This window comes from Chaetodon auriga, chromosome 13 (genome assembly GCF_051107435.1).
Source record: "Chaetodon auriga isolate fChaAug3 chromosome 13, fChaAug3.hap1, whole genome shotgun sequence".
In the NCBI taxonomy this organism is placed as follows: Eukaryota; Metazoa; Chordata; class Actinopteri; order Chaetodontiformes; family Chaetodontidae; genus Chaetodon; species Chaetodon auriga.
Genome location: NC_135086.1, coordinates 409,303 through 667,500, shown reverse-complemented (window position 1 = coordinate 667,500; position 258,198 = coordinate 409,303). Strand labels below are relative to the sequence as shown.

The window sequence follows — 258,198 nt, the reverse complement described above, 5'->3', positions numbered from 1 at the left end:
ATGAAGCAAACGTCCCAAACATGAAGCTGCTGAGGACTCGAGTGTGAGGAGACTCTGCTGGGGTTTAATACAGGAAGCTGGTGTCCAGCTGTTTACGACGCAGTAAAACACACACACACACACACACACACACACACACACACACACACACACACACACACAGCTGAGCTCATGTTTGGAAAGCTGCAGTTTTAATGATGAACTCCTGTTGGAGTCACAGCTGATACTGAGGCAGCATCAACATTTCAAAGAAGAAGAATCTGTTTCTGAACGAAATACTAATTTAACCGTCATCAAAAACAAACTCAGGAAATTGTTGATTGAGAGTTTGTCTGAAATATTTCTTCTCTTCTGATGAGCTAAAACACTCTTCATTAGTCTTTGTGTCTGAGACAGACGTGTTAGCAGCAGCTGGCAGCTGCCGCGTTAGCATTAGCAGCTAAATCAACAGTTATTAGCATGGTCCGGTGATGTTGTTGCACTTCACTGAAAACAGGCATCAGCGAGCGTCACAGTTTTAAACTCGCAGCTTTGGTTCTTGTCTGCGTTGAAGTTGTCCGTCTTGTAGCACTTCGAGCTAAAGCGTCGAGTCATTCACTGATTTTGCTCTCGACAGCGTGAATGAGAGAAGCTGTGCCGGCGTTCTGTTTCTCCACAGCTGCAGGTTTGAGGTTATGGCAGGACATTTCTTTTATTTCCTGGTAGGTTTCCTGGTTTATTTTCCTGGGCCTTTGTCCAGGACGGAGCTGCACAGCTGACAGCATATTGATCTGTGATCGTCTCTTCATACTTACTGTTGCTGTTGGGGGGAAAACAAATGGCTCAGACTTCATTCACGTCTGCATATTCCACCATTTTCTGACTATCACCTGCTGAATGCTGCGTAGCTTCAGGCTAACAGGCTGTTGGTTAGCCCATTAGCCTGAGCCTGTGTGCTAGCTTTAGCTGAAAGATTAATAAATGTGGCTTGAACGTTCTCAGCTAGCCTTAGCTAACAATCATCACTTAATGACACTGGTCACAGCTCAGCCTTGACTGGTTCCAGTGATTTAAACTGGTGTGATGCTGATTATGGTTCAATCCTTAATTCATTTTATAAAATATATTTTTAGTCTGACATACTGGGACATTCTTATTCTTACTAACGTCAAACAAAATACTCATTTAGGAGTATTAGTCATAGTGTTAGTGATAGTAGTCCTGGCATGAGGAGTACATGGAGAAATCCTAGCATTACATAGTATTAGGAGTATCAGTTGTAGTATTAACAGAGGTACTACTGGTAGTATTAGAAACACAAATCAAATTGCAGGTATTCAAACCTTCCAGAAGAATCTCTACGGTGACCTGCCGGCTCCCAGCCTGATTGGTGGCCTGACAGGTGTAACGGCCAAAATCCTCCTCTCTGACCCCGCCCACCACCAGGCTGAAGGTGCCCCGCCCACCTTGCTTCAAGACACAGCGCTCTCCACCAATCACAGGCCTCCCTTCTCTGAACCATTTGACCTGAGGCTCAGGATGACCACGCACCTGAAAAACAGAGGTCACAGGTGTGAGAGGTCCTGACGGTGGCTGGAACTGACACATCATGTAAGGGGACTCTACTCTCGTCTGATTGGCTAACAGATTTAAGAGTTGGACCCTGTTTGACTTTCCAGTCGAGTAAGAAACGAGACTCGCAGTGTCCAGCCATGCTAGCAGCTCTGAGGCTTTGAGACAAAGTGGTGCTTTGAGCTAAATGCTAACATCAGCATTAGTGTATGGGTATGCTAACATTAGCTAATTAGCAGTAAACACACAGTTCAGCTGAGGCTGGTGGAAATGAGGATCATCAAAGCTCATCCAACAACTCATCATGTCTATTTCAGTCTGGACCGAAGCGGTGAAGGACTGAACGGCATTAGCATCGACAGAGACAAGCAGCTAGCATGGCTAACGAAGTACACCTAAAATGCATTTACTTGTTTTTGATGTGGTGAAACATTATTGATTAAATGTCAGGGAGGAAAGTTTGAAATAAGTGTGTGTGTGTGTGTGTGTGTGTGTGTGTGTGTGTGTGTGTGTGCAACATGTGGCGTGCAGATGTGTGATGACTTCGTGCTCAACTCCCATGAGGCTTTGCAGCTCCATCAATCTCTGTGTTTTGCCTCTGAGCTGTAAACCGATGCTCTGACGGTGCATTCAAGTACTGTGGGATAATGGAAGTTCTTCTCGGAATCTGAGGCAGAAACATGTTTCTACTGAAAGGAGCTTTTATCTTCAACTGGCTGAGCTGAACCAGGACTGAACCAGAACTGAACCAGGGCTGAACCAGAACTGAACCAGAACTGAACCAGAACTGAATTGGACTGAACAGGAAGAGCAAAGAGAAACAAGTCAGTGCTGATGTGTCTGGACGACTTCTTCTCAGCAGGACACAGCCGGTCACAAGACTTAATCCCTCTCCTCTCACATCCTCTGCTCTTGTCTCCTTCCCTCTTCTCTCTTGTTTCCTGCCTTGCTGCCTCTCTTGTCTCCTCTCCTGTCTCCTCTCTCATCTCCTCTCTCGTCTCCTCTCTTATCTCCTCTCTCGTTTCCTCTCCTGTCTCCTCTCTTGTCTCCTCTCCTGTCTCCTCTCTCGTCTCCTCTCCTGTCTCCTGTCTTGTCTCCTCTCTTCTTTCCTTCCTTGTTTCCTGTATTGTTTCCTCCCTTGCCCCTCTCTTGCCTCCTCTCTTGTTTCCTCCCTTGCCCCTCTCTCGTCTCCTCTCTTGTTTCTTGCCTTGTTTCCTCCCTTGCGCCTCTCTCGTCTCTTCTCTTGTTTCCTTCCTTGTTTCCTCCCTTGTTTCCTCCCTTGCCCCTCTCTCGTCTCTTCTCTTGTTTCCTTCCTTGTTTCCTCCCTTGCTCCTCTCTCGTCTCTTCTCTTGTTTCCTTCCTTGTTTCCTTCCTTGTTTCCTCCCTTGCCCCTCTCTCGTCTCTTCTCTTGTTTCCTTCCTTGTCTCCTCTCTTGTTTCCTCCCTTGCCCCTCTCTTGCCTCCTCTCTCGTCTCCTCTCCTGTCTCCTGTCTTGTCTCCTCTCTTCTTTCCTTCCTTGTTTCCTGTATTGTTTCCTCCCTTGCCCCTCTCTTGCCTCCTCTCTTGTTTCCTCCCTTGCCCCTCTCTTGCCTCCTCTCTTGTTTCCTCCCTTGCCCCTCTCTTGCCTCCTCTCGTTTCCTCCCTTGCTCCTCTCTTGCCTCCTCTCTTGTTTCCTCCCTTGCCCCTCTCTTGCCTCCTCTCTTGTTTCCTCCCTTGCCCCTCTCTTGCCTCCTCTCTTGTTTCCTCCCTTCCTCCTCTCTTGCCTCCTCTCTTGTTTCCTCCCTTGCCCCCCTCTGCCTCCTCTCTTGTTTCCTCCCTTGCTCCTCTCTTGTCTCCTCTCTTGTTTCCTCCCTTGCCCCTCTCTTGCCTCCTCTCTTGTTTCCTCCCTTGCTCCTCTCTTGTCTCCTCTCTTGTTTTCTCCCTTGCCCCTCTCTCGTCTTCTCTCTTGTTTCCTTCCTTGTTTCCTCCCTCGCCCCTCTCTCGTCTCTTCTCTTGTTTCCTTCCTTGTTTCCTGCCTTGTTTCCTCCCTTGTCCCTCTCTCGTCTCCTCTGCTGTTTTGTGTCCATAGTTCGGTATGAAGTGATTAAATCTGGCTTCACTCAGCTTCCTTGCAGCTGTGTTACGTTTACATTCTGCCATCTAACATTAATCAGAACGATTGGAGGATTGAATGAAACGAGGCTCCTGAGGACAAACCGTCCTGCTGTCGGTGACCTCTGTCGACCTTTGGTTCGGGCCAAACGCACCACGTTCACTCATGGTGTCTGAGACGCTGGACGGAGCCATCGTGATCGCGCTCCTGCTCCAGAAGATGAACTTTTTGGACTTTAAAGACCTCGTGATGTGAACTGTTTCTTGAGTTCAACCCAGCAGACAGACTGATGATGGAGTGTCTCACCTTCCCCTCCAGTCGGGCGTCTCCACCCAGGACCACCCGGGCGTTGCGGGGAGGGAGGATGAACGCTGGAGGCTCGTTGCCACGGGAACTGCATGCTGTCATCTGGGAGACGGTGGAGGAGGCTGAAGCTAACTGGACGTCACTCATCGCGCTGCCAGACAGGAAACACACAACTCCATTAAAATACATCGACGGAGTACCAACACGTAAACATCCGGCTGTCGTCACACTTGTACACGGCCGATGGTCGAGCTCGCTGTCAGCACGCCGATCAGTAAAAGATCAATAGCTCTTGACACCTGGCTGTAACGTGTCTCTGTTATAACGATCCATCAGAGTTTGGCTGCGTCGCGTTAAGCCCGATGGCGTCTGAGTCTGTGCAGCGTTCACTGACCAGCTGCCTGTCAGTCATTGGTTATGATGCTTTTTCTTTTTTCTAAGCCAATCGAAATCCATCAGGAATAAGCTATTGAAATCCAACAAATCGTCTGATTCAAACAGTTCTGAAGCTAATCAGAGACTCGAAGGCCGACGACGCAGGAAAACGACAAGATTCACAACTTTGTTCAATTCGATGAAAAACTGGATGAAAAATTCAAACGTGTGTGTGTGTGTGTGTGTGTGTGTGTGTGTCTGATGAGGGATGAACACATCAAAGACATGAAGATAAAAACATTGTGTGTGTGTGTGTGTGTGTGAGATCAGCGGCGAACATGTGACACGCTCCATCTTTGACCTTATAAGGAAACAGGTCGGTTCACTGATGACTTTCACTTCACTGATCATCTTTGTTTTCATTCTTGACCTTTTGACTCTTGGAGAGCCTGCAGGCTGATCCCAGCTCAGCCTCAGTGCTACAGGATCACACGCAGCAGCAGGAAACGGTGAGACTGATATTATTGTCTCTGATGTCCACTGAAAACAAACCAGTTAGAAATCAGAGAATCAGAGAATCAGAGAATCTCTCTTATAGTGGAGGTCTATGGGGAGGGTGATGTTTTGCGGCGGTGTCAGGGTGTTTGCTCAGTACGAGCGCTCCACCAGCCGTCAGTTATTTCAGGCTGTTTGACTTCATGTTGTGTCGGTTGGATGTTTGTTGGATGACCAGATGGTTCGGTCTGAGAGCAACAGGCGCTGAATGTTTTCAGAACAAACAGAATCGGCCTGCTGTCGTTTTCTGCTGTCACACTGAAAATATGCTGCTAATACATGCAAACATTTTCCAGCTGCCTTAAATGGCTTTAAAGCCTCTAATAGCTGCTAAACACACTTGTCTTTTCTCTTTTTAAATACCATTTTTATCTTAAAGTTGACCTTTGCTTCCTATTAAGTCCACATTCATGCTGAAACTACACCGTGTTTCTGTCCCATCGCTGATCATTTCCAGACATTTTCTCTTTATATAAAAACAAACGTCCTGCCACATTTTCGCAGTTAAACAGGCCACACAAGGCTGCATCCAAAAACTGCTGTAGTCCTCTGATAATGCTAATGCTAATCCTGCTCGCACCAAACATTTAAACCAAAATGTCAAAGTTCATTAGCCACAGCTGATGGAGCATGTGGAGGTGACGATTCCAGGCCAGAGCCATGGTCGCCATCTTAGCTTAGAGTGTTAGCATGCTAACATTAGCTACAGCACACTCTTTTGTCAGGTAGCAGTTAGAAGCTAATACAAAAAACTAGCTTCATATCGTTTCTTGGACCTTTAGGTGTGTTTAACTGGTGTTAGCCTGATAAACAAGCTAAAACTGCTGTTAGTCCAGGCCTATAAAAGCGAACGACACAGACGCTAATGTGAAATTTTTTAACCTGATGAAACCTTTAACGCAAGCTAATGCTAAAAAGCTAACTGACACTAGCGCTGTCCATACCTTCCTTCATTTACTGTTTATCATATGGTAGAAACTAAGCTCAAGGCTGCACAGGTGAGCACTCATGGATAAAGGATTACCTGGCCGGCAGGCCACAGTTTGTAAGACAGAAGAGCTGCCGGTTAGGGACTGGACTGTCCTCACCCCTCCTGTTGTCCTTCCACCTGTCCTCAGCTGTAAGTCACCACCATGTCATCTGCAGTAGATCTCTGGTGATTCTACCATTGTGGTTTGTATCAGTGGACAACAGGAGGAGTAAAACAGAGGTCTGGTGGAGGAGTTTGTTGGGTGGTGCAGACTGAACCATCTCCAGTTGAACATTGACAGCTGATTGTGGACTTCTTAAGCACTAAGTCTCCTTTGACCTCTGTATCCACAGTCCATCATTACTTTAAGACATGAAGGTCTGTCAGTCCAGAAAGCTTCAAGACCTTTGAATGTATCTTCAAGATCAGTGACAAAAACCACTAAAAGCTGATGAAGCTGGTTCTCATGACGACAGATCCAGGAAAGAAGACCCAGAGGTCCCTCTGCTGCAGAGGTGAAGTTCATCACGGTTACTGGTCTCAGAAATCAGCAGTTAACAGCAGAAACATCTCAACATCCATTGATGGGGGAGATTGAGTGAATCAGGCCTTCATGGTCCAACTGCTGCAAAGAAACCAAGACTGAGAGAGACCAGCAAGAAGAAGAGACCTGCTCCAACCAAGAACCACAAGGACTGGACATAAGACCAGAAGAGACCTGGACTCCAGTCTGATGCAGTGTCTCCATGAGACACAGAGAAGGTGATTGGATGGTATGTGCAGGTGTGGCTCCACTGTGAAGCAGCAGGAGGTGGAGGTGTGACCGTGAACCAGCACAGCTACCACAGCACCCTGCAGCCACAGGTCAGCTGGTTTGCTGGACCATCATGTGCTTTTCATCAGGACAGTAACCCAGAACACACCTCCAGCCTCTGTGAGGACTGTTTGACCCTGAAGGACAGTGATGGACAGCTGCATCACATGACCTGCTCTCCAAACAAACACCTGACCTGAACCCTGCCGAGATGGTTTGAGATGAGCCGGAGCTCAGAGGAAGGAAAAGCAGCCAATCGGTGTTCGGCTTACAAGAGAACTTCTTCAAGACTGATGGAGGCGACTCGACAGTCCGTGTACTTGTACTTATTTCTCCTCTGAGGTATTAACAGCTGAGTACTTGTTAGTGTGCAGCCAGTAACACTGTGGATGCAGCTGTGTTTGAACCAGGAAACAGGAAGAAGAGCAGAGCTGATAGAAGATCAATAAAACAGTTTCTACTGACGTGATGTCACACAGAAACACAGATAAGAGACGAGCAACACAGAAACCAGAGCTGAGAGTCTGAGAGGACGCAGGGTGTCCAGTCTGCACACACACACACACACACACACACACACACACACACACATACACACACACACACACAGACACACAATAACACACACACACACACACACACACAGACACACAATAACACACACACACACACACACACAGACACACAATAACACACACACACACACACACACAATAAGACACACACAGACACAATAACACACACACACACACAGACACACAATAAGACACACACACACACACACACACACACACACACACACACAGACACACAATAACACACACACACACACACAATAAGACACACACAGACACAATAACACACACACACACACACACACAGACACACAATAAGACACACACACACACACACACACACACACACACACACACAGACACACAATAACACACACACACACACACAATAACACACACACACACACACACACACACACACACACACAGACACAGACACAGCAGTTTCATCACTGAGCCAAAACTCAGCATGAGAGAGAGAGAGAGAGAGAGAAAGGTCAGTGAAGCTCTCTCGTCCATCTGTGCTTGTCATTAACAGATTATCAGGAGGAAAAACTTCACGTTTCTCTGCCTTCAACTTACAGGTCCCAGTCATGATGACATGCTATCAGAGGCTAAAGCTAACAGGTCCCAGTCATGATGACATGCTATCAGAGGCTAAAGCTAACAGGTCCCAGTCATGATAACATGCTATCAGAGGCTAAAGCTAACAGGTCCCAGTCATGATAACATGCTAACAGAGGCTAAAGCTAACAGGTCCCAGTCATGATAACATGCTAACAGAGGCTAAAGCTAACAGGTCCCAGTCATGATAACATGCTAACAGAGGCTAAAGCTAACAGGTCCCGCTCATGATAACATGCCAACAGATTGAGGCTAAAGCTAACAGGTCCCAGTCATGATACCATGCTAACAGATTGAGGCTAAAGCTAACAGGTCCCAGGTCATGATATCATCCTAACAGACTAAGGCTAAAGCTAACAGGTCCCAGGTCATGATATCATGCCAACAGACTGAGGCTAAAGCTAACAGGTCCCAGGTCATATTATCATGCTAACTGACTGAGGCTAAAGCTAACAGGTCCCAGTCATGATAACATGCTAACAGAGGCTAAAGCTAACAAGTCCCAGTCATGATAACATGCTAACAGAGGCTAAAGCTAACAGGTCCCAGTCATGATAACATGCTAACAGAGGCTAAAGATACCAGGTCCCAGTCATGATATACAGCAGTGGGATAAATTTGTAACAGAATCCATGCTATATTGTAATATCCACTGATGTACTTTTAGTCAAGTACTGTACTGAAGTACAAATTTGAGGTAGGTGTACTCCACTCCATCTCAGAAGGAAATATTGTACTTTCTACTTCTAAACTACATTTATCTGAAGCTTTGGTTACTTTGTTTGATTTGCTGCTTTTCCTCTCAATGATCTCAATGATCTGAATGTGTTTGGAATCATGTGGAGCTTTGGACTGTTTGGACCAAACAAACATGGTGAAGGTGTCACTTTGGACTCTTTGTCACCACATTTCTCACTATTTTCACAATGTTTCCAAAGCAAACGATCGATCGATCGGTGAGAAGAATCATTAGTTTGAGTTAAAATGAGCTCCACCTCAACCAACTCCAACAGGGACATCCTGCTGAGACATGAATGAGGAGACACAATGATCTAAAGAGACCAGAGACAAGAGGACAACAGACACAGAGACACAATGATCTAAAGAGACCAGAGACAAGAGGACAACAGACACAGAGACACAATGATCTAAAGAGACCAGAGACAAGAGGACAACAGACACAGAGACACAATGATCTACAGAGACCAGAGACAAGAGGACAACAGACACAGAGACACAATGATCTAAAGAGACCAGAGACAAGAGGACAACAGACACAGAAACACAATGATCTGAAGAGACAAGAGGACAACAGACACAGAGACACAATGATCTAAAGAGACAAGAGACAAGAGGACAACAGACACAGAGACACAATGATCTACAGAGACCAGAGACAAGAGCACAACAGACACAGAGACACAATGATCTGAAGAGACAAGAGGACAACAGACACAGAGACACAATGATCAAAAGAGACCAGAGACAAGAGGACAACAGACACAGAGACACAATGATCTACAGAGACAAGAGACAAGAGGACAACAGACACAGAGACACCATGATCTACAGAGACCAGAGACAAGAGGACAACAGACACAGAGACACAATGATCTACAGAGACAAGAGGACAACAGACACAGAGACACCATGATCTACAGAGACCAGAGACAAGAGGACAACAGACACAGAGACACAATGATCTAAAGAGACAAGAGACAAGAGGACAACAGACACAGAGACACAATGATCTAAAGAGACAAGAGACAAGAGGACAACAGACACAGAGACACAATGATCTACAGAGACCAGAGACAAGAGGACAACAGACACAGAGACACAATGATCTAAAGAGACAAGAGACAAGAGGACAACAGACACAGAGACACAGTGATCTAAAGAAACCAGAGACAAGAGGACAACAGACACAGAGACACAATGATCTAAAGACACCAGAGACAAGAGGACAACAGACACAGAGACACAATGATCTACAGAGACCAGAGACAAGAGGACAACAGACACAGAGACACAATGATCTAAAGAGACAAGAGGACAACAGACACAGAGACACAATGATCTAAAGAGACAAGAGGACAACAGACACAGAGACACAATGATCTAAAGAGACCAGAGACAAGAGGACAACAGACACAGAGACACAATGATCTAAAGAGACCAGAGACAAGAGGACAACAGACACAGAGGACACTTTACTCCACGCAGTACTTTTACTTTCAGTACTTGAGGTACTTTGTCCTGATTATACTCACATACTTTTACAACATTTTCACTGCAGGACGTTTACCTTTAGCAGAGTATTTGTACAGTGTAGTATTAGTACCTTTACTGTAGTAAAGACTGTGAATACTTCCTCCGGCTCTGCTCTAATATTTGAATAACTGCTGATTGTTCTCTGCCTGTTTGGACGAGGAGCAGCTGGATTGACAGACAGACGTCTGTCCGTCTGTCAGTGAGCAGACGTCTGTCTGTCTGTGTGTGGACAGATGTCTCTCTGCCAGTGGACAGACTTCAGACACTCACAAAGTATCCATATCTGATCTAAATGATACAAAAAACACATCTGTACCTTTTGGAAAGCAGCTTTTCAAAATAAAACAGGAAGCAAAGACTGGACTCGATAAAATGAGACACAATAAAGACGCAGCTTGAAGGAGACATTCAGACTTTCTGTACAGAAGAAACTTCAAAGGTAAAGTTCCCAGCATGCACCGGGGTTCACGTCCAGGTTGGATCTTTTGATCGGAGGAGATTCCTTCACGTCAGCCGAGCGTTTCATAAACATCCTGACAGACTCTGTTTCCCACATCCATCCAGTCAAGTCCCAGTTCAGACACTGGTGCTCCTCTGCTGCGTCTGCTCCATCAAACGTATTGATCCACAGAGATCAATGAAAGGACCGATCATGTTATTTATTCTCTGTTTATTCATCCAAACAATGGTCAGACTCTGCTGAATAAACACAGAGTCTGACCGTGTGGACGGACGTCAGTCATCATCATCTTCATCACCAAACATGTTCAAGAAGAAACTTTGGAAAAACTGAAGCTTCTGGAAGGTTTTTCAGCTGACTCCACGTTCCTTCATGTCGCTTTGAAAACGATAAAAACTCGTTTCGTTTGAGGTTTTCTGTGTGAATTATTCTCATTAATATGAGTATTACTGCGTTTTTAGGGGCAAAAGTATGAAGTCTGTCAGTTTCACACTGGTACAGAAATCAGTAAAAGAATTTAAATGATCAATAATTCAAAAACAACTTTTTTATTATTGCTGTTTGTAACAAGTCCCTGCGTCAGATTACTAAAGTCTTATCTTATCTTATCTTATCTTATCTTATCTTATCTTATCTTATCTTTTATCTTATGTTCTCTCATCTCATCTCACGCCGCCCTCTCTGTCTCTGGACGGTCAGTTATTGATTGCCGTTGAACTCATTGATTAGCTGATGAACTGATGACTGACTCCTCCTCCTGACACTTTTTCTTCGTCTCTTTTTTAAAAGTCGACAAAAAGCAAACGGTCAAAGTGCGCAAAACGCGCGCGTTGACGCAGCAAACGAGCAGGAAACTGATGAAGATGAATGAAAAGAGGAGGAAGAAACACTTACAGACGTGACGCTCCGAGTCTGAACACGAAGAAAACACGAACTGAGGAGGGTCTGTGCTGCACGGCGCAAGAATCAGCACATTCATCAGCGGGCCTCCTCCTCCTCCTCCTCCTCCTCCTGCTGCTGCTGCTGCTGCTGCTGGTTTTCAGTTTAACTTCTCCTCTTCCTCCTCTTCCTCAGTCTAATTTCCTCTCCAGCGCTCAGCTGCAAACTGCTCTGTGACTGAAAGCAGAGCTGCAACAGGAGGACCCGGACAGGGCCGGACCCACCGAATGCAGGGCCCCCAAACCCCCCCCCCCCCCACCACCACCACCAGGCCCCCCGGCCCCCCGAGAGCCCCTGCTGCTGCCTGCAGCTGCCTGATGAGATAAGATAAGATTAGATAAGTTAAGATAATGTGTTGGAGCAGCAGCAGGACCGAATCAGCACAGACAAACATACAGAAAGCAAACGACTGACACCAAATACAAAGTACAGACATCCTGTCAAAACAGCAGCTGGTGGACGTTTAGGACATCAAAGTGAGTCAAAGTGAGTCAGACTGAGTCAAAGTGAGTCAAAGTGAGTCAGACTGAGTCAAAGTGAGTCAAAGTGAGTCAGGCTGAGTCAAAGTGAGTCAAAGTGAGTCAGACTGAGTCAAAGTGAGTCAGGCTGAGTCAAAGTGAGTCAAAGTGAGTCAGACTGAGTCAAAGTGAGTCAAAGTGAGTCAAACTGTGTCAGACTGAGTCAGACTGAGTCAAACTGAGTCAGACTGAGTCAAAGTGAGTCAAAGTGAGTCAAACTGTGTCAGACTGAGTCAGACTGAGTCAAAGTGAGTCAGGCTGAGTCAAAGTGAGTCAAAGTGAGTCAAACTGTGTCAGACTGAGTCAGACTGAGTCAAAGTGAGTCAGGCTGAGTCAAAGTGAGTCAGACTGAGTCAAAGTGAGTCAAAGCGAGTCAGGCTGAGTCAAAGTGAGTCAGGCTGAGTCAAAGTGAGTCAGGCTGAGTCAAAATGAGTCAAAGTGAGTCAGACTGAGTCAAAGTGAGTCAAAGTGAGTCAAACTGTGTCAGAGTGAGTCAAAGTGAGTCAAAGTGAGTCAAAGTGAGTCAAACTGTGTCAGACTGAGTCAGACTGAGTCAAAGTGAGTCAGGCTGAGTCAAAGTGAGTCAGGCTGAGTCAAAGTGAGTCAAAGTGAGTCAGACTGAGTCAAAGTGAGTCAAAGTGAGTCAAACTGTGTCAGAGTGAGTCAAAGTGAGTCAGGCTGAGTCAAAGTGAGTCAAAGTGAGTCAGACTGAGTCAAAGTGAGTCAAAGTGAGTCAAAGTGAGTCAGGCTGAGTCAAAGTGAGTCAGGCTGAGTCAAAGTGAGTCAAAGTGAGTCAGACTGAGTCAAAGTGAGTCAGAATGAGTCAAAGTGAGTCAAAGTGAGTCAGAATGAGTCAAAGTGAGTCAGACTGAGTCAAAGAAAGTCAGACTGAGTCAAAGTGAGTCAAAGTGAGTCAGGCTGAGTCAAAGTGAGTCAAACTGAGTCAGACTGAGTCAAAGTGAGTCAAAGTGAGTCAAAGTGAGTCAGACTGAGTCAAACTGAGTCAGACTGAGTCAGTCTCGGAGTCAAAGTGAGTCAGACTGAGTCAAAGTGAGTCAGACTGAGTCAAAGTGAGTCAAACTGAGTCAGACTGAGTCAAAGTGAGTCAGTCTGAGTGTGTCTCAGTCTTAGTTGAATATTGATGTTTTTTGTCTCATTAATGTCCTTTATTAAAATCTTCCTGCATAAGAGCCAAGATGAGATGTGGAGGCCCTCAGGGGTCCCTGTGGGACCCTGAACGTCTCACCTAATCCATATTTGTGAAGTATTAAATATTTGTACATCGGTCAGTAGAGAACAAAAACTGACGACGCTGAATTTAAAAGTTGACTTTAAAACTTTGTGCAGACGTTTGTGACGATCAGCTGATGAGTTTCTGTTTTCTTTTCTAATTGTGATTTTTTTCTCCGCCCGGAGATGAAAACTTGTTCTGTCTTCATGTCAGTGAGACTCAGAGGTGGACTGAATCAGATGATTGACAGGTGCTAATCTCTCCTCTGTCTAATCTCACTCACTCTGAGATTATTATACTCTGACTGTACTCATGAACAGATCCTGGACAAACTGAGGGTGAAGCTGACCTCAGGTCACGTCTTCTCAGCAGACTGAACTGAACCTTATATCAAACTCTAGAAACCTCTGGATGAGACCTGAACCTGGTCCTAAAGGATCCAGACCCGAACCTGGTCCTCAAGGATCCTGACCTGAACCTGGTCCTACCTGGTTGTGACGGGTCATTGATCACCGTCTCTTCTTCTCTTGATGCTGAGCCTCACCAGCAGGGGGCACCCTCAGCTAGACGCTCACATGATTGAGAAGGAAGTTGATGATGATGATGATGACGAAGTGCTTCTGGTCTGTGGACGTGGTCTCAGCGTCATGACGACCAAAGGTCTGATCCATGTTGTTGATGTTGATCCTCACACAGAACAACGTGAGCTCAAAGACGCTGAAGATGATGGATGATGATGATGATGTTGACGACAATAAAAATAATACTAAACTTCTTCTTTTGGTGTCTTTCTTAAAAAAATCCAGCTCAAAGTGCTTCAGATAAAAACACAGACCGAACAGAGATCATGTCCCATAAGATGGAGAGTAAAACCAACATGATAATAACAATAAAAATGAGACAGAATGAGGATGAAAACAAAGAAAATCAGAACATGAGATGGAAAATAAAAGCACAGGATAACAGTAATCAAATCAAGTTAAAACAGATTTCAAAGAAAGCGTAACATCAACTAAATACAACATTTATAAAGAAGTCGAATAATCAATCAAACAATCAAGCTCAAAGTTTCAGGTCTGTCAGGAGGTCCGAGCACGTTAAAGGCTGAAGCTCAGAGATCAGTTTTCAGCTTTATTTTGAAAACATTCAGTGAATTTCTTCCTGATGTCTGAAGGTCGTTTGTTCCACAGCTTTGAGTCTTTGGCTCAAAGAAAATCAGTAAACCAGCAGATGATGACAGAGTTCAGGTCCCAGTCCACACAGAACTTTGTATGGGAGGAGGAGGACCTTAAAACCAGTCCTGAATGTTACAGGAAGTCAGTGCAGAGCAGCTGAAACTGGACTCATGTGGTCTCTGCTCCTGGTTCTGGTTCATAGTGGAGCTGCAGAGTTTTGAATGAGCTGAAGTCTCTCAGTGTTTTTCTTCTGGAGGTCAGTAAATCGAGCGTCACAGTCATCGAGTCGGCTTGAATTAAGGCCATGAATCAGTTTTTCAGCACCTGCTGGTTTAGAGATGGTCGTTCTTCAGCTGTTTCTGAGGTGAACATGAAGTTTTGGTTGATGTGAGACTTGGAGACTGAAAACTCAGATTTAATCCAGAGGGTTAATCTCAGATTATCAGACAGCATTTCTCTCTTTGCTTCAGGCAGACTAGAAGGATTTCAGTTTGTCTCATTTCACTTGAAGAAATTCTTTCTCATCCATTGATTTATTGATTTATTGATGAACAGACGGTCAGTGATGGAGACTGTAGCTGCAGCATCATCTGCTTCGGCACAGACGTTCAGTCGTCTGTCGTCTGCATAAAAACCTTCTTTGTGCTCTGTAATGACGCCACCCAGTGGCAGCATGTAGAGAGAGAACAGTAATGGACCAATCAGCTCCCTGCAACCTCAAACAGACGTCATGTTTGTCAGACACATGATCTCCAAGACTGACGTCGCACTTTTTGCCTTTGATGTTTGTTTGAAACCAGTTTAACACTGGTCAAAGACCAACAACTGTTCAAGACCATTGACTCAGATATCGTGGACAATCATATGAAACTGAGGTCTGAGAGGACGAGAGGACGAGAACTGAGAGCTTATTTTCATCAGAGTTTAGTCTGAGGTCCTGATGATTCATTCAGTTCATTCAGGACGTTTTTTCTTCTTCTACACTGAAACCATCTTTTCTTTCATCTCACTGATGAGTGAAGCCTGAAGTTTGTGACTTCATCACCGTCTCTGCTGGCTTCTTCATTAATGTGAAGACGTCTGTCTGCAGAAATGAATTCATCATCTTCAGGACATGAAACCGTCAACCAGCTGCTTTAAAAACGCTGGAGGGACACAGCTGAGACAACGAGTCCCTGCTGGACCAGAATCTGAACTCTCTCTGAGTCCCTCAGTGGTCCTTCTGTCTCTCTGTCTGTCCGTCTCTCTGTGTGTCTCTCTCCCTCTCTCTCTCCAGACAGGAAAGAGGAAGTAGAGTACAGTTGCCTTCAAAGTAAAAGAGCAGAGTCATTTAACCTGAAACACCTTCACCTGCATCAGTGACTCTGGTGAACAAACGAAGAGATTTGTGGTCGTCATTAGAAAAACCTGAATGTCCAGAAATCAAATGAAGATACTGTGGAAGTAAAAGTACTACGTTCACTCTGTTCAGCTGAAAATGTGACTTCAGACAAGTATGTCAATATAATCAGGAAAATACATACGTATTTAAAGGGGCTCTTATTTTGAAGGCTGACCCGGAAGCTCAGGCTGCTGTAGTCTCAGTCGCTTCACAGTCTGATGTGGCCGCAGAGAAACGGAGCGCAGCTTCATTTCTGCGGATTTTCTGATTCTGCTGAACGAACCTGCTGCTGGATCCGGATCGGTCCTGAGGAAGAGAGTCCGGACCAGGACCAACCGAACCGGACTGAGCTGGATCACAACGGACCTGGAATACAGAGAGACAGACAGAAAGACAGACAGGCTGCTTCATCCCCTGCGGAGCCGGCCGGAGTCTTCCTCCTCGGTAAGAACGGTTTTTATCACTCACTCACACACACACACACACACACACACACACACACACACACACACACACACACACATCGTTAACGTGTGGTCGTGTGACTGACCGATGCATGTGTGTGTGTGTGTGTGTGTGTGTGTCTGCGTGTGTGCCACTCCCTTCCATCCTCAGCTGCTCTGCCGTTAAATTTACCTGCGGACAAACATCACAGGTGATCAATAACAGCCTGGAATATGATTAGTGACAGCACACACACGTGTGTCATGTGTGATGTTGTACCGTGTGTGTGTGTGTGTGTGTGTGTGTGTGTGTGTGTGTGTGATGACAATGCCGGTGTAGTACAGGTGTGTTCCTGAGGCACAGATGGATCATGAAGGTCACACAGACATGAACATTATAAAACACAGTGAGGTCAGCTGATCAATACAAGATGATTATTGGTTTAAAATATTTCACACCACTGATGCATCAGTACGCCATAAAGAGTATTAATACCATGCTAATACTTCCTGTTCAGTACAATTGTCACAGAAGTCAAGAAGCTCTTTTGTTCTGTCTGAGAATAAATTCACCGCTGATCAATATTTAGTCCAATACTCTGACATCATCACAGTTACAGTTTGAGGTATAAAATACATGAAAACATAAAGACACTGTGGTTTTACTGTTTACTATAATTACAACAGAAATGTTGTAAAAATATGAATCTATTAGAATACGTATTATATATACTAAATGTATCAATATTACAGTTTTGGTGTATTTTGTCAGAGTAACAGGCCTGCAGCCCGCTGAACGACGGAGGAATCAACCAATAGATCAATAAATGGAATGTGAGTCTAAATCAAATGAGAAGATTCTGAGATTATCTGAAGTGTATTTTTCTTTTTCAGTCGATAATCGGACGTGTTTCTGTTGAATCTGACCTGAATAATCAGCAGGTGAAACACGCTGAGCTTCATTCACAGCGAGGTATCGTTACCTCATCGGCACCATCGCTACACGAGTACGAGTCCTGAAGGACGGTTCGATCCTCTGCGTCGATGTAGTGACTCCAAACAGAAGTCGGGGTCGCTGAGAACAAACAGGCTAAGCGAGGCAGAGCTGAGACAGGTCTTCGAATACTTAGTTTTCTGTTAGATTATGCGGTCAACAAAAAAATACACTCTCCCTACTCACCCCCTCTCCATCCGCCGCCGCTGTGAACGGGTGAATATATGCCCCTTCATTCATTCAATCACTGCTCTAACCACACCCCCCGTGACATGCGTGAAAGGTGTCAAACTGACAGCTGATGCCAACACAAACATATTTTCACATATAGTACCTACAGTCTAAAACACAGTATTCTGCAGAAATACTACAGTAATACTCACAGCAGACACGCTGTCCCTCTGAGACCTGACAAGACACGAATGAGCTGCTAATGTTCACACTACATGTGGTCTCTGGGTCTGGTGGGTTCTGGGTTTGGTGGTCTCTGGGCCTGGTGGGTTCTGGGTTTGGTGGTCTCTGGGCCTGGTGGTCTCTAGGCCTGGTGGGTTCTGGGTTTGGTGGTCTCTGGGCCTGGTGGGCTCTGGGCCTGGTGTGTTCTGGGCCTGGTGGTCTCTGGGCCTGGTGGGTTCTGGGTTTGGTGGTCTCTGGGCCTGGTGGGTTCTGGGTTTGGTGGTCTCTGGGCCTGGTGGTCTCTGGGTTTGGTGGTCTCTGGGCCTGGTGGTCTCTGGGCCTGGTGGTCTCTGGGCCTGGTGGTCCAGTCACATCGTTAAGCTCGTTTCATCCAAACGAGTCATAGAATCTGACTGAACCTTCACTGAGTTTCTGTGTTGACTGAACATCTTGTCTCGTTTCCTTCAGGATAATCTGACCCCGGATCAGTGATGCTGGCCCGTGTCTCGGTGTGTGTGTGACGTCTACGTGGACTCAGACCTGTGAGGCGGATCCAACATGGCGGCTGTGCCTGGAGCTTCGTCAGCGTTCGCGGTGTGTCTGTGTGTCATGCTGCTTCCTGCTGTCACCGGTCAGTTCACACACAGTCAGGTCATGTCTTCACTCTTACAGGACACAGCGTTAGCTTAGCTTAGCTTAGCTTAGCAGTCACAGAAGCTGGGACTCTGTGTGAAACATCAATAATCAGAATGTGATCAGCTGATCTGATCCTCTGACACAAACTGACCTGAGATCGGCTCAGAGTCAATATATTTCATGTTCTTCATTGATTTCTGTAAATATCTCTTATTGTGAATCTGATGCAGCAACACGTTTCACAGACTGAACGATGTGGAACGCTCCAAAAACACCTGTTTGGAACATTCCACAGGTAAACAGGCTGATTGGTCACAGGTGAGAGCATCATGATTGGGTGTGAAAGGGGCGTCCTGGAAAGACTCAGTGGATCACAGAGGATGGAGAGAGTTCACCACTTTGTGAACACATGAAGGATGAAGGAGATGAACACATGAAGGATGAAGGAGATGAACACATGAAGGATGAGGGAGATGAACACATGAAGGATGAGGGAGATGAACACATGAAGCTGCTGTCAGTGAACAGTTTGATTATTGATGATTGATTCTGGTTTAACTGTTACAGAGTCCAGACTTTAAGAATCAGGGTTTCACCCACTGTACAAAGTTAAGACTCTATAAAAATATGAAATATGAACTCTGAGCTGTGATTGGTCGACACTCAAACCAAATTTAACAGAACAGTAAACATTTTTCTACGAATGTCAGATTCTGTTTTCTGAGGCTTTTTTTGAGATTATCAGCGACTCGGCTCACATTCCTGTTTGTTCATGAGAGGTTCCTGCAATTAACTCATGACACACACACACACACACACACACACACACACACACACACACACACTGTCGTCAGCCAGTCTGCATCAGTTTTTGTGTTTTCGTTGTGATGTAGTTGATAAGACACACACACACACACACACACACACAATGAGAGGAAGGAGAGTGTGTGTGTGTGTGTGTGTGTGTGTGTGTGTGTGTGTGTGTGTGTGTTCACAGTAGACTAAACACTGAGACTCCTCCTGGCTCCAGCTCAGTCTGGGAGGGGTCAGTCAGATTCCTGTGAGGTGACACTGACCCCCCTCACAGAGCTGTGCAGGAGGCTCAGGTCTGCAGGACTCCTGGATCCTCCTGGATCCTTCAGTCCTTCCTGAGCTCTCACTCACTTTTCAGTCAGCGGGGGACGACGTTAAAACTTAAGAAACGTCTCCACCAATCAAAACTGTGTTAATCTGTTGCTAGGAAACTGCTGTCCATTGAACAGGAAGTGACTGTAGCATCATGAGCTCGGCTAACTTCCAACGATGCTGAAAGATGAATCTTTGTAGCGTTATGCTAAGCTAACTGACGTCCTGTACTCACTCAGGGATGTGATCAGGATGACTTCTGGTAACTGGAGGGAAGTCACATGATGCCAAATCTTCAGCCTGAACCATCGTTAAACGGCGTTCATCGGGTCGACCACATTCAGGCGTCTTCGTCCTCTCGCAGCAGCTTCTGACACGTGTAATCGGTACAAGACGACATTTTTGGATCTTCTAATAAAACTATTCACCAACATGCTGAATTTGATCTGTGAGCGTTAAGTCACAGGAACAAAAATCATTTTTATCAAAGTGATTCATCAGTAAGAGAAAATCAGATTCAATCAGAATCAACCTTTAGATTATTTTCGTTGAGTTTCATTATCGTCCTGAGGTGAGTCCTTGAGAAACTGGTTGAAACTTGAGTTGTGATGATTTTAACAGGCGCAGCGTCCATCGACCACCACGACACATGAACAGCAGCGGCTAACGTAGCATCTACGTACACCCGTCTCTAAACGTTAGCTTGGTTCAGTTAGCTAACAGTTACACCAGCAGTTAGTGGGTGTAAATATTTAGTAACATCTAATTGAAAGAACCAGTTTTTCAGCTGTAACTTGTTTCAGTTTAGTGATGATAAAACTTAACGTGTTAGCCTCATGCTAACATCAGTTAGCTAAGTAGTCTGTACTGGATTGAAAGTCCAGCTCAGCTGAATCCTCTGGCTGACGGTAAGGTGACAGACTGACTTTGAGCTCTGTGTTAGCAGCTGCTGAGCCAAAACCAGATCAGTGGCTAGCGGTTCTGTGGCACTAGCATTAGCATTAACTAGCAGAGCCGATAACTGTGCCGCATTCAGGGCTCATCCTCCAGCTCCAGCCTCTCTACCCGCGGACCCGCGAAGGGGGTTACCTGGGTTCATTTTCATTGGCCAACTGTTGTATTGAGTCTCAAACTGAGTATTTTTGTTTACTTCCTGGATCCTGAAGAGGAGTTTTAGCAGAGATCAGGACTCAATCGTTGGTAGTTGAACTGTGGGTTTGGTGTTGAGCACTGATGCCGTCTGGTGGAGCCCTGAGAGCTTTTTCTAGTTCAGTATCCACTTTTCTTTATGCATTTTACAAGTTTTTAGGAGTGTGTTTGTGCTGATAGACTCACAAAAACAATTTAGTGAGAAAGTGAAAATATTAAACAATCATAGGTCCAGCCCCCACAGCATCTGCTGAGAGACGTTCTGACCTTGGACGGATGTGGTGGATGGCCCTGATCCGGTGTGTCTGCTGGTCTGGTGTGAGGTTGATCTCAGGCACCAGCTGATGAGGGAATGTGTTTTCATGTGACGCCGTCGTTGAACAGCTGGTATTGATCACAGCTCAGCGCTCCGTCAGCGTGTTACTCTGCTGCTGACACACTTTGGCGTCGATCTGCTTTGTTGTCGTTCATCAAACCAAGACGTGGGCTGAGCAGCAGCTGCTGTTACTATGGCAACATGAAACCTCAGATCTTTCAGTAAGTGACTCAGCTGGTTTGTACAAACTGGTCTGATGTTAACGGCTAGAGTCTAAATGGAGGAAGCTGTCGCAGCTTATTAGCTGTGTGTCACCACGTGAAGCGCCTCCGTAAACTGCTCCACTACAGAGACCGGCTTCAGACGCTAACACAGCCGCTACCCCAATAACAAGCTAACTGACTGCTAACAAGCTAGCTAGCTCAAACAGCATTTCCTCTGCCTTTGTTGAATGACATGAGAGACAGTTCTCAGCACAATTGACTAAAAAGTCAGTGTATTCCAGCTTATTAGCATGAAAAGAGTCATTAGTTTGAGTTAAAATGAGCTCCACCTCAACCAACTCCAACAGGGACATCCTGCTGAGACATGAATGAGGAGACACCATGAGCTACAGAGACCAGAGACAAGAGGACAACAGACACAGAGACACAATGATCTAAAGACACCAGAGACAAGAGGACAACAGACACAGAGACACAATGATCTAAAGACACCAGAGACAAGAGGACAACAGACACAGAGACACAATGATCTAAAGACACCAGAGACAAGAGGACAACAGACACAGAGACACAATGATCTAAAGACCAGAGACAAGAGGACAACAGACACAGAGACACAATGATCTAAAGACCAGAGACAAGAGGACAACAGACACAGGGGACTGCAGTACTTTGAATACTTATAGTACATTTTTTTCCTTCTACTCACATACTTTTACTGCAGTAACATTTTCACTGACTTCCATCAGTTTTTGTTTACTTTGGTTTCACTGAATTGGTGAATTTTCCTCATTAGTTCCAAAACAAACTGATGAATCTTCGTCTTCAGGACGTTTGCTGGTCACGCAGACACGCTGCAGGTCACCTTTCCTTCAGATTCCATCAAACTCGAGCGGCCTGAGAGACGTGAGAAGGTCTTTAGATGCGATGTTGGGACATTGGACTAATAGCGGTCTTATAGGAGGACATCAGCAGCCTGAGGCAGCGCTGTCAGTCTTCATCGAGGCAGTGAGGCTGGTGTGTGTGCTGACTTTACTTGGACCTCGTTCACATGTACAGTGTGTGTCTGAAGACCTGATCTGGATCAGAGAAATCTCATGAAATCTCTGAGTCTCTGCTTCCATTTATGAGCTTCTCAAAATCTCATATCATCTTTTGTTATTCAGCCTTTATTTAAGCAGGTAGGTCCAGGTGTCCTCGTGAAGGGAGCTCTGGCAGCTTTACGCTGTTAGATATTCAGACGTGGACATGTTTGAAGACGTGAACGTTCTGATCTGATGGACATTAAAGGTTTGTGAGCGATCATATGAACATGTAGCATTTAGGTTCACCTGCCAAAGACAGCTAAAAGGTGTATTTTCAGACATGACGTCTGATGACAGAACAGAACCAATCAGTGACGTCCGTGAGAAGCTCACCACTCATCAATGGTTACATAAAGATTTACTCAAACCACTTTGCTCGTCTTTCTGACCTCATGGGGTCGAAGGCAGGGACGGACTGACCATCTGGCTTAGTGGGCATTTTCCCGGTGGGCCGACGTGCTATTTGGGCTGAGTGTCGGTCACTTTTTTTTTTTTTAAATATTGGTCTGACCGGCCCATATTACCAGACCGTTGATCAGCGGCCCGATTGACATTGGGCTGGTCCAATCACATCATTGACCACCAACCCCTTTCGCTTCGGTCCTGCCGGCGTAATGCATTCGGCAAAAAAAAAAAAAAAAAAAAAAAGTCAGAGCAAGAGTTTGTTCGTAACCGCCGACCGGCCCTTGACACACACTGGTCTGCGGCCCATAGGTTAGTTTCTTCACTGACACGTGACAGGGCTCATATCGCCCAATCATATCATGAAACACTTCCCCTCCTTTGAGTCGGTAACGTGATCTGTAGGATCTTCGAAAATGGAGAGAAAACGAAGAGGAGGTGCAGAGAAACTGGCTCTTCAAGCCAACGCTGCCAAATGCACAAAGGTGTGCGTTATCGAATGTGGTGGGCGGTCTGGTCCAAAACGCCAGGGCCGACTTCTTGTCCCAGACCGCCCCGGTCGAAGGTCAACAGCAACAGTTTGAACAGTTAAAGCATCAGTAACGGATCAATAACTGATCAGTGAACTCAATGAGCCCAGTGAGACACATCCAAGCTTTGTGTCTGCAGTCAAGACGTCACAGCCACGACATTAGGACCAGGACTGGTGACGTGGTGACGGACAGTGAGACAGTGGGACTCTTTGACCAGTGTCCAGAGTTAAAGGACGATTGTCCACACGTTGATCGTCGCTAAGTTCACGTCGTCTGTGTCTCACCTGAAACACACCTGCAGGGCTTCAGCTGGAGGACACAGAGTGCGCCTTCACGGACCTGGAGGGGGCAGAGCCTCACGGCGGGCTGACCAATGAGCTGCGAGGAGCGGTGCGAGACAACGGCACGATTCGCTGCGGCCGTGGCTCCCGCTGTTATGGATTGTGGGAAAAGAGACCAGACGGGGAAATACACCTGGTCAAGCAAGGTGAGACACACGCGCACACACACACACACACACACACACACACACACACACACACACTGTGAGTGTGAACGTCCGGATCAAACCAAACGTCTTTGTCCGTCGTCCAGGTTGCTGGACTCACACTGGCAACCAGCAGGAGTGCCGTGGCGACCGTTGCCTGGTAACAGCGACGCCCTCTCAGATACAGAACGGCAGCTACAGATTCTGCTGCTGCAGCCGAGACCTCTGCAACGCCAACTTCACCGAGGCCCCGCCCACCGCCCACACCCCCGCCCTGAGGGCGATGAAGACAGATGGGCGGGACAACAGGCAGACAGGTGAGGGGGTCGCTCCGCGCTCACCAATCACATGACATCAGACGAGCTGCGTCATTAGCGACACAGCTCAAACACTTTGTACTTTTAGAGGTTGTTGATGTTTGTTTCACTCGAGCTAACAGCTAGCTAAGAAAACAAGAGTGTCCACAGTTGATCTGCATGTAGGAGCTCGTCCAGCTGTGGAGACACGAAGTCGTGAAACATGCAGGTGAGCAGGAAGTACTCCACGTTCATCAGCTCTCCGTTGTTTTCGAGCGTTGGTGTGCTGTGAACAAAACAACCACCACACGTTTGTTCCTGGTACTCTTTGTTCTGTAGCATCTATGCTACAGATGACACGAGGTCACAGACCGGTCACAGCGCGTCTCGGTGGGCGTTCAGCCTCGTGTTCACCCAACACGCATGTCATCATCACCCACAGCTCACCAGCCAATGCGGCGGGAGGAGACAGCGCTCATCGCCCTGGTAACCGTTGCCATAGCAGCCATTGTCATCACAGCGTTGTTCCTGGGATACCGAATGATGAGAGGTGTTCACACACACACACACACACACACACATACAGTCAGGACAGTAATAATAATATTAATAATGATAATGAATACAAACTGTGTGTGTGTGTGTGTGTGTGTGTGTGTTAAGGGAAGAAGAAACACAGTCTGTCGGCTCTGGATGTGATGGAGGCAGCAAACACAGACGCTGCTGTCGACCTGGATACTCTGAAACTACTGGAGGTACACACACACACACACACACACACACACACACACACACACACACACACGAAAAAACATTGTTAGTCTCCATCACAAACCCTGAGGACATCATGACGTCATCCTGACAAGGCTCGTGATCGGAAGACGTCGTTTGACTGTGAGGAAATGAAACACTGGTGGACTGTCCCTTTAAGAAGAGGCGGGGCCATCGAGACAGAATGACCAGTTGAATTCAGAGTTAATGTGGACATTTAACATCTTTTCACCTGTTTTTGTGAAAGGACGTTCCTGAGGAACTCCACAAGGCCGTCTCTCTGCTTGTCTCTCACACCCTCTCCTTCCTCCTGGCAGCTGATTGGCCGGGGTCGTTACGGCACAGTGTTTCGCGGCTGTCTTAACGAGCGCTGCGTGGCTGTGAAACTCTTCACTTCAGCCAATCGGCAGAACTTTGCCAACGAGCGATCCATCTACTGTCTGCCGCTGCTGCAGCAACACGACAACATCGCTCGCTTCCTGACCGCCGACGAGAGGACGACGGCCGATGGACGACCAGAGTTCCTGATCCTCCTGGAGTTCTACCCACATGTAAGACGCCGAATAACCAACCAGGGCTCACGTGCATGTCAGCTGTCGTCTTCCAGTCACAATGGACTACATAAACAGGAAGTCACTTTGTTTCAGAAGCTAGCATAACTTCTGCAAAAACTAGTTTTAGAGGCTAACAGATAAATCTTTGTAAATGTAGATATCCATTTATTTCTGTCTGTGAGTCAGAAGTATTCAAGAACTTCATGAATACTACTTTGAACAAAGTGCTTTGAGGTTATTGTTGATGTTTTTCTGAAATATGATCCAAAACCTACATTTTAGCTGGACTGCTGTTCAGACAGATGTTTGATCAGGAGGGTGTTGGGTTATTGTGGCTGTAATGAACTCTGCAGCCTGTGGGGGGCAGCAGACGTCAGGGTGGTCTGAAGGTCCGTCGTCCATTAGTGATGTTATTGTGCTGAAGACGGCGCCTTCACTCCTACTTCCTGTCTGGAGCCACTGACCACGCACGCACGCACGCACGCACGCACGCAGACACACACACAAATTCACAAACTTAGACATAAACAATTGTAGGCCTTTTTTTTTTTGTTTAGCTTTTTGTTTATACCCCCCCCCACAGCCAGACAGTAATTACTAGCTTAAATGTCTGTTCACACTCTCACACACACACACAGACAGTATCTTACATCCATTCCTACGGAGAGCAGGAGATCTGGCCTTGCAGTGCATGATGGGTAAGGCACGGCGAGTTGAGTCTGTCCTGGGGGACGCAGCAGAATCACAAACTCAGATCAAAGTTCATCGTCTTTGAGCTTCTACTTCAACTCCTTTCAGCGCGCACGCTTCAGGTGTCACAACACGACGAGACGTCCACACATTTGTCAATAAACACGGTGTTTGACTCGTCCCAGGACTTTAACGGACACTCTGGACACAGACTTTAGTGCCTCAGTTCAAACTGATCCCGATTCAGATCCACTATTTCAAGAATGAACAATTTGACACGTTTTACTTTCTTCAGTGTGAATGAGCAAACTTACGTCGTCCTCTGGTGCCACACAAAGAGGAAACAAGTCTGTCTGTCTCTCTCAGGGCTGCCTGTCTCGCTACCTGTCTATCCACACTGTGGACTGGTCTACCTGCTGCAGGATGGCCCACGGTGTCACCAGAGGACTCGCCTTCCTGCACACTGAGCTCTACAGAGGAGGTATCATCATCTTTATTATTTCATTCTGTGCTTCCATCAAACAGCTGCTCGCTGTAGTTTCTATCAGACAAACTGGAGGACAAAGAGCATCTGCTGGGACTATTTTCAGCGGCGGATGAGTCCACATGTTTGTATGTGTGTCTGTTCATGGTGAAGGAACAACAGTGAGGCTCAGAGATCAATCAGCTGTGAGACGCTGAACCGTCGTTTTGGTCTTTTAATCAGATTTATTGATGAGATGAAGAATAAATAATCGTGTAGATGTTTTCATCTTTCCTGCAGATAAAGTCAGCTCATGTATAATTTACACCTGAAACTGTTCTGACCTCATAGGGAGAATTAAAAGATTAAAACTTTATTCACTCTCCCAAAGTGTTGCATGATGGGAGAATACTGCTGTAATCATTTTCCTCCAGATATGTCTCCACTGGACGGCTTCAAACTGGGATTTGTCTGCTCAGTTTTATGTTCTGTGATCCAGTTCAGTGCTGACCCCAGACCAGCCTTCTGCTTCTCTGCTGAAGCTTTAAAAATAACTTTGACCCTCAGCGTTCTGACGACCCACCGGCGGGATAAAGCAGAAGTTAGCTCTTTATCGTTCTTCACATTTATTCTCATTAAACAGAAAGCTCAGATTCTCATGAATCGACTGATTCAAACCACTTAAAGATCCAATCACATCAGGAGGCTCAATAAACACCAACAGCACACCAACAGCCATTTCTCACCGCTGACGTCTCAGTGATCCACAGATCGAAACCACTCTGAACAACCGATCTGAAGCATCCACAAAGGTCTGGGACATGCACTGCAGTGAAGACAGTTAGTCCAGAACATGAGAAGAATCCACAGAAACAGGTTTTCTCCTTCACACCAGCAGACGATGAGCTCGTCTCCTGTTTTAACTGTTAGAGCTTCTGGAGACAGATAGACCCTAACCCTGTCTCCAGTTCCTCTGTGGAGTCTCTGGTGTCACATGACACCTCATTTGACCAATCACGGTCTGCCATACAAAGCCTATCAACCAGAGTGGCCAGTGACAGTCTGAGTTGAGCAGAAGTGGCTCATTCTCTTCATCCATGTGAAGATGGAGCCAATCACAGCAGAGTTTAAAGGATTTCAGTTCTAAGAGAGAAATTACAGTTTGAAGTGACAAATACGGCCAAAAAATAGGTTAAATACCTTAAATATATATACAACTGCCCAAATGTATGCATGTTGATTAAGGCTGCCACAAACGATTATTTTTGCGATTGGTCGACTAGTCGGAGCACACGTAAATTGCAGCTTATCACACCAGCATGCAGCTGCTCTTATATAACATCTTTAGCTTCCAGCTTGAGGTGTTTAAGGTATGTGCTAACTAAAAATAAAGACAATTAAGATGATAGTTCATTCAACTTTTAATGAACTTTGTAGCAACAAACAATTCTTTAAATGTAGCATAAAGTGCAGCTGAGTAAAATAAGGACACAAAAATAAATACTTCATTTGTCTCTGGCATGAAACACAGCTACATTTTCAAGTATTGAATAGTACAAAATCAAATGAGGTAGGCACCTGAAACTAAGACATTATCCACAAAAATCAAGTTTTGGTCTCACTCAAATATATCAAAAGTGCATTTTGTGCTCAGTGCTCACAGCTGTATTCAACTGTGACTGTATAATCCAATCTACACACGGCTCCTGTTCATGGCCAGGAAAGTTAGCATCTCCATGTGCTGGAGAAAGGCTTGCTCTCTTTTCAATGTGTGGTCAGGCTAATGAAATCGTCGTCGTTAATGTTAACGTTTACAGCTATCAATGTAAGTAAGTAGCTCAATGTTTACGGTAATGTTAGCGGCTACCTTGCCAATTAGCTTAGCGAGACGACTGTCCCTCTTCGTCGTCAGAAGGTGAACCAGCCACGACGACGTGCTTCCTTTTCAGGCGCTCGTGCATCGCCGTCGTACTGCCATGGAAGACAAGTTCTGCCTCGCAGGTTTTGCATTGCACATGTTTGTCTTCTGTTTTGTGAAAATGACCCCAAACTTTAGAGCTCCGTTGCCGGGTAACCATGATACCGGTCAGGCAGTCCGGTGACATCACAGCTGACGCCGATTACCACTACTGTGCATGTGCGTCAAGGACAGAAGGCAGCCAAGGCAGCGGAGGGCACAGCGGCAGTTTTGAGAGAAAATCAAAGCTTCAAAAATAAAATTAAATAAATAAATAAATAAACGATGCGTCGATGATTTTGACAGTCGACGTAGTCGTGACTAGTTGACTAATCGTGGCAGCCCTGATGTTGATAAGTATATAGGAAGACGTCTGGATGCACCGTCAAAGAAAACATGAAAAATATTCACTTTTTACTGCACTTGGACTCGTGTAAAGCTCCATCCAAGTCTCAGATAAAGTATTTGTAAAAAATATTCAGATATAAATAAAAATCTTCTTCAGGCGCCTATTACTCGATGTCAGCAGCACAGCTGGGGGTTAAAGTTCACAGTGTTTCCTTTGAAAAGCGTCTAAAACCATGAAGTCCACATGGATCAGGAACAGCTGCCAGTTTACTTTGGTTTCAGGCTCAGTTGAACTGGACTGGACTGGACTGGACTGGACTGGACTGGACTGGTCTGGACTGGACTGGTCTGGTGTCCCAGCTGCTGACGTGCTGAAACTGGACTCTGTTCCTGTTTAAATCTGCTGAGCTTCCAGTAATGATGCTGTTGAATGTCAAACATGTTGAAGGCCAAAGTGACTCACTGCTCATGATGAAGGTAATTAACGGTCTCTGCTGCTCATTAAAACTCAGCAGGAAGTCCAGCTTCACGTGGGACGGCTCCCCCTGGTGGTGCCTCAGAGGCCTGTAGTCAGATCCAGGCTGTCAGATTTATTGTTGGGAGTTTGTTGCTGCTGACAGTGGATCAGCTGTTCCTCATTAAATCTGCTGATCAGCAGTGACTCACTGAGGATCACAGCTTAAAAAATGCTCACCTTCCATTTAAATGTGCACCACATCTTCACAGCAGCTGGCTGGCTGCCCTCTCATCCACGGGATCGGCGTCTTTGGTTTCCTCTGCAGTCACACTAAATCCAGCTGACGAGCTGCTAAATGAAGGACAGCAGAAACACCACCGACACACAGTTTTCACACCAACATCATGAGATGAACATCTCGTTATCTGGAGCAGACGTAGAACATGCCGGAGTCTGGACTTCATCCGCGTCCACGTCTTTGAATTGACTTTACGTTCAGTCACATGGCCTCGCGGCCTCAGAGCCACTGGCTCCAGTTATCGACTGAGGTGAATTTTATTGTGTCCTTATTGTTTCTTCACTTGTTTCTGTCTGGAAAGAAGACAGATCAGTTCTGCTGGTGATCAAACATTAAAACTCTTCAGATTATTAAAGAAATGAAGCTGATGATTCTGTGACAGATCCAGACCAGTGTGTCCTCTGTCTCCACTCAGACCAGTACAAACCAGCCGTGGCCCACAGAGACGTGACCAGCAGGAACGTTTTAGTCCGAGCCGATCTGTCCTGCGTCCTCGCCGACTTCGGTCTGTCCATGAGGCTGACGGGAAGCCGACCCTGTTGCCCTGGAGATGACGACACCATGGCCATATCTGAGGTCAGGTCATGTGACCGGGGCAGGCGGAGAGGTGATGATGATGATGGTGATGATGATGGTGATGAGGTGGAAGTGTTTCTGTGTGCGTTTGCAGGTGGGGACGGTGCGGTACATGGCTCCGGAGGTTCTGGGTGGAGCTCTGAACCTCAGGGACTGCGAGGCGGCTCTGAAGCAGGTGGATGTTTACGCCCTGGGTCTGCTCTACTGGGAGAGCTTCAGGAGGTGCTCACACCTGTTCCCAGGTGACACAACACCGTAACACAACACACACAGCAAACATACTTCATAGTGTACATATAACACAAATAACAGTGAGTCAAATCATACGTGACAGAAGTTTTCATGATATATAAACATGTCAGATCTGTTCCTGAATATAAAGGAAACGGTGGCCTGGTGGAAGCAGCACTCAGATATTTTACTGAGGTAAAAGTACCAATAAAACAACATGAAAATACTCTGATACAAGTCAAAGTTCTTCATTCGAAGTGAAAGGATGAACCAGAATCAGTATTGGCCAACATGTGAACACACAATGAGTCTGTACGAACAGACAGAACAGCGAAGGACAACAAAGCTGAACAAATAAAGGACAGAGGACAGACAGAGACTGGACATGTCTGCTGCAGTACACGGCAGGAAGATGGCGGCCTGGTCGGTGTCTCTCTGACTCAGCTCCTCCTCTATCTTCTGTCGATCTCATTGTTTTCTTGTCATTGATGTTCGTGGCTTCAGCGCAGCTTCACATCAGTCATTTCCTGTCTGCTGCCAGCAGTTTAGCTTTCTGCCTCCTGACCACCACGACGGGCTCTGGTACCACTTGTGCGGGCACAGGTACAGCTCTGTGTCTGCTGTTTGGTCGTACACGTTTCCTGAAGCGCCAGAGCTCCCAGCAGCCCTCTCAGCTCCTCATTCTGAGCTCAGAACTGAAGGTAGCTGAGCTGCTCCCAGGCTGTGGACCACTCTCCTGTCCCACATTAAGTCCTGTCCCACTGTTAAATAAATCAAATTTAATGACTCACCTTGTTTCTCTTGGTTTTAGTTTAGTTTTTTGGGTTTCCATTTTAAGCATTTCTCCCTATCATTGTGTTATTTATGTATAAATGCCTTTAATGTCTTATTCATCTTGTTTACTAAATGACTAGATAGTATAGTTGACAGGGAGGAATGCTAGTCATTGCTGCCCTCTGGTGGTCCCAGGTCATGATGTCATGCTAACAGATTGAGGCTAAAGCTAACAGGTCACAGGTCATGATGTCATGCTGACAGACTACACTCTACAGATAATAGCAGGGCCTGTGATAGCATAATGTAGCTGATGTGTATGTGTGTTTAGGTGAAGCAGTACCAGAGTACCAGCTGGCATTCCAGGCAGAGCTGGGGAATCATCCGAGCTTTGAGGAGATGCAGATCCTTGTCGCCAGAGAGAAATTCAGACCCAGATTCCCTGAAGCCTGGAAGGAGAACAGCCTGGTTAGTATTACAGCCAAAGTACATGGGGCATGGACGGCGTTACACACCGGCTGTAGCATGCCGGCTGCAGAGCTGCTACACTGACCACGGAAGCCGTGCATCACGCTGCTTATCTAATTTTAACATGGCCAGTCTATTTTTTTCCTTTATGTGCAGTGATGCAGCCGACCAACAGGTAAAACCTTGATAGAACTGACTGAAAAATGAGTCTGAGAAAAATGATGTCATAAAGACCTCATTGCTCCAGAGGCGACAAAGCAGAGCAGTCTTTGGGCTGTTTTTGCATTCCATGTTAAAATAATGTTCCGCAGAATGTTTGTGTAGTGTCTGGTCAATTAAAGAATATTCCTTTTGTTTTATTTTTCAATTTATTGTGATAGAACAAAATGAGAATTACCATGTACGTTGCATTGTAATCATTCAGGAAAAGTGCTGTAAATGTACTCATTTTGGGCTGTAGTACATAAGTAGACAGGTGTTCCATGACAGAGGTGACGACGGTAGTGCTCCATTGCTGACTTTGTGTAATTGTGTATGTGTTTAGGCATTGCGTTCATTGAAGGAGACGATGGAGGACTGCTGGGATCAGGACGCCGAAGCTCGACTCACCGCTCAGTGTGCAGAGGAGAGACTGTCTGAACTCACACTGCTGAGTACACACACTGCAATACACAACCACAGGTATACACAGAGCAGTACACAGCCACAGGTGTACACACAATAACTAAAGGACTGATCCTGATTTCGGTCTCTCTCTCAGGAATCTGTCTCACGGCTGCTGGCCTCCTCAGGTTCAGGGTTCTTCTGCTTCTTCCTACATTGAGGATTTGCAGGTGGGCGTGGTCAAGAATCTCCAGGGAGACAGCCACCCAGCATCAGTTGTCAAGACAACCACGAGTGGAGCTGAAGGTGCTGAAAAGAACAGAAACTCCATCAACTATGAACGGCAACAGGCACAGGTAAAAGGTCAATGAATGAGGAATCAAAAAACGTTAGTTTATGATGTTCATTCCTCTCTCTCTCTCTCTCTCTCTCTCTCTCTCTCTCTCTCTCAATCGGTCTGTCAGAGTCAGGCTCGGTCGTCCAGTTCAGACAGCAGTGTGCCTGCCACCACTGTCCAGGCACCTGCCAGCATCCTCTGCAGCATCTCTGAGTCTGAACACACCGGTAAGTCATACACAGTCTCTGGACACACGTTAATACTGGTGTGGAAGAAAACACATTACAAATGCAAAGAAGAAACAACTACCCACACAACCCACCGGCACCCCTCACCCGAATACTAAACTCATGCATTTAGAAAATCTTGAAACTTCAGATATTTGCTTTAACCGTTCCATTCATACTAACGTCCCGTCCTGTCAGCCTTTGAAACATGATTTTAACAGAAATGTCGCCACCATTGGACTAAAATTAGGTGTGGCATTTTGATGTGGATGGGGAAACTTAAGTAAACAATCTAAATACAGCCAGCAGATACACATTTGGCAAGTAATTAGCATTTTGACATTTATGTGAACTACTGTGGTCGTGTCCTCAGTAAGTGCTGTAACTGTCCCTGCTGTCCTCTAGGTGGTGCTGTTACCGGTGTCCCAGTCTGCCTGCAGCTGACAGAAGAAGACTTGGAGGCCACCAAACTTGACCCCAAAGAGGTTTTTAGTTTTCATTTGTTCTTATTTTTGCAGTTTCTCCCTATGAGCCAGTTTCAGACCGGTATGGTTTGAACATCTGTGTCTGTCTCTACAGGTTGATAAGAACTTGATTGAAACTTCTCATGAAAACTTGCTGGAACAGTCACAGAAACAGTTTGGTTCAACAGAGCAGCAAACAACCAACCTGCTTTACCATCAGGTACTACAAACTGCTGAGGTACCATTACTGTTACTACACACCAATGAGGTATTACTATTATTGAAGATACTTGCTACAGAGATTCAATACCTCTAAAACCTCACTGAATAGCTTATGTGGCTGCTACTGAATGTATGTAGTAACAAAGAATCTGCTCCTGTGGTTCATCTAGGCAAGCAAGTCAGCGTTAACTCTTCAGGGTGACCTGGGGGCTGTTGGTGGGGTTGAAACCTCTCCCCCCTCATCTATCCACCCCCTCCCTAAACAGCAGAACCTGCTCCAGAGGCCCACCAGCCTCCACCTTCTCCCCAAAACCAAGGAGACCTCCTCAGCGTCTTCTCGACTTATGATGGGAAAGCTGAAGTCAAACCATAGACAGGTACAGCAGGATATGATCTGATCTGGTTAGACTGGTCCTCCATCCAAAATCTCATTAAACCACCAATTACCAATCAGTCACTTTCTATAGACGTATTCACCTTATCCAGACAGTGGCACAGGTAGATTGTGGTACCAAAGCCCTGTGGCATCCATTTTTCTCTGGTGACCACTGAAGTTGTGAAAAGATTGCACAAAGGAAGTGGGACCTCTCTGGATCCTGCATGCCCCTTTCCAACTTGACCCAGCCTGTATTGGTTTCTGCAGCCCAATTTTCACAGTCCAGAAGATGTTCTGTTAATTTGCTCCCTGTTTAATCCAGAACTAATGAGATCTTTTCTACACTAGTTGATGCATTTTACACCACTAAAACTAGAATCCTGCCTCACTAACTCATCAGTGACCTCCTTCAAAGTCTTGGAAGTGATACCATTAATATCTTGCAGCGACTTCACTTACTTTTGCTTAAAGTTCAGTAGGGGGCGCCCCTATAGCTCAGTTGTGTGCCCCATGTATTAAGGCTGTCAGTCCTCTGCAGTGGCTGCAGGTTCAACTCCCACCTGCGGCTCATTTGCCGCCCTAAAAGCCCCAAAAAATAACTAAATTTTTTTAAAAAAAAGTTCAGTTAGATTCCAAGCTAATGAGCTATCTGTCAATGTAGCAACGCTGATGGCGGTGCTGCAGATGTATCTTTGTTCTGAGAAAGTTGTCGCTGCAAATGAGATCCAGTGCTATCACCTGAAGTAAATACTCCACTGTTGATAAAACTATATCACAACAGGAATAATCAAACCAATCTTGTCGTGAAGTGAACCAAAGCTCAGCCAGTTACTGGTGTTACTGGGGTCTAATCCCTATGCATCCTTACCCCGTGTTCCCACCAAACGCGATGTCGCAAGATCGCGCGACAAGATTACATACAAAGTCAATGCAAAGATGTATGGCAAGCCGTTCCTGCCAGAAATACGCCACATTCAGTCGCGTTTCAACTTCATTACGGCGTAAAAAACGCCGTTTTTTCAGATTTTACGCCGTTTTTTACGCCGTAATGCGCAAAAAGAACGCCGCTTTTTACGCCGTAATGAAGTCCTCCAAGAACGCGTGTAAAAAACGCCGTTTTGCGCATCAAAACGCGCGTAAAATACGCGCGTTTGTGCGCACCATAACGCGCGTGAAAAACGGCGTTTTCCTAGTATGATAATAATCTCCACCCTTCTTTTCTCTCAGCCACTGAACTTGAAGCGTCTGCGCCCAATCGCTGATCAAGACAAGCAGACCAAATCAGTTCAGCACAGATCTCCTTTGTGGCAAAGTTTGTCCTGACTTACCTTGTAGTTTCTCTTGTAGTTTTGGGTGATAGGCAGGAACACATTCCATAAAATAACTTCGTCGCCCTCTGCCATGCTTATTTATTTATTTATTTATTTATTTATTGGTCAATGCTTCTATGTTATTGTTGATTTTCACTGGTTTACTCCATGACCAATGGAGTGAAGAAGTGGTACAGTGGTTAGAGCTCAGGACTTTGAAACAGAGACCTTTTAGCTTACAGGTGCGAGTGGCATTAATTACTCGAATCCTTTGTATTGTATGTATTTGTTTGGATGTAAACCCACTGACTTTGCAGCCCTGTGTTAGTAAACATGGTGGCAGAAGCCTGTGTGTACTTGTACTTCCTCTCATTTCTGTCGTTGTTTAAACTCCCCTTCCATGCATTGTTAGGATATATAGACATATATTTTGGCTGCATATACATATACATACGTGTGTGTGTCTCCAGAGCTCTAACCACTGTACCACTTCTTCACTTCATTGGCCAGGGAGTAAACCAGTGAAAATCAACAACATAGAAGCATTGACCAAGAAAATGAAAATCAACAATAACATAGAAGCGTTGACCAATAAATAAATAAATAAATAAATAAGGGAGAGGACGACGAAGTTAATTTATGGAATGTGATCTGTGCTGAACTGATTTGGTCTGCTTGTCTTGATCAGCGATTGGGCGCAGACGCTTCAAGTTCAGTGGCTGAGAGAAAAGAAGGGTGGAGATTATTATCATACTAGGAAAACGCCGTTTTTTACGCGCGTTATGGTGCGCACAAACGCGCGTATTTTACGCGCGTTTTGATGCGCAAAACGGCGTTTTTTACACGCGTTCTTGGAGGACTTCATTACGGCGTAAAAAGCGGCGTTCTTTTTGCGCATTACGGCGTAAAAAACGGCGTAAAATCTGAAAAAAAGGCGTTTTTTACGCCGTAATGAAGTTGAAACGTGACTGAATGTGGCGTATTTCTGGCAGGAACGGCTTGCCATAAAGATGCGATTTGAGGCGTCATCGCGCCGGGCGATGCGCTGGACGCGATTGTGCGGCGCGATGGACGCGCTGGCCGCGAAAATCGCTCCCATCGCGTCGCGCCATCGCTTCATCGCTCGAGTTGAAATAATTGAACTTTTGCGGCGAATTCGCATGAAGACGCGCCGCGACAGCCTATCAGCGTTAAGATCGTCAACGACGTGCTGGCGTACCGACGTCCTGGTGTTCCCTCGCCGCGCAAATCAAACCGCCAGAAACAATGGAGGAGCAGATAATTGTTGCCGTCACCGCTCACCCAGAGCTGTGTGACAGTTCCTGTCCCCTCTACAGGGTCAGGAACAAGACAGACCAGGCCTGGGTGAGCGTGAGCGAGGTGTATGGACTATGGTGGTTAGCGATGGTGGTTATCTCAGCCATGGTCGACGAGAGAATGAATGGCGGAAGAAATGTTGTTGTTTGGGCGCGCTCGTTGCGCGACGCGATGCTGCGACAAGGCGTTTTTTTGCATATTGGACCAGCATCAAAACCGGAGCGTGTAGCGCGACGCGATTTCATTTGACGCGCGATTAAATCGCTTTCATCGCGTTCGGTGGGAACACAGCGTTACACTCGCTCCACTTCAGACAGATTCAGATCACTGAAGTGAATCAAGACTCAAAAGAATTATGGAATATTTCTCATCCAATGAAATCTCAGCAGGTTACGTGTTATGACCTTGAAGATGTTATTCTGATATTCTGATTCTCAAGCATGGAATCTTTAGCGTGGGTTGTCAAATACAATTGTGAAACAAGATCAAACTACTATACAGCCATCTGTAGCCTAAAATTTTGGTGAGTCAAGGGGTTACATTGGCTGATCCTGTTAACCAACCAATTGATCAAGTTCAAGTCCTCACTGTGTAAGTCTGAAGCAGAAGATTATTATGAAATTGTTAGTTTAATTGTATCACTAATTCAGAATGTACTGTATTTCAGGTGGAAACAGGTGTTGCTAAAATGAACACGGTAACAGTTGCCACGGCTGTAGAGCCCCACCTGGTCACCACGGTGACTAACAACACCAGCATGAGAGGCAGTACTGCAACTGGGACCAAAATCCACCCAATAATGGTTGTTGCCAATGGCTACAGTGCGGGTGCCCCCACCCTGGTGACAAATGGAATTTTAGGAGGTGGTCGAACCAATTTGGCAGGGCCGCAGCTGGAGGACGACGACAAGATGGTGAGAGGGATAGCCGGAGGAGAGGACAACTGTATGAACCTGCTCAACTCCAGTCCTGATGAGCATGAACCACTGCTGAGAAGGGAACAGCCACCTGCTGAGAGCGAACCCATCCCTCATCCTCACCATCATCATCAGTCACGACCTGGAAACATCCTGTCGGGACGAGGCTCAAACTCCAACAACAACAACAATAAGATAGCGTTGGGGTCAGATGTCAAGATCCAAGGTTTAGAGGTTGAACCTGAAAGGATGATTGGCTTAGAGGTCAGTGAGGGAAGGGGCATCAACAGTACTAAATCTGAGCCACACCTGGCAAGTCAGCGCAGCAGTGGATCCCCTGCTAATGCTTCAGGTTCAAATCTGGAAAATAAAATTCTGCTTTCTGCTCCAGCAGGAAGCACTACATCTGGCCATGTCCAAACACTACAGGACCCTTGCACTGGCCAAGATAGAGGTCAAGGCTCAGGTCCAGGCCCATGTGTGCCGAGAGCCCCTTTTGCAGAGCCACTATTGACCACTCAATCTACCAGAGGCCCAAAGGCTGATCTGGTCCATTCTATTGCCTCTGCACTTATCCCAGAGTGCAGAGATCCAGAAATTCAAGTCCCAAAACCCTCAGATCCAGAAGCTCCAGTTGTGAATCGAAAAGCTTCACCTTTGGTGGTCCCAGCATCAGAAAATCCTGTCCCACAAGCTACAGCTTTGGAATCTCAAGATTTAGAAACCGCAGCTCTTGCAGATGCTGCAGTCCCAGAAGTTTCAGCTCCACAAAGTCCAACCTTAGATCCACAAACTCCAGGTCTGTTGCAGACCCAGATGAGACTGGCCAAAGTCAAGAGGCCTGAGCGTCCTTGTTCCCTGGATCTGTCTTCATCATGCATCTCATCAGGTGAGCCAAGATGAAATGCTGAATTACTTTCGTTTTCTAGTGCAGTGCTATTCCTTCAGTTGAACAGGGGTCAAAATACTAGGTTCAAAATTTTAAATGTTGAACTCCAATTCAAAGATATTAGTCAAGGTCAAAGATGTTGTTCCTAGGAAAGAAATGCTGCTTCCTATGTTTTCATTAATTTCATATGATCCTCTCAGCTGTCCTCACAATTCAGTGAAGGGTCTGACGGTCTTTAAAACTGCAGTTACCATATGCGACAGTGATACTGCTTCTTCCTGTCTTCTCAGGAAGTCTTCCCTTGTGTTTAAGGAAAAATTACACCTGTTCAAGAGGAATCATCATTAGGAATCATCCTCCAAGGACCATGAATATCCAGTTTTGTAGTCAAACTTGTGCAAAGGCCTAGATGTCTTGCTCTGGACCAAATTGGTGGATGGAAAAACCAATAAATGTTACAAGTACCAATGGTGCTGGACACATCATACAGACCTTCACCAAATGTCAGCTACAGATTCCTAACATTGGACGAGTGGTGCACAATGGCCTGGTGTGTCAAGGCTCTGTGTGGGCTCAGTCAGACCAGCAATCTTAGACAAGAAATTGAAATTGAAATTGCCATGATCAGTGCAGTCCCACACAGAAGCAAAGTATATCTGCACAGATCCATACAATGAACAGCAAATTTGTGCCAGTTACCAATTGCAGATGTTAAAGTCTAGCGGTCTAATCTGCTCACAAAAGAGATGCAGCATGGTCTGCAGACAGCTGTGACATTTGATTATACAAATATAAATTAGCAACCAAGCCAATTAGGGTCTATTGTACCTGGCTAGTTATTCCCAGCAAGCCATCATGTTCCCAGTTACCTCTGCAGCCACAGTGGCACACCAGCTAGCCCCGCAAGTAGTGACGATGCCACCGTCTGACACCACATATTTAGAAAGGACGCCCAAATTAATTTTAACCTCTGAGTTTGGCTCCACTTCAAATAGGGCAAAAGTACCATAAAGTTACAATACTAAGTTTGCATTCAGTGGCATAGAGAGTGTGAAACAGTACAAGCTCCTAAAACATTATGGTTTTGACACCGCTCATACAATCTACCTGTAGTTTTAATTATCGATGGGTATGAATACAGGCATTCATTTTCTAATGTTTTTTTGCTCTTCCCCTTAGATGATGTTTCTCTGATAGAGAATGGCAGTCTGAGTGCTTCAGGAGAGAAAATAAAACGTCGCGTCAAGACTCCATACACCCTGAAAAAATGGCGTCCAGCCTCATGGGTCGTTTCCACGGATACAGCTCTCGACCTGGACTTAGAGTTCAACAACAGTGGTAGTAGCAGCAGCCAGGCCCATTTCACTTCTGGTCCTCATGGAGCAGGAAATATCGGCATCCCCAAAATCAATCAGTCAAAATCCAGCATGGCTGTCTTTTTGGTTGGAGGTGGAGCCACAGCAACCACAACCTCCGAGCCTGATGGAATGACCTGCTTCTAAAATTGCTTATTTAAGTTTTCTTTTCTTAAAGCAGATCAGATTCATTTTTCACTTCTTTGTCTTCCTTCTCTTTTGTTGTGGAAAATCAAGGTTACTGTCTGCTGCATCAGCCTCCCAAGCACTGAACTGACATAACACGAAATCAGAGGCACAGGAAATGACCCGCAGTAAAGAGTTTTTGAACAGAAGTCACAAAACATGAGATCAAACAGATTACAGGAGCTGTTTATAAAATTTCAGAACAGAGAGTTGGGATTCAGATTTCTTGGTACATCCTTCCTTGATTCAGCTGGACTCTTTTTGAGGGATTGCTGCCGATGGGCTCAGTTCCGTGACAAGTTGACATTGGACTTTCAGCTTTGACCCTGCCTGTGTAGCGCAAATGCCCAAGATGTTCAAAATGTACTTGTGTTGGTGGTAAACTGTGGGGATTCTGTAACTTCTCAATGAGTGTGACGAGGCTTGTGGTTGTGGGTGTGGTCAGTTCATAATGTGTGTGGCCTTGGTATCGCAGTAACAATATTGCCCAGGAGCTGAAAAATCTCTGCTGGTGATTTTGTGAAGTTTGTTTCTGGTAGACTTTGGTCCAACAGGCTCACCTGTGGCTCGTAGATGTGGCCTTCAGAACCCAAATATTTGTCCTGTTTTGTCCAGCTGGTGAACTGAGGGGATTCCCTTGCTTCTTGTCGGTCCCTGTTGCAACAAGTCTTGTCGATAGTGGACATGGTCAGTTGCTTGTGAATATGGCCTCGATCCTACATGAGGACTGAAATTTACCAAGGCTTCAAAATGTCTTTAAGTTAATAGTGAAGCTAAGGAAGATCCTTTCTGGTTGATATTTGGACTCCTGCTATGACTCATCTTGTGGCTCGTAGAAGTGTCCAATGGCTAATCGTCAGATTGAGTCAAGTTCGTAGTCATACTTTGTAAGCACTTTAAACAAAGTTAGTGTTATTTAGAGAACTAGCAAATCGTATAAAGGAGACCTCGTGCAATTACACTAATATGAGTGACACTATTTTAGAAAATTCTTCGTTGTATTTGCGTTTCTTGTGTCTTACAGTGTTTTGTATGATTTGAAGAAGGATTTTTGCTTTGAACCTTTATCCTTGCTATGCAGTCAGCTTATGATGCCTCCTCCTGTTGAAAATGTCTTTGGCTCAGATTTATCAACAGATTGACAAAAGCATTCTTGATGGAGGATCTTTATTCTTCTAATTTGCACTTTCTTTTATGAAGTAGTCTTAACTTCCTTGTGAGGTCTGCTGTGATGGCCGTGTTAGAGCTGGAAGGATGGAGGAAGTTGGAAAGCAAAAGAACATTTGGAGATAGGAGAAGAAATGGAAGGAGAAATAAGCCACGTTGCTCCCGAGTTCATCAAACCATCAGCCTTGTGACCTGTGTGACTTTGGCCACGTACAACCTCCTCAGGTACCCATACAACACTAATGTAAAATGAGGCGCTCACTTTTTTCTTGTTATTTAAAGATGAGCAGAAGATCAAGAGAGAGGAAAACCTGTCTGAACTGTCAGAAGAAAGAAGGTGAAGAACAAATTTCATCCAGTGGACAAAATAGGCCTTTGAACAACTCCAAAGCTGTCTTATTTACATGTTGTATTGTGTTAGTCCCGAGTCCACCCAGAGTTAGTGGGATTTTGATTGTAGATTTAGGACAGAGCTTCAGACTAAATGCTGATCTGATGGTCGAACAATTGTTATGTTGAAAAGTAACTCAAATTGTGAATTAAAGATGCTCTGCTTTGGACTTTTCTGTAAACCTGCAGACGTCTTCTCATCATAATCCAGCCCTCGAAAGCAGCAGTTCTTACCTCTTGACACTTGGGGTTGCCAACATGCACCGCTGGTCTAGTAAATTCAGTTTATAAAGGATCTGCAGCACTTTATTTTAGCATATCATAATATAAGTTGGTCCAACGTTTTTGCCATCCAGCAGGTGTTATAGATGCTGAAAATTAGTACTTTAAGTTTAGGTTAAATGTAAGCAAGTGATGGTCAGTGTATGAGAGACGCTATATTTTATTATTCACAAGGTATGCATTTAGTGGTAGTAGCTGTAGTGGAAAATGTTTTCATTGTCAGATTTTCCGAGTAGACTTTGTGGTGACATTTTTCAAACTAAAGAAAGTGGTGGTGGTGGTGAAAGCACCTTGGACCGATTAAACAAATTGTTATCACACCCGTAACAGCTCCTTTAAGTTTTTAACATTTAGTAAACCTCATGCACTTTAGTTGTTTTCTGTAAATTTCAGAATAGCTTTTCTTGTTAAGGTATTAAGGTTAAAAATAATGCAGTTTTCTCTGTCCTCTTCCCAACCACACTGTAAACAACCACATATTGTCATACTTTATTGCATTTTAAGATGCCTTCAAAAATGTATTTTTTTTGTTGTTGTTGTTTTTGTATTTTGTACTGTTTCTACGTTTTTAGATATGTGTACATATGGATGTGTGCTGGGAATGATTCGTTTTACATGAAATTTGTGAAGGCTGATGTTATCTGGCCCAGAGCTAACTGTACACTAGTTCAGGAGGCTAACTGTAAAAGCAGAATGCTATACACCAGTTCCAGGATGCTAACTATTTTCTGCAACCAAGAATAACCTCAATGAATTTTATTCAATAGATAATAGGTCAAACAATTAGTTCCCACACACAGAATGTGGGCCTGGTTGTTAGCTAGTTTTTGTTTAGCTAGCTGTTTAGCTTACTCTGGTTTAGCTAGCCCTGGTTTAGCTTGCTCTGGTTTATGAAGTGTCTCACTATTTCACGGTATCTCAGAATGATTTGAGAACTTCATGTGTGTTCAGACTGAATGTGGAACAAATTTTCACCTCACATCATTCAGGTGAATTTAGCCCGCCAGAGTGTTTTTGTAGTCTTCATTCACCCCCAAACAGTCAATATATGACATCACAGATTTTAACTTGCAATGTACAACGAGCGTGTTTGTGCTTGGGACTCCTTAAAAACTTGGTATGAAATTCACACACAGTGTCGTGTACCTTCTTTTTGGATAAGCTAACAAATCCATAACCTAAAAAGTTGTTTATCAACCTAATCTTTGCCTTAACTCTAAGACTAAACCTACAGGATGGCTAACCCCTAACTGTACCTTCAAACAGAGATAATTTTTAGACTTTTACTCTTTACTGCTGACTCAGCTGATTGACCATCATGACTAGAAAATATGTCCAGCTTAACAGTGTTACCCCCCCTCTGATCACATGGACTAGCCATAGTTTTATGGAGTCCCTTTTGTTTTCACTTCAAATCTCGTTGTCAGACATTTTTTGACATTTTCGTCCATTTTCACTGAGTCACAGATTTGGAATAAGTGTGATTTTTTTAACTGAAGTGGAAACATTTTCAGCTCTGATGGCTTTTTGCCTCAATTCAGGCATATTTGCATCCACGCCTATCTTTGCTTTCACTTAATATTCAGTCACATTTCCTCTAACATTTGTTGTGTCTTGACTGTGAGCACACATTTAGCTTTCTGCTGACTGGTTCAGGGTGAAGACAAATAGAATCAGTTCAGGGTGAACTTTCATGTTGGTGATGCAAACACTGTACTGAGAATGTGCCAGAAAGCGTCATACACTGGTGGGTTATCCCTTTAAAGTCATTTACTGTAGTTTATAGTTATCATAATGCTCAGTGAATAGAATCTATGCCTACATGTCATCTGTTACTACATTTAGCCTCTTGCATGAAATATCAAATCACTAAAAACATTATTTCTGATGTGTCTTTAGCTGTCAGAAGCTCATAAACTGTAGATATGTTTTTTAAACTCAGCCTGATCATATCCTAGTTACTGTATAATATTTTAGACAGTACACATGCAGTACAAATGCAGGATGCGGAGTCTCTGCCACGGCTAGAAGTGTATATTGTTGATAAAAGACCTGATATTTCACTCTAGTTTAACTGCTGTATCCCTCTGGTTCCTGATTATTCTGGGATATTTGCATTTCCCTGTCTGTTGTCAAATATATTGTCTATGTCTTTGGTTATCCATGTGCATTCATGTATGGTAGTTTCAACCTTTCAATAGTGTAAATACTCTGTATACATTATTACACCTTCTATACTTTCATATGGGACCAATTACCACTGCTGTATACTGTTAGTGTTGTATTCTGCAAGCTCAAAGATAACAGTCCTTATGGTTAACACACAGTACTCACACAAAGCATGTTGAGCAGTCCTTCAGATAATTGGTCAGTTTTGGTGGATCATACAAGTGTTTCATGTTGTTATTCCATACATGAAAAACATCCTAAAAATATCACAATCTTAAGTTTTTCATTGAATAAAGTGCAGAGGATTCATCACTTCAACGTGTTTTATTTACACATGACTCAAGTTTTCTGCTGAATCATCTAATGTGCTGCTTACTGTGTAATGTATGGTAAATTAGAAAGTAGACATAGTAGTTTTTTGTCATGGTTGTAGCAGCAAATTATCGTATTATAATGACAACAATAACAGTTTTATGTAAACACGCAATAAAGTACGAACACATGCTTTAGATAGTACTTTGAACTTCAGATATTCCTTGGTACTGCGTCTCTGTAGAAGTAGTATTTGTAGGTTTTAAAACACGCAAGACGTGCCAAATTCAAGGGTGTAACTTTGGTTAAACATGGCAGGGGGTGAGATTTCATCCCATTTCAGAAAGACCAAACACCATAAAATCAAAAACTTTGATTAAACAACCTATTTCTAATGCAGACATTTTGGATTCCATCATTATCCGTCACTGAATTTAAGTCCAGCCTTCTGCTGTTTGTCACAATGAAACCGTATTTAACGTCTTAATCTTAAATCCTGACCCATTCAAACCGTCCTCCCCTGTTAACTAATGTATCTCATATTAGCCATATGCTAGCAAACTACCAAACAGCTAACGTTAGCTAACAGTTCAACAGCTAACAAAAACCATTAAGTTATTTGAGTGTTTACAACGTTACACAAGCATACCTCCTTTTGGACACAGGCTTTCTTTCTTTTACTTGTTGACCCGGCAACAATTTAAATTTGTTGGTTGGCCTTTCGCCGCTCTCTTCACTTCCGCTCTCGCTGCGCTGTTGTGACTGGCTGGGGCTGGCTGGTTTTGATTACACCCACTGACAATTACGCCAATGGCCAAATTGAATAGTGGGTCCTTCTTATTTATATCCTATTATACAGTGTTACCTAGAAGGCGCATATGCTTGGCGGGAAGCACGAAGATGTTAAAATGTCAGATTTTTTAAATGGAGTTTGGTGTGACATTCTTTTAAACATCACTGAATATGAGGTACTGCTGTCAGAGACTTACTGTATGAAAGAGTGGATCCTTCCCATCTATTACTTTTTTTGCAGTATTTTCAGAATCAGAATTCGAGGGGAAATTATTTGAGGATTTCCTCTATGAGGAATGTATATCTGAGGGTCAATGAGAAAAACATTTAAGTGTCAGATTATTAAATGTTGTTTGGACAGATATTCTTAAATACAACTGTAAATTCTAAACTGTCCATTTGAGATTGTTTTCATGGAGTTAGGTCTGGCATTCTTTGCACATTACTGTGTCTGAATTTTCAGTGTAAGAGAAATCAAGAGTGGATGTTTTCCATTCGTTTTTTAGGTTATTTTTTTCATCATCATCCATAACATGTGCACATTCGGAGGCAGGAAGAGGTTAAAGCAGATGGATTTGTAAATGGAGTTTGAGGTGTCCTGACTGTGTTTATTTTCAGCGACCACAGCGCCCCCCAGTGGATCTAACCATGTAAAACAACTGTTCCCAAACGACGGTGTCCTGTTAGGGTCCAAACAGCAGACATTCAAGTCCTGTTGGGAAAAAGCGATCGTATTGTGGTGAGCGGAAGCGGAGGGAGGCGACAGACTGAAGACGAGGTCGAGTAGACTCGTTTTCATTTTCATCGCTCGTATAAATATTTCAGTCCGGTCAGTCGTCTGTTCTGCGGCACCGCTGAGAGTAGCTCACTGCTGCTAACGCTAAGCTAATCGCTGACTGTTTACACGGACGGCGGCATCCGGGTCACTGTTAGCTTCATGCTAACTAATCAGCCGTCATGGCGGAATAAAGATCAAACTAGTTTCTGCCAAACATTTGAAACGTTCAGTGGTCGATTTTAAGATCACTTTCTCAGATCATGAAATAATGAGTTTGATAGTGATTCTCTACCGTCAGTCCGCTGTGATTTTACAGTTTTAACTTTAAAGTTCAATTAGTTGACCGCCCCCAAACAGTTTTTAAACACAGATTTTCTTCTGGACTAATTCATTTGCTAACAGTGTGAGCTTTTGGAGCCGTCAGAGGATAAGATGGAGTGGAGAGCTCATTTCATGTATTCACAATTAATTCTGGCGATGAACATCAGTTTGTTTTATCTAAGGACAGACGGCTGATGTTCATGTTCACATTTAAAGTGTGTTTCATTGAAGTCAAGTGGATTAAATTATTACTCTGGAGGCCTGACTCTTGGCTCGCACGCCGTTCGTCAGTTATTAGATGTTATGAGTTGATATTTTGGGGGATTTAAATCAGCCTCGTATGTACTGTACTCTAAATGATTTTTGAGGATGTGAATGAAAATCATGTACTTTGTGTTTTCAATGAAAGAGATGTTTCACAGGTGACTCTGGGGCAGTTACCATGGAGACAAGAACCCACAGAGATGTCAGCAGTCTTGAACCTGAACAGGTCAGACAGACTGATGTGAGTACACAAAGGTCAAGTCTGGATTCTTGGACCACCTCAGGAGGGGCTCCGAGTTCATGTTGGCAGGAAATAAAGTGATGCACCACTTTGCCGGTCATACGTGGAGAAAAGTGAAAGCAGAATTAAAATATCTGGAATAAGCTTGAGAAAATACTGAGACCACGGCCTGACAGACATTAGATGAGTTTTTTTCCAGTATTTTCAGCTCATTTTACCGTAAAGGCGATGTTAGGCAGGTCAGGAGTCAGCATCAGATCAGACGACATTTTCCAAAGTGCTTTAAAATCCCACACATTAAGAGTGAAAACCTTTAATAAACGTGCTGTTACAGAAACCCGTATCTGCCTTCTCACGTTTGACACTGAATCCACCAAAACTCCCCCTCTAAATCTGACAGTAGTTTCTCTCTACTAATTAATAAAAGCACAATAAGTCACCAGCAGGAGTTTTGGTAGAAACACGCTGTAGATTTTGGGCTTTGATGGAGCAAGGCTAACAGTTTCCCTCTGCTTCCAGTCTTTGTGCTAAGCTAGGCTAAAGACAACATACAGACCATCTGTTTCTCATTCTCTTTTCCCTTTGCAAAGTGTCAGCTTTGTTTCTTTTTTGGTTTCAGTGAAAACACCTCATGAAAGTAAAGCTGTCACATGTTTATTAAACGCTTTGCTGTTTATGTTAATTTGATTTGTGTGACATCACTTCATCTTAATTATATGAACCAATAATCAAAGTTGGCACTGACTTTTTTTTTTTTTTTTTTTTTTTTGTGTGGATGGACTAGCTTTTGACTTTTCACTCCAGTCTGCAGAACCTGGACCAGACCAGCGTGGCCCCGCCTCCCCTCCTGTCTCTCCTGAAACAGATGCTGCTCTAAGCTCCGCCCCTCCAGCTGACTGTCCCTGCCCATCGTCAGCAGCCATTGTGACCACAGAAACAAACCCTCCTCCTCCTCCTGCAGCTGCCCCCGCCCCCTCTGATCCAGCTGCTGACACCTGGGTGACATCACAGGTGCTGGCTCCGCCCTCAGCGACGTGTCACAGTCAGCTGATCATCGTGGAGCAGCGAGGTCAGACACCATCTGCCGAACGCATGGTGAGTGTTCTTTGATTTAGCACAGTTTTTTTACACTATTTTCTAAAATTAAAGGAGTTTTCTGTGTTTCCTGTCAGCTGATCGTGACGGGCCAGTCAGAGGGAAGAGAGGTGTTTGTCATCCCGTCCAATCAGCTCTCAGGGTCCCAGCTGGCCGTGATCTCTAGTAGCCCAGCAGGTACTGGAGCTGTACTGGAAGCATTCTGATTGGAGGGGAGGATGATGATGTCATCAGACCTTTATGATGCCATTTAAAGTTGCTAATTATGGATTTGTGTTTGTCTGTTTGTAGGTGCTGTTGTCAACATCCCAGTAACCACGGCAACAGACTCCAGCAGCAGCAAGCAGACAGCAGCCGCCAGGTTGGTTGACTCTTTTCAGACTCTGCCTCCTTCACCAGCCTCCGTTTCCCACGATCCATGTCATTCAGGAAGTGCTCTCAGCAGATGCATTTTCATGGCTCTCTGGTAAAACTGCTAACCAGTGGTCTGTAGATGATTGGATGCAGCAAAGTCATGTGATGCCTGGAAGTGGAAACAAGGAGTTTAAAGTCATTATTTGAGAGTGTGTGTCAGTCTGTGAGGTAACAGTGTGTGCTGCTATCAGCAGTCTGGATGCTTCCACTCGTATGAAGCCGCTGCCCTCCGGCTCCCCCAGCTGGGCCCTGAGACTGCGTAACGCTCAGGTCAGTCTGAACAGATGGTCCGTACATGTTTATTTGTTATGAATGTATCAAACATGGCCATCCTTCTCCTCTGCCGTCAGTAGAAGTTGGGAGATTCCTACAGAGGTTTCTGCTGTTCAGAGGCAGAGTTGGAGGCCATCCTGTTGCTCCATAAGCAGCAGACTGGTTGTGTCTTTGGGACTCGTCAGTCTCCATCTGTGGACAAACCAGCAACCAGATTAATGTGGAAGTCTCAGTACGTCCCCTATGACGGCATCCCATTCGTCAATACAGGTCAGCACAGCTCCAGTTATTTTTCTGATGATGCTTTTGTTCATTTGATCTGTTGTAACTTTATCTCCAGCAGTTGTTTCAGACTGTGGTCAGAAAAACTGCATTTAAGTACTATCAGCAGCATGTACTTAAAGTACCATGGCTGTAAACAACAAGAAGAAACGGTCAGTTCATGGAGAAACTGTGACAGCAGGAAGTTCAGAAAGAAAGCACAGAAAGGGAGGACAAATAAGGGAAGAAGACAGACGTAAAGACACAATGAACACATGGGAAGATGTAGAGAAATCAATGAGGGAAGGACGAAGCTTTAGATGTTGTGTAAAATAAAAGACTTGTGAGTGTGAATTAAGCAGCTTTGAGCCAGTCGGGCGCTCCCTGTGTTTCAGGCAGCAGAGCGATCGCGATGGAGTGTCAGTTCGGACCTCGCAGGAAAGGACTGCAGTCCAACAAGAGCTCTGAACAAACTGCTGAGCTCTCATACAAAGCTACCTGTCCCGCCAGGTAAACCACACACACACACTGTACAAGTACTCCTCAGGTGTCCCGGCCTCTGAACCATGAAGGTTGCACAGTGACCCTCGTCTGTTTCAGGATCTACATAAAGAAAGTTCGAAAGTTTCCAGAATTCAGAGTCCCATCAGAGCCGACAGCAGACAGGAAGACGGTGAGACAGGAGCAGGAGAAGGCCTTCCAGAGTCTGAAGAACCAGAACCTGGAGACAGGAGGGGTCATCAGGTGCAACATGGACACCTGCAGCTTGAACTCAGCAGCCAAACACACGTCAGCATGTTAACCTGCTTCTGTCTCTGTAGGTTTTACCTGCAGCTCCCCACAGAGAGAGCTCACCTGTATCACACCGTGGACACGCCCCCTGTCCCCCCGCCTCTCCCTGACCTCCCCCCTCCCCCCACCCAGCCAGAGGAGGAGGAGGAGGCGGAGGAGATGATGGAGGAGGAAGCAGAGCAGGTAGGAGAGAGCAGTACTGAGAGGTAAGATGTTTCTAGAAAGTCCTTGAACAGAGTCCAGGACTCCTTGAGGAAGTTTAAGGAGTCACGCACTTATGTAAATCTTTAAGAAGGTTCAAGAGGTCCTTGAGGAGGTTAAAAATCATCGAGAGTTCTTTGAAGAGCTTATGAGAATGGGGTTCCAAGGGTCCTTGTAGAGGACACAGTGGTCCTTGAGAGGGGTTAACCCCTTGAAAATGGGTTAAAAAAATCTAAGTATCCAGAAAAAGGCTTATGGTTTAAAGGGTTAAACTGTGTTTGAAGAATCCCTTGAAGAGTCCTTGAGGTGGTTTAAGGAGTCCTATAGAATGTTCTAGCAGTCCTTGAGGTAGTTAGTCACTGGAGCAACTTATAAGGTCCTAGAGAACATTCAAAGAGTTCCTGTGGATGTTCTGGTTCTCAAGGGTTTTTGAGGATGTTCCAGGATTCTTTATGAAGGGTCAAGGAATCCTTCAGGAAGTTCTTGGTGTCACGGAATGATTGAATGTCCTCCAGCACTCACTGGGGAGATTCCAAGAGTTTTTGAGAAGGTTTTGGAGTCTTTGAGGAAGTTGCTGAAGAAGTTTTGGGGGCCCTTGAGGAAGATCCAGCAGTACATGAGTAGGTTAAGGTCCTTAGGAGACGTTTGTGTCCATGAGGAAATGTTAATAGTTCTCAAGGACGTTACCAGGATCCTTTAAAATTCTAGAGGTCCTTGTGCAGGTTCCAGGAGTCCTTGCGGAGGTTTTATAGATTTTTGAGAGAATTCTCAGGGTCCTTGAGGAAGATCCAGGAGTCTGAACCAGTGGTGGAACTAAACATGTCCAGTCTGTCCATCCGTCTGCCTGAACATCTGATTATTGATTGTTTTAATTGATAATGATGGCAGTTTGTTGTTAGCATCTCTCTGTTACCTGCATGCTAATAGTTCCCTCCCCATCAGAACAGAGTCATCCCGTCTCGCCTCCACCCGCGGGTGGCTGAGAGGATCCGGCAGCTGGTGGCAGCAGGTCATCATCAGGTCTACAGTGTCCGCAAACAGCTCAGGTAGGAATCATACCTGAGCAGAGCTGAACACCTGGCCCCGCCCTCTGACCGCCACACACATTGACGTGTGTGTTGTGTATTCTGTGTTGTGTGTGTGTCTCAGGCATTTTGTGGAGAAGGAACTCTTTAAATGTGATGGCCTTCCAGAGAGACACAACCTGAGATACTTCCCCACCGTCAACGACATCAAAAACCATATCCATGAGTCCCAGAAGGCCCTGGGGCTGACCAGCAGCTCCGCTGAGGTCTCACACACACTCACACACTCATGAGTCCTGATAGTCACCTGCTCGTGAAGCGTTGTGAAGCTTCAGATGAGGCATCTGTTATCGTCCACTATGATTCGCTGCAGGAGTGAAACCGTCAATCTGCGACTGTCGGTCCAGCCGTTATCAGGCTGAAATCGTGTAGTCTGAACCCGGCTTGACTTAGAACCAAAGCCTTATTTAGGTCAGGACGTGAAGCACCTCTACATAAAAATGGTCTGTGGTTACAAAACAGATCAGGGATCAGTTGTGTGTGAAGAAGGTCAAAGTGTTTCTGTGCTCTAAAGTGAGTGTGTCTCCCTCTAGTGGACTGAAGCAAGTAGTGACCCTCTGATTGAGACGGTCACACTGACACTGACTCCTGCTGCTGAAGGTAACACACACACACACCTGACTAACTGCACTCTGTCCTCTCAAACATCACTAACACCATCAAGAAAAAGTCAGTTAGTTAAAGTAAAGATAATGAGATAAATTACTCACCTAAGAGTTCAAACACACATTCACACGTAGACTTTAAAACATGGCAGACTTCCTTCACGAAGGTTACCTGCTGACACAAACACTGTGATCCGCTCTCATCGTGACATGAACGAATGCAGACTTGACTCCTGACAGTGTGTAAACACATGGACACAGCACCCTAACGATTAATGGTGCAGTGGACAGCTGTCCTCTGACTGACCTTCATGTCTTTGTCTGCAGTGGACGGCAGCGACTCTTTGTCTCCTGAAGCTGTTCAGCTGTTCAGTTCTCTCTCTTCTCTGCAGCCCAAGATCTTTGCTCAGCTGCAGGTCAGAAAAACACTTATCAATAACCAATAATCAGGTCACAGTAAGACGTTTACTCAAAGTATAAAATTTGTTTCTTCTTACAGGGAATCCTCCAGCCTCCTCCTCCTCTCTCCCCCCTCCCCCCATCTTCCTTCCTCCAGATTCCTGGTGGGGAGTCTGTGGTGGCATCAGGTCCAGAGGAGGTGCTGGATGAGGGGCAGCAGGTCAGTGGAGGAGGCCAGCATGTGGTTCCACAGAACGAAGAGAACATCCAGCTGCAGATCAATGACTCTGCTACCAGCAGTGAGGATGATACCATGCTAACAGATTGAGGCTAAAGCTAACAGGTCCAAGGTGATGATATCATGCTAACAGACTGAGGCTAAAGCTAACAGGTCCAAGGTGATGATATCATGCTAACAGACTGAGGCTAAAGCTAACAGCTCCCAGGTCATGATCTCATGCTAACAGACTGAGGCTAAAGCTAACAGGTCCCAGGTGATAATATCATGCTAACAGATTGATGTTACAGCTAACAGGCCCCAGGTCATGATCTCATGCTAACAGATTGATGCTAAAGCTAACAGGTCCCAGGTGATAATATCATGCTAACAGATTGAGGCTAAAGCTAACAGGTCCCAGGTGATAATATCATGCTAACAGATTGAGGCTAAAGCTAACAGGTCCCAGGTGATAATATCATGATAACAGATTGAGGATAAAGCTAACAGGCCCCAGGTCATGATCTCATGCTAACAGATTGAGGCTAAAGCTAACAGGTCCCAGGTGATAATATCATGCTAACAGATTGAGGCTAAAGCTAACAGGTCCCAGGTGATAATATCATGCTAACAGATTGAGGATAAAGCTAACAGGCCCCAGGTCATGATCTCATGCTAACAGATTGAGGCTAAAGCTAACAGCTCCCAGGTGATAATATCATGCTAACAGATTGATGCTAAAGCTAACAGGTCCCAGGTCATGATCTCATGCTAACAGATTGAGGATTAATCTAACAGGCCCCAGGTCATGATACCATACCAGGAACATGGCAGTGCAGCACGGTGGAGCTGCTCCCTCTGTAGATATAAAGACTCATGCTAAGCTAACAGAAACACAACAGTTCTTATTTTCAGGTGATTAAACATTGATGAAAACAGTTTGAATGTTATATGAACATTTCTGTCGTAGTTCCTCCACGTTGGACCTTTAAACCTTTACTTCACGTGTGTTTTTGTTTTTAAAGACGAAGAAAAGACCCCAGCTGACAGATGTGTCGATCAGACTGTTTGGGGCTTGTGGTTTGCTAACAGTCGATTATTTTAGTCTAGTTTTCCATCAGTCACATAAAGTAACAAACTGTATCGCTGTCAGCTTCTCTGCTTCAGGCGGAGGTGAAACACGAAGAGGAGGAGATGAAGATGAGGGAGTTGCAGGAGTCATCTGGTTCATGTTGACACATTTTACACTGCTGTTTCCTGTAAAATGAGCCCGAAACACTCACCCAAAGTGAACTGAGAGCTGATCTGGATCTTTGGAAGGTAACACTGTCCGACTCACTGGAAATGTTCCTGGAACTGAGTAATACAAGTGTGAACTCACTGATGCCGAAAGGTTTTATGTCCACCTGAATTTGGTTTTGTACATAGATGCCTGCAGATGAATATATTTGGTTGCATATTAGCTGGAAATGAGACCACAGCATGTAGCCTTGTTCTCCTTCAAGCTCAATAAACTCATAATGATACCACAGAAAATCAGTGTTTTACATATGTTTTCTCCATTTACTGTGTTTGCGGTCGCATGGTTGGTGTAGTTCCAGCTGTCGGTGTGTCAGTCTGGTTTCCAGCCGGACAGACAGACAGACGGACAGCAGCGACGGAACTTGAGTTTGCTTTCAGTCAGTTTTCACGTATATTGTGCATCGATCACTACTTTTGTTCAGAGTGACCGCGTCCATCAATCCAAGTGTTCATTGTGGAGGGAAGAGCAGCTCCCACAACACAGTACATTCACAACTAATTAAGGACAGTGTCGAAGTACTTTCTGCTATAGGATACTTCTCAATAATCAATAAATTATGATGTAATGTTATTGATAAGATGATCCTCGGGATGAAATTCAAAGTAATGGAATACACATTTTTCTGCATAGTGAGTACTTTTAGTTTTTGTGCTGTAGGCATATTTTGATGCTGATACTTTTGTACTTTTACTAAAGTAAAAATTTGAATGCTGGACTTTTACTTGTAACAGAGTATTTCTTCACTGTGGGACACTGAAGTGAAAGATCTGACTACTTCTTCCACCACTGATTTTAGTCTTTGTGTGTATTAATACGGTTTTAATTACTCATTTTAATCGTAAGACTTTCACATAAACATATAGAACAAGTGAAAATCAATGAATGTCAGTGATTGATCGATTAGAAAGCGGTTTGATCAGATTCAGAGAAACTGATTGGATGAGAAAGATGTCAGGTGTTCAGATTGTCACTACATTCTTCCACCACACCTGACGGAGGATCGATGAACGTGATCACAGATCAAAACATCTGCAGACAGACACCTCAGAGTGGACGGCCGGTCAGCGGAGACGGACTGTTAGAAGCAGACCGGATCACAGACCCCAGAGGAGACCAGGTCCTGAGGCGAGTCTGGCCCTGCAGGAGATACTGGACGAGCTAAAGCTAATGAAGGTGAATCCACACCACAGCTGACGTTCCTCAAAGGGATGACTTCCTGTTTGAGGGAAACGATCTCAGACCAACACACACCTGAACAGGTGAAACCCGTTATTGGTGGATAGTCTCAAGGTGGACGTTTGATGAAGAAAATGATTGGCGGTGTGGAGTGATTGAAGTCTGGAAGTGTGGCAGCTCTCAAATGAACCACAGATGAAACTTGACACTCCAGCAGCATGTATGTCACATGTTCAACATACGACTCTGGATGGTGGTTAATCAAGGCCAGTTCCTTGTATGTGAAGACCGACTGAAGCTAATGAAGTTAATCACACCAGAAAAACACGGTACGTACGGTCGAGTACTTTCATGCCTGACACTTTATCAAAGGATGGAAACCACCAGTGACATATTTAACAGGTTGTAATTTATCAGCTCATCATTTGTATTCTATAGGAGCATGTCACGAACCGGGCCGCACGGCCATGACAAAGAGGGAGCTGCACACAAAAGCCAATTAACAAAGTATTTATTAAAGAAAGATAATAAAGAAAGGCAACCTAATCTAATCATAGCATGTGTGGTCTGTAAGATCAGTGGTGTAAGTGGGTGCATGCGTGTGGGAGTATGTGCGTGTGTGTTGTGAGACACACCTGAAAACCCAGGAGCTGTCGCAGGCAGGGGAGAGCGCCAGCAACTGAGCTCCAGGAGAGTGTTGTAGGCCCACAGCCTCCAAGAACCCAGGTGGTGCCAATGCCACTGACGACCCTGCTGATGTCAGAGGAGAGAGAGAGAAAGCAAGCACACAGTTTCCCCCTCTGACATGTAAAGTACTTACTAGAGTACAGTAATGAGTGAGAGCAGGAAACAACAAAGACACAAGAACCAGGAGTGAACATGTGAGTAGTGCTGAAATCATGCTTTATTAAATCAGTAATGCATCAAACTCAAGGAGGATGAATATATTTCTACATCAACAGATCAATTAAATCAAAGTGCAGGAAACCCGTCTGCTTTTCTCTCTTCACAGGTGATGGAGTCACTGCGGTGGAGGAACGAGACCCTGACTACTGACAAGGTGAAAAGACTAAAAGCTACAAACACTCGCACTCAAACACACGAACACGTTAGCTAACTGTCCTCCAAGAGCGGCGCTGCTTCTGCACAGCAGAGCTGCCTTTGGCTTCCTGTTCTTTAGTGGCCAGGAGATGTTACGCGTTCAGAAGCCAGTGCGGCTGTCCTGTGCCAGAAACAGCGCTCTTCATTAAAATGATCTAAACGCTCAGAGTGCAGGCCGCTCGCACTCTGAGCTGGTCATCAAATCATGGTGGTATGACACAGTCAGTCTGAGCACAAGGCCGTTCATGCTGCTTCCATGAGGGTGATGCAAACAGCACTCAGGGTCTTACACTCATGGTACAACTCATAGGAAACTGTAATTTGTCACGCACGGAGGCGTGTCCAAAACAATAACTTAGTCTTTCTGTTTGTGTTTATAACGTCAGCAGGGAGCCTCTCTACCTGCTGAGGCAATCTTAAAGACTTCAACGAACCGTTGAGGCACACAGTTTAGTTTCTCACTTTGACAGGGTATTCGTTCCAGGTGAAACTTTCTCCTGTTAAAACATTTGTTCTTTTGTTTCAGTTAATATTATTGTCATAAATAACAATGCATACATTTCCCATAACCGTTAAATTCGGCTATATACATTATGTACATGTCACAGAAAAGTGGTTCAAAAATCCTAAGTCATAATTGTCCAATATGGCACATTTTATAACAACTTTAGACTTTAGTCTAGTTTGGCATAAATTAATGTCAAGATTGGTACAAAAATAGTTCATATTTACAAGAACAGAAATCCAGATCTTTATCAAGTATTATTGTTGCTAATTCACTAAATAAAAAGGTTCTGGATGAGGGGAACAGGGGACATAAATTAACTTTTTTTTTTCTTTTTTCTTTTTCTTTTTACATTGACCGAATGTGAACGTTGACGGTTGCAGTGTCGGAGCCGAGCTCGTTGGACAGGCGGAGGGTGTACGCTCCGGCGTCGCCCTCCTTCACTGCAGAGATCACGAGGGTGGAGAGGTCGGCGGTGTTCTCCACATGGTACCGATCGTCCCCATTGGGGAGGGTCCGCCCCGAGTGAACCCACTGGACGGAGGGTATGGGGTCTCCAGAGAACACCCCTGCCAAAGTGAGGGGCTTCCCCGGCTCGGCGCTGACATTCTGCGGAAGAGCTTCGATCTTTGGTGGAACGCCTGTTAATGAGGAGAAGAAGGAGGTCAGTGACGAAGGTTTTAGTCACAGAAATAAGACAGTTTTCAGGGAGATGGTTTGACATCAGTTACTGTGTTTGGACACATTTGTAACACCTTTTGCCTCATATTTGAAAATAATTAGCTACACTGGTCGCTAAAGCCTCTGGTTTCTCCTGCATGGTACAGCTCCACTTCGCTCAGCTCACTTTTGGTACCAGGAACTTTTCTCGGTTTAATTTTCCACTGCAGACAGTAAAGCCACAGTGTTCTTAGTGACATTGTGTGACATCATCTTCAATGTGACAAACATGGGAACAATGGAAGATATTGAAGGGAGGGTGTTGTGGCTGTTTGTCACAGCAAGGAGACAAACTTTGTTTCAGAAAAGGTTGCAGGCCAAAAGACTGCTGAGAAAAAGACGAAAAATCCTACATCAGAGCGCAGACAATGAGATGATGATTCTTTCTGGCCAATCAGCGGTCTACAGTGTTTTCACTTCATCTTTTAGCAATGGCTCAGCTCGCTTGGAACCTCGACCGAAGCGATACCAGAAGTACCAGGTACAAGGTGCTATCCATAACTTTTGCCAGTGGAAAACGGTTCCAAGCGAGTCGCATCGAGCCTTACCTTGCAGTGGAAATGAGGCATAAATGACCAGTGAGTCAACAATGTTGGTTGAGCATTTGTACAATTGACGTTTGTCTGATGACTGTAGACCATGCTGCACCTTTTGTGAAGAGTTACTGTAGAGGAGTAGAGTGATTTGATGGTGCTAATATGATAGCTCCTTTCATTTTAATTACAATTACAATTAGTCATTTGGCAGACGCTTTTATCCAAAGCGACATACATATGAATTCACACACCGATGGCGCAGCACCTGAAGATTACATGCGAGGAACAGTGTATTGTCTTTTATCAAGCAGGATTTCATTTCACACCTTATTTGTCTTCATTCACAGAGATGCTCGGACCAATCAGGACACACTTACAGTTATTCTGAGTTTAAGTTACAGATTCAGGCAACGTGTAAAATGCATCTCACCTCTTTTGACCCCTGCAGTGAGGGCCCTCAGTGAGGAGGAGGCCTCAACATGCGAGTGAGCAGACATTTCCTTCATGTGGCTGCTGGAGCTCATGGAAACCATTGACTCAGCCATCATGGCAGACATGCTAGTTGCAGACGTGCTCTCAAACGAATATGCGGCCGCAGCAGAGCGGGAGCTGCTGCTGTAACTGCCAGCCTGCATGGCAGCCTCCATACGAACTGATGAAGCAGATAAACTTTTCTGCATGCTGGCAGCAGCATCAGTAGAAACTCTTTGCTCCACAATAATCATTTTTGCTGGTTCTTCAACAAGAGCTGAGAGGATGCAAATGACAAGCACATGGCTCACATCACAATGTGCACAAGTACAATACACTGTATGCATACACTGATGGTAAGCTGGGTTGCTTGAATGCCTTAGATTTCCATGTCCGTGTTTGAAAGTTGAATTAGTTTGAAGACGTTTGTTCTGGTGCAATGAAAGTCTCATTTTTCATCACAAGCTTTAGTATCAAAGCCAATTAAACACACTGAGACACAGTGTGTTTAATTGTGTTTTGTTCAAACACAGTGGGAACTTACTGAAGACGTTGAGGGAGGATGTTGCAGAGCACTGTCCAAACTGATTTTTGGCTTTTACTGTGTACTTCCCACTGTCTGCAACGGTGGCTTCACATATCTCCAGAGTGAACACATTCTTAGAGCGGTTCAGTCTAATGTTTGATGTGACAGATATCTGTAGAGAGAGACAGGGTAAATTGTGTCAGCTGCACAGATTTCTATTGATGATTTTTACCTTACAAATAGTTTGAAGACCACTGCATTGAACATTTTCATCTTTATTTTGAAATAAGTAACTTTCTGAAGAGAACTACTTACAATCATATTGTCTTTCAACCACTCCACGTCAGGGGAAGGCTCTCCTGCAATTTCACATGTGAATTTGACATTTTGTCCCTCATTCACATTCTGGGACCTGGGCTGCAACAGGAAGTGGGGTGGATCTGAGTGCTTGGCCATGACCACGGTATCAAACTGACAGCGGACCAGGCCATGCTCTGTTTGAGCTTGACATGTGATGATCCCCTGCTCGCACTGACTGACCGACCTTATGGTCAGGGTCTGGTCATTTCCAGACACTCCATATCTGTACTGCTCTGAGTTGGCCAGTTCCACCCCATTAAAGCTCCACCTGCTGCCAGAGGCCCCAGGGATGTTGGCCCTCAGAGTCAGAGACTGGCCCTCTGTAACAGACATCTGGCTGCAAGAGGACTTGACCTCTTTCATAGAGGACAGGACCTCCTCATGGACCATTTCCTTTTTCATGACTTCCTCAGAGATTTCAGCTTTTGTCTTCAAGCTTTTAGAGCCTAGAACAGAAATAAATGTAAGATTTTATGGAAGGACACAGTTTTAATGTTTGTAGCTGCATGTTAATGAAGGACAACCTCGAGCACCTGCTTATGGAGCCTTACCTTGCACAGTGACTGTGCACGTTGTAGACACTGCTCCAGCACTGTTGGTAGCAGTACACTTGTACATCCCGCTATCAGAAACCTCCAATTCATAGATCTCAAGATAAGCTGAGCCATGCTCCTCAAATATTTCATATTTTCCACCCTGACTCAGAGCCTGTCAATCAGGAAAATACAGTTAAAAACCAACATAATAAGTTTTCCATTCCTGTTTTTTTTTTTTTTTTTTTTTTTTAATCTGTGAAGGATTAATATGAAAAGTAGAATGATTTGAGTATTCGAATACTTTTTTTTTGAATAGTTACCTTTCTATCCTTCATCCATGAGATTTCTGGTTTGGGCTCTCCTGTCACCTTCACTGAGAGCCTGACAATAGAGTCAGAGGCTGCAGTGACATCACTCAGCCCGGCAGAGAAGGACGGCTTCTTTTCAAGAGTTGGTGACATCACTCTCTTTGCTGACTTCATTGGAGAAGTCACTCGTTCCTTCTCAGATGGAGTAGGAGATTTGGGGGTTGGTGACTTTGGTGTTGGGGATTTTGGTGTTGGGGATTTTGGCGAGACTGGAGACTTGACTCTCTGCGGCGACTTGATTGGCTCAGGGGATTTGACTCTCTGAGGAGATCTGACTGGTTCCGGGGACTTGGCAAGAGGGGACTTGGCCTCTGGAGAGGTGACTCTGGCAGGGGCTACTACCTTCTCTTTAGACTCAGACTTGCGGATGGTCAGAGAGAAATGGGCCTCTTGTTTGCCTCCAGCATTTTCCACCATAACAGAGTAGCTGCCTTCATCTGACATCTCAACAGCAGAGATCTCAAAGTGGGAGTTGTACTGAGTAGAGACAATGTGGTGACGGGCAGAGGAACCAACAACTCCTCCTTCATGTAACCAGGTGATAGAAGGTGCTGGCTCGCCATCCACATCACACTCAAACCTGACAAGATCTCCCTCCTCTACAGTTAGGGACTGTGGCTTGGTCAGGATTTTGGCAGGAACACTGGGTTTCTCCCTTGGCTTCTCAACGACAGTGGTGGACTCTTTCACAGTTTCAGTCACAGTTTCCTGCACTGTTGTTTTAGAGGAGGACACATGATACACCTCTGTTCTGGTCATTTCAGGCAGATGGGAGGATGGAGGCTCCTCATCTTTGCGGAGTGAAGAGAAGGCAGCGTATTCTGCTCCTGCTACATCCAGTGTAGCATAGTCAGAAGTCTCTCCTTTGGTATTCCTGCAGACCACACGGTAAGTGCCAGAATTTTCAGTCACACAGTTGATAATCTGGAGAGTCAGAACCCCACTGATGTTGGTCATGTGAAATTTGCTACTCTGGTGAATCTCTTTCCCATTGTGGAACCACTTGACCTCAGGCTCTGGTTTGGCCTGGACATTCAGGGTGAACCTTGTGCTGGAGCCATAGGGTACACGATGAGATCTCATCCTGATGGTGATACGTGGGGCGTGGTCAAGGCTGAAGGGAATCTGTGTCACCACCTCAACCTTACTCTCCACTGATCTTCTCTCTGATCTGAGAGCCTGCTTCTTCTCCTCATACCTGGATGCAAAGTCAACTTTTGGAAGGGTCACTTCTGTCTTGATAGCTTTTCCTCGGGTAGGAGATCTCTCAGGTTCAGGCATTGGGAGCTTCTTGACTGGTCTAGGAATATATTCTGAGGTAAAACTTGTCAGGTGTTCAGATTCAATGCCCTCAGAGATTGTCGCAACAGTGACAGTTTTTTCCTTTTTCGAGGTCCGAGTCCTCTCCTCAAAGTCCATTCGTTTGAGTTCACTCTTGTAAGAGGAGATTCTCTGAGCAGTTGTGTGTGGACGCAGCAGGTCCTGATCTTCTCTCTCTTCATATACCCTCTGCTTCTGTCGTGGAGCTTTGTATGTGACTTTGTCGTGACGCTGGCGGAGGTCAACAAAACTTGGGCCAGCCTCATATTTAGATGGAACTCTGTAGGAGTCATATCTATGGACGTCTTCTCCCTCTTCATCATCACTGTAGACTCTTCTAGGAGAGGGGGGACGCAGGGCAGACAGCTCAAAGCGAACTGGGCTAAGGCTAGGTGGAGAAGCAGAGTAGCCAAGCTCCAGCTCTTGCTCCAGACGAAGCCTCTCCTCCTCAGTTCTCTTCATTGACAGGTACTCATTCACAGGCAGCAGCAGCTCCTCATCTGACAGGTCACCCAGGGATCTCCTCCTGATCCGATGATAAGCCTCCATCTCAGGAGAAGGAGTGCGGTGCCTTGCAGGCCTCACAGTCTCCAAGTCATCCTGAGTCATGGATGAAATGCGCCACTTAGGTTTATACTGGTCCTTGATCCTGATAGGCACCTCGTAAAACTGCTCCCACCTGGAGAGGCGAATGCGCTTCATCCTCTTCTGCTGAATTTTCTCCATGGGCTCAGGGAACTCATACTGATCCCGCAGCTTTTTGTACCATTTCATGTCAGAGAGTGGCCTGAAATGTTTTATTTCCACATCCTCCTCAAGAACAGCTGGGTTAATGACACGAGGAGTGGGGACGACATATGGCATACGCAGCCTCTTCTCGTCTGCCCGCTTCTTCCTCTCCTCTTTTTCTTTCTGTATCTCAGCTTCAGTCTTCTCACCCTTCTTAGTTGTAACAGCAGGTTTGAACATGGTGGCTGCTTCCCTGACAGCTTGTACTGCTGCAGGTGGGAGAGCTATAACAACAGTGTCAGACAAAATCTGAGACAGCCTCACCTTTTTGTCCAATTCTTCCTTTCCACCTACTTTTTCCTTTTTCTTTTCACTGGTCTCATATTCCTTCTTTACATGAGTGACACGTTCCACTTTGAGTGTTGCCTGGCAGCTGGCAGATCCCGCAGTGTTGGTTGCAGTAACTCTGTACACACCAGAGTCCTCAGGGAGAGTGTCTCTAACATGAAGAATGAAATAATCCAAACCCTCATGGACAACCTCAATAGATGGTCCAAAGGCTAAAGGCGTGCCATCCTTCTCCCACTTCAGTGTGGGGTGGCCTGACACTCTAATCTCAAAGCGTACGTTCTGGCCTTCCTTACACTCAACGTTTGCAAGCAGACGTTTGAACATGGGCCTTAGAGTGAGGTCTGCTGGTTTAGGTCGAGGAACAACGGTAAGACGAGCCTTGCAGCTGTCATCGCCATACCTGTTGCGGGCCACGACACTATACTCAGCATCATCCGTTTCCTCAAGGTTGTGGATAATCAGCTGGTACAGGCCCTTGTCACTGATGAAGGTGTATTTCCTGTCATCATGTCCAGGGATGAGCTTCTGTCCAGATTTGTGCCAGATGACACGAGGCTCAGGGTGAACAGTAATGGTGACGCCAAAGCGCACATCCTCACCAATGTAGGCTGTACGTTTAACCAGAGGAAGGGTGAACTCTGGAGGCTTTTGAAGCATTCTGGCAGTGTCAACTCTGCGCTTTGTTTTCTTGATCACACGGGTCGTGAAGAAGTCGCGGTAAGATCTCACACTGTTGATAAAGAGTTCTGCATAGGCACTGTCCTCACCATACTCATTCACAATCTTGCATCTGTAAGTGCCATCATCTGCTCTTGTTACTTTGTTGATAGTGATTACAGCTAAACCATCCTCATATTCAATTTCATATTTGTCACCAGCTTCAAGTTGCCTGACTCCACAGTACCATGTCACTTCAGTTGTGCTATCATAGTTGTCAATGTTGCAGATGAATTTCACATCATCTCCTTCATTCACTACAGCATGGCCAATCTGTCCTCCAACAGGACCGTTTTCAAATGGAGCAATCTTCACCTTGGCGACAAAGACACCACGCTGGGACCTGATGGAGCCACCACTGGCCACCCGGGCTGCAGAAACCACCGTGTTCCACTCTTTCCTCACCATTGTCTGATAGTATCTCTTATGCCTGCTGGTTGGGATTGCTCTGGCACTGATCTCCTCTGTAGGCTTGGTCAGCCAAGGATGCGCCAGGGCCTCAGCAGCAGTCATTCGGTGCTTCCGTTCCTTTGTCATTAGGCGGTCTGTGAAGTCTAATGCCTCAACACTGACCTGCTTGAAGGACTCATCATCATAGCTGTAGGCTGCATTGGAGATGTTGTCAATCATTTGTTGGTTGGTTTCCGCGGTGAATGGATTAAGTCCACTGAGGAGAACATAGGCAAGGACACCAACTGACCACATATCAGTGACACTGCTGACCATGTCACATTGGTGGATCTCAGGGGCAGCGTACTCTGCAGTGGTATACTGAATCTTGATTTGTTCTCCTGGAGTCAGGTGTCTGGACTGGCCCAACTCAATAATCTTCACATTAGAGCTGGTTCTAGTTGTGTAGACAATGTTCTCAGGTCTGATATCAAAGTGTCCATAGCTCTGACCATGCAAGAACTCAAGAGCTGAGCAGATCTGCCTAATGTAATTGACAATTTCACGCTCATTAAGCTCAAACTCAGCTGTGTTGAGGCGCTCAAAGATGTCAACACCAGAGATGAAGTCATAGATCATCACCAGTTCCTCAGGACTGTCGAAAGACTCGTGGAGTAGGAGATAGTTAGTGTGTTTGGCCAGATTCAGCGTTGTGATTTCCTTCTTAACTATTGCTTGATCAGCGCCTCTTACTTTGACAAATTTAGCCATGTAGGTCTTCTCAGAGCTTATGTCAACACAGCGGTGAACAATGCCAAACTGGCCTCTACCCAGTTCCTCTGCAATGGCATATTTGTTGTGCAGATTCTTGGCATCGGAGTGTTGAGCCTTGCCCCTGGGTACACGTCCAGTATCATCAACCTCCCTATCATAGAGCAGAACTCTTGATTTGTCCTCCTTGGTCATGACAGGTCCACTGGTCTCAGATGGAGCACTCTGTCCAAACTTGTTCTCAGCAATAACTCTGAACTGATAGCTGGTTCCCCCAAACAGATTGATAACGGTGTAATGGGTGTCACGGGATTGGGCAACACGTTGCCACCTCTCAGCCGTAGTGGGGCACTTCTCAATGATGTAACTGATGACCTTGCTGCCACCGTCATTTGCTGGGGCCACCCAGTTCAGTGTGACCGAGTCTCTGGAGACACCACTGGCTTTGACACCACGCGGAGGATCAGGCACATCAGCTACATCCAGCTCAACTGTCTGCTGGTCAATGCCAAATCTGTTCTTCGCACAGACAATGTAGAAACCAGCATCTTTCTTCTCCACTCCATTGGGGAAGACCAAAGAAGTGAATGATCTGGTGACAATGACCTGGTAGTGGCCATTGCTGTCAATAAGATCTTGTCCCTTCTGCCATGTGATGACAGGATCTGGTTTTCCACCGAAAGGAATCTTAATATTCACAACTTCTCCACGCAGGGCAGGGATGGCTTCCTTGTCCTTCAGATTCTTTGGCAGATGGATCTTGGCAGGGACTGGAAATGAGAGAAATATTGTGAGATGTCATTTTTTATTTGAATGAAAAAATCTGATTACTTTAAAATGGTTTGGTCAGTGCAGTACAGAAGTGGCATATTTGTAGGAACTGGGAATCTCTTAGCTTACTTTCAACATCCAGAGAGACTGTAGCACAAATGGAGCCTCCCTGGTTGGTGGCCCTGATTTGGTAGACAGTGGAGTCTTCCTCATCAGCCTCAGTGATGACCAGCTGGTGATAGCCTCCCTTGAACTCCTGGATCTTGATCTTCTTTCCATCAGAGTGTATTTCCTTTCCTCGTCTAAACCATTTAATCACAGGCTTGGGCTGTCCTGTTATCTTGCAGACAAGGGTGGCATTGCTCTTGTACTTGACACTCATGTTCCTCAGCTCTTCTTTGAAGGCAGGAGCACGGATCTCAACAGCTGTGGCTGGAACAATGGGAGCAGTTTCCTCGCTGTAGTCACTCTGTCCTCCAAGGTTCTCACACTTCACGCGGAAGATGTACTCAATGCCCTCGGTCAGACGCTTGACAGAGAACACGGTCTGCTTGATTTCATCTGTGGTCACTGCAGTCCATTCACTCCATTCCTTCTTGTCCTTCTTGTGCTTCTTCTCAAGGCAATAGCTCTTGATCTTTGAGCCGCCATCACTTAGTGGAGGCTTCCAGGAAACCACACAAGAGTCCTTGGTGATTCCAGAAACAACTGGCGACAGAGGTGGTGATGGTTTCTCTGTAGACAGGAATATATTTATCAGAGATCAGTTCTTTTGCACAGTGTACGTGAGTGATACTGTGTTTACATTGTTAGTCATTAATTTATGAATTATTTGAAACATCAGTTCATATTGGATTAAATTTACCCAGCTGGCTCTTGATAAGGATAGGTGAAGTGAGCTCCAGTGGTTCACTGTTGCCATAGCGATTCTGGGCGTACACACGGAAGAAGTATCCAGCACTATCAATGAGGTTTGGCACACGGCAAGATATGCCATTAATAGATGATGACACAAGTTCCCACTCGGTGCCCTCCTTGTCCTCACGCTTCTCTACGATGTAGTTGGTGATCATGCAACCTCCATCATCCTTAGGAGGCTTCCAGCTGATGATGACGGAGTTCTTCAGGAGAGCATCCAACACAATGGGACCCTGAGGCATGTCAGGTTTGTCTGTAAATAGAGGTATTTGTTTGATATTAATCATAAATCTAATAATACCACTTTTAAAAATGCATGCTTTGTTGCAGTCACTGCAATAAATTTACATGAACATACCATAAATTTCAACATTGAATGCTGTGTCAGCCCTGCCAAAGTGGTTGTGCAGTCTGATCCTGTATTTGCCTCCGTGGACTCTGCGTTGCACATTCTTGATGATCAGGTGTGTGTAGTGCTCAGTGCTCTCAATGCTGATGTCCTCTGTGTTTTCCAGGGTCTTTGTCCCATGTAGCCACATGATCTTCGGCTGAGGACGGCCAATGTAGACGGCATGGATGCGCAGAGTGGTTCCCAGGCCAGCGTAGTATGTTTCCTTCAGAGGGTAATCGGGATGGAAGGATGAAGCAGCCTCCAACACCAGGATACCTGTAGTCTCGATTTCTCCGGCATCATTGAAAGCCTTGCAGGTGTACTCTCCCTCATCCTCCTGCTGATCGGTCATGATGGACAGGGAGTGGTTGCGGCCATCAGAGCTCATCTCGTACTTGCGGGACTCCACAATCTCCTTGCCGGCATGATACCATTTGATTTCAGGGACAGGTCTGCCAATAATCTGGCACTTCATGACAGCAGGCTGGCCAAGCTTGGCAGTTACCTCATCCATTTCCTTTCTCAGGCTTGGTTTACTTTCAACTGTATATACAAAACACAGTGGTATATTTAGGAAATGTATTATGTTTAGTAATGTTTCACATTAAAGTCACTCTGGGCAAGAAAGTTGAGTAAATGCCTACAAATAATTTTTGTACAGTGTATTTCAGTGTACTCACCACTCAGTTTGGTCTTGATGCAGGTGGCAGTCCTACGAGGTCTACTCATTCCTGTCTCATTTTCAGCAAACACTCTGAACTCGTACTCTGTGGCCTCAGCCAGTCCAGGCACGGTTATCTCCTTTTCCTTTAGCCTTTGCTTGTTGCACTTCTTCCAGGAGCTCTCGATGGACTTCCTGCACTCCACCCAATAGCCCAGAACCTCCTTTCCACCATCACACTCTGGAGCTTGCCAGCGGATGGTGATGAAGTTGTTTGTCACGTTCACTGTGTCAATCTCTCCTGGTTGGCTTGGCTTGTCTGGAAAGGAAGAAAGAAAAAACGAATTAGCTTAATTAACTGTTGTTTTTGTGACTTACTGACACAATAACCACAGTATCATCATTTTTATTCATTCTGGTTGTTGTGAGATTTCACATCTGATTGTCCCATGCCCATTAAAATTCCATCAACTATAATAATTACAATGCTATTAATTATCAGTAATCACATTTCATTAGGAGAGGATACTCACCAAATGGATCCTTGCATGTGACTGGGTCAGACATAGGACCAGCCTCGCTCTCACCAATGTCGTTGATAGCAACAATGCGGAACTGGTAGTCTGCGTCAGGGGTAAGTCCAGGCAGAGTAAACATGGTGGAGGAGATCTTGGTCTGGTGGCGGGACCACATCTCAGCTGACACCACCTTGTACTCAACAAAGTAGCCAGTGATGGCAGAACCACCATCATCCTTTGGTCTGGACCAAGCCAATGCCACAGAGCTCTTCGTGATGTCCATGATCTCTGGTGGGGTGCTTGAGGGTTCGGGGGGACCTGGTTTGAAAAACACAGGTTATTTTCTGAGACATCACTGAATGTCTGTTGTCATGCTGTTCAAAGACACTAAAGACTGAAAAAGATGAGTACTTACAGAGAGGAGTCTTGGGCACCAATGGCTGCTCAGACTTCAGAGAAGAGCTGATGCCAAAGGAATTTTCAGCTGTGACCTTGAAGTGGTACTCTGTCCCCTCCTTCAAGCCCTTGACAACCAGCTGAGTGTCAGTCACTCTAGAGTCCACAGTGTACCAGGCGTTTCTGGCTGCCTCACGTCTTTCTACAATGTAACCCAGGATCTCTGAGCCACCATCGTCAGTGGGCACCTTCCAGGACAGCTTGACAGAGTTGGCCTGGATCTCCTCAAAGACCATTGGTCCCTCTGGAGCATTTGGGCGACCAATGACTTTCACCTTGATTTGGGCTTTTTTCTTGCCAACCTTATTCTCCAGCAGGAGGTTGTACACACCAGAGTCACTCCTCTCAGCTCCCTTGATTACCAGCTCGCTGACGTCCTCTGTGGATGCAATCATGGCCTTAGCGGAAACTGCACCGCCATCCTTTGACCACTTGCAGGCTGGTTGAGGTTTACCCTTAATGGGTACAGAGAGTCTAACCACTCCTCCCTGGCGGACCACATAGACATCTTTGTGCTTGAGCTCCAGCTCATAGTCAGGAGATTCTAGAGAACAATGGTTATTCCATAGTAATTATAAACATACAAATGATCTTAGGGAAGATATAATTAATGTAAACTTTGTGTCCTTACCAAGCATCTCTGTCACAGTGACCGTTCCAGGCACTTCAGCAGGCTCTCCAGAGCCGCCAGCATTGCAGGCCATCACACGGAATTTTAACTCCTCTCCTTGTTGCATGTTAGTCAATGTGTACTCGCAGATTAGAGATGGTGTGGTGTTGCACTTGATCCAGGCCATGGTGCCCACCTTCTGCCTCTCAATCAGGTAACCATCCACCCTTGCGTCTCCCTCTTCATCGGGAGGACTCCAAGCCAGTGACACAGAGGACTTGGTGGTATCGGTGATCCTTGGGTTCTGAGGACAACCAGGTGGATCTGAGAGGGGAAGTGAAGCATGTCAGTATTTCTAGCCACTGCTTCAAAAATGAGTCTGTACTTGCTCCTGTAAGACTTTCAATGCCACCCACTGTAACTATGAATTCTTAGTTTCTATCTATCTAAAAATCATATAAATAATAAAGTTCTCTTACCGATGGGATCTGTTGCCACTGCTGGTTTGGATGGCAGACTTGGTTTGCTCAATCCTCTGGCATTGATAGCAGTGATTCTGTGTTCATATTCCAGGCCCTCTATAAGCTCTGTCGACCTGTATCTGGTCATGGTGATGGGGTTCTTGTTGGCACGCACCCACCTGTCAGACCTGACTTCTTTGCGCTCAATAATGTATCCAGAAACTTCAAGGCCGCCGTCTTCATCAGGTGGATTCCAGGCCACGGTCATACCATCACGAGACACATCGAAGATAGTTGGACGGCCAGGAGGTCCAGGTACACCTGTAGAGGAGAGGAACCATGTTACTATACTTCTGTTGCCATAATTCTGTTTGTATAGTAACACTGACTAACTGTGTAACCTTATTAAAAAAAAATCCAGAAGTCTTACTGTTCAAGCTCCTACAGGTGACGATCTCAGACTGCAAGAATTCTCCAGTGCCGTAACGATTAATGGCAGCCGCACGGAAGACATATTCATCTCCCTCAATCAGGTTCTCAAACTTGAAGGTTGGTCGGCTAACAGAGTCACAGACTGGCACCCAACCAGGTCTGTGAGCATCACGCTGCTCCACCGCATAGCCACTGATCGGGGCTCCCCCATCTCTGACTGGAGGATCCCAGCTACAGGTGACGGTGGTGGCATCAATCTCATCAAATCTGATGGGTCCCTTTGGTTCATCAGGTTTAGCTGGTGAAAGGGCGTTAACGAAATTATTCATTACAGCCAACTTCATTGGCTAAAAGGTAAAGTTAATAAAGTGATTTGATTCCCTGTAATGCTGGCAGTTTAGAAATTAATCAACTTTTCTTTATTGTAACCTGCATTTGCTACATATTGGCAATAATGAAACCAAATGACAAATGGTTTCTTACAGAGGATGATGACCTTGATGACCTCGGTGATTAAACCAACAGCGTTCTTCACCTCCAGGGTGTAGTCACCAGTGTCGTTGATGGTGGTGTCAGACATGGTCAGTTTGGAGAACTTGCCAGTGCTCTTGATCTTGACACGGTCTGTGATTTTCATCTTGTTATCATTGAAGTACCATGAGCAGATGGGAGGAGGCCTGCCAATGATGGGCAGGTCCAGCTCCAAAGTCTTGCCAGCCAGGACATTGACAACCTTCTGAGGAATACTGGAGAAGTCCACCATGGGCATTACTAGAAATGAAAAAGAAAGATAAAAAAATTCTAATTACATCAACAGTTGGTAACTTTGTGGACTGAGCTGTGATGTTACACTAAATATTACAGCTGGGCAGAAAATCTCCAACATATACAGATTTCAGAAAAGCAACCTCTTATTAACTTTAACTCTTTCAAACCATTTATATGCTTTTGCCTAAAATGGTTTTAAAACACATATGACTACAGGAAGCAGTTTTTTTGTGTTTTACCTTTCTGCTCTTGTACAGTGACAGCAGTAACAAGTTCTTTGGGCTCGCTGGCTCCTCTGCTGTTGATTGCTCTGATTCTGAACATATACTGCTCACTCTCATTCAGCTTCTCAATGGTATGCTCAAAGTCTGTGGTCTTCAGTGTGGCCACTTTCATCCACTTGTCAGTGCCGAACCTACAGGCTTCAATGATGTAGCCTGTCAGTCTGCTGCCACCATCATGCTCGGGTTTCTCCCAGCCCAAGGTGACGGTGCTCTTGGTGATGTCGATCACCTCTAGTTTGTGTGGTGGCAGAGGCACCTCACAAACCAGGATGACATCGGGAGTCTCGCAGGGCTCACCGATACCATAGATGTTCTCGGGGAGGACCCGGAAGTAGTAAAGCATACCCTCTATCAGGCCATCGATCTTGAAGGATGTCTTACTGCACTTGGAGGTGACGGTTTTGTAGGCTCTCATAGAGGCCTCACGCCTTTCAATAATGTAGTTGTTGACAGGAGCACCTCCATCCACAGTTGGGGCTTCCCAAGAGATGGTAACAGACTCCTTGGTCAGCTCTTTGATCTTTATTGGTCCAGCTGGTCCAGGAGTATCTAACAATGCAAATACAATTTGTTCAAAATAACATTTCCAACTATATCACATAAAAAAATCAATGGAAAATAAATGGTCTAGTACGAGTAACTTTCAAAGAAAATATTAGTACTGCCCTTTATAATATCTCACAGTTCAATTAAATTCTCATTTTTCTCATTTTCATCAACTTACCATACACCTTGACCAGAATGCTCACTTCTTGTTTCCCAGCTGAGTTCTCAGCCACCAGTGTGTATTTGCCAGCATCATATCGGTGGACCTTATCGATGATGAGCGTGGTGGACGTGTTGGTGACTTCAATAAATCCTCTGTTGTGGAGTTCAACACCAGGCTTACTCCAAGTAAGGGCAGGAATAGGACGACCAGTGACTTTTATGAACAGGCGGAGAGAGCCGCCTGCACGCAGGCAGATGGTCTTCTTCAGGTCATCGTGGAGCTCAAAGTCAGGAGTTTCTGTGTCAGAAAAAGGGATAATGTACATGTATGGCTTTTTACCAGATCACGAAAGACATAATATTTACTTCTTTTTAATCAGCAATAAAAAGGGACATCTTTCTACTGTCTCTGTCAAATCAGTGACTTGCTACACTTTCTATATTTACAATCACTTCATGCTTTTCCAGAGGACTTACCAATTCTCTCCACTGGCTCAGTCTCAGGACATGGTTCACTGAAGTCTCCTGTACCATTGATGTTGATGCCAGCCACTCTGAAGCAGTACTTCTTGCTTGCAGAAAGTCCAGTCACTACATACTCTGTACCACGAAGGGTCTTTTCATGGGCCTTCTTCCATTCTTCTGCTCCAGCTTCCTGCATCTCTAGGATGTAGCCAATCACATCAGCTCCTCCGTCCTCCACAGGGCGGGACCAGGCCAGGCTGATGCTGTCAGCGTGGGTGTCAGTGATACGTGGGATAGAAGGAGGAGCAGGGGTGCCTGAGAGGAGAGATTACAGAATTGAACATCACCAGATTTATCAAGAATTTACTACAGTCTTCATGGACATGGTTATCCAATAATCATTTTACAAAAGATAGAACTAAAGATATTAGATTTATACATTTAAGATCTGCAATCAGATCTTCAGTTGCATCTAATGTTAGGCATTTAGACTTGAACAAACCAGACTTACATGTTGGTACTCTGCAGACAACATACAGAGAAACCTCACTGGCTTCACTCTCTCCAGCCTTGTTGATGGCTGTCACTCTGAACTGGTAGATGTTGCCTTCAGTCAAACCGGACACCTTCATTGTGGTGTCCAGATGAGCTCCATCCCTGTTCACCTTCACCCAGCGGGCACTCTTTCTTTCCCGCCTCTCCACCAGGTAATGGATTAATGGGCTACCACCATCACTCTCTGGTTTTAGCCACTCAATCGTGGCAAAGTCCTTTCCTGACGCAAGGATCTCTGGAGCACTGGGAGGAGTTGGCACCGCTGGAGAAATGGGAGGTAATTCAGGGTTAGAGGTTGTGAGGATTTAACTTTTTAAAGCTTTTTTCAAATTTTTTCAAATTTTTAAAACTAATAGTTTGCAACCAGGTATAGTCTCAGGGCTCTTGCGCAGATTTGTCTTGCTTTCATGTTACTGTGATCCTTGTTTAAAAATAGAAGAGCAGGATCTGTCTGGCTTTTGAGGTTTTTGGAATATTACATTTTTAAAGCATATTTCACAATGATTGGACTGTTGCACTTACTGAAAGTGTTCCTGGCAACCATGGGCTCTGACTGGAGGCAGACTCCAGCTCCATACTTGTTGACTCCCCGGACTCTGAACAGGTACTCTGTGTTCTTGAACAGCCTGGTGATGTTGCAGGTCAACTCCTTGCACTCTGCGTGCATGATGACCCAGTTGAGTCTGTTGGTGTCACGCCTCTCTACGATGTAGTGGGAGACCTCGTCGCCGCCGTCCTCGAGAGGAGGCTTCCAGCTCAGTGTGCATGACTCCTCTGTGATCTTACTGATCTCAATGCTGCCTTCACATACTCCAGGGGTATCTGGACAAAAAAAATAAAATAAAATAAAATAAATCACTTTGGAAAACCATGACAAATTAATACTAATATAATAATAATATAATCTGCAATGGATGAAACTGCTTGAAATACTTGAAAACAAAACACTCTCACTTACCAAGCACTTTGACGTTGACCTCAGCAGTCTTGGTTCCGCTTACGTTCCTGACTGTGAGGATGTACTTTCCTGTGTCATCTCTGTCACAGAACTTGATGATGGCCATGGCCCTGGTGGGGGTATACTGCAGGTGGTACTTTTCACACAACTCCAGCTCTTTGTTGCCCTTGGACCAGGAAGCCTTGGGGTCAGGCCTGCCTCCCACTGCAGCATCTAGAACAAGGTCTGAACCAGCTCTGACCATCACGGTTTCAGACAGGAGTTTACTATCCAGCTGGGCTTTTGGTGGTTCTGGTGGGAGGACAAAAGAAACATGATTCTCAAACAATTTATTGATAGGACTCCTTTACTGGGACTGTAATATACTGTATACACACTGAAACAAATAAAAAATAGAGTAAAAAAATGACAGTTTCATCTCACAGTCATAAGTTTATTTAAGAATCGTTAAAGTCATAAGTGTGAAAATGTGCTTTATCTGTGGTACTGTATCACAATCACAGATATCAGTGCTTACCGAAGTCGGTCTTACACTGCACAGAGCCAGTGGACTCTGATGCCTTGCTGAAGACCTGGTTGGCATTCTTGGCGATGACTCTGAACTCATAAGGTTCCCCCTCTCCCAAGGCAGTAACAGTGTAGAAAGTGTCTGTAACATTGGTGTAGTTGCACTTGAGCCAGCGACCCTCACCGGCCAAAGTGTATGGCTTACGCTCAATAATGTAGCCCGCAATGGGACTGCCACCGTCATTCAGTGGAGCTGACCATTTGAGGGAGACAGTGGTTCTTGTAACATTTGTGACTTCTGGCTTACTTGGTGGATCTAAAAGGCACATCAAAATTCCATCAGACATGTTGAAGCACTGGAGAATTAACTGAAAAATCACTACATATTGTGATCCTACAATGTGTTAAAACTCACCAACTGGGTTTTGAGCAACTGCTCCCTTGGAGGCCTCACTGGCTTTGCTCAGCCCAGCACTGTTCATGGCATAAACCCGGAACTGATATTCCAGGCCTTCGACCAGACCCTCCACCTTGTAATAGCACTCAAAGCAAGGGATCTTGTTCTCTCTCACCCACAGAATATTATTCCTCTCCTTCTTCTCAATCCAGTAGCCAGTCACCTTGCTCCCACCATCATGATATGGCTCCTCCCATTTAATGGTCATTGTGTTAGCAGAGATATTGAAGACTGAAGGCTTTGTTGGTGGGCCAGGAGGTGCTGTGATCAAAAAATTAGATTTTGTTGTTGAGCACATTCAACTGAGTTCTAGCTTGATTTAGTAGAAGACATTTTCACATACATTAACAGTCTATGAAATGCTCAAACACTTCTGTTCTTTGTTATTCATAAGTTAAATCAGTGAATAGGTTGAAAAGTGAGTAGTACTTACTGAAAGGATGCTCTGCAACAATAGTTTCAGACTCGGTGTGCTTGCTGACACCAAATCTATTCTCGGCAGAGACCCTGAATGTGTACTGCATGTACTTGGTCAGGTGACTGACGTGCAGAGATGTGCGTTTTACACTGGAGTTGATCAGCTGCCAGGCAGTGGAGCCAGATTCACGCTTCTCTACAATGTAGTTTGTGATATCAGTGCCACCATCATCCTCTGGTGGTTGCCAGTCAAGGACACAGGACTCAGAGGTGATGGATGAGATTTCAATGGGTCCGGTTGGAGGACTGGGTCTACCTATGACATTAACTTCAATAGTGAAGGTCCTGGTTCCTGCCACATTCTCCAGAGTCAGGTAGTATTTACCACCATCTCCTCTCATGGCCTCCTTAACTGAGATGCTGGTTCTGTCCTTAGCTACTTTGATGCATACTCTGTCCGAGTTCTTCAGCCTCATCTCCTCCAGCTTCCAAGTGACCTTAGGAGAAGGTCTACCACTGATGGGAATGTCAATGGTGAAGGTACTGCCAGACCTGCTTGTGACTAGCTGGTTGGTGATCTCGCTGAGGTCAGCAGCAGGTTCAATGTGAGGCTCTTTGACAAGTACAGGAGCTATAGTTTCCCTTGGCTTGCTGTAGCCAGATTCATTCTTAGCCATCACACGGAAGTCATACTCATCACCCTTGTTGAGCTTTTCAATCACATGGGTGAGATTCTTGGTGTGGCCAACCACCATCCATTTGTCTGTACCCTTTGGCTTAGCTTCAATGACATAACATTGGATGCGGCTACCACCATCATGCTCTGGTTTCAGCCACCCCAGTGACACAGAGTTATCTGTGGTGTCCAGGATGTCCAGTCTCTTTGGAGATGCTGGTTCTGCAGTGGCAATCACAGGTTCAGTCAGCTCAAATGCCTCACCCAACCCATGCTGGTTCTCGGCTGAGACCCTGAAGAAGTATGGCACTCCTTCCAGCAGGTCCTGGATCTTCAGGATACGCTGCGTGCACTTGCCACCAGACTCCTGCCAAGTGCGGCGGCTAGCCTCACGTCTCTCAACAACATAGTGATGGAGTCGGGCTCCACCATCGTTTAGAGGAGGCTCCCAGGTAAGTGTCACAGAGCCTCTGGATACCTCCTTGAAGACAACAGCCTGAGGAGGTCCAGGAGTGTCCAACACCTTTACAGTGAATGTAATGGCCTTGCTGCCACTAGCGTTCTCCAGGTTAACAGTGTATTTGCCTGTATCATTTCTTGAGCAGTTTTCAATACTTAGAGAAGTGTAGCCATCTGTAGTTGTGATCTCTGACATGACACCCAGCTGTCCTTCTTCCTTCACCCAGGTGGCAGTGGGAATTGGCTTTCCTCTGAAGTAGATGCCCAGGCAGACTGAACCTCCAGCCTTGACAATGTGTGTCTGCTTGAAGGCGGCATCAATATCCACCTGTGGTGGTGTTAGCCTGTCTACAGCCTGAGCAGGCTCTGAGATTTCCCTGTCCTCACCTCTACCTACATGATTGACAGCTGCTACCCGGAACTTGTACTCAGCTCCTGTCTGTAGACCCATTACCACATAATTTGTTTCTTCAACCAGCTGGTCATTTACTCTCTTCCATTCTGTCTCTTCACCCTTCACCATCTCGATAATGTAGCCCAGGATGTCCATGCCTCCATCGTCCACAGGCTTGGTCCATTCCAGGCTGATGGAGGTGTTGGTGGAGTCTGACACACAGATCACAGATGGAGCACAAGGAATATCCTTTGGCTCAGCAGCTTTGATAGGCATAGAGATGTTGCTTGGAGCTCCAACACCAGCATCATTCACAGCCATCACACGGAACTCATATTCCATATCCTCTGTCAGGTGGAGCACCTTGTGAGCACATTCAACAATGGGCTTCTTGGTAATCACCTTGTAGAACCGGACAGTCTTCTTTTCTCGTTTCTCCAGGATGTAATACTGAATTGGGTTTCCACCGTCAGATGTTGGAGGAGTCCAAGACAGGGTGATGCTCTCTCCTGTCACCTCAGTAGCATCAGGAGTACCTGGAGCATCAGGAGTAGCTGAGGGGAACAATTTTGATAGGTAAGTGCAATGTCTGCATTGCCAAAATATTTAAAAAAAAACAAAACAAAAAAAACATATAAATCAATTTTTTCTGCAAAAAGAAAGAGCTTTTCCGATTGCCCACTTACTGTATTGAAGCTGTGCAATGACAGGGCTAGATTCTAAAGGTCTGCCAACTCCAAACTTGTTAACAGCAGAGACTCTGAACTGGTACTCATTGGTCTTGATGAGCTTTGTTGCATTGAAAGTGCACTCTTTACATTCATCAGACACCAAGGCCCATGAGATCTTGGAGGTCTCACGCTTCTCAATGATGAAATGCGTAATCTCGGAGCAGCCATCATTCTCTGGCGGGTTCCAAGACAGAGTGCACTTGCCCTCTGAAATGTGGCTGAAAGTGATGGGTCCTACTGGCTCCCCAGGTGTGTCTGTATCATGCAGGTGGGTGAGATTGAAGTTAGAATATGAATAAATAAATACAGTAGCATAAACAGCTACACTGTAATATAAACAGAAAAGGTCAAAACTGTGTACCTTGGACTTGAACAAGGATATTCTCTTTCTTGATTCCAGATCCATTGGTAGCCTCCACGGTGTAGAGGCCACGGTGTGTACGATCAGCGTCCCTGACAAATAGGGTGCTAGATCCAGCTATGTTGATAATGTCCATCATCTTTTTGGTAATCTCCACACCATCTCTGTACCAGACAACCTTGGGAACAGGTCGTCCGGTGATGGTCACCTTCAGCCTGATGTTGTCTCCTGCCTTGACTGTCAAACCCTCGAAGTACTCTGGGCCAAACTCAATATTTGGAGAGGCTGGTGTTGAGAAACAGAGATATTAGTTTCGAGAAGCTTTACTGCTTTACTGAGCTTTAAAGATTTTCCAGAAAGATGATCTGAGGGGTATGGTTTTCACTGCCTATTACTTTTACTCAGTGATCACTTAGCAACAAATCTGCTACATTATTTACCCATTCCTCCTGAGGTTCAATATTAAAACCCTCTTGTCATTTGCCTCCTGCCATTACTCACCGTTCTCACTTCTGACTGCAATCAAGCCAGAGGAATTGGAAGGAGGACTGACAACACCAATGGCATTTCTGGCAATCACTCTGAACTCGTATCGCTCATTTGTTGCCAACCCAGTGACAGTGTACTGGCACTCATGTACATCAGTCAAGTTGGCCTTGAACCAGCGGCCATGTCCTTGACGTTTCTCAATGTTGTAGCCAGCAATCTTGCTACCACCATCACGTTTGGGTGCCTCCCATTTCAGTGTCACTGAGTCACTAGTCACATCAGTGTAGTCAGGCTGTCCAGGGGGATCTGAAAGACATGAGATACATCTTTTAACTTTGTTTCGTTTGACTTAACCACTTAAGTGGCTTCATTCTAACTGCATGTTATTCCAGTTTTAGAGCAGGAAATTATTTTGTTAGCTTATTATAGTTCCAATATGTAATGTATTTGTCCAAATCAGCACTCACCAACAGGACTAACAGCCATAGTTGGCTTGCTCTCATCACTCATTCGACTGAAGCCAGCATCATTCTGGGCGTAGACTCTGAAGGAATACTCAAGACCTTCAATTAGTTCTAGGATCCTGTAGTCTGTTTCTTTGATCAGCACAGTGTTCACCTTTTGCCACATGATGCTGTTCTTTTCCTTCTTCTCAACATGGAAACCCTGGATGGGGGTACCACCATCATAGATGGGCTGCTCCCACTGGATGGTCATTCCATCGTTGGTAACATTGTACACGACAGGCTTGCCCGGTGGGCCTGGAGGCCTGAACTGGTGCTTTGCAATGACCATCTGGGAGACCAGAGGCTCACTGACACCATATCTGTTCTCAGCACACACTCTAAACTGGTACTGGGCACCCTTGATCAGGTTGGGGACCTTGAACTGAGTATCCTGTACACTGGAGCAGGCCATCTTCCAGTCAGGCTGGGAGGTGTCACGCTTCTCCACAGTATAGCAGGTGATGTTTCCACCGCCATCATCATTAGGTTCATCCCAGGAGATCATGATGCTTTCAGCTCTAACTTCATCCAGGCGGATGGGTCCAACAGGCTTTGATGGTGGTCCAAGTGTGATGACATGGATGTGGAAGGATCTTCTGTTGACCTTATTGTCAAGGGTCAGGGTGTATTTACCTTCATTCTCCTTCTTCACATTCTTAATCATTAAAGTGGCTTTGTTTTCTGTCTTCTTGAAGCGGACTTGGTCACTCTCCTTTAGAGGCAGGTTGTCCTTCAGCCACAGAACAGATGGTTTGGGTTTACCCTTGTATGGCAACTCGATGTGCACATTGTGACCCAGGCGAACACTTATGCTGCCATCTGGGTACTCTGCAAGGTTTGCCTCAGGTGTTATAATGTAGTCAATGACCTTGATAGGCCCAATCTCAACAAAGTCACCCTGCCCCTTCTCATTTCTGGCAGCAACTCTGAAGAACACGTCTGAGTGCTCCTTGAGTTTCTTGACCTCAAACTCACACTGTCTGCTGGTTCCTCCTAATGACCATTCCTCATCCTTGAGCTTCTTCTCAATGATGTAGTCAGAGATGATGCTGCCGCCATCATAATCAGGCTTCAGCCACTGCAGAGTGACAGAAGTCTTGGATGAATCCTTCATAGAAACCTCCTTGACTGGTCCTGGAGTCTCTGTAGCCTTCACAGACTCAAGTGTTTCACACGGATCACCAACACCGTTCTCATTCTCTGCTAACACCCGGAAGAAGAAGGATGTCTTCTCAGAGAGATCTTCAATGGTATATGTGGTGTCTGTGCATTTGCTTGTTACGGCAGAATAGGATCTCTTGGAGGAGTCTCTCTTCTCCACAATGTAGTTTGTGATCTCAGCACCACCGTCAAGGAGTGGAGGCTCCCAACATAGGGTAACTTTTCCACGAGTCACGTCCTTCAGGACCAGATTCCTGCACTGAGCTGGAGTATCCTGGACTTTCACAGACAGCGTCAATGTCTTGGGCTCTCCCACACCATTCTCTATCTTTACTGTGTACTTTCCAGTTTCAAGCCTGGTGACCTCACGCATAACAAGGACTGTGGTAGTATCTGAGTGGTGGAACTCATATTTAGGATCACGATCGATGCATTCTTCTCCCTTGCTCCATGAAGCAGTGGGAGCAGGTCTGCCCTTCAGAGGAACAGTCAGCTCCACATCCTTGCCAGCTTTCACAATGTAGTGAGTTCTCATGGCCACATCTGAGTCAATCTGGGCCTCCTCTGTGAAAATCATGAAAAATATTCAAAGTCACACAGAGACTGCTGTATGTTAGCAACATAACAAAACAAAACATGCGTGTTTTAAATTGAACACACTTCACATTTTTCATATCAGTGATTAATTTACCCAGGATGTCTTTAGCCTGCACAGGCTCAGTCATCTCCAGAGGCTCTCCATGGCCAGCACAGTTGACAGCAGAGACTCTGAAGAAGTAATTGACATCTGGTTTTAAGTGGTGAACTGTGTACTCTGTTGTCTTGACCTCTCCCTTTGAGGTAATCACAGCCCATTCTTGCTCTCCCTCAACAAGCTTCTCCACTATGTAGCTGGTGACCTCACTGCCTCCATCCCATTCTGGCTTGGACCAGCCCAAGGTGATGGATGTCTTGGTGGAGTCCACCACCTTCAGCTTGCAAGGCTCATCTGGTGGATCTGTACGTAAAATGTATTTTGTTAGATGGGGGTGTATGTTTATCTTCTTTTTGTTGGAAATCTGTGAGTGTTAAACAACTTACCAACTGGGTCAGCAGCCTTGTAGTAGTCTGATACATCAGAGAATGGTCCCTCTCCAGCCTTGTTAATGGCACAGATACGATATTGGTAATCATTTCCTTCTGTCAGATGATAGACGGTCTGTTTGATATCAGTGACAGGGTCTTTGTAAACTCTGATCCAGCGCAAGCTCTTCTTGTCGCGTCTCTCCAGGTAGTAGCCTGTCACGGCGCTACCTCCGTCTACACCTGGTTTATCCCATTCTACCACCATGGTGGACTTGGTTATGGTATTTACCTCAGGAGTACGAGGCTGCCCAGGAGTTACTGTAGAAATTTATAACAAACATGTTAAGAAAATGCAAATGATAACATGAAAAACTATTTTGATTTTGATGTTCCTTTTTTTTCTCATGAAAGCAAGGAATTTGTAAAAATGATAATAATAATATAATAAATACAAGGGATAATTGTTACAGAGTAATTATATTGGTAATACCTAAACAAGAAAAAATAATGTATTCACATGAAGAATCATAGTCACAACACTCTACAGCCCAAAACCTACCAAAGGCATTCTTAGCGATGACAGGCTCAGACTCCAGTGGCTCTCCAATTCCATACTTATTAACACCCATTACACGGAACGCATACTCATTTCCGCGCAGCAGTTTGCCAATGGTTATGTGTGTCTGCTCGTGCTTGTCTGAAACTGTTGACCAGACCACTCGACTGGTTTCACGCCTCTCAACAATGTAGTGGGTCACCTTGGAACCTCCCTGGTCAGACTCAGGCACAGGCTGCCAACTAAAGATGATCTTGTCTGCTGTGATGGAGTTGAAGTTAATGATGCCAGCTGGGGGTCCAGATTTGTCTAAGTAGAGGTAAAAAAGAAAAAGAAAAAGAAAAAAAAAGGAAGAGCATATGAACATTAAATAGAGGGGTGGTGGAAGATTATAGTAAATAAGTGCATCTCCATTTAAACTGATCAGGAATTCAGAATTATGAAAGTATGAAGGGGTGGGGCAAGAATTTCTAAATACCTAAGATTTCAAGCCTGATGGTTGCAGATGCTGAGCCGAGAACATTCTTGATCCTGATCTCATATGAGCCTGTGTGAATGCGAGCTGCATCTTTGATCAGAACAGCAGAAGAGTCAGTTGTGTTTTCAACAGACATGGTAGAGGTTGCAACCAGCTCTTTTCCATCCTTGAGCCACTCGATGTTTGGCAGAGGCTTGGCAATGATTCCGACTCTAAGCTTAACTGAAGTGCCAGCTTTGTACTGAACCACATCCAGATACTCTGGAGGAAGGTCAATGGCTGGGGCACCTGTGGGACACAATATGGTAATATAAGTAAAGTAGTACTAAATCCAATAATAGTAAACAAAACATGTCACCATAGATATAAATCCAAAAACTCACCACATGCATCCACACAAGTGACTGGGCCAGCAATGAGAGATGGGTTACTGACAGACCCAACAGCATTCTTGGCATACACTCTGAACTCATAAGACTCATCCTGGCTCAGTCCAGATACAGTGAAGCCCAGTTCAATTATGTTTGTGAAGTTGGCCTTCACCCATCTGCCACTGGCAGCTTCCCTCCTCTCCACACTGTAGCCAGTAATCTTGCTGCCACCATCATAAGGAGGCCTCTGCCAAGCCAGGCTGACTGAGTTCTTGGTGACTTCTGTGATACGAACATTTGCTGGGGGCTCTGTAATATTAAAGTGACAAAGATGTTATTTTAATTAAACAACAGGTAAGAGGCTGTGGGTCCCCTTATAAATGGAGACAATTAGAAATACTTACCACAGGCATCAATGGCAAGCACCTCTTCAGAAGTCTTGCTCATCTTTCCAATACCGGCAGCATTTTCAGCTGCCACTTTGAATTCATAGATGAGGCCAGGGCAGATGTTCGTGACACGCCACTGGTTTCCTGAGATGGCTGTCTTATTGACCTTCTGCCAGAGGATGCTGCTCCTCTCTTTCATCTGGAGATGATATCCAATTACAGGGTTTCCACCATCATTGACGGGTTCATTCCAGCAAACTGTCAGGCTCTCTCTAGATACAAAGCTGAGCCATGGTGTGGATGGAGGTCCAGGGATGGCTGTAATGTACAGCATTCATATTAGTATTCAGAGTGATTCATAATGCGTGATACAAAATTAATGTTAGAACAAAAAGATTATTTTCCTCCACATAGTATATCAGTTTATTGACTTACTGTATGGAAGCTTTATCATGACTGGCTTGCTGTCAATGTGGTCGCTGACACCATAACGATTCTCAGCCTTGATTCTGAACTGATACTCCTCTCCCTTGGTCAACTTAGTCACCTTGATCGAGCTTCTTGCAATGCTAGTTGACACCTCTGCCCAGGTAGGAGTACTAGTTTCACGTTTCAGAACAATGTAGTTAGTAACAGGACTGCCACCATCATACTCTGGGGGAGCCCATTTCAGACATACTGTGGTCTCTCCAACCTCTCCAATCTCGACTGGACCAACAGGAGGTCCGGGTCTGTCCAGTACAACAAAAATAATGAAGATCTTGGTGGTGCCTCCTACATTTGAGGCGGTGACTTCATACTTGCCAGCATCACTGGAAATACTCTCATTTAAGGTGATGATTAAACTGTCTGGAGTTACTTCTGTTAGCAGCCTCTTGGATCCTTTGATGACAACATTGTTCTTGGACACAGTCACTTTAGGCATGGGCTTGCCAGTGAGAGGAATCTCAAAGGTTAGGTTGGATCCTGCTCTCACATAAACTGTATTCTTGGGGTAGTTCTTCAGGTCAAACTCTGGAGCCTCTGTTGAAAAAATAAGACAGCAATGAGATAAGTAATGTCACCTTAATGTTTCATGTTTTTTAATTGTTTTAAATTATTTATTATGTGATGTTATGGATGGAATCCTGTTTCATAGGGACAAAAAACTCAATATTAATTACATAACTAATATCACAATGCAGAAGTAAACCCAGAGATAATACCGTGTATTTCCTTGACAATAACAGGTACAATCATCTCCTTTGGTTCACTAAGTCCAGCATGGTTCTCAGCCCGGACTCTGAAGAAATACTCAGCACCCTCCCTCAGGCTCTTGATGGTGTGCATCATGGTCCTCACAGTGGCACACTTCACCCACTTGGTCTGTCCCTTCTCCATGGCATCAATAACATAACCAGTGACTCTGCTACCACCATCGTATTCTGGTCTTGTCCAGGCAATTGTAATGGTGTCCTTGGTAACATTTGCAACTCCAAGTTTCATGGGTGGACTTGGTACCTCTGTAATAGACAGTGGGATATTTTATTATGCACATTTTATCAAAATGATAATTGTTATATAAAATCAACTTAACAGCTATTGCATTTAAAAACTGCCAGTTCATATGTTACCTGTAATCTTTGTTCCACCCTTGGCTTCTTGAGGTACTCCAACTCCATGCTCATTTTCTCCAATAACTCTGAAGTAATAGATGGCTCCCTCCTGCAAGTCTTCCACCTTGTAAGTCATTGTGTGGCAGTTGCTGGTCACAGACACCCAGGCCTTCTTGCTGGCCTCACGTTTTTCAACATGGTAGGCCTTCACTGGGTCACCGCCATCATTTTCTGGAGCTTCCCAAGTGAGGGTTGCAGAATCCCTGGTCACTGCTGAAACTATAACATTGACAGGGGGTCCAGGAGAGTCAAGCACCTTGACAACCATGGGCAATGTTGTTTTTCCCAGTGGTGACTCAATAGTTACGCAGTACTCTCCGGAGTCATTTCTAGTAGACTTGTCAATTGTCAGGGAAGTACTGGATTCTGTTGAGTCAATGGTTCCTCTGACCTTCAGATCAACACCTTCCTTGGCCCATGCCACTGATGGCACAGGTTTTCCCTTGAATGGTACATTGAGAGTAAATGCTGTGCCATGCTTAACAATATGTACTTTACGCATCTCAAGGTCAACATCAAATGATGGCTGTGCAGTTCTGTCCAGTGCTGCAGCTGCATCTGAATATGGGCTACGCACACTGCTACCAACTTTGTTTACTGCCTTGACACAGAATTCATATTCTGCACCTGTCTTTAGTCCTGTGATTGTGAACTCCAAGCTCTTGGTAATGGGGATAGCTTCAATCCATCGTGCTAGTTCTTCAGGGGATTCCTCTACTTCCTCTTCCTCCTCCTCCTCATATTCTTCCTCTTCTCCCTCAACCTCTGGCTCTGGTATGTGAATGTAATCTCTGTATTCTACACTGTATCCAAGGATAGCAGTACCACCATCATTTGTTGGTGGTTTCCAGGCAATGGACACGCTGTCCTTGGCTGAACTGACAATCTTTGGCTTGGTTGGGCGTGAAGGAACAACCAGAGGATCTACTGCTCTGAATGTTGCAGAGGGTTCACTTGGAGGACTTAAACCAGCAGCATTTTCGGCATAGACTCTGAAGTCATACTCACAGCCCTTGCGCAGTTTGTTTGCTACTGTGGTACATTCAACAACTGGATCTCTGTTTACACGAACCCAGCGCATACCTGTCTTCTCACGGCGCTCAATCACATATCCAGTGATGGGGCTGCCTCCGTCACCGGCTGGCTTGCACCAGGTAAGGGTCATTGAATCTCCAGATATATCAGTGACGTCAACGCTAGTTGGAGCAGTGGCAAAAGTGTATGGATCTGTAATCTTTACAGCATCACTCTCCAAAGCCTCACCAAGTCCATGTTTGTTGACAGCCAAAACCCTGAAGATATATTCATTGCCCTTGAGAAGTCCTGTGACTTTGAAGTATGTTTTTGTGATGTCTCCCTTCACCAGTGTCCATGCCAAGCGGCTGGTCTCACGCTTCTCGACGACATAATGTGTAATGTCAGCACCACCAGTCTCCTGGGGAGGGCCCCATGACAGAGTGCACTCCTCAGCTGTGAGACCTGTGATCTGCAGAGGTCCTGCTGAGGGTCCTGGCTTATCTAGAATCACACAATTTATTGGCATGGTAACTTTTCCAACAATATTCTGTAGTGTCAGGGCATACTGTCCAGAATCTCTTCTGATGCAATCCTTCACAATCACAAAAGTGCTGGTATCTGTTGAAACAATCTGGATTCTGGCTCTCAGCTCAATTTCCTTGCCATCCTTAGTCCAGGAAATAACAGGGGCTGGATGTCCAGCAAGGTCAGCATTAATCTTCAGAGCTTCTCCTGCTTTCACAAAAACTGTCTCTCTGAACTTGACATCCATCATGATGCGTGGTGGATCCACATCATCCTTGACCGTAATGGGGCCAGTGTTGTCAGATGCTTCACTGAACAGTCCAGCTGCATTCTTAGCAATGACACGGAAGTCATACTGGCTGCTCTCTGTAAGGCCTGTCACATCATAGTGAGTCTCAGGCACATTGGTGAAGTTGCACCTTGTCCAGCGTCCTTCAGGAAGGTCTCTGCGCTCAATGATGTAGCCAGAAACCTTGGCTCCACCATCATACTCTGGTTTATCCCAAGACAAGGAGACAGATGTTCTGGTAACAGCAGTAACCACAGGTGTGCCTGGAGGGTCACATGGATCTCTGGCTGCTACACCTTCACAGGCCTTGCTACATTTACCAATACCAGCGATATTTTCAGCATAGACACGGTATTCATATATCATGCCCTCTTCAATTCCATTGACTTTGTATTCTGTATCTTTGATCATTCCTCTGTTCATCTTTGTCCAAAGAATGCTAGAACGCTCTTTCCTCTCCAGATGATAACCTACAACAGGACTACCTCCATCATTGACTGGTTCATTCCAAGTCACCAACATATAAGACTTAGTGGCCAGCTTCACTATGGGTGTAGAAGGAGGTCCAGGTTGTTTGAAGTTATACTGAGCAGTGATTCCAGGTGAATCCAGATATGTACTCTTTCCATAACGGTTGACTGCATAGATACGGAATTGGTACTCTGCCCCATGTGTTAGGCGGCATGCCTTGAAAGATGTTCTGGCAACATTACTTGCTACCATCTGCCATTCCTGTGTGTTTGTATCTCTTTTCTCTACAATATAGTTACTGATGGAGCAGCCACCATCATAATCTGGTGGAGACCAAGACAACGTGATACTATCTGAGGTCACAGCATCTACCTTGATACCTTTAGGTGGACCTGGTTTATCAAGGACAACAACTCCAATATCTGCTGTGACAGTTCCTGCTGTGTTAGCCAGAGTGATCTCATACTTGCCAACATGTTCTCTGCTAGCCTCTTTGATGATAACTTTGGATGAGGTTGCAGTGTTTAAGATGGTCACTGATGATGTTTGCTTCAAAGGAAGGCTATCCTTCTTCCAGGATACAACAGGCTTTGGCCTGCCTCTTACTGGAACCTCAAGAGTGAGGTCACCTCCAGCCTTCACACTGTATGTGGTAAATAGTAAGTTGGTGGATGGTTCAATTGCAACATCCTTTGCAACCACAGGTAAGCCAAGATCCTTTGGCTCACTCTTTCCTTTCTCATTGATTGCAACAACTCTGAATAAATAGGCTTCATTGGGGGTCAGATTAGGAATAGTTGCTTCAAGTACCTTAACTGTGCATGCTGTGCCCCATTTATCTCCACTTTTAGGCTTGAACTCTACATTATAGCACATTACTTTGCTGCCTCCATCATGAGCAGGTTTGTCCCATGCCAGTGACACACTGTTCTTTGTCAAATCTACAAGGGTAACTTTGCTTGGTGGCAGAGGTACCTCAGACACTTTGACTTCTTTGGTTTCAACCATCTGTCCTTGGCCATATTCATTAACAGCATAGACTCTGAACAAGAAAATGCCACCCTCAGGCAGATCTTCAATCTTGAATGAGTTGACCGTGCAGTTGCTGGTGACAGTAGTATAGGCCTTCCTGACAGACTCTCTCTTCTCTACAATGTAGTTTGTTATTTTAGAACCACCATCAGTGAGGGGAGTGTCCCAGGCAAGAGTGACTGAGTCCTTCTTGAGCTCCTTTACAGCAAAGTTTTGTGGCGCACTTGGTGTATCCAAGATTCTCACTGCAACAGTAGCAGATTTTGCACCACTGCTATTCTCCAGTGTTAGTGAATATTTGCCACTGTCAAAGCGGTTAACATTGTCAATTACAAGCATGGTGTATGAACTGGAAGTGTCAATTGCAGCACGTTCTGTTAGTGTACCCTCAACTTTTTCCCATTTCACAGCAGGCTCAGGCCTTCCCCTGATGGTGACAAACAGACGCAGAGTTCCACCAGCACGAACAGATACCACCTTTCTGAGCTCAGCATCCAACTCTATCTCTGGTGCTTCTACCCTGTCAGAAGTAACCACAGTGCTGTGGACATTAGCAGCCTCCCCCACTCCCTCGGAATTGATAGCACAGACACGGAACTGGTACTCTCCACCCTCCTTCAAGTCTGTGATAGTGAGTTTAGTGGCTTGAATACCAGTGGGTGGAGTGCACATAGTCCATTCTTTTTCAGCGGGTATCTCTACTGTTGGTGCTACTTCTGCCTCTTCTGTCAGTTCAGGCACAGGTGTATACTCCCTCATTTCAACAATGTATCCCTTGATGTAGGCACCACCATCAAAGTCAGGTTTGCCCCAGGACAGAGACACAGAAGACTTTGTGTAGTCTGTCACCTTTGGATGGTGTGGAGGTCCAGGTGGTCTTGTGGCATCACATGCTCTGTAGAACAGGGACAGTTCACTGAGGTCTCCTATTCCAGCTTCATTCTCAGCAGCAACACGGAACTCATAGAAATGGTCTGTCATCAGGCCTGCGACCTTGAAGTGAGTGTCAGCCAGCTTTTGTCTGTTGCATTTTGTCCACCTTGCACTATCTTTGTCACGTTTTTCAAGGTGGTAACCTTCAATGTCAGCACCACCAGTCTGTTCTGGAGCAGTCCATGACAGAACCATAGAATCTTTTGTGATCTGACTTGCTTCTGGAGTTCCAGGAGCACTAGGTGGCTTGTAAGGATTACGTGCAATGATAGGTTCACTTTCAAGATAATCACCAACACCATATTTGTTGACTGCCCTGACTCTGAAAATGTATTCATTTCCGGGGAGCAAATTCCTTAGTTTATTGTACAGACCCTTTACATTTGGTGCAGCCACTGTCCAGGACAACCTGCTCGTCTCTCTCTTCTCCAAGACATAGTGAGTGATACTAGCCCCACCATCCAGAGTTGGCTCAGACCAGGAAAGGATGCACCTGTCAGCCATGATTCCTGTCACCTTCATGGGTCCAGTAGGTGGACCTGGTTTATCAAGGACTTTGACAGTGATAGGGAAGGTTTTTGTACCACCTAGATTTTTCAGGACGAGGGCATAGTGGCCACTGTCAAGCTTGGTTACATCCTTGATAGTTATGGCCGCACGTTTCTGTGTAGTTTTCACTTCAATGCGCAGGGCTTTGTCCATTTCCTTGCCCTCTTTTAGCCAGACAACATCGGGTATTGGTTTTCCATAGATGTCTGCATCAAGAAGCAAATGTTCTCCAGCATTGACAACAATGACATCTTTGTATTTAGGATCCATTGAGGCCCTTGGTGGCTCAATTTCATCAGTGGCAGTAATAGGTCCAGAGCTGTCGGATGGCTCGCTGAAGACTCCGGCTGCATTTCTGGCAATAACTCTGAATTCATATTGCTCATTCTCTGTCAGACTAGTGACAACATACTCCGTCTCAATTATATTTGTGAAGTTAGCTCTTACCCAGCGCCCATCAGGGGAGCAAAGATCCTTCCTTTCCACAATATATCCATTCACTTTGCTGCCACCATCGTACTGAGGCTTGGTCCATTGAATCTTAATAAGATTCTTAGAAATAGATACAGCTTCAGGAGCACCAGGAGGGTCACATGGATCACGAGCGACAAAGGACTCAGAGACTTTACTGCATCTACCAATACCAACAATATTCTCAGCATAGACTCTGAATTCATAACCAATACCCTCCTCAAGATTACTGATCTTGAACTGAGTATCAGTGATGAGAGTCTTGTTCAATTTGTTCCACAGGATGCTGCTTCTCTCTTTGCTTTCTAGATGGTAACCCATAACTGTACTTCCACCATCATTGACTGGCTCATTCCATTCAATGATCATCATTTCCTTTGTTGCAAATTTGACATATGGAGTTCCTGGAGGCCCTGGTGGTCTGTATGGGTATTGCACAACAATGGCCTTAGAGTCCAGAGGCACACCCTTTCCATACCTGTTTTCAGCTATGATTCTGAACTGATACTCAGCACCAGTCTTGAGCTTGGTGACCTTGAATGCAGTTCTGGCAAGCTGTGTGGTGACTGACTGCCATGTTGTGGTGGTGGTGTCTCTCTTCTCCACTATATAGTTCTTTACCTGGCATCCACCTGTGTATGACGGGGGCTCCCAGGAGAGATGAACAAATGTGTTGCTCACTTCAACAATCTTGACTGGCCCCGTCGGTGGTCCAGGCTTGTCAAGGATAATGACAGCCACATCCTCAGTGACTGTGCCGGCAGTATTGGTTGCCGTAATGGAATACTTGCCAAAATCATCCTTGCATGCCTCAGTGATTTGAATTCCAGTTGTTGTTGGAGTGTTTACCACATTGACCCTGGATGTCACCTTCAAAGGCTGACCATCCCTGGTCCAAGTGACCTTAGGTTTGGGCCTGCCAAGCACAGGGAACTCCAACTTGAGGTCTTTTCCAGCTAATACACTGTATGTGTTGAATTGCATGTTTATGCTTGGCTCCACTGTCATGTCACTGGCAACAACCGGGGCAGCAAGTGCCTTTGGCTCACTCTTACCTTTCTCATTGTAAGCAATAACACGGAAAAGGTATTCTGTTCCACCTGTGAGGCCTGTGACAGTGCCCTCACATGTCTTTGGATTTCCTGCAACTCCCCACTTGTCTGTACCCTTGGGCTGCATCTCAATTAGGTAGCCACCAATTCTACTGCCTCCATCATGCTCAGGTTTCTCCCAGGTCAGCGAGGCACTGGTCTTGGTAACATCGGTGAGTGAGACTTTTCCAACAGGCAGTGGTACCTCAGAGGCCTTGGAAGCCGTCTTTGTTTCAACAGCCTGGCCAATTCCATATTCATTCTCAGCCATGACTCTGAAGTAGTACATAGCGCCCTCGATCAGATTCTCAACTTTGAATGTTGTCTTGGTGCATTTTGTGGACACATTTGCATAAGCTTTTCTGGTTGATTCACGTTTGTCAATTACATAGTTCTTGATTTTGGAACCTCCATCAATCAGTGGGGCATCCCATACAAGAGTGATAGAATCCTTTTTCACGTCTTTAACCACAAGGTTCTGTGGGGCCCCAGGTGTATCCAGGATTTTAACAGCAACAAACTCAGACACAGAGCCACTGCTGTTCGTCAGGCTTAGGGTGTATTTTCCTGAGTCACTCCTGTCACATGAGTCAATGGAAAGCTGAGCAAAGTTGAGAGCTTTCTCAACCACCACCTTTTCAGTCAGGTCTCCCTCGTCCTTAGTCCACTTAATCTCAGGTGTTGGCCTACCCTTGAATGGAATATGGATTCTAACAGATCCACCAGCTTTCACAGTGATGCCCTTCCTCAGCTCAGAGTCAAGGTGGATCTCTGGTGGGTCGACCCTTTCCTCTGGCTTAGCTGTTCCAGAGAGAGATGCTGGTTCACCAACTCCCAGTTTGTTCAGAGCACAAACCCGGATCTTGTACTCCAGACCCTCAGTAAGTTTAGTAATTTCATATTTGTTCACACGCAGACCAGTGGGGGGAGTAACCATGGCCCATTCCTCCTCCTCAGCCTTGCAGACTTCAACAATGTATCCTTGAATGGTGCTGCCACCATCAGACAGAGGCTTACCCCATGACACTGTAATAGAACTGTTTGTGGAGTCAATCACATTCACATATGCTGGGGCACCAGGTTTGTACTTGGGATCACAGGCCTTATAGTATGAACTTGGAAGGCTTGGCTCTCCCACTCCAACTACATTCTCAGCAGCCACTCTGAACTCATATTCATGGCCGGTCGTTAGGCCTGTAACTCTAAAGGAGAGGTCAGTGACCTTCTGTCTGTTGCATCGGGTCCATTTGATTCCATTTCTGTCCTTCTTTTCAATGATGTAATTGGTAATCTCACTACCGCCATGAGTCTCAGGGGCTGACCAAGTGATCGTCATGCCATCATGGGCAATGTTGGATACATCCTCAATGTGAGGTGGACCAGGAGGAACAAATGGAGTTTTCATGATCATGCCGCCAGACTGCAGTGGCTCACTGACACCATAACTGTTAACTGCCATTACACGGAACATGTACTCATTGCCTTCCAATAAGTTGGTGACTTTGTAGCATGTGGTGTCACAGCTGTTAGAAACAACAGTCCAAGCTAGACGGCTGGTCTCCCTTCTCTCTATGATGTAGTGTTTAATAGGACTACCTCCATCATGTAGAGGGGCTCGCCATACCAGTGTGCATCTATCTTCTGCTACTCCAGTGATGTGGAGGGGTCCATCACATGGACTGGGCCTGTCCAGGACCACAACCTTGAATGGAACAGTTTCACTGCCAGCCACATTTGTCAGCTGGAGAGTGTAAATTCCACCATCAATGCTGACACAGTCCTTAATGACAATCATTGCGTGGTGTTCTGTGTTTTTGATCTCTAGTCTGAGTGTATTCTCAATTGGTTTTTCATCCTTGAACCACTTGATTGTTGGCAGTGGCTTGCCACGGACATCAGCATCTAGTTTGAACGTCTCTCCGGCATTGATGATAATGACCTTGGTGAATGCAGGGTCAATGGAGAATTTGGGTGCCTCAACCTTATCACTGGCAGTGATTGGTCCAGTGTTGTAGGATGGCTTACTGATGGTGCCAACAGCATTTTTAGCAATGACTCTAAAGTCATACTGTGCATTTTCAGTCAGACCAGTGACAGTGAACTGGGTCTCAATCACATTAGTGAAGTTTGCCCTTACCCACCTGCCCTCTGGCAGATCACGCTTCTCCACAGTATAGCCAGTTATATTACTACCACCATCATACTCTGGTTTAGTCCACTGAAGGATAATTGTATCTTTGGTCACATGGATGGCCTCTGGTGTGCCAGGAGGATCACATGGGTCACGGGCAACACAGCCCTCTGAGACCTTACTGCACCTGCCAATGCCAACAATATTTTCAGCATAAACCCTGTATTCATATTCAACACCCTCATCCAGTGGATGACTCTTGAAACTAGTCTCATGAATAAGTGTCTTGTTGATTTTGACCCAGAGAATACTATTCCTCTCTTTCCTTTCAAGATGGTAGCCAAGAACAGAGCTTCCTCCATCTGTGACAGGCTCGTGCCACTCAACAATCTGGTGGTCCCTGGAGAGAGAGGAAATGAAAGGAGTGCCTGGTGGGCCTGGCTCTCTGTATGGGTACTGAGCGACCACAGCAGATGAATCCAGGCCATGGCTCTTGCCATAACGGTTCTGAGCAATGATCCTGAACTGGTACTCAGCTCCAGTCTTCAGTCTAGGTACTTTAATGGTGGTTCTGGCACAGTTTATGCTGATATTTTCCCATGTTGTTGTAGTAGTATCCCTCTTCTGTATGACGTAATTTGAAATCTGGCAGCCACCATTGTGTTTTGGTGGGTCCCATGAAATAGTGACACTCTGTGTTGTGATTTCATCGAACCTCACAGGGCCAAATGGAGGGCCAGGCTTGTCAAGTACAATTACTTCAACGGTTGTGTCCTTCTTTCCAGCTGAATTAGCAACATTTATACTGTACATGCCACCATCATCACCTGCTGCCTCCTTAATGCTCAGTGTTGTATGTGTTGGTGTGTTGAGGATGTTAACTCTGGTAGTGAACTTCAAAGGAGCTCCATCTTTAGTCCATGAGACTGTTGGTTTAGGACGACCAAAGATGGGAATATCAACATTCAGGTCTTTACCCACATGGACACTGTAGTTGCTGAATGCTGGTCGTACATCTGGCTCAAAGACTAAGTCCTTTGCCATCACTGGACCAGCAAGGACTTTGGGGTCACTCTTTCCCTTATCGTTGATTGCTGTTACTCTAAACAGATACTCCTCTCCTGGGTTCAGATTGGAAACAGTAGCCTCCATTGTCTTAAATGTGTTAACACCAGACCACTTATCCTGGCCCTTAAGCTGCACCTCGAGTAGGTACTGCATGACTCTGCTACCACCATCATACTCTGGCTTCTCCCAGGCCAAAGAGATACTTGTTTTAGTTTGGTCTGTAACAATCAGGTTCTTTGGAGACTGGGGCACCTCTGAGACCTTAAGAGGGTCAACAGTTGCTGCAGGCAGGCCAACACCATGTGCATTCTCAGCAAGCACTCGGAAGTAGTAACTGCAACCCTCCTGGAGTGGCTCAATCTTCCATGAAAGAGCATGACAATTTGTTACAACAGCTGCATATGTCTTGCGCGTGCTTTCTCTCTTTTCAACAATGTAGTTCTTGATCTTGGACCCGCCATCCAACAGAGGTGGTTCCCATGCTAGTGTCACCGACTGGTTTGTAATTTCTTTCACTTTTAGGTTAACAGGAGCACTAGGTGTATCAAGAACACGGACAACAACAAATGCAGATTTGGTTCCACTGGAGTTCTCTACAGTGACAGTGTATTTTCCACTGTCATTTCTGCTCATTTTGTCAATTACAAGGGATGTGTAACTACTGGTCACCTCAACTTGAGCAGTTTCTTTAAGTGCAGCTTCATCTTTGTCCCACTTTACAGTAGGACTGGGCCTTCCTTTGATGGGAATAAACAGTCTAAGGGATGCTCCAGCTTTAATGGCCACAATCTTTCTCAGTTCAGGGTCAATGTCAAGGTCTGGCTCTTCTGCCTTGTCCTGGGCAACAACAACTCCAGAGACATCAGCATGCTCGCCAACTCCAACTTTGTTAACAGCACATACTCTAAACTTGTATGCCTGGTTTTCCTTCAAGTTTGGAACTTCAAACTTGGTCTTTTTGACCCCTGTTGGAGGTGTGCACATTATCCATTCCTCTGCAGGAGCATCTGTGGCAGCTGCTGCAGCTGGGTCTTCAGCGGGGGCCTCAGCTGGCACTGCTGGCTCTGTGGTAGTGCAGGACTCAACAATGTATCCCTGAATCTCACAGCCTCCATCACAGACAGGCTTGCCCCAAGACAAGAATACTGATGTTTTTGTTGTGTCAGTAACTCTTGGATTGTGTGGTGGACCAGGCCTGAAGATGGGATCAAGGGCTTTGTAGAAGACAGTTGGGAGGCTTGGCTCACCAACGCCAACAGCATTCTCAGCTGCAATTCTGAATTCATAGCTGTGGCTTTCTAGGAGTCCAGTGACCTTAAAAGTCAAGTCAGTGACTGTTTGTCTGTTGCATCTGATCCATCTTACACCTTCTTTGTCATGTTTCTCAATTATGTAGCCAGTGATGGGACTTCCACCGTCTTCAGATGGAGTCTCCCAGGTAAGCACCATTGAATACTTTTTAATGTCTGAAACTTCCAAGTTCTTGGGTGTTCCAGGGGGCACATATGGATCTTTGATTATGACAGCAGCAGACTCAAGTGGTGCACCCACTCCAAAGTGATTGACAGCATGGACTCTGAAGATGTACTCATTTCCTTCCAGGAGCTTAGTAACCTTTAAGCAAATATTTTCCACTTTTGGATCAACAACAGTCCAAACTAGTCTGCTTGTCTCTCTTCTCTCCACAATATAATGAGAGATCTTGCTGCCACCATCTTGTAGTGGTGGTTTCCATGCAAGGCAGCATCGGTCTTTGGTTATTCCTGTAACAATAAGAGGTCCCTGTGGTTCTTCTGGTTTATCTAAAACAACTACATTGACCTGTACAGCCTTTTCTCCGCCTGGATTTTTCAACAGCAGAGTGTACTGGCCTCCATCGGAAAGTTTAGCTTCCTTGACAGATATACAAGCTTTGGTGGGTGTGTTCTTAATCTCTCTATGAATCGTGTTGCTCAGTTCCTGCTCTCCCTTTATCCAGTGGATAGAGGGCAATGGTTTACCATGAACATCTCCATCAATCTTGAAGTTGTCTCCAGAATTAACCACTATAGTCTGTGTGTACTCTGGGTCTATGCTGATGTGTGGTGGTTCAATCTCATCCCTGGCAGTGATAGGACCAGTGCTATAAGAGGGAATACTGAAAACACCAGCAGCATTTCTGGCAATGACCCGGAACTCATACTGATTGTCCTGCACAAGTCCAGTTGCAACATACTCTGTCTCAATGACATTAGTGAAGTTAGCCTTCAGCCAACGACCCTCAGGAAGCTCCTTCTTTTCCACAATGTAGCCTGTAACCTTGGCACCACCGTCATACTCAGGCTTGGTCCAAACAATGGTGACAGAATCCTTGGTGATCTTTGTTGCCTCTGGGGTGCCAGGGGGATCACAAGGATCTCTTGCAACATGTCCCTCAGACACTTTGCTCACTTTGCCTATTCCAACAATGTTTTCAGCATAAACTCTGTATTCATACTCCATTCCTGGTTCCAAATCACTGGTCTTGAAGGTTTGGTCAGTAATAAGAGACTTGTTAAGTTTTACCCACAGGATGCTGTTTCTCTCTTTGCGTTCAAGATGGTAGCCCAAGATGGTGCTTCCACCATCATTCACAGGTTCATTCCAGGCAATCACCATGCTGTCCTTGGTACAGGCTGCAATGGAAGGTGTTCCTGGAGGTCCTGGGAGCTTGTATGGGTATTGAGCCACAATACACTCTGATAGAAGAGCTGGGCCTTTTCCATATCTGTTTTCTGCTGTGATTCTAAACTGATATTCAGAGCCAGTCTTCAACCTGCCTGCCTTGATTTTGGTCCTGGCAAGGTTAGGAGATACAACCATCCAGTTAGTTGTGGATGTGTCTCTCTTTTCCACAATGTAGTTCTTAATAGTGCACCCACCATCATACTCTGGTGGGTTCCAGGAGATGGTTACACTGTCAGATGTGACCTCTTCCACCTTAACTGGACCACCAGGCTGACCAGGTTTGTCCAGAACAACGATACCAATGTCTGCTGTTGTCTCTCCTGCTGTGTTGCTAAGAGTAATATGGTACTGCCCAACATCATCTTTAGTAGCTTCCTTTATGCTGAGGTTCAGCATTGTGTCTGTTGCACCAAAGTTTACTCTGGTAGTTCTCTTCAGAGGCTGGCCATCTTTTACCCAAGAGACAGCTGCTTTGGGACGTGCAACATATGGAACCTCTACTGTCAGATCTTCTCCTGCCAACACACTGAATGTGTTGAACAGCATTTTGGCAGCAGGTGCAATCACAAGATCTTTGACAATCACAGGCACACCAATTTGACGTGGGTCACTTGTTCCCTTCTCATTTCTTGCTGCTACACGGAACATGTATTCTTCGCCTGCATTGAGTCCGCTAATAGTAGCTTCTGTTTCCTTTACAATCACCGCCTGGGTCCACTTATCAACACCCTTAGGTTGGATCTCAACAACATAACAACCAACTCTGCTGCCACCATCATGCTCTGGCCTCTCCCAAGAGAGGGTGACACTGGTCTTAGTAACATCTTTAAGAGTTATTTTGCCAGGTGGCTGTGGTTTCTCAGACACTTTAACTGATTCACCAGTCTCAATGGGCATGCCAATGCCATATTCATTCTCAGCCAAAACTCTGAAATAGTAGTTGCATCCTTCCAGGAGCTGGTCAACTGTGAAGGTGGTGTGATGGCAGTTAGCGTTGACTGTGGCATATGCTTTCCTTGTGGACTCACGTTTTTCAACGATATAATTTTTAATCTTAACTCCTCCATCATTCACTGGTGGATCCCAAGTCAAAGTGACAGCTTCCTTTGTTACAGCAATGATCTTAAGATTCTGTGGCGCACTTGGTGTATCAAGCACCCTGACTTGGACTGTAACTGTCTTGGAGCCAGAGCTGTTTTCAATTGTAAGATTATACTTTCCACTGTCAAATCTGTTGACATTTTCAATTACAAGTGAGGTGTACGATGTTGTGCTGTCAATGGTTGCCCTCTCAATACGCTCACCATCTCCTTTGGTCCATTTAGCCTGGGGAGCTGGTCTGCCTCTGATAGGCACAAACAGTCTAAGTGAGCAGCAAGCTCTAAGAGTGACAACTTTGCGGAGTTCAGCATCTAAATCCATCTCAGGTGGAAGCAGCCTGTCCTCTGCCTTGGGATTGCCAGGTATCAATGCTGCCTCTCCAACTCCTTCACTGTTGACAGCAGAGATGTTTATCTTGTACTCTTTGTTCTCCTTCAAGTTAATAATGGTGAAAGAGGTGGCAAGGAGCCCTTCTTTTGGTGTCGCAATGGTCCATTCCTCCTCTTCCTCCTTTTCACATGGGATGCAGGTCTCAACAATATAGCCAGTGATTTCAGAGCCACCATCATATGCAGGTTTGTTCCAGGCGACAGTAATTGAGGATTTGGTTGTGTCCAAAATTCTGGGGTTACATGGAGCCCCTGGCTTGTACAGTCCATCAGTGGCCTTGTAGAATGGACTAGTGCCACTTGGTGCACTCACTCCAGCAGCATTTTCAGCAATTATTCTAAATTCATATTCATGTCCAACAACAAGGCCTGTTGCCTTGAATTGTAGATCTTTGACCTTCCTCTTGTTGCATTTGACCCAGCGGAGGCCTATTCTGTCTTTCCTTTCAATATTGTAGTTGGTGATGGGAGTTCCACCATCACTCTTAGGTGCTTGCCACATAAGAACCATTGAATCTTTTGTGATTGCTGTCACCTCAGGATTCTCTGGAGGATCTGGAACCACGTATGGGTTGTCTGCAATAGTGGGTTCAGAATCAAGAGATTCACCAAGCCCATATTTGTTTACTGCCATAACTCTGAAGATGTATTCATTTCCTTTGAGCAGCTTGGTCACCTTGTATTGTGTAACTTGAAGGTCTGAAACTACATTGGTCCAAACCAGTCTGCTTGACTCACGCTTCTCAATCACATATCCTTCAATCTTGGCACCACCATCATCTGCAGGTGGAGCCCACGTGAGCATACAGTTGTCAGCCGTGACATTAGACACCTTAAGAGGTCCAATTGGTGGTCCAGGTCTGTCGAGCACCTTAACATTAAAGATGTGCTTTGCAAATCCACCAATGTTAGTGGCAGTCAAAACGAATTCTCCTCCATCTGATCTGACAGAGTCCTTGTTGGTCAGAGTGGTTGTCAGTTCTGTGAATTTTACATCCAGTTTCATTGTGTTCTCAACCTCTTTTCCATTCTTGGTCCAAACCATAGATGGTGTAGGTTGACCAGCAATGTCAGCATCTAGTTTGAAGGACTCTCCTGCCTTCAATAGAACAATGTCCTTAAAAATAGCATCAACCATAATGCGTGGCTCAATAATGTCATCTCTACAGGTAATTGGGTCTGAGGGTTCAGAAGGCACGCTCACTGCACCTGCTGAGTTTCTGGCTATGACACGGAACTCATATGAGGCATCTTGAGTCAGTCCACTGACAGTGAATGTCGTCTCAATGATGTTGGTGAAGTTGGCTCTGATCCAACGACCAGTAGGCAGTTCTCTCTTCTCCACTGTGTAGCCTGTGATTTTGAATCCACCGTCATACTCAGGCTTTGTCCACTGAATAGTGATAACATTCTTATTGACAAATATTGGCACAGGCTGACCTGGTGGGTCAACAGGGTCCAAAGCTAGTATTGCTTCTGAGGCCTTGCTGGGCTTACCTACTCCAGCCATGTTTTCAGCCATGACACGGAACTCATAGGCCACGCCATCTTCCAGACCAGTGGATTTAAAGATGTTTCCTTTCACAAGACCCTTGCTGATCTTATACCACATGATGCTGCTTCTTTCTTTCCTCTCAATGTGATAACCAATGACTTCATTTCCCCCATCAGAGACAGGCTCATTCCAGCCAATTGTTATTGAGTCCTTGGTAAATGCAACAACACCAGGAGTACCAGGAGGTCCAGGGACTTTGAATGGATAGGCAGCCACCACTGACTCTGATGTGATGGGTGGTCCAACACCATATCTGTTCTTAGCCTTTACTCTGAACTGATACTCAGATCCAGTGGTCAAACGAATGGCTTTGAACATGGTACGGATAACAGTGGAAGACAGCTCTGTCCATGTTTGGGAAGTGGTGTCTCTGATCTCAACCACATAATTATTGATTGGAACACCTCCGTCATTCTCAGGAGTTTCCCATGCAAAGATGCAGTAGGTACGCGATATCTCCACAATCTTAACAGGTCCCTTGGGTGGCCCTGGTACATCATGTACTTTAACAGTGATGTTGTCCGTCACAGAACCAGCGATGTTCTTTCCTGTCATTGTATATACACCACTGTCAGCTCTGGTGCATTCACTGATGCTGAGGGTAACAGTAGCAGCAGTAGTTTCCACATTGGTTCTCTGTGTGAGCTTCAGGGCTGTGCCATCCTTTTGCCAAGAAACAGTGGGTCTAGGACGTCCTATAACTGGAATTTCAACCTTGATGTCATCTCCTGCCTTGGCAATAACAGTTTTCTGACATATGCCACGGAGGTCAAATTCAGGCAAGGAAGTAGAATCCTTGACAACAATGGGTTTGCTCTCACGTGGAACGCTTCTACCGGAGTGGTTGACGGCCATTACACGGAAAACATACTCCTCATTCTCATTGAGATTTTTGACTGTGAAGTCCATTGCCTTGACTGTTGTTACATGTGCCCACTGATCAGTTCCCTTTTTCTGGGCCTCAAGGACATATCCTGTAATTCTGCTTCCACCATCATGTTTGGGTTTAGTCCAAGCCAGGCTCACAGAATTCTTGGTGATATCAGTAGGAATAATACTCTCTGGAGGTGTTGGTGTCTGGGATGCACGGATTGGGTCAGCAGTTTCAACTGCTTCACCAATGCCATACTCGTTCTCGGCAGACACTCTGAAATAGTACTCACAGCCTTCACCCAGGTCACCAATCCTGACTGAAGTGGTTGGGCAGTTTGTAATAGCTGTAGCAAAAGCTTTCCGAGTTGATTCCCTCTTCTCAATGATGTAGTTTGTGATCTTGGCTCCGCCATCAATGAGAGGTATCTCCCACTGAAGAGAAATGCTTTCCTTGTCAATCTTAACAGGTTTTAGATTAAGAGGAGGCCCAGGTGAATCCAGAACTCTCACATGTATAGAGGCACTCTTTTTTCCAGTAGAGTTTTCGAGAGTAAGCTCATATTTGCCTGCATCAATCCTTGAACTCTCAGGGATGATCAGCATTGTAAATGACTCTGTGCTGTCAATGACTGCACGTGAAACAGGGCCACCCTCCTTGGTCCATGTGACTGTAGGTGTAGGGCGTCCCTTGATTGGCACAAAGAGGCGAATGGAGCAGCCAGCCCTGATGACGAGGGTTCGTCTCAGCTCAACATCCAGCTCCAAATCAGGTTCAGCTGCTCGCTCCACAATTTCAACCAGTTCCTGAGTTTCAGCAGGTTCACCTGCCCCCTTAGCATTCACAGCACTAATTCTGAAATGGTATTTTGCACCAGTTTCTAGATTGGGAACAACAAACTCTGTGATCCTAAGTGGAGAAGAAGGGGTGTCCTTAATCCATTCTTCTGTTCCTTCTTTCTTGTGCTCTATTACATATCCAGTAACTTCAAGTCCACCATTATCAAGAGGTTTTCCCCAGTTTAGAGTGGCAGTGGTCTTGGTTGTGTCTGTGACTCTTGGGTTGACTGGAGGTCCAGGTACATCTACCAGACATAAAATAAGAGGTTAGTGTTTTTTAAAACTAAATGTAACTGTAAGAGCAGGAAATTTCATGTAAGTGTCTCAACATATGAATGAACTGAATGCTCCTTTTTACTTACATGCAACAACTATTGTTCTGACAGGCATAGATGGTTCACTTGGCTCTCCAAAGCCAGCTCTATTCTCAGCAAGAACACGGAACTCATACTCGATGCCCTCGGTGAGACCAGTGACTTCAAAGCTGAGCTCAGAAATTGATTTTTTGGATGCCCTGACCCATCTCATACCCTTTTTCTCCTTCTTTTCAACACAGTAACCTATGATGTCACTTCCTCCATCCTCAGCTGGTCTTCTCCAGGTCACAGTGGCTGAATGTCCATCAACTTTCTCAACCTCTGGTTTAGATGGTGGACCAGGAGGACCTACGTGAATAGACAGAAATTAATTTCAGTTACAAGTCAGTTTTCCTTATATAGTGCCAAATCACATCACAAGCTATCTCATGATACCTTTGGGCAAGATACCGAGCCCCAAATTGCACCTGATGCTGTGCCATTGGTTTTAGAATGTGTGTCTGAATCATTATTGCTCTGCAACACATTACTGAATACTTATTTGCATTTTCTGTATTCTTCTCCCAAAAGATCTTTAAAAAATAAGCACAAATGTAGTATCTAAGATGCATTAAGAAACATAGTAATTATGCATACCGAATCTGTCAACCATCTTGACTGCCTCTGAATGAGATGGCTCACTGACACCATATTGGTTAACAGCAGAGACTCTGAAGAAGTACTCATTGCCCTGAATGAGCTTGTTGGCCACATAGTGACAATCGATGACCTTCTCTTCCAGGACAGTCCAGAGCAGACGGCTGGTCTCTCTTTTCTCTAGGGTGTAATATTTGACAGGAGAGCCTCCATCCTCAGTGGGAGCTGTCCAGATAAGAGTGACCTTTTCAGAGGAGACACCACTGCATTCAATGGGTCCAGGAGTACCAGGAGCATCCAGAACTGTGACCTTGACGGTTTCCTCCTTTACGCCAAAGGGATTGCTGGCAGTGATGACGTAGTCCCCAGTGTCCTTCCTACTGGCATACTTGATGGACAGAGTAGATGAAGTTGCAGTGGTCTCAATATCAACAAGATCAGAGGGTTTAAAGTACTTTCCTCCTTTTGACCAGCATGAGGTTGGCGCAGGTTTGCCTAAAATGCTTGTAGCAGTGATGACAATAGTATCCCCAGCTCGGACGGTCAGACCCTCCTTCACTTGAGTGTCGATAGTAATGGTTGGTGCAGCTGTTGGATAAAATAGGAAAAACTTAATTTATCATGCATTATGCAAGATCACTGCCATCACTGAAAGTATACAAAGACGTGAGTGAGACAACATTTTAATGGTGGTTTTATATCTCACCATATTCATCTCTGCAGATAATGGTATCTGTCTGCTCGGAGGGCGGACTGAGAGCGCCGGCGGAATTCTTTGCCCTGATTCTAAATTCATATTTGCAACCCTCTTGCAGGTTGGTTACAGTGAATGCAGGCTCCACAACGTTTACATTGTTGGCCTTCACCCAGATTTTAGAAGGCAGATCACGCTTCTCAACAATATAGCCCGTTAGTCTGTGGCCACCATCGAACTGTGGCTCTGTCCACTGGAGGGTCACGGTGCTTCTGGTGATGCTGATCACATCAGGTTTACCAGGGGCATCTAATGATACAGAGATTAAAAAATATAAATCCTTTGTTGCATATTTTACAAAATTTGTATTTTTCATACTTGTTGTTAGTCTCACACTTTTTACACTTACCAATGGGATCCAAGGCCACATGTGGATCGGTGGCAGGGCTTGGTTTGCCGATGCCAGCCAGGTTGATTGCCATTACTCTGAACTCGTACTCCAGACCTTCAGTCAGCCCAGTTACCTTGTGTTCCTTCATTTTTAAGGCGGTTGGGCTCGCCCTCTTCCACAACATACTGTTCCTCTCCTTGAACTCAACATGGTAGCCTGAATGTAGTACCAAACAGTGAAAAACAAAATCCGTGTTAAGCTCACATGCCACATGCACATCATATAGACATCAACTAAAGTGCAGAAGAAAGAAGAAGCAAACAAAACATGTATGTCCAATAATATAAGTCAAAATAACATAGATGTTTGGCAGTAGGTAGGTCAAGTGTCCAAGCTCACTGCACCTGTGATAGGAGATCCTCCAGTCTTTCTGGGGTCAGACCAGGCCAGGTAAGCAGAGTCATGGCGCATGCTCATGATCTGAGGTGGAGGAGGAGCATCAGGAACATCTGTAGGAAAACGGTGATATTGTACAGTGAGAAGTCCAATACTTAACATTCAGCCTTAAAAACATATGAGTAACAGTCACTTACTGAATGGATGTTTAGCAATGATGGGTTCAGATTTGAGTCCCTCTCCAGCACCATACTTGTTCTCAGCACAGACCCTGAAGGTGTACTCTGTGCCCTCATGGAGACCAGTTACCCTCATGGTGTTGGTCTCCACAGCGGAGGACACAGTCACCCACATGTTGGTGATGGAGTCCCTCTTTTCCAGGATGTAGTTTGTAATTTCTGAGCCCCCATCATCCTTTGGAGCACCCCACTTCAGTGTAGCACCATCGGCAGTAACATCTTTGAACTTAATGGGTCCAACAGGGATGCCAGGTTTACCCACCACCCTGAATGGAGACACAGAGATTCAAATCTTGTACCTTTGGTACTCCTTGTATGACATTCTCTGACACTGCATGCCCTGGCACAGTTTGAATCCTACCTTATGAAAATTGTGGACTCTTTGCTTCCAGCACTGTTCCTGAGGGTGATGGTGTATTTAGAAGCATCACTCCTCTGGCAGTCCCTGATCAAGAGAGTGGTGTTGACTGAAGATGACTCTGCACACACTCTGCCAGTGTCTGTCAGATCTTCATCTTCTCCCTTCTTCCAGGAGACCTTGGGTATGGGTTTGCCAATGATTGGGATCTTCAGGCGCACGGTGCTGCCCTCCTTGGCAATGTAGCACATGTTGGGCAGCTCCCTCAAGTCACAGCTAGGATGAACTGCAGAGGAAAGGAATTAATGTTTTAAAACTCTGCTTTGAACACTTTACACACTTTATTAAATAGATCTTTGCTTGTAAATTTTAGAAGTATGGTCACTTACTGATCTGATCCTTGGCGACCACTGTCAGCTCCTTGGCAGAGCTCTCCCCTGAGTCATTCACAGCCTTGACTCTGTAGGTGTACTCTCTGCCCTCCACCAGATCCTTAGCACTGTACTGCATGTTTTTCGACCTCATTAGCTCCTTGTACTTGTCATCACCATTGAGAACCTCCAGCACGTAGCAGATGATGCGGCTGCCACCATCGGTGAGGGGTTTCTTCCAGCTTAGAGTGCAAGAGTCCTTGGTGACCAGCAGGGTCTTGAAGTCCATGACAGGCCCAGGCTCCTCTGGAAAAATAAAAATGAGTACAATGAGTATGATATTTACAAGAACAAAAAACAAAAGAAGGCAAGGCACAGATTCTGTTATCAAACCCACCAGTTGCTCTGACTGAGTCAGCTGTCTCGCAACACTCTCCAGCACCGAGCTGGTTAACTGCTGATACGCGGAAGCAGTAGGACCTCCCGGCATCCAGATCTGGCACCTTGAATGATGTCTTGGTGCAGTTGTTGGAGACAATAGACCAGGCCTTCCTCTCAGTGTCACGCTTCTCCACAATGTAGTGGGTGACTTCATAGCCACCATCAATCAGAGGAGCATCCCAGTAAATAGAAGCACTGTCCTTGGATGTTTCCTTCACCATCAGGTTGACTGGTGGTCCGGGGGTATCTGGTGAGATACAATAACACTTATAACAGTGGCTCTTCAAATATACACCTAAACCCAAAATTTTACATACTCCTGCTGGTCTCAGTCAGTCAGCCTCTACAGTGTACAGTCAATGCAAACAAACTGAGATAACAGTCCTTCACTCACCAAGAACCTTGACAATAATGGTGTACATCTTCATGCCAGCCAAGCTGTCCAGGCTCAGAATGTATTTGCCAGCATCATATCTGTTGACTTTCTCCACCATCACCAAAGTGTCAGCGTTGGTGGATTTGATGACAATGCCCTGGCGGTCCTTGATGTTTGTGTTCATCTTTGCCCAGGTGATCTTGGGAGTTGGACGGCCCTTGATGATGGCTTGGAGCCTCATGGTGGCACCCGCCTGCAGCTCCAGACCCTCCTTCAGCTCTGCACTTAACTCTGCCTCAGGAGCAACTGTATGAACGCACGCAGAGGATAGCATTATGACTGAGTCTTATTGTTGTAGTACTACAGCTGCAAAGGCCAAATGTTGTACAGAAAATTCTGCTCATTTGGTGTTCTCTAATAATAAAAAACATTGATAAAAAACAATGTTTTACTAAGGAATGTACAACATTTCCAAAACAGTTGGCAGGTCACACTGTAAAATGTAAACAGAAACAGAACGTGATTATTTGCAAAACACTTCAGTTGAAAATAGCACAAAGACAACATATCAAATGTTGAAAATGAGAAATTTCATTGTTTTTTGAAAATTGTGTCCTCATTTACAATTTGATCTCAAAAGCACATTTCAGACTGTTGCATCACCTCTTTTTTTGACAACACTCTGTAAGCATTTGGGAACTGAGAAGACAACTGCTGTCAGTCTGAAAGTTGAATGTTTTCTCATTCTTGCTGGATTTACAATTTTCAGATTTCATGTGTTACAAGGCTCCAAACATTTTCAGTGGTGACAGTCTGGACTGCAGGCAGCCAGATTAGCAGCCGTACTCTTTTAGTACGGAGCCATACTATTGACAAATGTGCAGAATCTTGTTTCTTCCCTGCCTTCCCTGAAAAAGAAATCATCTACTTGGCAGCATTTGTTGCTCCAACGTGTATGTATGGTTCAGCGTTAATAGAGCCCTCACAGATGTGCAGGTTAGCCATGCCATGTGTACTAATGCCCCCCCACCCCACCATCAACGCAGCATTCATGATTTCCAAAAAGAATTAAATTTTGTCTCAGACCAGAGGATGATTTTCAATTTCACCTCAGTCCATCTTAAATGAGTTGGACCATAGAAGGCGGCGGTGTTTCTGGATCTCATATATATACAACTTCAACTCTTTGCATAGTAGAGTTTTTCAGCCAGTCTAGGTCTGACACGTCAACCTTCTCTCCTGCTGTCCTCCCGTGAAAATATTATTCCCATAAATCCTTGTATTTGTAACCTTTCTAAACAAAAATGAGGTTGCTATAATGCTGATAGGAAGCTTAACTGCTTGGCCTATTTGATGTGTTTGCTAAATTGCCCTCCATTAATTCAAGTTGCAGTTTGTCCAGAACATTAGCTGTAACATCTCATGATGAGAACAGCACCTGCCAATAAAACAAGAAGATGAAGTACAAGAACAAGATGGATGAACATGGTAAATGCTAAAAGTTTGTGCAAGTATATTACAAAATGGGAGGAGAAATGGTGATTTTAGCATTCCCTCGTAAATGCAAAGGGTATGTGGACAATGGTAATGGCGATGGGATGGCTAAGGGAGGAGCATCGCTCCCAATGTTGACAGGTTATCTATCTATCTATCTAAGCTACACATTTCCAGCTTTGAGTCCTTTTTAAATTACTGAAAAATCCAGGTTATAACTTGTATACTTTGTTATGTCAATGATACTTCCTTCTGCTCACTGTCATCAAATTAAAATCATATTTACCAATGATGTCCTTGGCAACATGCTTGCCAGGTACTTCAACTGGCTCGCCAAAGCCAACCTTGTTGACGGCAGTGATGCGGCACTGGTACTCAGTCTTGTCAATGAGGTTCTGGATGATGTAGTTGGTCTCCTGCAGGTTCCTGGGGACGTTGCAGCGGATCCAGTCTCTGGTGTCTGTCCTCTTGCACTCAACTAAGTATCCAATGACAGGGCTTCCACCATCACTGGCGGGAGTGACCCAGATGAGGCTGATGGTGCTGTGGGTGGTGTCTGTTACACTGGGATTCACAACGGGTCCAGGAGGAGCTGGGGAATGGCACATTAGCCCAAGTAAGATTATATGCAGAGTCTTTGATTTCTGTGAATAATAGCAAATATTGTATATATTGTTTCATAAAGAGAGTACTATGCAAAGATTTAGGGGTCGAGACTCACTGATAGGATTCTTTGCAGTGGTACCAGCAGAGGGTTCACTGGGTTTGCCAAGCCCTGCCACATTGATGGCACTGACTCTGAACTCATACTCGGCTCCCTCTGAGAGACCTGTAATGTCCAGGGTCCTCTCTGTCATGGGCTTCCTGTTCACCTTTGTCCAGTTTATCTCCTTGGTCTCTTTCTTTTCCAGCATGTATCCCAGTATAGTGGATTTTCCATCATCTGCAGGCTCCTTCCAGCTCACAGTCATACGATCCTTGGCCACGTTAGTAATCACTGGGGCTTCGCAGGGGCCAGGCACAGCTGGAAGTCACACCAGAATTTAGGTTTTAGTTTAGATATAAAAAATAGATTTCAAATAAGCAACCAAATGATGACTCATTATGAAAAGAAGCTTTAGATATATTGACAGAAGGTAAGTAAATAAGCTGCTCTGATATACCGTCTGGTTGTCTTTGGTCAAAGTTTTAGACCCAGCACTGTTTGCTACAGTTTTTCACTAACATTGATGTTGTTATGTGTATGTATGAATCCAGAGGAAATGCTGGTGATGACTCACTGAATGGGTTCTTGGCGATGACAGGGTTGGTGATGAGTGGGTCTCCAACCCCCCACATGTTCTCAGCACGGATTCTGAACTGGTACTCATGACCTTCAATCAGTTTCTCCACGTTCAACTCAAGGGCATCGCCCTTGATCTTGGCAGAGACCTGGGCCCAGTTGGCTCTGCTGGTCTCACGCTTGTCCACAATGTAGTTGCTGACGGGGGCACCACCATCCTTCAGAGGAGGCTCCCAGGACATCTTGATATTTGTGGCGAACACTTCTATGTATTTGGCACTAGCAGGAGGGCCAGGCACATCTGAGGAGACCCAAAATAATGGAACATCAGTCCATTGAGCACACCAATGTTAACTGGGGAAGATGTGTGCACATCTTGCAGAATTTAATGCGAGTTATAGACTGAAAAATTCCCAACTTGTATCTTGCTAGTTTTTGACTGACTCCCTAAAGAATAGATAAAAGTACTCACCCAGGACATTGACCTGGACTTCAGCTGTCTTGGACCCGCTGGCATTTTCGGCCAAGATGGTGTAGGTTCCTGTGTGTTCCTTGGTGACTGCTGTCATCTCCAGCTGGATGTGATGCCTCTGCTGGGTGATGACCTGGCCTTCACCTGACTTTAGGCTATCATCGTTTCTCTTCCAGGTCACTCTGGGCATAGGCTTACCAAACACCTCAGCCTCCAGAAGGATTGTGGTTGCGGCCTTCACCTTCAAACCCTTCTGCATCCTGGCGTTAAGCTCCACCCTAGGAGGAACTGTGTTTGTAAAGATGAGATAAAGCAGTGTTATGAATCTCAGTGAGGGATGCTTTTTTGTTTAATTTGTGAAGCTCACAAGCTGTTATCATATCATAAAATGTTAAAAGAAAACCTCTCACCATTCTCAGCACAGACCAGGATAGGGTCTGTGGGCTCAGAGGGTTTGCTGATATTGACAGCTGTTTTGGCAATGACCCTGAACTGGTACTGCAGGTCTCTTTCCAGACCAGTCACTGTATACTCCTCCCTTGGTACATTCTGGCTGCTCGTGTTGCAGCGTATCCAAATGTCTCCTGGCACTCGCATGGCTTCAACATAGTAGCCAATGATCTTGCTACCACCATCATTCTTGGGACGGGTCCAAACCAGGGTGACAGAGTTCTTAGTCATGTCCAGGACCTCAGGTTTACCTGGAGTGTCTGTGACACAAATACACAAATGAGCCAAGGTGAGGAAACAAAATTAGATTAATAAAATAAAGCTTGCTGCATAGGTGTTGTTGCCTGCAAACCTACCAACAGGTGTTCGGGCAGTGACGAAGTCAGTCTTAATGCTTGGTTTTCCCTGGCCAGCACGGTTGATGGCGGACACTCTGAAAGTGTATTCCAGGCCCTCGATCAGGCCGGCGCAGGGGTACTCAGTGGTGCGGACAACAGTGTCATTGGCCTTCACCCACAGCAAGCTGTTCCTCTCCTTACGCTCTATATAGTAACCTGTGATGGGACTGCCGCCATCACTCTCAGGCTTATCCCAGGCCACAAACATACAGTCCTTGTTGGTCTTGTTGATGCGGCAGTTAAGGGGCTCACTAGGAACATCTGGTGACAAAACGTAAAATAAATACTGCCTGTAATTATGAAATCTGACAATTTTAGACTCAAGCTTACATCTAAAACTAATCAAGGAAATATTTCAGTTAAACTTACCAAAGGGGAATTTTGCGACCATCCTGTCAGACTGAATGGGGTCTGACACGCCGAAGCGGTTCTCAGCACGGATACGGAACACATACTCCTTCCCGGGAATGAGTTTCCCAAGCCTGCAACTCGTTTTCAGGCTGGAAGAGACAGCTGTCACCCAGTCACCTCTACTGACATCACATTTTTCCACCACGTAGTTGGTGATATTGCTGCCTCCGTCCTCCAGCGGTTTGTTCCAGGACAGGGAGCAGGCATCGGAGTCAATGTCGCTGATCTCCACGGGGCCCTCAGGAGGACCCGGGATGTCTAAAACACATAGTCAGCTTTTAAACATGAAAAATCTCTATCATCCCAAAATCTTCAAAATTATCTTCATTTCCTCTAATTACCTTATTAGGAGAAATACTGACCTCTGATTACAATCTTCAGGGCCTCCACCACCTTTGCAGAGCTGTTCTCAGCCACTAGACTGTATTCTCCGCTGTCAGTCCTTGACACATCTTTGATGATCAGGACACACAGGTTGCCGGACTGGTGCACAGCCAGGCGGCTGGATGGGACCACTGCATCCTCACCACGCATCCACTTGCAGGTTGGTGCGGGTTTTCCAGACACCAGTGCTTCCACTCTGAGTTTGGCACCGGCTCTGGCGCTCACTGTCTCTGGCATGACAATCTTTGGCTCCACTGCAGGTGACAAAAAGAGAATTTGACTCATTAGATTGAGGAGATTATCTAGGGAAACTGAGAGCAGCCTTGAGACCAGCAAATGACATTTTCATACAGTGTTACCTCTGGATCTTACTGTACCACATGTTACTGGTTCACCAGTAATTGTTATTTCAAAATAATACAACAAATTACATTCTGATCCTGAGATAACTAGAAAATAGATCATTTAACTGTTGTCCTATCATGGGATAATGGCTAAAAACTACTTCTTAATCATCCCTTACTAATCTGATGTAATAACTTACACATCTGTTCCTTGATCTCGACTGGCTGCCTGGTCTCGGTGAACAAGCTCATGCCCATGATGTTCTTGGCAGCCACTCTGAACTTGTACCTCTTGCCCTCCTTCAGGCCACTGATGCTGATTGTTAAACCTTTCACTGTAGTGTAGGTATTCCATACTTCCTTTTCAGGTTCTACCTCCTCTTCTTCCTGTACCACTGGGGGCGGTGGGGGTGGTGGAGGAGCTTCCTCTCCCTCTGGAACCTGTGGCAAATTAAGGTTTGTAGATTAGTGACTCATACCTCTCAAATTAACTCAATAAGAAGCTTGAATTACAAATACATGTAAGAGCATATAGATGTAAAATGGCAGTGAGGTTATGTTTTCTTTTAGCACATCTTAATTTTATTTAAAGCATTCTTATAGTACAATAACAGGGCAAAGGAAAAGTGCGTGATTTTCGAAAATTAAATCAACAATTGATTAAAGCAGTCAGAGAAAAGTCAGTTTGATCATATGACAAACCTCCACAGGTGCTGGAGGTTCTGGAGGAGGTTTGACCTCAATGTATTCAATTACGTAACCATCGATCTTGGCACCACCATCCCTTGCAGGCTTCACCCAACCGACTGTGGCGCTGTTCTTAGTTATCTCCAGAACCTCAATTTTCTCACAAGGATCAGGCTTGCCTTAAAAAGGAAAACATATGGGTATGCTTAGTGTTCCTAATGACTGATGAAAAAGAAAAGAGACAACTGAGCACAGCTGTAAACCGTCTGTGAGCACTTAGTTGTGGTGTCATAGAGTGTCTAAAAAACAATACGTACTGACAGGATCAGAGGCTAGGTAGGAAGTGGGTGACACTCTGTGAACTCCAGGCCCATACTCATTAATAGCTGTGACTCTGAAGTAGTACTCGGTGCCTGGTATCAGACCGCTGACTTTGAAGGGAATTTTATCCTTCTCAACTTCGGCCTTGACAGTTGCCCAAGTCTTGCGGTCAATTTCACGCTTCTCAACGATATAGTGAGTGACCTCACTGCCACCATCATTCTCTGGAGGACTCCAGGACAGCATGGCTGATGTCTGTTTGATGTCAGTAGCTTCCAGATTCATCACAGGTCCCGGAGTGTCTGCCCAAAAAAACACATTATGCTAGGGTTTTTTTTCCTGATTGAACTGAAAAATGGCATTTTGATGAAAGTCAGCATTGATTGTTGGCTGAAACTAAGTTAAATTTGTATGTAGGATTATAAGAAACCAAAGACTTACCCAGAACCTTAACGTTGACAAACACAGCCTTCTCTCCAGCAGGACTCTGCAGAGTCAGGCAGTATTTGCCAGAGTCATCACGGGTGCTATCAGGGATGACCAGGAAGGTCATGGTGTCAATGATGTCAACTTTTCCCTTCCTGACGACATTGTCAATGCCCATCCTCCTCCAAGTGACTTTAGGAGGTGGTCTACCTCTGATGGTGGCACATAGTCTGATGGGACAGCCAGCTCTCACTGTCAATCCCTGTTTCAGGTTGGCGTCCAAGTCAATCTCTGGTGCCTCTGTTGGAAGGAACAGTGCACATGTCATCTTGCAATTACATATCTTAATGTTAATCTCTGGTTCCTCCCTCATGTTGTCATGTGGGACTACTCTTAAGCTACCTATCTATGATAAAAGGAAATAATATTCAATCAAGTCCTACCTAGAATCTCTTTGGGGATCACAGCACCCTCCAGGTCGCATGGCAAGCTCATGCCCACCTGGTTCTGAGCTGACACTCTGAATTCATACACAAGCTTCTCGTCCAGACTTGAGACTGTGAACTCGCACACAACCAGCTGAGCTGCCACATTGCACCTCTTCCAACCATCGTCTCCTTTCTTGGCGCTTCCCTGTGCCCTCATCTCCACAACGTAGCCAATGATTGGAGCACCACCATCCGATACAGGCTTAGTCCAGGCCAGAGTGACAGAGGATTTGGTGCTGTCTATGACCTTCAAGTTGGTAGGAGATGCAGGAGGCTCTGTAAGGAAACATTGGCATGTGTGACAATGAAACCATAGATCCCACCATGAGATACATTTGTTAACTGATAAAGTTGTTAAACACAATGAAAGCATTATTACTAGATACATACCAACTGTGTCCTTGGCAGTGATGGCACGTGAAGGCTTGCTTGGGTTGCCTATGCCAATTTCATTGACAGCCTTTACTCTATACTGGTAGTCATGGAGAGGCAGGAGTCCAGTGACTGTGAAACGAGTTGCAGGGATTGGATCCTTGTTGACAGGCGACCACCTAATGGCATGCTCTTCCCTCTTCTCCAACAGATAACCTGTGACTGGCTTTCCACCATCTTTCTCTGGCTCTGACCATTGCACGGTCATCTCCTCCTTAGTGATCTTTGTTACCTCTGGTGCCTCAGGAGCGTCAGGTACACTGAACTGTGTGCCTGCAACAATGGCTTCACTCTGCACTGCAGGACCAGGACCCATCTTATTCTCAGCACGAACTCTGAAGATATATTCATTACCCTCAATAAGGCGTGTAACTTTAGCACTATTGGTGATGACAGCATTGGAATGGACTGACCAAACTCCCCTTTTGGTCTCACATTTCTCAATAATGTAGTTGTAGATATCACAGCCACCATCATCTTCTGGGACTTCCCAAGCCAGATGGCACCTGTCGATGGTGATACCAGACACCTTTAGATCCCTGATGGGTCCGGGTCTGTCCAGGACGTTGACCTTAGCATGAGCAGAGCAGGTTCCTGCATTGTTGGAGGCAGTAATGATATATTTGCCACTGTCCGTGCGCCTGGCGCCAGTGAGCAGCAGCTTTGAGAAGTCAGAACCAGTTTCAATTTGAAGCCTGGGGCTCTTCTTTATCTCCTCTGTGCTCTCATCTTTGGTCCATTTGACATCAGGCTGGGGTTTGCCCTTAATTGTTGCTTCTATAGGAATGGAATCTCCTGCCTTGACCACAAGTGTTCCATCCAGTTTAATCTTGATTTCAGGCTCCACAAGCTGTTCCTTAACCAAGACTTCAGCTGTGGTCACCCAGTTGCTCTCACCTCCTTCATTCTTAGTCTGAACTCTGAACTGGTAGATCTGGTTTTCAATGCACCTGTCAGCCATGAAGTAAGTCTCCTTGATGGCACCCTTGTGAAGCCTCTCCCACTCCTCAGCCTCCTTTGGTTTCTTTTCAACATGATAACCAAGGTTACGGCTACCACCATCATAGTCTGGCTTCTTCCACTTGAGGAAACAGAAGGTCTTGCCAATCTCAGAGATGTGAAAGTCAATGGGTTCACCAGGTTTCTCAATGGGATCAACTGCCAGCACAGGTGTCTTGGTCTCAGTGGGTGGACCAGCGCCAATCTTGTTCTCTGCACTAACACGGAAGAAGTACTCGCAGCCCTCAGTAAGAGGGGCCTTTAGTAGGCGTTTGGTGCAGTCACTGGAGACCACCGTCCACCCTCGCTGACTGGGTTGACGGCACTCAATAATGTACTGAGTGATCTCAGTGCCTCCGTTGTCCTCAGGGTTCTCCCAAGACACCATGCAGGAGTTCTTGGTCACATATGCTACTTTCAGGTTCTGACAAACCCCTGGCGTGTCCAGGACATTGACAAGAATGGTGGCCTGTGCCTGACCACTACTGTTCTTGGCCACAATGGCATATTTACCATAGTCTGACCTGACTGCATCACTAATGACCAGTTCACACAGAGGGTAGTTGTTGTTAATCTCAGTACGCTTGTCGCGACCCACGGCTCTGGCGTCCTTGGTCCATGTGATCTCTGGATCTGGTCTGCCCTTTACCCTTGTAATCAAACTTATGATCTGACCTGCCCTGACAGTCAGAGAGTCACGGCAGGACACATCAACAACTACCTCAGGGGGCACAAGAATGTCCTTTGCTAAGACAGTTTCAGCAAGCTCCCTGGGTTCACTGTCTCCAACCTTGTTGGTGGCTCTGATGCGAAACCTGTACTCCATTCCTTCAAGGAGGCCTGGCACTCTGTAGGCACACATTTTGATGAGGTCCTTGTTGATTCTGTTCCACTGGGCAGTTCCTGACTTCTGAGCCTCAACCACATAGCCCAGGATGGGACTGCCTCCATCTCTTGTAGGCTTGTTCCAGCAGATGTCAGCATAGGACTTACTCCAGTCCTTCAGTTTCAGATTGCTAGGGGGTCCGGGTTTGGTGATGGCGCGAGTGGCCTTGATGGGGTCTGAGGTGGGAGATGGCTCACTGATACCAGCAATGTTCTCCGCAAACACTCTAAACTCATAGCTGTTACCTTCAAACAGGCCTGAGACTCTGTATCTGAGGTCCAATACAGGAGTTTTGTTGACACGGATCCACTTTCCTGTCATTTCTCTGCGTTCGATTACATAGCCACTAATGGGGCTGCCTCCATCATAGTCAGGCAGGGTCCATTCCACTGTCACAGCATTCTCTGTGATATCAGAGCACCCTGGTAGCCCTGGTGGTCCGGGAGGGTTGAACATGTGCTTGGCAATAGTGGGAGGACTCTCAAGCCCTGCACTGATGCCAATTTTGTTTTCTGCACGGACACGGACAATGTACTCACGGCCCTTCTCCAACCTTGACACCTTGGCCTTGGTGCTGGTACCACTGGAGCTAACGACAGACCAGGGCTCCCATGGCTTCTTCACATCCTTCTTTTCCACCACATAGTTGGTGATGGGCGTGCCACCATCATCCTTGGGTGTCCTCCATTGGATCATCATGTAATCAGGGGTGACCTCCAAGATGTTTATAGGTCCAATGGGTGGACCTGGAATATCCAGCACAGTGACATGCAAGGCAACGGTCTTGCTACCTGCAGGATTGGCCACGGTGAGGACGTACTCTCCGGTATCTCCTCTCTGGCACTCAGGGATACTGAGGATAGTGGAGGATCCAGCAGACTCAATGTGATAGCGACCCTCAGATGTGATCTCCTTGCCATCAGTCATCCATTTGGCGGTGGGAATGGGGATTCCTGTCATCTTGGCTGGAAGGACAATAGTACTGCCAGATTTGACGACAAGACCCTCAATAAGCTTCACATCAACTTCAATAGTTGGTGGCACTGAAAGAGAACAAAACAGCAACAACTTTAGGATGTTTTAGGATCTCTAAATGAGAGCAGGAACAGCATTCGCAATAAGGCACAACTCCATGAGAATCATGTTTCTTACATGTCTTCTCCTGGCAGGTGACAGGGACACTGGTGTCAGGACGGCTCACGCCAATTGCGTTCTGAGCCTTGACCCTGAAGCGGTAGGTCTTGCCCTCCTCCAGACCAGTGACGTGGGTGTGGTTGTTGCTGACTGTCTTAAAGGTGACCCAGTCAGTCTGGCCCTCTTCCTGGTGCTCCACGATGAAGCCGGTGATTTCACTTCCGCCAGTGCGATCGGGCCACTCCCATGCCAACCACACCTCTGTTTTGTCTGCGTCAGTGTGGTGTAGGTTCTTGGGTGGGCCAGGAGGATCTGAAAGGTGTCCATGAAGAAAAATTAATTGCTGATCATTCATGGATTTTGTATTTCAGATGTTCAAATTTACTGAACATTATTTGGAGATGAGATGGAACTCTCACAAGGATCTAGCTTACACTCCCAGAATTTTTAGCTTTGGTTGGTTGGTTGTTGTGTAAAATTTATTTCATGACAATGTGAAAAGCAAACAATGCACCCATGTTCTACGAAAGCAGATATCCAAAGAGAGCAGGGCTTTCAGGATTTGGATGACACAAAAAGATAAAAAAAATCATGGTTATTTTTCAAAGCAAAATTAAACAACATAATTATGACTTTTACTCACAGAGAGGATCAATAGCCTTGATAGGTGTCTTGGTCATCACGTAGTCGCTCCTGCCAAACTGGTTCTCAGCAGCCACTCTGAACAGGTACTGGATTCCTTCCATCAGGTACATGGCCATCAGACTCAACTTCTTATTGGCTGCAGAGACAGGTACCCACTGCTCGGCAGCCACATCCTTCTTCTCCACAACGTAGTGGGAGATGACGGCACCGCCATTGTCCTCGGGACACTTCCAGGTCAGATAGGCAGATTCACTGGTCACTTCGGAGACCACCAGGTCTCTAGGAGGAGAAGGCTTGTCTGGTGGAAACGAGTGGATTAGAGTAAAATTTACACACATATATTCTAAATTCAAACACATGTCATGGAATGACAATAGACATACCTCTGCATAGGAACGTGGACACGCAGTAAATAAATCTTTATGAATCACTTTGTTCAAGACAAACCAAAGCCCAAATTTGTTGGTGGATGTTTCACTTACTCAGGACGAGTACGGCAACGGTTGCTGATTTCTTTCCAGCAGCGTTCTCCACTGTGATAGTGTAGTTGCCAGAGTCTGCGCGGACCGACTTGGGAATGAAGACTTTGCTGCCAGTGGCTGTGACAGCAACAGTAATGTGAGAAGGAATGTCACCATCATTCTTCTTCCAGCTGACAGTGGGTGTCGGTACACCCTTAATGGTGGCACTCAAGGTGATGTCAGTGCCCAGCATGGCCAGGTGGTCACGTGCCATGTTGGCATCCAGCAGCAACTCTGGCTCCTCTGTAGAGGGAAATGGGAGTATGTTTACTGAAGCTTGTACAGTATATGTAGAAAGTGTACTGCACAACTGGCCAAAACTAGCAAACCCAAACACTACTGTTGTATACATGCTAGTCTAATCAATTTATTATTTTTTCAGGTAAAAAAATGTAAGCATTAAAAACAAAGCAATATTAAACCAGTGGTTTTAATAGATACTGTGAAATTAATGTAATTTACAATAACACTGATCATAAACAAATTTAGTGAAATTTTGTTTGCAACCAGACTGCTACTAGGTAGTCCATAAAATTTATTTTAGTGGCTTTCCAGACATGGCTAACATATTTGTATGTCATCTGGTTAACAAAATATCGACAGAGTTAAGGAAGCTTTGGATTTTTTTTCTCCAATCCAATAATGATGAACTACACTGAAATATATATTTGTGCAGAAAAATCTGATTCCATATATAATACATAAAAACTGAAGAGGAGCTATAAATGAATCCTTTACCCAGTCTGTCATGGACTTTGATGGTCTGTTTGACGTGAGCAGGGTCAGATTTGCCGGCAGCATTAACGGTGAAGATCCTGAAGTTATACTCCTGTCCATCGGTCAGGCCTGTCACCACATAGTGGAGGTCAGGGCACTGCTCTGGGGTCTCATTGGCCGGAATCCACTCCACAGCTCCTGGCGTCTGGTACTCAACAAGGTAGCCAAAAATCCGGCCTTTTCCATCATGGCGGGGCAACTTCCACTTCAGGCTGACTGAGTCCTTGGTCTTATCGTAGGCCTCGGGGGTGACTGGAGGGCTGGGACACACTGTGAGGAGAAAATATCAGAGTATCAGACTGTTAACTATGTAGAAAAAAATTAAACGCGTCAACATGTAATCAAATGTCTTTAGTTTAGCATTATATTTTTTTTATATAGTATTGTAGTTCAGTATTTATATGTATATATATCTTAACTGAACATATGGACTGTAAATCATAACCTCAGCAGAATGTTTTATTTTCAGAATGTAAAATAAAATAAATGTGACTCTCGTCTGCGATAATAAATACAAAAACGAAGAATAAAAATATTTTCCACCAGTTTGTGTTGCACTGACCAATGGGGTCTTTTGCTAGGATGGGTTTGGAGGGTACGCTGGGGTCTCCAGTTCCCAACTCGTTCTCAGCCGTCACTCTGAACTCGTACTCGCAGCCCTCAACCAGGTCCTGGACTCGGTACTGAGTGGCCGGGTACAGCGGCTCTCTAGTGACTCTGGACCACCTCTTAGCTGTGAGCTCCTTCTTTTCCAGGATGTAGTTGGTGATGGGCTTTCCGCCATCGCGAGGCCGGTTCCACAGCACCAGAACATTGGTGGCATACACCTCTCTGACTGTTGGCATCTCAGGGGCCTCGGGGACTCCTGCAGGGGGCCGCAGAGGAAAAACTGGGTTATTGGAGCCCTTTTTAGGAGCCATATCCAATGCAGACAGAATATTTATGAAAGTGTAGTCTTTCCACTGCTTTGACATTTTGGGGAAGAATCTTGATATTCATTTGGCCAATTTTAATTAGATTTTTGAGATCATTTTTTAAAATTTCATTTCAATTTAAGTCTGTAGCTCAGAGACTAAACTTTTTTGATGTTTCAGTTAATGCAAAAGTTTAGATTTTGGTTAATAAATAAAATCTCACTCTCAAGTGTGACATTATTGATTAAAACCGTATACCATCCTGACCACCTGCTTATAATCTCAGAATTCTCTGGAATTTGATATTTTCCACATCTGACACTTTATTGAGCACTACAATGTCATAATAGCGCATCAAAATATGGTAAAAAATAGAAAATGTTTTAAAAGACGTAGATTAAAGACTTAAAAAAAGGACCAAGATTTAAGGTAGTTTGCAAAAATATTTTCATTTTAGCAGGAAGTGTTTATTACAGTATATTACAGTATTAATTGTAATAGTATTATTACTGTATATTAGTGTATTACTTTAAATTGTGACTCTCAGGTTTGGCTACTTTTTGCTTTTTGTCGAAGGGAATTTTGGCACAATGAACATATATAAAATACAACAAAATGAAAATGTATTTAATGAAAATTGAATTTCCTTAAAAGAATGTAGGAGAACTGAAATGTGGACAAAGTAAAGTAACTTTGAGCAGAACATACTGAAGAGATCTTTGGCTCTCATTTCCTCGGACTCCAGAGGGTCACTGATGCCGTACATGTTCTCAGCAGAGATCCTCATGATGTACTCCCTGCCCTCCGTTAGCTTGGGGATCTGAAAGAAAAACAACACGTGAACATCTCTGGATTTCACAGAGTTCAAGGCCTTTCTGGGTTACACATTTTGGACTCCTGATGATCCTGATGAGGATTAAAGTAACACAACAGCTGACTGGATTTTGGTCGACAACCCATTTGGACCCACCTTGCATATGGTCTTGGTGGTGGCAGACGTCACTGTGGTCCACATGTCTCTGTTGGTGTCTCTCTTCTCAATGATGTAGTTGGACACATCAACGCCACCACTGTCAAGAGGAGGTTTCCAGGAGATTACCATGTACTCCCTGTGCACCTCCTCAAAGACCACTGGGCCAACAGGAGGAGTTGGACGGTCTGCAGGGAAGAAAGAAACAAACTCTCTTCACTTATTCAGAAATAACTGAAGTTTTGTAGCTTTGACTTGGGTCAGACATCAGTCTGTTTCAAGCGACAACCAATTTGTAAATGTACATGGGTGGCACATCACTCGTGGTGTCCCACTGGGGTCTATTTTGAGATCCCTTCTATTATTCATTTAAATCAATAATTTAGTTGCTGTGTCTTCATGTATATTTCTATTGCTTTTTTGCTGATGATAATAGCTTGTGTCAGCCTCAGTTTTCTTCATGAGTTCTGCCTACATACCAACAACCGTGAGGTTGCAGACTCCCTTCCTGGATCCAGTACTGTTTTCCACCACCACCATGTATCTGCCACTGTGCTCGCGCTGTGCCTTCATCAGGCCGAGTGACATGGTGGTCAGTGTGTTCTTGAACATAATGTGTTTGTCAGCCTTCAGCTCCTCGTCATCTCGGTACCACGCGATTGATGGAGAAGGTTTGCCGGTGTAGCGGCCCTGCAGCAGGCAGCTCTCACCCACACGGATGATTATCTTATCACGGAAGTCCAGCTCGATGGTTGGTGGCTCTGTAAAAACAGAAAATGAGGACAAAGTCAAATGAAATGATTCACTGATGAATCTCTGTTATGTTGTTTCCCTGTCTGATCATTTTTTAAACATACATATATGTTCTTATACATACAGTAAAGGTACAATATAATAATAAGTCATTATGACTACTATGCTACTAAATCATGGTGCTTTGAATGATAATGAATATGCTTTTGGTATATTATGAAGTTTTGAAACACCTGTTAAATTATCACGTTATGTCGTATATAGATTGACTTTAAAATGCCTCTAATTATTTATGCAATTTGTGAGAATATAAAGGAACGAAGAAATGAAATGAAGCAAAATAGTTGTGGTGTCTCATAGAAGTCTACTGTAGGTTCCCTGATATTCCTCATCTAAAGCTATGATTTGGTTGCATCTTTATCCACCTTTGTAGATAACTGATCAGCAATATGTAAGTACATTTTCATAGCTAATTATCCAAAATTGACACTGAAACTACTTGCTGCCAGTCACTCTAAAACTGCTTAAAACATACGAATCGGATGGTCTTGTTAATTACAAGTCCTCACCCAGTTCATCCTTGCAGGTGATTGGTTTGGTGCAAAATGACGGCTTGCCGGGTCCAACCTCGTTGACGGCGATGACCCTGAACTCATAGGTGTCACCCTCCCTCAGGCCATCAAAGGTGTACTTCCTCTCCATAAGCTTCTCTTTCGTCAGTCTGGTGAACTTGTCTTTGCCGATCATACGTGCCTCCAGGATGTACATGGTGATCTCTGAACCACCATCAAACTTGGGTGCCTTCCAGGTGACACTAATCAAATCCTTGGTGACCTTGGTGACCTCGAGCTCCTCGGGGCGGTCAGGCACACCTGAGGGGAGCACAAACACACAGATGGTTTTCATATCTTAAGGTGGGAAAACGTTCAGTGATTTGTGGTTTTGTGTCATTTCCTGTTCAGATTTAATTCCGTTGTGTGCAAAATTAACTGTTGGATAATGTGCATTTTTTAATGACAAACACTATTACAGAAAAAGATTAGGGTCACATTTAAAATGACAAAATCCTGACTTTACTCTTGGAACTCTGACTTTGTCAAAATTATGACTATCTTAAAAAAAATATATTAAAATTTGGACATTTAAATTCATCCCATATGTGTAGAATTCAGATTTGCCTAAAACAGGTTTTAACACAAGTTTTTGTTTAATATAGTTTTGACCTTATTCTCAGTCCTGACTTTAAAAAAATCTGGATTTAATTTCCCAACTTTAGTTTTGCTGACTTTATTCTGAGATGATCACAGAACTTTTTGTTTGTGGCCTCTTAATCCTCTCATCTTTACAGTAGCATTTAGAGACCAGTGGTTGCTATGCTTAATTAAACTCACTCATTGGTTCCTTGACGATTATCTCGGCTGCAGTCTCCACAAAGGGTCCAATGCCGATAGCATTCTCGGCAGCCACTCTGAAGAAGTAGGACTTTCCGGTGGTTAGCCCATGAGCCACAGCATTTTGTCTGCTGGCAGTGAAGGACAGCGAGGTCCAGGCCTTGCGTTCAGCCTCGCGTTTCTCGATGATGTAGTTACTGATGGGGGAACCACCGTCGTTCTCGGGGAAGAACCAGTTGAGCTTGCAGGTCTCACTGCTCAGATTCTCGGCGGTGAAGGGGATGCCAACAGGCCCGGGGACATCTGAGGGAGGACACAACCAGATTTTAATTAAAAACATAAAAATGTTGAGAAGTTTGATGATGCTGTCTCATTTTGACATGAAAACAATATTTTACCCAGAACTTCCACAGTGACGTTCTTCTTCTTCTCCCCTCCAGTGTTCTTAGCAGTCAGTGTGTAGACACCAAGGTGCCTCCTTGCGCAGGGTTTGATGACCAGGGACGAGCTGATGGCTGTCGTCTCCACTTTAGCCTCAGGAGGCAGAGCAGCTCCATCTCTGCTCCAGGTGACCTCAGGGGATGGCTGGCCAGACACGTAGGCGATGATACGGATCACACCGCCGGCATGGACCACCATCCTCTCCTTCACTGAGGCATCCAGGTCGACTTCAGGAGCAACTGGGGGGAAGAAACTCAATGTTACAGTCTGCTGTTCCCACCAAACTGGATAAATACCTCACAGATTTAAATATGTAAGGTCATATTGTTGAGAGAACCATGGACTCACTGGTTCTGTCGTTGACTTCGAGCACCTCCGGGACTTCTCCTGGCTCACCGTTACCAGCAACGTTGAAGGCAATCACCCTGAACTTGTACTGACCACCAGTCTTCAGACCAGTGATCACAAACCGGGTGCCACGGATTTCGGTCTCCTTGGCCTGAAAAACACAGAGTTTCTCAGTTTTGTCTTAAGCAGGGATCTAAAACTAGCCTATACCTGGAACCATGATGACATAAAGATATGGTGACTGATTTCCTCTCACCTTGACCCAGGCCTCGGTGCCCTCCTCCTTGTACTCCACCCAGTAGCCGAGGATCTTGGAGCCTCCATCCTTCAGAGGAGGGATCCATTCGAGGTCCACTGTGGACTGCGTCCAATCAGAAACCTTTGGGGTTGGAGGAGAGGGTGGGGCTACAGGAGGAGACAAACAGGCGGTTACCATCCTGCTCTGTGTATTTGTAACATAAACTTGTGTGATTTCAGTGTGTCTCTTACAGATGGGGTCTCTGGCGAAGATGGGATCTGTGGGAGCACTGGCGGGTCCAGGTCCTGCAGCGTTGATAGCAGAGACTCTGAACAGGTACTGGGAACCCTCAATAAGTCCACTCACCACGAACGACTCGCCCAGGCCCATGGGACGGATGGGATCACGGGTGACACGTGCCCAGCGTTTGCCCGTTGTCTCTTTCCGCTCTAGCCAGTAGCCGGTGATCGGGGTGCCGCCATCGTCCTCAGGCTCCTCCCAGTTAACGGTCATGGAGTCCATGGTGACGTTGGTGACTGTCGGCTTCTCACATTGACCAGGGACGGCTGCAGTAGGATGGAAAGGATTGAAGGTTAGAGGACTGAAACTTTTTTGTTATACTCATTTCTGTTTTTTTGTGAACTGTTTTAGGACATCTTTGCATCATAATTCATCTAAACTTTGTCTTTCTTATCAAAGATCTTAAAGACAAAAAACACAAAGAATAAGTTAAGCCTGCCAGTGAAATGATGACATAATCGCTGTATGGGATCAGTAGACAGACTGAAGTATTTAATATTATTTTTGTGGTTCCAGTCTGAAAATCAGAATCCTTTTTAAACTTTGACTCACTGTAGAGGTCTCGGGCGACTTCGGGCTCGCTGTCCAGTGGCTCTCCAACTCCATATTTGTTCTGGGCCATGATCCGGAAGACGTACTCGTGTCCTGCCATCAGGTTCTCCACCGTCCAGATCCGGTCTTTGGGCTCATTGGTGACGGGCACCCAGGTCTTCCTGTTGGCAACACGCCTCCAGATGACGTAGTTTGTGACTTTGGAGCCACCGTCATCCTTCGGCGGCAGCCAGGATAGCGTGATCCTCTGGGCTCCGATCTCCTCAAACTTAATGGGAGCAGAAGGAGGACCAGGCCGGCCTGAAAACACCAACAACAACAAGTTTAGATGATGGAATCTTTCTGAGAATCAGTGTAGGTCACTGTGATCGATGGTTTTAGACTGGTTGTCTTTACAGGGATCTTTATTTCTGATTTATACCGGTGAAAGTTACAGGAACAGCACATATCATAAGAAATTTCTGTAAATGTTCCATCCTGGTTGATATTCAGTTGCAGGTGTCATAACTGGTGTTAAGATTCTTTCTCTCAATTTAATTCATGTTTTCAGAATCTTGTATTTTCCTTGTTGAGTTCTGATAGTGATGTATCATTTGTTGTCTGCTTGTTGTTAGTCACTGTTAAGTGTGTGTTATTGTCACCTGTATTATCCAGGACAATTTTGAAGGAGCACTTGAGAGCATTTCAGTCAATAAAACCAGAAAATAGTTTTCAGCTGTGGTAGTTGTGATTTTGTGTTGTTTGTACCGAGCACATTGAGCCTCATCTCCTTGGAGGCCTTGCCGAGGCTGTTGGAGGCCACCAGCGTGTAGAGGCCGGTGTCGAAACGTTTGCCCTGCTGGATGAGCAGCGTGCAGCTGTCGTCAGACACAATCTTGTTGATGTGCTCATCGTACTGAACCTCCACCTTGTTGTCAGACTTGTGAGGTGGAGCCTTGTACCAGGTGAGTGTGGGGAACGGACAGCCGCGGATCTTCGCCACGATGCTGATGTCGGAGCCCTGCTCAGCCTCCATGAACTCCTTCAGTTCAATGGACGGAGCGCCTGCAGCAGAAAATAAGGCTTATAAGAAGATGATGACATATTCTTACGTTTTTTTTCTTTGAAGATTTAAGCTTCTTCTGTCTTTCTAGAGAAGTACGGAGGCTGAAAGTAATTGAACAGAGCAAATGCTGTGGTTGAACAAATCAAGAACTGTGATCAGGAGCACTCTGGTTATTGATCAAACCTGGTAAAGATGGGCGCTTTAGCCCTCATAATGTTCTGCATATGATGCTGCAGATTAATGCCTTAAAAGTCTTACACGTCTGGTCCTGGATGACGATGGGTCCAGCCGTAGTTGAAGGTCGGCTTGCTCCGGCCTCATTGTAGGCCACCACCCTGAACTCATACTCATCTCCCTCAGTTAGGTCCTCCACCTTGAACCTGGTAGTGTCTACGTCTCTCCGATTACACCTGAAGGTCGCAGCAAAGACAAACAGTTTAGCTGCAGGTCTGGTGAATGTAAAATTAATTGAAGACAAAGTATTTTCCAACACAAAAGGTTTAATGATCAAAGTTGATTTTAAAAGATAAATAATATAAACAACTTATTATATTATATTAAGATGTAGAGATATTTGTTTGTAGACAGAAATGTGTCTGATGGAGGCAGCATTTTGACCAGTCAGTGATTAGTCATCAAATTCATGATGTGTAGATGGTCAACAAAAAAGTTGCTGGTAAAGTGGAGCTTAATGGACCCGAGGACAGTCGATCTGGTCCAAAACAGAGTCAGAATAATTAGACCCGAACTCTGTAGATCCACATGGACCCAAACAGACGCCTGCCCTAATTATGCTCAACAGAATTTGGACCTGGCCTGGCTCACAGGTCAGGTCTCAGTTCGTAGGAACCAAGTGGACCTATGTGGACCTCTGGGGTGATGGGTTACCTCCTCCAGGACTCCTTCTGGGCACCGCTGGCGTCCCAGCAGAGGAGATCGACACTGTAGTGGGTTACGGGTGAACCACCGTCATTCTTTGGAGCCTTCCAGGTCAAAGTCACATTGCCCTTCCTCACGCTTTGGATCTTCAGCCTCGTTGGGGGATCGGGAGGATCTGCAGACACAATACAAATATCTAAGATCATATTCTGCTCAGCACTGACAAGAAGTAAAGTCATTATTTTAAATAAACATGACATGTATTTCCTGTCCTCATGAGATGGGAGATTGGAGTTTATTATAACTGAAAATTTATTTTCTTTAAATTATGTGAATGTGTGGTTTAAATGTGAGTTCAGTATTGATCCATGAACCCAAATGTTTAATTTGAGGTTCGAGTACATTTTGTGTTAAAGAGTGTTAAATTCAGATTGTAAAACCTCTTGGGTTTGTTTTAAATCAGTTGTAGATGCATTTATCATCATCAATAATGCAAACAGGAAACAGAAGGCTGAGGCTCGGCTGTTTGTGGAGTTAACAAAGCTGATTTACACTCTTGTACAGTGGTGGAAGAACTATTCAGATCCTTTGCATCAGTACAAGTAGCACAAGCTCGGTGGTGAAATACTGTTCAGGAAATGTCCAGAGTAAAAGTACACAATTGTTATCAGAGCATCAAAGGAAAAAGAGCAGCATAAAATGGAAAGTCAGGTACTTCAAATTTGTAGCTTAGTAGTTGAGGAAATGTTATTAGTTACATTCCACTGTGTGACACACAAAGTAAATATTCTTTACAAGACTGGATTAATGAAAGTGCAGGTTTTTGTGTCCAGCATGATAAAAACTGAATAAATATTTGTTCATTTCTGAACCGCAGCAGTTAAACCATCATGAAACAGTATTAAGTAATAAGAGACAGCAGACATACGGATCGGGTCTCTGGCTTTGGTGCTTTGAATGGTCTCGACGAACGGGCTGAACCCAAAGCGGTTCTCAGCCCGGATGCGGAACAAGTACTCCTGACCATGGATCAGGTCTGGAACCACGAGAGACTGAGCAGCACAGGCCGGGTTCACCTTGAAGAACAAGATCAGAGTCAGACTTTACATGTCTATTCACAGTGCATTATCCTGCTTATACGGTGAAATGAGCCGTTAAAGCTGCAGCTGGACTCGTACTTTGGTCCAGGCTTTGCCCTCCACTGTCTTCTTCTCAATGAAGTAGCTCTTCACTCTTTCTCCTCCGTCGCACTCTGGAGGTTTCCAGGTGAGTCGGCAAGTTCCTCTCGTCACATCGCTGATCTTAAAGTCTCTTGGAGGTCCAGGCAGGTCTGTGGAAAAACAAACCGAAAATTAATGAGAAGACTCACCTACCCGATGACCTGTGTGACGTCTTTTTTCATCTCTTGTACTTTTTATTTTTCATCACACACATCGTCAGGAGTACAGCACACTGTGGAGGCTTTCACTGTGCATATAAATCTCTGAAGGTTGAATCTTTACGTACCGAGCACGTTGACTCTGACTTTGACCACCTTGTGTCCGGCAGGACTCTCGACATTGATGATGTATCGGCCACTGTGGTTCAGTTTGCTCTCCGGGATCACGACCACCGAGGTCGTGTCGGTGGAGTGAATCTGATAGAAACCACCAGCATGATGTCAGAAGTCACAATTTGATATTTTTCAGTTTTGTTTTTTTTTTAGTTTGTAAAGTTTCTCCACAGCCCTGATGAGTCAGCGAAGGCAAGATTCACACTACAAAAACTGACTGAGGCTGATTTTTGACTATATTTCTGGTGGTCATAACACAAAGAAGCTGAATCACATTGAATCAAAGATGCCCCAGTTCGGATGTTTTCCAAACCAAAGGTCAGATCAAAACCAATGACTTGGTGTACCATTTAGAACTGCGTGTTAAGTATACATTATACGTACATTTATATCTGTAAATACAGTAAAGAGTGTTCTGACCTCCGAGTCAACAGGCAGCGTGTGGAGCTCGTTCTTCTTCTCGGTCTCGGCGGTTCCGTCAAAGGTCCAGGTGACTTTTGGAATGGGTCGTCCAATGATGGTGGCAGGAATCCTGATGCTTGTTCCTGCTCTGCAGTTCAGGAGGTCATGAGCGCTCACATCCAGAGTGACCGTCGGCTCGACTGGAGAATGAACAAGCAAACATGTTTTTAAATACTTATTCATGACCAACCACCTGTGTTCCACTTTGCTGAGAGACACAAGAGAGACCTGAGAACAATTGACAGAACAAATATTCTACAGATGTGTCTCTTACTCAGGATGTCCTGAACCAGGATGTCGGCCGTTTTGGCGGGCTCTGAGTTTCCAGCGGCATTCACGGCATAGATCCTGAACTTGCACTTCTTGCCCTCTTTCAGGTCGGGGACGGTGATTTCAGTGGATGAATGGAGTTTTTCAGCAGGGTTGACCCTCCTCCAATCAGGAGAGCCCTCCTCATGGACCTCAATGATGTAACCCTTGATGGGGCTGCCGCCATCTTTGTCTGGAGGGCTCCAGGTGAGCGTGATGCTGCTCTTGGTCTTGTCTTTAACCTCAGGGGCTCCAGGTGGGCTGGGAGGGTCTGAGAGAGGAGCAGAGTGGGGGTGAAAGGTCAATCTCAACAACAACAACAACAACAACAACAACAACAACAACAACAACAATAATAATAATAATGATAAACTTTATTTACATAGCACAATTTAAGCATAAAATGCAATTAAGTGCTTAACATATAAGCAAATAACAATGTGTGATAAAACAATAAAAACAAGGACAATAAAAATAAAACAGACTGCTGTCAGACAGCTGGTAGGTGAAAAAGAAAAGACACTTCAGGAGAAAAGGATGTTGAAGAGATGTGTTTTAAGCTTTTAAAGGCATCAACAGACTTAGACCCCATCAGACCTTCAGGGAGGCTGTTCCAGAGTTTTGGGGCATAAATAACAAAGGCTGCCTCTCTGTGTCTTTTAGTTCTGGTTCAGGAACTGTGGGGCTAATCTTTGACAAGGTTCAAGTCATTCATCCATGGAATCATTTCAGTTAAAGTAGATGTACAAAACAGATGGTGGCATCACCTGGCAGCTGATACTTACATCAGACCCTGTTTTACCAAAACACCACACACATCAAGCAAAGTAGGACGGAATGTTTTCTTATGTCTTATTGTATAACAAGAGAAGTCAGTTTCATTTATCAGAATCACAAATCCCAACTTGCTGTAAGGAGTTTAAAATAACTTTAACAATCTGCAGAAAAGTGTAAAATCTGGTGTTACACAAAGAAAGATTGTCAGTGCGAGTTGACTACAAAATTCTTCAGGTGTTCCAGATTAGAACTCTGAACACTGTCGATTACTTGATCAAATTCATGAAGAAATTTCACCTGATGAAGGTCTGAGGACTGAAACCTGGTCAGTAAAGTGAGTCTGTGTGATTCACAGTGTGTATGATTGATGAATCTTGTAAAAGGTTTTCTTTCAGTTGACACTCACTACATGGATCCACAGCAAAGCGACACTCAGAGGCCTCGCAGGGTGGCCCGACTCCTGCAGCGTTGCTGGCTGCAATCCTGAACTGGTACTCGGTTCCTTCGATGAGCTTCAGCACGGTGTACTGCAGACCCTTCACTGCCGGTTTGGTGACTGGAGCTCGGTTGACGCGACCCCAGTACACGGCGCCACGCTCCCGCTTCTCCAGCCAGTATCCCTGGATAGTCGAGCCACCATTGTCCAGAGGGGGATCCCAGGTCAGGGTCATGGTGGTTGCCGTATTGGCAATTATTTTGGGGTTACGCGGAGGTCCGGGGAGGCCAAATGGATCCCTGAGCTGGACTTTCTCTGAATCGCAGCCATCACTGGTGCCATACTTGTTCTCAGCTTTGATCCTGAACTGGTAGACACCGTTCAAGTTCAGTTTGTAGACCTGAAAGAGCAGAACAGGGACACTCATCTAATTTTTTGTTAAGGTTTTAAAGCATCAAATATGAGACGAAAACACATTAGAAAGATGTGATCCTTTGATTGATACAGTTTTGGTAATGCTCTGTTTTATGGGTCTGTTATTTCTTCATCTTTTTTTTTTTTTCGTACACTTTGAATTGTTTGCTGCTTCTCTGTAGATAAATTGCACATCTTTGTACATTCTGCAGTGACCTGACTAAAAGATTTAAGGTTTCCAAGCTCAACAATTAATTGTAATTTATTAATTCGAACCGACTGAAGGCTGAGTCAGAACGAAGATCACCTCTTACATGATGATCAAGTATTTGCTTCTTTTTAAATTAGCATCAGTGGATCAAAGCAGATTAATTTTCATGCTCTGCAGCCATGACTCACCCCGTATCTCCTGTCTATGAGGTTGATGGTGAGAACCTCAAAGTCAGACTTCTTCTTGCTGGCGTCCCTTCGCTCCACAATATAGTTGGTGATCTCACTGCCTCCGTTGTCCTCCGGGGCATCCCAGGTGAGGTAGCACGAGTCTGCCTTGATGTCTGAGACAACGATGTTCCTCGGAGGAAGAGGGCGGTCTGAAAACACAGGGTCGGGTTACTGTTGTGCTAAATATGCAGAGATGATAAGAACTTCTAAACGTGTAAAAGCTTGTTTTATGGAGATTTTCCTACCGAGGATCTCGACTCCGATGACATGCTGAGCTTTGCCGTAGCAGTTTTCAGCCACCAGCTTGTAGTTGCCCTTGTCCTGCCTGACAGTTTCTGGGATGGCAATTTTAGTCTTCATAGTTGTCCGGTCCACCTGATGACGCAAATTTATTTATTTATAAAGCACAATATCAGACACAAGGCAGTAGCTTCAATGTTCTTCACAAACACTGCAACTTTAAAAGGAATTCGAAACACACTTTAAAAGATCAAATAAATATACAACCCTGATTCCAAAGAAGCAGGTATGCTGTGTGAAACATCAATAAAAAAGAATGTTATAACTTGCTAATCCTCTCTGACATAAGACATGTTTCAGCTTATCGGCTTCATGGATTTTTGTAAATATCTGCTTATTCTGAATTTCATGCAGCAACATGTTTCGAACATGGGTATGAAAGGGGCATCCTGGAAAGGCTCAGTCATTCAGTCACAAGCGAGGATGGAGCAATGTTCACCACTTTGTGAACACAGGATTGTATAAAGGAGATTAATACATGGACTCAGGAACACTTCAGAAAACTGTTGTCAGTAAACACAGTTGGACTGTGAATGACTGATACTGGTTTTATTTGTTGTACAAAGAGTCCAGACTTTGTTGGAATAAAGGTTTTAATGTCAAAGAGCTCATTCTCAAACATAACTCATACAGAGTGAGTGAAATCCAGGAACACTCACCTCCTCAATCTCCATTGTCATCTTCTCTTCATCAGGTTTCTCGATCACCACATCGTCCTTCATCCATTGGAGTGTTGGCAGAGGAAGTCCCTTCACTTCCGCTGGGATGTCGATGGCGGAGCCTTTCTTCACAATGATGGCGTTTCTCTTGAAGAACTTCAGGATGGTAATAACTGGAGCAACTGTGGACAAACATTTGTCATTTTTTTTTTTTTGTTGGTTGGCTGTTGTGTGTTTCAATCTAAACTTTTAATATTGAGCCTTTCCCAAAATCAAGTTTCTCTTTATCATTAAGATTTCAAAAGTGAGTTTTGTACTTTCATCATCCTGGATCTTGGCGTTGATAGGCTTGGATGGATCTCCGTCCCCAACCTCGTTCACAGCTTTGACGCGGAACTGGTACTCCTGGTTCTCTGACAGGTTCTCAATGGTCCCGCAACACTCTGTGAAGATCTTCCGGTTTGCCACATCAAACTCATTGCTGTCGGACCTCATCTTCTCAACATAATAGCCTCTGATGGGGCTGCCACCATCGGTGCGAGGTGGCTGCCAAGCCAGGGTGATAGTGGTCTTGCTTCTGTCAGTGTAGTGCAGCTTTTCGGGAGCAGATGGAGTACCTGGAACATTATGGAGGAGTGACAATTGACAAATGTTTCAAGAGGCCACTTGCAGTCATCGATCTTCAAAGCTATTTCTTTGCTATATTTTGTCAGAAAAATGTCATCTGATGTACAAAGTCAGTCAAATTTTGGTGGATTTACCTTTGGGATCCTCGGCCAGGATGGGTCCCAGGTCAGCTGGAGCTCCGTCACCGTACTTGTTCCTAGCAATGACCCTGAAGTCATACTCCTCGCCAGCCAGCAGGCCCTGAATGTCGCACTTGCAGGACGCTGTCTCGATGGGCTGGCGGAAGAGTTTCATCTTGGCGTCCTTCCTCAGCACCTCGTAGCCAATGATGTCACTGCCTCCGTTGTCCACGGGGTCAGACCAGGTGAGGGTGATGTTCTTCTTCGTCACCATGACTGTCTTCAGGTCTACCACTGGTCCGGGGACGTCTATGGAAACACAGGCCAGTAAAAATGTCAGATATGGGATCTCAGACATTTATTCTATTAATGGTACCTTGGATAATCTTAGAATGTAAAAGTTTGTATAAATTCAGTACTCTAAAAATATGAATGGAACGTTTTCAGAAAACGGAGTGAACCCCAACTGCTTAAGAGGTTGTATGTATGGGATCCACTAGACTTTTCCTGTGAAGCGTTGATGCTATTGTGTATTCATTCAACACTGACCCATAACATCCACTCTGGTCTCGGCGGTCTTGGTGCCGCTGCTGTTGGTGCCAGAGATCTGGTACTTCCCGTGATCTGCCCTCACTGCCTTCTTGATAAACAGAGTGCTGTTCTTGCCCTCCGTCTCCACAATCATCCGCTCCTTGTCAATTTCGACTTCGTCTTTAGTCCATTTGACTTCGGGCTGGGGTCGGCCAGTTACTACAGCAGGAAGCTTCAGTGACTCGCCGGCCTTGATGATCACACCATTCTTCACGGAGGCGTCAAAGTCCACAGCGGGAGTTTCTGAAGGACATGGACAGTGAGACAAGTCAGCCTCAGTGGATGAAATGTATGAAATTAAGAACATGTTTCTTATGGTCGTAGCACTTCCTGCAGCTGCTTCACAGTAAAAGCAACAAATGATTCTCCTGAGTGGACAGATATTACTATGAAGCAGCAGCACAGAAAGTGGAAATTTAATTTTTTTTGAGGCAGTTATAAAGCAACTGAACATTTATGTTTTCTTAATGCCAAAAGGTAAATTAGCACGTTGTTGTTCCTTGTCCAATAATAAAGCTGTCCATACCTTCAGGCTCTTTGACGGTGACAGGTTCAGTCACACCGGGAGCTCCAGGACCAGCGTCATTGATGGCGATGACACGGATGTAATAATCTGCTCCCTCAGTCAGACCGGTCACAGTGTACGTCAGCTCTTTACACCTGTACTCTGTGCTGCGAGTCCAGTCCTTCTCTCCAGCCAGAACCTGTGATCAGAAAACAAGAGGATTGGACATTAACATCACAGATTCAGGTCAAGGACTTGGAAAGAAAAGACGTTTTACCTGCAGATATATCAGTTATGTAAATTTGAGTCCTTGAATTTGGTCAGGTTACTGTATTAATTTACCGTACCTTCTCGAGATGGTATCCCAGGATGTCTCCTCCGCCATTGAACAGAGGGGGCTTCCAGGCCACGATGACAAAGTCCTTACCAGTGTCGACGATCCAGGGGGTGGGAGGGCCAGGAGGCACTAAGTGGGGGGGTGACAATGACAGTTAATTTTTCTGTGGAAATTATCAGACATAGATCAACAGGACAATGTTTGATTGACTTGTTCATGTACTACACTTCCTCTATGAATACATCTTTGGTGTTCAGCTTCCCTTGAGGCAGGTTTAAAGTTATTTAAGTACATTATACGACCAACTTCAGCTCACTGAGTGAACTGAAAATAAATGAAAGCAACAGCTGCCGGGAAGGACTGAAATCAAACTCTGGCAGTTTGGAATGTGGTTTACAGGAGTAGCTATGCAAAAATAATGGTTTGGTCTTTAGAGTTGTGATTACATTGTGGCAGTTTATATTTCTATTTAACAATTATTAATTAATAATCTGTACTTATTAAATATTTAAGGCACCATTTCATTAAAATTTGGGTGATAACGCATTTGACACCTGCATTCCAGCATTTTGGATAATCATTGATCTGATGTTAGGAAGCCTTACAATGACAGATCAAAGACAATGACATCCATTCTCTCTATTTTCAGTCAGAAGCAATGATGAATCAGCTGGAACCCAAACCAATGGGTTCCTGCAAAGAAGGCAATCAAACTAGAATAAATGCCATTTTTATAATCACAGAGATCTGACATAAGAGGGAAGCAAATTACAAGTCAAGTTCGGCGCTTGCCCCCAACTTTATGTCGACCTCTGATGGGACTAAAAACTTACGGATGGCATCCATGGCAACGATGCGGTCGGTGGGCTCGCTGAAGGGCCCAGGGCCGGCCAGGTTCTCTGCACACACTCTGAAGATGTAGGTGAGTCCCTCCATCAGACCAGAGACCTTCACCTCCAGAGAGTTGAGGAGGGCACGGTTGACTCGGGTCCAGTGTTTGCTGTTCACCTCCTTTCTCTCGATCCAGTAGCCCAGGATTGGGCTGCCATTATCCTTCGGCTCATGCCAGGAGATGTGGGCGCTGCTCGCCGTCACCTCATGGACTCTGGGGGTGTTGGGAGCGTCTGGAGGATCTGGGGTTTGGGGGGTGAGGAAAAGGGAGGAAGATATGGGTCTCAATGTGTCATTCTTGATATACCCACCAGGTGCTGCCGAAGTCAATAATTAATTTGGGAATTATTTATCACGTAAAACAATTAGTAACAAACAAAAAAAAATGTTTGAATAATTTGAAGTGTTTTGTATTTGGAGAAAATATTTTTGCTGATGAAAAGAAACAGTTTCATTTACAAAATTTACAAATTATTTAATACATAATAACTAGAACTCATTTGATTTATGATCATAGTATTTCTCTTAATCTCTTAATTCATGAGATATCTGGTGACAAAAAAAGACAGATTTTTATAATTTTTTTTCATATAATATTTTGGGAGATTTTATTATTGAATGAACTATTAGTAATTAAAATAAGTTATTATGATGTATAATTTTAAGTAGAATAATTTATTTGAAGAATTTCTTCAAACGATAGTAGATGAATGATATAAGTTACATTAAGAAGTTTACAAATTCTTTTAAGTTTAGTGTGTTTAAGAAAATACATTTTTTTTTTTTTATTTATGTACTGGGCCATTAAAAAATTGGTAAATTAACAGTAAGTATAAAGTAAATATATTAAGCATAATTTAATGAATTGGGTTTATGACATTGAATTTGTGGGGTGATAAAGAAATATATTTGATAACACAATGAACAAATATTTTAAGCAGAATTTATTCATTAATTAAAAATTATTCAAGTAAAATTGAAAATTGGCGATTTGTGGTGAGTAAGAAGTATGTGCATAAAAAAATAAGAAATGTGTGCATATTTCTTCCATTATTTCTTATGGATTCTTTTCATGGGATTATTATTAAAAAATTATTATTAAAATCTACAAAAACTACAAAAATATACACATTCAGTTTTCATTTATTCTAAAGTATATTTTCTGTTCTTTACTCACCAAACTGGTTTTTGGCGACCAGTGGGTCAGAAATACAAGGCCGCCCGCAGCCGAACTTGTTCTCAGCAGTGACTCTGAAGATGTACTCCTTCCCTTCGATGAGTTTGGTGACGGGGAAGCTGGTGCCCTTCAGGGTTGATGTGATGGTGATCCAGCCGATCTCATCGTTCTTGTTGTCCTTCTTCTCCAGGATGTAGTTCAGGATCTCGCTGCCACCATCGTCCTCGGGAGGCTCCCAGTTACAGATGACCGAGGTGTTCCTGATCTCATCGAAAGTGAAGTTGATTGGCGCACCGGGTTTGTCTGTGGCAGAGCAGAGTCAAAGTTGAATCTCAGGAGGATTAAAGTTTATAAAGTTACATTTTTTAAAAATATTTATGTTTAACTGATGACCAATTTCAATCATAACTCAACTGGTTAAAACATGCTGAGGACTATGAGGAGCCCCCCTGAGGAGCAGGTTCAGGTATCAGCAGAGAAACTCATAAAAAATAAACTTCTGTCTTACCAAGGACATTGACAACACAGGAGGCGGTGGCAACACCATGAGTATTCTCCACCTGGATGGTGAAGTTTCCATGGTCGGCTCTGACAGCATCACGGATCATCACCGTGGACTGACCCTTCTTGGTCTGATCCAGACCCAGACGCTCACGCAGGGGAGTCACAAACTCCTCCTCTGGTTCTGGAACCTTGAAGGCAACAAATTAGCAATTAATTCCTCAAAGAATTTACGGAAATACATTGAAACGGTCAGGACTCTTTGAGCTCTCTAAGGACACAAACCTTGGCCTTGGTCTTTTTCTTCTTGACCACAGGGACAACCTTTTTGGTTGGCTCTTTGGTGACATCTTCGTTGTTCCTCAGCCAGGTTACCTTAGGATACGGGGAGCCGGAGATGAAGGCCTCAATTCTGATCTCCTCGCCCTTCTTAATGCACACACCAGACTGCACACGTGCATGTAGGGTGACCGTTGGTTTTTCTGAAAATGGAAGATGTGTTATGGAATTTAGGCAGGTCTAATGCTTTCCCCTGGTAAATAAATTATCTGAAAATGTTCATAATCTTCATACCCATGGGGTCTGCAGCCTTGATGGGCTGTGTGCTGCGGGATGGCTCACTGACTCCGGCAGCATTCTCGGCTCGAACCCTGAACTGGTACTCCATGTCCTCCTTCAGGCCCGTTACCACATAGGAGAAACCAGGGACGAGGCTCGGGGTGACTCTCTCATAGCGGTCACCGTCCTTTTCAATCTTCTCTAAGATGTAACCCTGGATGGGACAGCCACCATCGTTGTCTGGAGCCTTCCAGGTGACGGTGATGGACTTGGATGTTGGATCGTGAGCCTCCACCTGGATTGGTGGGTCTGGTTTCTCTGTAGAGTTATTGTTATGTTAATAACAGACAGTAAATGTCTGAACGGTATTCAAAGCCAAGACCACTGGGTTTAACATTACCCTAGAGTATATGTACCATGCTTAATCTTTTTATTGACAGGTTGAGGAGGTACACTCATTTTGCTTTTCTGGACCTCCTATTGGTTGATCTGAAAATGCTCCAGCAGGCTCACTCACCTGACTCCCAACTGAAAATCATGCTTTCTATTGATTGGACACTTAAGTTGTGGGTAATTTCTAAATCTATTGCCTGTATTAACTCAATTTTACAGACTAAGATTAGAGTCTAGCAGATTTGTGAGGCTTTACCTGAGCTATGTGCTTATGTCAGTATGCTAACATGCTCACAACCGATAAAACAGATAAATCCTTACTGGTGTTATTGGGTAAAAAACATGACTTACGTTTGACTTCCTCTGTGATGACTGGGTTGCGTAGCTCCAGATATTCCCCGGCTCCAACCTTGTTGACAGCCTTCACTCTGAAGTAGTATTCACAGTTGACATAAAGGTCTTTGACAGTGCAGGTCATGATATTCTCTCCTGTCATGACAGGCATGTAGGTCTTCTTGGAGGCCTCACGCCGCTCCAGGGTGTAGCTAACGATCGGGGTGCCACCGTCGTCCTCCGGAGCCTCCCAGCTGATCTTGCAGGAGTTCTTGGTAGCGTCACTGGAGGTTATGTCTTTACACTGACCGGGGAGTCCTGCAGGGTTCAGGTGGGAAGCAAAAATGTGTCAGAGGATGACTGTTGCTTGTTTGCTTACTGTTTCCAGCGAAAGAGTAAAATAGAATATGGCAATTTAATTGAAATTCTTTGTTGGGAAACCAACTTTTGGACTGGTTTATAAAAAGATATTATTACTGGACTGCACAAGGTCAGTGACATATGAATTAAGAACAGTGTTTTATTTCTCACAGCTATATGAAGGACATCCTACCAATGACTTTGACATTGACAGTCCCAGTGGCGGCTCCCAGACTGTTCTCCAGGGTGATGGCATAGGCACCGGCATCAGCACGTGTGCACTTGAGCAGCTCCAGGTGAGCGTTGTTCATCTCTACAGTCATGGAGAGTCGGTCATCAGCCTTACACTCCACTGTGTCCTTCTGCCAAATCATCTTGGGTGTCGGAATAGCCCTGTAGGGGATGTTCAGGTGCAGCTTCTCACCCTCGATCACGACTACGTCCTGTGCCTCCAAATCCAAGGTTGGAGCACCTTGGGACCAGAGGAAAAGATTATTATTTAGGGTAGATTATCAGTGTTTGGTTGCACATCTCTTAAATTCTGTCAGTGCTTACAGTCGGGATCCTTGGTGAAGACTTTGTCAGAGATCTCGGATGGATCGCTCACGCCAACAGAGTTGATGGCACGGACCCTGATGACATACTTTTTCTCTGGTTTGATTCCGTCATCGATCTTGAATGTCAGCTCCTTGATGGGTCTGTTGTTGACCCTCAGCCACTTCAGCTCAGGACGGGCCTCGGCCACCTCCACATGGTAGCCTGTGATCGGACAGCCACCGTCTTTGGCTGGAGGCTTCCAGGTAACGTTGATGTGCTCCCTGCTGGCGTCGGGGATGGTCACTTCCAGAGGAGGAGATGGAGTGCCTGGAGAGAGATGTGTCATTTTACATCTGAAATGGTTTCTTTCTGACTGTATTGCACAGATTTAAAAATTATCTACATTCATAAGCAAAATACCACAAGAACAAATCCATCCAATGATGTCTCTTACTGGTTGGATCTTCGATGGTGAGGATCTCAGTGGGTTCGCTTGGGTCTCCAACTCCAGCCTCATTCTCGGCTCTGACCTGGAACTGCACCTCAGACCCTTCATCCACGTCTATCACCTTGAACTGGGTCTGTTTGTCTGGAGTCTTACAGCACTTCAGCCAGCGAGTTCCCAACTTCTCTTTCTTCTCAATCACATACCTGAGAAGCAAAAGGTGATTGTCTGGTTTTAGAAAACAGCACAGCACTGTCACAGCTGCACTGAAGGTCCTAAATGATATTACTGAGGCTCTGGACAGCAAAAAATATTGTGTTGCTCTGTTTATTGATTTATCAAAGGCTTTTGATACAGTAGACCACAGCCTGCTGATACAAGCCCTACATTACATTGGCTTATCCAAGCATGCAGCAGCCTGGTTTGCCAACTACCTATCAAATAGAACACAATGTGTTCAGGTGGCTGGAACTACCTCTTCTTTTTTGGACATTACCAAAGGGGTGCCCCAAGGTTCAGTTTTAGGACCCCTTTTATTTTCAGTCTACATAAATAATCTTTGTAACAACTTGTCAAACACAAAGTATCATTTCTATGCAGACGACACAATTATGTATTGCTGTTCAACCTCACTCAGTCAGGCTTTTGAGTTTTAAAAAGCTGCTTTTAATGTAATCCAGTCTTGTTTATATGATCTTAAATTGGTTTTAAACACAGATAAAACCAAGCTCATGGTTTTCTCTCATACAAAGGTGCTACCACAGAGTATTACAAATAAAATAACATCCAAAGGAAAACCTATAGAGCAGGTTTTAAATTACAAGTACTTGGGTTTTGTCCTAGATTAGGAGCTCTCGTTTAAAGCACATTTAAATAATCTTGTAAGTAAGCTTCGGGTGAAGCTTGGGTTCTTTTTTAGAAATAGAACCTGTTTCTCTCTCAAGGTCAGAAAGAAATTAGTGACAGCAACCTTCTTACCCATCCTTGACTATGGGGATGTGCTTTATCTAAGTGCATCATCCAAATGTCTCCATTCATTGGACACTGTTTTTCATTCAGCACTCAGATTTGTCACTGGCTGCAGTCGTCTCACCCACCATTGTGAATTGTACTTGAAATCAAACTTGCCTTCCCTGAGTGCTCGCAGGTATGCACACTGGCTGACCCTTATCTATAAGACTCTTTTAGGCTTGATTCCCCCTTATTTGTGCACTTTACTGCAGAAAACAAGCAGTTGCCATGCCTTGCGCTCTTGTACGTCATTAGTTTTTTCTGCTCCTAGGGTACGGACAGAATTTGGAAAAAGAGCTTTTAGCTTTGCTGCCCCCTCTGCGTGGAATACTCTACAGGCCGAACTGAGGCTTTCTGAACTTATTCCACTTGCAGCCTTCTGTTCTATCCTGAGGGATAGACAGCGAGAGACCACTGAACAGTGCTTGTGTTTTAAATGGTAAAATGTTGTTTGTTGTTGTTGTAAAAGCTCCTGCACTTGAAAATACTGCTGCATCTCTAAAATTGTATGTCTTATTTTATACCATCATTTCCTTGTAACTGCTCTTATGACATGTGCTACAGACCTCTTGGCCAGGTCACCCTTGTGAAAGAGATCCTGATCTCAATGGGTTTTTTTTTATCTGGTCTTGTTTAGCTGTATTTGGCATCAAGAACAGCATAAAGGCAGACCTGAGCTATGTTTCTAGAGTTGTTCTCCACCCTCTCTTCTCTGTTAGGGTGGGTCTCATGTCATTTATAATATATCTTGTCTTATAGCAATCTATGCTAGTTTTACAGCAGTTTGTAGCCTTACTTGGTTATGGGTCTTCCACCATTGCTCTTGGGAGCTTCCCATTTCAGCTCCACATGTCTCTTGGTGACCTCGACCACTGTCAGGGCATAAGGAGGTCCAGGAGTTGCTGCAAAGAACATGACAAACATTAAAGTTTATACTAGATTGGTTGTCTGTAGCTTCTTTCCTTTGCAGCCCTATTAATAGTCTTGAAATAAAGAACATATAACACTATTCGTCTAAAGTCCTGATGCTATCCACTAGGCCTTTCTTGTATCAGGACTTAAAAATTGATCTCTGTTTGAAAAGGACTGCTAACCACTGACTACCACAGAACAAACATTATTGTGCTGATACATATTTCACAAATGAAGCTTAAGATGTTCCAGAGGGGGCTGCAAGAGGAAAGTTATGGGGTCATTATAATCTGAAGGGCTCTCATCCTGTTCCTAGAAATCCAGACATTAGTTTTTGAGATATATTGTCACAGATTGAAATGTTTGGCAAAGGCAAATTTTGTCAAAATGGTGGCATTAGAGCTCTCAGCAGCTCACCCAAATCACTGGGAATCATTATATGGGTGCAGGACTATGCACATCAAATCAAAGTTCATCAGTAATTGTTTGGAATTTTTTACAAACATGTTGCAACATTTCTGTTCAAGCTAACCTGACTGAACTCAAGTTTTAACTGAGGAGTGAATTAAAATCCACACTGACTGATATTTTAGAAGACAGATAATGATGATGATGGTGGTGGTAACTGTTAAGAACGTACTGAATGTGTCTTTTGCAAGTACAGCGTCCTCCAGCTCGCAGAATTCACCCATTCCCACGGCATTCTCGGCGGCAACACGGAACACATAGAGCGATCCTTCGTTAAGAGGAGAAACTGTGTACTTCAGCTCTTTGACAGTGGTGTCCACGGCCTGCCAGGTCTTCCGCCTCACGTCCCTCTTCTCTACTACATAGTTGGTGATGGGCGAGCCTCCATCACTGCTGGGAGCCTGCCACTTCAGATCAGCATTGATCTTGGTGATGTTGGTCACCTCTAGCCACTGAGGTGCAGATGGAGGGTCTGTTGAATGGAAAACAGAAAAAAGTGAATGAAAGGCAGAAATTGATTTCTTGAAACTCAAACATCACAAAGTGGATGAAGGGGAGTGGTTGCCTTTCCCTTTGTTTCAGAGAGGTTTATATACTGGTCATGTTGCAAGACTGTTACATTTTTCTTCTGGTTTTTCAGTGTTGCTTATAAAGTTGAGATACAGTATACGTTTTAGAGGAAGGAGGTATTTTTAATAAAAAAAAAAAATATTGAAACGCTCTTTGGATAAACTTTAAAAACACTGCTGTCAGGGCAAAATAAAGCCTTCAACTTTACATTTTGACAACTTTAACTTAAGCTAACTTAATTAGCTACTAATATATCAGAATGTTTGCAAGTTGGCCCACTGGATAAACTCAAGGACACATGGTTATCATCAGAAAACAGGAGTTTTTCAAAGACTACAATCCTTTCAGAAACAACCTGCTGTGCTGCCCACCCTCCAACTGCCCCAAAGTTGGACTTACAAAGTCTCTCCTTGCAGACCACAGGGTCGCTGGGCTCGCTGGGTTCACTCTCGCCAGCTTTGTTGACGGCCTTGACCCGGAATGAGTACTCCTGCTTCTCCATCAAACCCTGCAGCTGGTGCTCAGTCTGAGGAATGTCCTCTGCAATGCGGATCCACTCCTCGCTTCCAGTCTTCTGGAACTCAATGATGTAGCCTTCAATCTTTGCCCCGCCATCGTGCTCTGGTCTGGTCCATGCCAGCAGAGCTGAGGTCTTGGCAATGTCCCTGATGACAGGTTTACCAGGAGCCCATGGAGGATCTGAAGAAGAGTGTGGTTATCTAATCATCATCCGGTGACTCTCTGCATTACTCTTATTCGTGATCGAATTACTCTTAATGACAACAACAACAATAAGATTAACCAATAAATTATTGTCAAACACCTTTCACACAACAAATGTAACTCAAAGCGCTTTACAACAAAGAAAACACATGTCACATAGAAAGACATAATTAACCTAAAAACAGCAATAGAAAATTAATGTAAAATAGGATGAAGAATAAAACCCAATGAACAATAGCAGTAAAATAAAGTTTCAGGCCTGCATCAGGAAGTCATCACTAGTTAAAGGCTACAGTTTTTAGCTTTCTTTTAAAATTATGCACCCAGCTGCTTCCCTGATATTTGTAGGTAGTTTGTCCAGAGCTTTGGGGTGTAATGGACAAGGCTACATCCCTTTCAGTTCCATGTGGTTTCTTTTAAAGCCTGACTGAAATTCCTCCAGAACGTTATTTTCTTTAAGAAAGGACTGAAACTCTCTTTCCCAGTATATTGCTGATGAAATAATTGAGCTTAATTTGCCACTGAAGAACAATCCAAGGTTTTCACAGGTTGATGTAGCTGTTATGGTATATAAGTAATGAAACCGTAATCTTGATAAGACAGTACATAAAACTATAGAACCCATTGTTACACCAGTTTTTGACTGAACCTCAGTAGAGTAAGAGCACTGATCGACATGTGACATACCGATGGGATCTTTGATGAGGACAGGATCAGTCTCTGCACTCGGTTTTCCAGGTCCAGCCAGATTCTCGGCCAGAACACGGAAGCTGTACTTCTTCTTGGTGGGGAGTCCCTTCACCCTGCACCCACATGGAAACAAGTTTAGAAAATATATCATCCATTATGGGCGGCACGGTGGCGCAGCAGGTAGTGCGCGTGCCTCACAGCAAGGAGGTTGCTGGTTCGAACCCTGGGTCGGGCAGGGAGAAGTTTGCATGTTCTTCCCGTGCATGCGTGGGTTCTCTCCGGGCACTCCGGCTTCCTCCCGCAGACCAAAAACATGCTCGTTAGGTTAAGGTTTGTCTGTCTGTGTGTCTGTGTATGTAGCCCTGCGATCGGCTGGCGACCGGTTCAGGGTGTACCCTGCCTCTCGCCCATTGCTAGCTGGGATAGGGTCCAGCCCCCCGCAACCACGAAATGGGATGCGCAGGTAAAGAAGATGAATGAATGAATCATCCATTATTTTTTATATATTTAATTTACACATAAATATCTTGCACCACGTTGGCTGATGAACTGTCATTCTAATTCCTGTTACTTGACACCTGTAATTATTTACCTGAAGGTTGTGTCCTTAATGGGCAGTTTGTTGCATCTGATCCACTTGTCGCTCTCTGGATCGAACTTCTCAACCCAGTATCCAGTGATGGGACTGCCACCGTCCTCATCTGGCTCGAACCAGGTCAGAGTGACAGCGTCCTTGGCAACGTCAGAAGGAGTGACTCTGGTTGGAGGACCAGGAGGATCTGAAACAGATTGAAAATTTTGTGATCAGTCATTGGGTATTTATATGTTACCAAGCCTTCAAAAGGCACCATTAATGATAGTTAGACAAGTGTAAAAAACACATACCAAAGGAATACTTTGCAATGATTGGTGTGTGCTCTGCGGGCTCGCCAATGCCATACTGGTTCTCAGCGCTGACCCTGAAGATGTACTCCTTCATAGCTGTGAGCTTGCAAGCCTTGAAAGTGGTGTGTTTCACTGTGGCTGACAGCTTCACCCACTCCTCTTTGTCAGTCTGCCGACTCTCCACAATGTAGTTGGTGATTGCCGAGCCGCCGTCATCCCTGGGAGGGTTCCATGCCAGGCAGCACGACTCATTGGTGATCTCAGAGATGTCGAAGGCAGCTGGAGGGCCGGGTTTATCTAAAGAGGAGGAGATAAAAAATGAAAATGATGGCTCTCAGTTTCAGGAGCAGACCATTTTGAGACATTTCAACAACCTCAAGCTCGACAAACTGAATTTGTTATTGATAAGATTGAACAAGTCTATATACAGTAATAGTGTGTCCAGTCTTTATTTTCTATATCTATTTCTATTTATTTTATGTATATGTCTTCTGCTCTATTACATTACAGCATCTGTACCAAGAATGTTGACATCAATGGTGGCGGTGGCGCGTCCACAGGCGTTGACTGCCTCGATGATGTAGGTGGCGGTGTCTCCTCTCGTAGTGTTGGCAATGGACAGCTTGGAGTGTCCTGGCTGGGTGTCAATGGAAATGCGGTCATCTGCCCGCAAGACCAAGTCAGCCTTTGTCCATTTCACCCGGGGATCTGGCTTTCCTTTGACATCAGCGGGAAGCTCGATCTTGGTACCCGCCCTGGCGGTCAGACCAGCCAGCAGCTTCACATCTAGTTGGATCTCTGGAGGCTCTGTTGGAATTTATTAAAGAATAGTTGAGGGAGAAAAAACACGAGGGAAGGATTTGCTTAGACTCCACATCCTGTGCGGAAAAGTACTGTAAGTAAATAATTCCCATCACTCTTTCTCTAAATCCCAACACTCTTACTCCTGATTCCAATAACTCCTGCTGCCGATGCCATTACTTGTACTCCCAATCCAATAACTGCTACTTCTGATCCATTCTGATTTCACTTCTGCACAACTGAAAGAGATCTTTCTATGTGGTGCTTTTGCCCATCCTGTCCTGGTCCCACTGACACAGGATAGGATGAGGATACAGTCTAGAGGGATGAGAAGGAGCACGAGCAGGTCTACCTCTGGCATCGACAGCCTGGATCTCATCAGTGGCTCGGCATGGTCGGCTGGCTCCCAGTTTGTTGACAGCTCTGACTCTGTAGGCATACCACTGGCCCTCAATCAAGCCAGTCACCTGGAACCTGTGAGCACAAAACATAAGCAGTATTACACATAATTGTCCCAAATATAGAATGGAACATGTCTAAAATGGGCCCAAGAAAACCATTAAGCATGGATACACTCAGCTTTTGTAGCAAGTACTACAAAATTTCATAAACACCATTTTCACTGACAAACTATGAAGTCTTACTTCATTTCAGGGATGGAGTCACTGCAGGGTTCCCACTTATCAGTGCCCCGCTGACACTTGTCGACCACGTAGCCTTTGATTGGGGCACCGCCGTCGTACTTTGGAGGCTCCCAGGACAGGAAGATGCTCTTGGCACTCTTATCACGCCACTTTAGGTTTTCAGGAGGATCAGGTATAGCTGTGGGGAAAAATGTATGTAGATGAGAGTCTGGATATGTGTAAAGTTATTTGTGTCTGGTGAAGACCTCAAATCTACAAAACAAAATTTTCTCAGAAACAAAAGAAACGCACTCCCTTGTTTATGGCTCTGATCTGATAAAGCTAACTACACTGTGAATTAATCAATTTCATTCTATTAGAATAAATACTTACTGGCAGGAGAGGAGATGTTGACGGGTTCATCAATATATGCCGGCTCTCCGGGTCCACATTTGTTGCAGGCGGTGACGCTGAACAGATACTCCTTTCCTTCAATCACATCTGTTACTGTGTGCTCCAGGTCCAGGATGCCGGTAGCCACCTGGAAAAGCATCATTCAAAGAATGAGGAATGCATGCATCACACCTTAGCGACAACTATGTCAACTTTCATCAAAAGAGCAATCATGATTATTGATTTGTGCCTGTGTTGATCAAATAAAATAAATGGTAAATGTTTCCAGATCTCCATGATCTCCCACAGTGTTATTACTTTCCTTTCAAGAAAACTCAACATGAATTTGCTTTTGTGTCACAGCATCACACACCTTTTTTGTTAAAGGCATTTTCAACTCATGCAATGTGTACTTTCAAAAGTGAATTCAAACCAGAGTTCACTTTTTGTTCTTTTTGAACACTGTTTAAGCTTACAAAGGCCTGCATTGAAAAGATTCTGCTACTGAAGCTCATAATACAGATTCTCTGACAGCACTGCAAAGGTAAACACTCAGATGTACCTTGGCCCAAGTCTTGCGGGACACTTCTCTTTTCTCGATCTGGTAGTAGGTGACTGGACTTCCTCCATCATGCTCTGGAGCCTCCCACATCAGGTGGACATGGTGACGGGTTACCTCAGCCACCTTGAAGTCCTTAGGCGCACTGGGGCATGCTGAGAAAATAAAGGCACCGAACAATAAAATGCATGAAAAAAACAACAAAAAACTTGGAAATGGTATTACCCAGCATGCATAGGATGAGTGGTGGGATACACCTGCAAGGTTGCTAATCTACCATACGAGAGGAATTTAGTTTGCAGGGTCTTTGGTAGACAAATGTTTCCGTTCCAAAACCAGTCTACTTATCACTAAAACAAACTCAGCATGAGTATTAACATACTGTATGTTGCATTTGCTTACACATCGTATTATTATGAAATGTATATTTTGAACTTAAGAGAAATAGTTGTTACCGATGACATTGACTTCGATCTCTCCAGAGACAGACGAAACGTCGTTCTCCAGTTGCAGGGTGTAGGTGCCCTTGTCCGGACGGACGCTTGGCGTGACTGTCAGCTCCGTGTACGTGGGCTTCGTCACCATGGAGTTGCGCTCGTCTGCGGTGGTCAGCTCCTTCTCTCCAAACGTCCACTTGGCGACGGGAGTCGGGTATCCGGTGATGGGGACTCTGATGGTGAGAGGCTGAGGGACAATGACTTCCAGGCCATTCCTGAAAGCACTCAGGTCAAAGGTTGGACCAACTGCCAGGAGAGAAAAAAGTTTCCATGTCATTTAGAGAGAAGTTTTAATGGTGCCAGAGAAGAAGAGTTATACTGCCATCTACTGGATGATGTCACTGCTTCAGTCAGTAATCACAGAAACTTCCTAAATTCGAGTTTACCTTCAGTTTGAAAAAAAAAGGATAAGGCATGGGTCCACATTTTGAATAATTTTAGACAAAAATTCTTTAACCTAGGATTTAGTTGAATAATTCACAGATGAACAGCATTTTAATCCCAGTACATTAATTTTACTTCTTGTTCTGGTGTTGATTCTATTCATCTCGTACCATGAGGGTCATCTGCAAGCAACGGTCCAATGTTTTCAGCCGGATCGGAGACACCGGCTGCGTTCTCAGCACAAATTCTGTAGAGGTACTTCTGACCGGGTTTCAGACCAGTCACCTAAAGAGAACAAGACAATAAAAACAAACTCAGCTCTGATGAACCAGCAAATATTCACAGCTGAAAGATAGAGCTTCATAAAGATAAGATAAGATATTCCTTTATTAGTCCCACAGTGGGGAAATTTCTGGAATTACAGCAGCAAAGTGGATAGCAAAAAACAAACATAAAAAAACAAATAATAATAAAATAATAATAATAAAACAAACAAACCAAATAAACTAAATAAATAAAAGTGAAGACAGAAGAACAAGACAATAAAGTCTGTCAGGAAAAGGCTCAATACCCGGTAGGAGAGGTCAGGACAAAGTCTGGCGTTGCAGCGGAGCCACTTGTCAGTGCCATCATCGCATTTCTCAATGATGTAGCCGGTGATCATGCTGCCTCCGTTGCTGCTGGGCGTCTCCCAGGTTAATGTGACGGCCGTCTTGATTTGGTCACTGAAGTTCGGGTTCAGAGGCGGGCTTGGTCTCTCTGCAGTCACAACACAAAAACCCCAAAGAAATTTGATTGGTGTTTTTTACAAGCATGAGATCAAACAAACATGCGATTGGCTGGTTTGAACTCACCGATGGGATCCATTATTTTGACGGGGTTGGTGGCGGCACTGGGCCTGCCGATGCCAGCTTTGTTCTCGGCTCGGACTCTGAAGATGTACTCCTTGTTCTCAACCACATCATTCAGCGCAGCTGAGCGGTCGTTGGCACCACAGACCATGGCCGCCTCCCACTTCACGGAGGTCCTGTCGCGGAGCTCGATCACATAGGCGGTGATCTCTGAGCCACCATCAAACTTGGGAGGCTCCCAGATGACGGTAGCACCGAACTTGTTCACTGTGCCAACTGCAACATTCTCCGGTGCATCGGGAACATCTGATGGTAGAAAAAGCATGAAGGATTTGATTGTACTGAAGCCTGGGGATTGTACGTGAATGTATGACAAGTTGTTTCTTACCAAATTTGTTCTTGGCCTGGACAGCTTCCTCAGTGGCAACGATGGGTCCGCTGCCGACTCGGTTTCGGGCACAGACTCTGAACAGGTACATGGAATCCTTCTGGAGGCCACTGACGCAGTACTCTGGAGTATCAGCACGGTCTGTAGCCAGCGTCCAGGTCTTACGCTTCACATCGCGTCTCTCAACCACATATGCAACAATCTTGCTTCCGCCATCACTCTCAGGTTCCTCCCAGGCCAAACTGACCTCACCATCAGCAGTGTCGACCACTCTCAGGTTCTTGACGGGTCCAGGGACATCTGGAAAAAACAATATAACATTTACAAACTCCTCTGACATCCACAGGCATACTTCTGATACAGAAGCTAGCAGCTATCCAATCACCCGTCATTGATTTAATTCATAGACTCACCAATCACATCCAGGTTAATGAATGCCTCTCCCGTGCCATGCTTGTTCTTGATTGCCACCTTGTACCGACCCTGGTCCTCCTTTGTGGGGCTCTTAAGGCGGTACTCGGTCTTGTCGATGGAGGTGTCAATGTTCTGGACAGGCAGGCTGGTGCCTTCGAAGAACCATTCGGCATCGGCGCGAGGGTAGGCATCGTAGGGCACGCCCATGAGGAAGGGCTTACCAGCGTCCGTCACCAGATTCTGGTCAGTAGTTTTAATCTTTGGAGCAGCTGAAGAGAGATGAGAGGATTCATTAGAAGAGCTTTTTCGTCATTCGTCATTAGTATTTACCCTGTTGTTATATGCTGTAATATGATGCACATATTTTTACATACTTATTTTCCTTATTTTCTATTTTTCTTATAATTTCTTTATTGTTCTAAATATTTCTATTCCAGAATGGGAACAACTGCTGATTCCACAAATCTCAAACTTATGTGTGCGTCTTAGTTATTATTGGCAAAATGAAATGTACTAATCAATGATATCATATAATCTGAGATATTGTGAGGAAGGTTTTACTATTTTTCACTTGAAATACATTTCAATCCAGCTTCTGATTCAAAGCTTTTTTGTGTTCTTCGTGTCACTGAGTTCCATCTTCATTCATGAGTCCATCGCAGGGTCAGTTTGTGTGATGAGTATCTCAGTACTGACTCACCTGCCAGCTCCAGCTTGGCTCTGGCGTCCTTGTCTTTGGCCACAATCCTGTACTCTCCCTGGTCTCGAGGTCTGATCTCACAGACCTGCAGTCTGTGGATTTTACCCTCACTGATCATCTGATACTTGTCTCCCTGGACGATGATCATGTTGTTCCTCATCCACTTCACCTCCACTCTGTCCTTGTTGAGCTCCACCTCAAACACGATGTCTGAGCCTGGAGGCTCGAACATGTCCTGAGGAGGTCTGATGATTTCCACTGGGGTCTCTGTAGGAAAGAAACAACATGACGTAGGTAACGATTCCAAAGAGAAATATCCACCTCAGTCAAGATGAAGAGATTTTAAGAGTTTACCTTCAACAAAGAGCCTGGCTCTGGTCCTCCTCTCATCCACACCACAGGCGTATTCACATTCATCATCAGGTCTGCACACCTTGATGATCAGTCTGCACGTCTTGCCTTCTTTTTCCATGTGATATCTGTGAGACATGTACAATAACAATATTCACGAAATATAAGAGAATATCCAAGGAGGCACTTGTTATGTGCCCCCCCCTGCTGGTCATAATGTGAATCTGACTGTAATGTGTTATTCCTTGTTTTTGTTTTGAAGTGGTGGATCTAGAGGTCCTGTTTTCTTTGATTCTGTTTGATTTAGTTTATAATTTTGCTTTGCGTTGGAGGCACCTTCACTTCTGACAGGACTGCATTTTGTTTGGCCCCGGTGGCTTTGCGTGCTTCTGTCAACTTTGACCAGCATGTGATTCTCTTTTCGTTTCTTTTTGTTGGTATTAATGTTGGGGTAATATTGTTTTATTGAAGATCAAATAAAATAATTGCTGATCTGTGACTCCTGAATAATCCGTAGCTGTAAAACGAGACAAGAAATAGTGTTTGTAATTCACGCTCTGTATCCTGGCCTGTGTTCTTGTTGTATTTAGGTGTGTTGAGGTGAACGTGTATAGAGCACACATATATATACATTTATGTGACGGTTTGTGTTGTTTAACATCTTTAACATAGTCTGTGCCACTGGCCTATGTGAATTCCATTATAGACCAAGTTGATCTGTGATACCTGGGTCCTTCTCTGATCTCTCGTCCATTCCTATACCACTTCACCACAGCCTTCTCCTTGCTCAGCTTGCAGGTGAACTCGGCGTCCTCAAACTCAGTGATGGTCTGGTCTTTTAGCTGTGCCGTGAAGTCTGTGGGCGCCTCGCTGATGATCAGTTCGGCCGCGCATTTGTCATCTCCAACCACGGCCGTGTACTCGCCCTCGTCTTCCATCACGCATTCCTTGATAGTCAGGGTGTGTTTGAGGTTGTCGGCTCTGTAGATGATGCGTTTGCTGAGCGTCACCTCCTGGCCGGCTTTCATCCACCTCACGGTCACCTCGGGCCGGTTCACCTTACAAATGAAGCTGATGGTCTTCTTCTCTTGAGTCTCGATGTCCTCGATGGGATCCAGGAATTTCAGCTTCTCCTCTGTGGAGACACAGAGTGAGAACACACAGGATAACGATGATTTTCTTTTTTTAAATGTACATTTACTCATGGAACAATCTGACGTTGGGCACAGAAACATGAAAAGGTACCGCTTATACTTAGCGATAATTCACGCCATAGAGAGCTGTGTCACCTGTGACCATTTTGCATCTCTTAGCAACATTTAAAAGCTTAGGTCAGAATGCGCCTTTAAGAGAAATCTGAAATCTGTTTCTATCTTCCAACCTGGAACACATTAAAAAAAGATAAACTGTCCTGTTATGTACCTGCGACTTTAGCGCTGGCGGTGCACTTGGCTTGCTCTGCTCTCTGATTGGTCAGGCTGATGGTGTAGCAGGCCTCGTCGGCCTTCTGGGCATCTCTGATCCTCAGAGAGAAGACGTTGTCCCTCTGAGCCATCATGTACTTGCCGCTCTCGAATATGGTCTCCTCGTTCTTCAGCCACTTGGCCTTTGCTCCTTCTGTGTTCGTCTCGCAGTTGAACACGATCTCACTTCCCTCCTTCACCTCTGTGTCTTTGATTGGCGTGATGATCCTCAGTTTTTCTGAAATAAGAGACAAACTTAATCAAACTAAACTTTCTCTCCGAAATAAATGAATCAAGATATGGAAAAAGGAAATGCAAGTCTTACCAATCACATACAGATCAGCCGAGGCTTTTACGCTGCCGATGTGGGCAACGTAGCCTCCCTCATCCTTCAGCTCACAGTTTTTCACAATAAGAGCTCGTCTCTTTCCTTCGCTGATGATGGTGTATTTGTCCCCGGCTTCGATCTCCTTGTCACCTCTGAACCATTTCACCTCATAGGTGTCTTTGGAGACTGAGCAAGTGAACTCAGCCTTCTCGCCTTCCACCGCCTCCTGGTTCTGAGGACGGGCGATGAACTCAGCTGCAAGTTCTGCAGAGAAGAAGAAGATTAAAAAGATGAGAGAGGAGAAGCAGTGGTCACTTTGATTTTCTGCAGGTATGTGTTCATATTTGGGATCAATAAAGTCCTGTCTTATCTTAACAAGACCGGAAACAGGCTGTTTCTTCCTGTTTCCAGTCTTTAAGTTAATAATGTCTATTATTATCTTTGTTTGCTGAGGAGCTAAGTCAACATGACAGAGGACAAACATCTCACTGTATCTGTACTTGCTGCTCTCCGATGGCTCATTTGTTTACATTCGGAGTTGATTCCTCACTGTAATATATTGCAGCCAAACATCCTCCTTTAACAGGAAACATGTCATCACATCATGAAGTAGTTATCATTTTTCCTCTTCTCTCACCGTTGAGTTTGAGCGTGGCGGACGTCTTGACGGTGGGACTCAGCCTGCAGTTGTACTCTCCGGCATCCTCCATCCTCAGGTCCTGGATGATCAGGATCCTCTTGCGTCCATCCATGACCTGCTCGTAGCGCCCGCCCTCCGGCAGCTCCTCGTCTCCTCGGTACCATGTGACCTCGGAGCTGGCCTTCGACACCTCGCAGATCATCTTCACGCTGTCCGTCTCCGTTCCCTCTACGTTGGACAGGTTCTTGGTGAACCTGGCTGCCTCCTCTGTGACCAAACACACAACAGCAGAGGGGTTAATGTGGATCAGACGGGGTTAAATGTGCCCTGAGTAATGAATCAATGCCTGCTCAGGACACATTCCATAGTTCTTTTGTAGTTGCCAGCTTGATACCAGAAAGTTCGTAATTTTATGATTGGGTTAATTTCTACATTTAACAGAATGCATAAATGAATGAATATCTGTTCCTGACCAATGACAGTGAGCATGCCGGAGGTCTTGGAGGTCCTGGCGTCACATTCGTATTCAGCCTCATCGTCAAACACGGACTTGTGGACGATGAGGATCCTCTGGACTCCCTTAGCGATGATCTCGTACTTCTTTCCTTTCCTGATCTCGCTACCATCCTTGAACCAGCGAACCTGAAGGAAAACATCAGTCAGTTCACTGTGACGATGTTCTTTCATCGACCGTCAGGTTGATCATTTCGTAACCCGACGGCCGGAAATTTTAAAAAGAACTTTTCTATTCGTGTGTTTGTGAGGACGGTCAGCAGGTCTCACCTTTGCGGACTCGCGGGACACTTCACATTCAAACTTAGCAGATTCTTTCTCTCTGACCTCCACGTCCTGCAGAGGCTTCGTGACCTCCACGTGAGGCGCTGTGGACACACAGACGGCGCTGTTAAGACACACTTCAATGTTCAGTCCAACACATTTAAAATCGTTTTAAAATGGTCAATTCTGGCCAGTTTGATGCGGTTTCATTCCAGATGTATGGAGGACCATTCATGCAGGAACACAACATCAATATGAAAAGAAATTATTGAGACAAAAAAGGAATCTGGGAGAATGTCATTAACTATGATTTAGTCAGTAAAAGTTAATATCCTGTTATTATATTTACATACATCCACATTTTAAATTGATCCCAGCTGAATGAATTACAGATTATACTTCTTTATTCTAATAATGTGATAATAACGGAAAAATAAAAGAAAGGTTTGGTTAAATTTCGTCCTTACGTGTAACCTCCAGGAAACAGGAAGTCTTGAACTGTTTGGCGTCACACGTGTACATCTTTGTGTCGTCTGGAGAGCAGCCGTGGATGACCAGCGCTCTCTTGCGTCCGTCGACGATCATGTCGTACTTCTTGGTCTTTCTGATTTCCTGTGCCTCTCTGAACCATCGTACCTCTGCGTTCTCTCTGGATACTTCACACTCCAGCACGGCAGTGGCTTCCTCCTCCACCGTCTGGTCCTCCAGAGGCTTCGTGAACTCCACTGGAGGCTCTGAACACAAAAACACAGATGTTTTGTCAGGTATTAACCAGAAAAACACTGATCTCCAGTCTGAGGCTGGAACGATGCATTCGCTGTCTGTGGTGAGTTCGAGTGTCTGACCTCCGACGATGAGCTGAGCCTGAGTCTGGAAGTCTTTGGCAGTCAGTTTGACCTCGCCGGCCTCCAACAGCTTCACGTCTCTGAGGGTCAGAGTGTGAACTCGACCCGCCACCCGAGTTTTCACCTTCAGAGACAGAAAGAAAGGACAACCTTCAGATTAATCATTTAATTTAATTCAACAATAGTTTAATGACGTAAAAATTAATTGTTTCTCTTAAACACTCGAGACGAGCCCATTTCTGTTGGAAGCAGCTTTTCTGTTTTCTCACTGAGCGCTAAACAATTAATCAATTAATCGATAGACAGAATATTTATCAGCTATCATTTATCATTTATGGCTACAATTCTGATAATCAATTAATTTAATTAAAACAATTTTCAACAACATTCTCTGGGTTTTATTATAGACCAAAATGACTTGATGAGAAGCGTCGCTGTAGTCAATGTTTGGGTTAATATCGACAGTGTTAATAAAACTGTTCTTGAATTTGTTTTCTTCCCCATTTTTCAACGTAAATCAACTTTTGATGAAAGCTCAACATAGTGACACTTATTTCAATAAAGTTATAGCTGAGTTTTATTAGAAATCATTTCAGCTGACACTTGTTATTTTAGTTATTTTCAGTTATTTATTCAGTTATTTAACTTTTTCCTCACAGTCCCAGACAACTGCCAAAGTTCAAATCGTCAGTATTTAAAATTTTTTAAATAAAATAAAACTTTATTTATCCTAAAACTTTGGGACTTTGGAAAACGTACTGAGACTCAGTTCTCAGGCGCTCATCACTCAAACGTTTGCAGCCTAATGCTAACATGCTAATGCTAACCCTGGATCTTCTACATATAAGGTGGTGGCACAGTCTCCGTGTTAAAGATAACAGCAGCTGGTATCTCGGGTTATTTTTAACCGCAGCCAAGAGTGTGGAGCTTCAACACTGTAAAAAACAGCATGTTCACATGGAATTCATGTTGAGCTTTCCAGAGCTGCTTTTCTTAGAAACCAGAAAACAAATCGTTTTTGTTGTTTTTTAGAAACTGTTATTGTTATCGTCAATAGAACAACAGAACAATGAGAATCAAAGTACAACAGACCAAATGATTCGACTGATACGGTTTTTACAGTGTGTGAAGTGAAAAAGGAAGATGAAGCAGATTTTCAGTCTCTGTGGTGAACTGTAAAGTCAATTTTACGTCCTTTAAAACTGTGAACGAGTACAACAAACTGGCTTCCATCTCCATGTTCGACCACGTAAACAGTCTGAAAAGCGTTCTCCATGAGACTGTGCTGCTCCCCGAAAAACGGTGATTATTTTCACTTAATTCAAGAGAGAAAAAAAAGGTTTTCGTACAGCGTGTGAGCTGAATGATCAGTTTTTGTTGAAGGAAATACTGAAAAATAAGAATCTGAAAACCAAAAATCAACAGTGAATCACTCAGATGCTGGTTTTCAGTGAGTTCACTTTGGCTGAATGATTCTTTTCTCTTCCTGCCGGTTGAAGTCTGGAAACAGGATCAGATGTCACTGAAATGAACTCGTCTCAGGAACGAGACTTTTGGGACTCAGAAAACGAGACCGTTTCATCTGAGGTTTAGTTGTGATTCGGCTCACCCGGTCACTGGCCTCCAGCTTCTGACCTCCCAGGAACCACTCCACCGCGATGCCCTCGTACGACAGCTCGCACTCAAAGGTCGCCGTCTCTCCGGCCGTCACCGCGGCGTCCTTCAGAGGCCGCAGCAGCCCGATGGACCGAGCTGAGGAAGAGGAAGAAGAGGAGGAAGACATGGTTACATGGACCAGCATGCATCTGTGTGACTGGTGGACGTCCTGAGCTGATCTGAGTTTGTGAAGCAGCAGAGTCGTGTTACTGGTCCTCCAATCAGAGAGCGGCCTCTCACTGGAGATAAAGTCTAAAGCATCTAAAAAAAACTCAGGACCTGATTGGCTGAAGACTGACAAAGACACTTGTCAGCAGAAAGTGGTTTGTCTTATTTCTGCTTTTGTTGCTGCTTCTGATTTACTTCATTTAAAACAACCGAGATATTAAAATTTGATTCTGTGTATAATTCATTCAGTTTAAAGGCGCAGATCAGAAATCTGCTCTGAGGTAATGAGGAGTTCAACGTGGAGCAAAAAATGGAAAAAACACTTTGATCATCTTCAGTTTTTACCTGTTCGATACAACACAGAAAAAGGCTTTTTTGACAATTTAATAACAACTTCAGTACTTTAAAATTAGCTTTAAAACTCATATCAACATTTTATTTATTAATCTGCAGCATTTTTTAAATCTTAAGAATGTAAAAAACAAAAAGCAAAATTGATTAATTTAGAAATAAAACTAGTGTGTCTTCAGGTGAAGATTTATTAAACACTGTAAAAAAAAATCAAACAGAAACTTCTGATATTTATGATCATTGTACAAAAATGTGCTCGGCCATTTTTGTCCAAATGTTTGTTTGAGTCTGAGATCAAAGATCTGACCGAGCTGGAACCAGCGTCGACATCGAATCACACGACGGCGTGCGCTCACCTTTCACTCGGAGCTGAGCGTTGGATTTGGCGTTGGCCGCTGAGAAGTCAACGGCTCCCGCCATGTCCATACGGACGTTATAGAGGATCAGCATGTGTTTGGTTCCTTCCTCCTTGATCTCAACATCCTGAAAGACAACGAGCACATTTCCTTCAAAGCTCGAAGCTGCTCAGTGGTGGAAGAAGTACTGAGAGAATTCCTTCACTCGAACAAACAATACTAATACCTCTGAAGTACTCCGTCACAAGCTCCTGCATTCAGAATTTGACTGAAGTGAAAGTATGTGAGTGGAGTACCCTGGTGGCCTAACTATCCAACAGGAAGTAAAGAATTCATCGGTATTAACCGCAAAATGTACTTTGAGCGTAAAAAGTAAAAATAGGATCAGAAAATGTGAATATTACTACTGATGTGTTAACGTGAAAGCAAGCTTTCACATCACGTGTTTCATTTCCTTCTCCTGTACGGAATCTGAAGAGTAGCTACAGCTGTCAAATACATGTCGAAGAATAATAACACCTGAGATAGAAATACTCAAAGTAAAAGTACCTGAAAATACCTTCAGTTACCCTCCATGTCTGAAGGTCATGTTACCGTATACCCTCTTTGTCATGCAGTAACATGAAAGCAGACTCACAGGACACTGATGCAGAGCTTCTCCCTTCAGCTTCCAGTTTCCATGAACATCCTCCTCCGAAATCTCTGTCTCAAACTTGGCTGTTTCTGTCTCTGTGACCTCAACGCTGTACAGTGGACGGACCACCTTGATATCCCGCTCTACAAGGGAAGAAGACCACGTGAAAGACTCAGCGAGTGCTGCTCATGCCCCCTAGAGGCTAAAATGCTCATTACAGCAACATTATGAAGAAGCCAACCAGCCTTGGAGCTGAAGGTGCTAACTGGCCCGAGGGTCCTGGAAGAGTCCTGCTTGGTTTGAGTTTTACTGAAATAACACAGTATGTTTTCTTTGGTAATACTACATCTACACTTCTGCTGTAAAACTCTGTGTAGCTCAGGGCTTCGTTCTGGATCCTCTGCTCTTCAATGTATGTGCACTTCAATTTGATATGAACAAAACTCAAAACTCAAAACAGCTAAAAGAGTTTTAATTGTGCCTCAGTACATTTTCACTTCTGGGCAGAACAGGCAGAATGAAATAAATCCCAATGAACTCTGCTTTACAAGAAAATGATCTCACCAACAGGTGGTTTTGTGAAAAACTGGATGTCATCAAACACATTCATCAGTTTGATCGTGTATCAGTGACCATTGGCAACTGCGTGATGTCTCAAAGTTTGAAAGTCGTTGTCTGATGCTGAGACGCTGATCCAGCTTTGTTTCATCCAGACCAGATTACTGCATTGTCCCAGACAGGAAGAGGAGTAAAGAGTATCCTTTACACACAAACAACTAAACGTGTGTTCACAGTGCTACAGTACAATTGACTTCCACTTCTACACTGATGATACGCTGCTTTAAAAGGCAGACGATCACATCACTTCCTGCTTTAGATCGAATAACAGGAACTCTTGGCAAATGCATGACCTTATTATGTGTTCTAATCATTGTGAAGGCTTTAGCTCATATTTGGTCAAATATGTTCCTGTCAGACAGACAACTCAGAATGCTGCTAATGCTACCTTTTTGCTTTCTACAGATTTAGGTTGCTGAATGTGTTCTAGACTGAAACCCACTGAGGCAAAGTTGTGTTTTTTTGGCAATATGAATGCTTTTACTCTCTTTGGCCCAACTATTAGTGGGGTAAAATCCAAGCAAACTGCTCTCCATCATTCTCCATTAAATGTTCCCTTGATGCCATCTTTCCTCATGTATTTGTCTGTATCATATTACCTTCAATGTTGAGGTTGGCTGTAGTTTTATCAGAGCCACAGTCACAGGTGTACTCTCCGATGTTGGCCTTCTCCGCCTTCCTGACTGTCAGAATGCGCTTCTTGCCATCGGTGCTGATGGCAATGTTCTTGGAGGGAGTGATCTCGTTCCCATTCTTGAACCATTTGACGTCGGCAACAGCCTTGCTGAGTTCACACACCAGCTTCACCTCATCCTTCTCCACGGCTGTGTAGTTCTGCAGCTTGGTGGTGAAATACAAGTCGCCCTCTGCAGGGAAACCAGACCTTTGCTCTGTTCTGTTCTTCTACTAATTATCTTGAACATTCTTACCAACCAAATGACATCTAGAAAATGACTGAACCTTTTAATTCATAGAGTATGAATGACAACAAAACATATGTTGCTAAACAGGTTTGCAGCTACTGAGAAGTGACACTGACCAATGACTGTGAGCATGGCGGTCACGGTCTTGTCCATGGCCTCCACTTTGATCATGGACGTGTCATCGATGGTGACCTCCTTGAAGGCCAGCGTATGGATCTTTCCCTGATCCGACATGTGGACCACCTTGCTCGGATGCAGACGGACATCGTTTTTGTACCAGGCCACAGAGATCTTGTCATGGGAGAGTTCAACGCTGAACTCAGCTGTTTCGCGCTCCTTCACCGTCACATCTTTTATTGGTTTGACAAACTCCAAGCGAATACCTGCCGCAGAAAAACACCTGAGATTGAGAATGTATTCTAAAATAACAAAATATTCCAAAGAATCCCTGTGGTGATTTATTTAGATTCATTTTCATTGTTCCTATTTGTAAAACATGTAAAACAACTGAATGACAGAAAGTATAAAGAAAGAAATAAAAAGTTTGATTAAATACCCCAGATTGCTACTAAAAGCCTCAAAACATGATGCAGTAATTAAAGGACAATTCAGATATAAACCAATTTCAATTTGTGCAAAACCCCTAAAATTTGGGGTAAAAGCTGCAAAAGTTTAATACGAACATAAAAATTCAAATGAATTGATGGAATTCAAAAAGACACTTTGAGAAAATAGAAAACGTTCCATGTTGTTATAAAATCTGTGTTTTGACCTGATAAATCACTGAAGATTCTTATATTCAAATGAATGAACTGAATGAATGCAGCCAAAAGTCTTTGTATAAAAACCTCGTTACCTTGAATAACAAGTTTGCCTGTCGTCCTCTTGTCCTCTGCCTCGAACATGTACTTTGCCTCGTCTTCGTAGGCGGCCGATCGGATCAACAGAACGTACATGTTTGCCTCCTGGATCAGCTCGTACTTGTCGTCGCTCTGCAGCTCCTGAGAGCCTTTCAGCCAGCGGAAAGTCTTCGGGGGTCTCGACAACTCGACCTCGAACCTCGCCTCGTCCTTCTCGTACACCTGAACGTCAATCAGCGACGTGAGGAAGTTCAGTGGAAGTTCTGAAGAAAAACATGAAGACAGGTTTTTTTTTTTTTTTCTGTAAAGCACTTTCTCTTGTTTAATGACAACAATCTGTCAGTAATCTGGGAAAAATGCTGATGTTTGAAAAGAGCTGAGCAGATATTTACCATTAAGAGTAGGTGTTGTTTTACCCTGTGCTTTGCCTGTCAGGCAGTAATTTGTTAAGCATCAAGTCACAACTGGTTTAAAATTCAGATTGTCAGGTTTGAAATAGTTTGAAGGGACCTGGACTGAAATTTACGGGGCCCAACTAGACCAGGAAAAGAGACTGTGAGTAAGATGAGCTAAGATAAGATAAGATAAGATAAGATATAACTGTATTAATCCCACACTGGGGAAATTATGTTGTTACAGACAACACAAAACACAAAAATAAAGTTGCTTTTAGGCTCAGCGTTGAGTTTTTGGATTGCACATGGTAGGCTGTGGATAATAAAGTACAGTGTTACGTACAATCGCACAGTAGAAAAAACAAACACAGCCTGAGAAGACGACTTCAGGGGAAACAAGGATTTCAAACATTAATGTATTTGTAAAAATGGCTGCTGAGGCCGAGGTGTCATCACATTCGACCTGAGCGGCTGAACTGGCTCATTTTAGAAGAAAAGTGTATTTCCCAAATTTACATGCATTTTAAATTATTTAGGATTTAATGGTGAGGATGGAAGATGAAGCAACTTTGCTGTTGGTTTACCTTTGACCTTCAGGTTGGCAGAACACTTGGCGTTTGCGGCGGCGTACGCCACCTCGCCCGTCATGGCCACTTTACAGTTGTACAGGATCAGCGTGTGTTTACCTCCCTCCTCGATGATGTCAACATCCTGTCAAATCATGTCACAAACAGCCGTCAATCACTGACAAGAGCTTGTACTGGTCTAAGTGTGCAGTTCTTGTTACACAGCGACATGAAGACAAAGCAAGAGGAAATGTCCAGTAAAACAGTTGAGGTGCTCACAGAGGACGGACTGAGGACTTCTCCGTTCAGCTTCCACTGCCCGTGGACGTCGTCCTCGGAGATCTCCACCTCAAAACGAGCTGTCTCTCCGTCAAACAGCTCCACGCCGTAAATTGGCCGAACCACCTTGATGTCACGAGCTGGTGGGTTGAAAATTCAAGGAGAAAAGGAGAAAACAATTAAAGAATTTAGATAATGAGGCACGAACGAACATCAGCTGTAATGAAAATGTTTCAGAAAATCAGACTTTGTTTCTTGCTGACCTATGAATATATGTCATATTGATCTAACATCTTGTTTAAACTCATAAAAACAGTTTGTGAATAAAATGAGAAAGTTGTGGATGTTTTGCCTTTCATGTTTTATGTGTGTTCAGGAGAAAGGAAGATATTTCTTTACGACATTTACAACAATGAATGCTTCATCACGTTTACCTTCAACGCTGAGGCCGGCAGACGTCTTGTCTGTTCCACAGTCACATACGTATTTGCCTTGATCGCTCTGCTCCACTTTCTTCAGGACCAAAGACCTGCGAGTTCCCTCCGACCTCATGACCACCATCTTGGAGGCGACAATCTCCTTCTCGCTGTGATACCAAATGACGGGGACGTCTTTGCTCAGTTCACAGTCCAGAGTCACCTCATCTTTCTCTGTGGCCGTGTAGTCCTGCAGCTTCGTCACAAAGATGGCGTCGCCCTCTGGAACAGAGAACAACAATCGCTTATTTTCAGGAAAGTTTGCTTCAGAGTCACATGTTTGCATGTATTACCAACACTGAGCAGTTCTTCCAACAGCAGATATCAACATCTTTCATTCTACTGCAAATAAAGGGTGAATGTAGTTTATCACAACTTGGGTTTTATTTTCAAAGTTTTGTCCATTTCTATGACAAGAAAGAAGTTTGGTGGAAAAAGAGACGATCAGACAGGCGAGAGGAGAAAAGGAAGGCGATCAGAAAAAGTATCAGTCAAAGGTCAGAAATTTGCTCCCTTCTATCATAAAAAGGACATTAATTTAAATCAAGAATGCTTGTAATGGCATAAACACACAAAAATGAAGCAGCTGTAATGAGATCAAAACAACATGTTTCTGCCAATATCTGCTGTCCAACAGATGGTGAGAATAGGACACAGTGAGGAAAGAATGTTGTTACCTATGACTGTCAGTTTTGCCGTGGAGAAAATCCCTTTGGCCTCTGCCTTAACCTGGCAGGTATCATCTAGAGACACCGTCCTCATTTCTAGAGCGTGTTTCTTTCCTTCCACATGCGTGAGCACCGTTCGGCTCACGTGGAGTTTGACATCGTTTCGGTACCAAACCACCGGCACGTTCTCGTGCGTCAGCTCGAGCTCAAAGTGAACTGTTTTACCTTCTTTCACCGTTTGGTCCTGAAGCTGCTTCACAAATCTGAGCCTCATGCCTGCAATACATCAGGTCAGTGCACACAAACAGGGGGGTTTGTTGCCATCGGACACTTTCAAGCCACAAACATCGAATGACAGCACACAGGAAACAGGAAGCGATGGCCGTCTGCCCGCCACTTACCTTCCACCATCAGCTGAGCGCTCGATTTCTGGCCCAGTACTTCGATTGTGTACTGAGCCTCATCGTCAAACTCACAGCTGTTTATGATCAGCATGTGTTTGTTTCCGTCATCGATTATTTCATATTTAGGGCTTGGGGTGACGATCTCCACCCCCTTGAACCACATGACCTTTGCCACCTCCTTGGTGATGGTGCATTCAAACTTGGCCTGTTTCTTTTCAGGCACAGAAACGTCCTTCAGCGGGTCAACAAAGCCCATCTCGATCTCTGCGAGGTGCGAATAATCCGGCAGTTATTCACAAAAGCAAAAACACAGCTGTCACTTTCTTACCAAGTTCCACGTTTGAAATCCCTCCGTTTTCAGAGACCGACAAATGCAGCAGCTTGCAACAGACAACAAAGAACAAAGCGTGTTTGTTTTGTGAGAAGTTTGTACCTTTGACGGTCAGCATGGCGCTGGTGACGGCGTTCAGAGCCTGGTACGACACTTCACCGGCCTGATCCAGCTGGACGTTTTTCAACGTGAGGAAACGTTTCCTGCCTTCAGTTTTAATGTCACATGTCTGAAAACCAAAGAACAGGCAAATACTTGAGTTTTAGAGTCAACACCGACACAATACGATCAACATGTTTGTGTAGGAAACCCTTTATTTCTGTTCGATAAAATAAGCTCTTAATTGCGTTGGAGTTTCATTCTGAATTTTCCAGAACAATTTCAAGTTCTTGTCAAATGTATTTAAGGTCCGACCTGGTAACTGTCCATTTCATTCATGTAGTTGTGCAGGAGGTAAGTCCACATTTGTAATAGCAGGTAAGATCAGGTGTTTTTAACAATCTTACCGGGGTTCTCACCAACACCTGGCCCCTCAGCTTCCATTCACCGGCTACGTCCTCCTCGGATATTTCAGTGTCGAAGTTGGCTTCCTCCTTCTCGACCACCTCCATGCTGGAGAGGGGCTTCAGGATCTCAGCCTCACGCTCTGAAACAACACGCAGACACAGTTAACAGGAAATACTGCACACACTAAAACACACACTTCACCTTTTGGGACACGATCCTCAAGATTTTCAAAGGAGGATTTGTTACACCAACCTCCAAGTGTGAGTTTGGCAGTGTATCTGCGATCCTCAACTTCAATGGTGTAATCTGAGACGTCGTCAGGCTGGCAATTGTTGATGGTGAGCGTCATGTCCTGTCCATCTTTGATGATTTCCACCTTGTCAGAAGGAGTGAGCTCGTTGTCTCCTTTAAACCACTTCCAGTTGGGAGTGTCTTTGAACAGCTCACATTTGAAGGAGGCCTTGGCCTTCGGTTTCACATGCTGGTCTCTCAGAGGCTTCACCAGCCAGTCTTTAATGATTTCTGAGGACAGAGTTTCAGTTATTTAAAACAGTCAACTTGAGGTTTTAAAGCCAGCCTGCTTAAACACCTCTGAGGTGAAAGAGTCAATCTAAAAAGAGACTGAAAGTCTGAAAAACAGTGTTTTGTTTTGTTTGTAATGTGATTCTATTTTCTATGTCCTGCAGAACAGGAACCTGCTGTAAACCAGTTTTAACTGAGTCAGGCCAGTTTAAAGTTAAGACATTCAACGTTTAACCTTCCCCAGTAAAACAATGAAATGAAATGAAATGAAAATGGAGCAACAGAGCTGATCATAGCGGTTGTGTGCGGTTGTAAAGCTGATGATATTTTCACGTGACCAGAACAAGTCAAACATCAATGTGGTCAACAGTTTAACATTATAAATCTGTTCTCAGGTTGCAGTTTATCAAACTGCACATGATGATTGACACTGTAGAAGTGGAACTGGGGAAAAAGGGCCTTCATGTGCAGTACATCATTCCCTCAGCTTGGAATCAGTTACAAAGTTACCTGAATCTTTGGGAACTGGTCTCACTGGACACATTTCATTCTAAATGACCTGGAAGCATTTTTGATATTTTATGATTCTTTGTTTTTTTTCTTAAGTTATTATGGTTCTGTCTTAGTTCATCTCTACTACCTGCTGCTGACTGCTTACCAATGACTTTGACGCTGGTCGCAGTCTTGACGTCCTCCTGTCCATCTACCTCACATGTGTATTCACCGGCATCGTCATCTGTAGCGTTCTGGATGGTCACAGCGTGCTGCATACCAATGACATTAATGGCTACTTTTCCTGCCTGTTTCTTCAGGATGGCGCCATTACGCTTCCAGACCACATCTCTCTCTTTGTTCAACTCACAGGTCAGGTACATAGGCTGACCTTTCATGCATGTTGTCTCTGGCTCCAGTTCTTTCAGCCATTTTACAGGCAGCTCTGCATAAAGGGATAAAGTTATTAAAAAACACTATTTTCAGTACAGCCTGCCTTTTATTTGAAATTCTTCTGCTCTGGTGCTGATACCATACCAGAGTTTGAGTACTTTTTGATGCCTACGAAAAGCTTGTTTTCAACTAACAAAGCAGGTCAAACTTGATGTTATGACAATCTTTATGTTCAGATTAAAAAAAACCCATTCATTTACCTTCAACAATGAGCTTGGCTGTGCATGTTATTTCCTTGCCAGCATTCTTGGCCACACAGGTGTATTCACCGGTGTCTGACAGTTGGACATCGATAATGTTCAACTTGCGATCTTTGCCATCAGAGGTGAATTTGTGCTTGGGGCCCTCACGGAGGTTGCTGCCATCTTTCATCCATGAAGTGATGGCAGTGGAGGGAGAGACTTCACACTCAAACACAGCAGACGAACCGATAGACTCGGCCTCCTGCAGCACAATGTCCTGAAGCTTTTTGATGAACTTCAGAGGGACGGCTTTTAGCTTGAATCCTCCAAAGGGTTCCTCTGGTGGTGATGGGCCTTTACCACCAGGCCTCAGGCCCCGACCTCTGCCACCTTCACCAGGTGATGGGGTTTGTCTTGCTGTAACGTCACATACAAAAACTCATCAAGTTACTTTCAGACATAATGATGAGTGAAAAATCCAACATTGGACAATGGAATGTTTTTAAGATTTAGGCCTACCAGGAATTAGATGTGATTCAGTCGACTTGATCTCACATTTAACACAATTTTGTCTTAAGTCGAGTTTTTTTCAAGTTGGTGTTAGAGGTGCAGAGAATAAAAGATTCTGTTAAGACAATGTATCATGCAGACTCACTCTATGTGAGCTTCCAACGGGATTCTTTGACGAACCCCAAAACTCAAAAATACAAGACCACAGACAACAAACCAGAAATAGAACACCCAAAGACAGAAAGATATTGCAATTTCCAGCAGTTGGGAAGCTAAAGCCATAACAAAGTCAATGTCTTAACCTACTACTATAACCCAAATGTTGATGTCAGCCAAAAGCAGTGCTCCCATTGGCCATTGTTGATTATGGCTTTGTATCATTCAAATGTTTTCGATACTACTACCTGAGTTTTGATAGCAGTATGTTTTGTGAGACCTTGTTTTTTAAAAGTTCTCAAATGACATCCAAACACAAACAGCTATAAGAAATTGCCACAATAAAATACTCTAAAATTGTAAAGATGTGGATAAAAATCTGTAAATATCTACTTGAAGTCCAAGATTTCAAATCTTTCGGTACTTGAACTATTTTTGACAATTAGGTAGTGGTTCGATACCCAGCACTATTATAGATCATCACAAACCTTTCGGGCTGAGTTCGGACTTAACACCAAACACTTGACTTTGTTGGAAAGGACAAGACAAGAAAACAACTTAGATTTAACAAAAACTGTGAAAGGAGCGAGTGAAATTGCTTCAGGTATTATCTAACGCAAAGAGCACAACTGTACACATAAACACTGATTTCAATGAATTCATACCACCAAATCCTCTGCCTCTGCCTTTTGGTGGCTCCTCTGCTGGTTTTCCATCTGGACAAGAAACAAGAAGATGAGTTTTGAGTGTCTCTGTTAGGGCTTGTTGTTCCAGCAGGAAACAAGATAAAGATTTGTGCAATGCTAACAGCAAACACGCTATATCAAACACACGTTCTTGTCCACATCACATGAGAAAAGGATAAAGAGGGAGTGAAGTGGATGACAAGATGATCAAAGGGACATACATGGACAGAAGACAATGCAGAACACATTGATGAAGACAAACATTCAACACTTTATGACCGATGTGGATGACACCTTTGAGGACATTATATGATGAACAACATGAAAACATCACAGTGGTTGGATGGTGAATAGACAGATAAATGAGTACATGAGCTCAAGATGAATGACAGGATGAAGACAAATGGATCAAATGATCAAAAAAGGATGTGATGAGGATTATATGAGCCATCTGAGATGGATGAGGGGGCTCCAGAGCCATCAGATGAGGAGGACATCTGCCTTCATCTCACCTCGTTTAGCACCAGGGATGCCTGGAGTCTCCAACGCCCCATCCACCCCTTCACCTTCCCAGTCCTCTGGAGGAACCAGCTCCCAGCCCCAAGCTTCCTCTTTTTCATCGCCTTCCATTTCTTCTGCCTCCTCTTCAAACACCTCCTCCTCTGGCTGAGTCGGGACCTTCTTCATCTGCACGGCTCCAGGAGAAACCTCCTTCACTAGGGGGACCCGTCCCTTACCGGGCTTCTCGGGTTCTGAAGCCTCTTTTGGTGACAGCTTCTTTGGGACCTTTTTGAGTGTTACAGCTTCAATAGAGTCTTTTGGTGATACAGTTTGGGGAATCTGTTTGACTTTTTCAGCACTTGGTTTCTTCTCAGTGGGAATGCGCTCCAGTTCCTTGGGTTCTGGCTTATCAACTTTTGGTGACGGCGTCTTTTTCAGCTCAACCTTCTTCAGTTGCTCAATGGATCTGAGTGACTTTTCTTCTTCTACCTTGTCTTTACCCACTCTTGTCAAAGGAGTCTCTTTTAGTTCAACAGATTTCTTTAAGGTATCTGGTTGTTTTTGTGGGACCTCTTTGTCCACTTCTGTCTTTCCTGATGGACTGGGCTTCTTAGGTGGAACAGCGGGCTCCTCTTTCTCTGTAGGTTCCCCATCCTCTTTTTTAGATGTTTCAGTAATTTCCACTTTCTTTAAGTGCTGTTCCTTCAGCTCTTTAGGAGTTTCATCTCTTGGAGTTCCACTGGGTATGTTTGTGTCCACAGACTTATTCTTCTCTTCCTCAGACGCTTTTTCTGGCTTTTCTTCAGGCTTTCCAACTTTTGTGAAAGGCTTCAACAAGACTTCCTCTTTCTCTTTGTCTGGTGTGGAAATAATTCTGGGTTTTCTGCAAGGCTTAGTGGTAGCTGTGGGTTCCTCATCTTTTGATACTTGGTCAATCTTTGTCCTCGGCAGGATCTGCCTCTGGTCATCAGGACTTACTTTTGGACTAGTCAGGGGAGCATCATCATCTTTTCTGTGTTTTATAGCAGTGGTGGGTTGATCTCTCTGTGGTGTCTCACCTCTCTTGAATGGAGTGTGTTCAGTGTCTGTCTTTGCTTCACCTTCTTTCTTAGTTTTTGGAGGTTCTGCTGTGTCATGTTTCCGAGGTTTTTCAAATGGTTTCAGTGTAACCACTTCTTGATCCTCCTCTTTCTTTGGCAATTTCTTAATTTTCTTTTTAGTTGAGTCTGGCTCAGGTTCTTCATCTTTTGGTGCTTTAGGGGTTCTTTTCCATCTTGCTTTCTCATCTTCTGCTTCAAATGTTTCAGGTTCCTTCATATGACCCACTGGCTCTTCAGCTGCAATGAAGACTTGTTCACTTGTTGTAACTGTTGTTGCCTTTCGATCTTCTCTGTCCCAAAGTTTTTGAACTGTCAGCTCTGTGTCATAATGCCTCATCACCTCTACTTTTTGAGTTATGACTTCCTCCTCAGGCTCTCTAGGCTTAGTTGGCACCTTTTTAAGCTTGATCTTTTGCGATTCTCCTTCTGGATGCCCTGATTTTTCGAATGGTTTTAGTTTGAGTGATTCTTTCTGCTCGTCTCCCTTTGGCAGTTTAGTTATTTTCTTCTTATTTACATTTGGCACTTCAGATTCACCCTCTTCCTGTGGTTTTGGGGTTCTAGTCCATCCTTCATTCTCTGTTTTCTGTACAACTACAAGCTTTTCAGCCTCCTCAAAATGGCCAAACTGAATCGTCTCCTCCTCTGCAGTGAAGACTTGTTCAGTTCTTTTGAGTGTTGCTATCTCTCGATCTTCCCTGTCATGAAGTCCATGAACCATTAGTTCTACATCGTGATGCCTCGTCACCTCAGCTTTGTGAGTTATGATGTGCTTCTCAGGCTCTGGAGGTTTCACTGGAACCTTCCTCAGCTTAATGACCTCTGGTTCTGGTTCCTTCTCTTTGGGTATTTGGGTGAATTTACTCTTCTTCTTAGGGGATTCTGGTGTCTTTGCCTCCTGAACAGGAATCTTACACTTTTTCTTAAGAGGTGGCACTGTAGTTGAGGCAGTAAATACACCTTTTACATCATTCATAGACAGACATACAGGAAACTCAACATGTCATCTGACATTTCTAACATGCAGGACTGACACACCGCTTACACATATAAATGGAAAACATTGTTGTAGTTGAAGACACAATTACTAATTTACTGCCCTTTTAAAATAAAGAGTAATAATGATAATATGTGGTATACCTTTCGTTGGTCCAGGTGCTGAAACTGGTTCCTTGTCTGCAAGAATGTGAACAAGATCAGTGTAAGTATGAACAATACAGCTTTAGAATAAAATACTAAGTCAAAGAAGGTAATGTTCAGAATGCATGGCATGCATTTGTTTTTTTATTTTGTGCTTCCAGAATAATTTGCACTAAAATGTAAGAATCCAATGACTTTATCAGGTTTTCAACATGATTTTCCATCATTGCAAGTGCAAGCTACAGTACAAAAACTCGGGCTGCCCAAGGAATTCTCAACAAAGACATTGATAAGGTTATTTGGTCTCATTCAAGAGATACTGTTAATATGAAAGACTCGGATTGGATTGGAAATTGACATTTGATTCAAGTTTACACCAACATCAGATAACCAGAATTAGACAAAATGTTACAGTGAGTGCATTTCTTCAATCAAAACTCAGACTGCTTAGTATGACAGCACAAGAAATCTGTCAAAGTGAGAGACAAACAGAACAGAACAACATAAATGGAAGATATAGAAGAGATGTTACCTTCAGGGGAGATTTCCTGTGATACAGGAGAAGGTTCAGCCCTTACGGCTGTTGGAGAGGGTTTCTTCTCTACCGGTGCAACTTTAGCTACAAGAATGCCAACTTGATTAAATCACTGGTAAAGATGTGATTAACAAGCAAGAACTGGCATATGCGGAAACAAAAATTAAAGAATCCAGACCAACAGGATTATTTAAGGCAAGACAAACATTGAGTTGAACAACATGGATGACAAACAGAAGAAGCTACCTGCAGGAGAAATGACTTCTGCAGGAGGCTTTGGTGTTGGTGGAGACGGTTTCTTTTCCTCTGGAGGAAACACTTAGAAGAACAAAATACCAAAGGTCATGACCAAGAGAACAGAAAATGTGAAAGTGACAAGGCATTAAAACAGAGGACAGATTAAAGATATCAAGAACAAAATCCAATGCATATAAAGAAAATAGAAAAGAAAGACAGGAGGTCATCTGTTACAAAAACACAACCAGACAACTTTGAGGTTTTCTAATTTCAAAAACATGGCAACACAAACAAAGGACAGTGTTTGTAAGTACCACAAAACACAAAGTGAAAGAACTACCTGGAGTAGGAGCAACTTTGGCTGCAGGAGCAGCAGGAGGTGAAGGCTTTGGTACTGGTTCAGATGGTTTCTTCTCCTCTGGAGGAGACACTTTAAAGATCACGACCAAGAACATAACATGGTCAAGACAAACACTTGCACTGAAACAATGCAAGATAAGACTGGGAACACAGAAGATGGCAAGTTTAAGGGCAGTTGGGTATAAAGAAAACAATGAGGATAAATTTTCATTGGCCAGCAAAGAAAGCAAAACAGTAAACAGACAGACATGTAGTTCACAACATACAAAACCATGTGAAGAGGAACTACCTGCTGGAGGAGCGACTTTTTCTGCAGGAGCAGGAGGTGGAGGAGGTGAAGGCTTTGGTGCTGGTGCAGATGGTTTCCTCTCCTCTGGGGGAGATACTTTGGGAATATAAGATGCCAAGATCATGACCAATAAAAAGAATAAGTTTGATCAAAACATAACAAAAACAGTAAAAAACATGAAAACCCGAAGCGAGAAAACGAGAGCAACACAAACAACTGGACAAAAAGAAAAACAACATGGCTGAATCTTCATGAGCCAGCAAAGACGAGGAAAGTACAAACTGAATAGGCTACCTGCAGGAGGAGCAACTTTGGGTGCAGGAGCAGGAGGGGGAGGTGAAGGCTTTGGTACTGGCTCAAATGGTTTCTTCTCCTCTGGAGGAGACACTTTGGGAATACAAGATGCCAAGATCACGACCACGAAAAGAACATAGTCAACCAAGACTTATCGACAAAAGATAATTTTGACATGAATTATTCCAAACAGCACAAACAACAAGAAGAAGTGACAAGACTGGAGATATGAAAGAATGTCAACTGATGCAGGAAATTAAAGATATAAAGACACCAAGAAAGGCCCCTTACTTGGACATGGCGTACCTTGTATAGTAGTGACATAAACACATATGTAACAAAGATAATGGACAAACAGAGCTTACTGTGATGATGTGAAGATTAGTGTACCATCTCTCCTTGTTGTTCAAGACCATATTGGAAGAGGTGTGTGAATACAGCAAATGTGATATGTTGAATCTCTTTAAAGAGGGACTGATCTTATAACGATCACGAGCCTATGCAGCTCAAATAAGAAAGGGTACCTTTCTGAAGAGTTTGTTGCTCAATCTCCTGAGTTTTCTTCTCTGCTTTCTTGTCATCTTGTCTTGTTGGTGGAGGTTCGGTTGTGTTAGTTCTGGTTTCTTCAGAAGAGTCCACATTGGGGGCTATTATTTTTTGTGCCAGAGAAGCAGATTTCTTGGATTGAAGAGGAGGAGGAAGAGGTTTCTTCTGTGGTGGAACTTCAGATTTTTTAGTTTGAGGAACCTTGTCTTTTGTAATAGGTTTTATGGGTAGACTCCCTTCTTCAGGGGGGAAGTCTTCTTTTGGAGTACCAACTGCTTTGGTAATTGCAGGGGAGGTCTTCTTTGTAGGTAGAACAGTTTCTTTTGGTGGTGAAATTTCTTCCTCAAGACAGGCTACTTTCTCAGGTGAAGGAATTCGAGCTGGAGCTGGGACACGGTCTTCTTCAAAAGACACTTCTTCTGACACACGAGTTCGTTTCTCCAGAGGTACAATGTCCTCAAGATACATTTTTCCAGCAGTTTTGGGTGTTTTCATGATTTCCTCCGTTGGAGACTCTGTCTTTTTTGGTGTCATCACTTCTTGTTCTGGAGGAACAGCTGTCACAGGATGAGTAAGAATAGCTTGGGGAATAATTTGGAGTAAATCTTGTTTTGGAGGTGAAACAGTTTCTCTTTGAGGTATGAAACTCTCAGATGCAACTTCTTCCACTTGATCAGCATCAGCTTGCTTCATAACAATGACTTCTTTAGATGTAAAAGAGATTTTAGTGGAGTCTTCTTCAAAGTGTTTTTCATCCTGAGATTCAGTGTCCTCCAGTTTTTCAGCCTCGGATTCCTCTACTGGCTTAACCTGCTGATCTTCACTGTACCATGTGGAAACCTCATGGACATCTTTTTGTTGTCTTATCTCCCTTTTCAAAAGGCTTTCTTCTGTCACAATTGACTCCCTGAGCTCCACTACCCCTTCATATGTTCTGTGTCCAAGTTCTTCTACCAGAGAAATCCCCTGTCTACAATCCCTTTTAAGAGAAGACTCCCTGCTGTCTTCAAGCACTATTGTTGTTTTCTTCAGCTCAGTCTTCAAGGGAACTGGGGCAGTTTTTAAGATATCACCCAAGACTGAAGATTTGCACCATAGAGCGGTGGCCAAAAGAAAAACAGCAAAAGACAAAAACCATCAAGACACAAAACACTTATCAGTGTGGCATATATGTATATATTTTTAAAAATAAACTATAGGTGTTATGAATCACTACCTCTCTGCTGTGGAGTTTCTTGAGACATTGGCTGAAGTGATACTATTCCTGAAAGAATAATCTCATCTGGTTTCAGAAACAAATAAATGTGACTCATTAGACTACAAGAAACTGCTGAACATTTGCACTGATTTTCTGAGAAACATTTAGAAATTCAAGCGTACCTTTGACTGGTGTACCCGCCTTCAGCTGTGGTTTAGCTAGTGTTGTTGTTTCCTGTGGTATCTCCCTCTGTTTTACTGTTTGATCATTGTATGATGTAATAAATGGTCAACACACATGACAGAAAAGACATCAGGACAAAATTTTGAGAACTTTTCTCATAGCATCTCAGAATAAACGAACAAATAGTTAAAAGATCAAGATGAGTAAGTAAGTATATTCACAGACATATCTACCTTGTTGCTGAGGCTTTTTAGCCTGAGGAATTTGTTTCGGTGTTTCCAAATCTTGTGGTGTTGTTGGTGCTTGACGGTGCAGACTTGGTTCCTCTGTTACTAAATGTGGAGCCTCTGAACTTCTCTCTGGCTCTGCTGGTGGTTCCACAACCATTTTGTGTGCTGCTGGAGCCTCCTTTGGTGTGTCTGGAACTTTCTTTGGTTCATCTGGCACCTTCTTTGGTGCCTGTTGAACTATCTTTGGTGTTTCTGGAACCTTCTCTGGGGCATCAGTGACCCTCTTTGTTTTTTCCACAACCTTCTTTGGTGTTTCTGGAAGACTCTTTGGTGCTTCAGGAACCCTCTGTGTTTCTTCCAGAGCCTTCTTAGGTTTTTCTGGAACCATCTTCAGTTCATCTGGTTTTGTATCAGAGATGTACCTTGGTTCTTCTGGGTCAGGTTTACCTGCCAGCAGATGTGGTTTTCTTGGAGGCTCAGATGTCTTTGGTTCTGAGACAATTTTGAAGAAAATTTAATTATAAGATTAATATCTTGTGATCTATATTTTGAAAAAGTCACACTCTAACGAGTGCTTACCATGCTCAAAGATATTCATAGATATTTTGGAAAGATCACTTCCAATGTGATAGTTAAAAGCAGTTCAAAATAGAAATTCATAAAACTAACAAACTTAAGACATGAGCAACAACACAACAGAAGAGACCTAAGAGCATCTTTGCAGTACCTTTAGTTGGAACAGCTTCAGCCTTGGGAGTGACTTTGGGTACAGAGGGTTCTTCTGGTCTGGGTACTTCTTGCACTTAAGAGAACATTATGTATTGTTTAACATGCATGTATTGACTAAGACTAACAAAGATTGCACTCTTAACGAGTGAATTCCAAGCCTAAAAGAGGATATCAGGGCAAAATAAGCAGAGCAACTGAAGATTTTAAGAGCCTGTGACCAATACCTTCAGCTGGAGGAGCTTCCAGTGTTGAGGAAGTAACCTTGGCTGCAGTTGGGTGAACTACAGGTTCTTCAGGCTTTGGTAGTTCTGGTGCTTGAAAGAACATTATGTATATATATGTATATGTTCAGTAATCAACTGGTAACCACCAAAACCAAAACACAAAAAGAACATGAAACACACAACACATTCACATAACATATATCGTATGTAATGAAACATATCAAAGAGTTCAAAGATGGGAAAAGACACTGTCTTTCCAATACCTTTGGTTGCTGGTGGCATAATCTTGGCAGCAATTGGCTGAACTACGGCTTCCTCTGGTTTGGCTACAGGTGGAACTTTGGAGAATATTAAACAGTTTCCCATTTTTACTCATCATAAGGTTATTCTAGAGACAAGGTTCATTATTGATAGACCACAGCTATGACATTAATGTCTAGAGATAATTTGCAGAGGGATTATATGGAAAGATATCTCCAAACATCCTCAAAATACATTAGAACATGTTCATTTTAAAAGATCAAGCTCAAGAGGTTTGCAGTGAAGAACATCTTAGGACATTCAATGTTCAAACATGTTAAAGAGTTAAAGACGCAGATGACAGAAACACGAAACAACAACAAGAAAGATATACTGTATGACCAAAGTCTTTCCAGTTGATCAGTAGGGTTGCAAATTTGCTACTTTACCTCTCTGTTTAGGAGCTTCAGGTGTCTTCTTCTCAGGTTCAACTTTCGGCGCTTTGGGTTCAGGCTTAATTTTGGGCACTTTTGGTTCAGGTGCTGTCGGTTTCTGAGGTGCCAGTTTAGGCTCAGGAGGAACCGTTTTTGGCTTGGCTGTAGGTTCAGGTCGATAAGGTTCAGAAATGACCTTTCCAGGAACAAGTTCTTTCTCTTGTTCAGGTTCTGGTTTGGTGTATACTGAAGGTTCTTCGAGGTTAACAGAGAAATAGAACTCAGAGTCAATAAAGAGCACACAAAGCTTAAAGAGTTCAGGGGGTAAAAGAAGGAAAACACACACACACACACACACACACACACATAACACACAAACATACATAGACATATGTATATGAGACAGACTGACAAATAACCAATCAGCTGACAGATGGACAGCCAAGAATACAAAACTCTTTATGTACTGAAAGTACTCTAGAAGAGTACTCCAGAATCACTTCAGACAACATGAAGTTACCCAGCACTCAAGAGAAAAACTTAAGGTGAAGTATGTTAAAGTTATGATTGTTGGATTTTAATTTCTAAAAAGAATTACTGTATATAAGCAAAAGAACAGTGTATATATCTATACTGATGTTATGTGTTGCATTTGTTTTACATAATGTCTTAAGAATTAAGATTTTAAGATGATAAAGAAACTTTAAATACTGTAAGAAAAAGTCTGTAAATATTTGGACAAAAAAATCAAGACCTGAAAAAAAAACGCCATCAATTTTACAAATCTTGTAAATGTTGTTATGAAGAGGGCATTTAAATAAATGGAAAGACTTCAAGAGATTAACATTTACATGCAAACGTTTTGTATGGTTTCACAGATGTTTTCGGTGCAGTTTGAAGATTTCAGTGTCCTTTTGGAATACTTTGCATTAAGTGCTAAGAATGTGAGCCGATGAAGACTCTAAGATCACAATCAAAGACAAAAAATGATGAGCAACAGCATAATAAACATTACCTTCTGGGGCTGGAGGTTCCTCTCGCCGAGGCGGAGCAGCGATGGCTACTTCGGGCTGCGGCTTCTTTGTTTCAGGTACTTTAAAATATATCATGGATTTCAGTTTTCTGATCAGGATAAATGCTAACATCAAGACTCTTTTATTATAAGGTCTTTAAGACAAACATGAAATCAATGAAGACTGAACACGAAAGGTCTAAAACCAAGACAAAATGTACATAAATAAGAGAAAATGATGTCGGTACAGACAGGAAGTGGTAGAAGAAGAAGAAGAAGAGGTACTTGCAGATACCTTTGACTGGAGCTGGAGGTGGAGCTGCAGGCTCAGAGGGTTTCTCCTCTGCTCTCCTGTAAACCTCAGGAACTTGAAAGATCGAGAAAGTGGACATTAAAACAACACATGAGCTCTGCTCTCTAATCTACTGCACAGAAACTCTGATGAGGGTTAATATGAGCGAAGAGAGGTGAGTCTGGGCGGACAAGAGGAAAAAACACGAACCACAAACATTGATAAGAGGAAGAAAAGATGAAAGTAAAAGACAGACGAGACCAAACCGTAATCTATGACAAACACGCTAGAGTTAGAGCTCTGAGCGGGTCGCTATGTTACAGCCACAAGCTTTTAAGGAACAGCCAAGAGCTGGTTTGCCTTTTTAAGTAAGCAGTTATACCTTGAGGGATTCCTTCTCTTATCTCCACCTGAGTCCTCTCAACAACTTCTTCAACAGGTTTTTTCTCTTCTGATGAAGAAGAAAAGTTAACTTAGAAAAAATCAACCCGACTCTTTGATGATCTGAACTGATTCAGGATGAAATAAGTGGATAAACTGCAAATAAACATCAATCAGTGAAGAAACAACTGAGACAAAGGACATCAGCACAAACACAACAGACACTGTGGACACAGGGAAGATGCGTAAAGACAGACTGAGATGACGGTTTGTCTGACGATGATGGACTTATATATATATATAATAACACAGAAAAAAACTGATACCTGTGACGGAGGAGAAGCGAACAGAAACCACCTCCTCTTCAACCGTCAGACGTTCAAAAGCTACAGTAGACCATTGAAGGATAATCAGCCGTTAAGATCTGTGCTCAAATGTTTGTTCACGACGGAGTTTAGGTTTGTGCAGAAGAGGACTCTGGGATTGAACTCACCTACTCTGAAACTCAGAGCCTTAATTTAACTTAAGTTTAGTCTTCAGTTTCAGAGTTGTGACATTTCAGACCTTAATTTTAGAACTTGTCACTGAGGTCAGAACCCTCCAACATGAAATCAGACCAATAATCTAAGATTAATTTTATTCTCAGAATTGTCTGATTTCAAAATTAGATTATTTGTATCAAAATCTTTGATTCAAGATTTTAGTCTGGACTTTAATCTCTGACTAATTCTTCTTTTGAATTATAATTTTATTGTCATTGAATTTTTACACGGTTGTTTTTGGAGTTCAATCTCAGACCTTCGCTGTTCCAGACAGCCGTCATCCTCTTCTGCACATTTGTTTCCATTTAGTTACATTTCAATCATATTTACAGGATGTGAGTAAGTTGTTACTGAGGTGAATTTATTGAGGTGTTATGACAGACTGCTTCATGTGATGATGATGATGATGAAGTTCTAAATGATCACACGGTTATTCAAGGGGAGAGTTAAAGATGATGATGATGATGATGATGATGAAGGTTAAATTATAGGTGGTTAAAGTTTAATGTTGATGGATAAAACGCACAAACTTGGTGAATCACATTTCTTCACGCAAAATAAGAATTAATAGTATTGGAAGTAATGGTTGTTAGTCATAATTGACTACTTTTTATACCTTTTACTTCTGTTCTTTCCTCGTAGTGATAAAATGTGGAGGAATCTTTTGGTAGAAGGAGACATTTATGGATGAGAGAAGCTGAGTGAAGTCAGAGTTACAGAGTCAAAGTTCAGTTTGTTTGGTAGAAGCTGTCCCAGACTCACCTGTGACAACCATCGAAGCTGCCTCTGGGACATGAACTGACGTGTCTGGGACATCTAAAGGTTCAGCCATAAATACAGCTTCAATTAATGTTGGAATTAATGGGAATAAAAATGTCTGTTGTGACAGTAAAACTTAACATTTCTTCCATTTCATAATGAAACTGTAATTTCACGAATCTGATGATAAAATATGTAACTGAGTAACTGAGTTTCACTTGTAATGAAACTAAAATGTGGTTCCTTGGTTTTCTTGGTTTATTGGTTTTGGTTTGAAGACATGTTCAGTGTTACTGTCATCACTTTGAGGTATGTTGGCTTTTTAAAATACTCACCCTGAGGAACCTTTCCTAACTCAACTTCTGTGAAAGGACAAGGTACAAATGTTATTGTAACTCCTGACTCCATTCAACTTTAGCATCTTTAGCTACGCGATAAGACGTACACACCTTTGCCTGCCAGGTAAAGCTCAGCTGTGCTTCGAGCTTCTCCCATTGGCTCCAGACGAGCGATCACCGAGTAAACGCCTGACGGAGTGGAGACATTATTAATGCTGATCACAGTACGTCATGTTGTTTAGGTAAAGTTCATTTTTGATGACACTTTATAAATCATTAAAAAGTGCTGGCCACACCAGGAAGTGGAACAACAAAATTCATCTGTGGGTCTTTAGTTGGTGAACTACAGTTAGCAAGCTAACTGCTAACATGAACATGGTAACACCCGCTATTCACAACATGTCTCTGAGCGTCTCTCGAACTTCTCTGCACTGGATCGTTCATTTCATTCAGTACAGATTTTTACTGAAGAGGAACAGACTTTGCTAGCTCAGACGCTAAGAGAATGGTAAAATCGCTCAGCTTCGTTAGCATAGTTCTCACTGAGTGTTAACCAGCTTCAATTAAACTGGATAGCGACACACAGCTTATAAGCTAAGCTACGGTAGCCTTGTCTGTTTTGGGCTCTCTGGCTCTCCGTCTAATCAAAGTTCAGGTCTGTCAGGATGGTTTGTCATTGGTCAACAGGGTGAATTTACATATCAAATTCACCAAAGTTGAACATGATACAGAAGATTTCAAGCAGTTTTCTTCACGTCTGTGACTCAGTCTGCTCATCACATGGATTCCACTGAAATCAACTGATTTCACCACAAAACGTCACCATTTTCAATGCTGGTGTGACCGGCCCTTTAGTCCCATTTCATTTGTCATCATTGAAGGCTGCACAGAGGGCAAATATTGAACAGGTTCATAAGCTCATTTGTGTTGACTTACTGCATATTCGCACATTATAAAAGGTATTTTTAGTCTTTTTAGAGCTAAAACAACACAAGCTACGCGAGTCGATGATACTTAATAATTGCATTTGTTTGTCAGTATTGTGCAGCCCTAATATTCTTTTCTGCTTTCTCATCTTATATTCAGAGGTTAAACGAATAGAAAATGTGTTCCTTGGAGGAAAAACTTGTGTTTCTGGATCAGTGGGAAATGTCTCATACAGTTCAAATTCATTTTGAACACACCTTCGTCCTTTGGGGTTACGTTGTGGATGGTCATAAAGTGTCGCCGGCCCTCAGTCTTGAAGTTATATTTTGTGCTCTCTTTAAGCTCCCATGAGTCTTTGTACCATGTGACGGTGGCGTTGTCGAAGGACAACTCGCACTCAAAGGTGGCAGAGTGGCGTTCATTGACCTCGATGCTTCTGATGCATTTAGTGAAATGAATTTGATCGGCTAAAACCAGACAATCAGAGTTAACTTCTGATTTCACAATATTAGATTCATGTTAGTTTATACCTTTAATTATTTCATTGATTTGATGTTATTATTTTTATATAAGACTTGTATATTGAGATTAAGTCATTTTGACTAAACTTTAAGTTAAATATGAAAAAATACACAACAAAAACAGAAAACAGACACTCACGAACCACAGAAATAAACACGCAAACGAACCAGCAGGTTCAAAGAGGTCAGTTTGAGTTTTGTTAGTATGCAGTCATAATGCTCACCTGTCTTTGAGCCAGTTCCTGATAATGACATAAAGGAGTGGGACACGAGGACACGTCACAGATGTACAGACAGGTGTCTGTCAGACTGGGAGGAAGCTCAAACACTCTGTAACATCTTACCTGTGACGGTGAGCTTGGCGTTGGAGATGTGAGGACCACACACCACACGGTAGTTGCCCTGATCTTTGGGCTGGCAGTTCTTGATCTTCAGACAATGGCGGTTGCCTACGCTGCTGATGTCGTACTTGTCGCTGTTGTCCAGTTTCTGGGTACCTTTGTACCATGTGAGAGTGATCTCCGGGTAGTTGATTTGGATCTGGCACTCAAAGCTGGCGCTCTGGTTCTCAGTGGTCATCTGGTCACTGATGTCCTCCATCACAGAGATGGGCTGAAGGTTCAAAGTCTCTTTTAAATATGGTGTCAATGTCTGACGTGCTGACTTCTACAGATCATTACTGTTTGCTTAAAGCTTGTTCAAAACTTAATTTTAAATTCCAGAGATCCCAAAGTTTTCACAAATAAAAACGGCAGGCTGAATTTCTAGAGAACTGTCTACAAATATACACATGTAGAATATTTAGGTATTTTTATGTGTTTGTTTTACATGTTTGATATTTATATATGTTCATATAAATATAATAGAAACATTTTCTGAATAAGTCGTTAATCTTTTCTTAGTCATTGAAATACCATTTAAATTTCGGTATTATTCATGCAGCAACGCTACCTAAACTCACATTTGGTTTCATAAATAGAGACCTGACACGTTATGGTACAGAAAGCTGCCCTCCCTTCTCTTTGATTGACACTTGGCTGCAGAGAATTTGACTGAAAATATAGTTGTGCTTCTTTCATCCCTGACTTCAGTATTAACTACTGATGCTCTGGTGTGCTGAACTGGGATTTTGCCTGATCCAGAGATGTGTTGATGGGTTTGTATCTGCTATAAATCTTGTTGAAAACCTTCCCACAAAGCATATGGTTGTGTCCACATGGTTTTGGCCATGTGGTGTGGTATTCAGTGTGACTGCCTCCTTCTTAAGGTAAGCTGCAGAGGAGTGTGAAAGTGGTGGCGTGTTGGGTGTTTTTTGGTACCTCTGTGCCAACGCGTCCCTCCAGCTGCTGGATAAGTCGGGCCATGTCCTCCTCTTCAACATGGCCACCATGCTCCACCTCCTGGGATGGGAAAGGCAATGGCAAAGGCAAATTAGTAAATCTCTCTACACCACCATCAGTGATGCTCTTTCTTAGTCCTTTTCCCCTGAAGAAATTAGTGACTTGCAGCTTAAAGAAATACATAAACATTTATTAGCTTTCTGGTGAGAGTTACATGTTCAAATTGATGCAGCTCTCATGTCCGTATGGCAAATATGAAGCTACAGCCTGAAATCTGCTGGCTTAGCATTAAACTGGAAACACTATCCAAAGGTAACAAAATCCATCCTCTTTATTTTCTTACCTCTGAATCTGTCTTGGCACTGCTGTAACAGAACTTATCTTATTGTAAGTATTATATTAGGAAATATTTCAAGTAGCTGTATCTTCAAAGCACGACGAATCCTGACATGAATGTTTGAATTCTATCCAAACCATGACTAAAGCTCTGCCATCATCTCCCTCACCGCTCTTCCAGTCTGCATTTCTCTCTCCCTCTTCAGGAACTCGACGGCCTGGAGGATGGCCCGGTAGTCGTGGATCCCGTGCTCCCGCAGGATCCTCTCGTAGTCTTTGGGGTCGTGACCTCTCAGCAACTCCACGATATCAATCTCTTCATCTTTCTTGGGACTCTGCTTCGATGGAGTCCTGACAAATATCAAATACACAATCAGAGTGGGTGTCTTCTTGTTAACAATACCATATTCTGTGACAAACATCCGATCAATCTGTTCTGGACATCCACTTCTCTGATAAATCAATCAACCACACACAAAGAAAAGGTCCAGCACACTCAGCATATCTTACTTCTTCAGCCTTGTTCTAATGTCTCCCATTTCTTCCATTTCCTCCTTTTTGGTCACTTCCATCTCAGCGCTGCACTCAATCTCTCCATGTTTGTTGGTGGCGACACACCTGTAGACACCGGAGTCAGACTTGGTCACCTCTCTGATCTCCATTTTGGCATCCTGGCCCTTGTGCTCAATGGAGATACGACCACCGGGGGTGATCTGCCTCCATTTGCCCTTCATCCATTTCACGCTGGGGATTGGGTCACCTCCGATCTTGGCGATGAAGGTTGCGGTGCCCTCTGTGAAGACAAATAATAACATGAGGCTCAGTGTAGAATTGCTCAGTTGATGTAATTTTCACCTGCTGTGTTGTGTTATAAATTCTCCTTAAGTTAATATAATCTGCCTTTGAATTTTTCTAAAGGTATTTCTTCTGTGACCCTTTAGTTCAGATTCTGAATTGTTTCCTCTGTTATTTCTGTTATGGAATTGAAGAAAAATGGTTATGTACTTCTTGTATTATCTATAAGCAGTACATAACCAATGGCTACCCATCATTACATTTCTGCTGTTTCCCTGGAAATGTTCTGACAAGCCTTGTCAAATTCCACCTGGTAATGCATCTTCTCGTGGCGTTAATCTAAGCTCTCAGAACAAGCATCTTGGGGTCCAGACGTCTCTGAACAGTATACTTACTTTCTGTGACAGAAATGTTTTTCGGTTCCTCGATGAAGAAAAGGTTGTCAAGTCTTTTGACTGCGGCAGCTGCAGCTGGGGCGGCAGCCTCAGCGGGGGCAGCCTTGGCTCCTTTGTCAGGAAAGAAATCATGGGGTGAGTGTGGTGCTGCCATATTTGACTGATTCCAAGTAGCCCAGAGTCTAAAATGTGTTTAGTTGTTATTAAAGTAGTCCAATTTTACAGTTTCCTCCAATAATGTTATACCAACTAAAAGACTTCACTTGTCTGAACAGATGAAAACTTTTACAGGGCTTTTATTACAGAGCTGACCGAAAACTTTTCATAGGGTAACACTACCTCAATCAGACAAAAAGTATCCCAAGTGCGTAGAAAACCACCCAACCTGGAAACATTGTTTAAGTGGAGCAGCAGTGAAGTATTCCATGTTCTTTTTTGTGCAAAAACAGGAAGGAAGTCAACAATTATCATACAGGCTGATCAGTAACATTACCTTTCACAGTGACCCTGGACTTGCAGAAGTCACTGCCAGTAGCATTGCTGGCCTTGCAGAGGTAATCCCCTGCATCAGTCTTTGAGACTGGGCTGACCTCCAGACAGGCCATCCCACCAGCAAATGTGATTCTGGTGTTTCCGCTGGATTTCAGCTCCCTCCTGTCCTTCATCCACTGGATGGTCAGTGGAGGAGTGCCACTGATGTGGCATTTGAGGCTCAACTTTTCCCCCTCGCTCACTGTCACTGGCTCCAGGGGGATGTCAAATTTCGGGGCCTGGCTAGCTTCTGAAGGAGTGATGAGAAAGAGGCAGATAGTTAGAACTATGCATCATGTATTGTTTCTGTTTTGCCTCTGATGGCTGGGAACAAGAAAGAAACCAAAAGCCAACTCTTAAACGGTCTAATCCAGCCTTCCCGGTCCTCCTGGGCGAAAACTCAGTGGACAAGATGGCTTCCCTCTGGACAAAAATGTAACTCTAAAAATCAATGCTAACTGTCTCTAAGGGCTCACAATAGCATTTATAATGGTGAAATGTATGAGGTGACACAAGTACAAGTAGTGACTACATCACAAAGCTTCCAGTACCACCTGTTTCATGAGGGCACATAGCTGAATTTAACATAATAAACACATATTCATTCTATTTGCATAACATACATTGCCCATGTTATCAGGCTGATCTGAGTTCCTGATGTTTTTTATTCAAATTTTGGAGAGACACAAATCTATTTAAGGTGGAATAACTGCACCCAGATAGACTAAGGATAATCAGGGGAAAGGTCTTACATGAAGATCATTTCACTTTTAAAGGAACACATTACAAAACATAAAGCATAATCATGTTGATCATCATCAGTTTTACATAAATGATTGAAAATGTCAAATAAAGATAAAACGACACACATACCTGTGATGGTGAGAGAGACCAGACACGAAGATTTCCCAGCTTCGTTGGAAGCCGCACAGGTGTACACACTGCTGTCAGAGACGGAACAGTCTCTGATACACAGCACAGCCATGTTGTTCTTGAAGCTGATGTCGTATTTGTCAGAGCCATAGATTTCACTGTCATCCTTGTACCAGATGATGGTCAGTGGCTGGGAACCAGACACCCGACCCTCCATCTTCACAGTCTTACCCACAGAATCCACCATGGATTCTGAGGGCTTCTTGGTGAAATTTGGAGGGACTTTACGCTCTGTTAGTGGGGGAGAAAATTAAGGAAATCAGGTGAAAATGGTTTGAAATTTAAATTTAAGTATCATTCATCAGGCCACTGGGCCTTCAGCGTCGCAGAGAAGACAGAGCGCCACAGCACGAAAGACATAACATAAAAACACCTGCAACACAAAAGCAAACAAATACAGAATATTCATCCTATTTACAAAAGCTTCTATCTGTCTGTGAATACTTTTTCAAGCAAACACATATTTATCTGACCCAGCCATAACAACATGGAAAACATACTATCAAAGACCAAAAAAATTGTTTCTTTCCAAACCCAACAAACACTGGACCAGCCAACCCTAAACAAATGACAACGTAACCCAGGACCTTTGAGATGCTATTTCCTGTTACCGGCAAGCACAGGACCACAGGAAACGATAACTACGCTGGAGGTCAGGATTAGTGGAACCACATGTGGGGAGTGACTTGATTATGACATTGCATGTGTTGGTTACTGTGTTACACTTTATGACATGAGCATGACAGGTGTTAGTTCCTTCTGCATTGGAAATTCCATGAGTATATTTTCCTTTTTATGTTTTATATGGTTTCTTAATTGCTGTGATGAGATGAGTCACTAAGGTTGTTTACCTAGTTTCACATTAGCATGGCAGATATCAGTTCCTTCAGCATTAGAAATTTCACACGTGTATCTTCCAATGGCCTCTGTCACTGTTGAGGACTTTCAAGATGCAGATGTCATTGGTGGTGGTTCTGAGAGAAGCAATGTGGATGCTAGAAATGTGCCATTGTTATGTTGCCATGTCTCTATGTCAAAGTTAATTCTATTATGTATTAAATATTAACGTATCAAAAACACTATTAAGAGAAAGCTACAACTGTGTTTTTGCCAAGATTTGCATATTTCACCAAAGGTAATCTTCAAACCAAAGGAACGAGTCACTGTTTTTAATGTGGGACAATTCTAAGGAGAGGATCCAGTAACAGAAAAGAAGATTTGTCACTGAACAAGTCAGTTGAACAAAATGATGATTCGATACAAATCACAGCAGGATTCATGAAAAAAGACAAAATGGAAAAGAGCATCACCTTTCACCATCATGTTACAGCTGGTGGAGGCCGAACCGACTCGGTTCTCTGCCTTGCAGATGTATTCACCATCATCAAACTTAGTTGTTTTGATCAGTTTCAAAGTGGCCACACCATTTGTGAAGTCCATTGAGCAAGTGTTGGACTTGCGCAGCTTTCCATCACCTTTAAACCAAGCGATGGAGATGTCAGGTGTTCCCACAATACGGCATTCAAGGGTAACCGCATCACCCACAGTTACCTCCACTGGCTCCATTTTTTCAACAAAATACGGTCGTTCTGAAGCGAAAGACGATTATGATGATTTAGTATAACTCCAGATGTTGAGTTTTTGATGAATAAATGAAAGAATGGATTAAAGAAAATCTGAATAAATGAAAGAATGATCATTAATTAGTACAACCGAACACAATGCACAAAAACATGCACATTGATAATTTTACCTAGAATTGAGACTTGCGCATCACATCTGTCACTTCCGACTCCATTGTCTATTTCACAAGAGTATCTACCGGCTGCCTCAATCCTGTCAGAGTTAAGAACCTCCAGAATGCAGGAGGCGTCTGTGGTGATCACATTGTACTGATGTGAGGCCCAGATATATTCACCATCCTTCTTCCACGTCACATTTACCTTGGGGGTTCCAGCGAATGTGACCTCAAGCCTCAGAGGCTTGCCCTTTTCAGAGGAAATGTCTCTCAGCTTCTTCGTGAAGTGGACTGGTTCTGAGAGAGGTAATTCCATTATCAGTTACATAAAATTCACTCTTAGAAGTGCACAGATGGTTTAAAAAGGTGTTGTTTTAACAAACCTTTCACAACAAGGTAAACTGGGTAGCTTTCCTTCCCAGCATCATTAATGATCTGGCAGGTGTACTCTCCTGCATGGGACTTTTCGACTCTGTGAAGCAACAAAGTGGCGACATTGTCCTTCAGGGTGATCTCGCAGCCTCTTCCATGCTGCATTTCCTTGGCTCCCCTGAACCATTTGACTTTCAAGGGGGTACTCCCTTTCACTTTAGCCAAGAAAGACACGTTTTTTCCGGGTAATGTTTCCTTTACTTCAGGTGCTTCCACAAAAGATGGAGGTTCTGGGTTATAAAAAAATAGATGTATTGTAAGATAGTCATTGTCTTTGCATAAAGAGCTTGATCCTGTGCTTGTGCTTGTTCTGTTGCCGGCCTTATTCACATTTACTGACCTGTCACATTCATTGAAGCACTCGTTTCACTGGCTCCTGCAGCATTTACAGCTTTACATGTGTATTTGCCAGAATCTGACATCTTGATTATTAGAACACTCAGTTTACAGTTATTGTCAGTGCAGCTAATTTCATAGTTTGGCCCACTCTTGATCTCCTGGCCGTTGTGGAACCAGGAAGTTGTTAAAGGAGCAGAGCCAGTGACCTTACACTCCATTTCACCAGGCTTACCCACAACAAGGTGGGTGTCTCTCAGCTTCCTTATGAAACTCGGTGGAATAAATTTATCTATTGTCAAAAAACAACAAGGTTTAAAGCATTTCTGAATTAACTAGCTAATTAAAAAGCCAACAAATTTCATGAGACGATAAGGCAGTGTGAACAGGCATGTATATAATTGCCACCAACCTGAGACAGAGAGCTTAGTTTTGCAGAAAGCTGTACCAACATGGTTTGTAACCTCTAGCTTGTACTCTCCAGCATCTGCTTTATCAGCAGACCGAATCTTCAGGGCAGCAACCTTCTTTGTGAAGGACATCTGATACTTGGCACCAGCAGAGAGCTCTTTGTTATCCTTGAACCACTTAGTTTTCAGTTCTGGCGAGCCAGATACTGTGACCTCAAGAGCTGCATTTTCTCCTGACTTGATGTTCAAGGACTCTGGACTACCCACAACAGCAGCTGGTTCTAGAAATTAGGGAAGAAGATGTTAAGCTAAACAAATCCTTATGCTGTCAATGACGGTAATGTAATAAAATCTGGAGCTCCACAAACCTAGAACAGTCACTTGGGACACAGACTCCACAACTCCAGAGTCATTCCTCAGCTGGCAGGTGTATTTACCAGCTGTGCATGGGTCAACCTTGGGCACTACAAGGTTGACCTCACTATTCTCAAAGGTGATCTTCCTGTTGTCACCGTCTCTGAGAATGTGATCCTTGTCCTGAACCCAGGACACAGTCAAAGGCTCAGAGCCTGTCACTGTAGCTGTAAGTATCAGTTGCTGTCCGACTCTCACCGACTGGTCGACCAGTTTCTTGATAAATGCTGGTGGTTCTAGATAGTGATGGACAGATCAAAGGTGAGGAGCAGTAATCCCACTAAGACTAAGCTTTGAGGAAACACCACTGACTCTGTACTAACCTTTTAGGCTAATGGTAGTGCGGCAGGATCCAGTTCCTACACTGTTTGACACCGTGCACTCGTAAAGACCAGCATCATCTTGTTCCAGTTTAATTATGTGAAGAGTGGCAGAACTTGACTCACTGACCATCTTGTATTTCCTACTCTCTTTCAGTGGCCTTTTGTCTTTGTACCAGTTAATCTGGAAAGGTGGAGTGCCATGCACCTCACAGTGTAGGCTGGCATCTTTCCCTTTAGTGCCCTCTATGGGGTTTGGAGTTTTAATAAAAGATGGGGACTCTGGAAAACACATTGACATATGTTAACAGAAGTAACACTCGTGGATGACCAAGTCTTCACTTCAAGCACTTCAGTCTGGCAGTTCCATAGAACAGAAATTCTTCTTGAGGGTCATGCATGCGTCAGTTCAGTCCATGCTAAAGGAATCCATCCAGATGATGACAGAAAAGCAAAAATCTTTACTGAGAGAACGGAAACACCCACATATGTTCATGCTATGACTGGAAGGTAGGTCATATCATACTGAGATCAGACATTAACATGAAAAAGGTAAGTTATGGCTATAATGTCTGTCATTCCCTCAAAAATTGGGGAAAGCATATCTCTGAAAAAAAAGAGGAAATTCTATAGTAAGTAATCAGATTTTTGACTGACACAGAAAGTGGGGCCGTTGGACTTCACGCTGAGGTTTTCACACAAAGGTACAAAAGGTCATCAAAAGGGAATTTCATTCCTTCTTTTTCATGCTACACAAGTTCAGAGGGGAAAAAAATCCACAAAATAACATTGTGTAGCCAAGACTGAAGACTGAACAGATATTCAATAGCTGACCTTGGACTGTGAGAACGGTGCTGCAGCTTGCACTGCCAGCATCATTACGAGCCTCACAGGTGTAGATTCCATTATCCTCAAACCTTGTGGTGTGCAGCTGAAGGTATGCAGTTGAGTCAACAAACATTATTTTATAGTTGTTCCCGTCAGTTATCTTTTGGTCATTTTTGTACCAGCACATATTCTGGGAGTGTGCACTGGTGACTTTACATTCGAAACGGTGTCCCTCACATTGCTTCACAAAGGTAGTGGGAGGAAGTTTCAGGACAAACTGAGGGGGTTCTGCAAAGTCAAAAAGAATACCAAGTTACTATCATCAGCATAAAGTAGCACTTGAACATCAGTGTGATGTATGGAGGGTGCGAACAGGTGACTGGATGCTGTAACAGATGGCAGGTGACTCTGAAGACAACATAGATATTCCTGGTAAGAAAAGAAATGGCAAAGTGGCCAGGCAAAGATAATGAAAATGAAGAAAGATCAGCTGTGAAAATGGAGAAAAAAAGATGGAGTTAATTGAGTGGTGATGGCGGTAGTGGACAAAAGAAAGAATAGTCCAACCTTTCACCAACAATTCTGCTGCACTTTTCACCAGGCCTGCTTCATTGCTAACTTGGCAAGAATAAATTCCAGATTGCAGAGTCCCAACTGAGTAGATCTCTACAGAGGAAGAATATTTCTCCACTCTAATCATACATGATGGCCCAGTGATGAGTTCAATGTCATCCTTGAACCATTTCACCATAAATGGAGGTGTTCCTTCAAAGACACTTCTGAAGAGTACAGTAGACTTTGAAACAACAGCCTGAGACTCAGGCTCAGTTACGAATCTTGGCGGCACTAAAATCCATACAGAGAAATGATTATGATACATGACTTAAAGCCTTTGAGTTAAAAATTTGACAAGGTTGACTTTGAATGCTAACCTTTAGCTGTAAGAACTCCACTGCACACACAGCTGCCTGCTTTGTTGGTAACTTTACAGGAGTATTCTCCTGTATCAGCACCCTCAGTCAGTTTTAATTCCAGTGAGACAGTATTTTCAATGTGCAGAAGTTTATATTTGGAGCTCTTGCTGATCTTTTGCTTCCCTTTGCTCCATTCAACTGACAGTGGAAGAGAACTGGCCACTTTGCACTCCATGTTAACCACTGAACCCATAATTGCTTGAATGTTTTTTAATTTCTTAATGAACATTGGAGGCATCACCTCTTCTGTTTAAAATCATATTAAAAGATAATTATAATCAAAGAAACAATGCAATTCTACAACTTGCAATATTTGTTGAGTTGACGAGTATCTTACAAACCTAAAACAACCAGCATGACTTTAGAACTGCAGGTCCCAACAGAGTTTGTGGCTTCAAACAGGTACTCTCCACTGTCTTCCAGCTGAGACGACTGTATGTTCAGACTACTGAGGTTGTTCTCATAGAAGAGATAATGTTTTCTGCTTAACTGGAGCTCTTTTCCATCTTTGGTCCATCTTACACTGATATGAGGAGTCCCAGCTACCCTGCACTCAAGACTGACTGGATCTCCACAAGTCACTCTGACTACCTCTGGCTTCTCTTGGATTGTAGGTGGTGCTATAACACCAAGAAAAAGAGGTGAGTACACTTATTATTACCGTTAGAGGGAGCTATAATGTTAGGCAGAAGAATCAAGCATGACGCAGAGGTACCTCGCACTACGAGGGTGGCGAAGCATTTGTCCTGCCCAGCCTCGTTTATGACATGGCAGGTGTATTTTCCACTGTGAGTCGCCTCACATGCAGGAATCCTGAGAGTGGCCTCGTTGTTAACGAACATTCTCTCAATCTTTGGATTCTCTGGGATCCAGTTCTCATCCTTTTGCCATTGTACAGAGAGAGGCAGAGAACCTTCCATGGTGCAGCGAAAGACTGCAACATCTCCCACAATAATGGAGACATTTTCTATCTTCTTAACAAATGTTGGAGGAACTAATACAAAGAAAAGATTTCATTGTAATACCAGAAAGTAATTTATGTCAGTGTGATTCACAACCATCAGTAAAACCAACCTTTCAGAGACAAAGCTGCGAAGCCAGAGCAACTTCCAACCTCATTGGCTACCACACACTGATAAGTACCACCATCTTCCACTTTACAGTCCTGGATTTTCAAGCTCACATTTTCACTGTTGTCAATAATATACTTTTGGCTGGATTTGATTGCCTTTTTATCTTTGGTCCATGTGACATTAAATGGAGCATTTCCTGCCACTTTGCAAGCAAACACTGCTGTGGAACCTTTCACAACTTCAACAGATGTCAACTCTTCAACAAACAAAGGGGGCTCTGAAATAACAAAGCAAATCAAGCTAACCTTTGATTTGTATTAATGATGAAAGCTTTGACTTGATCTTGACTTTAACTGAAACACTGACAAGATGCAAACATGTAAAGGAAAACCAACCTTTGACTTTCAGCTCGACAGTGCAACTCTCTGTGCCTGCTTCATTGCAGGCTTTGCAGAAGTAATTCCCATTGTCATTTTCACTAACTTCACAAATCTCTAAGGTGGCCACAGAGTTGAAAAATGACATCTTGTGTTTGACACTTTGGTGAATCTCAGTTCCATCTCTGAACCAATGCACAGAGATCTCGGGAGTACCAGCAACCTCACACTTGAATACCTTACTGCCTCCTACTCTTGCAACTGATACACCTTCAGGTTTTTCAATGAAAAAAGGAGGTTCTGAAAAGAACACATGCAAAAGTTACTTAAGTGTGGTGATCACTCCAAGTTAAAGAAAACTGATCAAGATGAAAGACTAATATTAACCTTTTACAAATAGTGTTGCTCGGCATGAACTGGAGCCCACGTCATTCTGTACCTCACAGACATAGTCACCAGAATCAGAAGATTTGGCAAAGAAGAGCTCCAGTGAGCTTGAGGTGTTGTCTTTAAACACAGCGCAGTAGTCACTGGATAAAATCTCTTTCCTGTTTGTAAACCATTTGATGGTCATTGGTGGAGTGCCAGAGACATGAACATTAAAACTAACTTTTGACCCAGGCAAAACATTCATGGATTTGGGCTTTTCAAGAATGCTTGGTGGCTCTGTTGGTGGACAAAACCCAACACTTAAATTACAATATAGTCACAACACATACAATGTGATTATGCCTTAAAACGCAAGAAAGTACTGAGGATGTAAGATGAGTTCAAACCTTTAACAAACAAAGCCGCAGAGCACTGGGCAGATCCTGCCTTGTTTTTAGCCACGCAGGTATAGCTGCTGCTGTCTTTAATGTCAAGACGACCAATTTCCAGGAAAGCAACATTTTCGAAAAATGTGCATTTGTGTTTCTCATCGGTCTGGATCTCTTTCTCATCTTTGTACCACTGTATCGTCATCGGCAGGGAGCCGGACAAAAGGCACTCCAGATGAGCAAATGATCCTTTGATAGCTTCTGTCTCCTTCAGTTCTCGCGTGAAAGATGGCTTAATAATTTCATCTGTTTTAGACAAAGTGCAAAAAGAATGCCAAGTATGTTGTATGAGTAAAATAGACAAGAAAATCTCATAAAAGATGTAAAATTTTACAATAAACTGACCTAAGACAGTAACGGCTGCCTCACAAGAACTGCATGCAGCACTGTTCGAAACCTCAAAGGTGTATTCACCACTATCACTTTTTTCTGTTTTAAAAATCTTGAGCACAGAGCTGGTGTCTGTGCTTTGTATTTTGTATCTCTGGCCTGAGGTCAGCTCTTCTTTCGCCTTCATCCATCTCGATGTCAGCGGTTTGGTGCCTGAGAATCTGCATTCAAGCCTGGCCAGATTGCCCTGGGTTACGTCGATGGACTGTGTATGTTCTAAAATACTTGCTGGCTCTGGGACAAAATGATCCAAAATTGAGTTAGCTGCTACTAGTGAACAGGTCTTACTGCAACAGATGAAACGTCAAGCTTGACATAAAAGCGACAACAGTTAAGACATTAAAAGTCACAAACATCCTACAAACCTGTCACTATGAGCACAGCGGCACATCTCTCAGTTCCAGCTTTGTTCTGTGCCTCACAGACGTATTTCCCACCGTGTGATATCTGAGCATTTTTCAAATTCAACACGGCACTTTTGATTTCAGAGGACATCTTAACATGCTCATCTTCTGTGAGCTCATGACCATCCTTGATCCAGGAGAAAGTCATGGGAAGTGATCCAGACAACATGCACTTCATAGAGATCTCAGAGCCCACCATGCAGGACATATCCTCTACTCTCTGAACAAATGATGGTGGTTCTAGTGAAAGAAGACCACAAGTCAGACTGCAGGCTGTATGTAGAGAGATTTACACAGACACACATGACCCACATTGCAAATTTGTATCTTCCTGGTCAAACATTCAGCTGACTGCCTAAATTAAGAAAAACAAGTGCAGCAACCTTATCTCCTCTCTAACTAAAAGAATACATAACTATTTAGGACAAGCAAAATACTCTCTGGAGAAATGTCATGGTGCCCTAATTACATTTTTATTATCACAAAAGAATCTGCACATTTTTCCCTGCCAGAATTTTTCCAACATGCCCAAAATGCAATTGCTGAAATTTGCATAAACATTCATTGGCAATTTGGCAGCATGCAGACAGATAAACTTTGTGGACATATTTGACACTGTCCTTTGACTAACCTTTCAGTGAAATTTGGCAAGAACAAGATGTCTCCCCAACATCGTTTGCAACAGTACAGTGGTATGTCCCAGCATCTCTGGTGTCGCAGTTTAAGATCTGAAGAGTGACTCTGTCGTTTTCAACACTGAACTTATGACCTTTGTCGATTCTGATCAGCTTATCATTGAGGAAGCAACTTATTTCAAATGGAGGGGAACCTGAAATGGTTCCCTCCAAGAGAATGCCAGTTCCCTTTACAAGCTCAGCTGAATTGAAAGGCCTCACAAAAACTGGAGGCTCTATAAAAAAAAGACAAAAAAAAAAAAAAAATTATATTCAGAGACGTTAAAGAGCTGATGAGTATGTACTAGTCTCATGAGGCCAGTTTGGTCCACAGAATTCATTTAACTGTTCAGAGTCTTCAGATTACAAACTCTCCACTCTCATTGGTTATCTCAAAATTCAAAACACCAATGAAGGTGCGTTGATTCTCTGCAGTATGTCAGGAAAAAAGAGCAACTGAAATACATGAGTTCTTGAAGAAAAGGAATCAAGTCCCAGGTCTGAACATGCTGACGAACAATGTGGACCAGACTTCACGCCAACAGTCTAAAGTTTGCATGGGAAACACCAACCTTTCACTGCTACTGAGCTGCTGCACTGGTCTCTGCCGGCCTCGCTGGAACACATGCAAACATAATCTCCACCGTCCTCCACAGAACAGTTCTCTACCTCCAGAGTTGCTATTGAGCTGTCAAAGGACATTGTATGTCTGTGGTCTGAAGTGATTTCGGAGCCATTTTTAAACCATGTGATGCTAATAACAGGGGTGCCCTGCACTTTGCATGACAACTTCAAGGTTTGTCCAGTTTTCAGCAGCTGTGAAGGCTCAAACTTCATTGTAAATGTTGGGGCTTCTGTAAATTAACAGTAACAGTAAAAGGAAAAGATTAAGAAAACAGCAGCTCGGTGAATCACCTTTTTAAAAGAAAGAATGAAACAGCACCTTTTACAAACAGGACTGCAGTGCAATCCACCTTCCCAGCCTCATTGGATACTTGGCATGTGTATTTAGCGGAGTCACTTGGTTTCACGGAATGAAGCTCCAAGGAGCTCGAAGAGGCGTCTTTCTTTATAAAACATTTTCCCCCAGTGAAAATCTCTTTCTCCTCTCTGAACCATTTAACAACCAGAGGAGCTGATCCTGTAAAGGCGGATTTTATGACAACATTTGATCCCGGTGAAGCATCCTGGGATTCAGGTTTCACTGTGAAGACTGGAGGTTCTGGAGTTATTTGGGAAGACAAAGAACATATATTCAGAACCTACCTATAACTTTGTATCATTTGCAATGTCTGCTAAACGCCAGTTGAATGTCAGGTTTAAGGTAAAGTAATTCAACTTCTCTGACCTCTGACGGACAAAGTACCACTCGTCTCTTTTTCTCCAGCCTCATTGGATGCCCGGCATGTATAAACTCCACCATCTCTTTGCTCCAGGCCAGTTATTGTCACAGTAGCTGTACTCTCACTGTAATCAAGCTTATATTTGTCACCACTGTGGATTTCGTTGTTGTCTTTGTACCAAAAAACAACCAGTGGCTGAGATCCAGAGACTCTGCATTCCAAAGTAACAGTACTACCAATACTCCCATCCACTTTCTTTAGAGTTTTGGTGAAGGATGGTGGAACTGCACGATCTGTGTAAAAAAACATATCAAACATATAACTGGCATAAAGGGCAAACTCTTTAAGTTGTTCTTAACAATGTATTCTTCGCTAAAACTAACCTATAACAGTGACTGAGCAGGTGCACTGGTCTTTTCCGACTTTATTGGACACCTCCATCTTGTACTCTGAAGTGTCGCCTTTATCTGCTGTGAGAATCTTTAAGATGGCAGTGTTCTCCTTCACCGTCATTTTATATTTACGGCCACTGATCATTTCTTTGCCATCTTTAAACCATTTCACTTTGAGATCTGGGCTTCCGGAAATCGTGCACCCCAATGTTGCCGAATCTCCTGCAGTCACACTGATGGACGCTGCTTTCTCTAAGATCCTAGCAGGTTCTGTGATACAACATGGGTTTTAGAATTTACAAACATCTGCATATATCTAAATCTGTAGTTTGGAAATATTTCTAATAAACAGGAATTTATGGTTCTAACCTTGAACTGATAAAACAGCTTCACATTTCTGCTGTCCAGCCTCATTTTCAGTGAGACAAGTATACTTGCCACCATGCTTGATCTCAACAGATGAGAAGGAAATGCTAACGATGTTGTTCTCAAACGTCATTCTGACATTTGGATCGTCATCTCTTAGCATCTCAGAGTCTTTCATCCATTTGACAGTGATGGGAGCTGAGCCTTTTAGGGTTCCTTGTAGCTTCACTGTATTCCCCAACACAGCTGTAGCACTGTCAATCCTCTTTGAGAACATAGGTGGTTCTGAAATAACAGTATTAGTAATAATTATATAAACAGCTAAGAGAAGTACAACTATAGTTATAATTGAAGTTTAAAAGTATATCCTGTATTTTTTACATCACTAACCTCTCTGCTTAGCCACTGACTTTGAGGCTACTGATCCAACCTCATTTGACACAACACATTCATATTCTCCAGCGTCAGCACTCTCAAATGAGTGGATCTCCAGAGAGGTCAGGGATCCCCGGGATAATATTCTGTATTTCTTGTCTGGGGACAGGCGTTTCTTATTCTTTTTCCAGGTCACCTCGAATGGCGCAGAGCCTGCAATCTCACGCTCGAATACAGCTACAGATCCTCTGACTGCCTCTACAGAGAGTAATTCTTTTCTGAAAGATGGCGGTTCTAAAGGGGAACAACTTGAGTTAGACAAGTTCTTAATCTGACTAACATTCTGGTTCTGTAATAAAATTGTCAACATTTACACACCTTTTACTGTTACTTTAGTGCTGCAGCTTTCACAGCCAGACTCATTGAGAACCTCACAGGTGTAGTTTCCACTGTCACTCAACATGACGTCCTGTATCTCAAGAGTGGTGACACCATCCTTGAGACTGATATTATATCTGCCACCGACAGACAGCTCACTGTTATTAAAGAACCAGCTGGTGTGAAGTTCGGGGGATCCTTTGACGCTGCACTGCAGTCGTGCAGTAGTGTCTTGCTTCCAAACTGTGGTGGCTTCCAGCCTCTTTACAAAGACTGGTGGCTCTGGAAGAGGTGTGTGGTTAAAAAGAGCCATTGTGAGGTCAAAGAAGTACTTTGAAAATAACAACCAAGCATTGAAAGAGAAGAGATTGAAGACTTGGGGAAAAATCAGATGGAGCTACACTTACCATCTAAAGTGATTCAAATTATGTTAATTTTCAGTACTGCAGATTTGCAACAGCTTCAAATGCTGCAGTAGCTATAAAGGTTAACTAGATAGCTCTTACCTTGTACCTTCACCGAAGTGGAGCAAACTGCACTCCCAGCTTCGTTCGTCACTGTGCACACATAATTTCCACAATCTTTCAGTGTGGTCTTTAGGATATCAAGAGTAACTGTCTTATCCTCAAAAGACAGTTTACAGTCTGGAGACTGGTGGACTTTTCTACCATCTCTGGTCCAGGTGACAGTTACTCCGGTGTCCTCATCCACCTGACACTCAAGGTGCAGAGGAGCTCCGACCACAGCGGCAGTTGGACCCAGGGGCTTTACAAAGTTGGGCTTATCAATAACAAGCAGCTCCATGCTGCACTCAGCTGTCCCAACGTTATTTGACACCTTGCACATATAAAGGCCCCTGTCAGCTGGGTCAAGTTTGCTTATGCAAAGAGTGTGTTTATTGTTTTCACAAGAGGTTTGGTAGTTTGTAGGCGCTTTGGGTAATGCCTGGTTGTCTTTGAGCCAGACAACATTCAATGGAGCAGATCCTGTTATTACACACTGTATCATTACCCTCTTTCCAACAAACACAGTCTGAGGGTCAGGTTTAGTTATAAAGGCAGGAGGGAATTGCTCTATAAGAGTTAGGAAAAAGAGAAACACATTAGTGGCAACTTTATACCCTGTTAATTTACCTTAACAAACACCTGCCAATCTGACAAAAACAAACCAGCCGAGCAAGAAAGCTTAAAAAACTATTCGAACTAAGCGAGTGAAACACAAGCTTTCAGGGACCAATGTTTATCAAAAGAAGACCAGCAAAGAAGAGCATGAGAAATGACACCTTGTAGAAAAGAGAACTCTACTAGAACAAGATTCACCTTTCATTCAACACCAATAACAGCGCCAAACTCAACCAGCGAAGAGGAAGGAAACATGCATTGCTCTTACCTGTCACGCTTAGAGAGGCAGAGCATTCATCACTGCCATGCTGATTGGATGCCTTGCAGGTGTATTCACCACTATCGTCCTTGGTTGTGCTCAGAAGTTCCAGAGAGGAAGTGCTGAATCGACTGATAACCCTGTATTTATCACCCTCTTTGATGTGGTGGCCATCTTTGAACCACTTGAAGCTCACATTCGGAGCATCCTCAGTTTCACATTCAAACTTGGCAGCGTTGCCGATGTTGATCTCCACAGGGACAATTCTGTGCCTGAATACAGGTTTCACTGTGGTTTTGGAGAAAAAGAAAGACAACAAGACAAAGTAAATAAACAAGAGTATTTGAAATGGAAGCAAAAAGGAATGTTTGTACTGGAGGTGGTGATCCTGGGATGGAAAAGTGACACACACAATGTTATTCTGTTGTGACTGTGGAGGAAGAAAAGTGGTATTAGATGTAGGATGAAGATGTCATGAAAGGGATTCTGTGATAAGAAAGGGAGTGAAAGCATGCAAAGAGGAATGGAGCAGGAATGAGGACTGATGAATGTGTACAGATATGGACTCAAAGGTGAATCCTTGGAAGGACAGGAGAATGGATATGGTGATGATATGCTTGTGGAGAAATAAATGAAAAAGGAATGAAGGCTTGAAGGAAAAGTGAGGATGTCACTGGTGTCTGGTGAAAACCTCAAACCCCAAATTTAGTTTTACTTGGAAAAAACCCAAATCAACCATGATAGACCTTGTGTTTTCAGTTTAGTCTTTTAAAGGATTTCATGGACTTCAACTCATAAATATGGTCCCAAGTTCATGTGCAGCTCGACTTATGGTTGAGATTTGCAGACAACAGAATTGGAAATTCAATGTGTGAAGTTAGTTGATGATGATATCAAAGAATTGCCATCATCAAACCTCTTGAGACCACAGTGAGTCTTGAAGATGTTGTAGTCTTTCCAGCTTCACTCTCAGCCTCACAGACATACTCTCCTTGATGCTTCTCCTTGAAAACTGGGTCGATAACTAGGGTGTATGTGTCATGGTCTTTAGAACACTTGAACTCTTTGCCAGATTTCACCAATTGGCCATTGAAAAACCAGTTGACTTTGGTGACATACTTTATGATGGCAGTAAAAATGGCCTTGCCATTTTCCTCAATGCAAACATCTTCCAGGCAATCTGTGACAACAGGATAATCAACCAGACTGTCGGAGGACTCGCTGATCATAACTGCCTCTGAAAGAAACTCCTCTTTGGCTTCTCTGTGGGCAAAAATATCCACTCCTCGCTCAGCAGAAACCTGACCAACAGGCACTGTCATGGCCACTTCAGCAGTGGTGCCATCCCTCTCTGACCTGACTGTCTTCCTGCTCACCTCGTGGATTTCAGACAGACTCTGAACAGCTGTGCTTTGGAAGGAAGTCGTGGCTTCAGTTCTGATGGCTGCAGAATGAAATACAGCAGGAGGAACCCCAACTGCACTCTCTGCCACCATCAAAGTGTCCACTACAGGTGACAACATCTCTTTGGAGGGCTCTGAGCAGAGCAGTGCTTTCTGAGGCTTGTCAATCTGCATGGTACCTGGTTGTTCTGATGTAAGACTTTGTGGTTCATGGAAAACCATAGCATGCAAAGCTGCCTGGAGTTCGGATCTGAAGTCAGCTGTCTGAGGGTATGTGCCTCCAAAAGACAATGTGATCTCCATGGGGACACATGGTGTTGTGATCAGGTATGTGTATGTGGCCTGCTTGGGCTCTTTCTGAACCTTCACCTCCTGTATTTCAACTGCATCTAACCTTCCTACAATGTCGGCTAGTAACACTGGTTGGTCACTGGCCACAGCAGACTGAAGAGCATCTCTGAGTTGACGTCGTATATTCAAGCTTGACGGTTTGGGAATCTGAATGAAAAAATTGAGTTCTTTAGGTAGAGTCTGAGTGTCCCGAGACTCATGAACAGACAGAACTGCTTCAGGTTGTGTCACGATGTTGACAGTTGAGCCCTCAGATTTATGTATCTCACATGACTGCTCTCCCCTAATGACCTGCTTTTCTTCTAGCAACACAGACTGTCGGACTGACTGGCCTTCCTGGATCTGAACTGCAAAGTCTTGTTCAGCAGCTTCTAAAATTGTGCAGCTTTCAATGGCTGCTGCTTTCTCCTCTATAAAAACAGTTTTTTTGGAGATCTTAGGCTCAGTTATCATCCTAGGCTTGAATTTTTCACGAGTTTTGAGGCTAACGGTATGACCCTCCTCCAGAGTCTGAGTGTCTGTGATGTTCAAAGAATGCATGATATTCCAGTGATCCTCTTTCTGGACTAATGCTCGCTGCTGCTTCACATCAGTAATGAAAGGAATCTCCTTGGGCAGCTGCATGGGCTGGGAGGAGACCGTGAGGATACTTAAAGGCCTGGGCTCAGTTCGAAGCTGTGACTGAACCCCGATCATGGACACCTCAATATCTTTATGATGATCTGCTGTGATCTCCATTCTCTCTTCTGATGTAGCAGCATGCCTTCTAGCCTTTTCCTGTTTCTGTGCTGCCACATGCTGATCAGGCTTGGTAATGTTAAGTATGCCTTCCTTTTGTAGAGCTGATAAAGAATGAATGGACTGAATGTTTTTTGTTTGTGCTAACTCTTTCTTTGGTTGAACAGACATGACATCGGTCTTTGCTGAGAACTCTGAAGTTGCCTCGCAAACTGCAGTTCTTTGCTCTTCTTGGGTCACCGAATACAACAAAGTTGGACTCTTCCTTGTTTCTGCCTGCTCTGTAGAGGGCTTTTTGCTGCTGAAACGTCCCTCAGACTGTAAAACATCCTGATCACTGATAACCTGCAGATTCAGGAGTCTTTCTCCCTCTCGCTGAGGCTGCAGACACACAAAAGATGCTACACTTGGAACCTGTCCTGCCTGTTCACATTGGAGTTCATACTTCTCTTCAGCAGTTACAGCCAACTTAAAGTCCATGTCTTTGCATGGGGAGATGCTCTCCTGCTCCGGTCTGTGTATTTCAAATCTCTGCTCCTTGAATAGAGTCACTCCTCTTTCACCAACTGGTGCCGACATCGGCTTAGCTTGTTCTTTCTCAAACAAGAGTTCAGTGGCTGCATCTAAGGCTGGCAGAGGCTCAGAGTGTCGCTCTGTGACTGGCAGTTGCACTGTAGACTGAGCGGAGTATAAAATCTTAAGCCCCTCTGTGACTCTGAAACTCCTCTCTTCCTCTGGCCTGTGAGCAACGCATGATGTTTCATCGTGGATGGACAGAATGGACTCTACTTGGTGACTACTAATGAGCTGCCTGGGTTCGGTCAAGGTCTTCTCATTCTCTGGGACCCAGTCCGTCAAGGCCCCAGCACTTATTGTGGTGAATGGCAACACCTCTTCAGATGTGGCTGACATGATTTTCAATGGCTGTTCTTTGGCTAACTGGAGTTCTACAATCTCTGGGCTGAGAATCCGTTCAGAGTGCTGCTCTGTCATCTTTTGTCTTTCCTGGACTGAAGATAAGAAAGTCGCCATGTGAAGCTGTTTCATAGGAACAGCTGAGACCTGGGGTGGATGAGTGGGAGCCAAAGAAACCCTCTCCTGTATTTCATGAGACTGCAGCACTGCTGCCTGGTGGGTAAACTGCTCTCGGTGAAGGGTTGCAGCAGAGATATCAAGCTCTTTGAGAGTTCCCACCTCCTCACTTGGAATAATCTGCCGATCCTCAGTGCTAATAGTGTAAATCAACTGATCTGATAGATTTCTTTCCTGGTATAATCTGGATTCTGTGGTTTCTTCAGTCATAGATATTTTCAAACCTTTTGTTTTCTTAATTAATGTGTACTCTTCCTGAACTTTCTCCCTGATGACCAGCAGCTCTGCGGGACAAGATGCTTCCCCATATTGGTTGGAAGCCTTACAGGTGTAGACACCACTGTGCTCTTGTTTGACACTTTTAATATTAATAAAGCCTGATCCATCTGGGTTGTTCACAATGATACAGAACCCACTTGGCTGAATCTGAAAGCTGCCTTTGAGCCACTGGATCTCAGGGAGAGGATCTCCAGTGACAATATACCTGAAGAAAGCCTGACTGCCCTCAGACAATTGAAGAGACTCCATAGTTTTGATAAATTCTGGAGGTTTGCCAGTTGGTACAAACATTCTGCCATCATCTTTTTCCCCCCTTTCTGGCTCCTTCACCTCAACATGCAAATAAGAATTGCAAGTCGACTGGCCAAGTCTGTTGCTGGCAGTACAGGAGTACTCTCCTTCAAGCTCCCGTTGAACTTTGTTAATGACCAAGCAATACTCGTCTCGGTCCTGAATGAATGTATACACAGATGAACTCATTATGGTATGGCTGTTGTGGAACCACTGAACGGTGGGTTTAGGGAAACCAGACACTTTGACAGTAAACGTGGCAGTTTCTCCGACAGTCACAGCTGCTGGAGAAAGTTTGCTGAGGAAGACTGGTTTTTCTTTTTTCTTCTCCAAAGCGCTGGAGTAGTGTTCAGAATCTGGCTTAAGTTCAAGTGTTCTGGTTTTATCTGGCAACCTTAGGCCAGTGTAGTATGACTCCTGGGTTTCTGCTTCCTCTACGATGGTTGAGCTAGAGAAGGCTGAGTTGAATAATGACAGTTTAAAGTAAAGTGAGACACATACAACCACAATATAATCACAATGCACTGAAAACACAGTGACTTATGCATCTACAGTTGAGTTTGACTGAAATGTAAATCAAACAGCCATACTGTTGTAGCCAAATTACTACAAATGATGATTCTTCACATACACTTCTGTCCATTTTCAAAACACGCCATTTGTGTTTAGCTCACTTTCAGAATTGAAAAACACATATTCATATCTGACACCAAACATTATCAAACAGAAACAGGCTTTATAATTTCACTGGCATTTATCACTTCAAGCTATTAACACGTGGCCGAAGTTCACGAGTTACAGAGCTGAAGCAGCTCTATAAAGATCTCATCAGTGGACCTTGATTACAGATTTGATAAAGCATAAAGAATAGAAAGTGCAAATTGAATTTGGGAAAACATCCAAAAATACCAGTAAAACATTCTGAAACATAAAATTCAATTTCTAAAAACTGAACATGAATTTCCTGAAGAATGAATACTAAAAACATAACATCTTTGTAAAGACATAAGGAAAAAAAAAAGTCTACATCATGGCCAAAGACATCCCTGTTGACATTAAACAATATTTACCTTTCTCTTCCTCCTGGGCCTGAATCTTTGGTTCTTTCTCCACTGCAGTTACTGAAAAGACACAAACGTTTACAAATTAAAAACATTCCCAAAACTGTGCATTAAGTCTCATATGGTGCAAGACTGTTAGAATCAGTGACAGGTCGTGCATCCATATTATCTGTTTGTATTCGTTTTTTCTTTCAACTGAACTTCTTGCATGCTTCCTTTTGGGCTTTAGTGTGCATCTCTGGCTTTTTGGAAAATGCTGAGTGATATGAGTGTCCTTCTGTGTTTCTTTTGATGTTGTTGTCAGTAAAGCAGGACACAAAGGTCAGCGACCTCTCCTAAGCACAGTGGTTAAAACCTTGTTGAAGAAGTGCGTCGCCATGTGAAGAAGTGTGCCTCTGCTGGCTGTGTAGGTGGAAAGCAGTGTGAATGAGTGGTGGGCCAAACAAAGCCCGAGCGAGCAGAAGGACCAAAAGCATGCAGATGCCAACCTTTCATCACTGTGCTGCACTCAGCATCCCCGGCTGAGTTGACATTTGTGCAAGTGTAAGAGCCCCCTTGTCCGGGTCCCACATTGTTAACATTTAGACAGCACAGGGGGCCGTCGTGTTTCAGAGAGAAAGACACAGAATCTTCAACATTCAACCGGTTGTAAAGCCACATGACAAACGGAGTGGGAACCCCCTTCATAACGCAATACAAGGAGCCGATGTTTCTGTTTGTGATCAGCAGCTCAGGGCAGAGTTTGATCAGGAAGTCAGGGCGGCTGGAGAGGCGTTGACCTCGCTTGTCATGAGGCAAAACATCAGGGAAATACAGGTGGCTGATGAGGCTGTAAGGTCTCTGGGAAGATGGAGGCGATGGTCCAGGCTTCTCCACCGCCTCCTGCTTGTCTTGGTAAGGAGGATCTCTATGGGTCTCCCTGTCTGTCTGAGACGCTTTACGCACAGAATCGGTAGGGATGGGGGTTTCTGCTTTGAGATTTGCTTCTTTAGCTGGGTGAGAATAAAGTTAGGGAGAGTAATTAGGGGTCAGAGTTTATAAGGCCATGACTCTAAACACTAAAGGGATTAGTAAGATGAATGTATGGATGAGGTTAGTGAAGCAAAGCTGGCAACTGCAGGAAGACAATAAACTAGACTACAACGCTTGTTATTCTATTACATTCTAACAGGTTACAGACTAAGAGGAAATATTAAATAATGAGAGGAAGGGGTGAAGCAGGAGGAGCAGGTGGAGAGGTTGGATGGACCAGATGGAGAAACAGACTAATTAAAAAATAAAGATTAACCACCTTCAACAGTGAGCTGGGCGGAGGAGCTGTTCTGGCCGTGTTGGTTGGTGGCGGTGCAGCGGTACACACCCTGATCCGCCACGCCAACACACTGGATGACGAGGGACAACAGGCCCCCGATCTGAGAGCTCCTGACCCGCTCCGTGTCCACCACACTCTGGCCATTATGATCCCATATCACCCTGGCGAAGGGCTGGCCATCGAACGAGCAGCTGAACTCGGCCATCTCACCACTTTTCACCCAGACGTCGCTCATTTCCATCAGCAGTTTGGGGCTGGCTGAGAGTTTGATATCAATGCTGCTCATCTCCACCGAGCTTACACTCTCCATATGACTCTCAACCGTCCTCCAAGACAAGGAGGTACTCTCAGAGACCAGCTCAGTAAACTCAACACTGTGGGCTGTTTGTCCCACCGACAGAGAGGTGAAACTCTCTGTCTGAGCCTCCAGACTCTGACTTAGCTTAGTCTCATCCCCAGTGCTCGACAGACTAGCTAAGGCTTTTTTATCTGGGTAATAAGAAAGAGTAGAAGAATTAGGTCAACACATCATTCTGGTGACTTCTTCAGGCTACTGGTGTCATAGCTTGTTTGCCAAGAGTGCAGCTGGAGTGGAGCGTTGAGGATCAGTCATGATCAGTGAGGGAGTGGACAGTGACTGGTTTCCGCTGTCAATCATGCAAGCTTGACTGGAGCAAAAAATTTCAAATAAAAAAACAGCTATGGATTATGTCCGTGCTTGAGCATGAGGAACCCGGAAAGCTGGATTTCCAAAGCACAGCTCTCTTTTGACCATGCTGCATTCGGCTGAAACAAAGACTCATGTCTCAGAATAAGATATCCCTACTGTTACGACGTAGGAAGAGAAGACAGTCATGCATCACGTGTGAGACACATGTAAGATTATCACCTGTGAAGATGTCAGAAAACAAAAAATACAGACTTTCTGAAGGCTGAGCTGGCAAACTGTTACCAAACTGGGGCTGCCTGCACAAAGATCCTGCTGACACATCTACAGAGATACACAGTCTCAATCTTAATCTGAAATTAATCCATACAGAAAAATCAAGACAAACTAATTAAAGCTGAAAGAGTCAGCCATTCTTCTTGCTATGACTCTCGGTTTGACAAAATGAGGTATCAAGTGAAACATGGATTGTGAATTGTAGCATAGTAACAATGTTGTTGAGTGAGCTTCAGTACCAGGAAGTGTCTTTTTGCCACCTGAGAAGATCAGTGTCCACCAGCGATGGAGGAGTACCACATGTTTATCGTTGCCAATTTAAATCTGAAGGTGGATTTTTTTTTTGACTTAGCAAAACAAAGCTATGCTAAACAATGTCAATCAGATAACGTTAGCTCTGTCACCTTGTTAGCGAAGGGAAGTGCTTAAAATAGTTTGTTGAAAGGGTGCTCTAAAACCAATATTTGCTGGCTAGCTAATGTTACCTTAGCATGGCCCTATTGTTCATAGTGACTGGGCTTTCCACCAGGAGAACCTGTGGCTGAAAATAAACAAATTTGTAGAGGATTTCTAAAACAAATAGCAGTTTTCCCCACATCCAGTCTTTGTGCTAAGGTAGGCTAAAACAGGCACCGGATACACTGAAACTAAAATGATGCCATCTCACAGATGACGTGATTTTCAGCTAGCTCGCATTAGCCATCTTGTAAACAAAGCTAAAAAAAACCCCCAAAATGTTCATTACTAGCTTCGGTTTCTTGTTTGGGATTTAGGAGTTAAATCATTATCAATAGCCAGAATTATGCTTGGCAGCCTTTCAGCCATCTCATGTGACGTTTTCTTGGGATTTTTTTGTCTGAAAATGTATAAATCTGTGGTGGATTTTCTTAATTTGTGCTTAGGGCCTTTGTGCTCAGCTGGTTCTGAACACTCGTCTTCTATGGGAGGCACAGATGGAACTGATGTCCACTTTCTCATCTGACTCTGTAGACTGATTTTGCAAAATGCCGGCATCTAAAATCTTTGTGCGACCAGCAGCAGTTGATCTCTGGCTCGAGCATACCGAGCACACATGCCTGAAACCTCGCCACTTGCCTGCAGCCTTCTATTGGCTCAATGAAAGTTGGTGTTTTCGTCGGCCAATAGATGCTTCATTTTATATTTGACAAGTGAGGGAGTTTGAAGCACTGGAGTGAAGGAGGAAACGTCCTCTGTCTGGACAGCCTCTGATGCACTCATGAGCAGAAATGATCAAGCAAACATTAATAATTGTGATCAAATCTCTGAGTAGATTTATACTTTGTTTGGTTCAGTAACAGAATCTGGTAGTTAACCAGTTGACAGAATGTCAGATTTTGTTTCTACAAACAGACTTTAAGAGGATTTTTCTTATCGTTTCAGTAGAAACCGACGTGTTAGATTCAGATTTTGAGCTGAAATCAGAGCGTCGTCAGTTAAAGACATGCTCGCAGATACATTTGACTGTTGAAACACATGCAGCACACTCCGGTCTGACAGTAATAGATCTATCTGCATGTCATTGGCACATTTACATCTGAATTGCTCACCGTCGATATTCAGAGTTGCAGCACATGTGACCATTCCTGCCGAATTTGTGGCAACACATGAGTACTCTCCTTCGTGGTCGGGGAGAACTCTGGAAATCTCCAACTGGCAGGTTTCACCATAATGAGACATCCTGAAGACGTCTGACTGTCTGATCTCTCTGTCATTACAGAACCAAGAAATCTGCAGATCTGGAGACAAAGCGTTCATTAACAGTCAGGATCAGCTGAACCAAATGTCTTTTACTAATTATACTTCTGGTGACACCGATTATAGATTTATGGTAGACAAGTATCTGAAGCGCTGAGAAGGCGAGAGTGGCCACTACCTTCCCCAGAGACGTCGCACTGGAACTGGGCAGGGTGTCCCTCTGTGACCAGGACGTCCCGCATGGGAGCAACGAGGACTGGAGCAGAGACCCGAGCCACAGTTTCCACCACCTCAGGAACTGGAAGGCAGACGACATGACAAAAACTGTGATCAATGGCAGCATTGGTAATCACGTTATTCATCAAGTTTACATACGAACATGATTTGGTTTCAGTTTCTCCAGTGTGATGGTTTCCTGCTTTTCTTCTTTTCGCATCACTGTCTTTGAATCTTTTTCGACAAAAAAAATAATGTGAAGACACGAAGACGTGATGTATGAAGACGACTTTGGGCTCTGCCAAACTATGTTGTTGTTTTTTTTACACACTTCAGTAGCTGCATTTTTGTTTAAACCTAACCAGAATTAGGCTTTTTGACATCTATGTTTCTAAATGAAAATCATTATGCAAAAATGCCTTAACTCCATGACAACAGAAAAAAAGGATGAACCAACCAAAGCACAGTGCAGCAGCTGCAATCTGGAAGGGAGATCTCCAGAGCAGTCCTAAAACTTAACCGGTTCCAACATCTGTCCAGCTTGTGATCACTGTACCTTCCACGGTCAGAGCGGCGGAGCTTGTCTCCTCTCCGTAGTCGTTCTTGGCGGTGCAGCTGTAGACGCTGGCATCCTCGGGGAAGACTTCCAGCAGCAGCAGCGTGTGTTCGTCTCCATCGTGGAGGAACTTGCACTTGTAGCTGGTGGATAGAGCCTGGGAGTCTTTGTACCACGACACCTGAGGCTGAGGGATGCCGCTCACCTGCACCGAGAAGCGAACTGATCTCCCTGACGTCGCGGTCTGAGGCTGCATGTGGCGGACGATCTGAGGAGGCTCCGGCACTGCGGACATAAAGGTAAGTCAAGTTTTTCAGGACACCAGAAAACGTGGCAGTGGGAAGAAATGTCTCCATGTTCCGTCAGCTCAAGCTAAGTTATTGTGAAGCAGTTAATGAAAGGTGTTGTGATTTCTGATTTTCTCGTGTTTCAGAATCACACACTGTCAGCAGCAAATCAATGCAAAGATTAAATGATCTTTGGTTTTTTACTTTTTTCCTACAAACAGAAGAGAAAGACTAGAATTGAACATCTATTGTCTTTCCAGTAGAGAATTAAACACTTCATCAAAGTATTAATGAAACTGAAAATTTAAGAAGGGTCATTGCATTAATAATACAGAAATGTAAGTAAATATATGAAACGGTTGTTACTACCGACTTAATCACCATTACTTTGAAAGTAACAGATTTTAAAAATTGGACTCATTTTGTTTATTTGTGATATATGTATTCGGGAAAACAAGCATAGCTGCACTGATGGTGTTTTGTTTGTTCTAGAAAAGTCAAAGCTGACGGTGTCTCTTACGTCTGACGTGGAGGTTCATGGTGCTCCTGTTCTTGCCGGCTAAGAAGGTGTACTCCCCTGCATCACTCCTGTAGGTCTCAGAGATGGTGAGGCGGTGGAGCTTCCTTATGGTGGCATAATTGAACCTCTCCTCCACCGAGAACTGGATCTCCACTCCGTTCCTCATCCAGTGACCCTCCACATCATCTTCATTCACCTCAAACTCAAAGGTTGCTCTTTGTTTCTCAACAACCTGCAAAAACAGATGAATGGTAGGATTGATGAGCGTGAACTGACATTCCAGTATTTCCCAGGAACTCGCAGACGTCTGCAGCTGTTTAAATACCTGCAGGAATCTGTCAGGACACTATGTGTTCAGCAGATCAAACCTTTGGCAGTGCACTTTTTTCCCTCCTCAATGATAGTGAAATTGTAAACCAGATTGTTGTTCTAATATGACACAAATCAACGAATATAAAACTAGCAGACATTTGGAATAACCGTAATAGCTATGGTTAATTACCTGCAGATCTGTGGTTAAAATCAATTTATAAGTGCTTTACAACTGGACTTGCTTGAGGCTCTAGAAGATGTTTCTCCTCTCTTCCAAGACGCTTCTTGATTTCTGACTGGTGGGGGGTCCCAGGCATTTATCCTCTTGCAGGATTGTTAACACCTTGACAAAGTGTGATTGTGAAACGTCTTCTAGAACCTCAAGCAAGCCCATTTGCCTTTTTAAAGCATTTAGAAGTACCATGACCTGGCTGAATGAGAGTCGTCACAGATGCTTAAATCAATATTGATTTATGGTGAGAAAATAGTGACATTTTAATTTTATTTGTTCATTTTAAAGTGAAATACTCAACTGTATCCTCAAACAATTCAAAGTGCATTCGTACATAGATAATGACATGAACTTACAGTGATGTCCCTGCTAGCAGGTTCTGAGATTTTGACGTCCCGTCCCTCAACTCCCAGGTGGCCCTTGGACATGCTTGATCCGGCCACAGCGGTGTATTCTCCGGCATCAGACAGGCGGACTGACGGCAAAACCAGCCGGTGCACGAACTTATCCGAGGTCATTTTATATCTGCAGGAGCCACAGACAGTATCACAGAAAGTTGATTGAGACATTTTTGTCATTTATTTGTTTTCATGATGTTGGTGTAATAGGTAGAAGTGAGTGTGAGCGACCGTACCTGTCGGACATTTCCAGCTCCTGACCGTCCTTCATCCACATCACCTGGATGTTTGGTTCAGAAACTTCACACTCAAACGTTGCTCTCTTCTTCTCTGTGATCTTCAGGTCCTTCAGGTGTTTAGTGAATTCAACCACACGAGCTGCCATGGAAGAAAAAAAGGAAAATAAATGAATAGTTTGAGCTTAACGTTGAACCGAATGACTCTGTGTAATGTCAAGAAGGTTTTCTCATGGTCCCAAATTCACAAAGAATCCAGTCTTAGTTTCATGAGTCTTATTACTGGATGGTTCAATCTCAATGCTTGAGAGGAGGGCAAAAGTCTGGCTCCATAAGCATTTCTCTTTCATTTGGATGCCGTTTTGGCCCTCAAGCCGTCTCCAAGATCAACAACCATATACTATGCTTTTATCAACCCAGCGCCCCAGGAAATGCATGAATGAATGACTGTTAGAACATAATGACCGCTTCCATATAGGGCTGGTCATTTAGGAAGTTCTCATGGTCATTGGGAATGTTGCCGTGGTCCTTTAGGAGTATCTACTGGTCACTGGGGAGGTTCTGGTCAGACTGTAGACTGTTGTGGTCATTGAGGAAATACTATAGGTCTTTCCTGTGGTTCTAGTGTCTATTCGATATATTCTACAGGTCACTGAGGAAACTCTAGGGGTCTTTTTGGTAGTTCTTGTGTTCATTGTGGTGGTTCTACTGGAGGTAGATGTTCCATAGGTTCTCTAAGTGGTTGTTTTGGTCTATGAGGATATTTGAGTGGTCCTCTTGGAGAGGTACTTGTACTCGTTAGGAGAGTTCTTGGGGTCCTTTATGTGGTTCTTGTGGTATTTTGGTTGGCCATAGTACCCACTTGATATCAGCTTTGTTTTCTCAGATAAATCTACTTTACACTAGCTCTTCAGCAGCAAACAACAGGCACACAGAGAGTAGCTGGTGAACATAGTGGAAATTCTAGCAGCTACAGAGCCAGATATTTTTATTGGAAAGTGGTGGAGACCAAAATGGAGTTAAAGGGAAAATAATAAAGAGGTAAATCTTACCCTCAACATCGAGTTTTGCTGTAGTGACTGCAGAGCCGGCCATGAAGGTGTACTCGGCGCTGTCACCGAAGTGAACATTTCTGATGCTCAGAGTGTGAGTGAGCTGTTTGCAGCGAGCCTGGCATCTGTCCGTGGACCGTATCTCCACGCCGTTCTTCAACCATTTGTACGTGATTTCCTCATAGTTGACGTTCACCTCAAATGTAACAGTGTCTTTCTCCTGAGCGTTCAAGTTCTGCAGCATTGTTGTGATGAGGATGGCTGAAAAAACAACAAAACTGATGGTGAGTTAACTGAAACTTTCATACACCTTACGGTATAGATGAGCAGTGCTAATGCATTGAAAACACAATGACCTTAATCCCCTTAAATTATGTCAAACGTATTCCACAAAGAGCCGAGTGGCTGAAGGTTTTCTTTTCAATCAAACAGCAGCACACCAGACTCGACTTATTTCATTAGCTGATCTCAGTCTTCAGACAGCTGATTGGTCAGACTGCGTGCTCTTGATTGGTTGGAGGAAAAACCTGCAGCCACACAGCCCTTTGTGAAATGAGTTTGACATGCCTGCCTTAAATAGTCCTTAATTTGCCTCTGAAAAGACAGAAAACACCTTATTCCAAATCCAAACCAAACCTTCAGTCCTCTCCTCAAAATCCTTTAAAATGCAAAATAAGTACAATGTAAGATTTTAATTTACACAATAATTTGAATCATTTTATAAAATCTACTTATGAAATGAAAGAAATATTCTCATGTACAAAGTAATGATGTTTGGGGGTTTTTCCAAGATTTGGGTAAAATGAATGAATGAGTGTATCAATGGATTTTAATATATTGCCAGTTTTTAATTTAATTTTAATTTCGAAGGTAAGAAAAAAAATGTCTACATGTTTTAGACTAACATGTTTTTTCTATGATGTAACACATTGATGTAATTTATTAATAAACGGCTTTTGAAACTGAAGTGTTTTTAAAGGGTTTAGTTTTTACAAATGAATGGACAAATTAACATCAAACACCTTTAGATTGAGGTAAATTAAGGATATTTAATGGGTTTGTTATTTCATTGTGAATAGCCAACATAATAGATCTGTTCTTAGATCAGCTTTAAATGTGTTCATGTATTATTTTAATGAAAAAATGATTAAATCAAAGGTCCCCTGGCCACCAGCTTTAAATCATATATGTAAATCAGCCATGTTGCTGTCAGTGATAGCAGCTATGGGGATGAACTTACGGTTAACGGTTAATGTTGCAGACACTCGGTCGTTCCCGCAGACAAAGGTGTACTCTGCAGAGTCGTCCTTGCTGGTGTTCATGATCTTAAGCTGGTGGAGTTTTCCCTGAACCACAATCCTGAACTTCTCGCTCATCTCGATCTCCACGCCATCTTTCAGCCAGGTGGACGGCACATTGAAGTGAGAAACCTCGCACTCGAACGTGGCCACCTGGGTCTCCGGGACCGCCACGCTCTTCAAGGGTCGAGTGACACGCAGGGCTGAGGGGAAAATGTCAGTCTCAGCATAGTTTGTAGTTTTGTCTTAAAGAGATAACACTCTAAAAGGAATAACATTAAACTAGCTTTTAGCCTTGGCCTCTGCTAGCTGACAAACTATTGCTTTAACGCTATATAAAGTCCTAAGCATGTCACACCTTGTAGTGACACTGTAGTTGTGTCAGCATCCCCTGAAACTGAACCCTAAACTTACTGGCTGTTGGTTCTTGTAAACATAACCTTCCTAAACACAGTTTAATTTAATCCTTGTTGGAGATTTTCATACACTTTTTCAAAGACTAATGGCTAATGTATGATGCTATGCTAACACTTACACTCGACAATGAGGCGAGCACTGCACTGGAGGTGGCCCACCACAGCGGTGTACTCTCCCTCTCTGCTGCTGTCCACATCATGGATGATCAGTTTGTGGGTCTTCTTCTCAGAGAGTATCGTGTAGTGCTCGTTTGGCTTTAGCTCCACATTGTTGTACATCCACTTCACAGGGATGTCGTCCTCAGAGATGCCCACCTCAAATACGGCTGTTGCACCCAACAGTGACGTCACGTCCTTTGGCTTCTTCAGGATCTTGATGGCTGTGGGGAATGTTTTACAGTTTTAGAATTTGTTCTGTAACTGTTTTCTTTGGAACAATACTCCTAGGTTTTTATGTTCAGCAATGGAAAAATATGAGATCTTGTTTTTTTTTAATTGTTGGTTGCTTACTTTCTACGTTAAGCCTGGCATTTGCAGACAGTTTTCCCAGTTTGAAAGAGTAAACGGACTCGTCCTGTGTGGTGCAGTTTTTGATCTTCAGGGTGTGAACTGTGTCTTCAATAGTGATCTCGCATTTATCGCTGGGCTGAATCTCGACGCCGTTCTTAATCCACTGTGCTCCTCTCACGTCCTTGTGCGTCAGCTCCAAGCTAAACACAGCATCCTGGGTCTGGACCACGTTCAGGTTTTTCAAGGTCTTCTTGATCTTCACAGCTGTGGAGACAAATGTTGTTAATCCAGGATTTGTTAGAGTGTGTCTAAGATCAGTTGCTCTCAACCTGGGGTTTGCAAGTAGCCATTGCCATGGACAGATATTTGTCAGCAAACCCAATCTGAGAAAGATCAATCTCAGCTTGCATTTAATAATTTTGAAGAAATAATCAATTTTTGGTAATATGCTGGGTTAGCCATCCTACCACATTTGTGCATCCAAGACAAGTTTAATTTCTGGCCTTGCTTGTGATGAGCTGAGCTAACTGTGAGGAACAGCTAGCCCACCACAAAAGAGTAAAAATGCACCTTGCAGGTACTCCACAATTGTCTTATTTGCATGATGTATCTTGCTCGCTAGCATGCTAGTCAACAGAAGATCCAAAAGAAAGCTGGGTGGATTTGTACTCCTTTTGTTCACTTCTTGGACATACTGTCATATCATGAGGTTGAAATTCAATTTCAATACCTCAAATATTTGTCTTTCAAGGGCTCCTTTATAAAGAATTCAAACAGCATGTGTTCTGTATGTGTCTGTTTCTTTCGTAAAAGCTGGACCTACCTTCGACTTTCAGGGTAGCTGAGGTCATGGAGGTGGCGACCTGATAGGTGTACTCTCCAATGTCTGTGGCTTTGGTGATGACGATGACGAGGCGTCTGATGGCACCATTCACTTCACTCAGTGTGTTCTCATTGAAGTCGACAGGCTGGCCGTCTTTCAGCCACTTGCCCTCAGCGGAGGGGTTGGCTACTTCACACTCTAGCACGGCCGTCTGGGAATCAGCCACTACCAAATCACGCAGGGGCTTCTTGATAGCACCACCTGGGGACAGGAGACAGTTCCAGTCAGTCAACGCTTAGTCCACCCAGCACTACAATGTCAACCTGCCATAGAAACCACCTCTGAGACTACTGAGTAATCAAAACATGTTGAAAACATAGCCCATCTTACCTGTTACAGTAAGTGAAGCACTGCACATCTTCTCACCAGCAGCAAACATGTACTCGCCCTCTTCATCCTTCATTGCATTCATGACAGTCAGGGTGTGGAGCTTGTTCTTTGATTCCATCTTGTACTTGGCACTGGCCTTGAGTGGCTGCCTCTTGAAGGTCCAGAAGGCATCAATGCCTGGGTGAGAAACCTCGACTTCAAATCTGACGTTCTCGGATTCGGAGCACTCCTTGTCCTTCATTGGTTTCACGATCTGGACAGCTGTTGAGATGAAGAGTTGGACCATTTAACTAGTGATCAGCTTGTCATCTTTCATATTCATAGTAAAAGATGCTAAAAATCACTTTTGGTCACTGGACAACACTGACCCTCTCTGTCAGAGAAAATGTAATTACAAAAGTGTCCAGCAGATGGAGCTGAAGTGGTGTCAGTGTAGTTCTGCATGGGTCTTGTTCATGTTTTACATGAATGGGTCTGAATCTTTGATTGGTCAGGTAGAGGCAGACTGAAGAATGTTGCCTCAGAGTCACATTTTTCTCTGTGCTCCAACTAACGTAAAGTTAAGGTTATTCAGTGATGTAAATTTTTGTCACTACCTCGGAATATATCACCTTTTCCATGCTGAAAAAAAAAAAAAAGCCCCGATCCTGCACGTATTGTTATGATAAACCAGTATAGATTTTGCTGAGAATTCCCTGAAAATACCAGGATCTTATTTCCCAGTTTATTGAAGCCTGATATCAAGAGTGAATCTAAAACTGCACTCAGTGAAGTCTGCAGTTCTCTTGTATTTTCCAGTTAGGTCTTAACTTAAATAAAGGTATTTTGGTTGATGTGTTTTGAATGTGGCAGAAAGTCTGTTTCTGAAGCTTCAAGTCAGGTCAAAGATGAGTTTGTGTGTTACTTTTTTACTTATTGTTGTGCCATAATTTCCCTTGACAATTACAGAATATTTGATAATTATAACTAAAATTAATTGAAATAAGGGACGTGTCATTCTGTTTGTTTACTCTTCTAACTGAAACAAAAATATCACCTCTGTAAAAACCATAAGAAACTAAGTACTTAGTAACAGTCGTATTTATGACTTATAGTCTTCATAAGTCACCATGTGCTTAACCCTCATTGTGTTTCCTTATACAGCTTACTCTGAACCGAAAATCTGCAGCTGGTGTCAGCTCGGCCAACCACCAGTTTGTAGTGTCCTTCATCAGAAGCATAGGTCCTGTTGAAGACCAGACGCTGCTTGGCTCCCTTTGCCACCATCTGGATTCGGTCGCTGGGCGTTAGCAGCTTATCATCATGGTACCATTTGACTGAGCTGACGTCCTGAGCAGAGATCTTGCTCTCCAAGACAGCCTTGGTTCCCTCAACAGCACTAGTGTCCTTCAATGGGACCAAGACGCCAATTGCTGCAAAACAAGATAAAATCTGTTGTTTGTAGCATTTTATTTTGGAGTTCTCAATACAAAAACAACATGCATCTAAAGTGTCTTACTCTGAATGACCAGCTTTGCAGAGGTTGAGATTGCCTGAGCAGGAACCACAAATGAGTACATTCCAAAGTCGTCCTTGTTGGTGTCTTCAATCAGAAGTTTGTGGATCTGTCTGTCGATCACAATGTGGACACGGTTTGAGGCTGTGACTGGCTGTCCGTTCTTCATCCAGTTTCCTTCGACGTTCTCCTGGGAGAACTTGACCTCCATCTGAGCAATGTCACCCTCGCAGACGGTCAGGTCGGTCAGAGGCTGCATCAGTGTCACTGGACGCACTGAAACAAGACAAACATGTTAGATACTAGATACAAAAATAGTAAAAGTCAAAGTAGTGCTTTCTAGGGGCTGCAGTATTCGTTACAGCCCAATATATGAAAGTGGTGCATGGAACAACAGAATGAAGCTTCAGCTATTTTTAGATTTTTCGATTATGAGGTAACTTGGGGTGCTACAAGAAAGCACATGAAATGTCCAAAAAGGGTTCATCTGTGCAAGAGCAGGAAGATTCAATTTCATGGCGATCGGCCTGTCACATATCTATATTTTTTGCATACAAAATTTCCAAATTTAGTACAAATGTACAAAAGTTATTGTTACTTCCATAACTCACATTTCATCTTCAGTGAGGCACTTGTCTTGAACTCGCCCACTTTGAAGCTATATTTTCCCTGATCCTCCTTCTTGACGTCTTTGACAGACAGAGTGTGTCTTCCACGGCGAGAGGACGTGACATATTTGCTGCTGGGCGAAAGCAGCTTTTCTCCAAAGAACCAGCTACCTTCAGCGTCCTCACGTGACACAACACACTCAAACTCTCCAGAGTATGTCTCAGGCACCTCTGTGCTCTCCAGGTGTTTCAGGATCTCCAGTGGAGCTCCTGTTCATTACAAATTACAGATGGCACTTCAGTGACTCCAGTTACAGTGAAAAATCAATCATACACTTGGACACAGTGGTGAAAGAAACCCATGTTAACCCATATTGCATTTATTTTTTGATACCAGAAACTTCTTGTGCACACCTTAGCAAAGGCATCATGGAGCAGATCACCTGATAATTATGTGTCGGTGCTGTATCTGGTAATTATATATCAATGCTGCATCTCTTTGAAAAATGTGCACTTACAGCAAAAAAACAAAATGTGCATCTGTCTTTTGTAGATTAAAGCACAGGGTGCTTCGCTAATTTGCAAGATTTTTGGATGCTATTTAATTAAGGCATCTAAAATAGCATCCACATAGAAAAGTTGTTCCTACACAACAACACATTTTATACTTCGTGCATGATGACAGGGGACAGCTGGAAATTTCTCAACTGTGCCTGAGATTTTTAAACTTTTATGTTACTGAACATCAGAGTGTAAAAGACCAATTCAAAGCTAGGAACCAGTGGTCTGATATATAATAACGTGGTCCATCATCTCTGAAGAAAAAAATTTAAGTTTAGGGATTGTCCTCTTTGACTGTAGCCAGTTGTTAGCCAACCCACCTTCAACATTGAGTTTGGCACTTGTCCTGATGTCCTCGTCCACAACCATGCAGGTGAATTCTGCGTCATCCCTCATGTCAATCATCAGCACAGACAGGAAGTGAACCTTTCTGTCAGAGTGCATCCTGTATTTGTCTCCAGAGAAGATCTCCACATTATTCTTAAGCCATTTGACCTTGACAAAAGGCTCATTGGTTTCACACTCGAAGGTAGCCATAGTGTCCTTCTCCTTTGCGTTGATGTCCTCCAGTTTCTGTGTGAAGGTGATGACTTGCTTTGCTGCAAAAATGAAAACAAAACTTTGTTAAAAACTACACAGTTCAAATGGAGAACAACATGTAAACTGTTGGAAATCCAGCGTGATATTACCTTGCACCAGCAGGAAAGCATGGCTTGAAGTCTCTCCAGCCGTGTTTGAAGCTTTGACCATGACACTAGCAGAGTCCTCTGCTGTGACATTTCTGATCACCAGTTCACACAGATGATCCTCAGGCCAGTACCAGTAAATACGGTCAGATTTCTCCAGCTGAACACCATTCTTGAACCACTGGCATGCAGGTTCTGGTCTGCCAATGACTCTGACTCTGAACTTGACTTCATCACCCTGTGCAACTGTCTGGCTGGTAATACGCTCCAGGATCTTGGGAGCTTCCATGCTGGCTGAGAGCTTGACCCTTTCTGGTTTTAAAGCTTTAGCTGTAACCTTGCGGGATTCCTCCTCCTTCTTTTTCTCAGCTTCCTCCTTCTCCTTGGCATGGTGGAGCAACTCCTCCTTAGTTTTCCTCAGCAGGTCCTCATAGGAGTCATCCCTCTTACGTGACTTGAGCTCCACTGCAGTGATGGACTCGTAATAGCCTTCTTCTGTCCTGCGCTTGAATTTGCCCCTCAGCTCCTCTGACTCCTCCGTGGCTTTCTCATGGACAATTCTCTGGGCCTTTTTGAGTTTGACCACCTCTTTTAGCTGAGAGTCCTCTGCAGGTTTCTCAGCTTTCACCACCTCGAATGGAACTTTTCCAGGTTCAGGTGCAGCCTCAGCTGCCTTTGCCTCTGGAGCACGACGCAGGTGAGTTCTGAAGTCCTCTTTCTGCTCAATCTCCAGCTTCACAGTGTGTTCGGCTGAGCCCAGATTGTTGTCAGCCACCACTTTGACCTCTCCTGAATCATAGGATTTGATTTCAGTGATTTCCAGATAGTAAATACCATCATACCGAAGTCTGTATCTTTTGCTTTTGCGGATAAGTTGTCCATTGAGGTACCAGTTAACCTTTGGTGCTGGATAACCGGTCACTCGACAGCGGAATCGTGCTGTGTCACCTTCCTTAACTCTGGCTGGTTCAGGAAGAAGGACAATCTCAGGTTTCATTTTCTCAGTTTCATCTTCAGCAGTGACTCCATAGGGTCCTCCCTCGTGAGCCAGGCGTTCAATCTCATCGATTCGGTGTGCCCCCTTTCTGCCCTCAGGAAGTTGTGTTTCCTCAACGAGGCCCTTCTCATCCTTGACAACCAGGGTAGCTGAGGTCTGGTCGACTCCATACTTGTTTGTAGCTCTGCAAGTGATGACACCACTGTCTCTTGCATAAGCAACTTCATAATCAAGACTGCAGTAGCCGAATTCATTGACCATGCGCAACCTGTTAGCAGCTTCCAGGGGTTTGCCGTCATGCAGCCACTCCACTACCATAGTGGGGTCACCAATAGGGGTCAATCTGCACTCAAAATGAGCTGGACCAAAACGCTTCATGCGAACAGAGGTCAACTTCTTCTTGAACTGTGGTTTCTGTTGCTTCTCTTTGTCATAAAGGTCACCCTCCTCCCACTGCTCTTGACCATATCGCAGATGAAGGGGCTCCACCTCTGGAGGGGCGATCTCCTTGGCTTTGTAGGTTCCTTTGGGAATAATGATCTTCCTCTCTGGTTCAGGTTCAGCATAGTCCACCTCAACATTGACTCTGCAACGAGTGGTGTCTCTGCCAGCTTTGTTGATGGCGGTAGCTGTGTACCAGGCACTGTCTGAGCCAGCTGCTGAGGGAATCTGGAACTTGGCCTCTCCTCTGGTTCCGTCAACCCTGGTATATGGATTTGTCATATTAAAGCATCTTTAACATTTTTGTTTTTACTACAATGAAAAAATATAGTTGTTGACTATTTCTTTGGAACCGGTCTGACAAACAGTGGTAGTTCATATAACAATGCAGACAGCTGCTTCCACCTTACAAGGTCACACAAGGTGATTGGATCTTACCTTCACAGTGCCAACTGTTCAAAGAGTCAAAGTATTGTGACTGGTGAAGAGATGCAAGCCAAAGAGACTTAAATATTCTTTCTAGTTTGGTGGTCCAAAGGTCTGTTTGTGTTTTATTTGTACTTTCTTGTATTTCATATAATGCATACAGACATATAAATAATAGAAACTCATCAAAGTCAGAGTTCAAAATATTGGATGAATTGTTACATCTTCAGGTAGGGATGGGGGAAAAAAAGAGTATAAACATAGTGTTCTTCTCCTACAGGCTGGTATTGTGTGATTCTGACATGAACACCAACTTGCTTATTTGGCCATTGTTATAAAGATCTGAACATCATTGTACCTGAATATAAATACAAAATAAGTCCAGCAGCGCTATGTGTTTTCTGTCAGCTGTGAACTCTGAGTTCCAGAGAGACTACTGATAAATGCTAATAACACAGCTAATATGAAACATACCTGATGTTTGGGTGCTTGTGTGGTGTGATAATGTCACTGTTTTTCAGCCAGACAATATCCGGCAGGGGATTTCCAATGGCTTTGACAGCCAGTTCAACCAGAGTGCCCTGCTTTACACTGATGTTTTTCAGTTTCTCTGTGAACTGGGGACGCACCAATGTTTCTTTAGCTGAAGAAGACAGAAGAGATCATCAAGAAACTTAAGTCATTAGATGTTCATAAGCATGCTCTTTCAAAAAGCTGCTGTGAGCTGCAGTCTTACCATCAACAGTGAGAGTGATGGAGATGGATGACCGTCCAGCTCTGTTCTGAGCGACGACTGTCCACTCTCCGGAGTCCTGTGGCATGGCTGGAACAATGATCAGGGACTGTGTACCATCCTCTTTAACCACTATCTTGTGGGTGTAGTCGCTAACCACTTGTTGTCCTGCGGAGGTGACATACAGATTTTGATTAGCATGAGGTCAACAAATGTTACTGAAGAACTGGGTAAAGAAGACTGATCCATTTCCACTCACCATTGTGGAACCAGTATGTGTCAGGCATCGGTCTGCCAACAACCTTCAGGTCAAACCTGGCAGTTTGCCCCTCAGAGCATTTACATGAAGAAGGCTTCATGACAAACACAGGCTTGTAGAGTCTCTCTAGCTGAGCCTCGTCTGTCTCATCAAGCCGGCGAGCAGGAGAGCGTCCGGGTGAACGGCTGGAAGAACGACCTGGAGAGCGACTCAGCGAACGAGGAGATGTGGACCTGAGAAAGAAGCAGAGTCGTCATTACCTATGTGTCCACAGCTCTACACCTTAGAAGTGTATCTTAGTCGTTTGAGATAGACTTTACCTGATCCTCTGCACTGCTGGCTGTGGTGTGTACCTCTGAGGTGTTCCAGTTCCGGATGGCTCCACATAGAGCTTCCCAGAACTTACAGCATTTCCTTTCATGTTGGTAGCAAGGGCGGTGTACACGCCCTCATCCTCTGGCAGAATCACAGGCACACGCAGGCTGGCTCGTCCATCCTGAAGAACTTCCATCTGGTAACGGTCACCAGGCCTGATTCTCTGGCCATCTTTGAACCAGGCAATCTAGTAGAAAACAAAATGTGATTTGAACTGTGGATACAAATTCAAATGAATTTTCACATGAGCTTTTCATCTTAGTTCAAGAAAGAAAATTTATTGAACAGAAACCTGTTTCTTAAAAAACAAATCAGTACCTTGGGGAGAGGCATTCCAGCCATCTTACAGTGGAAAGTGACGCCCATTCCTTCCATAATCCTGTAGTTTTTGACAGGAGTGTCAAAGGTGGGTGGCACAGCTTCAGTGGGGGTGGCAGTCACCATCAACTCCCCATCCTCTGTGACAATCTCTTTGTAGGTAATCGTCATAATACGGAGTTCAATCTCCTGGATGATCCTCTGCTCAATGGCAGAAAGATGAAATTCCTACAGACGAGATCAAATGAGATGAGAAGTCAGAAGTCTAAACTTGGCTTACTTAGGGTTTCCAATGTTTGAACTAACAAATCAGCCCTGATTGCACAATATGTTCTGAAAGTGATGATAGCCGATATCTGAAAGGAGTGCCTGGAGTGGCAAAGCGGTCATCTCCTCTGGTAGGGGCTGTCAAGTTTGCTCCAAGGTCCCCTAGTGGGTTAATCTGGCCATATAGACATGTAAAGTTCCATGTCCCCCTGACATACCATCATTGTCCAAAACTACTCCAACCTTGTCTAATGATGCTTGTACCTGTCCAGAGATAATGGTGGTGGTCATCTGCTCCATTGTTGTAATGACGGCAGGGGGAACATCGCCCACTTTGGGCTCCTGCACCACGGCTGTCACTTCAGTCTTAAAGGTTGCTTCCTGTTTCTTCATGTAGGCTTCGTATTCCTCTGTTTATAAAACAAAGCATTTAATCTTACGTGAGCTCAGGCATCTTATTTCACTGACTGAACAACCAGCTCTTTGCAGCTCTTGTTCCTAAGTTATTGCAGACATATCTATATTTTTCTTCCAGTCTGATTTCTTTTCCTATTTGCTCTCTTATCTTACTTCAATAGGAAGGTAGATTTTACCATAGGTGCAGGGAGGGGGTGGGGGTGGGGGCTGCTGCTGGGGCTGCAGTGCCCCCTCGTGGTGGCTGCTTAGAATCTTAGATGCCAGTCCACTAAAAGTTTTACTAAAACACCCATCTAAGGCGTACCCAAAGTCAAGTAATAGCTGTTCTTGAACCATTTGGAGTACATGCAGTAAACTGAGTGTAATGTCTGTAAATATATCTGTAATATTTGTTGATGTTACCAGACCATTTTTGAGTGTTATCAATCTGTGGATCACTGAGAGATGTAAGCATTCGTGTCAATCTTGCATCAGTTTTAAAATGGTTGTCTGTCTGCTGTTGGTGTTTATTGAGCCTCCTGTTATTATTGTATTTTGAAATGCTTTGCATTTATCGATTCACATGAATCTTCGCTTTGTAAGGGTTGTTGATAAGAGTATAAATGTGAACGTAGTGTTTGTGTGTGTGTGACACATGGCTGCTAGTCTAGTGGTTGTAGTTGTCATCGTTACTGTAACACTAAAAACATGTCATCACACCTGTGTATTCAGTCGGCAACCCCCCTTTCTTTAAACATCTTCGTGCACGTTTGGATTTTACTGATGCAGATGTTCATGTACCTTCCTCAAGCAGACTGGCGGAGGCTGAGACCTCTCCAAGCTGATTCTTGGCAAAGACAGAGTATTCTCCAGCATCATCAGCAAAGGTCATAGAGATCTCCAACTTGCATTCTCCAGTGTCCTTTTTGTAGGCAACTTTATATCTAATGGACAGTGGAAGGGAAAAAAGCAAGTTAAACACAATTCAAGGATGATTAGTGCCACTTAGAAGCTCTACATCACAGACAAAATCTGAACAAACATCATTATGATGATTCGTCTCTTCTCATAGTCTTGCCAGAAATGGAATTACCAAATATCAAGTTTGCCCTGTGGGTGGCACTAGATAAAGGTAGTGGGCTCATTAAAGCTGCAGTTAGGGACAGTAGGGACACTGGGTCCTCATTAAGAGGCTCATGTATTTGTAGATCCATTAATAAATCAAATAAATTGCCTCAATTCTTGGGCATCATCCTCTGGAGACCGTAAAAACCTGACCAGTAGGTTCTAAGATATTACACACCTGTATCCAGTTGTGAGTGGTACACCACTCTTCTTCCAGATGATGTGTGGTTTGGGGCTTCCTCCAACCTGGCATTCAAACACAATGCTTCCTCCTTCCACCAGCTTCTGGATGGTTGGCGTCTTGATGAAGAAGGGAGCTGTGGCAACAGTATCTGACTCGGCCACGCTCACCTGAGACATGGTCTCCTCTTTGGTTTCTTCGGTTACTCTAGAAACACAAACCTCCTTTTAGGATTAGCAGGACGGAGCTGTATTGCTGGCTTTCTTTAAATCTCAACAATTCAAAAATAAAGAACCTGGAGAATTTTTCTTGAATTAGATTTTGATCAGCGTTGACCAGATAGACAAAGTGTATCAATGTGCACTATATTGATTTATCTCGCAAACTTTAAAGAGACTTGATCGACTCACAGCTTCTCAGCAGTTTCAACATGTTCAGTGACGACAGCAACCTCCTCTCTGCTCTCGATGTCCTCAGACACTGGAGGAGGAAGACAGGATTACTCTCAAGCAGCAGAGTAACAGATTTCATGACACTAACTAAGGGGGACAAGGTTGAGCGAAGGGTAAAATATAGACCAAAAACAGAAGAGGCCCCACAGTGGGACCCTGAGAACCTCAAGAACTGCATATTCAGGAGGACACTGAAAACGTCCCATTTGAGGAATATGTATGCAAACCAACTGAACTGACCCTGGACGAGCAGGTAGCAGGAGGTGCTGACGGTTCCCGCCTCGTTCGTGGCGGTGCAGGTGAAGCGTCCGCTGTCTTCAGCAAAGGCCTCGCGGATCACCAACTGGGCGATTCCATTCTCATAGCTAATTTGGAAATCAATGGAGCTCTCAATCCTGTAATCCTCTCTGAACCACATGATGACGGGTGTGGGGTGACCGCTGATCTGGCACTCCAAGGTCACCGACTCACCCTCTGTCACATTTGTGTTCTTCAAGCCCTGCAGACAAAACACTTTTAGAAAATGACACCTTGAAAAACAGGCATGGATTTATTTGGGGGTTTTGAGGAGAACGAAACCACTTACAGACACCAGTGTGGGCGGGACCACGCCGCCCCCTGCAGAAGGTACAGCTGCTGTCTCCACCACCTGTCATGCAGTCAGAGATTTGTTAGATGACAAAAATGTAACAATAAAATGCATCTATTTTGGAAATCCAGGACATGGACACAAAATAGCAAACACACACAGGACACGACTTTGAACCTGATGTTTACATCCAACAAATAACAGATGACACAGCAAGGAAAGATGGAGGGGAGGCTGGATGGACTGGTGAAAATGAGGTTGTCAGTAGCATCAACGGACATGTTAAAGCTTTTTCAAGGAGATATTAAATCCTGGTTTCTCACAGAAATCAAGAAAACCGGACTCCCAAAAAAAAAAAAAAAAAAAAAAAAAAAGACTGAAGGTCAAAGAGTATCTCTGAATGATTGCAAGGTTCATTTTGTCCCACAATATGAAAACACAAGGTATCTATTATTTAGCTATTATTTATCCTCATGAGCAGTGAGGCTAAATACGTTTGTTTGGGATGGTGTTGTGAAAGGGTCATTAAATTCAAAAGGGTTCAAACTGCAGAAAATATGAAAGTTCTGCTCTTTAGATTTGATATTTCTTGTGTAGATAAGATATTTTGACCCGTTGGTGTCACTAGAATAAAGATCAGAGGGCTCGTATTAGGAATCATCCTCTGGGGATCATGAATATCCACAGAAAACTCCTGTCTTGGACAGACAAAAAAGAAATTCTTTATAGCTGGTTTGGAATATAGAAACTATCTGACCTTCATTTACTCATCAGGTTTTCTTGTCCTGTTCAGATCCAGCCCACCAAACTAGATTACACACCTGGGCTTGCCAGTCCTTATATATTCTCTCCGTGCCCCCCGAGTATACTGCCCCTGCCTGTAACTCAGTGCCAAAATGATATTTCTCAATGCGGTCTTTGAACGGTGGAGGAATGGGCTCCGGTGTCACTCTGGTCCCTGCCATTCTACCAGACGGACTGGGAGACTTGACAGGCTTGATGATCTTTCTTGTGGTGGCGGAGGATGCCGACAACTCTTTCTGCAGAGTGGCGATTGCTGAGCCAGCGATGGAAACCTGACCGACCCAAAGAGGAGGAACACCCACACCATCATCAACAAATTATGTTGAGTTGATTTAACAGCTTGCGGTATACCGCAGAACAGGGGGGCATCTATGGCGTGTTAGTTTTATTAAAGCTACAACAGGGTTACATTGAGGGAATTGTAGAAAAAACTAAATCAATCTGTGGTTTCTGGAGCAGGTCTATTGATTAACAGGGTGACGAAAAACAGGGTTAAAGGTGGATTAATTTTGTTACTTTATTATGATTTTATCACTTCTACACTATAGTTCACAAAAGGTTTGCATTTCAGGCAAGCAGTAATAACCAGATGACCATTTGCTAAGCCCCTCCCCCAGACCACACCTGTTCAATCACATTTTAACAACAGTAACCAGTCAGAGCAGGTGTGTCACTGTTTACATGTCTTCACATGTTGAAGCATGTACATGGAACTGAAGAAATGGAGAAACTCTGGTCCAACATAAGCTGCTAATGTTAGCTTGCCCAGCTAACTAGCTTACTGCCTACTAACCTTGTACGAAACTAGTATTACATCCAAGGCCAGGAGTTAGCATATCATTATCTGACTTCATCATTAATGAGGTTACAGGTTACACTAGAAAAAGTGTAAAAAGTCCCGTTTGGGACTAAAACATCCACCGTGTGGGAACCGGTCCCAGCTGCTATCGGAGTTTAAGATAACGTTAGCAGCTCTGTCCTGATCTTACAGCAGCCTTTGTATGACTGTTACAACCAAGTCCAGCTTAGCCGTAAGGCCGCAAACCTCAGCTTGTTTTTCAATTCAATTTTAGTGAGAAAACTAAACTGTAGTACACGTTTCTGAAGGCGTGACTGTTATCATTGTAAACTGTCACCATCTGAGAGCAGAGAGATTGACAGGTTAGCAACAGTGACTGAGGGGGGCGTGGCTTAGTGAAGGTTAATTACAGGTTGGATGACTGACTAAAGTATGGTTTCTGTTATTTCAGCATCTCATATTATTCCTCAGTCCACATGTTTTCTCTGTGTGCTCTTTCGGCTCTTTCTGCGCAGGTTATTTTCTACTGCTTGCCTGATGTTGCCTCTCTTACCTCAGAGCTAGACTCGTGTTTTGGGACAGAAACTTTAGAAACTGTGAAATGTGGAACTGGAGACGAGGCGAGACCAGTGTCCACATGGGAGGAGATTTCTGTCGCTCTCTGAATCTGGAGTAACCAACAGAGTCACAGGAGCGTTACAATCTCAGAAAGAGCTGGACAGTATACATACACATATGATTCAAAACATATATACATGTATATAAATGTTTTGAATAATGTTTTATCCTGTAAGTACTACAAATGACATCATTATCAAGAGATTCATCTTTTTAGAGCAACTATGTTTAAGCACTGGCAAATACTATTGCTAATTTTCAACAAATGTTACAATAAGTATGTTATCATCAAGGACACCTGGAAGACATTTTTGCTATTGTCTCTTATCATCTACAAGTGAGGACCATTGTCTCTGAAGTGTTTGAAGTATTTTTTTTTCATCCCAAATGACCATCATGAAACCTGTACATGTTCTTTTTCCACCTGGCTATTTATCAAGAAGGGACAGTAAGAGCAACACTAAGATTTGAACCAATAAGAACGATCAATAATCAAACTGTTGGGAATGTTGTTTTGAATTTTTGGGAAACCTGAAAAACTGTTTGCCAGTGCAGTACAAAGATTCATGGATATATAAAACAAAAAGCCTTGAAACTGCTAACTGGGTCAAATCCTTTGCTCCAGAGGCCTAGCTAACCTGAGGCAGCGGCAGGGTCGGTGCAGGTGTGAACTCCTGAGCAGTGGTAAGCATTTGGCTGGCCTGCGCTCTTGTTGTTGTCCAGCCTGCTTGATATTGTTGATTGGCAGCCATGGCGGCGGCGACGGCGGCGGCCTGCTGCCTCAACTCCGCCTCTACAGCCTCCTCTTCTTCGGCTCGACCGCCCTCGACATGCACGGGCTGACGGACCCGAGCCAGGTCAACAGCGGCCACCACTGTGGCCACCGCCCCGGCTCTTTTCCCTCCCTCAGCCTGGAGACACAACCGGCAGCACATAGATCTCAGGACATCCATGGCAGGACAGACGTACAGAGACAGGCAGGTGCTCTGATGGACGTCTACCAATATCCACGTGCCCTTTTAGCTATTTGTTCCCTCAAATTAATACACATTTCAATTTTTTTCCATTTGTCATTGGTCCCTCTTATCAAGGACTGTTTGCATTTAAAGGAGCAGTTCACCATGAAATGAAATGGAAATGGTATAACTGATCTGACTGCTTCATTTCCGTGTCTTCTTCATGGATAATCAGCTGGTGGGGGTGATGAATTTGCCCCTGGGACCTGTTAGCTTTAGCCTCAAGCTATCAAGTGCACATTCAAGATTCTTTTACAAGATTTAGTCTTCAAACATTTCAACTGGAAACATTAATGATGTAGCCCGAGATTTTCAACCAGCTCACAAGGTTCCGTTAGCTAATGTCCTACCAAGGTGTTCATTCAGCTTCAGAGATGCAGGCAGGTGTGGTTATGAACTTTGAACAAAGCTAGCTGATTCCCCTGCTTCCAGTCTTTATGTTAACTTAGATTAACCAGGTGCTGACTCCTGGTTTCCAAAGGCACAATTTAAAGTCATTCATGGGCGTCGATTATTAAAATGAGGGAACAGAATGAACTGTCTGAGCACAAAAATGTGTAATTTAAGTTAAGTGATGAATTACTAGTTGGTTGAAACATTTTAGCCCTTGACATCTTCCTGTCTCTGTAAAAGACACCAAACGGTTCACAAATCTCCACTCAGTGACTTTGTGCACACGCACACCATCATCACTGTCGAGTTTCTAGATCATCTGGATTTCATGCTTGAATGTGAACGTGGATCAAATCATCATCCTGGTTTTAGAAAATGGAAACTCTGATCCACATTTTGGTTCAACCATTATATGAAGTGAGTCAGTAAAACAAGAGTTAAATTAATATATAAATTAAATTTGGCAATGGAAACGTCATGAACAGGATATAGTGTGCGTGCAAACGTATTCAAGTAAACATCCGATGAAGACGACACACGCTCATCATTAGACATGCAAGAAAAATGCTGAAATCAGCAGAAAGTCGACAAAGAGCAACTGGAGCAGAAGTAAAAGAAAGTCAACCACGAGCAAAACTCAAAAAAGACGATGGGAAAACAGTGTCCACTGGAGACAGATGAAGGCCGGCCAGATACCTCTGTTAAGACCATGGGGACACCACTCGTCCTCAAAAACAGCTGAAGGAATGTGAAGCTGCCTACAGCTGAATGGAGGTGGAGGCGTTCTCCATCCAAAAACAGCTGACGAGTCTCCATGATAAAAGACAGAAGCCAGGTCTTTACAGATGTTGACCGACTAAAACATATCTTGTCCGCCATGTCTTCATTGTCTCCACATGAATGTTAGAATCGTTGACGGATACTTCCTCTTCTTCGGCCGAGGACATCGCGTCTCACTCGTCAAAAGTCCGGCTTGTGTTGAACTCATTGCTGTCCGTATTCGATTGACATTACGGCCACATGTCATTTCCTCGTGGCTCGTAGCCTCATCGCCTCCCTCAGCATTCTGGGTAAAATGTGTCATCTGGCGTTTCAGATGATTCTGACTTCATTTTGACAGTTTGAGGCTAATAACCAAAATCAAAAGGATTAACTCTGGTGTTCATACTGCTATGAAGAAAATATTTTTGAGAGAAAAAGTGGTGAAAACCAAGAATGTAAAAGTGACTGACACGAAACTTTTACATTGATTTCAGATGGAAGAAATGGAAAAGACTGAACTGGATGATCACAGGAAGGATTTCTGGGTCACTTGAATCAAAACTTCACTGAACCTTTGAACCCTTGTTTCAAACACGTTATTTGTAACACACAAATTATAGAAATGTCATTTCATGCAGAGTGTACTACAGCCGGTGAGACAGAGGTGGGACGCCACAGGCGGACTTCTCGGTCTTAAGGGTTTCTGGTGGGACTGACGTTGGCCTGCAGAACGTGAAAACGTGTTGTTCAGGAGTGAATCCAGACATAAAGCTGGTCGAGACGACATCAGGATTTGGTTATGGGCGTTTGTCATTTTATCGCAATACTGTTTTCATCATCATCATCATCATCATCATGCCGCCTCTGAATGTCGGTCGGTCTCATTTGAAACAGATTGGTTTCAGTGAAGAGGATTCACAAAGAGACAGGACGAGTTATTGTGGAAACGAGACACATAAAGACAGAAGACGAGACGCCGTCCTGTCGCCTCGTTCACATTTCTGAGAACAAACAAAACAGAAGTTCAGCGTTCACACTCAGGAGCTGTTTGTTCACCTGAAAGGTGGACGGTTTCTTTTACACTTAAATATCAACTTCAACTTGTACAAGTTTGTCTGCTGAGCGCCAAACATGAGGAACCATCACATTAAGGGTATCTGAAGAGATCAGTTGGTTTTCATGTTCACTTCACTTGGATTTGGCGTTTCGTGGTGATTAATCTGCAGCTGAACCCTTTTAATGTTCGGCTTTTCTTCTGGAACAGAGAACATTTGGGGATCTTTGGGTGAATGTTTTAAAAAAATTTTAAAAAGTGGATCTGACACCATCCATCCTCCAGGTTTCTCAGATTGCTCCCTGGACTAGCTGACCACTAAGTGGTGGTATGGACCCCCACCCCCATCGGCCCCCTCCCTCACCTCTTTGACCCCGATAACCTGCTGCTCCCAGCGCTGCTCCTGGCCCAGCTGGGTGACGGTGCTGCTGGTCATACTGGTCATACTGGTCATGCTGGTGTAACTGGCCTCTGCCACATAGTCTCCCTGCTTCCAAGGCGGCAGGACGTCGGCAACGGCAGCCACCTGTTTGCGTGCGGTGATGGGGGACTTGACCGGCCTGATGGGGGACACTGAGAGTCTTGAAGTGGGAGAGACAGGCCTGGAGACGGGGGAGGGAGGTCACGTTACAGGCCTATGGAGGGCCAACCTCCAGTAACACCATCACCCCGCTCACTGACGTAAATCACACTCTGAGTTTTTACTGCAACCGTCTACAACCTCCAACACACCCACGAAAACCTCGACTGTAATTTTGACAGCTGCTACTCAAATATTGGACATGTCTCAGTTAAGAGCCAGCACAAACAACTACAGGCTCCACTCACCTGACAGGTGTGGGCGTGGGCGCCTTCACGTGTCTGACAGGTGACGGCGACTGCTGCCGTCCTCCGGTCACCTTGGCGACCAGCAAGGCCTGAGTTGGGGACTTGGACGTGGGTTTGGGAGGAACTCTGGGTGGAGTCTTGTGAGCCAGCTGCTGAGTCAGCTCAGCGCCCTCCACCTGCATCTCCATCATGGCGGTGGCCTGGAAACTGGCCTCCATCCTCTGAGGGCCGAGCACAGGGAGGGAAGAGATGATGAGGAGAGGATGAAGAAGAATACGAGAGAAAAAAGATCAGAGATGTCAGACAGGATGAAATTAAATATGAGACAGTGAGACAAGATGAAACAAAATAAAACGAGAATTATTTAATTGATGTTACATCAGGTTGGATGAGATGAAATTATGTGATTAAATGAGAAAAGAGACGATTGGATCAGATGAGACACAAAGTGATGAGAGACGTGAAGCATGAAGGAGATTAAGACGTTTTGTGTTAAATAGAATTAAGTCAATCAGAGATTAGACTGAAATGAGATGAATGAAGAGTCACTGAGGTGAGACTGAATCACAATAAATCACAAGTGAAGATAAATTATGACACACCATGAGATTAATTTGGATTTAACAGGAGATTAACTGAGCATCGAAGTGTTTCTGGAGTCTTTCCCACCTTTTCCACTCTGGTCTGTCGGGTCTGTGAAATCTCAGAGGCTGAAATCACTGTCTTGGTTTTCTTTGCTGGAACGGCTTCTTCACCTGAACACAGACATTAGCACGATATTAGCATGATGTTAGCATGATCTCACTGTCATTATGTTCGCAGACAAAACACCTTCAAAACATTCATCAAGTCTTCACAGTTTCTAATCTCTTAGAACACAAGGTATTACTACTACTACTACTACTACTACTACTACCACCAGGTACTCCAGTATGTGACGTAAGAGCTCCCCGAAACAAATGAGAGCAAATTAGCAGCTAAAGTCTGTGGTTTGGGTTTTTGGGAATTCATTAAAACATGAGCAGTTTATCTGAAACCTCACACTGTTCTTTAGAAAGACGGTAAAAAAGATGGCGGTGTTTAAAGGGCCTCACCCTGAACCAGCAGCTCAGCGGTGGAGGTGGCCCGTCCACTGCTGTTGGTAGCGGTCACAGAATATGTCCCAGAATCCTCTGGGAAGGCCTCGGCGATCAGCAGACTGTACAGGTCTCCCTCCTGGAGGATCCTGAAGTCGGCCGAGCTCTGGATCTCGGCTCCCTCTCTGTAGAACTTCACCACAGGTGTTGGGATACCTGAGACTCGGACGTCCAGCCTCACCTGGCTGCCCTGTCTCACTGTGGAGCTCTGCAGTCTCTGAAGGAAGCTGGGAGGCGCTGTTTCCGCTGGAGGCCAAGAAACAAGAAGCCACACCCGTTATATTGACTCACATACCAGTCAGTACATACTGCAGCGCTACCTCTTCTGAATGTGTACTGTGAAAGAAAAACATCAAACTGAACTAAAACTGCAGTTTTAGCTCCTATCGACATTTTGAGTTTGACTGCAGCTGAAAATGAAATTCATGTGTTTTGTACTTAAAAATGAATGAATGATGAATGAATGAATGAATGTGAGACACCTATTCACGAATAAATGCACACGTGGTATCATTACAAAGTGCTTTGAGCTCAGCGCTAACATCAGCATGCTAGCTCTCATCGCTAACAGCGAGGTTCAGGATGCAGCTCTGCTCTACTTCACAGAGTCCACCAGGTGAGGGGTGTTACCTGTAACCCAACACTAGATGGCACTGAATCCGACATGCTGGACCTTTAATACTTTAAGTTACTCATGAAAACATTTTTACTGTTTCAGCAGCTGCTGTCTTCTGCTTTCACTGTTTTCAGACAATGAAAACTTCTTTTCTGTGCAGATAAATTCCCCTAAAAACTGCACAAAATACCCGAAATAAATCATCTTCAGGATAATTTCATTTCCGGTTAAAACTTCATGGAAAATTGACAGAAGTCAGACCTCAAAGCTTTACACACGTCTGAAATCTGCTTTAACGTTTGTCTTAAAATGGGACAGAGAGCGTTGAGGAGGACTTCCGGTGGATCTACCTGTGCTCTCACCTGTAACGAGGAGTTCAGCGGTGCTCGTGGCTTGTCCAGCGCCATTGGTGGCTCTGACGGAAAATCTTCCGCTATGTGCGGCGGTCACGGCGGGGATCCTCAGAACAGCGCGGCCGTCGCTGAACGAGATCTGAACGCCGGGCAAAGCAGCGGCAGAAAGAACCTGGCCATCACGGAACCAGCTCACCTCAGGAACTGGAGAACCTGGAAGGGAGAGAAGAACCAGACCGGCCTGCTGTCAGAGACACCAGAGGAGCACACAGGTGACACACAGCTGATTTCGATCAGCTGGTTTCTGCTCAAACTGGTTCAAAAAAACATATATATATACATATATATATGGGTTTTTTTGTTTTTTGGTTAATTATAAGTTAATTATAAGTTTGAGACTTGGAATCAACAATGTGATACTTCAATGAAGAATTTAGGGGAAAAAGTGAGTCATCGTCTGAAAATGTGAAAAATATCAGACATTTCAGATAAAGTTTTAATTTGTGAATCAAAAATGTCAGATTAGTATAAAAAGTAAAAACTAGTTAAAAAATAAAACAGACCTCAGATCAGAATTTGAACCTCAGACTTGTTTAAAAAAGGTCAAAACTCTTAACTGTTTTTTAACTGATTTTAACGGAACAAAAAGTGAGACAAAGTCAAACATTTGCAAGAAAATTAATAAATCTCAGTTTCAAATTTTGGGATAAAAAAATCTCTGAGTAACTTCAGTCTCTATCTATTACCTGTTACCTATTTTACCTGTGTACAGGTAAATGACGCTCACACCGGCTGAGTGCTTCTTTAATGATCTGCACACTAACTGCAGTTATCAGATAAATGTAGTGGCGTGCTCGCTCGTGAGGGAACTGTTGGGTCTCTGTAGATGAACTTTGGTCTGTTCCAGCTCTACGTGGAAAATGTCCTGAGACAACTTCTGTTGTGATTTGAGCTATACAAATAAAATTGAAACTGAGTTGAAATTGAGTAAAAACTACAGTATTTCCCTGAGATGTAGTGGAAGAATTGGGAAATACTCGAGTAAAGTACAAGTACCTTGAGAAAGTACTCGAGTAAATGTACTTGTTACCCTGATGGAGTGTGAGCACTGAAACTTTTCTTACCACTAACTTGAGCCTCGAACGTGGCGGCACTACCCTCCAGTGCCACGACGCTCTGCAGCGGCTGCGTGAACGTTGGTGCTTGTGTTGACATGGCGGTCGGCACCCTGCAGAGAAACAGAAACAAAGCCGTCAGATGTCTGCCGGTCTGCTCTGAAACCAGGACCTGCTCCTCAGTCCTGGTCTGACTTTGGCTCCACATCAAAAATCTGATCCCGGAGCAGCTTTGAGGGAAGGAAAGGAGACACCGTCGGTCCAGAAATAAACGACCAAACGTGTTCACTGGCCAGTTCTGACCAACGCCGCCGGAGGTCAGCTGCTCTAGTAGTCAACCATTGACAACCACAAGAATAAGCTGGGCCTGAGGAGTGAGCTTTGCTGGCACTTTGTCTTTCAGGTGTCAAACAACAGCATCAGTTAGAGATTCATATGGATGAAGGGTCTTCGAGGAGACCAACAGTCAGCGCTGCATTGTTTGACCCTTTCTTCAACTCTGACCAGCTAGTTTTACCTGTCTGAACATAACTGAAGCTCAGCTATGGAGGCGATGGATCAGGACCAGTCACATGACTGGAGACGTGTTTAGTCTGGAGGACAGAGAGGAGGCAAAGATCAGCCTTCAGCCCGTTTACTTTCTTACCTGCCCTCAGAATTCTATTTGTGTTCAGTTAAAACGAGGAGGTGTTCGGATGATCCTGCGCAGCACAGATATCCAATGATATTCACTGAAGCTAACCAGGAAGTAGACCAAACCCTGCAGGGACGGACACGCTGGTCCACCGGCTCCGAGTCTCAGAGAGGTTCAGATCACTTCTGCTTCTCATCCGCTTCAATGTAAAAACTGTTCACGTCAACTGAAGGCATCTAAACCATCAAACAAACATCCGCTAAAGTTCATTCAGTCACGTGACCACCGAGCAGCAGATCTGACCAATCACAGAGACGTCCACATCATGTGCAGCTGGTGTCCTGAATCACTGCTTTCTGTCTGCAGCTTCAACTTTCTGCTGTTTGCAGCAACGAACGCGTCCAACTTCCTGTCGGCCATCTTTTCTTTACCACCTCAGCTAACAAGCTAATCGCTAATATGCAGGTGTTTTTTTCTGTTCATGTTTTTATTGATGTATAAATGTGAGAGCAGCTGAAAAATGTGCTGAGTGTCTCCAGCAGCGTCAGAGGTTTGAGTTTCAGAAGCACACCGGCTATAAATGTCAGGAGGCGGGGCTTGTTGGACGACGCTGACGGACAGCAGCAGCTGGAGGTCAGCCGCATGTTAGAGTCATTATCATCAGCAGCAGAAGAAGAAGAAGGAGGAGGAGAAAAAGAAAAAGAAGAAGGAGGAGGAGGAGAGGAAGAAGAAGGAGAAGAAGAAGAGGCCGGCACCTCCGCAGCAGATGAAGCCTGAAGGAGTGTAACAGAAATAAAAAACAAGAAACACAGACGACCGCCAGGATCAAACTGAGCAAACTACTGGATCATAACTCACCAAACAAACCGAAAATCATTTCCAAAGAGCAAAAAATGATCAGAGAAGAAGAAAACAGATGAGAGAAGAAAGAAGAAGTCCGAATGGAAATGAACCTTCAGATAATCAATAACTCACACCTGACGTGACCTTGCTGTGACCTCAGTACAAGTGTGGACTCGGCTCTTCCTGCGACCCCCCAGCATTCTGGTTTCAGTCTCAGGAGCCACATTTAGCCTCAGCTGGCGTCGTTCCATCAGCTCTTTACTGCTGACAGCTGCTGAGCCACAAACCAAAGATCCACACGGTCGACTCCATCGATCCCCTCTGATCTGGTCTGGTCTGGTCTGATCTGGTCTGGTCTGGTCTGGTCTGGTCTGATCTGATCTGGTCTGGTCTGGTCTGGTCTGATCTGATCTGGTCTGGTCTGGTCTGGTCTGGTCTGATCTGATCTGGTCTGGTCTGGTCTGGTCTGGTCTGGTCTGATCTGATCTGGTCTGGTTTGACTTCAGGTTTTTGTTGTGTTCAAAAGCATTTTCACTTCAGCGTCGACTGATTTTAACGATCAAAATCAAACAAAAGTTTTTTGTATGTCGTGTTTTTTCTTTGAGTTTCGTCTTTCGTTGTTTTGTCTTTCTGTGAAATGTCTGATAAATAAAGTGTTTTTGTTCTGATTATCGTAATTAATTCAGAGACTCTCCAGATTCAAAAGTCTGTTTGTGTTCCCTCCATGAAAACATTCTATATTTTATATGATATATATAAGAAAAGGAATCTCTATATAAAAAGCAATAAAATCAGGAAATAACAGTAAAGATTTTAATGTGAATCATGTGAATTTCAATATTTTACACTGTTTTGAGACAATATTTTGGTGTAAAAAACATTTCTGACTGTTGAATTTATGTTTTTTATCTTTCTTTAATTCCATTTTTGAAGTGTTAAATTAATACGTGAATGAATAAATTGATGAATACAGATGATCAGGCAGCACAAAGCTGCTCGACTTCTCTGACGTTTCAATAAATCATTAAATGTGAAATCAGGCTTTAATTCAGTTTGTGTTCAGGTGTCATCTACGGTCAAACACCCGGACAGGAAGCTCTCTGAGAGATCACGTGATTAAATGGTCAAATCAGGAGAAAATGAACTTGTTCTTAAATTATTTCAATGATCAAATCTTTATGGATGGACTTTGATGAAGAGTCATAAAAACTCCGCAGAGTGAGAGCGCGTGTGAGCGCGTGTGTGAGAGCGCGTGTGTGAGCGCGTGTGAGCGCGTGTGCGAGCGTGTGTGAGCGTGTGTGAGAGCGTGTGTGAGCGCGTGTGTGAGAGCGCGTGTGTGAGCGCGTGTGAGCGCGTGTGCGAGCGTGTGTGAGCGTGTGTGAGAGCGCGTGTGTGCGCGCGTGTGCGCGCGTGTGTGAGCGTGTGTGAACGCTCTAAACCGGATACAAAAACAGCACATGACTGATCCTGAATGACAGTTAAACACTGAACAACGTTCGTAAAAACGTCATTTGCTCTCAGTTTGACTATAAACTGAACACGAGACGTAAACGTCAAAGAAAGCAGCTTTGTGCTGCCTGATCATTTGTATTAGTTATTAATTTAACACTTCAAATAAAAGAAAGATAAAACACATAAATTCAACAGTCAGAAATGTTTTTTACACCAAAATATTGTTACAAAACAGTGGAAAATATTGAAATTCACGCGATTCACATTAAAATCTTTACTGTTATTTCCAGATTTTGTTTTTTTCCTTCATTAGGAAAATTTGAATCCAAATCAGATGAATGTTTTCTTTGTTTCATCTCCTAATTTTCAGAACATTGATTTTATGAATGCATCAGAATCAGAATCAGAATTAGATATACGTTATTGATCCTGGGGAACTGTTATCTATCGATCGATCTATCTATCGATCTATATGTATATGAATACTAATACATAAGTCCATGGACATCAGCTTTCAACCAATGAGAGCTTTTAAATGGCCGACGCGGACACGTGATGCTGCTGTCGTGACGTTGTTTGATAAACTTTCTGAACGTTTCTTGAACAGAAAGTTGTCGTGGTCGATCTGCTCTCAGTGGACGTGGACAGGAAGTCAAAGGATGACGACTGGAAAGAGAGTGTGTGATAAAACTCATCAACAGCAGCTCTTTGACTTCAACACGTGTATTTTTCACTTGAACAAACATTTGAAAATTAAAGATTAAAGATGTTTCTGACGTCTCTGAGCGTCTCTGAGGTCTCTGACGTCTCTGAGGTCTCTGAGCGTCTCTGACGTCTCTGAGGTCTCTGACGTCTCTGAGCGTCTCTGAGGTCTCTGACGTCTCTGAGCGTCTCCTGACGTCTCTGAGCGTCTCTGAGGTCTCTGACGTCTCTGAGGTCTCTGACGTCTCTGAGCGTCTCTGAGCGTCTCTGACGTCTCTGACGTCTCTGAGCGTCTCTGAGGTCTCTGACGTCTCTGAGCATCTCCTGACGTCTCTGAGCATCTCTGAGCGTCTCTGAGGTCTCTGACGTCTCTGAGCGTCTCTGAGGTCTCCTGACGTCTCTGAGCGTCTCCTGACGTCTCTGAGCATCTCTGAGCGTCTCTGAGGTCTCTGACATCTCTGACGTCTCTGACGTCTCTGAGCATCTCTGAGCGTCTCTGATGTCTCTGAGCTTCTCTGAGTTCTCTGACGTCTCCTGACGTCTCTGAGCGTCTCTGAGCGTCTCTAAGTGTCTCTGAGGTCTCTGACGTCTCTGAGCGTCTCTGAGCGTCTCTGACGTCTCTGACGTCTCTGAGCGTCTCTGAGCGTCTCTAAGTGTCTCTGAGGTCTCTGACGTCTCTGACGTCTCCGAGCGTCTCTGAGCGTCTCTAAGTGTCTCTGAGGTCTCTGACGTCTCTGACGTCTCTGACGTCTCTGAGCGTCTCTGAGCGTCTCTAAGTGTCTCTGAGGTCTCTGACGTCTCTGACGTCTCCTGACGTCTCCGAGCGTCTCTGAGTGTCTCTGAGTGTCTCTGAGCATCTCTGAGCGTCTCTGCAGACACTTTTTGCTTGAGGCAAATGATTGATTATTTTCTAAACTGATCGATTAACTGCTGAATGCAGAAAATATTTTAGTCTGAAGCTGATCTGACATCAGTTACTGCATGAGTACTGCAGTACTTCAGGTACTTTACTGCCTCTTTACTCCTCAGCGAAACACTAACTGTGGATTTTCTTCTCCGTTTTCTAGATTTGTAAAAACTTCTTTATCTCTATTAAATCAGGCACAAATAATAAACGATCATTCACCTGTTTGTTAAATCACACCTGAAATCACTGATCTGAGAACAGAGAAGCACGAGACTGGAGATACCAGGTTTCCCCGACAGGAACAACACTATGCTGCAGTACATAAGAAGTTTTTCCACTGTGGTATTAGTACCTTTAAGTACTGCAGCTGAGTTCTTCTGAAGCTTCATTATTAATGTAACTGTAGTTTTCATTGTTTCACATTTTTACAGTTTTCATTTGCTTTTAAACGTTTCTCATTAAAAATAAACGAGCTAATGATGTCATCAGTGTGACTGACCTGTGATTGGATGGAGAGCCTGATATGACATCATGATAAACTTTACACAGAAAATAAACACAGAAAAAATGCAAAAATGAAATGAAAATGAGAGAAATCAATAGATGAAATCATCAATTAAAATTAGGAATTAATGACAAACACAAAAATAGAAATAAAATGTAAATAGAATTTGTTGAGAAGAAAAACATAAACAGAAGATATTTTTCAGTGTGTCATCCTGTAATAGATCATGAGTGAGGCGTTTGAGGACAGAAACTTAAACAGGAAAAGGAAAGTTTAGAAAAGTGTTAATTCCGTATTTCTTAAATAATTGTTTAAATAAAACACAGCTCGGTTCAAAGACTGACGATCAGTGAGAAGAAGTGCTTTTCTGCACGTTTTCTTTGACTGTTTGTTGTCTTTGAACGCCTCGTCAGGACAGCTGCTGTTTTTTTTAGTGCCGTCAGCTGATTTGATGAGATGTTTGTCAGTTTGTCTCTGCAGCTCTCAGCACTGAGCTGATCGACACTCTGATCGATCGATCACCATCAGCACAAACAACTTCGACCCCCAAATCACAAACATGTTGGACCAAACTGGATAAACTCAGCTGATCAGGATCTGAGAATCTGAGCGACACATAAGGCAGTGGCCAAAAATACACCGACCCCCCCGACCACCGCCGCCCTGACCCCATGCAGTTTGATTGACAGCCACCATGTGGCACATAGCTGAAGGTGTGAGTGATAGCCCTGCTGCCGATTCCCTTAAAAAGCCATCAGCGCCCAGCTGACAGTCCACTCTCATGCTATCAGCGGCTATTCTTGGCTTTCCTCAGATCACTGCACAGTTTGCTGCATGCGGCCGCCTCCAGCTGAGCCCAGAAATATATCAAACAAACACAAAAACACCAAAAGGCAACACGAGTTCACCAAAAACCCAATTCCTGACTCGCCGGCCTGATCCCGGTCTCCATAAACCACATGAGTCAGCACATTGGGGCCCATCGTTACAGCACATGAGGGGACACAAGGTGGACGTTACTCACTTGTTTCCACAAGAGTGCCTCAGACTGATGGGACGGAGCCCGGCGGACTCAAACGAGTCTCCTTATCCAGAAAGGTTTTCCCACAAAAATCCAAGATGAGAACGGTCGAGCCTTGAAAGCCCCCCCAAAAACAAAACTACACAGTGAGAGGCCGTGTAGTTTTGCTTTCCCTCCTCGCAATCCCTCCACCCGAGGCGAGGCTGGGAATGCTCCAACTGCTCAGGAGGGCCCAGATGGTGGTTTAGGTCTTTATACCAGGGGGGACAACCTGCATCATCACCCCACCGACACTCCCCATTGGCTGGTGGGAGGCGCAGGGGGGCATGATGGGACATGGCAGCCATTTATGAAACCTGCATCCTGTCAGTCAGCTGGTCTCGGCCGATCCGGCTTTGATTTGCTTCAATCTGCGATCGCCTGACGGCGGATCGTTAAAAACTCACATCTGAGCGTCTGATTGGTTAAATGAGATAAAGAGCGGAGACTTTGGACAGTGACAGGGACAACAGCCACTGAGTCATTAAATAGCTGCTGACCAAAAGGAGGCAGAGGCTGTGCCTGTCAGTCAAACCTCCACCCCACCCCCACCCAGCCGGTGTTACAACACAGGAACAAACTGTGTTTACACTCTTCTTCTTCTTCTTCTTCTTCTTCTTCTTCTTCTTCCTCCACTCGAGTGACTGAAGGACCGTCTGGCTGATTCCTCCGGTCGCACTCGGACTCTTCAGGCTGCCTTTCAGCGCGTTTGCAGCTCTGCACAGGAAGCCGTCGGCAGCTCCATCAGGGTTTGGTAACAGTCGCTCAGCTGTCAATCATCCATCATCCTCGGTCCTGGACACAACATCAAGCTTCAGGCCCCAAAGACCAAGAACCCGTCTATGGTTGTGCCTTCTTCTTCATCTTCCTCTTCTTCTTCTTCATCATCTTCTTCTTCATCTTCATTATAGTGGCGCTGCAGCAACCTTCAGTACAAATCATTGTACTGAAGGTTGCAGTACAAGCATTGAGCAGGCCTGATGCGTCCATCCAAACTCTGGACGTCCTCTCCAGACTGACCTCCACCACCATCCAGACTGACCCGCAGTGCGTGAAGATGTCTCATTGTGGACAGATAGTGGACACAGCTCTGTCAGCACTGAATAATGAAGAGTTCTTGAAAAAGTAGATGCAGTGAAGCAAACCTGCATCTGACACCAGAAGAAGAAACCGGCTGTCGCCCCCTCAGAAACTCTGCTGTGTGGACGACAGACACACGACCTCACAGACATTTTAATTTAAGACGTTTGAAATGATTATGGTCCAGGTTCTGCTGACGGACCCTCCTGGATTGTGTCCTTTGTGTCCTCCTCTTCTTCTTGCTGCTCAAAATGTCCTTTCTGGGACAAACTTCTCCAGGAGTTCATTTAGTTTAGCTGTGAGTCTCTACACATGGTTTGTCCTCAGGTGCTTCCGTAGTTTTACTTTGGTGTATTTACTGACGTGTCGTCGTGGGAGGTCCTGTTCTAAATGGGACCTGCTGGTCACCAGAGAGGATGCAGGTTTACGCTCCATCCAGGTCTACAGTCTGGAATCCAGAAAAAACTGATTCTGAGACTTCTGGTTCCAGAGTTATTGGCCAAGACACCGTCTGACCTGCTGGGTGTGTACTTCCACTGTACGTCTGAGCGATGAGTACGTTTTGCTGACAATACTTCCACAGTCGTAGTTGAGTAATATTTGTGATGAAGAGGACGAGGATGATGAGGCAGCCAGCCTGAATCTCGTCATTTTGGCTGCAGTTTCCAGGTTAAGATTATTAATCAATCAGTTCATATTCATATGATCCTCGCTCTCCAAAAAGCTGATCAGACACATTTAGATGTGTGTGTGACAACATGTTCGCTTTTTGTTTAGTTTTCTCAACGTTTCAGAAAACATTTTGAATATTTTCCCTTTTTACTTGTTGAGATTGTGCTCAGTTGTAGCATCAGATGCTAATTAAAGCATTTTGTATGAATAAAATATTGATATGCAGCTTTAGTTTCTCAGTATTTTCTCTGACTGGTAGTTTTTCTTTTCACATGTACATTTGGATCAGTCACATTTTGATTTGTATTGAACGTGTCTGTTTGTCTTAACTGTGATCATAAACGAGGGAATACAGTGATCGTCTCAGCTCTGCTCCGTATCCTCGCAACTGAACTTCAGGACTGATTTCATCGTCACCCCACAAAAACATTTTACGCCTTCTGCTGAACAAACAACACAACTGAAGAGCTTTCTGATGCATTTACCCAGAATGCCTTCTGCCAACGGTGGTTTGAGTGATGTGAGGCCCGTCTTCGCTCGGCTTAACGTCACCACAGCAAGTGAACAAGACACAGATGTCTCAACGAACGATGTCACTCTACAGACAAGACGTAACTGTCCCTTTAAGAGCCCAACGCAACATCTTCAACAGAGAAGACACAGATTGCACACACACACACACACACACACACACACACACACACATATACACACACACACACACACACACACACACACACAGTATAACCAGTCAGTGGCAGAGACAGCAGAACGTCCTCTCTCATCTGTCCTCAGCAGTGTGGAACATGTAAATATCGCCATTAGCTTTTTAGCATTAGCGTCTGTTAGCGAGCTCAGATAGGGAGCTTGATCCTTTCGGGGGAACTGCAGCGTTGCAGCAGCAGTTCACAGAGCACACGTAGCTTATGCTAAGCTAACCAGAGGCAGGTAAGGACAGTACTATTTTAAAAATACATGCACATGTGCAGAGACGATACCGTTAGCATCTGGTCCAGAGACGAAAGGTCTGTGACTAAAGAGATAAAATAACCGTAAAGAAAAGTTTAGAATTTATTCTGCTTTTGTGGATTGTGGAAACGCTTCAGTTCTGACCTTTGACCTTCTCCACAGAGACACATTGACACTGAGGCTGTCCACTGTCAGCGCTCAGTAATGGCCACTGTCCCCTACTACTAATAACAGACACAGAAGAAAGTAGGAGACATGGGACATGCATGAGGAGGAGTGAGCAGAGAGGTGGTGTGGGTGGTGCTGCTGGTGGTGGATTTGCTCTGCTGAGCCATTTCTGTCTCTGTGTTTCGAGGGTTTTGCAACAGTCTCAGCTGGTCAGCTCGGGTGTCGACAGGGAGCAGCTGCAGGACGCTAAATCCAACCAGGAGTCCAAAGAGAGTCAGATAAAGAAGAGACACGCTGTCCTTTAAACTAGGAGGGACTGCTCACCAGCAGCACCCGCTACCACAACTCAGAGGTACTGCAACACACTGGCTTCACTTCACAACTGAAGTGAGCCAACGTAAATACAAGGTCTGTGCTCTGATATCATGCTAACAGACTGAGGCTAATGCTAACAGGCCCCAGCCCCATAGTTGTATATTTCCCTCAACTGTACAATAACACTATTTATTATCCATATTGGCAGCAGTATTTTAATAAAATGTATATATTGTACATATACATAGACTTAGTATTTCTCAAATGCAAAACAACACGACATTAGTAGTTTTGTCATAAGAATATTAGTAATAGTACTTTTCATGGCAGTAGGATTTTTATTCTTTTCTCTTAGTTTTATTCTCATTCTAATTCTTCTTAATTGTATATATTTTATGTTTCTGTTTGTTTAACCTGCTGCTGCAACAGAAGAATTTCCCAACCTGGGATTAATAAAGTCTGAGCCTAAAATTCACCGGTGACTCAGATTAATAAACAGCTGTGATGTTTACATCATGTAGTTTCATTATGACTTTCATGTCATTTATCATTAATGTTCATTCTGTAAATGTTTAAAAATCTTTTGAATATTAAATTGATTTCTTTTTGTTTCCACCTCATGTCTGAGTAATATTATTTATTTATTCATTTTTCTTTGCTTTCACTGTATTTGTTGGTTTTATTGATGTTGAAATCAGTTATGTCAAATATAATAATGTGTGTGTGTGTGTGTGTGTGTGTGTGTGTGTTTATGAACACATCTGACTATAAGAGTTCACTAGATAAACATTGAAATTGACAATCATCACTGAGTTTAATAACTGGTCAAAGCTGAGAGCAGCTGACCTGCAGTGACACAGTTTGTCCAGCAGAGGGCAAAGCAGCTCCATGGATGAGGAACCATGACACAGACAGAGCTGCAGTGGTCCTTGTATTAGCAGTAGCAGCAGTACTGGCAGCAGTGGTAGTGGTGGAAGTAGTAGTGCTGGTAGTAGTACTGCACAATGAGCAAAGAACTGATGTATCCTCTCCTTTCATTGGTCAATGGCAGCTGCAGAGTCACATGACTGATTGATAACATGTGGCAGGTTTGCTTGTCTTTTGTTTAAATGTTTGAGGCTCTAAACAGAAGATACTTTAATCCTGAGGCTAATAAAGGTGACAGAAAAGACACTGAAAGGAAGAGGAAGTGACGTCAGTGATGTCAGTGTGATGTCACAGGCGTCAGGGTGATGTCATCAGAGATCTGTCAGCATCAAATCAAACATTCAGTCCTTTTCAGTTATCAGATAAGATCAACAATTTACTTCTGATCCTGATGACTGAACATCACCCCCTGACCCTGCTCACACCTCCTCACACCTCCTCACCCTGCTCACACCTCCTCACCCCTCTTCACCCTGCCCACACCTCCTGACCCCTGCTCACACCTCTTCACCCTGCTCATACCTCCTCACCCCTCCTGACCCTGCTCACACCTCCTCACCCTCCTCACCCCTCCTGACCCTGATCACACCTCCTCATCCCTCTTCACCCTGCTCACCCCTCCTCACCCTGCTCATACCTCCTCACCCCTCCTGACCCTGCTCACACCTCCTCACACCTCCTCACCCTGCTCGCACCTCCTCACACCTCCTCACCCTGCCCACATCTCCTCACCCCTCTTCACCCTGCCCACACCTCCTGACCCTGATCACACCTCCTGACTCCTCCTCACCCCTCCTGACCCTGCTCACACCTCTTCACCCTGCTCACACCTCTTGACCCCTCCTCACCCTGCTCGCACCTCCTCACACCTCCTCACCCTGCCCACATCTCCTCACCCCTCTTCACCCTGCCCACACCTCCTGACCCTGATCACACCTCCTGACCCCTGCTCACCCCTCCTGACCCTGCTCACACCTCTTCACCCCTCCTCACCCTGCCCACATCTCCTCACCCCTCTTCACCCTGCCCACACCTCCTGACCCTGATCACACCTCCTGACTCCTCCTCACCCCTCCTGACCCTGCTCACACCTCTTCACCCTGCTCACACCTCTTCACCCCTCCTCACCCTGCTCGCACCTCCTCACACCTCCTCACCCTGCCCACACCTCCTCACCCCTCTTCACCCTGCCCACATCTCCTCACCCCTCTTCACCCTGCTCACACCTCCTGACCCTACTCACACCTCCTCACCCTGCTCACACCTCCCCACACCTCCTGACCCTGCTCACACCTCCTCACACTGCTCACGCATTTTCACACCTCCTGACCCTGCTCACACCTCTTCACCTTGCTCATACCTCCTCACCCCTCCTGACCCTGCTCACACCTCTTCACCCCTCCTCACCCTGCTCATACCTCCTCACTCCTCCTGACCCTGCTCACACCTCCTCACGCTGCTCACACCTCCTCACCCCTCTTCACCCTGCTCACACCTCCTGACCCCTGCAGTATTAACAACGTGTTTGACAGTGTCATGGACTTTAAAGTGCTGTGTTCTCTGGTTGTTGTTGGTGATTCTTCTGCTCTCCCCTTTGTCGTTCGCAGGTGTTTGAAATGTTCGTATTTTAAAAAACGAATCTCCACATTTCAAACCGGACTGTGTGTAATGTCTGTCGCTCAGATTGTGACTCTGGACTTTAAAGCTGCCCTGATGTGTTCACACAGACACAAACAGAGAAAAGAGACAGAAAGTGATGAGTGGTTTGGTGGGGAGAGATGGTAGGAGGGGGAGGAGGAGAGAGTCTGTCTCTAAAATGAGCTTTCATGGTTTTTAATGAAGCTCGGAGGACTTAATCAAAGCCCTCTCTGAGCCCCCTGAGTGTCAGACTCTCTGTCCAACACTTCATTATTGCAGAGCGACAGTTTGAGGCTGGGTCACACATCCACTCTTTTTTCTCTTTTTGATGGAAATCATGGACTCACTCTGCTTCATTTTGGAGAAAAGAGAAGCTGCATGCGGCCGAGAGCTGCTGCTGCTTCACGACAGCCAGCTGAAGGTCTACAGGACACTGAGCTTCCTCTTTGGTTTGTGTCTCAGGTGTCTGTTCACACCTGTTGGTCATTTCCTCAACACCAAGCAGCCAAAATTCAGTCAAGAAGAAGGAGTTCACACTGATACAGACTGAAAGATAACATCAGTCAGAAAGTGAAAATCTTAAACAGTAACAGATTAAATAAAAGTATTTTGTGTTTGAAAGCGTCTGCTGGGTGAGGGGACAGATCTACTGACATCATCAGCTAGAAACAAGGCAGCAGTCGTCGCCGCTGAACGCTTCTTTTGCCCTCTGCTCTGGTCCAGTTCAGTGAACTGACTTCTGTCATGGCAGCATGAATTTCATGATCCTCAGAAACATTTTCTCCAAGTCAAAATGATGAAGAGCGGCGCTTCACTTCAACATTCGGCCTCCACAACCAGCAAGAGGGAAGAGCGCCGTCAGAGTGTAGGTTTTTCAAAAGGTGAAAGGAGGACAGACTTGACTCGTAGTGATCCTGATACACTAATCCATTTGTTTTTATATTTTTATAAGCTTAACCATTTTGATGATGACGTTTTTAATTGGACATGTTTGAAACATAATGATGATGATGTGTACAGCTGTAGATCAGGACGCTGAACACGTTTATGTCTGTCTTACATAAGTTTAACAATTTTCTTCAGCAGACAGCAGACCTGAACACCAACAGACTGTCTGTCAAAGCAGCCACAGTCCACAACATGGACCGATGAAGAGGAGAGATGGTCTTGTGACCCACGAGCAGTGAGGATCGAGACGTCTCATCAAGACCCTCGAAGCCTCAACGTGGATCAATCTGTGTGTTTTTAACAGAAACTCCAGTCTGGGGTTAGGACACTGATGAACCAGAACTGTGGAGGAACATCAGGCTTCAGGATCCAATATCAGGTCCACACTTCTGTCCACACTTCTCACTGTCTCTGTCTCTGTTAATGTTTCCAACTCAACTCCATTTAAATCAAGAGTCCTACAAAAGAATTTCCCTGTTAGCTATATTTTGTCACCATGCTAACAGACTGGAGCTAAAGCTAACAGGTCCCAGATCACGGTGTAATGCTAATCAGAATCAGAATCAGAATCAGAAAAAGCTTTATTGCCAAGTACGCTTTTACACATACGAGGATTTTTTTCTGGTGAAATTGGTGCATGACACATGTACTAAAATATGACACATCTATTACAATAAGAGCATAAAATATAACAGACTGGAGCTAAAGCTAACAGGTCCCAGATCACGGTGTCATGCTAACAGACTGGAGCTAAAGCTAACAGGTCCCAGGTCACGTTGTCATGCTAACAGACTGGAGCTAAAGCTAACAGGTCCCAGGTCACGTTGTCATGCTAACAGACTGGAGCTAAAGCTAACAGGTCCCAGATCACGTTGTCATGCTAACAGACTGGAGCTAAAGCTAACAGGTCCTAGGTCACATTGTCATGCTAACAGACTGGAGCTAAAGCTAACAGGTCCCAGATCACGGTGTCATGCTAACAGACTGGAGCTAAAGCTAACAGGTCCCAGGTCACGTTGTCATGCTAACAGACTGGAGCTAAAGCTAACAGGTCCCAGGTCACGTTGTCATGCTAACAGACTGGAGCTAAAGCTAACAGGTCCCAGATCACGTTGTCATGCTAACAGACTGGAGCTAAAGCTAACAGAAGTAACGAAACAGCACTCAAAGCTAAATGTAAACTTCCTGACTCGATCGATGCGATCAGATATAACGGCATGACATGATTTCTATGAACGTTCATTCATTTTAGTTTCTTACTCTGAAGTGACTGAAAAACATCTTTGTATTTTTAGTGAGATTCCAACTTAATATGCAGACGCAGAGTGGAAGTAATCCCTGAGTCAGGTCTGCTGTCAGCTGTCCGACAGATTGACACAGGGTCAGACTCAGAGAGGTCAAACTCTCTGCTGTCCTGAGATCAGCAATCTGCAGGTCCCACATAAAGCTGCAGGAAGTGACCTCAGCGCCTGGCTCCCGTCCACTCTGCTGTCCAGACCGGGCTAAAGGGCCATATGGCTAAACCTCCGTCCCCTGAGACCTGTTCCATCATCCATCCGTCCGCTCTCTTCCATATTCACCACCCTGCACAGGAGGCCAACGGACTCATCTCAGATTTATGAGCCCCCCCCCCCCCCCCCGAACTGGAACATCCCCCCCGGCTGCGACACGAATGCCGTGTTTGTCTGTTTGGTTTATCGTGCCAGGTTCCTCAATTAGTCCAAAGATCCCTGATGGTATTGTGGCCTCGAAGGGAGGCTGTCGGGAGAATGAGTCCTGCTGCTTCGCTTCTCACTCCGCCGCCTCATTATCTTCCTCACTGTGACTCCATCCTCCTCTTCACCAACATTAGACTGACGCTCCCTTCATGGACAACATGTGAGAAACCGCAGAGTATCTGGATCCTGCAGCCTGGACAGCTCACAGCAGGTGTGTCAGTGTTGCCCAGGTGAAAGCACCTGAGTGTTGTTCAAGTGTTCCAGGTTAAAGCACTTGATGGTTTTAATGGTTTTGATGGTTTGGGAAGAAATCTTCCATGTTAGCAGAAAATGGTTCAATGAGCTGCAGACCGTCGATCAGCTGGAGGTTTCAGGTTGAGTTTAAATCTATAGCTTTGTTATTGTTTGTTATTTGTTTTGTTATTTAGTGTTTTGTACTTTTTGTAAAAGACAGAATTTTGTGTTTGAAGTCTAGAATTTATAATCCTGATTCTAAAACTCTAAATCAAACCAGAATCAATCATCAATAATCAATCTGTGTTCACTGACAGCAGCTTCATGTGTTCATCTCCTTCATCCTTCACGTGTTCATCTCCTTCATCCTTCATGTGTTCATCTCCTTCATCCTTCATGTGTTCACAAAGTGGTGAACTCTCTCCATCCTCTGTGATCCACTGAGTCTTTCCAGGACGCCCCTTTCACACCCAATCATGATCCTCTCACCTGTCACCAATCAGCCTGTTTACCTGTGGAATGTTCCAAACAGGTGTTTTTGGAGCGTTCCACATCTTTCAGTCTGTGAAACGTGTTGCTGCATCAGACTCACAATAAGAGATATTTACAGAAATCAATGAAGCTGATGAGGAAGAACATTAAATATATTGACTTTGAACTGATTTCAGGTCAGTTTGTGTCAAAGGATCTGATCAGCTGATGAAACAGCATCTCAGCTGTTCTGTGTTTTACAGCTTTAGGACACTTTGAAGGACAGATTGTGTTTTGATATTTGTTCATGTTCTGCTGCTGTGACACAACAATTATTAATTATGAATTATTTATCCATCTAATCAGGAGAAATGACCAGCTGCTCTTTGCTCCCTCGGACCACCTCAATTTGACCTTTGACCTCAAGAGGCTTCGATGGTAAGAAGCCACGTTGATGACGACAAAGGTGAAACTGAAAATCAGGTCTTTCCTTGACGGCTGGATGATGAACCTGTAGCTCAGATCAGGCTGTTAATCCAACTGAAGAAAATCTTTAATTCGTCCTCACAGGCGCCCAAATTTCCCAGTAAGTGCTTTTAATCTGAAATCTGAACAGATGTCAGTCTGCTGCAAATCAGTGCAGTTCAGGAGCTCTTTGACTCAGACAAGAGCGTTAATAACAGGGCGGACACTCAACGTGTCGTCCAGCGTGACGCCTGTCTGCATCAGGACACATCAGGCAGGAAAACAAACACCGTTTCATTTAATACACACCTGAAAGAACCTGACTTATGTGAGAAAAGGTGAAATATTCGTCCTCCACAGATCAGACCGACGCAACGCGGTGAGACAGAGACGGACCAGATATTTGGGTTCAGGGTTAGCAAAGCTTTTCTCAGTGATCAATGATGGAAATCAACATATTGATAAGATGTGCGTTAAAGTCAGGTGGAGGTCTGACTCAGCACTAAAAGACAGATGGATGTTCAGATGGAGGTTTGTCACAGTTTTGTCATTTTTCAACAGTAAATGATCGAGAGACGAAAGACTGATGAGTTATTCCAAAGAGAAGGGAGACCAGACTGGACCTGAACCAGAAGACCTCGGAGAGGTCCTCACCTCATCGGTGCCCTCCAAGGAAGGAGTCCTCCACGTCTCTGAAGGACTCCTCCACCTCCCTGAAGGAGTCCTCCACCTCTCTGATGAAGGAGTTCTCCACCTCTCTGAAGGAGTTCTCCACCTCTTTGACAGAGTCCTCCACCTCTCTGATGAAGGAGTTCTCCACCTCTTTGACGGAGTCCTCCACCTCTCTGATGAAGGAGTTCTCCACCTCTTTGACGGAGTCCTCCACCTCTCTGATGAAGGAGTTCTCCACCTCTCTGAAGGAGTTCTCCACCTCTCTGACGGAGTCCTCCAACTCTCTGATGAAGGAGTTCTCCACCTCTCTGAAGGAGTTCTCCACCTCTCTGACGGAGTCCTCCACCTCTCTGATGAAGGAGTTCTCCACCTCTCTGATGAAGGAGTTCTCCACCTCTTTGACGGAGTCCTCCAACTCTCTGATGAAGGAGTTCTCCACCTCTCTGAAGGAGTTCTCCACCTCTCTGACGGAGTCCTCCAACTCTCTGATGAAGGAGTCCGCCACCTGTCTAACACCTTGGGGCTGCTTTGTTAAGGTGCTGTCAGACAGGTGACGGGCCGCCTTGTTAACATGCTCTCAGACAGGTGGGGGACGGCCCGGTCGACTCGCCTCTCCACTTTCCTCACAGCTCCACCCCCAGCAGCAGAGGGGAGGGTCGCTCTCCCTCCCTGAACGTGAAGCTCCATCTGTGGCCGTTTGCCGGCGTTTGGCAGCCCGCTCGGGCATCTGCCTCCTGGGTCGGCTGCCAGCTCGCCGTGCTCGCAGACATCTGCTGCGTTGGTGCCGCAGGGTTGGAGCTCTGTCGGCACGAGAACAGACGCCTCGGTGAAGACCTGCTGCCCGATTGGTCGGAGGCCGTTGGGTGGAGACGGCTTCACCTGCAGAGAGCTGACAAATTTCAGCTAAATGAGCGGAAATAAAACAGTTTGAGCAGTGGAGGAGGAAAACAACATGCTGTCCTCTGGCTGCTTCATGCTTCAGGTCAGCGAGTGAAACAATGACGGACACACAGTAAAAGACTGACAAACGAGGACCAACGGGGACAAATTGGACCTTCAGCTAATTTCACTGTCAGAATGTCTTTCCATGCGTGCTGTCGCTTCATAATGTAGAACACTTTATAACACAGAATGTATGTCAACTTGCAGTCTAGTGACATTACTGTGACATCATTGGACCACAGATGACATCATACATCTGTTAATCAGTCTAGAACATTCTTCTGTTTGCAGAGTCCATGTACGTACAGTGAAACGGACCAATAGAAAGTTAAGCTTCACAAACTTTGAGCTGAGAGATGCCGACGTGTTTGTCTCTCATCGCTTTGTCTGCTTTGAATCCTTCACTCTGTGGAAACATCGCAGCTCTGCACCAGCATGACAGCGTCCAGTTCACCAGAGGGACAAGAGGCTTTTAACGATCTGAAGAGGACAAAAAAGACAAAACCTGCATGTGAAGACGATAACAGGACGGGACCTCCTGTCTAATGTGAACAGTCCTCAGCACTGAAATATTTAATCTGGCACAAAGGACATGATTCATTCATCAGTTTTGCCGTTGGTGGCGGACATATTGCTGATGCCCTCAGCCGCTCACTGTGGACAGATGGTGGAGACACTGTCATTAATTTACAACAGGCAGAAATGTTAAAGACTCTGATTCTGCTGAATCACTGCAGCGAAACACAACAGTGTTTTATTCTGAAAGTTTGAAAATCTGCTTCGAAACAAGATCCAAGACAAAAAATCACAGAATCGTCTGAGTTATTGATCAGCAACACAGACGAATCTGTTATGATAGAAATCTAAGTCTGATCAGCTGATACGAACAAGTGAAGGCTGCTAACTTTTGCTAAACTTTAAGTGATGAAAGCATTTTGGCTGAAGCTGTGAAAGCAAAGTGTTGAAGTGAGGTTCAGAGTGTCCTGCAGAATGACGGACAGACGCCGGGCGTACGATCGCTCAGAGCGGGTTTCAAAGAGCAGAGCGCACATCACACTGCACATCTACTACAACAACACTGCAACGCAGTGAACGTTAGAAGTGAGAGCCAGAGCTCCACTTCAAATAAACTGAATTATTAACCGGACACCTGGACGAAGGTTCACCTCTGTTTGAGGCAGCTAACCTGCACGATGCTCAATCAGGTGCTGTCTGTTTGTCACAAACATTGACTGAATATGAAGATGGGCGACGCCCCCTGGTGGCTGGTTGCAGTATAGGTTGTAAGACCCGCCCCCTCTGTGTTAGTAAATGGGACATGTGCCAAACTAAAAAAAACAAAGAAGTCAAATAATTTTCTTTCCCCAAAGATGGTTTCTATCATTTCAGGTCGACCTTATCCTGCTGATGGATGTTCAGGTCTTTTTGGTTTTAATTCGTTATTTGATGCCACGAGCAGGTGGTGTGATGTCATGATTGACAGCCAAGCCCTGCTCATCACCGGTGAAAAGCTCGAACTAGGAAAACATTTAAAAATGATATTAATAAAATTTTAAAAAGTCAAATTCAATACAGCAAAATCACAGAATTAACATCAGACTACAGACTTGAGATGAAAAACCAACAAACTGAAAGTAAAGTGCTGAAGACTGACCGATTGGTGAGCGATCAGAGACCATGACTCTGGTCCTCAGAGGACTCGGTGAACATTAGTCATTTGGAGCTGCAGCATTAGTGGCAGCAGTGATTTATGAGCTGAGATGACAACAGGCCATTAAAACTCCCTGCTGAGCTGCATTCATTCAAGATGAGCACAAACAAACACACCCACACTGCAGCAGGAAGTGACAGCAGACGGCCAACGCACTGCAGAAGAGCCAGACAGCCACTGCACAGTCACTGCACAGCCACTGTACAACTACTGCACAGCCACTGCACAACTACTGCACAACTACTGCACAGCCACTGTACAACTGCTGCACAGCCAATGCAAACTACTGCACAGCCACTGCACAGCCACTGTACAACTACTGCGCAGCCACTGTACAACCACTGCACAGATACTGCACAGCCACTGTACAGCCACTGCACAGCCACCGCACAACCACTGCACAGCTACTGCACAGCCACTGCAAAACCACTGTACAACTACTGCAAAACCACTGCTACACAGCACACAAATACTGCACATCCACTGCACAGCGTCCACACATGCGTCCACCTCTGTTGTGTGAGTACTGGTTAGATTTCATTAGATTTTCATTTAACATTTCAGTCACAGGTTTGATGATTTCAGAGTAGTTCTACCTGTTTCCTAAAGAACACCTTCACTGAGGCTTAAGTCCATCAGTGTCACATTAAAGCACATGTTCAGATACTTCACATGTGAAAACATCCATTTATTACGTATAATATCAGAGACTGGTTCACATGCTGTAAGTCACACATGTCTCTCTGCTTTACAACCAGTCCCAGCTGTCCACAGATTTTAGTCCACGTCCTGAGTTAATAATGTCTCTGTGGACAAACTGGTCGGCTCCATAAATGAATCAGTGTGCAGTTTGTGTCACTGTGAGATCTGCAACAGTTTCCGTGACACACTGACTGAATCACATCTAATCCCATTACAAACACACTGAGACACTGCAGGCTGCTCCAGCACCCCTCCACCCCCTCCACCCCCTCGTCAAGGCAAATATTAGCAGAAAGCAAATAATCCTGCAGGTTGGGATTAAGATTTTAAATGGATCCCAATTGTGTGCTTTTTGGTTAATGAATAACAAAGTCTTGGAGGACGGCGTCTGTAATTTATTAAACATGAAAGCTCCTTGATGAAATATAGAAACTGGATGTGTTTTTGCATTTCAAACGATTTGCATGGCCAGCTCGCTCGCATGCTAATGAGGACAGAGTTTCAAAGAGTTATAAAAAGAAATGAGTTAGTTACTGAAATCCCGTTTGACAGAAAAAAGGTGCCAGAGTTGAATTATAACCTACAAACTCCGCAGGAGACAATGAGGTGAATTTATTGATTTCTCTGTGTGACTTTGAGGTTTGAGCCACAATCACAATTACAACTTGTTCAAAATATTCAGCATGATGGAGATTAAACGAGCTGTTTGAGCCAAATGAACCCAGTTAGCTTCAAGGCTCAGTTAGCTTAGTGTTAGCTTTAAAATCCAGTTTGCTCAGAGTTAGCTTCAACACACACAAACACACGCATGCACACACACATGCGCACAAACACATGCACGCACTGCTAAGCCTGGAGATCAAACAGCTAACATGTTAGCCAGGTGCTAACATGCTACCACTGATCAGTCACAGTGGTGACAGTTGCGAGCTAGCAGTGTGTTAGCGGGCTCATTAGCTCTCTCACTGACTCCATGATCACAGCGTGTTAGCAGCTGTGTTAGCATCATGTCTGCAGGCTGCCAACAGGGGTCCCAGTCTCTTGATTAGGGTCTGACACTGTGGATGCAGAAACAGCAGCGAGACTCCTGCAGTGAAAACAGGATTTGGCTGTTTCCTTCAGCGTCACATGACCCACGCCGATGGAAAATTAAGCTCCTGTATCCGAGCAGAAAGTCCTGTTCTCTCCTCTCGCCTCGTGGCCCACTTACAAACTCACATGACTCTGTCTCCATGGTTACCGAGGACACCAAACAACCAGGGACAACACAGCTAAATATCCAGAGAGCGAAATAGGATTGAGTCAACAAGTACTGAATGTCTGCTGAGGCCTGGCTCTGTGATGTTTAACGCTGAATAAAGTTCAGATTTTTTGAATCAACACTGATTATCTGACAGATGATTTGCTGCTGCACCACCAGAGGGACAACAGGACGCTGCTGACAGCTGGATCAGTCTCAACGTGTTTCCTCAAGAAACATTTATGACACGATTTACAGATCAAACAGTGAGCGAAATACTAGTACGGCATGTGAGTATTAGTACATGAGTATTGTGAGTGGGGTCAGCTGATGGTTTCGTCTCAGTGATGATGATATGAAGACACCAGCAAAGGGAGTGTTAGCTTAGCATTAAGAGACCTGATCACACAACAAGCTTTCACTCCTCATGTCCATCTGTCTTCTCCAAAACACCTTAGTGTCACGTGGTGTTCTGTCAGGTGTCACGTGGTCTGTCAGGTGTCACGTGGTCTGTCAGGTGTCACGTGGTGTTCTGTCAGGTGTCACGTGGTCTGTCAGGTGTCACGTGGTGTTCTGTCAGGTGTCACGTGGTGTTCTGTCAGGTGTCACGTGGTGTTCTGTCAGGTGTCACGTGGTCTGTCAGGTGTCACGTGGTGTTCTCTCAGGTGTCACGTGGTGTTCTCTCAGGTGTTCACACCTACAAGCTGATTAACCTGCACATGTTCAGACTGGGCAGGAAGCTGCAGCACAGAAAGGTTCCAAACACTGAATCTACTTCCTGTCAGGTGACAGTGATAACCACCACCCTGCAGGTGCAGGTACAAAGTGTTTACAAAGACACTCACATACATCCAGTTTCCTCTAAACGCCCCAAGTGTTCTTCTACTGAACCTACACTGTAGGACCAGGAGGAACCAGCTGTGTTTTACTGGTTCAGGGTTCACGCAATCACATGAGTGTAAAAACAAAATGTGCTGAGCTGTGACAAGAGAAAGACAGGCAGAGAGAGACAGACAGAAAGACCGAGAGAGACAGACAGCGAGACAGACAGACAGACAGAGAGAGAGAGAGACAGAGACACGGAGACAGACAGAGAGACAGGTGGCTGAGGATCCAGATCCCCTCTGATTCTGGGGACACATGAATAATAGATGGAGTTCACTCAGTGCCAGGATCAGGGTCTGCAAACACAGCTGCTACTCGACACCATCCAACAAGCAACCAACACTGAGTCCACCTGAGGCCTGGACCAGGACTGGACCTCAGAACTGCACACACACACACACACACACACACACACACACAGACACAGAAATAGATGGAAATACACAGAAGTACTCTGATCTTTGACTTCAGTAAAAGTAGTAATACCACACTGCACTGAAGTGTTACTACAGTAAAAGCATTAGTATTTAGAGAGTAGTATTCATACCAAATTTACTTAAAGAACATGAATAATGAACTCAGTGTCACACGATGCGTTCATGAGTTCATCGTCTTCAGATTTTTGATGACCTCTGGGACGTTTGTGAATTCATGTTTTCATATTTCATGATGTGTGTGTCGATGATGCTGCAGCAGTCACATGAATATACTGTGAGCACAGCTCCACCCCACAGCACCAACACCATCACCTTTACAGGTGGAGAGCTCTCTGTGCTCCTATTGGTTGACCTCAACAACATGTTGTGGGATTTGTCAGACTCGAGGAAGAAAAAAATCCTGACCTGCTCACCTTTCTGTCGGGACGTCGTGAGGACACTGTTGCTCACCGGGAAGTGTCATCTGAACCCGACGTGAGAGAACACCATGATAGGAGGTGGTGTAGGAGGTGAAGGAGGAGGAGGTGCAGGAGTCACTGAGTCTTCATCAAAGAGTAACTGCACCCAAAAAATCTGCTTTTATTAACACTTTTTCACATAAAATAACACTTTTCACTTAGTCACCGGTTAATCGCACGTGCTAAGCTAACTAACTACGATTGGAGGGCTACGTGCACCCCCAGCTTGAGTGGGTGTGGCACAGCTACTCTGCTCATGCTAACATGCTAACATTTACAATGCTAACATGCTGATGGGCAGCAGGTTTAATGTTTGTCATGTTCACCATCTTAGTGTGTTAGCATGCTAACATTAACTAGCCTAATTAGCAAACACATAAACTCATTAGTTCTGGAGTTGTTTGTCACAGTAGTAGTGGTAGTAGTAGCAGTGCAAGTGTTGGACACATGTTGACCTGATGGTGGCGCTACGTGAGCAGTCAGAGGATCAATAACATCATGAGCATTCATCCTGAGGGAGCGTGAACGTGTGAAGCACATTTCCTGGCCGTCGTCCAGCAGCTGCTGAGACGTTTCAGGCCGCACCGATCGGCCTGTACGAGGTTTCTTTTCACACTCTGCTGTATTTTTCTGTTTTATTCTCGTCTAATTCCAAATATCTGACGCATTCGTACGTTCTGCGCGGCGTGGAGGCAGCGACGGAGCTGAAGCCTGATTTAAACAGCAGTTTAGCAGCTGGACGGTCAGAGATAATTACGCTCCTGCAGAGAGTCGCTCCTCCTCTGCTAATTATCTCAGCTGTGATCTGATGGAGCGCCTGTGATCACCTGCAGGCTGCTGGGGAAACTGACCTACATCTCCTGTGTGCAGATACTTAGCATCAAATTAAAGCTCCACCTGGGGACTGTTAGCTGCCAAACGGGTGGAGAAAAGCAGCTAACAGGAGCAAAACGACTCAGATGAATCAATCTGCAGCTGCTGCTTCATCCGAGTTCAGAGAGCAGAACTGAGCTCGTCTCTCAGCTGAAGACGGTCCAGATCTCTGCTGCTGCTGCTCAGGGACAAACAGGCAGGACGTTGGACAGTGTCTTCATCCTGCTGCGCGACCTGTTTTCAGGACTGTTTCAGGAAATATTCTTTGTCATTGTTCTTGTTCTCTTTGACTGTTTGTTTTCACATTTCTGCCAAATTGAACACAAGAAAACTAACTACTACTACTACTACTACTACTACTACTACTGAGTACTAATACACCTCAAAGACTACTGTTGGCCTGTGAGCTAACATGCCTCTGTATGCCCTGGACAAAGTACTGCTCATGCTATATTGCAGTACGATATGTTGTACTATATTACTACATGTCCCCTTGTACTACATCTATCTCGTACACAGTGAGGACTGTCCCACCAGCCTGATGTTGAGACAAAGGGACAGACAGTGAGACATTTCTGTCCTCAGCTTGGTTTTGTAGCTCTGATTACTTTTTATATGCTCTCTGTTTGTCTGGACTCATTATATAATATATTTTTTTAAATATTTAGACAATACTTTAAATCTCACAGTATAAAAATCAAGTGAGAGGACGTTTGTTTGTCTTCGTCTTCTGATGAGACAGTTCTCACATGAACTACACATGAATTCCTGTTATTACTGTTGACATGATCGTCATCATCGTGATTGTTCTTGTTTACAGACTCCAAACCTCCACCACACGCTGTTCTCATACGATGTGAATATTCTCGGTGAAACCTTCAGTGATATTTCATTTCTGTCTAATTTCACAACAGATGAGATCAGTGAGGCTTCAGAGGACTAAAGAGCTCCAGTTTGAAGTCTTTCTGAGCCTGAAGGGACCAGCAGGACTGAGTGAAAACAGGATTAAAGCCGGTTCACCTCCGGCTCTGATGAAGAGGAGAGGCGGCCTCTTCCACCTCTTTCCATTAACGCTGATATTTCAATTTGAACAGGCTGAACAATGAGAGGGACGCCTGCACCATCGGCTGCCTGAACCAGATCCACGTGGAGCTCCTCCTGGCTCTGGTCCAGGATCAGCTGCTCCTCTGAGGGCGACGCAGGAAACAACAACACGGCTTTAATTGGCTGAATTAACTGAGGCTAATTACTATGCTAATGTTTACCTGGTGGAGACGGCGGGCCCGGACCCCCGGGCTGCTCGGAGAGCTGGGTGTCTGTGATGAACTGGCTCAGATCGATCGGATTAATAGATCTGAGACCAGAGAGAAACTCCCATCAGATAGAAACAAAACATCTGCCTGAACCAATCAGAGTGAGAGCTGAACGAGAGGGCATCATGGGAAATGATCATGTGATGTGAGCTGAGATTGTGAAGGACCCAGAGAGGTGAGTGAGGCAAGTTCCAGCGTGAGCGAACGACCGGCTAAGTAAGAGTTTTATGACGCTTGTTTGTTTGTTAGCTTGTTTGTTAGCATTAGCTTGTGGCACGTTGCTGTGCTCTTTTGTCATGTTGATCAGATAATAGATGACTGATCATCGTTAGCTTGAAGCTACGACTCCTCGTGGAGTCTCTTCTCAGAGAAAAGTCTGTTCTTCTGCTCGTGGAGCTGCTGACTGTCTGTTGATTTGTGGACGTCTCTCAGTTACTTCAGATGTGGACAGGAAACGCGTGCAGACGAGAAACGTGTTGATGACCAATGAAAGTTGTCGCCTTCTTCTTCTCATTTTTAAAGGTTTTCAGCATTTTCTGATGGTTCTGATCTGGATGATTCAGCCTTCAACACTGTTTCATGCCTCCTTGTTTCTTAAAATAAAAATGAAATTTAATTAATTTCCAATAAAGGAAAATAAAAACAAGTCTTGTCTCACTTTGAGAGGCCGTAAGGAAGAAAATGTCCCTCAGATGAGAAGACAAACTGGTCCTGGTCCAGTGAAAGCAGACTGAAGGCACGGGAAACACATCTTTGTATCGCCAATTTGTTTCCATCACGGATCAATAAACAACAATAATCATCATTTGACAACACAATCACACTGTGAGATAAACAGAGCTCGGGCCACCAGCGCGACCCTTAACACCCACACATCAGAGACTCTGTAAGCTGACTGAGGCGGATCAGATCTGGACCTGAACCAGAGCGGTGAGTCTGAAACACAAATCATCTATTTGAGGGTGTCAGCGAACGCACCAGTGGACAGGAAGCAGGTCTGAGAACAGCAGGAGCTGCTGGTGTCTCCGCTGATGACTGAGAGATGAAGAACAAGATGGAGGACAGAGAGGATCGACGTCCTTCAGAGTCTGACGAGCGTGGCGTTCACGGCAGGAAGTGATGGTGCCTGTCGACACGTTACGTCGGTTCGTGTTCAAATAAAGAAACCTGGGATGAAATGAAGAGCCGCCGTGAGACGAGTGACCATCACATGTTCTCAGTGCAGCGTTTGTCGTCTCAGCTGTGACGCCTTCAGCTGGAAACCTTTGTTTCATTTGGTGCTGAGGAACGTGGACCTCTGACCAGCCGCCGTCCCTGAACAGATCTGAGGTCAGCAGCTCACATGCAGACACGCCGTCCTCCTGCAGCTTGTACAACATCAAAGATGGCCTCTCTTGTTTATACAGTGGGGGGGGGTTGGGGGTTGGGTTGGTGTACCAGATACATAAATGACTGGGAGCGAGGTACCTCTGCGTACAAATACTCCCTCTCTCTCTCTCTCTCTCTGGCTCCCCCAGCGCCGGGCTGATAAGAGGAGGGGGAGAGGGGGGAG

At 44.3% G+C, this 258,198-nt stretch overlaps 5 protein-coding genes across 20 annotated transcripts in view; 2 read left to right on the top strand and 3 right to left on the bottom strand.

The window, feature by feature from the left end:
• The window catches only part of mylka (myosin, light chain kinase a), a 52,815-nt gene extending 41,240 nt beyond the window's left edge, over positions 1-11,575 (bottom strand). The window contains exons 1-3 of one of the 2 annotated variants that reach the window (XM_076746253.1): positions 11,490-11,575; positions 3,949-4,099; positions 1,323-1,530 (exon numbers count right to left, since the gene is read on the bottom strand). In XM_076746253.1, coding sequence (XP_076602368.1) covers positions 1,323-1,530; positions 3,949-4,095 — 355 coding nt within the window. In that variant the 5' untranslated portion in view covers positions 4,096-4,099; positions 11,490-11,575. The remainder of the gene's footprint in view (positions 1-1,322; positions 1,531-3,948; positions 4,100-11,489) is intronic. The other variant, XM_076746254.1, reaches the window with a different exon arrangement.
• A 4,459-nt stretch (positions 11,576-16,034) lies between these two features.
• On the top strand, positions 16,035-44,032 carry LOC143330078 (bone morphogenetic protein receptor type-2-like). 3 transcript variants are annotated; one of them, XR_013077929.1, is made up of 20 exons: positions 16,035-16,283; positions 18,138-18,300; positions 23,441-23,626; positions 23,734-23,943; positions 24,365-24,472; positions 24,586-24,677; positions 25,011-25,244; positions 26,304-26,418; positions 29,876-30,036; positions 30,131-30,278; positions 31,373-31,509; positions 32,054-32,190; positions 32,270-32,468; positions 32,577-32,676; positions 33,082-33,161; positions 33,256-33,378; positions 33,533-33,739; positions 37,033-38,170; positions 39,350-41,598; positions 41,665-44,032. XR_013077929.1 is itself a non-coding variant. In XM_076746259.1 (19 exons), the coding sequence occupies exons 2-19, from the start codon at positions 18,228-18,230 to the stop codon at positions 39,670-39,672; spliced, it is 3,753 nt and encodes a 1,250-aa protein (XP_076602374.1). In that variant the 5' UTR covers positions 16,035-16,283; positions 18,138-18,227; the 3' UTR covers positions 39,673-44,032. The 3 variants fall into 3 exon arrangements, 2 of the variants coding, with proteins under 2 accessions (XP_076602374.1, XP_076602373.1); XM_076746259.1 differs by having other exon boundaries at positions 33,256-33,360; positions 39,350-44,032; XM_076746258.1 differs by having other exon boundaries at positions 39,350-44,032.
• Positions 44,033-45,494: 1,462 nt separating this feature from the next.
• carf (calcium responsive transcription factor) lies at positions 45,495-53,305 on the top strand. 13 transcript variants are annotated; one of them, XM_076746919.1, is made up of 16 exons: positions 45,495-45,601; positions 46,332-46,427; positions 47,212-47,522; positions 47,600-47,699; positions 47,814-47,883; positions 48,128-48,206; positions 48,290-48,479; positions 48,866-48,980; positions 49,071-49,214; positions 49,292-49,445; positions 50,406-50,509; positions 50,613-50,754; positions 51,082-51,148; positions 51,481-51,569; positions 51,653-51,772; positions 52,923-53,305. In XM_076746919.1, the coding sequence occupies exons 3-16, from the start codon at positions 47,520-47,522 to the stop codon at positions 52,944-52,946; spliced, it is 1,401 nt and encodes a 466-aa protein (XP_076603034.1). In that variant the 5' UTR covers positions 45,495-45,601; positions 46,332-46,427; positions 47,212-47,519; the 3' UTR covers positions 52,947-53,305. The 13 variants fall into 13 exon arrangements, with proteins under 13 accessions (XP_076603034.1, XP_076603023.1, XP_076603029.1 ...); XM_076746908.1 differs by having other exon boundaries at positions 45,521-45,601; positions 46,345-46,427; positions 47,232-47,522; positions 51,653-51,851; XM_076746914.1 differs by having other exon boundaries at positions 45,527-45,601; positions 51,653-51,851.
• A 1,841-nt stretch (positions 53,306-55,146) lies between these two features.
• Positions 55,147-237,850, bottom strand: LOC143330076 (titin-like). Its single transcript, XM_076746252.1, has 218 exons — positions 237,773-237,850; positions 231,715-231,818; positions 230,600-230,803; positions 229,580-229,867; positions 229,155-229,240; positions 228,486-228,706; positions 228,022-228,259; positions 222,209-222,271; positions 221,863-222,121; positions 221,616-221,650; positions 221,168-221,391; positions 220,666-220,808; positions 219,733-219,878; positions 219,202-219,429; positions 218,829-219,070; positions 218,509-218,741; positions 218,253-218,417; positions 217,991-218,159; positions 215,656-217,352; positions 215,287-215,565; positions 214,409-214,675; positions 213,801-214,073; positions 213,451-213,714; positions 212,303-212,563; positions 211,913-212,173; positions 211,090-211,353; positions 210,699-210,959; positions 210,106-210,366; positions 208,866-209,126; positions 207,814-207,955; positions 207,536-207,704; positions 206,636-206,867; positions 205,829-206,113; positions 205,235-205,354; positions 204,909-205,097; positions 201,095-201,145; positions 195,880-196,158; positions 194,997-195,563; positions 194,491-194,772; positions 194,128-194,406; positions 193,741-194,022; positions 193,363-193,641; positions 192,985-193,272; positions 192,580-192,858; positions 192,209-192,490; positions 191,594-191,872; positions 190,924-191,202; positions 188,975-189,250; positions 188,616-188,894; positions 188,242-188,520; positions 187,859-188,146; positions 187,494-187,772; positions 186,933-187,214; positions 186,102-186,380; positions 185,733-186,014; positions 185,367-185,645; positions 184,959-185,246; positions 184,570-184,848; positions 184,202-184,483; positions 183,759-184,037; positions 182,389-182,679; positions 181,478-181,765; positions 180,985-181,095; positions 180,305-180,587; positions 179,965-180,145; positions 179,438-179,518; positions 178,463-178,730; positions 174,362-174,364; positions 165,086-165,136; positions 163,773-164,171; positions 163,286-163,564; positions 162,358-162,627; positions 162,105-162,244; positions 161,701-161,827; positions 161,265-161,531; positions 160,873-161,139; positions 160,154-160,417; positions 159,720-159,859; positions 159,459-159,585; positions 158,476-158,742; positions 157,736-158,002; positions 157,296-157,562; positions 156,082-156,221; positions 155,445-155,571; positions 154,523-154,665; positions 152,914-153,037; positions 152,536-152,802; positions 152,075-152,172; positions 151,765-151,933; positions 151,289-151,558; positions 150,649-150,915; positions 150,283-150,561; positions 149,587-149,995; positions 148,864-148,988; positions 148,510-148,776; positions 147,809-148,078; positions 147,396-147,695; positions 147,011-147,313; positions 146,728-146,915; positions 146,327-146,441; positions 145,731-146,018; positions 145,279-145,430; positions 144,717-144,864; positions 144,345-144,522; positions 144,053-144,174; positions 143,419-143,706; positions 142,900-143,196; positions 142,607-142,793; positions 142,012-142,127; positions 141,001-141,300; positions 140,204-140,503; positions 139,448-139,553; positions 137,650-137,846; positions 137,214-137,522; positions 136,852-137,130; positions 136,317-136,616; positions 135,588-135,890; positions 135,300-135,496; positions 135,022-135,205; positions 134,514-134,816; positions 133,279-133,578; positions 132,456-132,574; positions 132,130-132,307; positions 131,562-131,846; positions 131,028-131,321; positions 130,584-130,883; positions 130,267-130,448; positions 129,553-129,682; positions 129,266-129,456; positions 128,423-128,852; positions 127,205-127,510; positions 126,889-127,070; positions 126,423-126,552; positions 126,095-126,246; positions 125,845-125,992; positions 124,926-125,091; positions 124,296-124,447; positions 123,740-124,036; positions 122,993-123,292; positions 122,392-122,706; positions 122,159-122,307; positions 121,903-122,053; positions 121,512-121,793; positions 121,114-121,416; positions 120,292-120,594; positions 119,449-119,730; positions 118,970-119,157; positions 118,708-118,819; positions 117,648-117,950; positions 117,047-117,355; positions 116,270-116,551; positions 115,786-116,085; positions 115,161-115,454; positions 112,082-115,051; positions 111,647-111,967; positions 111,219-111,503; positions 110,774-111,079; positions 110,508-110,635; positions 109,970-110,147; positions 109,404-109,679; positions 109,000-109,299; positions 108,589-108,891; positions 108,193-108,492; positions 107,783-108,070; positions 107,309-107,611; positions 106,750-107,052; positions 106,315-106,620; positions 104,553-104,840; positions 104,115-104,405; positions 103,736-104,023; positions 103,350-103,632; positions 102,947-103,254; positions 102,758-102,862; positions 102,372-102,569; positions 101,975-102,271; positions 101,269-101,856; positions 100,678-100,980; positions 93,914-100,560; positions 87,361-93,847; positions 84,057-87,303; positions 83,236-83,972; positions 82,828-83,124; positions 82,058-82,645; positions 81,638-81,940; positions 81,246-81,542; positions 80,863-81,150; positions 80,388-80,693; positions 79,844-80,146; positions 79,455-79,760; positions 77,564-79,327; positions 77,109-77,402; positions 76,608-76,892; positions 76,202-76,501; positions 74,003-76,069; positions 73,528-73,830; positions 73,123-73,428; positions 72,606-72,896; positions 72,170-72,469; positions 71,604-71,909; positions 71,105-71,407; positions 70,644-70,925; positions 69,875-70,468; positions 69,351-69,638; positions 68,866-69,165; positions 68,454-68,756; positions 67,996-68,298; positions 67,324-67,908; positions 66,924-67,226; positions 66,410-66,709; positions 65,697-66,272; positions 65,286-65,591; positions 64,550-65,155; positions 59,324-64,419; positions 59,019-59,175; positions 58,423-58,913; positions 58,126-58,279; positions 57,541-57,858; positions 55,147-56,495 (listed from the first exon to the last, which is right to left on the bottom strand). Exons 2-218 carry the CDS (start codon positions 231,803-231,805, stop codon positions 56,203-56,205), a joined length of 83,562 nt encoding a protein of 27,853 aa, XP_076602367.1. The 5' UTR covers positions 231,806-231,818; positions 237,773-237,850; the 3' UTR covers positions 55,147-56,202.
• Positions 201,408-202,707, bottom strand: LOC143330278 (myosin light chain kinase, smooth muscle-like). Its single transcript, XM_076746718.1, has 3 exons — positions 202,377-202,707; positions 201,574-202,077; positions 201,408-201,487 (listed from the first exon to the last, which is right to left on the bottom strand). Exons 1-3 carry the CDS (start codon positions 202,705-202,707, stop codon positions 201,408-201,410), a joined length of 915 nt encoding a protein of 304 aa, XP_076602833.1.
• Positions 237,851-258,198: the final 20,348 nt, after the last annotated feature.

What these genes read in the sequence shown, in the direction of transcription:
- LOC143330078 (XM_076746258.1), top strand. Translation starts at nt 18,228, where the DNA reads ATGGCGGCTGTGCCTGGAGCTTCGTCAGCGTTCGCGGTGTGTCTGTGT. An exon ending in CCTGGAAGGAGAACAGCCTG is followed by an intron (nt 31,510 to 32,053) that starts GTTAGTATTACA and finishes GTATGTGTTTAG; the next exon opens with GCATTGCGTTCATTGAAGGA. An exon ending in ATGAACGGCAACAGGCACAG is followed by an intron (nt 32,469 to 32,576) that starts GTAAAAGGTCAA and finishes TCGGTCTGTCAG; the next exon opens with AGTCAGGCTCGGTCGTCCAG.
- carf (XM_076746908.1), top strand. Translation starts at nt 46,365, where the DNA reads ATGGAGACAAGAACCCACAGAGATGTCAGCAGTCTTGAACCTGAACAG. An exon ending in AAGCAGACAGCAGCCGCCAG is followed by an intron (nt 47,884 to 48,127) that starts GTTGGTTGACTC and finishes TGCTGCTATCAG; the next exon opens with CAGTCTGGATGCTTCCACTC. An exon ending in TGACCAGCAGCTCCGCTGAG is followed by an intron (nt 50,755 to 51,081) that starts GTCTCACACACA and finishes GTCTCCCTCTAG; the next exon opens with TGGACTGAAGCAAGTAGTGA.
- LOC143330278 (XM_076746718.1), bottom strand. Translation starts at nt 202,707, where the DNA reads ATGGAGAGTGTAAGCTCGGTGGAGATGAGCAGCATTGATATCAAACTC. An exon ending in CGCCCAGCTCACTGTTGAAG is followed by an intron (nt 202,078 to 202,376) that starts GTGGTTAATCTT and finishes ATTCTCACCCAG; the next exon opens with CTAAAGAAGCAAATCTCAAA. An exon ending in GTGCAGCACAGTGATGAAAG is followed by an intron (nt 201,488 to 201,573) that starts GTTGGCATCTGC and finishes CCACCTACACAG; the next exon opens with CCAGCAGAGGCACACTTCTT.
- LOC143330076 (XM_076746252.1), bottom strand. Translation starts at nt 231,805, where the DNA reads ATGTCAACACAAGCACCAACGTTCACGCAGCCGCTGCAGAGCGTCGTG. An exon ending in CGCTCAGCTGATGGTGGAAG is followed by an intron (nt 161,140 to 161,264) that starts GTAAGTGGCGGG and finishes GATGTATTGCAG; the next exon opens with GCATGAGGCTCAGATTTGTG. An exon ending in CATTGCAAAGTATTCCTTTG is followed by an intron (nt 142,794 to 142,899) that starts GTATGTGTTTTT and finishes AATCTGTTTCAG; the next exon opens with ATCCTCCTGGTCCTCCAACC.